Raw genomic sequence first — 234,024 nt, forward strand, 5'->3', positions numbered from 1 at the left:
TTGATGTTTCTATCTCTCCCTCTCCCTTCCTCTCTGAAATCAATAAAAAATATATGTATATTTTAAAAAATAGACTAAGAGATAGCCCTGAGCTGCTCAATGCCAGATGCCCACGTATGCCACTGGGCAGAGCTAAAGGTGGTGCCATTGTACCAAAGCAGGTGAGGGCAGCTCTACACAAAAAATGCTGAAGGCCAGAGCATCCCATCCCACCCCTCATTAACTCCCTCTCCATATTTATTCATGTTTTCTCTACTCCACATAATGGATGATGTTTTCTAATGCACTACTTCTTTATGCTGGTCTGTTATTTAACACTAGAGGCCCGGTGCACAAAATTCGTGCATGGGGGGAGGGGCAGTGTCCCTCAGCCCAGCCTGCACCCTCTCCAATCTAGGACCCCTTGAGGGATGTCCGACGGCCCATTTAGGGATCGGGCCTAAACGGGCAGTCAGACATCCCTCTCACAATCCAGGACTGCTGGCTCCCAACTGCTAGCCTGCCTGCCTTCCTGATTGCCCCTAACTGCTTCTGCCTGCCAGCCTGATCACCCCTAACCACTTCCCTGCCAGCCTGATTGATGCCTAACTGCTCCCCTGCCAGCCTGTTTGCCCCTAACTGCCCTCCCCTGCAGGTCTGGTCCCCCCTAACTGCCCTTCCCTGCAGGCCCAGTCACCTCCAACTTCCCTCCTCTGCCGGCCTGGTCACCCCTAACTGCCCTCCCTTGCAGGCCTGGTTCCTCCCAACTGCCCTCCCCTGCTGGCCTGGTCCCTCCCAACTGCCCTCCCTTGCTGGCCATCTTGTGGTAGCCATCTTGTGTCCACATGGGGGCAGCCATCTTGTGTGTTGGAGTGATGGTCAGTTTGCATATTACTCTTTTATTAGCTAGGATAGAGGCCTGGTGCACAGGTGGCAGCCAGCTTGTTTGCCCTGAAGGGTGTCCCGGATCAGGGTGAGGGTTCCCTTGGGGCATGGGGTGGCCTGGGCAAGGGGCCTGTGGTGGTTTGCGGCCTGGCCACGCCCCCCACGCCCCCCGGTGACCCAAGCAGAGGCCCTGGTATCTGGGATTTATTTATCTTCTATAATTGAAACTTTGTAGCCTTGAGCAGAGGCCAAGGCAGGCCAGGGCTGCAGAAGCTTGGCTTCCTCCATTGCTGGGGGCAACTCAAGCCTCCTGCTCTCTCCAGCTCCGTGGCTGCTGCCATTTTTGTTGGGATTTATTTATCTTCTATAATTGAAACTTTGTAGCGTTGAGTGGAGGCCTGGGGCAGCCAGGGTGTGCGGAAAGCTTGGCTTCCTCCATTGCTGGGGAAACCCAAGCCTCCTGCTCACTCCGTGGCGGCAGCCATCTTGGTTGGGTTAATTTGCATAGTCGCTCCTGATTGGCTGGTGAGCGTGGCTTGTGGGTGTAGCTGAGTGATGGTTAATTTGCATATTACTCTTTTTTTTTTAGATAGGCTATTTATTGTGTTATGTATTTACTTCAATTCTTTTTTTTTATTGAGGTATTATATGTGTACATATCTTACCATTACCCCTCCCCACCCCACACCCATACATGCCCTTACCCCCCAGAGTTTTGCGTCCATTGTTTATGCTTATATGCATGCATACAAGTCCTTCGTTTGATTTCTTATCTCCCCCACCTCTCCCTAACTTTCCCCCTGTAATTTGAAAGTCTGTTTGTTGCTTTACTGTCTCTGTATCTATCTTTTTGTTCATCAGTTTATAATGTTCTTTATTATCCATAAATGAGTGAGATCATGTGGTATTTTTCTTTCATTGACTGGCTTATTTCACTTAGTATAATATTCTCCAATTCCATCCAGGTTGCTGCAAATGATGAGAATTCCTTCTTTTTTATGGCAGCATAGTATTCCATTGTGTAGATGTACCACAGTTTTCTGATCCAGTCATCTGCTGACGGGCACCTAGGCTGTTTCCAAATCTTAGCTATTGTAAATTGTGCTGCTATGAACATAGGGGTGCATATATCCTTTCTGATTGGTGTTTCTAGTTTCTTCGGATATATTCCCAGGAGTGGGATTACTGGGTCAAATGGGAGTTCCATTTTCAGTTTTTTGAGGAAACTTCATACTGTTCTCCACAGTGGCTGCACCAGTCTGCATTCCCACCAGCAGTGCACGAGGGTTCCTTTTTCTCCACATTCTCGCCAACACTTGTCGTTTGTTGATTTGTTGATGATAGCCATTCTGACAGGTGTGAGATGGTACCTCATTGTTGTTTTGATTTGCATCTCTCGGATAATAAGTGACTTTGAGCATGTTTTCATGTGTCTCTTGGCCTTCCTTCTGTCTTCTTTTGAAAATATTCTGTTTAGGTCCGTTGCCCATTTTTTTATTGGATCATTTATCTTCCTTTTATTAAGTTGCATAAGCTGCCTGTAGATGTTGGAGATTAAACCTTTATCAGTGATGGCATTTGCAAATATGTTCTCCCATGCAGTGGGCTTTCTTGTTTTGTTGATGGTTTCTTTTGCTGTAAAAAAGCTTTTTATTTTGATGTAGTCCCATTTGTTAATTTTCTCTTTAGCTTCCATTGCCCTAGGGGCAGTGTCAGTGAAGAAGTTCTTTCGGCATATGTCTGAGATTTTGTTGCCTGTGGATTCCTCTATTATTTTTATGGTTTCCCGTCTTATGTTTAAGTCCTGTGTCCATTTTGAGTTTATTTTTGTGTATGGTGTAAGTTGGTGATCTAGTTTCATTTTTTTGCATGTGTGTGTCCAATTTTCCCAACACCATTTATTGAAGAGACTGTCTTGACTCCATTGTATGTTCATGCCTCCTTTGTCAAATATTAATTGAGCATAGTGGTTTGGGTCGATATCTGGATTCTCTAGTCTATTCCATTGATCTATATGTCTGTTCTTGTGCCAGTACCATGCTGTTCTGAGAACAGTGGCTTTGTAATACAGCTTGAAATCTGGTATTGAGATCCCTCCTACTTTATTCTTCTTTCTCAGGATTGCTGCGGCTATTCGGGGTCTTTTTTTATTCCAGATGAATTTTTGGAGAGTTCTTTCTAGGTCTGTGAAATATGCTGTTGGTATTTTGATGGGGAGTGCATTGAATCTGTAGATTGCTTTGGGTAGTATGGACATTTTAATGATGTTGATTCTACCAATCCATGAACATGGTATGTTCTTCCATCTGTTTACATCTTCCTCTATCTCTTTTTTCAGTGTCCTGTAGTTTTCCACGTATAGGTCTTTTACCTCCTTAGTTAAGTTTATTCCTAGGTATCTTAATTTTTTTGGTGCGATGGTAAATGGGATTGCTTTTTTAGTCTCTCTTTCTGTAAGTTCACTATTGGTGTATAGAAATGCCATAGATTTCTTGGCATTAATTTTGTATCCCGCTACATTGCCGAATTCATTTATTAAGTCTATTAGTTTTTTGATGGAATCTTTTGGTTTTTTTATGTACAATATCATGTCATCTGCAAATAAGGACAGCTTCTCTTCTTCTTTTCCAATTTGGATGCCTCTTATTTCTTCTTCTTGCCTAATTGCGATAGCTAATACTTCCAGTACTATGTCAAACAGGAGTGGTGAGAGTAGCTGAGTGATGGTTAATTTGCATATTACTCTTTTTTTTTAGATAGGATATTTATTGTGTTATGTATTTACTTCAATTCTACAATTTATATTTGCTTCACTTGCTTCTTTTTCAAATCTGCCTTTTTTTATAATGCTCTGTTTCTGCACAATGGATTAAATTCTTCCCTTTATATCAAACTACCTTCAGCCTGCGAGAGTTCTGTTCTCTGAGGTTTTTTTATCACCTGTTACTGTGCCTGCTGACTTGTCCCTGTGGGCCTGAGTGAGCCCATGTTTTCTATTCTGGCTCACCTTGGAAACAGTTGTCTTCAAGGCAGCCCCAGCTCTGGAGCTGGGCCGTGTCCCTGTGGGGTGGCTTAGCTTTGGGCTTTGTTCCACCCTTTGAGATTCACAGGTCCCCAACCATGTCTTTAAGTTATTAAGAAATAGTTCAGCTGGTGTGGCTCAATGGTTGAGCATCAACTTATGAACCAGGAGGGAATGGTTTTATTCCACACCGGGGCACATACCCAGGTTGCAGGCTCAATTCCCAATAGGGGGTGTGCAAGAGGCAGCCAATCAATGATTCTCTCTCATCACTGATTTTCTCTCTCTCTAAAAGCAATAAAAACATATTTTTAAAAAATAGTTCAGCCCTGGCTGGGTAGTTCAGTTGGTTAGAGAATCGATTGTCCCAATATGCTAAGGTTGTGGGTTCGATCCCTCGTCAGGGCACATACAAGAATCAACCAATGGCCTGGTTGGCATGGCTCAGTGGTTGAGTGTGGACCTATGAACCAGGAGGTCATGGTTAGATTCCCCATCAGGGTATTTGCCCGGGTTTGGGGCTTGATCCCTAGTTGGGAGGGGGTGGGGTGCAAGCCCATCAATGATTCTCTCTCATCACTGATGTTTCTATCTCTCTCCCTCTCCCGCTCTGAAATATACTAGTATATATAACTGGCCAGGCAATAGCCAGCCAAGAATGGCTCAGTTAGTTGGGCATCCCTCTGAGCACTAAAAGGTTGCTGGTTTGATTCCCTAGCAGGGCAGCACTTGCCCGAGTTGTGGCTGGATCCCCGGCAGGGGGCGGGCAGGAGGCAGCCTATCAATGTTTCACTCTCACATCAATGTTTCTCTCTCCCTTAAAATCAATAAAAATATGTATTTTAAAAATCAACCTATGAATGCATAAATAAGTAGAACAACAAATCAATGTCTCTGAAATAAAAAGATTGAATAGTTCAGACACAAAAATATGAAAAATATTGTCATGAGCTCCCATGGAGGTCCAAGTACACCTCCGTGACTGCATCAGTCTCCCTACCCACCCCCTTACCGTGTCACACCCCGGGAACCACTACATCTGTTTCTGCCTTTACTATCTATACTAATAAAAGGGTAATATGCTAATTAGATAGGGAGACTGGACATCTTCCAGACGTCCCACTTCCTTCCGGACAAAGTCATGGTGGTGGGGGGCGAGGCAGAGGCTGTTTGGGGCTATCAGGCCAGCAGAGGAGGGCAGTTGGGGGCCATGAGGCTGGCCGGGGAGGGCAGTTGGGGGCCATGAGGCTGGCTGGGGAGGGCAGTTGGGGGCCATCAGGCCAGAAGGGGAGAACAGTTGGGGGCCATCAGGCCAGAAGGGGAGCAGTTAGGTGGTGATCAAGCCGGTAGGCTGGCAAGTGGTTAGGAGCCAGCTGTTCTGGATTGTGAGAGGAATATCCAACTGCCTAAACCAGATGGGGCCTAAACCGGCAGTCAGACATCCCCTGAGGGGTCCCAGATTGGAGAGGGTGCAGGCCCAGCTGAGTGACCCCCTCCCCCGTGCATGAATTTCATGCACTGGGCCTCTAGTACTTCTCTAATATACTATTCCGTTGTAAATGCTTTTAAACATCACATACTAAGGTACCCTTCTGTGGGCTGCCCTTCGCTCCCCATTGAGACTAACCGTGCTGGTGTGTCAGTCACACCACTGCCGCAGGGCACTTCATTGCTGAGGTGTATTGTATGAAGAGACGCGCTACCCATTTTCCTGCTGCAGAATGTCTGAGTAGCTTCCTTTTCTTCCGCTAGCCAGGGCTTTGTGTACATTAACCCTGTATATGCTCATGAGTGTATTACCAGAAGTGGAAACACTGGATTTTAAAATTTTTTGCCTCATATTTAAGATATTGCCAAATGATTTTCCAAAGGACTTATATAAAGTCACATTCCCACAAGCAATATCCAAAACAGTTTGTCAGTTTATTTCTCGCCTCCAGGATTTCTTCACAATCTACTAGGTGTACCGGTTAATAATGCGGATTTTTTTCAATAGCTGGAGTTACATGTATGTTGATATATATGCGATTTGATATGTATGCTGTTTTGTTGTATTGACAGCAAGCTTCAAAACTTCATATGTCAAATTTGCTGAAGGTGTTAACATCATAGATATTTTTACGCTTAAAAATGTCAAATTTCAAAAAAAAATGTCAAATTTCGTGCCAAAAAGAGAGCATTTGCGGGAAGTTTTAATTCATTATTTTGAAGAAAAAGTTATCGTATACTTCGGGAAGCTTATGGTGAACATGTTCCATCTCAAGATACTTGAGAACGCTGGTGTAAATGCTTTAAAAGTGATGATTTCGATGTGAAAGACAAAGAATGTCCAGGTCAACTGAAAAAGTTTGAAGAACAACAATTACAAGCATTATTGGATGAAGATGCGTGTCAAACTCAAAAACAACTTGCAGAAAGATTAGACCTTGCTCAGCAAACAATTTCCGATCGTTTACAAGCAATGGGAAAGATTTTAAAGGAAGGAAAATGGGTGCCACATCAACTGAACGAAAGACAAATGGAAATCTGAAAAGTCATCAGTAAAATGTTGCTTCAACGGCATGAAAGAAAGTCTTTTTTTGCATCGAATTGTGACTGGCGATTAAAAGTGGATTTATTTTGAGAATCCCAAATGCACAAAATCATGGATTGATCCAGGTCAATCATCAACATCGACTGCAAGGCCAAATTGCTTCAGAAAGAAGACAATGCTCTGCATTTGGTGGGATCAGGAAGGTGTGGCGTATTATGAGCATCTAAAACCAGGTGAAACCGTTAATACTGATCGCTACTGACAACAAATAATCAATCTGAACCACAATTTGATCATGAAACGACCAGAATGTTCCAGAAGACACGGCAAAGTAATTTTGCTTCATGATGACGCACCATCACACACTTCAAAACCAGTTAAAGACACGTTAAAAGATCTTGCCTGGGAAGTACTAACCCACCCGCTGTATTTACCAGCCCTTGCTCCTTCAGATTACCACTTGTTCCCATCGATGGCACACGCACTTTCTGAGCAGCACTTCAAAATGTACAAAGTGGAAAATTGGGTCTCTGAATGGTTTGCCTCAAAACAAGAAAAGTTCTATTGGGACAGTACCCACAAATTACCTGAAAGATGGGGGAAATGTGTAGCTAGCGATGGACATTACTTGAATAAAGTACTTTTGATGTTTCTCTTGGAATTAACGTGTTTTCTTTGATTACAAAATCCGCATTAATTGATACACCTAGTAAATGACATTCACAAACTTCCTTGGCACAAGTTTGGATCTGCCCCACAGACCAAGGCTGACCCTAGCTGCAGGAAGACTAGTCCCTGGACCCAGACAGGAGCAGCCACCAGCTCCCGGCTCTATGCTCAGTGGCTGGAGCGCAGTGGAGAGGTGAAGTCAGAGGTAACAGCTAGACTAGGAGGCCCTTAGTGGATGGTCCCTGTAAAGACTGGCTTTCACTAGGATTTTGGGCACAAGACCCAAGTCATGATTTGGAAGAACCCCTGTGGCTGTTGTGTAGATAGACCGCCATGGGTCCCGGGTGGCAGCCAGCCCGTTAGGAGCTGTTGGGGTCATGGAGGTGGGCTGTCTAGGTGAGTCCACGGTGGCTCCCAGCAGAGTGGAGTAGCAGGTCTGAGAAGTGGTCTAACCTGGGTGTTTTCAAGGCAGTGCCAGCACGACTTGCTAATGAATTCGATCCAGTATGCAAGGAGTCCAGCAGACTCCCAGGGTTCTAGCCAGAGCAACTGGCAGGTGGAGGTGTCTGGAGGGGTGGGCACTGGTGAGTATTCCTGGGATGAGACAGGTGGCCAGGCCCAGGAGGTTTGCTGTCTGGGTGGCTGAGCTAGGCCAGTCTCTGCTCAGAGTAACCATACCAGGAGAGCTAGGGGAGATCTGCTGTGGGGTGCGGGGAGACTGGTTACTTCTCAAGTTGTTCCACTCCTAGAACCTGGTGGGGTGAGAAAGAGGGTCTCGGGGTGGAGGTCTTCTCAAATCAACTCCAAGAAATTCGGGCAACGGAACCAACAGAGTCTAGGGACAAGTGGGCATCGAAGAGATGCCAGCTAGGGGCTAGCGAAGGCCAAGATGCCGACTAGGCTGTGTGTTAACAAGCTCTTTGAAATAGGACTGTGGCTCATAACCTCAATAGGGTTTGCTGTGTGCCAGGCACTGTTTTAAGTGCATTTATTTACATACCTTTAACAACTCTGTAAGGGTAGGTACTGTTTTATCCATTTACAAATGAGGAAATTGTGAGCAGCTAAGTAAATTTAGCCAAAATTAGTCAAGTGTTTAGTCTGACACCAGAATCTTAACTATACTTCCTATGTGATGGTCACCCTGAAAGTGCTTATGAGCCCGAGCCGGTGTGGCTCAGTGGACAGGCCATCGGCCCGTGGACGGAAGGGTCCCAGGTTCGATTCTGAGCAAGGCGGCCTTGGTTGCAGGTTGCCCAGCCCTGGTCGGGTGCATGCAGGAGGCAACCAATCCGTGTCTCTCTCCCTTCCACTCTCTAAAATCAATGGAAAAACATCATCAGGGGAGGATTAACCAACAAAATGAAAAAGAAAAATGGACTTATGAAAAACAGCTGCAACAGAACTAGAATTCACCCATATTTATGAAACTCGAGACATAAATCCAAATATTGTATCAAGGATGTAGAATAGCCCTAGCTGGTTTGGCTCACTGCATAGAGCGTCGGCCTGGGGACTGACGGGTTCCGGGTTCGATTCCAGTCAAGGGCATGTACCTTGGTTGCGGGGACATCCCCAATGGGGGGTGTGCAGGAGGCAGCTGATCAACGCTTCTCTCTCATCGATGTTTCTAACTCTCTATCCCTCTCCCTTCCTCTGTAAAAAATCAATAAAAATATATATTTTTTAAAAAGGATGTAGAATAAAAGCATCAAGAACAGCCAGGGCCCTGGCCAGTGTGGCTCACTTGGTTGGCCATCCTCCCATGAACCAAATAATTGCCAGTCGTCTGGTCAGGGCACAAGCCTGGGTTGCAGGCTCCATCTCTAGTAGGGGGCAGGCAGGAGGCAACCGACCCAATGTTTCACTCATACACGGTAGATGTTTCTTCCTCCCTTCCTCTCTAAAAAATCAATACAAAATCTTTTCAAGTCAGGTAAGGCATGATAAAGCCACAATTCAGCTGGTGGTTTCCTCTGATTGGGAGAAAAAGAAAAACTGATGCTCAGAAGCTGGGTGATGGTTGGGTACACGGGGAGAATGGAATTTGAATCCTGGTACTTCCTCTCTCTGGGCTTTAGCAAATTATTTAACATCAGGGAGCCTTTCTTTTCTTGGCTGTAAAGTAGACAAAGTTCATTTGTAGGGATTCAATGAAGTGAAGCATGCAAAAAGTATAGACTTATGTACCAGTTACATGGTGGCTAAGATATACACAACGAGGCCTGAGATCCAAATAGAATCATGTGCTTGGGACCTTCTATCATTAAGTAATATTTAATGGTAATGACTCAGAAATCCATGGAGGAAAAATCCAATTCTTCTACCCCAACACCATCACAGTTCTAATCCCCTCTGTAAACAAAGTAACCTTAACTGGTACAGATTAGTTCAGTTCTTGCCCTAAGGACATTAGGGAGCCAAGTGAAGGATTTTAATTTTATATATATATATATATATATATATATATATATATATATATATATATATATATATACACACACACACACACATACACATACACACACACACACACATACTTTAATCCACCTTTTAGAAAACATGTTCTTTTTAAACAGAGATAATCCGAAATCAGGTGATCTTGCCCTTTAGGAGTAAAAGGGCAATTTCAAGAAAAACTAGCAAAAGTGATAAGAAAAATAAAGGATGGAAAAGATCTTTGATCAGTTTAAGTGTGGGGACCAATCTAGAAATGTTCAGGTAAGAATTTTTAAAACAGGAGTCAAGCCCAGCCATTGGGGCTGTGGTTGAGCGTCCGGCACATGCCCAGGCTGTTGGCTAGATCCCTAGTAGGGGGCGTGCAGGAGGCAATCAATGAGAGATCATGGATATCTCTCGCTCTCCTTCTCTGAAGTCAATATATATTTTTAAATTACCAACTGGAGCCCTGACCAGTGCTGCACAGTGGTTAGAACATTGGCCTGCACACCAGGGGGTCCTGGGTTCAATTCCAGATCAAGGGCAATTACGCGGGTTGCAGGATCTCCACCCAGGTTGCCTGAGGAAGGCACAAATAGATGTTTCTTCTCTCCCCCCTCCCCTCTAGTCTTCTCTAAAAATCATGGAAAGATCAACTCCTCTGAGGATTAAAAGAAAAATTACCACCTAGAGTAATGACCACCATCACTACCAACCCTCTCCATAATTTTATTATTAATCCTGTAAAACTATAACCTATTTTTTTAAAATATATTTTATTGAATTTTTACAGAGAGTAAGAGAGAGGGATAGAGTTAGAAACATAGATCAGCTGCCTCTTGCACACCCCCTACTGGGGATGTGCCCGCAACCAAGGTACATGCCCTTGACTGGAATCGAACCTGGGACGCTTGAGTCCGCAGGCCAAGGCTCTATCCACTGAGCCAAACCGGTTTTGGCTATATATATATATATATTTTTTTTTATTTCAGAGAGAAGGGGGGGGGGGATAGAAACATCAATGATGAGAATCATTGATTGGCTGCCTCCTGCACACCCGCTACTGGGGATCAAGCCCACAACCAGGACATGTGCCCTTGACCAGAATCAAACCTGGAACCCTTCAGTCCCCAGGCTGACACTCTATCCACTGAGCCAAACGAGCTAGGGCCAGTATATTCTTTTAAAATACATCTAGACAACCTGTTTTAACCAACTTGGCAAAAGGCAAATTAGGCACCTGTCAGTATTATAAAAACCCCAAGTCCTTGTTAATAGCATCTAGTACATTAGAATTTGATGGTGGCCAATCTAGAAATCCATAACATCGATTTTAACGTATGGCACAATCTGGTTTTAGTTTTTGTACATACCTACCTATAAAATGATAGAGCTAGATGTCAACTGTAGTACTGTTTCACTGGTAGTTACTACCTTTCACATCCTGAAATCTTTTTTGAACCATCACTGAGACCAAAGAATCCACTTCATTTGCTTTAATGTGTTTTATTGGAATCGTTTTGATAAAGCCATATATGTACCCGTTTAAAAAAGTGAAAGCTACTGATATTTGTTCCCAAATTTCTAGGCAGTATTTTCCTCCGGCGAGTTGACAGCTGCTCACACGGGCTAATGCAGGAAAAGATGGGAGTTCCTAGGATCTGCCCAACACCAGATAGCATCCTTTGAGTGAGCAAAACCCTGAAATGTCATAAGAAAAGCATGTATTAGAACCATACAGGCAACTGCCATCACAAACATCCAGCTGGGCAGGCAGGGAAGCTGCCACAGGGTGGAAAAGGGAGGTGGGATGAGTGGATCAGATGGTTTCCAAGATCCTCAGAGAAATGCTCAGAGACTCTAGTCCAACCAGGTCATCACTACCACTCTGGGGTTGCAAGAAAAACCAGCAGACTCACCGTAGCAGCCAGAGAGAAGGCCCCTGGCTCTTGTCATGGCCCGAAGTGGCAGGAACCGCTTATTACCTAGGCATCCCAGCCATCTCAGCCCTCCAACAGGAGTAACGCAGGCTCTCAGGCCACCAGGTGGATCTCTGAAGGGGCACTGCCCTGGCGGGGCTTCCAGAACGCATGCTAGAAAGATGAAAAGGGCAACCCGTGAGGACAGAGGTAGGACCCACCCAGTCGCTCTTCTCAGAGACCCAAATATCCAGAGTTCCCCAAACGAGTCAGAACTTAATTTTTCACTTCAGAACCAGCGTCAGAGACTCTAGTCTGAGAAATCATCATTCCCAATTTAGGGAGACCTGGACCAGGGAAGGCCACTCTGGGAAGGGACTGAGTACACTCAAAGACACAGGGATGGGGACGGAAAGAAGCGGGAAATAACGTTAGAACTGCACAGAATGTAAGGGACTTGGGAGTAGGAAAAGTGGTGGAGAAACAAAATATAGGGAGTTACAGATTTTTCAGAAGCAATCATCACAAAAGAAATGTAAGCCAAAAAGTGTCCCTTGGAAAATCACCAAATGAAATGAAATGTATACATCGTTGCATTTGTTCACTAGAAGGCAGCAGGCTCCGTAGAGCCCCATGCAAGCAAGAGGACGGTCTCTGAGCGGAAGCTGGAGCGCTCGCACACCTCCACTCACCTTCCCTCAAGGATGACACCGGTGGACACCTTAAGCCCCTAATGGAGAAATGAAACAGGAATAAGGGGTTAATAAGGGTTGCTGGCCACCAACTTCTCCCAGGAACTAGGGATCCAGCCCTGGGGGGGGGGGGGGGGGTCAGCGCGCTGCGGTGATGGCGTCAGAGAGACACTCAGAGTCACCTGGAGTCATCATCCCCGTCCTACCCCGGGCGACCGCAGCCATTCGTCTCGCACACCCTCTTACCCTCAAGGCGCGGTGACCCGCCTGCGGGAATCCGGGGCCTACAAAGAAACACGCCTCCAGCCGAGTGCCCGTGCCGCGGGCTGTCAGTTCCAAGCAGTGGCGTCACGCGGACATCAGCCACTCTAGTCTGAAATGGCGATTCCTCCTGCTCAGCCCGAGACTGCGGTCCCCTCCGCAGCAGGGCCCCGTAGTACCTGCCGGGGAGCCGTGCACAGATGGCCGGGGCGCCGCACCGCCGCCATCCCCTCCTTTGGGGGCAGGCTGGCACTGCGCCTCACGCACAGGCGCCATGAAGCAGTTCCAGACAAAGAGACCCGCGGCGCCGGGGCCCGGCTATTTATGGCGGCGTGAGGCCGGGGCCTGGCGGCCGTAGCTGTCCTCTTAGATGCCTGCTTCCACCTGCGACATTTCCCCATTGTTCATCCAAACAAAAATAAAATAAAGGGAGAGAGGCCATCAGTGAATGTCTCACACTCTCCCGGGCAAATATTCAGAGATATTTTGTGAATTTTGAAAAACAAAAAACAGGTGCCCTGACTGGCCAGGCGGGAGGCAGCCCGCGCCGCCGCGTGCGCGCGCAGCGAGCGCTCCACGGGCCGCGGGGGCCTCCGGGGGGGACTCCCGCCTCCGGGTCCGCACCAGGCCCAGTTTGGGGTCCGCTCACCCTCTGGGACTGTCACCCCGCTACGAGCAGCAAACTCTGAATCAGCAGCCCCACTGGAGCCCACAGACCCGTCAGGCACATAGTGTCACGGCTTTTACTTCTTTAACCTTTTCTGGCCTGACTGGCTGTGATAAACCGCGCGTATTTAAAACTCAGAATTCGAGCCCCGGCCGCTCTGTAGTGGCAGCCTGCGCGATGAAGGTCCGGGTTGGACTCGGGTCTAGGGCGGCGCAGGCTCCGACCTGGTCCGGGCTCGCGGGGGAGGCGATGTGATGTTTCTCTGTCTGCCCCCTTCCCCCGTGTGAGGATGCACTACCCCGGCCTCTCCTGCTTGGACATGTTTTCTGAAATATCTTGTTTTACGTTTTTTCCCATAGCTTGGAGCAAACGGCCTGCACCTGCAGCCCAGGTACACTCCCCGGCCGCCCGGGGCGCCCCCCTCTGCCTGAGCTGTGCGCCCACCAGACCTCCCGTTCTCTCCCGAGGTCCAGGCCGCTCCCCGCTGCTGGGGCAGCCCTGACCAGCCCCTGAATCAGAGAACACAACCCCCTCGGGCTGACCCCTCGGCTCCGCGGCGGGGAGGGGAGGCAATACCAGCTCTTAAACTCACGTCTCTTGGCCTGGCTCCTGTGGGCGCGGACCTAACGCCTCTCCCTTCCATTCTCTCAAAATCAATGGGAAAGTATCCTCGAGTGAGGATTAACAAAAAATAAAACACAAAATTCGATCTTTTTTAAAACCATTCTAACCTTTTTTAGGTGTCCGCTTCAGTGGTGTTAAGTATATTCGCATTGTGGTGTAACCGACCTCCAGAACTTCTTCCAGGAAACAACTCCTCCCCAGCCCTCCTCCTGCGTGTCCCGCTCTGAGCATGGGAGTTGGCCAAAAGCAGTGGAGGTGTTCGGGAGGCTCTGCACGGCGCCGTGTGGAAGGTAGCCTGGGGAGCAAACCAGTTGGGGTGGGTGGCAACAGCCAGGCACTATTCTCCCACCAATCTTTGCTCTCAGAAATCTTCCCTAGTCATTCGCTCTTGCCCCTTAATCCATAGACTTGATCCCACCTACTTAGACCTTCTATACCGCACCCCCCCCCCCATTTATAAATTCAAGTGTTTTTTGGCGATGTGTGTTGGCATCTTTTTAAGGCAGAATAGTAAGAAGCTAGGGAAATTCCTTGACAAGTGGAATAAGGGAAACTGAGATAAAATAATTAGACAAAGCCAAACAATTTTTTAAAATATGTCTTTATTGCCCTAGCAGATTTGGCTCAGTTGATGGAGCGTCAGCCTGCAGACTGAAGAGTCCTGGCTTTGATTCTGGTCAAGGGCACATGCCCAGGTTTAGGGCTTGATCCCCAGTATGGGGCGTGCAGGAGGCAGGCATTCAATGATTCTCTCTTATCATTGATGTTTCTATCTCTCTCTCTCCCTCTCCCTTTCTCTCTGAAATAAATAAAAATATATTTTTAAAAGATATGTTTTTATTGACTTCAGAGAGAGGAAGGGAGCAGGAGTGAGATAGAAACATCAATGATGAGAGAATCATTAATCGGCTACCTCCTGCACACACCCTACTGAGGATCAAGCCTGAAACCCAGGCTTGTGCCCTGACCAGGAATCAAACTATGACCTCCTGGTTCCAGAGTAGAAGTTCAACCACTGGGCCACACCAGCGGGGCAAACATACGGTTTTATCTTCCCTAACCAAGAACACAGGAGCAAATGGTTTACACATTCCAGATTGCCCAGGACAGATTGCCTTAGTTCCATCCCTCTTCAATAATGTTCTTTAAAAATAAAACTAATCATGCGCTAGCCGGTTTGGCTCAGTGGATAGAGCATCGGCCTGTGGACTGAAGGGTCCCAGGTTCGATTCTGGTCAAGGACACATGCCTGGGTTGCGAGCTTGATCCCCAGTGTGGGGCATGCAGGAGGCAGCTGATCTATGATTCTCTCTCATCATTGATGTTTCTGTCTCTCTCTCTCCCTCTCCCTTCCTCTCTGAAATCAATAAAAAAAAAACTAAAAAATTATTTAAAAAATAATTATATATGTAAAAAGCTAAGCAACTGTTCCACTGGTCGCTATGATGCACACTGACCACCAGGGGGCAGATGCTCAACGGATGCACTCCCATAGCAGGACCACCGCTCAGTTGACTGACAGACACCAGACACAGGGCTCACGGCTGGCCGCTGCAACCCAGAGACCCAGCTTGTGGCTGGCCACCGCATCCTGGCCACCACACCCCAGAGACCGCAGCAGAGCAGCAGCGAGCCTACCGAGCAGCGGCAGTGGCAGGCGCAGCGGGGCCAGGATGAGCAGGAGTGGCAGGCAGAAGCTGCAGGCGGTGTTGGACTGCCGGTTTGGGCCCAATCCCCGCAGGCCACTCTGAGGGACCCCACTGGTGCACAAATCCATGCACTGGGCCTCTAGTAAAAAATAAAAGTAATCAGAAAGTAATCCTGGCCCCTCTCTATGCACATTTTGACAAATCAACATATTAAGAACACACCTGAAAAGCTAATGAATATTCTGTTGAGACCCTCGCCTGAGATCTCCCCTGGAATTCCTGCCACCCAAAGAAAGGTAAAAAGCCTCAAGACAAAGGATCCACTGTGCTCTCGCCAGAGCATGCCATGCCTTGTATCTTTGCTGCTTTTCTCCTAAACTCTGAAGGAAAGCGTCTGCAAAGCCCCCTTTTCTCTGACTTCCTCACTCCTGTTACTTTTTCTAAAGGCCTTCCTTTGTTTCACAGTCCCCAGCTGGACTCGTGAAATTTTTCCTACAGGAAATCAAGACTCCACACACTACCAGTGGGCCCTAGGCAGAACCACCCTGGGCCCAGACCCCTTCTGGTAATATTTTTTAAAAATTGATTGGAGAGAGAGAGAAACATCAACTTGTTGTTCCACCTATTTATGCATTCATTGGTTGATTCTTGCATGTGCCCTGACTGGCATCAAACCTGACACCTGGCTTACCAGAATGATGCTCTAACCAACTGAGCCACCTAGCCAGGGCCTGTCCGCTAACATTTTAAGCAAAAGCCACATATAACAAGGTGACTTGAGGCTTCTGAAGCATACAAAATCAGTCTCCTTTTTGAGTCACATAATTTAGGCACAGTGAGCAGACAGTGAAGCTTGGAAGAATGCAATTGTGGGTGCAGGAAATATCCTTCACTTTCTTCTGCAATTATCTGCCCTACCTTCCCCCAAGGTTTTTGACTCCATCAAAAAATCTCTTCCAGCCGGCCGGTGTGACTCAGTGGTTGGCTCCATCCCCAGAGGGGATGTGCAGGAGGCAGCCAATCAATGATTTCTCTCATCTGTTTCTATCTCTCTATCCCTCTCTCTCAAAAAATAAATAAATAAATAAAACATTTTTTAAAAATCTCTTCCAAGAATCCTGTGGTATTCACTAGATTTCCACCTGTGGCTGATGCTGCAAAGTGATTTTGCTTGAAATTTCAAGATGTGTTATGTATACAAGTAGACAACGGCTTATATCCACTTCCCTAGTGAGGGAGACATGAACTTAATTGGCCTAGCCTCAGGAATTCTCTTTTCTGCTCTATCACCGTCACTGGAGATCCCCCTGACCCTCATTGCTGCTGCTGCCAATGGCTCAACACTTTTAAGGCCTTTCCAGCCTTAGGCTCCACTGACAGCAATGAGCCCTACCACCAACTGGGGCTCCCGGCAGCACAGACGCCTCCCTGCTCCCCACCTCTCTAAAAACACACTCCGGAGTAGCCTCTGGTGCAGCGTTTTCTCAACTTTGGTTGCACATTAGAAACACCTGAGCAACTTGAACTCCATACAATGCCTTACTTAGCCCACTCCCAGAGATTCCGAATCGCCTTGGGAGAAGGCCTGGCATATATATATTTTTGTTTTGTTGTTGTTAATCCTCATCCGAGAATATTTTTTCCATTAATTTTTAGAGAGAGTGGGAGGGACAAGGAAACATTGATGTGAGAGAGAAACATCAGAAACATCTGATTGGTTGCCTCCTGTACACACTCTGATAGGGCTGGGGATTGAACCTGCAACCCAGGTACTTCCCCTTGACCAGGAATTGAACCCAAGACCCTTTGGTGCACAGGCCGGCACTCTAACCACCGAGCAACACCAGCCAGGGGTATAAGTTTTTTCTAGCCTTCCCAAATGATTTTTTAAATATATATATATTTTTTATTTTTTTATTTTTGGTATAGCAAAAGGTGGAAATTTATTGAGAAACAAGCACAGACTCCCACGTGGGGAGGGGAAGAGTCCCATTGAGTCCCTTTTCTCTATGGTTTATAAAGGCTGCAGATCTTTGTGCCTTGATATCCCCTCTGATTGCTCACTATCCCCCTTAGATTGGTTACTATAGCAACTCCAGAGCTCAAACCTCATGTGTGAAGTACGTGAGATTCCCTCCTTTTTCTCCCTCATTGTTTCCCTATTCCCTCTAAAAATATATTTTTATTGATTTCAGAGAGGAAGGGAGAGGAAGAGAGACACAGAAACATCTATGATGAGAATCAATTGACTGCCTCCCATGTGCCCCACACTGGGGATCTAGCCTGCAACACAGGCATGTGCCCTTGACCAGAATCGAACTGTGACTTCCTGGTTCATAGGTCGACGCTCAACCACTGGTCAACACTGGCCGGGCCCAAATGATTTTAATATCACTACGTTAAAGAACCAGAACTTGAATGGCTTGAAGCTAAGAGATATATTCCCTATATTGCACTTAGTATATCCTATTATCATAGGCTATATTATACTTTACCTATCTGTGAATAAAACAGGCCTTTGAGAATTGGCCCAGTTACCAAAAGACCTCTTATACTCCTTTCCTGTACCAGCTTTTGAGAAGGGCTTCCTGTATGTTGTCATTTCTAAGATGTTGGATTTCCCCAGAGGGTAATTTATTGAAAGAGGTAACGTGGAATTTTAATTTTGTTTGATTTCGGAGTAGGTATTTCCAGACTGTTTTTGGCAGGAAGCAGGCTGGGATTCCCTCCGGTTAGAGGCAGTGTTCAGGACTCCTAACTGCTAGCAGGAAGAACCCCTGGGGAGGGCTTGGTGGGCCCATTTTCCCTATCTCCCCTGCTCTAACAGCTTTTATCTTCTCCTTTCTGCATTAAATTTGCTATTACTTTAAATTGGTATTCTTTTGAGACTGTCCATAAAAAGGACAAAGAGGGCGCCGATTGTTAAAACAGGGATAAAAACCCTACTTAGAACCAGACATGAACAGCCCAATGCCGACAGTGCCCAGTTTGGAAACAGCCCGGCCCCCAAACCATCACGTGAGCTCATTTTGCCCTGGATGTGATTGCAGTGACACCCCCACATGCTCACCTACAAAAAGCGCTTTAGAATACCTGACGTGTAGAGGGTAGTTGGGGGTGGGTGACTGGGGTGACTCAAAGAACCTGGTATAACCCTAACCGGTTTGGCTCAGTGGAGAGCATCGGCCTGCGGACTGAAAGGTCCCAGGTTTTTGTGTTTTTTTAAAATATATTTTATTGATTTTTTACAGAGAGGAAAGAGAGAGGGATAGAGAGTTAGAAACATCGATGAGAAACATCGATCAGCTGCCTCTTGCACACCCCCTACTGGGGATGTGCCCACAACCAAGGTACATGCCCTTGACCAGAATCGAACCTGGGACCCTTGAGTCCGCAGGCCGACGCTCTATCCATTGAGCCAAACCGGTTCCGGCAAGGTCCCAGGTTTGATCCCTGTCAAGGGCATGTACCAGGGTTGCGGGCACATCCCCACTGGGAGGTGTGCAGGAGGCAGCTGATCCATGTTTCTCTCCCTTGGATGTTTCTAACTCTCTATCCTTCTCCCTTCCTCTCTGTAAAAATAATTTTTTTTTTTTTTTAAAGAACCTGTTATAGTGCCTATCCCCATCCCTCTTATAGCCAGGCCCCCGGACGCTTGAGTTACCTCCCTCCTCCACTCTCACTTAGATAACTGCAGCTAGGCTGGCCATGGCTGAAGGTGTCACTTGTCTATAGCACATTTCTGCTCAAAATGCTCTTAGAACCGTGGAAGTGAGGCCATCTGGGTAAGACAAAAGGAGGCAGCCAAAACTGAGAGGATAAATGGTTGCCTTTGATCTCCAGCTGGGGTTTACAGAACCAGTGTGAACCTGCACCTCATTTTTGCTGTTTGTCCACCCCCAAATGTATTTACTGTGTAACGGAAATGAAAGATTGGAGGACTCAGAGGTCAGAAGTGGGCACTGAAAAGCTCTGCCCACATAAGTGCAGGTGAGGACCCACAACGCCCTGAACCCGGCCTTTACCCACACCAACCTCTTCTACCCAAACCGCTTTTGCTGCTCCAGTCTCTACTCTTCTCTATAACAAGTCCCACCCCAATCAAAATGGTCACCTCGAATTTTTGTTTTCTGATACCGATGTCATTTACCACCTAAAATTAAGTCCCCACAAAATAGCCAGAGCCATGGCTTTTAATATGTGCACCTGTCTTCAGAGGCACTGTCCCTTTCACTGTCTATGGAATGCAGATATTTCAGAAGAGTCCATTAACCTCCCAAATAAAAACAGACACAAATTATTAACATTTTATTTTTCATCCTTAACTTACAAATTATTAAAAAAAAAAAAAAAAGATCCCATGACTTTTGATCTGTTTACAAAGTCCCCACGCCCCAAAAAATAAGACAGAGGGGGGCAGTGTTGATTCATTTAAGAGAGAAAAGACACCCTAGAGAACCAAATTACATTACATGCAAAGAATTCTAGAGGACACATTGGTTATATCAAGAAGAAATAATACAAACAAGCAAGTTAATCATGTTCACCTAACTTTAGATTGAACTAAAAGTTTTAAAAAAAAAACACATATAGGACAACAGCAAGTTCCTTAGGTCCCCTCTGAGACAAATGTGAAAAAAATAAGGCAGGGCCCCCTAATCCACCTCCTCAATGGTGGGGCCAGAGCCAGAACCCCCTTTGGGGGCCTGAGCCCCAAAGCCAGCAGCTCCCGGGCCACCCGCCCCCTGGTACAGTCCGCTGATGATGGGGTTACACACCTGCTCCAGCTCCTTCCTCTTGTGCTCAAACTCGTCCTTCTCCGCCAGCGAGTTGGAGTCCAGCCAGGAGATCACCTCCTGGCACTTGTCCAGCACCTTCTTCTTGTCGGCCTCGCTGATCTTGCCCTTGAGGCCCTCGTCCTCCACGGCGCTCTTCATGTTGAAGGCGTAGGACTCCAGGGCGTTCTTGGCGGACACCCTCTCGCGCTGGACCTCGTCCTCGGCTTTGTACTTCTCGGCCTCCTGCACCATGCGCTCGATGTCCTCCTTGCTCAGGCGGCCCTTGTCGTTGGTGATGGTGATCTTGTTGGCCTTGCCGGTGCTCTTGTCCATGGCTGTGACGTTCAGGATGCCATTGGCGTCGATGTCAAAGGTCACCTCGATCTGGGGCACGCCCCTGGGGGCCGGGGGGATGCCACTCAGCTCGAAGCGCCCCAGCAGGTTGTTGTCCCTCGTCATGGCCCTCTCGCCCTCGAACACCTGGATCAGCACCCCGGGCTGGTTGTCCGAGTAGGTGGTGAAGATCTGGGTCTGCTTGGTGGGGATGGTGGAGTTGCGCTTGATCAGGGCGGTCATCACGCCCCCGGCTGTCTCCAGCCCCAGCGACAGGGGCGCCACGTCCAGCAGCAGCAGGTCCTGCACGTTCTCAGACTTGTCCCCCATCAGGATGGCGGCCTGCACTGCCGCCCCGTAGGCCACCGCCTCGTCAGGGTTGATGCTCTTGTTGAGGTCGCGCCCATTGAAGAAGTCCTGCAGCAGCTTCTGCACCTTGGGGATGCGGGTGGAGCCCCCCACCAGGACCAGGTCGTGGATCTGGGCCTTGTCCAGCTTGGCGTCACGCAGAGCCTTCTCCACGGGCTCCAGCGTGCCCCGGAACAGGTCTGAGCACAGCTCCTCGAACCGCGCCCTGGTGATGGACGTGTAGAAGTCGATGCCCTCGAACAGCGAGTCGATCTCCAGGCTGGCCTGCGTGCTGGACGACAGGGTCCTCTTGGCCCTCTCGCAGGCGGTGCGCAGGCGCCGCACGGCTCGCTTGTTCTGGCTGATGTCCTTCTTGTGCTTCCGCTTGAACTCCTCCACGAAGTGGTTCACCAGCCTGTTGTCAAAGTCCTCCCCGCCCAGGTGGGTGTCCCCGGCCGTGGCCTTCACCTCGAAGATGCCGTCGTCGATCGTCAGGATGGACACGTCGAAGGTGCCCCCGCCCAGGTCGAAGATGAGCACGTTGCGCTCCCCCTTGCCCGTCCTGTCCAGGCCGTAGGCGATGGCGGCCGCCGTGGGCTCGTTGATGATCCTCAGCACGTTCAGCCCCGCGATCACCCCGGCGTCCTTGGTGGCCTGGCGCTGCGAGTCGTTGAAGTAGGCCGGCACGGTGATCACCGCGTTGGTCACCGCGTAGCCCAGGTACGCCTCGGCGATCTCCTTCATCTTGGTCAGCACCATGGACGAGATCTCCTCGGGGAAGAACGCCTTGGTCTCCCCTTTGTAGCTCACCTGCACCTTGGGCTTGTCCCCGTCGCCGATCACCTGGAACGGCCAGTGCTTCATGTCCGACTGCACCACCGAGTCGCCGAACTTGCGGCCGATCAGCCGCTTGGCGTCGAACACGGTGTTCTGCGGGTTCAGCGCCACCTGGTTCTTGGCCGCGTCCCCGATGAGCCGCTCCGTGTCGGTGAAGGCCACGTAGCTGGGGGTGGTGCGGTTGCCCTGGTCGTTGGCGATGATCTCCACCTTGCCGTGCTGGAAGACCCCCACGCACGAGTACGTGGTGCCCAGGTCGATGCCGATGGCCGTGGTTTTAGCCATGCCGGCGCCCTGCTCTCTCGCCGCGCGCTGAGGTTCGGGCCTTTCCTGGAAGCGGCGGTCCCGGCCGGGCCCGCGACGGGGACGGGAAGCTCGGTCTCTTCCGAAGCGGGAGACGGGCCGCGGGCTGCGGGGGCCGGTCCTCGGGGCTGCGGGACTGCGGAGGGCGGGGTCGCGACCACCGGCGGGGAGAGCGCGGGGTGGTCAGGTCCGGGCGGGCTCGCTGCAGCCCCGCGGCGGGCGCTGCGTTTATAACTCCCCGTGGAGCCCCGCCCCCCGCCTCCGCTCACCCAATCGCCGGGCGCGGCCGGGCGGCGGGTCGGGAACATTCCAGGGGCTTCCCCGCGCGCCCGGCCCCCAGGCTCCCTCGGGCCAATCAGCGTCCGCGGTGCCGCCCTCCCAGAACTCTCCAGACTCTTCTGGGTCCTAGGGGCCGGACGCGTCCGAACGGGAGGGAGCGGCGCTCCGAAGTGGGGGTGTGGGCGCCGCCCTCTCAGTCGGGGCCGGGCCCCCGCCCCCGCTGCCCCGTGGAAATCGGCCACCCAGGGTGTGTGGGGGGCGGTGGCGCTCAAACTGGTTGTTTGGTTTCCGATAGGAAACTTCCCGAATTTCTTAAAGAGGGTGGGGACGTGTGGGCCAAAGGGACTCTGATTGGACCTCGGCCCTGACGGACGGGAGCGCTGGGGGCTGCCCGCCGGGGTCCCCGCAGCCCGCGGCGGCGGCCGGATGATGGCCTGGCCCTCACGGTGTTTCCTGCTTATTTTTAAAATGGGACGGAGAAAAGAGGTCAGCGATATCGTTTTGACATCATGTTTACTCTACACGGAATATCTGGGGGTGGGGACATTAAATTTCCAAAAGAAAAGCAATCAGGTAAATAGGCAGCTCTTTTCCCCCATATTTTATCATCTTAAATACATTTTTTATTGTTGATAGTATTACAGATATATCTGATTTTTCTCCCCTTACCCCCTCTTCCCGGAACTGGCAGTTGTTAAACTGGAAGAGGGAACGTGCTGGGTGGGGGAGGGAACGGGCAGGGAGGGGGAGGGAGGGGGCCGGACGGGGTGGGGGAGAAGGGCCTGGCGGGTCGCCGGTGCCCTGTTCACACCCAGTCTCTCCCCTTTGCCTGGGGCCAGTCTCCCGCCCGAGAAAGGAGGAAATGTTTTGCTATAGAATTTGTCTTTAAGGCCTTTGGGGCTTCTCTCGCTCACTCATCTCTCCGGGCCTGCTGTCCCAGCCTCTCCCTCCCTCCTCTCTGCCTTCTCCAGTCCTGCTTCAGCCTGCATGTGGCCTAGGCCCAGGGTTAGCCTCAGAGTCCCTGCAGCCCGTAGGCCCTCCAAGGATTTTAAAATAAATGCAACGGTGAGCCTGCCAGGGAGGAGAGTCTGCGGGGATGTTCAGTTCTCTTTAACATCTTGGCCAGGTGGTTGTGGACCTATGAACCAGGAGGTCAAGGTTCAATTCCCAGTCAGGGCACATGCCCTGGTTGCCGGCTGGATCCCCAGGAAGGGGCGTGGGGGGGCAGCTGACCTATGATTCTCTCTCATCATTGATCTCTCCCTCCCTCGCCCATCCTCTCTGAAAACAATAAAATGTACCTATATATTTAACAGCATCGTGGCACAGCTGGTTGGCAGGTGGCCAGATTTAAGCTAACAGGTGGGGAATCACCCAGTAAGGTGGGAGGGGTTGGGGGACCCAGGTTCTAGTTCCAGCTCCTCTAAAACTTAAGGTTATTTTCGGTGCACATAATTCACCCACTAGGTTATTTTGTCCCACATTCCAACTCAACTGCACGTTACCCTCCCTACTGTTCTAAAGATGGTCACATTTGATAATTTATTTTGGCTTTTTTTCTTCTTCATCCTTTTGGGCATCAGGACCCCTTGTTAGGCGCCTGAAATGAAAATATGAGGGACATTAAAGCAAAAGTAAGGCCCTAGCTAGTTTGGCTCAGTGGATAGAGTGTGGGCTTGTGGACTGAAGGGTCCCGGGTTTGATTCCGGTCAAGGGCACATGCTTGGATTACAGGCTCAATCCCCAGTGGGAGGCATGCAAGAGGCAGCCAGTCAATGATTCTCTCTCATCATTGGTGTTTCTATCCCTCCCTCTCCCTTACTCTCTGAAACCAATAAAATATTTTTTAAAAAGTAAATAAAGCAAAAGTAAGGGTTCACAATCCACTGAAGACTTGTTGCTATAGCCACGTGTCTTTTTTTGTTAAATCCTTACCCGAGGGTATGTTTTTATTGATTTTTAGAAAGAGGGAGGAAGGGAAAGAGAGAGAGAAACATCAATGGATTGCCTCTTGGCGACTGTGGATCAAACCTGAAACCCACTTTTGTGTCCTGATCGGACCAGAACTCGAAACCTTCTTCATGTACAGGAGGATGCTCCAACCAACAGAGCCACCCGGACAGGCACACCCACATGTATTTTTTTTAAATTGAATTTGTGAGGATGACATTGGTTAATAAAAGTATGTAGTTTCAAGTGTATAATTCTATTATAATCATCTGTATATTGTGTGTTCACCCAAAGTCAAGTCTCCTTCTGCCACCATTTATCCCCCTTTACCCTCTTTGCCTGCCCCACCCCCCTATATCCACATGTCTTGAGCACAGCACAGAAAACATAAGCGTGCAAGTGGGAGGGGGCAGTTTTTAAAGAAGGGAAGGAGTCTTGCTTTTGAACACCTTGTTCAATTGGCATTTCTCTCACACACACACACACACACACACACACACACACACACCATCAAAACACCTCTCATTGGAAGCCAAGGACATTCAGCTGTTTTTTTCTCTTTTAATTTATCTTTGTTGTTGAAAGTATTATGGATACCCCCCTTTCCCCCTCATTGACTCCCTCCAGCGTCAACCCTTCCCCCCCCCCCCCCCCCCCCCCCCCGCCCAGGCCTACTGCACTATTTTTGTTGTTGTTAATCCTCACCAGAGGATTTTTTCCCGTGCTTTTCAGAGAGATTAGAGGGGGGCCAGGGGGAAAGAGAGAGAAATGTCAACTGGTTAAATCTGATACATGCCCTTGGCCAGGAATAAACAAAGACCCGTGGGTGCTGGTGCTGGTGCTGGGCCAACACTCTAACCACTGAGTCACACTGGCCAGGCTAGTTATGATTTACTCAAACTGATCTAAAGTAATGTTGCAAAAGGTTGCTTGAAAGATGCCGTGTGTGTGTGTGTGTGTGTGTGTGTGTGTGTGTGTGTGTTGCCCTGGCTGGTGTGGGTTACTGGTTGCAGTGTCAGCACAAGCACCAAAGGGTCTCAGGTTTGATTCCTGGTCAAGGGCACATGCCTGGGTTGCCAGTGGGGCCCTGGATGCCTGGCTGGTGAGGGCACGTGGGGAGGCAACAATCGTTGATGTTTCTCCCCCCCACCCCCCGACTCCTTCCCTCCTTCCCTTTCACTCTTCGAGGAATAAAAAAATCAATGGAAAAAATATCCTTGGGTGAGGATTAACAACAAAAAAGAAAGACGCTGTGTGTGTTTGTGAGTGCAAGTAGTAACCTTTTTTTACATTCAGCTGTAGCTCCCTAATGAATCACCTCCTTAGTCTAGTCAAACCTAAGGAATTTTCTATTTCTTTATATAATCTGGGAATTCTTCAAACTTCCATCTTAACTGCCCAATGTATGAACACTTATCGAGACCCTTAAGCCACCCCACCCCTCCACCTCTCAGCTTCCTCACCATCAGCTGCTACCAGCTGCAGTCTGATTCTCTCCTTCCTTCTCTACAAATCTGCAATTTGGAATACTTTTTTTTTTTTTTAAGTTTTTGTTGTTGTTAATCCTCACTGGAGGATATTTTCCCATTAACTCCTTTTTTAGAGAGAGTGGAAGGGAGGGGGAGAGACAGAGAAACATCCATGTGAGAGAGACACATCAATTGGTTGCCTCCCCCATGGCCCTGGTTGGGGATTGAGACTCCAACCGGAATCGAACTCAGCACCCTTCAGTCTGAGAGCCAAAGTTCTATCCACTGAGCCAAACCGGTTAGGGCTGGAATACCTCCTTATTGGCTGGAAGCAAAGGGCAGCACTGTCTCCACTGCCCGGCAGGAAAACATGGTGATAGGCCTCAGCTCTCACTGCTGGTGGGACAGCAGGAAAACATCCACCGCAATGCTGCTTTCCAGAATCAGACAGTAGCGGCACTGTAGCTTAACTACTTTTTGAAAATATCTCTGTGGATTGATCTGGAACCCTAAACATCTAGATATATTTGTTTTCTATTTCCTGGCAAGAAGAGGGTCTCTTTAATTTTTGTCTTTCCTATACACTGTGACTAGGCAAGAACCTAGTCACAGCCCAGCCAGTGTGGCTCGGTGGTTGAACATCAACCTATGAACCAGGAGGTCACAGTTCGATTCCTGGTCAGGGCACATGCCCGGGTTGCGGGTTGCGGGCTCCATCCCCAGTGGGGGGTGTGGAGGAGGCAGCCAATCAGCGATTCTCCCTCATCATTGATGTTTCTATCTCTCTCTCCCTCTCCCTCCCTCTCTGAAATCAATAAAAATAAATATATTTTTAAAAACATATATACGTACATTTTTAAAAAAGAAAATTCCTGACATTTCAAAAGTATGTTATCTTAGATGTACAAGAACAGTGGACGGAGCTCCCTTAAGGAAGCTAGAAGCTATCGGCCTGAGCCATGCCTAGCTGCTGTGGCCTGCCCAGTGAGGATTTGTGATCAGACCATCCCGTGTGGTAACTTTTGGTCACAGCTTGTCAGGCCTGCTGTGGGCAGCCCCTGAGCTTGTCAGAACTATTGCATAGCCCTCTTTTTCGGCCACAGATTTTTATCAGGGTTGGTGTTTGGAAGGAGTAAGGCTCAGGTTCTCCACGCTAGATGGGCTGTGGGGTCCTCTTAAGGGCGGGCACTGGAGAGGGAGTGCCCGAACGCTCTTGCCTGCTGCAGGAAGTGTGGGGAGGGCGGCCTTTCTCTGTGGTTACAACACTTATTTTCTTCTCTCTCTTTTTCCTATAGTTTTTCAAACAGTACCGTTTTTCTTCAATTTTATTCGTTTAAAAAATGGTATGATACTATTTATCCAGAAAAAAAGCAAAGGAGATAACTGATATTAAACCTAGAGCCAAGCATTTTTAAAAAAATTTTTTTATTGATTTCAGAGAGGAAGGGAGAGGGAGATATCAATGATGAGAGAGAATCATTGACCGGCTGCCTCCTGCACACCCCACACTGAGGATCAAACCCAAAACCCAGGCATGTACCCTGACTGGGAATTGAACTGTGACCTCTTGGTTCATGGGTCAACCACTGAGCCAAGCCAGCTGGGCTAGAGTCAAACATTTTTAACTAAATGGCAAAGACTTCAATTAACTTCAATGACCTGGAAACCCTGTGGACTTCTGGCAGCATGGGGTGGGGGAGAAAAACCTGGGATGGGGGAGACCTAAGTTTGCATGTGAACACTACTTCCTTGAAGTTTTTCATTTTTTAGCAATTAAGTATTCAGAAGTTAACTAAATTACACATCTCTATCTATATATATAAAAGCCTAAGCGACCATTATGACGGGTCGACCAGTCGCTATGATGCGCACTGACCACCAGGGGGCAGGCGCTCAATGCAGGAGCTGCCCCCTGGTGGTCAGTGCACTCCCACAGCCAACCTCCTGTGGCCAGCCAACCTCCCTCGGTCCCTCCCCCTGGCCAGCCGGCCCTGATCGGCCCCAATCCGGACTGGGTGAGAGGGTTCCCAGCAGCCGATTGCTGGCCAGGCCGAGGGACCCCTGGGCCTCTGGTATCTCTATAATGGTTAACATCTGTTTCACAGGATGGTAAAAATGTTTGATAGGGTTATAAGGCCTTTAGGTTAGTGCCTGTGAAATGGTGTTCAAAAGTGCTGCCTTCTCCCTTTGTTGGGGTCCCCTAGTCTCAGGTCTGACCTCTCATTCTGACTGAGGCACTTACAAGGCTGGGGCTGGTACCGACGATGGCGTTGCTTCTGGTTTATTGCAGGGACGATCTTAAGCTTTCTAGGCAGAGGACATTCGGCCAGATCTTTTCCTTTCGAAGTGGAGCACATAGGGAGGGAGTTGGGAGGCTGGGTCTGGTCGCACAGACAGGCGGTCACAGAACCGGTGGCTGGGCCTGCACGCCCTCACGCTCCCTGTTTGAAATCCGGCCAGACTGGCCCAATGGCTTCCTTCTCTGCAGACAGCCCTGAGCGAAGGAGTGAAGGGAGTTGTCAGGGACCCCGCTCGTGACCGGCATCTAGGTCTCCCCTCCCGGTAAGGTTTCGCTCCGGACAATCCCACCAGCTCCCCCCGCCCGGCTCCCCCAGCCCCGCCCGCCCTTCGCCGCCAACAGGGTGGGGAGCCCGCTGGCAGGGCGCGGACTCCCCGGGAACTAACTGTAGCGCCGTGACTCAGCCTCAGGTTGAGGGCGGGCTGGGGGCAGGGAGTCCTGGGTGGCGCAGTTGTTTGTAGAGGCGGGTGCTGGGAGTCAGTCCCGCCTGCCGGCCAGAAAGCTCCAGAAAGTTCCCGGCTCAGCGAGAAACCCCCAGGAGCCTCCGCCCCGCCCCCCCTTCTACACTGCCCCCCCCCCTCCCGCCTCCGCCCCGCCCCCGCTTCCACACTGCCCCCCCTCCCGCCTCCGCCCCCGCCCCCCTTCCACACTGCCCCCCCTCCTACACTGCCCCCCCTCCTACACTGCCCCCCCTCCTACACTGCCCCCCTCCCGCCTCCGCCCCCGCCCCCCTCCTACACTGCCCCCCTCCCGCCTCCGCCCCCGCCCCCGGCGGGCGTGCCACCAAGCTGCTAGCCCGGTCGTGTGTGTGTGGTTTTTTGTTTTGTTTTTTAACATTTTTATTGATTTCAGAGAGGAAGGAAGAGGGAGAGAGAGGTAGAAACATCAGTGATGGGAGAGAATCATTGGTTGGCTGCCTCCCACTGGGGATCGAGCCCACAACCCGGGCATGTGCCCTTGACCGGAATCGAACCTGGGACCCTTCAGTCCGCAGGCCGACGCTCTATCCACCCAGCCAAACCGGCTAGGACTCGGTGTTGTGTTTTTTGAGTTTTTTCCCCCTGAAAACGTGATTAAAGAAGCCGAGAAAAGGGAGACCTTTATTTCTCGCCCTAGCTAGGGTGTCAGACAAAACCACTGGGAGGTGTGGTAACTCACCCAAGCCAGAGGAATGGGGTGGCCAGACGGGAATGGGAGGTGCCCACGGCCCCAGCGAGCGCGCCCGGCCGGGGCTGGGGCCGCTGGCTTCTCCCCGCCGCCACCTCACCCCGCTCCCTCGGGACCTTCGGAGGTCCAACGCCCTTGGGAGTGGTTCTCCTCTTCTGGACACCACCCCCCCCCCCCACCTGTGGGCCGGCCCCACCCCTCCCCGTGGTGCCCGCTCCGCGTCTCCGCTGCCCAGCCTCTTAATGAGGGGTGCTGGGACAGGGCAACGATGGTCGGGGTGCTGTTCCATTGAACCGCACCGGCCGGGATGGGTGAGGGCGATCAATTAGCAGGGAGGGTGACAGTTATGGGTGCTTACTCCTACGGTAAGGCTCGCCCCCTGAGAAATCGCCAGCAGTGCCCTAACCGGTTTGGCTCAGTGGATAGAGCATTGGCCTGCAGAATGAAGGGTCCCAGGTTTGATTCCGGTCAAGGGCAGGTACCTTGGTTGCGGGCACATCCCAGTGGGGGGTGTGCAAGAGGCAGCTGATCGATGTTTCTCTCTCATCGATGTTTCTGACTCTCTGTCCCTCTCCCTTCCTCTCTGTAAAAAAATCAATAAAATATATTTATTTTTAAAAAAAGGGGGGCATGTACCTTGGTTGCGGGCACATCCCCAATAGGAGGTGTGCAGGAGGCAGCTGATCGATGTTTCTCTCACATCAGTGTTTAACTCTCTCTCTCGCTCTCCCTTCCTCTCTGTAAAAAATCAATAAAAATTTTTAAAAAAGAAAATAAATCGCCAGCAGTGTTCTTCACCTGAAATTCCTCTTTTACCCAAAAGCCCACCTCTTTTCACATTTATAAAATAATTTTGTTTGGGTATATTTTATGCATTTTTAAAAAAATGTATTTTGAGCCTTGGCTGGTTTGGCTCAGTGGCTAGCGTGTCGGCCTGCAGACTGAAGGGTCCCGGGTTCGATTCCAGTCAAGGGCACATGCCTGGGTTGCAGGCCCAGTCCGAGACCTATAGGAGGCAGCCAATCAATGATTCTCTCTCATCATTGATATTTCTATCTTCTCTCTCTCCTGATTCTCTATCATCATTGATGTTTTTCTCTCTCTCTCTCCCCTCTCCCTTCCTCTCTGAAATCAATAAAAAATATATTTTTAAAAAAATGTATTTTGATTGATTTCATAGAGGAAGGGAGAGGGAGAGAGAGATAGAAACATCAATGATGAGAGAGAATCATTGATTGGCTGCCTCCTGCAAGCCCCACACTGGGGATCCAGCCCACACTCCCCACATGTGCCCTGACCAGAGTCAAATGGTGACCTCCTGGTTCATAGGTCGACACTCAACCACTGAGAGCCAGCCAGCAGGGAGTGGTTATTTTCTGCATTTTTGATTATGGAAGCCTGTTAAATATCAGGACTAACAGTAAGTATATAAGTTACTAATAAAGCAATATCTTGGTTCAAAAGGCATATGAAATCAGCCGCATTAAAAAAAAAAGAATCAGGGAAGGTATTCGATTTTAAAATTGTTTCATCACCTACAATAACTTCTTTCTTGAGGCACAGCTCCTCCCATAATTCTTTTGCTACCCAAAACATCACCTCCGCCAGGGATGGCACGCAGAACCTCCTTGCGAATGCTACAATTTCCTCAGCCTCCTTGAGCTTACAAAGTGGTTTTTTTTAAGTGGCAGTGTTTTTTTACAAAGGTACTTGTATTTTTTAATATATTTTTATTAATTTCAGAGAGGAAGGGAGAGGGATAGAGAGATAGAAACATCAATGATGAGAGAAAATCATTGATTGGCTGCCCCCTGCACGCCCCCTACTGGGGGGATCGAGCCCCCAACCACAGCATGTCCCCTTGGCCTGGATTGAACCTGGGACCCTTTAGTCCGCAGGCCAACACTATCCACTGAGCCAAACCAGCTAGGGCTCAAAGTGATTTTCGTGTGTGTGTGTGTGTGTGTGTGTGTGTGTGTGTGTGTATGTGTGTGTTTATTAATAACTAGAGGGCCTAGTGCACGAAATTCGTACATGGGTAGGGTCCCTAGGCCTGGCCAGAGATCAGGGCTGATTTGTGGGGCAACCATCAGGGCAATCAGGGCGGGGGGGCCCTGTGGGCACCCGCCTTGGCTGGCCTGGGGCCTGTGGGTTGGGGCCAGCTCCTGCATTGAGTGTCTGTCCCCTGGTGGTCGGCACGTCATAGGGACTGATTGTTCCGCCGTTTGGTCGATTTGCATATTAGGCTTTTATTATATAGGATTTTTTAAGACAGAGAAACATCAATGTGGGAGAGAAACATTGATGGGTTGCCTCCTGCATGCCCCTGACCAGGACAGAACCTGCATCCAAGGTATGTACCCTGACCAGGAACCAAAACCTCAGCTACCCAGTGCACCCGATACAGCTCCAGCCAACTGAGCCACACTAGCCAGAGCCAAAGTGATTATTTGCAAAGTACTCAGTACAAGGCTATGCAGACAATAACATTTTATATTTATTTTTTATATTTATTTTTTATTGATTTCAGAGAGGAAGGGAGACGGGGAGAGAGATAGAAACATCAATGATAAGAATCATTGATTGGCTGTGTCCTGCACGCCCCCTACTAGGGATCGAGCCCACAACCCGGTCATGTGCCCTGCTGGGAACCGAACCTTTGACCTCCTGGTTCATAGCTTGATGCTCAAACACTGAGCTACACCAGCTGGGCTATATTTATTTCTTAATAAAACACCTACTCAATAACCTTGACTGATCTAGCCCTAGGAACTGTTGTTTTCTCCAAGGTTATTTCAGATTTCCCCAAGCTCTATTTCTTTTTATTTTTAATATATTTTTATTGATTTCAGAGAGGAAAGGAAAGGGAGAGAGAGATAGAAACATCAATGATGAGAATCATTGATCGGCTGCTTCCTGCATGGCCCCTGCTGGGGATGGAGCCTGCAACCCGGGCATGTGCCCTTGACAGGAACCAAACCTGGGACCCTTCACTCTGCAGGCCGACGTTCTATCCACTGGCCAAACCGGCTAGGGCAGTGGTCGGCAAACTCATTAGTCAACAGAGCCAAATATCAACAGTACAATGATTGAAATTTCTTTTGAGAGCCACATTTTTTAAACTTAAACTTTTTCTAACGCCACTTCTTCAAAATAGACTCGCCCAGGCCGTGGTATTTTGTGGAAGAGCCACACTTAAGGGGCCAAAGAGCCGCATGTGGCTCGCGAGCTGCAGTTTGCTGACCACGGGGCTAGGTCCAAGCTATTTCTCTCTCTTCTTTTTTAAATAATTTTTATTGAATTCAGAGAGGAAGGGAGAGAGAAACATCAATGATGAGAAAGAATTATTGATTGGCTGCCTCCTGCACGCCCCCCACGGGGGATCAAGCCCACAGCCCAGGCATGTGCCCTTGGCTGGAATGGAACCCAGGTCCCTTCAGTCTGCAGGCCAATCCAGCTAGGGCCCAAGCTCTATTTCTTAACAGAGGTGTTTGGTAGGTCCTTGGCCATCTCTATCCTGCTCCAGCCCCCTCCCTCCCTCCACCCCAAGCTGGCTTGAAAAGTCACGTTGTCTGCAGTGACAGGCACAGAGGCTCCTGCAGTTCCGAGGGTCCTGTTGCAAATGCACATCCCCAGGAAGACTGGTTTATGAGTGGCTAAGGGTCCACAGTGCTCCAGTTCAACTACTTTGAGTGTTAACTGTGCGTTTTTATAAGCTAGCCTGGAAGCCTAAGCACCTCTTAGATTTCCAGTCACAAACTTACAAAGCAAAGTCTGCCTGTACGTGCCATTCCCTGACACTGGATTTTCATCAAAGGCAAGTATTCAGTGAAAGGCTTGCTTAGCTTCGGGGTACACATAAGCTCACAAAGTGCTCTTATGGAATGTTGGTGCAAGTTTTTTTTTACTGTATTTATTGTTGAAGTGAAATTCACAAGACATAAAATAACTATTTGCACCCTAGCCGGTTTGGCTAAGTGGATAGAGTCTTGGCCTGTGGACTGAAGGGTCCCAGGTTCGATTCAGGTCAAGAGCACAAGCCCGGGTTTCGGGCTCAACCCCCAGTAGGGGGCGTGCAGGAGGCAGCCGATCAATGATTCTCTCTCATCTTTGATGTTTCTATTTCTCCCTCTTCCTTCCTCTCTGAAATCAATTAAAAATATTAAAAAAAACACACATTTTCAAGTGTACAGTTCAGTGGTACCTAGTACATTTTACAATGTTGTGCAACTATCACCTCAACCTAGTTCTAAAACATCTTTGTAATCCCCAAATGCAAATGATTTTTAAAGGGGCCCTTTCCCCAAGCCTCAGGATCGTGCCAGGCCTTTTCCAACAAGGCGGCTGTGGGGGGACTCCTTCTAGGATGCAGGCAGCTGGGACGTGAAGCATCTTCAAGGGCAGGAAGCCTTTCAAGGACGTCCCAGTGTAGGACTGCAAGTCTCTCCCTCTCTTCTAAACGAGCGAATACCAAACCGTGGTCATCGCTCTTACTGCTTATCTGGTACAATGGTTTAGGACGGTACAGAGAGAAGGTAAAAGGGGTGCTGGTTGCAAAACCTCGGCATAACCCAGAACCAGGCATGCACAAACAAGCCCTGTGGGCTCGGGGCAGCATGGCAAAGCCTGTAAAACCTGAGGAGGATTCCAGGTTCAACATCTTTGCTGAACTGGAGCTTATTTTTAACCTTTAAATAATTGTAGGTAAGCCAGTATTTTTTTAAAAAAATATGTTTTATTGATTTTTTACAGAGAGGAAGGGAGAGGGATAGAGAATTAGAAACATCGATCAGCTGCCTCCTGCACACCTCCCACTGGGGATGTGCCCGCAACCAAGGTACATGCCCTTGACCAGAATCGAACCTGGGACCTTTCAGTCCGCAGGTCGAAGCTCTATCCACTGAGCCAAACCGGTTTCGGCCAGTAAGTTTCCCCATGTGCTCACCCGTGAAAGTCAAATACTACCTAAACTCAGTCTGGTGGAATGAGGGTTAGTAAACATAAAAGGCCCCAGTACCTGGCACATAAAAACACTAAAACATTGGAGTCCTTGCTCAGGCACCCAGTTCTCTTTTTTTTTAATTTTTTTATTTTTTCAAATTTCTTTATTGATTAAGGTGTCACATATTTGTCCTCATCCCCCCACTCCCATCCCACACCCCTCCCCACGGATGCCCCAACCCCCTGTTGAACTCAACCATTGGTTAGGCTCATATGCATGCACACAAGTCCTTTGGTTGATCTCTCCCCCTCCCCCCACCCTCCCCTATCCTCCCTCTGAGGCCCGATAGTCCGATCGATGCCTCCTTGTTTCTGGGTCTGTTCTTGTTCATCAGTCTATGTTGTTCATCATTTCCCCTAGATGAGCGAGATCATGTGTCACTAGAGATATACTTATAAGAACTGAATGTGAGACGAGCAATAATAGTTATGCTGACAGGCAAATGAATCAGTCTGTAGTGAGTTTCTTTCTGGACCAACAGTTCTTTTGAGACCCAATATCAATGTCCACCAGTTCCTTATGTGTACATGTCGGCACTGACCCCTCAGCTCTGGATGGTGGACAAATGGTGGTAATGCAAGTTCGATTCCCTCTGGTTGGGTCTCGGCCGGACCCAGGGGCACGGCTTCATCCGGACCCAGGGGCACATGGCCTCACCCGGACCCAGGGGGAGGCACCCAGTTCTCAATGACGCCTCTCTAAGGTACTCAGGTGTACACTTAGAATGTGGTTAACTACTGCTAGAAATGTGGCATTTCTATCTCAGCATCCTTTCATAAATAACTATAAGCTGAGGCATCAGCCAAACCCTTTCATTTTAAAAATATAAGACGTAGCTCTGGCTTGTGTGTCTCAATGGTTAGGGCGTGGGCCAGCACACTGGAAGGTCTTGAGATTGATTCCTGCTCAAGGCAAGTATCTGGGTTGCAGATTCAATCCCCAGCCCTGGTTGGAGCAGGTGTGGGAGGGGGCTGATTGATGTGTCTCTCTCAAGTCATGTTTCTCTCTCTCTCCCCACTCCACTCTCTAAAAGTCAATAAAAAAATTTCCTCAGGTGAGAATGAACAAAAAATAAAATAAATATAAGAAGTAGGGATCCGAGTGGCTAATGCACTTGTGCATGACTGAGCAAGCCAGCGCTTGAACTCACATCTCCTGACTGCTAGTTTAAGCCTTGCTTTCTCTTTGATGTTGAATACAGATTAAATATCAGGGCTTCGATATATCAGATTTACAGAAATTACTAGCCATGACCTTCCCATCTAACTGCCTCTCCTCTGCCTGTTTGGGGAATAACCCCAAGTCCCTTTTGAGGCCACCCTTACATGGGGTCAAACCGCTCTACCCATCTTGAGGTACCCATGCCAGTAGCCCTTATTTTTTGTGGACCCACAAACCCAACCCACTGTAAATAAGCAGGTTTAGTTTATTTATTATTTTTGTTTTTTAAAAATATTTTTATTATTTCAGAGAGGAAGGGAGAGGGATAGAAACATCAATGATGAGAGGATCATTGATCGGCTGCCTCCAAGCAGGTTTTATTTTTTTTTAATCTCCTAAGAATACCATTTGTCTAAGAGAAAGAGATCACAATGCAATTAATACCCTTATTTGTTCAGATTCCTAACCTTTTCTAAGAGGAAAATTACCATTGATTTTAGATTTTATAAAAAACACAAACTGTGCAGACCCTTCTGACCTCAAAATAAAACAGAGGCAGACAAGACATCGCTCAACTTATTTTGAGTTTATTTACTTTGAAGTAAACAGTAGGAAAAAAACCGAGTTTGGTATGAGTATTACAAAAATGGACAATAGATGGCAGTATAAGCGCATCTCCACCTTTCACCGAGGGGAAAAAAGCAGTTCATAACTTCACAAAAACACACAGTTCAACTTTGCAAACAATCCCCAAAGTTCAGAGTTGCTGAAAGGCAAATACTTAAGGCAAAGCAAAGCCTAGCATCCCATCCCTCTCCTAACGAGCGAGCAATCCGCGAAAGGCTTCCTAATCCACCTCCTCAATGGTGGGGCCAGAGCCAGAACCCCCTTTGGGGGCCTGAGCCCCAAAGCCAGCAGCTCCCGGGCCACCCGCCCCCTGGTACAGTCCGCTGATGATGGGGTTACACACCTGCTCCAGCTCCTTCCTCTTGTGCTCAAACTCGTCCTTCTCCGCCAGCGAGTTGGAGTCCAGCCAGGAGATCACCTCCTGGCACTTGTCCAGCACCTTCTTCTTGTCGGCCTCGCTGATCTTGCCCTTGAGGCCCTCGTCCTCCACGGCGCTCTTCATGTTGAAGGCGTAGGACTCCAGGGCGTTCTTGGCGGACACCCTCTCGCGCTGGACCTCGTCCTCGGCTTTGTACTTCTCGGCCTCCTGCACCATGCGCTCGATGTCCTCCTTGCTCAGGCGGCCCTTGTCGTTGGTGATGGTGATCTTGTTGGCCTTGCCGGTGCTCTTGTCCATGGCTGTGACGTTCAGGATGCCATTGGCGTCGATGTCAAAGGTCACCTCGATCTGGGGCACGCCCCTGGGGGCCGGGGGGATGCCACTCAGCTCGAAGCGCCCCAGCAGGTTGTTGTCCCTCGTCATGGCCCTCTCGCCCTCGAACACCTGGATCAGCACCCCCGGCTGGTTGTCCGAGTAGGTGGTGAAGATCTGCGTCTGCTTGGTGGGGATGGTGGAGTTGCGCTTGATCAGGGCGGTCATCACGCCCCCGGCTGTCTCCAGCCCCAGCGACAGGGGCGCCACGTCCAGCAGCAGCAGGTCCTGCACGTTCTCAGACTTGTCGCCCATCAGGATGGCGGCCTGCACTGCCGCCCCGTAGGCCACCGCCTCGTCAGGGTTGATGCTCTTGTTGAGGTCGCGCCCATTGAAGAAGTCCTGCAGCAGCTTCTGCACCTTGGGGATGCGGGTGGAGCCCCCCACCAGGACCAGGTCGTGGATCTGGGCCTTGTCCAGCTTGGCGTCACGCAGAGCCTTCTCCACGGGCTCCAGCGTGCCCCGGAACAGGTCTGAGCACAGCTCCTCGAACCGCGCCCTGGTGATGGACGTGTAGAAGTCGATGCCCTCGAACAGCGAGTCGATCTCCAGGCTGGCCTGCGTGCTGGACGACAGGGTCCTCTTGGCCCTCTCGCAGGCGGTGCGCAGGCGCCGCACGGCTCGCTTGTTCTGGCTGATGTCCTTCTTGTGCTTCCGCTTGAACTCCTCCACGAAGTGGTTCACCAGCCTGTTGTCAAAGTCCTCCCCGCCCAGGTGGGTGTCCCCGGCCGTGGCCTTCACCTCGAAGATGCCGTCGTCGATCGTCAGGATGGACACGTCGAAGGTGCCCCCGCCCAGGTCGAAGATGAGCACGTTGCGCTCCCCCTTGCCCGTCCTGTCCAGGCCGTAGGCGATGGCGGCCGCCGTGGGCTCGTTGATGATCCTCAGCACGTTCAGCCCCGCGATCACCCCGGCGTCCTTGGTGGCCTGGCGCTGCGAGTCGTTGAAGTAGGCCGGCACGGTGATCACCGCGTTGGTCACCGCGTAGCCCAGGTACGCCTCGGCGATCTCCTTCATCTTGGTCAGCACCATGGACGAGATCTCCTCGGGGAAGAACGCCTTGGTCTCCCCTTTGTAGCTCACCTGCACCTTGGGCTTGTCCCCGTCGCCGATCACCTGGAACGGCCAGTGCTTCATGTCCGACTGCACCACCGAGTCGCCGAACTTGCGGCCGATCAGCCGCTTGGCGTCGAACACGGTGTTCTGCGGGTTCAGCGCCACCTGGTTCTTGGCCGCGTCCCCGATGAGCCGCTCGGTGTCGGTGAAGGCCACGTAGCTGGGGGTGGTGCGGTTGCCCTGGTCGTTGGCGATGATCTCCACCTTGCCGTGCTGGAAGACCCCCACGCACGAGTACGTGGTGCCCAGGTCGATGCCGATGGCCGTGGTTTTAGCCATGCCGGCGCCCTGCTCTCTCGCCGCGCGCTGAGGTTCGGGCCTTTCCTGGAAGCGGCGGTCCCGGCCGGGCCCGCGACGGGGACGGGAAGCTCGGTCTCTTCCGAAGCGGGAGACGGGCCGCGGGCTGCGGGGGCCGGTCCTCGGAGCTGCGGGACTGCGGAGGGCGGGGTCGCGACCACCGGCGGGGAGAGCGCGGGGTGGTCAGGTCCGGGCGGGCTCGCTGCAGCCCCGCGGCGGGCGCTGCGTTTATAACTCCCCGTGGAGCCCCGCCCTCCGCCTCCGCTCACCCAATCGCCGGGCGCGGCCGGGCGGCGGGTCGGGAACATTCCAGGGGCTTCCCCGCGCGCCCGGCCCCCAGGCTCCCTCGGGCCAATCAGCGTCCGCGGTGCCGCCCTCCCAGAACTCTCCAGACTCTTCTGGGGCTTGCTGGGCTGGCGCAGTTCTGGGGGGCGGGGTGAGGAGGGGCGGGAGGGGTGCGGGGGGGGTGTCAGGGGCTGAGAGGGCAGACAGCAGGGGCGGGGGCGGGGGCGGGGGCGGGGCCCGCGGGGTGGCCCGGTGACGCTGGAAGGGGCGGCGGCGGGTTGGAGGCGTTGATGCCGCGCCCGCAGTCGCGTTACAATGGACCGGCTGCCTCTGACCTCACGGCCCGTTGGGAAGCGGGATGAAAGGCTGGAGCCGCTCACAGCTTGGGGCGGGCGGGCGGGTGGGGGGTGGGGGGACACCGGCTGCGCACCGTAGATGTTGAGGGAGTTCCCACCGGCTGGGGCTTCGCAGTCCGAACGTTACCAAACTGGAGCGAAGGCGACGGGAGAACAGGTGAACCGGGAGGGCTGTTTGTAACGGGGTGGGTGCTTGTTTGAGGGAGTCCTGGGAGGCTCCCTGGTCACTTGAAGTCTGAGGTGTGGGTGCTGCCAGCCCGGGAGGGGGTCCTTTGAGGAGCTCGGGTGCGCGGGGTGGTCCCAGCCTCCGGGAGGGGCGGAGGAGCGGCTGTGACTGTCCGTTCGGGGCAGGATTGGTTAGGTGAAAGGTGAGACCGACTGCGGGGAGCGCGCCACCTCACCCGCCTTCCTCCCACAAACCCTGGCAGAGGGTACCGGAGCCCAAAGGCAGCTGAGCCCCAGTGTGGTGGTTACTGTGTCTGCACAGACCGGAAGGTAAAATAATTTCAGTCCAGCGGGAGTCAACCTCAGAATAAAGTATGTCAGAGACATAGGACAGGGCAATTGCGTCAGGACCTGTGAAAATTGAAAACAGTGACACCCACTGCCTTCCCAGGAAGAATGCTTTTGTCTGTCTCTCCAAAAGCACGGAAGCCCTAGGGTTTGGCTGAGTGGATAGAGCATCAGCCTGCGGACTGAAGAATCCTGGGTTCGATTCCTGGTCAGGGGCACATGCCAGGGTTGCAGGCTCGATCCCCACTAGGGGGTGTGCAAAAGGCACCCGACCAATGATTCTCTCATATTGATGTTTCTCTCTCTTCCTCTCTGAAATTAGTAAACACTTTTTTTTAAAAGCATGGAAGATTGTCTGGAAGAGATATTTGTACACCAAAAAGATACTTGTACCCGGGGTTCGTGGCAGCATTATTCACAGTAGCCCAAGAATCCCCGGAGGGAGTAAATGAATAAAATGTGGATATATAATGCACTATTCAGCCTTAAAAAGGAAGGAAAATCAGACACATGCTATAGTGTATAATTCCACTAATCCGTGCTATCCAAAGTAGTTGAATTCAGAGACAGAAAGTGGTGATTTCGGGAATTGGGAATTTCCTCTCTGTGTTTGGACTATACAGTTCTTTCCGGGCTGCTTTGTAGCAATTGGAGAGTTTTGAGCATCACCTCTGCTTGAACTCTTGGGGGACAGAATCTAGGAGGAACTTGAGGCTGAGACTAGACTTCCAACGGACTCAGCAGAGCAGCTCAACCCGCCCTCGGCCTGGGAGTTTTCTCAGATGCCCGATGAAGAAGATTCAGCTGGCACGCAAGCTGTCTCAGAAGTGCTAGCAAAAAACCTTAGTAACTTGACTCTCAACCCTAGTACCAAATTCCCTTCCACCAAAACCGTCGCGCCAACAGCAGGACAGAGGAAAAACTTCAAGGGGTCTGGGCTGGGGCTGAGTCAAGTCACGAGGAGATGTGGAGTGCGGACAGTGGCAAGGGCTCGGAAAGAAATGAAAGAAAGGTTGTGATGAAAGATGATAAGGACTGAGGCTATTATATACCACGTATCTGAGTCAATCAGGAGGCCCAAGATTTAAATGTAGCTGTAGTTATTGGCTATTACATGGAGATCCTTCTAATGGTATTATCATTGAGAATTATGACATGAAGTCAATTTAGGTATACACCTTATTCTTGTACTTATTTGAATTGTAACAAATTTTTTGATGTGCTGTTTCCATTTTTAGTAGCAAATGTGTGTAGAGGGCATCTTATTAAAATTTTGAGGCATAGCTGGAAAAAAAATAAAAGAGAAAGTGGTGATTTCCAGGAGCTGGTGGGAGTAGGGGATGGTGAGCTGTTCAAGGGACATAGAATTTCAGTTTTTGTGAGATAAAGAGTTCTGGAGATCGGTTGGACAACAATGTGCATGAACTCACTACTGAACTGGACAGCTAGAAATGGTTCAGATGGTAAATGGCGTGTTACGTGTATTTTAGCACAATTAAAAACAATACCCAATATCTCACTCTTTCTCAACAGGTCTCGGAAAACCATGGCTGCTGCTAAGGGAATGGCCATCGGCATCGACCTGGGCACCACGTACTCGTGCGTGGGGGTCTTCCAGCACGGCAAGGTGGAGATCATCGCCAACGACCAGGGCAACCGCACCACCCCCAGCTACGTGGCCTTCACCGACACCGAGCGGCTCATCGGGGACGCGGCCAAGAACCAGGTGGCCATGAATCCTCAGAATACTGTCTTTGATGCCAAACGCCTGATTGGCAGAAAATTTAATGATCCTGTAGTACAATCAGATATGAAACTATGGCCTTTTCAAGTAATCAATGAAGCAAGCAAGCCCAAAGTATTGGTATCCTACAAAGGGGAAAAAAAGGCTTTCTACCCGGAAGAAATCTCCTCTATGGTGCTGACTAAGATGAAGGAGACTGCTGAGGCTTTCTTGGGCCATCCCATCACCAACGCGGTGATCACGGTGCCGGCCTATTTCAACGACTCTCAACGCCAGGCCACCAAGGACGCAGGCGTGATTGCAGGTCTCAATGTGCTAAGAATAATCAATGAACCAACAGCTGCTGCCATTGCCTATGGCTTAGATAAAGCAGGTCAGGGAGAGCGACAGGTCCTGATCTTTGATCTGGGTGGAGGCACCTTTGATGTGTCCATCCTGACCATAGATGATGGGATTTTTGAGGTGAAGGCCACGGCCGGGGACACCCACCTGGGAGGGGAGGACTTTGACAACAGGCTGGTGAACCACTTCGTGGAGGAGTTCAAGCGGAAGCACAAGAAGGACATCAGCCAGAACAAGCGAGCCGTGCGGCGCCTGCGCACCGCCTGCGAGAGGGCCAAGAGGACTCTGTCGTCCAGCACACAGGCCAACTTGGAAATTGATTCACTTTATGAGGGCATCGACTTCTACACGTCCATCACCAGAGCCCGCTTTGAAGAGCTGTGTGCAGACCTGTTCCGGGGCACGCTGGAGCCTGTGGAGAAGGCTCTTCGGGATGCCAAGATAGATAAGGCGAAAATCCATGACATTGTTTTAGTGGGGGGCTCCACCCGCATCCCCAAGGTGCAGAAGCTGCTGCAGGACTACTTCAATGGGCGCGACCTCAACAAGAGCATCAACCCGGACGAGGCAGTGGCCTACGGGGCGGCAGTGCAGGCCGCCATCCTGATGGGGGACAAGTCTGAGAACGTGCAGGACCTGCTGCTGCTGGACGTGGCGCCCCTGTCGCTGGGGCTGGAGACAGCCGGGGGCGTGATGACCGTCCTGATCAAGCGCAACTCCACCATCCCCACCAAGCAGACCCAGATCTTCACCACCTACTCGGACAACCAGCCGGGGGTGCTGATCCAGGTGTTCGAGGGCGAGAGGGCCATGACGAGGGACAACAACCTGCTGGGGCGCTTTGATCTGACTGGCATCCCTCCTGCACCCAGGGGAGTTCCTCAGATTGAAGTGACTTTTGACATAGATGCCAATGGTATTCTTAATGTAACAGCCACGGACAAGAGCACCGGCAAGGCCAACAAGATCACCATCACCAATGACAAGGGCCGCCTGAGCAAGGAGGACATCGAGCGCATGGTTCTGGATGCTGAGAAATATAAAGCTGAAGATGAGATCCAGAGAGAGAAAATTGGTGCAAAAAATGCCTTAGAATCCTATGCTTTTAACATGAAGAGTGCTGTGAGTGATGAAGGCTTGAAGGGTAAGATTAGTGAGTCTGATAAAAAGAAAATTCTGGATAAATGCAACGAGGTCCTTTCGTGGCTGGAGGCCAATCAACTGGCTGAGAAGGATGAGTTTGATCATAAGAGAAAGGAACTGGAGCAAGTGTGTAACCCAGTCATCACAAAACTCTACCAGGAGGGATGCACTGGGCCGACCTGTGGAACCGGGTACACGCCTGGGAGGGCTGCCACAGGCCCCACCATTGAAGAAGTAGATTAATCTTATCTGGGGCTGGAGGGTCCTAGGGTGCCCCCAGGTGAATTCGTTCCCTTCATCATCAAACATTGTTATGACTCTTGAATTGACTGGACCTGAGCCTAAGTTACCATCATTTTGGAATTCTAATGGCGGAGTCTCATGGGCCATCTTTTTACACTCCAATGTCCCGTGTCTGACTTTGGAATCAGACTCTAGGAAAACTAGGCCCCTCTCTGAACCAATGGATGAATCTGTCTGATATTTAGTTCCAGCCTCCCCAACTTTCTTCTTCCTGTGTGGATGGTTATTTGTCACTCAGTAAATTTGTTCCTGAAACAAATTTCTTCTGGTATCATTAGACTGTGAGTGTATCTTGAAAAGTAAAGAAAAGGAAAGTTCATGGAGAGAGCATGTGTGGTCTGATTGTGAGCTAATTGTGAATGATTAAGTTGGTAAGGACAAAGTATTTGACTTTTCCTGAGCTAATTGTTTCAAGCAGGAACATGTCTTGCCCATCAGGCACTTTCAGCCCCACCTGGAGCAGTTGCTAAGCGATAACTACTTATATTCAATGATAGACTAGTTTAGGTGCTTAGGATTCAGCTGCTGGGGTTGGGTGCGGGCAGCCGAACTTCTCCTTGATGTTACCTACAGGTGGGGTCTAGATCAGTGTCTGTGCACTGAGTCCATTATTACATCTTTTTTTTTTTAATTTGTTTTTGTTGCTTTTAGAGAGAGAGGGAGAGGGAGAGGAAATATTGACTAGCTGCCTCCTGCATGCCCCCTACCCGGGATCAAGCTGCAACCAGGGCCTGTGCCCTGATGGGGAATCAAACCAATGACTTCTAAGAGCATAGGCTGATGCTCAACCAATGGAGCCACCCTGGCCAGGGCTGTTAGTATGTCTTTTATGTGTATAAAACATTTCTACGACACACTCCTGACAAATGAGTACTTTTGTGCAAGATGAGAAATGGAGGATTTAGTATGGTCTTATTCCTTGAAAAAATATTTTCACCTATTTATAAAAATGTTGGTGACATGGGCATAGAAATATGTGTAATTGCGTTTGTAACCCTTTGTATTTGAGGGGGCATATTTGGATGTGATTGTTACCAAACTCAAGGGTTTTTCGCCTCTCAGGTGCTCTGTTCAAGAGCAAGACATGGTTGTCACAGGGTAGTTTTACTTGCAGCAAATCAAGGAGATGGGATTCATATCCAAAGCTCTGTCTCCTCGAAGGAAGCTTAGACATCGCTTATGTACACTGTTGGGTCAATTACATGTTGATCTCTTCTCTGCGTGCTTTATCAGGTTGAGTTTCCTGTCCTCTTATCCTGCTTACTGCTGCATCTGCAGAATACTGCTATATGTTAACATTTAGCAGGAAATAGCATTTAGAACTGTCCAGACCTTAGGACCCTTGTCTTAGCTAACAATGAGGATGGCTATTTATTTCCATCCTCCAGGCAGTCTGCTTAGTTTCACTCTGTCCATCACAGGACAGCCCGAGGCAAAGGTGTGTAAGAAATGTGGCCTGAGGTGGGTCCTTGAGAGAAATATATTGGGAGGGAACCTTTAATAAAACCAAGATTTGTGCTCAAGCTTCTGATCTTGGGGGACTCAACATGTCTTTTTCTTCTTTTTTCTAATCCTCACCGGAGGATATTTTTCCATTGATTTTTAGAGAGAGTGGGAGAGGGAAAGCGAAATATCAATGTGAGAAACACAGCAATTGGTTGCCCCCTGCACAGCCCTGACCAGGGCCTGTCGGGGAGGAACCTGCAGCCGACGCCCTGGACGGGAATCGAACCCGGAACCTTTCGGTCCGCAGGCCTACGCTCTATCCACTGAGCCAAACCGGCAGGGCAACGCAACATTCCTTTTTCCTTTGTAAGGAAGTGTAACAGATACAGGGGGTGGAAGCATTCTGGAGTCTCACAAAGCCCCCAGCAGCTTCCAATAGGAAGGGTCCAGTCGCACTGCGCTGCACCGGGAGGAGCGCAAGGAGACGCTCCCTCGGCCCCAGGCCGGCCGCGCCTGCGCGGGGAGCCCGCGGCGGAGGCTGTCGGGAGGCAGGAAGCCCCGCCCCGCCCCGCGCTCTGGCCCCTCCCGGAGCCCTGCCTCGCGGATCCCTGTGCTGGCGGGCGCCGCGCTTCTGCACCCCGAGCTCCCCGCCGCGCTCCCGCCCCGCCTCGCGCCGCCCCAGGGGCCGCCCCGCGCTCGATTCCCGCCCGGCCTCTGGCCCCGGGCCCCAGGCCCTCGCTTTCCCGGTCCGGCCGGCAGCCCGCCGCGCGAGCACCATGGTAGGTACTGACGTCACCAGGAGGCGCCCTCGGGGAGAGCGCGCGGTTCGGTCGGTTGGGGTCGGGGTGGGGGTCCCGGCTGCGTCCGGGGTTCCCTCCGCCCTTAGTTCCTGCACCACAAGTTCCCTGAGAAGACATCTGGGGACACAGGGCTTTTTCCCTTTGAAGGGAAAGTGTAAGAACCCGAGGGAGAGGGGAAGTCAGACCTCAAGGAGCATTTCCTCGGCGGAGACCAGGCTTGGGGGGGTGCCGGGGGCGGGGTGCCGAGGGGGGTGGGCAGGACCCAGGAGAGAGGGCGGACTGAGAGCGAGCTCGAGAGCCCGAGGGCCGCCAGGGCGCGATCTTTGGGGCTCTAGCTGTCCCTCCCGTCGCCCAGTCTCCTCTCCTGGGAAGCTCCGAGACCTGCCCAGGGGCGGGGGGCGGATACCAGTGTGGCACAAGGCCCCTCTCCCTGCCGCCTCTTCCCAGCCTCTTCCCAAATGACGGTTTCCCCTCTCTCGCCCAATAGCTCTTCTATTCCTTTTTCAAGTCCCTTGTGGGCAAGGATGTGGTCGTGGAACTCAAGAATGACCTGAGGTAGGTACCTATTTCAACAAGTCTGTAGGGAGGGGATGTGCCCAGAGCCCTGAAACCTATTGATTTATTTATACTTTATTTATTTAAAAATATATTTTTATTGATTTGGGAGAGGGAGAGAGATAGGAACATCAATGACAAGAGAGAATCATTGATCGGCTGCCTCCTGCATGCCCCCTACTGGGGATGGAGCCTGCAACCCAGGCTTGTGCCCTGACTGGGAATCGAACCATGACTTCTTGGTTCATAGGTCAGTGCTCAACCGCTGAGCCACACGGGCTGGGCCCTGAAACCTCTTTAATTGAACAAGTGTTATTTGAGGGCTGGGTAAGGTGGGAGAGAGAAAGAATGACTTGTGCCGTAAGCTGACAGATGAGCTGTGGAGTTGTTTCTTGTATTTGAAAAAAAAAAACAAAGAATTACGTATCTATGTATATAAAACCCTAAGCAACCAGTGGACCGCTGGACTGGTCGACAGTTTGGTCACTATGACGCACACTGACCACTAGTGGGTAGGCACTCCATGCAGGAGCTGCCCCCTGGTGGTCAGTGCGCTCCCACAGCGGGAGCACCTGGAGCGGTGGCAGCAGCAGGTGCAGTGGGGCTGCAATGAGCCAGAGCAGCACAGTGCCCGACCTGGGCTTGGGCTCCTCCCTGGCCGCCTGCCATTTCACGCACTACTACATCCCTTGGGGATGTCAGACTGCAGGTTTCAGCCCGATGCCCGAGGGTCCCGGGTTGCGAGAGGGCGCAGGCCAGGCTGAGGGACCCCACCGGTGCACGAATCCGTGCACCAGGCCTCAAGTACTATATATAAAGAGTTAGTACAGACAGGTCAGAGACTGGAGGCATCACCATTTTTTCTGATTAAATTATATACTCCTTTGACCCAAGAGTCAGTTCCACAAGTAAAGATGTAGGTGCAAAGACGTTTGTAAGTTTTCTTTGCAGTAACCAAAAATGGAAAACAAATAGCTAGCAATAGGGACTGGGTTAAATTGTGGCGCTTCTATGTTCCATAGCTATCACACCAGAATGAGATGTGTTGATGTGGAAAGTGGTTGCAAAATAGTATATGTGGCATAATCTCCCTTTTGCTCAAGAAAATGTAAAGGATAAAAAGGAGACCAGTCCCTTCTGTCTGTATTGCTTTTCCATTCCTTACTCCTTAAATCGTAACTCCTAATCATCTTTCAGAATTGGGAATTAAATGCTGTATCCTTGGACTTTTCCTGGTCTTTCTAGCCAAGTAGATCCTTCTACCAGAGTCTTATTTTCTTCGTAGTGGGTGCTTCTCAAATTGTGATTTCAGAAAAATATGTTTACTGTTTATGGCCTGTCCTTCAGACAGGGCCCCAGACCATGTTTAAGCTCACCATTGTTCCTAATGTCTACAATAGGCCTGACATATAGTAGGAGCTTAATTAATCTGTGCTGAAAGTAAAGTAGCTAACATTTGAGAACCTCCTTTTGAGTAGGCACTATTCTGCATACATTTAACTCATTGAATCCTCATAACACCCCTGTGACATATACTGCTGTTGCTGCTTTACATGTGAGGAAATTGAAGCTTGGATAGGTTAAGAAACTTGCTCAAGTCTATGCAACTAGTAAATGACAGCAAGGACTGAAATCCAATTCTGTCTGGATTATCTTTTTTTTTTTTTAGAGCAAGAGGAAGGGGGAGAGAGACATCAATGTTGTTCCACTTATGTATGCATTCATCGGTTGATTCTTGTGTGTGCCCTGATGGGGGATCAAACCTGAAACCTTGACGTTTCAGGACGGTGCTCTAACCCACTGAGCTGCCCAGCCCGGGCTTTTTTTAAAAGTTATAAATAGGATCATATTCTCTATGCAGTTTTTTTAAAAATATATATTTTACTGATTTTTTACAGAGAGGAAAGGAGAGGGATAGAGAGCCAGAAACATTGATGAGAGAGAAACATCAATCAGCTGCCTCCTGCACGCCCCCCCACTGGGGATGTGCCCGCAACCAAGGTACATGCCCTTGACCGGAATCGAACCTGGGACCCTTCAGTCCGCAGGCCGACGCTCTATCCACTGAGCCAAACCGGTCAGAGCTCTATGCAGTTTTGAAATTTGCTTTTCACTTAGCAGATGTGGATGTTTCTCGTCAATAAAGGTGATCTTTAACTTTCTTAATATCTGCCTGGCATCTTTATTAACCAGGCCTTGCTGTTGGACAGTTAGGCGGTTTCCAATTCTTTAAAACAATTTTTTAAAAATGTGTTTTTATTTCCTAGCCAGTTTGGCTCAGTGGATAGAGTGTTGACCCATGGACTGAAGGGCCCCAGGCTCGATTCTGGTCAAGGGCATGTACCTCGGTTGCAGGCTCAATCCCCAGCCCTGGTTGGGGCACGTGAGGGAGGCAACCAATTGATGTGTCTCTCTCACATTGATGTTTCTTCCTCTCTCTGTCTTTTCCCCTCCCTCCCACCCTCTCTAAAAGTCAGTGGAAAAATATCCTCGGGTGAGGATAAACAAAGTGTTTGTACTGATTTTAGAGAGAGAGGAAGGGTGAGGGATAGAGAGAGAAAACATCGATGAAAGAGAAACATCAACATTGATAGGCTGCCTCCTGCACAGCCCCCCCCCCACACACACACACACACACACACTCCACCCCAAATTTGGGACTGAGACCGAAACCCGGGCATGTGCTCTGACCAGAAACTGAACCAGTGACTTCTTGGTCCATAGGTTGACACTCATCCACTGAGCCACACTAGCTGGGCCGTTTCCAGTTCTTTAGGGAAAAAAATCCTTTAAATGAGATGTACATTTAAAATAGTGATCCGGGCACAGGCAGTTTGACTCAGTTGATTGGAGTGTTATCCCCTATGCCCGTGATCGGCAAACTGCGGCTCGAGAGCCACATGCGGCTCTTTGGCCCCTTGAGTGTGGCTCTTCCACAAAATACCACGGCCTGGGCGAGTCTATTTTGAAGAAGTGGCGTTAGAAGAAGTTTAAGTTTAAAAAATTTGGCTCTCAAAAGAAATTTCAATCATTGTGCTGTTGATAATTGGCTCTGTTGACTAATGAGTTTGCCGACCACTGCCCTAGGCCAAAAGGTTGCAGGTAGGACACCTGCAGGAGGCAACGTATTGATGTTTCTGTTTCTCTTTCTCTCTCCCTCCCTCCCTTCCTCTCTAAAAATCAATAAAAACAGCCCTGGCCAGTGTTGCTAAGTGGTTAGAATGTCAACTTATGAACCAGGAGGTCACAGTTCAATTCCCAGTCAGGGCACATGCTCGGATTGTGGGGCTCAATCCCCATTGGGGGGGGGGGAGGGGCGTGCAGGAGGCAACCGTCTATGATTCTCATCATTGATGTGTCTCTCCCTCTCCCTCTCCCTCTCTGAAATCTATGAAAATATATTTAAAAAATAAACAATGAATGGAGAAAATATCCTCAGGTGAAGATAAAGAAAAAAAATCCATAAAAACATATCCTTAAGTAAAGATTTTAAAAACAATAATAAGTGATACCTATTACCCGATTGTCCTTTAGAAAGTTTGAATCAATGTATTCTCTCCCCAGCAGTGTCTTCCACATTTCTATGAGGTAATTGCTTAATGGAAGAAACACTGACATGGCAGAGAGTGGCGAGGAGAGGGACTTCTACATCAGAGATTTCATTTATGACATGGGCAATGCGTGTGGTACTGATGGCATAGAGATGAGGGCCATATAGAGAGACAGTCTGGGAGCCCATGCCAACCCGAGGCAATTCTGTGAGATAGACTTGTTTTTATTTTCCTCTTTTCTCCTCCCTGGGCCTTCCACATGGCAAAAACTTATGTTTTAGCTCCAGGTCCCAAAGCAAGGACTGTAAGATTCGAAGGACTGTAAGATTGGGTTGGGAGAGGAGCTTTCTCTCAGGCTTGTTGTCAGACCACTTTTGTGCCAAATGTCTTGCTCTCAATGAACTGAATGAAATAATACCACCTTATCCACTTCCTGAAGTTACTTCACCACTGCACATGGTGGTGAAGTGCTGTCAAAGGCTGTTCAGCAGCCAGGGATGTGGCGAAACCACCACCGAGGCAGTAGGCCTCAGACACTGGATTTCAAAGACGTAGAATTTTATAAAAATAGGGTCCAGCAGAGAACTGCCAACTTTATTTTTGGCAAGATAAGGACATTTAAACTGCCATTTACAATAATTTCATTTTTAAAAATTTAATACCAAAAAAATAGTAAGGACAATCAAAGAAAAGGACTATTTTTTAGTCCTGGCCAGGTAACTCAGTTGGTTAGAGCTTCATCCCCATATATGAGGTTGCAAGTTCGATCCCTGGTCAGGACACATGAAAGAATTAACCAATGAATGCATAAATAAGTTGATTTTTTTAAAAAATCAGTTTCACCTGGCCCGTGTGGCTCAGTGGTTGAGTGTGTCCACCCATGAACCAGGAGGTCACAGTTCAATCCTCTGTTAGGGAACATGCCGGGTTTGGGGTTTAATTCCCAGTAGGGGGCATGTGGGAGGCAGCCAGTCAGTGATCCTCTTATTATTGATGTTTCTATCTCTCTCTGAAATCAATAAAAACATATTTTAAAAAAATTTGATGTTTTTGCCCTAGCCCAGTAGTTGGTAAACTCATTAGTCAACAGAGCCAAATATCAACAGTACAACGATTGAAATTTCTTTTGAGAGCCGAAAACCGACTTCTGCGCATGGCCCACGAAGTTTCAATCGCACTGTACGTGCGCGCCCGCACGTGGTATTTTGTGGAAGAGCCACACTCAAGGGGCTAAGGAGCCGCATGTGGCTCGAGGGCCGCAGTTTGCCGACCACTGCCCTAGCTGGTTTGGCTCAGTGGAGAGAGCGTCAGCCTGTGGACTGAAGGGTCCCAGGTTCAATTCTGGTTGCCGGCTTGATCGATCCCCAGTAGGGGGCGTGCAGGAGGCAGCTGATCAATGATTCTTTCTCATCGTTGATGTTTCTATCTCTCCCTCTTCCTTCCTCTCTGAAATCAATAAAAAATTTTTTTTAATTGATGTTTCTTTCTCTCTCCCCCTTCCTCTCTCCCTAAAATAAATTTTAAAGTTATTAATTGACAACCTTCAGCATACAACATACACAATACTGCTGGCCTGTGTTTCCTCTTTTGTCATGGACTCTGACACCTGTGAGCACACGTCAGTGTTTGAGAACCAGTGGTTCTAAGGAACTTAGAATCTGGTGATGACACACGGGATGGTGAGGATGAGGGTGGCCAAGTTGGAGGGTGGCCTGGATTGAGGTGTAAAGTAATAGGACCTTGGTTTGTAGAAATCAAACTTGAAAGAGAATTACAGAAATATTAGACATCAGCAAACGCTAGGGATTTATGGGATATGCAGGGTAGGGATACAATTCATGGGCTTGGAAGTTGTGAGACTTAGGAAAGATGAACACCATCTGACAAATTTTATAAGTTGGGAGAGAGCATTGCTCACTAACATTTCAGGGTCTCAAGCATCGGGGAAGGGAGAGGGTATCTCTTGTCCCTTCAAGAGCAATGCTCGCTGCTTTGTCTACTTTATATGTGGGGCTCTGGTTCCAAATCCATTAATGCAAACAGCTGATGGTCTGAGTCCTTGTTTGTTCTAAAATTGGGCAAGTTACACACCCTCTCTGAGCCCCTGGATGGTAATAGCTACTTTGTAAAGTTGCTAAAGATGATAAAAGTGGCTGTAAAAATTACACATGCTATACAGAAGACAGGAGAAATATAAGATGGTAGCTCTCAAGAGTGGATTGGTATAGGGAAAGATGTATAATCTAAAATAACAGTTCTAGGGAGTGGGGGATAAGGCAGTCCTAATATATGGTGACAGAAGATTTGACTTTGGATGGTGAGCACATGGTACAGTATACACATCTTGTAACATAGAAACTCACACCTGAAACCTGTATGTTCATGTTGATCAGTGTCACCCCAATAAAGTTAATTTAAAAAAATAAAACACTGTTCTGGAAGCACTGTCTTTCCTACTCTAGGGCTCAGGAATGCCCCCTTTTGGTTCCACCTATTCTGGCTTTTTCAAGTCCTTGATTTTCCCAAACCATGTTCTTAGCTCTCAAGTCACCTCTGTGTTGACTTGGGTGTAAACTAATTTGGTTCTTCCTTTCCTCTGCCCCTGACAGCATCTGTGGGACCCTCCATTCTGTGGATCAGGTGAGACAAAGCAAGAGCCCAGGGCTGGTCCTGGGGCAGGAGGAGGGGAGAGCTTAAGGGTGGGGTACTTGGGTCTTGTCTCTAGGGCTAACGATGGTGTTCATCTTCTTTCCTTAGTATCTCAACATCAAACTAACTGACATCAGTGTCACAGACCCTGAGAAATACCCTCACATGGTGAGTGAGGGATGGTGGGAAAGAGCCAACACCTCTAAAAACAGGAGGCCCTGGGTGGGTAGAGGACATCTTTAAGAGTGTTTTCACGTTTGCCTACCTTTGTCTAGTTATCAGTGAAGAACTGCTTCATCCGGGGCTCAGTGGTCCGCTATGTGCAGTTGCCCGCAGATGAGGTGGACACGCAGCTACTACAGGATGCAGCCAGGAAGGAGGCCCTGCAGCAGAAACAGTGACGCCGACTCCTCCACCCCCTTCCCTCTTCCACCGGTGGTCCTTGACCTGTGTCCCAGCCCAGGACCCCTCCTTCATACTTGAGATGTTGTGTTTATTGTTTTTCAATAGTGAAGGCGCTTTCTTTTTTCTTTTTCTTTTTTTTAAAGGGGGATGAGTAGATGAGAGGACTAGTTAGTGGGGAGCAGCTGTCCTCAGTGAGAAGGGAAGAGGAGTTGTCCGGGGAACCGCAGTGTTCCTGGTCCCCAGCACCTGCCTTTCTGACTCCTTCCCCAGAGATGGTGGGAGAATCTAGATCTCTCCAGGGCGGCATGTGATTCATTTTGGGGATGGAAGGAATCTGTCCCGCATCGGGAATAAAATGTATGGTGCAAATTTCTGGTGTGTGTGTGTGTGTGTGTTGGGAAGGAGGCTGGAGGGTGGGAAAGGGATGTTGAGTTCATCAAGCTCTTGCCCTTCATTACTCCAGCCAAGAACCCACGCAACGGGTGTCCAGCATTCCGTGCCGCTACTCTGGGTAAACCGCAAACCACCCGGCGGGCCCGGCTCCCCCAACACCCTCTGCTACGTGGCCTGCTCAGACCGCACCTGCCACGACTGCTGCTCCCTTGGCCGTGTGACCGCCGTCAGATGAGACCCCAAGAGGCGGTCGATGCTGCTGATTTCCCCTCGACCCAGCCAGGTCGCCACACTGGTGTCTACGGCAGATTCGTTCAAACAAGTGGCACGTTTTCACGGGGGGCGGGGGGGGGGGGCGCGTTCCCGCTCCAGGCCTCGCTGCGGCGCCGCTTCCGCCGCCCTCCGGCCGGTGGCGCGAGGACCCGCGCGGGGTGCCCGCGGCGGCGCCTGACGGGAACGCGGTCGTTGGGGCGCTCCCGTCCTGGGCTCGCCCCCGCCCCGTGCCCGCCCCCGTCCCGTGCCCGCGCCCGCGCCCGCGCCCTTCCTCCGAGCGCGGGGACGGCGCCCCGGGCCCGGATCCGAGGGGCGGCTGCACACGCAGGCGGGGCCCGGCCGCCCACGCCAGGACCCGCGGCCGGAAGCGCTCGCTGTCACAAAGGGGCCACACGTGGGTGCCGACGGCTCGGGCGGCGGTCCCGGGAGCCAGGGTCGCCCGGAGAACTGCCCACCGTCCCGGCCGCCCGACTCCTCGGCCCCGGCCGCCAGGCCGGTCCAGCTTCGGCCGGCGCCGGCTCCGTCTGACCCCGCCCCCCAGTACGTACCTGCGGCCCGAGCCGCGTCCTGCGGGAGCGAGTGGCTCCTCCTGGCTCCCACTCCCCGAGGACCGCGGTCCCGGGCCGTCCCCGCTGTCACCGGCGCTCCACAGCCGGACCCTGGGCCCCTGGGGCCTGACCAGACCCCCAAGTCCTGGGGCCTCGGCGCCCGCGGTAGAGGAGCCCATGAGGGTCCCCCTCTACTCAGGTAGGACCCCGGGTGCCTCAGTCTTCCGTCTCTCCTTCTAGGTCTTTTCCACCGGTTCGGACCTGCAGAACCATGTCCATCCTCTACGTCTCCCCGCACCCCGATGCCTTCCCCAGCCTCCGAGCCCTCATAGCAGCGCGCTACGGGGAGGCCGGGGAGGGGCCGGGCTGGGGAGGCGCCCACCCCCGCATCTGTCTGCAGCCGCCGCCGGCGAGCAGGACCCCCTTCCCCCCACCCCGCCTGCCCGCCCTGGAGAAGGGGCCCGGTGGGCTCTGGGTGTGGGGGGCCACCGCTGTGGCCCAGCTGCTGTGGCCCGCAGGCCTGGGGGGCCCTGCAGGCAGCCGGGCAGCCGTCCTCGTCCAGCAGTGGGTCAGTTACGCCGACACGGAGCTAATACCAGCTGCCTGTGGGGCAACGCTGCCCGCCTTGGGACTGCGCGGCCCCGGCCAGGACCCCCAGGTGAGTGGGGAGAAGGTGGGGACCGGAGGGTTAGGAGGAGGAAGCAGGAGTTGGGATGGGTAATGAGACAGACAGAAAGATGGTGTGTCGGGTGTGGAAAAAGATTGATCAGTCCCAGATCGCCCCTGGTCTTCTTTTTGTCTCTGAAAACTTCAGTTTTCATGTGGAGAAAATTAAAAGAAGTGTGCAGAGCACATGGTCTAGTGCCAGGCGCTTTAGAGTGAGTAAAAGCTTGATGAGTCTGAAACCCACAGAAGTTCCTATGGATTGTAGGGGAAAGAGTGGGTGAGGGAGAGATGAGAAGAGGCAGGTAGGGCCAGGAGAGATAATGGTGCCGGGAGGCGGGTAGGAGACATGAAATGAGGGGGAAGGCAGAGGAGTGATAACCATACAATATTGTAACCAAGTCCTTCCAGAGTGGGCTGTGCCTTCTGGTCCTTATCACACACATGGTGGATACTTAGTATTTCTTGATTGAATGAATGAATGAATGAATGAATGAATGAATGTGTGACTTAGACCCTGGCTGGCTCCCTCATATCCAGATTACACTATCTAAAATAGAGGCCCCCCCTCTTTGGAATCCCTTGTCTCCCTCAACCTGATTTATTTTTCTTCATAGCACTTAAGGAGAAAAATAGGGTAATGCATTATATATTTGTTCATTTATTGTCTCCCAATTAGAATGTAAACTCCCATCAGGTCAGGGGCCCTGTCCAAATTCTCTCCTCATTCCTTAGAGAGGTATGTGGCATGTAGTAGGTGCTTAATAAATGTTGAAGCAGTTATTGTGTTGCCTTATTTAATCTTTAACTTCTTGTATTAGTATATTGCAACTGATACATAGTAGGAGTTTTCTGAATGAATGAAGCAACAGGGCTTCTTCTTTTAAAAAAATACATTTTTATTGATTTCAGAGAGGAAGGGGGAGGGAGAGAGAGATAGAAACATCAATGATCAGAGAGAATCATTGGTCGCCTGCCTCCTGCACACCCCCCACTGGGGATCGAGCCCACAACCTGGGCATGTGCCCTTGACCGGAATTGAACCTTGGACCCTTCAGTTGCAGGCCAACACTCTATCCACTGAGCCAAACCGGCCAGGGCAGGGCTTTTTATTATGACCATTTCAAAGAAGATGAAACTGGCCTCAGAGGTCATGATTGTGGGAGTGGAAGGGGGCCAAGCCCTGTCTCATATCCCTTCCCCTTCCTGCTAGGCTGCACTGGGGGCCCTGGGAAGGGCCCTGAGCCCCTTGGAGGAGTGGCTTCGGCTGCACACCTACCTGGCCGGGGAGGCCCCCACTTTGGCTGACCTGGCGGCTGTCACAGCCTTGCTGCTGCCCTTCCGATATGTGAGTCATAGGGCCTGGGGAGGAATAGGGGCGGTTCCTCTCCGACCTCACTACAGGGTGGCTAAGGATAGATGATTTCTTTCCCCTCCCAGGTCCTGGACCCCTGTGCGCGCCGGATCTGGGGGAATGTCACTCGCTGGTTCATCACCTGTGTCCAGCAGCCAGAATTCCGGGCCGTGCTGGGAGAGGTGGTTCTGTACTCGGGGGCCAGGCCGCTCCTCCAACAGCCAGGTCAGGGAGCGGGGAGCGGGGAGCTGGGAGGGGAGGGGTTCCTTGCGGTCTCCCATGCAGCTCACTTTCTAATCTTAGAATGGCAGAATCCCTGGAGCAGGGGCCTGCGGGAGGGCCAGGTGGGAGGTCCGCATGGGGAAGCCCTTGGGCAGCGGGGATAGTGGTCTGAGACACAGCAGCACCTGCACAGGGGGCCTCGGGCTGAGTCTGCATTTCTGGGCCTCTCACCAGGCCCTGAGGTCGCTGCACCTCCAAAGACACCTGCTCAACTCAAGAAAGAGGCAAAGAAACGGGAGAAGCTAGAGAAGTTCCAACAGAAGCAGAAGGTCCAACAGCAGCAACCACTGCCCAGGGAGGTGAGAGGCTAAGCGGGAGCGGAACAGGATGCTGGTGTCCCAGTGGGGGCAAGGGGACGGGCTGATATCTGAGTCTCTCTTTCCTCCCAAGCAGAAGAAACCAAAACCAGAGAAGAGGGAGAAGCGGGATCCTGGAGTTATTACCTATGATCTCCCAACCCCACCTGGGGAGAGGAAAGGTACTGGTCAGGGAAGGGACCCCTCCCTCCACCCTGCTCAGCTGCTGCTGCTCCTGTTTCCCCTTCCTGCTTGTCCTGGCTCCCCCCTCTTTTCTTGGTGAAGATTTGCAGAGGCCCAGGCCCTTCTCTGTTGTCCCCCCCACCCCCCACCCCCGTCCTCGTCCCAGCGGCCCAGCCTCCACACCGACGCCTGCCCTCCTCTCCCCAGATGTCAGTGGCACCATGCCCGACTCCTACAGCCCTCAGTACGTGGAGGCAGCCTGGTACCCGTGGTGGGAGCAGCAGGGCTTCTTTAAGCCAGAGTATGGAGTGAGTGGCACTGCCACCCCGGCCTGGAGGGGGAGGGCCTGGGAGGGGTGACACGGAGTCTTAGCATGTGCCCATCCTTCCTCCCCATAGCGTTCCAGCGTGTCGGCACCTAATCCACGGGGCATCTTCATGATGTGCATCCCACCCCCAAACGTGACCGGCTCCCTGCACCTGGGCCACGCGCTCACCAACGCCATCCAGGACTCCCTGACCCGATGGTGAGCTGTCCTCTCCCGACTGCTTCCCGACTGCTTCCCTCCGCTGCCTTCTCTTCCCTGACCGCCCTCCTGTCTCTCTCCTCCCGTTTTGGCCCTTAGCTCTGCCCCCTGGTGGTGGTACACTTCTCTGTCATTCCCTCCCCTCCAGTCACTTACTGGTAGCATCCTCCCCTAGTCAATAACCAACACTTCTCTCCCACCTCTTGGGATATGAGACAGGGCTTGGCCTCCTTTCATTCCCACAAATCATGACCTCTGAGGCCAGAAATATTACTTTGAATTAAACAAGAAATACATGAAATATTCTTGTAAGAAATGTAAAGCTTCAAGTCTCCTTGACAACCCCCTCCCTACTTCCCAAGACTTAGCCTTTGTTATCACTTTGTGGATCTTCCTGGGTCTTTCCTGTCTGTTACTTACAGGTACATGTACCCATAGAAATTTATAGTTTTCCTTTCAGGTGGATTTTTTTCCTGTCATGCTATTCTTCAGCTTTATTCTTACACTGAATAGTTTGTCTTAGATATCTTTCCTTACCCTTACCCACAGACTGATCCATTCTCTCATTGCCCTGTAGCATACCATACTGTGACTATGCCATATGGAGTCACTTGCTAAAAAAAAAAATTAATGGTTGTTTCTAATTTTTCTCTGTTGAAAATCACTTGAATGCACATTCCTGCACAAGCTTTCTCGGGCACACAGAGAGCTTGGCTGGCGTAGCTCCGGGAAGTGAAACTGCTAGGCCAGAGGGGCATGCCTATGTTAAGTACAAACAGAAGCTGCCACTGTGCCTACAAGACAGCTTTACCCACTTAATCTCCCTGTGAGGGTGTTCGTTCACCCATGGCCTTGCTAACTCTGGGCATGATCTTCATTTTGCTAAGATGGGCAAAAAAATGGCACCTATGTAACTTCTGACTGCCGGTGAGCGGTGCCGCTTCCTGGTCTGGGCCGGTCTGGTTGCCCCTTATGTGAACGGTCTGTGCGTCTCTGGTTTGCCCATCTTTCTATTGATTGATTCTTTGTTGTTTTCTTTTTTAGTTGGTTGTTGTTTGATTCTTTACATATTCTGGGTATTGTTTTTTGTTTGTTATATATTATAAATGTTTGTTCCTGTTCTAGCACTTGCTTCCCCTGCCTTATCAGCCTGCCCCACTGTCAATAGTTTAATTAGTTAACAGATACAAAGTTAATATTCTAGGTGACAAATTCCTTTAAAAAGTATTTTAAGTCCTGGCCAGTGTGGCTCAGTGGGTTGAACAAGGTCCCATGCACCCTAAGGTCACTGGTTCCATTCCTTGTCAGGGTACATGATCCCCAGCAGGGGATGTGCGGGAGGCAGCCTATTAATGGTTCTCTCTCTCTCCCTCTCCCTTCCTTTCTCTAAAATCAATAAAAACATTTTTTAAAAAAAGCATTTAAAAACAACTTTTTATCTTTGAGAAACCAGGGTTATTTGTTATATTTTAAATTTTGAGACATTTTTCTAGTGTCCTGCTTACTAAATTAATTTAATCAAAAAATATTTCAGGACATCACTGTGTGCCAGCACTGCTTGGGTACTGGGCGATAATGTCAGATTTAGTATTTTGCAAGGAATTGAGAGCTGGCAAAGAGTTTTATTAAATACATATAACAAGAATGGCCAAGTTATTTACATGAAAATAGTTAACACTTCTTACAAAACTCTTAGGATAGCCACATTTTTTTCTAATGAACATGATTTAAATAAGATGTTAGAAACTACCATTGCTTAAATGGAGTAGATTTATATCAATATTTTAGAATAAAAAATAATGTGAAAATAAAATAATGTGAAATACAGCTTTAAATATCTCCACCAATAAGAGTTGAATAGCTATATTTTTTCTTTTTCTTCCTCCGGCAGAGAATAAGGTGCTTTTCTACAAATATCCTTGACATTGATTTAGTTTTTGCTAATTTTATGTGATTCCCAAGAGATACTTTTAGTAAAAAAATAGTTTTATCTTCCTTTCCTGTGCTTAACTTCTTTTTTTTTTTTTTAAGTTTTTTTTTTGTTTTTTTTGTTTTTTAAATATATTTTATTGATTTTTACAGGGAGGAAGGGAGAAGGATAGAGGGATAGAGAGCTAGAAACGTCGATGAGAGAGAAACATCGACCAGCTGCCTCCTGCACACCCCCCACTGGGGATGTGCCCGCAACCAAGGTATATGCCCTTGACCGGAATCGAACCTGGGACCTTCCAGTCCGCAGGCCGACGCTCTATCCACTGAGCCAAACCGGTTTCGGCTGTGCTTAACTTCTTTAATAATAATATTTAACAATATCTTGAAGTTCAGAAAATGTTCATGTCCTTTATTTATTTTTTAATATATTTTATTGATTTCAGAGAGGAAGGGAGAGAGAGAGAGAAACATCAATGATGAGAAAGAATCATTGATCGGCTGCCTCCTGTACAGCCCACACTGGGGATTGAGCCCGCAACTTGGGCATGTGCCCTGGACTGGAATCGAACCTGGGACCCTTCAGTCCACAGACCGATGCTCTATCCACTGAGCCAAACCAGCCAGGGCTGCCACTTGCTTTTCAACTTCACTGAGAGGTGTTGCTGTTCTGAGGTTTTGCGTTTTGCTGTAATCAGTTCGACGATGTCCTTAGACTTCATCTTGCGTGTCTGGTTTAGGATGGCCTCTCCTGCCTGTTACACACATGGCCACCTGTGTTACTGACTTCTTTGTTTAACTTTTGGAAAACTCATTTTCCGAGACTTTTCTTACAGTTCTGTTTTTCTATATTGAATTTAATCTGACTAGAATTTATTTATTTATTTATTTATTTATTTATTTATTTATTTATTGTTAATCCTCACTTAAGGGTTTTTTCCATTGATTTTTAGAGAGAGTGGAAGGCAGGGGGGAGAGAGGGAGAGAGAGAGAAACCAATGTGTCTCTCTTATATCAATTGGTTGCCTCCCATACATGCCCCGACCGGGTCAGGGATTGAACTGCAACCCAGGTACGTGCACTTGACTGGAAATCAAACCCGTGACCCTGCAGTGCTGGAGCCGACACTGTAACCACTGAGCACCACCGGCCAGGGCTGACTATAATTTATTTTTGTGAATATTGGGAAGTAGGGAGATGTTTTTCCAACTAAGTAGTTAGTTGTTCCAAAGAAATTTTTGAATTGTTTCCTTTTTCATGCTGAGAGGAATTGCCGCCCTGGATACCAGGCTGGCTTGGATCTGTTTCCAGTCACTGATTTGTTCCCTTTGGTCGGTAGCTGTGCTCCCTGTGGTAACTAATTGCTGGATAATCCTAACTGTCCCATGTTTTGCTATCTAGTTGGTCAGGAGCCTCCTCTTTGTCCTTTTGCCAAATTGCTTTGGCTCTCCTGGCCGTGTCCTCCCCAGACTGAAGCGTTAGAATTGGGGTCCCTCTCCACCGGCCTCTTCCCTCCCGAGCCCATCGACTTCCTCCCGCAAAGCCCCTCGGGCGCCAGCTCTGCTGCCCGCTCACCGCCGCCCTCCGCGCTCTTCCCACAGGCACCGCATGCGCGGGGAGACCACCCTGTGGAACCCCGGCTGTGACCACGCAGGCATTGCCACGCAGGTGGTCGTGGAGAAGAAGCTGTGGCGTGAGCAGGGGCTGACCCGCCACCAGCTGGGCCGCGAGGCCTTTCTGCGGGAGGTCTGGAAGTGGAAGGAGGAGTGAGTGCGCAGCCCTGCCCCCGCCCCGGCCCCGGCCACGTAAGGCCTCTGTCACCTGGTCACAGGCTGCACAGAACCTCTCCCAGAGGCTGAGGGTCAGTGGCTTCAGGTCGAGGCCCATTTCAGAGAATGAGGGGTCCCCGCGCTGCCCCGCCAGCCCCCCGATGTCTGCCTGCAGCCGGCCTGCGTGCCGATCCGCCTCCTGTCCCCTTCCAGGAAAGGGGACCGGATTTACCACCAGCTGCGGAAGCTCGGCAGCTCCTTGGACTGGGATCGAGCCTGTTTCACCATGGACCCCGTGAGTGGGAGGGGTGGTGGGGAGGCTCCCAGGGGCCCCCTTAGCACCTGCTGTGCCCTCGCGCCGGTTAGACCCACACGGAGGGAGGCACTGAGGGCTCAGCTGCAGATCTCATTTCTGGTCCCAAGTCATGGCCCTCTGTGTCCCCTGTCCCGCTGGGAGCTCACACTCCTCCAGGTGCACGTGATGGGCCTCACCCTCCCGCCTGCACTCCCAGGATTGCCCGCACTGGCAGCCTGCCATCACCGGCAGCACCAGCCCGGCCGTCCTTGTGTTCCCAAAGCCCCCTCCACGGTCCCCTCCCCTCAGGAACGTATTCCCCCTTGCAGCCTCGGCGGGGTCTGGGTGCTGGGCAGTGGGACTCTGGACCCTGCTGCTCTGGAAAGTCTGCCCGGCCCCCTCCCTGCTCCCCCTAGAAGCTGTCCGTGGCTGTGACAGAGGCCTTCGTCCGGCTCCACGAGGAAGGCATCATCTACCGCAGTACCCGCCTCGTCAACTGGTCCTGCACCCTCAACTCTGCCATCTCCGACATCGAGGTGAGCCCCGCCCGGGCTCTCCAGCCCCACCCCGCCCCGGGCCCTGGGCCGCTTTCCTAACACCCCCTTCCCAGGTGGACAAGAAGGAGCTGACGGGCCGCACCCTGCTCTCCGTGCCTGGCTACAAGGAAAAGGTGGAGTTCGGGGTCCTCATCTCCTTTGCTTACAAGGTCCAAGGCTCAGGTAGGAGCCAGGGGGTCACCAGGATCCTGGGCTGGATGGGGTGGGGGGCAGGAGGGGACCAGCGCTGAGATCATAAGGTCGCCTGTCACCCCAGAGAGCGATGAGGAGGTGGTGGTGGCGACAACTCGGATCGAGACAATGCTGGGAGATGTGGCCGTAGCTGTGCACCCCAAAGATCCCAGATACCAGGTGTGGCGAGGGCGCTGCGCGGAGGGGGGTCCTGGCTGACGGGGCCGCGAAGGAGAGAGGGTTGGGCTCCTGTCCAGCCTGCAGAGGGCGTTGGGGTGTTGGGCAGCCAGGGCCCTGGGAGGGGGGGGGCGGCCTTCGTGTGTTGAGCCCCTCTGTCCCCAGCACCTGAAGGGGCGGAGCGTGGTGCACCCGTTCCTGCCCCGCAGCCTCCCCGTGGTCTTGGATGATTTCGTGGACATGGAGTTCGGCACAGGTGAGCAGGGACTGTCCTGAGGGGGAGGGAGGAGCCCCGAGGCGCATCCCGCACCCCTCGTCCCTCTGAAGGTCAGGAGCACGAGCTTCACCTACAGACAGGCCTTGGCCTGGGTCTCAGGACTGTCGCGGGGAAGTGGGGGACAGGCGGCCTTCCCAAAAGGGGTGCATGTGGGAAGGGACTCATTGAGTCCTCGTGGCCCTGGCACCCCCACGTGCACCCCAGGTGCGGTGAAGATCACCCCAGCACATGACCAGAACGACTACGAGGTCGGGCAGAGGCACGGGCTGGAGGCCATCAGCATCATGGACTCCCGGGGGGCCCTGGTCAATGTGCCCCCCCCTTTCCTGGTGAGACTGCCTGTGTGTGGGGCCAGGTCCCGAGGCGGCGGGGTACTGAGGCACAGCCATGATGAGGCCTGTTCCCCCAGGGCCTGCCCAGGTTTGAGGCCCGGAAGGCGGTGCTGGCGGCGTTGAAGGAGCGGGGCCTGTTCCGCGGCATCCAGGACAACCCCATGGTGGTGCCGCTTTGCAAGTGAGGGCGGGGCCCGAGAAAGGGGGGTGGCTCCTCAGGGGGCTCCCCACCCAGCCTCCCAACCTCCCACCTGTGTGTACCTGCAGCCGGTCCAAGGACGTGGTGGAGCCCCTGCTGCGGCCGCAGTGGTACGTGCGCTGCGGGGAGATGGCCCGGGCGGCCAGTGCGGCCGTGACTCGGGGCGACCTCCGCATCCTGCCTGAGGCCCACCAGCGGACGTGGCACGCCTGGATGGACAACATCCGGTGCGTCGGCTCGCCGGGAGGGGCCTGGGGAGGGCTGAGCGGCACCGGCCAGGCACCACCTCCCCCTGACCCCTCGCGCCCTCTGCAGGGACTGGTGCATCTCGCGGCAGCTGTGGTGGGGCCATCGCATCCCGGCCTACTTCGTCACCGTCCACGACCCGGCCGTTCCCCCCGGGGAGGTGAGCACGGCCGCAGTGCAGTACCGCGCCGCTGGTGGGAGGCAGGGTCGGGCACGGCAGGGGTGCCCCCGGTATTCACGGCACCTGTGGCAGGATCCCGACGGGCGGTACTGGGTGAGTGGGCGCAGCGAGGCCGAGGCCCGTGAGAAGGCAGCCAAGGCGTTTGGAGTGTCCCCTGACAAGATCAGCCTCCAGCAAGGCAAGGCGGGGCCTTGGGGGGGTGGGGGGCAGGGCCTGGCCTCTGATCCTCACCTCTGACCTCTGACCTCTGGCTTCCCTCAGATGAGGACGTATTGGACACCTGGTTTTCCTCTGGCCTCTTCCCCTTCTCCATCCTGGGCTGGCCCAACCAGGTACGTCCCTGAGGCCAGCTCAGGGGGGGCAGGGTCTTGAGGTGGGAGCTGAGCTCCCCGTCACGCTCTGCTCTGCCGCAGTCAGAGGACCTGAGTGTGTTCTACCCGGGGACCCTGCTGGAGACGGGCCACGACATCCTCTTCTTCTGGGTGGCCAGGATGGTCATGCTGGGCCTGCAGCTCACCGGCAGGCTGCCCTTCCGAGAGGTGCGTGGCCGGCTGAGGCCTCCCGCTCAGGCTCGCACGGCCGGCCTGGGCAGGGCCCCTGGACGCCTGGGTGGGCTGTGGGGACTGAGCGCCTCCGGGGACCTGCTGGGTGACTGTGCCCGGGCTTCCCAGGGGAGGGACTCCTCTAAGCCCATGACAGTGTGGGCGGCTGGCGGGATGCCCAGGGCCTTGAGGTTCAGAGCGGGGCCTGGCGGGGAGGCGGAGCCTCACGCCCCGTCCCGCCTCAGGTCTACCTCCACGCCATCGTGCGCGATGCCCACGGCCGGAAGATGAGCAAGTCTCTGGGCAACGTCATTGACCCCCTGGATGTCATCCACGGAGTCTCCCTGCAGGTGGGGCTGGGTGCCCGGTGGCCGGGAGAGCTTGGGAGGGCTACTGGGCTGTGGCCATGCCCCGACCCCTCCACTGCACCCTCAGGGCCTCCACGACCAGTTACTGAACAGCAACCTGGATCCCAGTGAGGTGGAGAGGGCTAAAGAAGGGCAGGTACGCAGGAGGGGCCGGGCGGGCGGGGCAGAGGGAGGCGGGGCAGGCTCAGGACTCCGCCCGCTCCTCCCGCAGAAGGCAGACTTCCCGGCCGGGATTCCCGAGTGCGGCACCGATGCCCTCCGGTTTGGACTGTGCGCCTACACATCCCAGGGTAGGACCCCAAACCTCCCCGCCGCCCTCTTCCTCCCTGAGGCCACCCTCCTCCACCCTGGGCAGGGCTGGGAGGGCGTGCTGAGGACACTTCCCCGCACCAGGGCGTGACATCAACCTGGACGTGAACCGGATCCTGGGGTACCGCCACTTCTGCAACAAGCTCTGGAACGCCACCAAGTTTGCCCTTCGCGGCCTTGGCAAGGGTTTCGTGCCCTCGGCCACCTCCGAGGTGAGGGCCTGGTGGGCTCGGAGTGATCCCCCACAGGCTGCACCCCGCCGCTCGGCATCAAGCACAACCCAGGAGCCTCCATGGTGGGGGGAGCGGGGCAGAGGTTACAGGAGACGCCCAGGCATTGGGCCCTCCCCCCACGCGGCACACGTGGCTTCCCACCGTCAGGCTCTGAGTGCACATTTGCCCGTGGTTCCTGCCTCCCGGGGTTCTGGCTCCCTCCCCCTGGGTACCTCTCCCCTCAACTGGTGGCCTTGGCTGATCTGCCCCTTCCCCAGCCTGGAGGCCGCGAGAGCCTGGTGGACCGCTGGATCCGCAGCCGGCTGACCGAGGCCGTGAGGCTCAGCAACCAGGGGTTCCAGGCCTACGACTTCCCGGCCGTCACCACCGCCCAGTACAGCTTCTGGCTCTATGAGCTCTGTGATGTCTACCTGGTGAGGAGGAGCACGGGGCAGGGACAGCGAGTCCCAGCCAGCCTGACCCTCCAGCTGTCACAGGCGCAGCGAGGGCTGGAGACTAGCTCCTTCCCCGCTCTGAGCCCTCCCGTCCCCAGGAGTGCCTGAAGCCCGTGCTGAGCGGGGCGGACCAGGTGGCCGCCGAGTGCGCCCGCCAGACCCTCTACACCTGCCTGGACGTTGGCCTGAGGCTGCTGTCGCCGTTCATGCCCTTCGTGACTGAGGAGCTGTTCCAGAGGCTGCCCCGGCGGCTGCCGCAGGCACCCCCCAGCCTCTGCGTCACCCCCTTCCCAGAGCCCTCAGAGGTACGGGGTGTGGTCAGGGCGGGGCTCGGGCCTGTGCCCGGCCCTCCTCACCCCCTCCTCCGCCCCACAGTGCTGCTGGAAGGACCCTGAGGCAGAGGCGGCCTTGGAGCTGGCCCTGAGCATTGCCCGAGCCGTCCGCTCTCTGCGCGCCGACTACAACCTCATCCGGACCCGGCCTGACTGTGAGCCTCGGGCGCCTCTACCCCCCGCCGTGCCCAGGCCCGCTGTCTAGTGTGGCTGCCTCACCTTCTTCTCTCCCTGGCAGGTTTCCTGGAAGTGGCCGACGAAGCCACAGGCGCCGTGGCGTCGGCAGTGTCGGGCTACGTGCAGGCGCTGGCCAACGCGGGTGTGGTGGCTGTCCTGGCGCTGGGGGCTCCTGTGCCCCAGGGCTGCGCGGTGGCCCTGGCCTCCGACCGCTGCTCCGTCCACCTGCAGCTGCAGGGGCTGGTAGACCCGGCCCGGGAGCTGGGCAAGCTGCAGGCCCGGCGTGGGGAGGCGCAGCGGCAGGCCCAGCGTCTGCGGGAGCGCCGCGCCGCCGTGGGCTACCCCGTCAAGGTGCCCCTCAAAGTCCAGGAGGCAGACGAGGCCAAGGTGTGTGGTGTGGGTGGGCGTGTCCTTCCCACTCCCCGCATCTCTGACCCAGTCCTGGGCTGCACTCTGCTCAGCCCCAGGCAGTCCAGGGGCCCAGAGCCCAGGCCCCCGAGCAGGTGGGGACCTGCTGGGCGGGGGCATGACAAGGTGAAGACAGGCAGACCCAGAACCAGGTACCCTGCCGCCCGGCCAGGCTCCTTGTGGCCCATCCGGGAACATGGCGTCCCACATGCCGGGGCACGTAGAGGCAGGAGCCCTCCAGGCAGGAGCCCTGGGTAAGCGGGGGCCCTGGCGGGACTGGCCGTTCTCCCAGGAGCCCTGGGCAGATTCCCCTGCCGAGTGCGGCCCGGGAGCCTGTGCGCCTCGCCTGCTCCCCCCTGGGCTCTGAGGCTCCTGTGTCCTTGGGGACCGACCACTCTGGGAAAAGAAAACGCCAGAGATGGTGGAAGAGAAGGGGGTGCTGGTGGGGAGGCTGCCGAGCATTTGGGGGACCCGTCCAGCCAAGCACAGTCCCTGAACTGCTCTCCACCGTGGCCCTCACCTGCCTTTCCAACTCGACCCTCTGCCTTCGTGGGTGTCTGGGGGTCTCTCGGGCCTGGTCCTCCACCCACCAGCCTGTTCCCCCCCAGCTCCTACAGACAGAAGCAGAGCTCAGGAAGATGGACGAGGCCATCGCCCTGTTTCAGAGGATGCTGTGACACGCCCAGCCCTCAGCCCCGTGGTCCACCGGGGGCAGCAATAAATATTTTGCCACAAAACCATCTCTTGTCTGTGTGTGCTGGGCCGGGAGAGGGCTGCTGAGGGGCTGGGCGGGAGAGGGGTGCTGAGGGGCTGGGCAGGAGAGGGGTGCTGAGGGGCTGGGCGGGAGAGGGCTGCTGAGGGGCTGGGCGGGAGAGGGGTGCTGAGGGGCTGGGCGGGAGAGGGGTGCTGAGGGGCTGGGCGGGAGAGGGATACTGAGGGGCTGGGCGGGAGAGGGCTGCTGAGGGGCTGGGCCAGGAGAAGGGGTGCTGAGGGGCTGGGCGGGAGAGGGGTGCTGAGGGGCTGGGCGGGAGAGGGCTGCTGAGGGGCTGGGCCAGGAGAAGGGGTGCTGAGGGGCTGGGCGGGAGAGGGCTGCTGAGGGGCTGGGCCGGGAGAGGGGTGCTGAGGGGCTGGGCGGGAGAGGGGTGCTGAGGGGCTGGGCGGGAGAGGGGTGCTGAGGGGCTGGGCGGGAGAGGGATGCTGAGGGGCTGGGCGGGAGAGGGGTGCTGAGGGGCTGGGCGGGAGAGGGGTGCTGAGGGGCTGGGCGGGAGAGGGGTGCTGAGGGGCTGGGCGGGAGAGGGATGCTGAGGGGCTGGGCGGGAGAGGGGTGCTGAGGGGCTGGGCGGGAGAGGGCTGCTGAGGGGCTGGGCGGGAGAGGGCTGCTGAGGGGCTGGGCGGGAGAGGGGTGCTGAGGGGCGGGGCGGGAGAGGGGTGCTGAGGGGCTGGGCGGGAGAGGGGTGCTGAGGGGCTGGGCGGGAGAGGGGTGCTGAGGGGCTGGGCGGGAGAGGGGTGCTGAGGGGCTGGGCGGGAGAGGGATGCTGAGGGGCTGGGCGGGAGAGGGGTGCTGAGGGGCTGGGCGGGAGAGGGGTGCTGAGGGGCTGGGCGGGAGAGGGCTGCTGAGGGGCTGGGCGGGAGAGGGGTGCTGAGGGGCGGGGCGGGCGCCAGAGCCCTGTGGGCAGGGTGCATCTGTCTGGGTCCGCCCTGGCACCCAGCCAGGCCTGAGTCACGCTGCGCCACCCGCCGGCACCCTGCCTCCCAGCCCTCACCTCCCGCTGCAGCCAGGGGAGGCCGCCCGGTGCCGCTGCTGCTGTGGCTCTGGGCCCGGAGGACAGGCCGGGGTCAGTCCTGCCCACCCTGCTGGGCTCCGTCCTCCCGCCCAGCCCCACGTGGGTTAATTATAGCTCTGACCTAAGTGCCCTGTGACCGCCCTGCCGCCCTGCTGAAGACCCAGCCACCAGGTAGGGGGCTCCCTGTGCTGGGGTGGAGGGTGTCAGACTGGGTGGGGAGGGGTCCCCGGGGAGGAGCCTCGGCCCTCTTGCTGGTGTAGGTCCCAACTGGCCTGATGAGGCCCTCGGGTTGTCTGGGCAACGAGAGGGCAGGAAGCGGCGGAGCAGCTGGAGCTGGAGGCAAAGCAGGAGCGGCCGCAGGTGCCAGGGACAGCGCCTGCCCTGGGCCTGCTTCTCCCTCCTCCCAGGAGCCCTCTGGCCCAGGTCTGCGTCCGCTATGCCCGCCACCGACGTGCCCCTGGCCCTGGGCGCAGTGCTGCTGCTGCTGCAGCTGCTGTCCCCCACATCTGCCTTCTTCCCCAACATCTGGAGCCTCCTGGCCGCCCCTGGCTCTGTCACCCACCAGGACCTGACGGAGGCGGCGGCTCTCAATGCCACTCTGCAGCTCTTCCTGGAGCGGCCGCCCCCGGGCCGGCCCCCCCTGCGTCTTGAGGACTTCCTGGTGAGTGTCCCTGGGTCCTGCCACACGCCAGCCGACCCCTGGCGGGTCCTGGGACCTCTACTCCCTGAGGTCCTGCTTGCCAAAAGAAGGGACCCCCTGTCCCCTCATCTCCACCCCCTGCAGCCACAGCACCAGGATCCCGGTCCTGAAATCAGGAGCCCCCCCCCTTAGGAAGGTCCCGATGGCCCGAGGGGTGCCCGCCGCGCCCTTGCACACACAGCCTGTGCGCCAGTCGCTGGGAAGCGTGGGCTTCCCTGAGTCCCTGTCCCCTGCCACCCTCCAGGGCCGCACCCTCCTTGCTGATGACCTCTTTGCCTCCTACTTCGGACCTGGGTCCCCTTCCCGGCGGTTCCGAGCAGCCTTAGGCGAGGTGTCTCGTGCCAATGCAGCCCAGGACTTCCTGCCAGCTGCCAGGAACGACCCTGACTTGCACTTTGATGCTGAGCGGCTGGGCCAGGGGCGCGCACGCCTGGTGGGGGCTCTGCGGGAGGCCCTGGCGGCAGCCCAAGCCGGGGACCACGCCCTGGCCCGGCAGCGCCTCGGGGCAGCCCTCCACGCCTTGCAGGTGAGGAGGACTTGGGGCCGGGCGGCGGGCCCTTCATGCCCTTCTTCCCATCTCCCGGGCGGTGCCTTGGTGGCGGTGCCCCTGGAAGGGACTGGGCCCTGTCTGCCAGGCCTGAGGCCACTCCCTGGCCCCCACGTCCCACGGCCGGTGAGGGCTGGCAGCCGAGACAGCCAGTGCCCGTCCCTCTCCTTCCCTGGAGCAGGACTTCTACAGTCACAGCAACTGGGTGGAGCTGGGGCAGCAGCGGCCACACCCGCACCTCCTCTGGCCAAGGCAGGAGCTGGGCAGCCTGGCGCGAGGTACGGCCACCACCTCGCTTCAGCGCTGGAACGCCCTCTGAGGACTCGCAGCTCAGCCCAGGCCAGGCAGTCCGGAGGCTTCCCTGCGGTCACCGGGGAGGGACCCCAGGACCAGGCTGCAGGCCCAGCTGAGTGCCCTCCCACATGCTTCCCCTCCCACCGGGCGGGCCCACGGGGCTTTCTCTCGGTCCCTCACCCTCCCAGCTGAGCGAGGACCACAGCTGCCTCCCGTGCAACTGAAGCTGCTTCCTGTGCGCAGCGCGGGGGGTCAGCTCGGGGCCTGGAGGGCGCCGGGGATGGCTCCCTGAGGGCTGGCGCCGCGTGCAGCGGAGGAAAAGCTGACGTTTGGGTGGACAGGGTTAGGGGCCGGGCGGCAGGGTCTTGGGCTCTAGACCTGGGCCCTCCCTTTGCAGTGGGAGACCCTACCTGCGCCGACTGTGAGGAGCTGAGCTGCCCCGGGAATCTGCTGGGTTTCACACGCCTCACCTCCGGCTACTTTGGAACTTATCCCGCCAAGCCTCCAGGTACCGGACAGAGAAGCCCTCGGAAGTAAGGGAGAGTCACGTCCTTTCCCGGACCCTGTCCCCAGGGACCTCAGTCTCCAGGTCCTCGCCCACTTCCTGTAAGGATGGGTGGATGAAGGCCAGGACTTGTTGAGGGAGGGGCGGAGCGGCTAATGAGCCCTCCATTGCCCGAGGGGCTGGAGGGCTGGGGATCCCTCCTGTGCTGTGCATGGCCCTCCAGAATGTCAGCGCTTCCTGCCGGTCCTTCGCCGAGCAGTGAGCACGTCAGGCGAGCTCAGAAAGGGCCCATCTCTTGGGAGGCAGTGGGTGTTCTACTTCACCCTCCAGATCCCTTCCCCAACCCAGGAAAATGTAGCCACGGGGGCCGTTTTGACCAGAGCAGCTCCCAGCCACCACGGGGAGGCATCAACAAGGACAGCACAGCCCCAGGCTTCTCCCCCCACCACACGCTCCACCTCCAGGCTGCAAAACTGGCCCTTCTGGCCTCCATCCAGGCCTTCGGGCTCCTGCGGAGCCGCCTGGGCGACCGGGGCTTCTCCAGGTGAGTGGCCCTGGAGGTGGGCTCCCTCGTGCTCCCGGGGAGCTGAGAAGCCGGGGCTGGGACCAGCGTGCACACCCTCGCTGTGGCTCTCCCCAGGCTGCTGGACATCACCCCTGCCTCCAGCCTGAGCTTTGTGCTGGACACCACGGGCAGCATGGGCGAGGAGATCAACGCTGCCAAAACCCAGGCTCGCCACATCGTGGAGCAGCGGCGGGGCGGCCCCATGGAGCCCGCCCACTATGTCCTGGTGCCCTTCCACGACCCAGGTAGCCGACCTGGCCGGAGAGTGGAGCGGGCCTGAGCGCTCACCGGGAACAGTCCCGCTGCTTCCCCTCCCCCCAAAGGCAGCAGGTCACAGCCTCCCCAGCACCCACACTGAGGCAGCGGCCCAGCTTTCTTAGGCTCCAGTCATTTTCAGGTCTCCCTGCTTCCCACAGACAGGAGGGGAGGCGGGGGTGGGTTGGGGGGTGCAGGCCTCTGTGAAGTATCTGGGACAGACAGTTATATAGCATTGAACGGGAAGTCAATCTGACCTGGGCCAGTCTCACTGTGTGTCCTGAGGTTGGTCATATAACTTTGCCTCAGTTTCATCATCCATAAAATGGGTCCCCACTAGCTCCACCCTGCCTGTCTCCCAGGGTTGAAATGATCATCAGGTAAATGCCTGTAGGACTGAGCGTTTCCCCGGGGCCGGTCTAAGTCTGCATAAATCTCATAGCTGGCAGGTAACGGGGGGGTGGGGTGGGGGGGGTGTTTCTCACTTATTCCGTGAAGGTATGAGCAAGTGAATAATGAATTCAGCCACTTATATGTCAAAGGCACTATTCCAAGATTCACAAAACCAATTCCTTTAGTCTCCCAGTACCGCTGAGGTGAGTGCTGTTATTGTTCTGGCTTAGGCTGTTTTTTATTCTTACACACATTCCCGAAAAGGCCCCCAGGCCCCAGGAAGTTCGCCACTTTGCTAAGGAAATGAGGCCCACTTTCCCAGCAGCGGCCCTGCCTCGCAGTATCAGGGCATGATGGATGGTGGTATTTCAGGACTGCCCAGCCCAGGGGCACAGCGGCCTCCTGCCAGGTGGGCGTGTGGAGGGCGGGGGCTCCTCACTCTCTCCACCCCGTTTCTTCCTCCCAGGGTTTGGCCCCGTCTTTACCACCAGTGACCCTGACAGCTTCTGGCAGCAACTCAATGAGATCCAGGCCGTGGGAGGCGGAGACGAGCCTGAGATGAGCCTGTCAGCCCTGGAGGTCTGCCCTCCCCGCCCCGCTCTCCCCCTTTTCAGGCCCCACCACCAGGGGGCGTGAGAGCCTTCCTGGGACCCTGTCCCCATCCCTCCCCCAGAGTCTGGCCCCACTCGCTTCACTCCAGCTCTCCCTTGCCCTACCCCGTCCCTGCTGCCACCTTCACACCAGCGTTTCCTCCCTGCCAGCTGGCCCTGCTGCACACACCTCCGCTCTCAGACATCTTTGTCTTCACTGACGCCTCCCCCAAGGATGCCTTTCTCACCCCCCGCGTGGGAGCCCTGGCTCAGGAGCGGCGCTGCAGAGTGAGCACAGCCGGCGGGCAACAGGACGTTAGCTCCCCAGGGTCCCAGGAGACCCCAGGGCCACGCCACACTGGTGGTCCAAGCAGCGTGGCATGGCGTGGGAGCCTGGACAATGAGTTTGACTTTTCCTGATCCCTTCACAACTGAGGAGTGGGAGGCCCTGCCCTTACTGGACTGACCTGGTGTTTGAACCTGCCCTCAGTAACCCATCTGAACACCGGGAGACCTAGCGCCAACAACCCCTATGTGGATGACACGGCAACAGTTACAGGAGTGGCAACTACTAACGGGGCGGGGGTGTCACTGGGAGACCTTACCACCAGCAGGGGGACGGGAGCATGGAGGCCGCATCGCCCACGGGAGATGGCGCGTGGACTCCTGAGTCCTGGCCCCTCCTCTGCGCACAGGTAACCTTCCTGGTGACTGAAGACCCATCGCAGGGACAGCGCCGCGTCCGGCGTGAGGTCTTGTCCCCTCTGCGCTTTGAGCCTTATGAAGTGGTGGCCCTGGCCTCTGGAGGGGAGGTGATCTTCACCAAAGATCAGCACATTCGGGACGTGGCAACTGTTGTTGGGGACAGCGTGGCCGACCTGGTGAGTGTACGGCCAGAGGGCCAGGCTTTCAGCTCAGGCGGGTGAGTGACTGCACTTCTTTCTCGCAGGAGGAAGGCAATGGCTCCCATCGCCGTGTTGCCGGAAGGTGTCGGGTGGGAAGGGCTGTTTGTCTTCCTGGAGAGCCAGGCCACCCACCGCCCGCCGCCCCTCCCGTGTTAGTCCCGCCCCGCCCCGCCCCCCAATCTTGGGCTCCAATGTTCTGTCCTGGGGACAGTGAGGGACTCATCCTTAAGCCTCGCTCCAGCTGTCACGCTCTGTGACTTCGTCCCTGGGTCATGGCCCCTCTTGTCCTGGCGTCCGTCACTTAGCCTCTTTCTGTCTCCACCTGTCTCTCGTCTTTGTTCCCACCCGTTCCACGCCTTCTCTCTCCCCCATATTTTGGTCCTGCCCACCCTTCAAGGTGGTCCTGCCCCTGGAGCCTCCGGTGGTGGTGCCTGGGAGGCCGCTGGTGTTCACTGTGGACGGACTGCTCCGGAGGGTGACCGTCCGCATCCACGGGGAGGTCCGCAGCTTCCGGATCCGGAGCCCAGCAGGTGCTTCCGTGCGCGTGCCCGGGCCGAGGGGAGAACAGGAGACTGAGGGCGGTACACGAAGGGAAGGAAGTGTTTCCCGTGACAGCTTGCTCTCCTCTCCCACCCAGGGGCCTCCCAGGGCCAGGAGGAAGGCCAGGGGCCTCTAGGCCACACTCGCCGCTTTGGGCAGTTCTGGATGGTGAGCATCAATGACCCCCCACAGACAGGGACCTGGGAGATCCAGGTCACCGCGGAGGGCAACACCCGGGTGAGAGTGCAAGGTGAGGCGGAAGGCATTCCTGGGGGGGGGGGGGCGCGGCAGAGCTCAGAGATGAGTCACATCCAGCCGGGGAAGGCCCCTGACTGCCTTCCCCCCTCAGCTCGGACGGCGCTGGACTTCCTCTTCCACTTTGGGATCCCGGTGGAGGGCCCCCACCCTGGCCTCTGCCCCTTGACCCAGCCAGTTGCAGGTGCATCTATACCCCTCACCCCAACTTGTTCATTGATTCTACACTTACAAAATCCTCTGTGTATTTAACTTTCCATTGGGTTACAATTGACATGTTTTACGTAAATGTGCACAGAACTCCCTCCGGACCTCCCACCAATACTCCCCGGGGCAGCCCTATTCTGAAAGCCATTCATTCTCTTTTCTCCTGACTCCGACTCACGCAGACCACTGTCCCCCCGCCCTCCGGCCCAGGTCTCCGGACCCAGCTGCTGGTGGAGGTGACAGGGCTGCACTCCAGCCGCCGGCAAGGGCCTCTGCCCCACTTCTCCCACGTCGTGCTTCGAGGGGTTCCGGAGGGCGCCGAGCTGGGCCGGGTGCCCTTGGAGCCCAGGGGAGCCCCGGAGCGAGGTCTCCTGGTGGCTTCGCTTCCACCCCCGCTTCTGTCCACCGCGGGGCCCTTCTCTCTGGAGCTGCTGGGCCGGGACGGCGGCGGGCGGGACCTGCACCGGGCGGCCCCCCAGCCCTGCACGGTGGTCCCGGTCCTCCTGGAGGTGAGCCGCGGGGGAGGGCGCAGCGGGGGCTCGGAGAGCGCGGCTCCCCCCTGACCGCCCTCCTCCGCAGCTCAGTGGCCCGGGGGGGTTCCTGGCCCCGGGCAGCAAGGCCCCCCTCAGCCTCCGCATCGCCAGCTTCTCGGGGCCTCGGGATCTCGACCTCAGGACGTGGGTCAACTCCAGCTTCACCCTCACCTCCAACCTCTCCAGGTGCAGCCGAGCCTCCGGCCTCTTCCCGCCCCACCCTTTCGGCTTCTCGCGGGGCTCTGGTGCCCGTTCGCTAAGCCCCGCCTCCGCCCCTTCTGATTGGCCCTCCGGTTCCCACCTCCCCTTCCGCCAGCGCTGGGCCCCGCCCCCTCACTCTGGGCTCCTGGCAGCCCGGCTGTTTCTACCCGCCGCACAGGGTTCGCCTGGAGCACAACGAGTCCGCCTGGGGGCGCCTGTGGCTGGAGGTCCCAGAGTCGGCTGCCCTGGACTCCGTGGTGACGGTGACCGTGGCTGCGATGGGTCGAGAAGCCAGACCAGTGCCCCCGACCCATGCCTTCCTCCGGCTCCTGGTGCTGGCCCCGGACCCACAGGTGACGCGCCCCCACTCTCCATCGCAGGGTAGGCAGGGCAGGGGGGGGGTTAACTTGGGTGTAGACACCCAGACAGACTTTCCCTCTTCTCCCCAGGACCAGCTCGCTGTCCCTGCCCACTCGTCCGGCCCCGTCCTCACCATGGCCAGCCCCACCCTCCCTCCCTCCCCTTTGGTGACTTGGGGCAGGGCTGGGGGAGGGCTGGCAGGCAGCCCCTGGTGGGGCACAGTCGGAGGGGTGCTGCTGCTCCTAGGCCTGGCCTCCTGGTGACAGCAGCCCCTAAGGATGGGTCTCCAGCGCTATTTTCAATCTCTCCCCGTTGGTGAGAAGATGGCATGGGCCTCGGGACCCTACCTCTCCCAGCGGGGCTGGAGGTTTTCCATCTCATGCACTTGTCCCTTCTCTTAGCAAGATTGGGATAAAGGGTGATCGATTTTCCCACAATGCACTTTCCCTAACCAAAGACTGGGGTAGGAAGGTACTAGAAAGTGTTATTTATAGAATTGTTTTTATTTGAAATTCTGGAGAAGCTTCTATTTTATTTTTGTATTTAAATTTGAAGGACAGTTTCAATAAACGTCTTTTCCCCAGAGGGGTTTCCAAGAAAGATCATTTATGCACAGCATATGGGAGAGTGAGGGCATAGAATACCAAGAAGGTGAATGGGAGTTTTCAGGAGCAGAGAAGACCCTTTACACCCTGATGTTCGGACTTCAGGTGGCCCACCACCTGGAGCTACTTAGCTGTGGAGTCAAGAGGCCAAATAGGAGGTTCTGACTCAGCCTCTTCTGTCCCAACTGCGGGGAATGAGGGAGGCCTGAGACACTGATAGGCCCTCCCGCGTGGGAAGCCTGGCCAGCCATCGCCCCTTGTGGCTGAATGGTTCCTTTCTGCTGCGTTGACAACCCCCAGAGAGAGAAGTTCCGGGCGCCTGTGCTCTGCCCCCCTCCCTGGGTCCCCCGTTTACCTGTGGCTGCCACGAGCCCTGCTTCCTTGGCCTTCCCTTCCCGCCCTGGATGCACAGGAACTGGCACGTTCAAAGACGTGGGGAGAACGGGGGGGGGGGTGGGGTGGGGTGGGGTGGGTATTTGATGTTCTCCATTAAACCAGTGTTGACCCCAAATCTCTCTACCCCAACCTCTCAAAAGTCTCAACTGGAAACAATGAACACCTTCCCCTGAATCAGATTCTCAAACAGATGTTCACCTTTTGAATCTGGGCTAACTGTGGACTACCAGGCTCTGAGTGTGAATGTTAGAAAATTCTAGAGGAGGAGCTGGAGGCTGACTGTGTGAAAACTTGAGGTCCATCTGCCACTCTCCTGTCACCACAGGCCATCCTTTTCCATGTGGAGTCCCTCATCCCGATACTCTCCCCTCCATCTCTTTAACAGGCCAGTACCTCCGTCCCCTCAAGTAGCACATTACCCTCTCCCCCTATTCTTTTTTAAAGTTGTTTTGTTGTTGTTAACCCTCAGCCGAGGATATTTTTTCCATTGCTTTTTCAGAAAGAAGGGAGAGAGAGGGAAAGAGACAGAGGAGAGAGAAACATTGATGTAAGGGAGAGGCACATCGATTGGTTGCCTCCTGCACATGCCCCGACCAGGGCTAGGGATCGAACCTGCAACCCAGGTATGTGCCCTTGACCAGGAATCGAACCTGCGGCCCTTCTGTGCATGGGTTGACATTCTAAATACTGAACCATGTCGGCCAGGGCTTCCTATTTTTTAATTTTTTTATTTTTAGACACAAAGTTTTCTTTCATTATCCTTTGGGGGAAAGGGATACCACACTTCCACTCAATTGAGAGAAACATTTTTATCAGCACAGAAGTCTTTTTTCTTTTTTCCACTTACCATGCCTGAATTCTCAGGGAACGGGTCCCAGCAGCTCAGGCTCATTCCCATGGGCTCTCACAGTGTGCTGCTCTGGGGGAGCAGGCTGGCGCTTGAGGTGAGCCCAGGTACCCCTCTTTGGCTTCCTTCTTTTTCCCATCTCCCCGTTCTTTATGAAGCCGCCTTGTCCATCCCTGGCCCGTTGGCGTGAAGCAGGCCACTCTCCCACCTCAGTGTGATCCAATCCCATCCCCCTGAACAGAACGCAGACCCGCCTCGTCCAACCCAACAATGCATGCCTAGCACTTGGTGGTGGCATCCTGTCATCACAATGCTGCTCCTAATTCATGATCTCCGGCCATTGTCTCCTTTCCAGGGCAGTGTCAGGCTGTGTCCACATGTGGTCCCTGCCCCTTCCCCACACCCCTGGGGCTGCTCCGCGTCTCACCCGAGGCCCCGCACATAGCCGCTGTTGCTGTGCCTCTCAGCGGGCCCTCAAACCAGGCCTGGCCATGCTCCAGCAGCTCCAGCCCCTGCAGTCCCTGCACAGGGCACACTGTTCCCGCTCCAGAGCCTGCCTCCTCGCAGCTGGAAAACGCAAGGAGCAGAGGCTTACTCCACATTAGGGCTCTGGGCCACGGCCTTTCTAGAAACCCCTGCTTGGGTTCTGTCTGGTCACTGAATGCCAGCCCAGACTGCCACGGAGGGTAAGGGAACGCAGTGGGGAAGACTTACGAGTCCTCAAAATTGAGTGGAAATGTAGAGGGCAGATCTAGGAGGAGGGGCTTCCCCTGGGTCCTCTTGGTGGACTAATACCCAGAGGAAGAAGCTTCAGACCACTGGGTTTTTTTGTTTGTTTGTTTGTTTGCTTTTAAATATATCTTTATTGATTTCAGAAAGGAAGGGAGGGGGAGAGATAAAAACATCAGTGATGAGAGAGAATCGTTGATCAGCTGCCTCCTGCACGCCCCCTACTGGGGATCAAGCCCGCAACCCAGGCATGTGCCCTTGACCAGAATCGAACCCGGGACCCTTCAGTCTGCAGACTGACACTCTATCCACTGAGCCAGACCAGCTAGGGCAGGCTGCTGGGTCTTGGTGGCTTGTCCCCAGCAGAACTGGAAGAGGCCTGGCTCCCCATGGCTCTGAGGTGGGAAGGGTGGAGCCACGCCCACTGGCGACCCGGGCTGGCCCCTCCCCTCTCTCCCTGCTCCTTGCAACCTCCTACCTAGTCTTTCAGCTCTTCCTGCTGCGTCTGAGGCCGGGAAAGACCATCTCCCTTAGGCTCCTCTGTCTTCCCGCTCATCTGTTCTGTAGGGTCTGAAGTTGGTTCTCATCAAGTCCCCCTGGGTAGACTCCCCCATCTCCCCACAGAAATGTCACTGTAGTTTTCGATGGAATTCATTGGGCTGACATTGGTTAATAAAATTATACAGGTGTACAAGTCTATCATGCAACATCTGGGTATTGTATGTGGTCACCACCCCAAGTCAAGTCTCCTTCCATCACCATTTATCCCCCGCCCCCCCCCCCCCCCCCCCGTCCTAATGAGGCAGGGCAGGTCCCTCTGTGGACTCCTGCTTGGTGTTTCATCTCTTTTCTGGTCTCTTGCTTTGTTTTGGCTGGTCTAAGGAAACAACTTTCTCCAAAGTAAACTTTATTCCTAATGTGAAACAATTTCTGGGGAAACTGAGAACTCTGGGTCTGAAGAAACAAAAAGGGCGCGGCAGCCCACAGGGCTTGGGAAGTGGGGAGGGCGAAGAAGGACTCAGAGGACGGTGGTGGCTGCAGGGAGCACTTCCTGACTCATGAAACTGTCCAGGTCCAGGTTGGGGTCTTCCAAATCCAGTTTCAGAAACTTGTCTACTAATGTCTGGCAACTGAGGGGAGAGCACAGAGAGCTGTATGAGAGAACGGCTAACAGTCCTGAGCAGAGGGGAGAGGTGGTGGCAGAGGAGGCCCGGACCTTGGAAGTTTAGGGATTTCACAAAGAAACCGGGTCATTGAAAGGCAAAAAGGCCTTCTGAGTCCCTGAAAGGGGAAACGAGCTGCAGAAGATGCTAGAACAGGACCCTGGGTCACCCACTCACTTTTCCATTTGCTTCTCCTTCAGCAGCTCCTTGAGAGGCTTGATGGGCTTACCACTGCGGATCAAGTCCGAGACCTAGGAACAAGGAGGAGGGGCAGGGTGGGGATTGGGTAAGAAAAGAAGAAATGCCATGGGCCCAGGAACCCGGCCCATGAGGAGCAGGAGCGGGGAGGGAGCCCTGATGGACGGGGTTGGCATGAATCTCATCACCTCCTTGCCACGAGCTATGAGTTTGTCCGGAAGCCTGGCTTGGGCAGCTGTGTGGGAGGCATGGCTGGCGTTGGCCACACCTTCGCAAACCCGATAGAAGAAGACAAGGTCATTCCCGTCCTCACAGGTCTCCATGGTCTTAAAAAAGAATGGAAGGGGACAGTGTGTCATTGCCACTCAGCGTCCCGCCCTGAAGCCCATAGCCAATCCCTAAGGGGAGTGAGGAAAGGGAAGGGACAGGTCCCTGTGGTCAGGGAGCCCGCTCTGATGAAGGAGCCAGTCTCCAGCTCTGGGAAACGCTTGGCTTAGGGACCCCGAGGGACGAGATTAGTTTCCTCACCAAATACTGCACAAGGGGCCCCTGTGGCAACAAGGGTAGCTGAACGAGGCTCAGAAAGTTGGTGGCCACAAAGACGTGGGGGCATGTGGGTCCGAGTGCCAGCCAGTGTCGGAGCACAGCGGCCAGCAGTGCGAGCCCATCCACCTGTGCCGAGGACAGGGTAAGGGGCAGAACCACGGGTGCCCCGTGTCCCCCCACCTGCCCTGGCCTTTTCCATCTTGCACTTTGCTGTTTCTTTTCGGCCCCCACACACCTTTTTCCTGAAGCCCGACCTCCCCCTCCTGCTCCTCTGCCCGCCTCCATTTCTCCTTAGTTCCTCATCAGATTTCCCCTCACCGTGTTGGTTCCCTTTCCAAATTCATCAATAAGGACCAGAGACCGCTCGGTGGCATTGTTCACTGCTTTTGCCACCTGCTGGGTACCAGGTGGACAAAGAGAGTTTCATTAGCATTCGAGGCCTGTAACACTGACCAGTCTGCCATGAATACAGCTGCTTGTGTGTCCACTCCAATGGACTGGGAAGTCTTTAATGAGAGGTGCATGCTTTGTTCACCCTTTCATTGCCAACAATGCCACATACAAAGCAAGGATTCAAAAGAGGTTCCCTAGCTCTGGCCAGTGGTGCTCAGTGGTTAAAGCACTGGCCCTCACATTGAAGGGTCACGGGTTCTATTCCTGGTCAAGGGCACGTACCTGGGTCGCAGGTTCAATCCCTGGTGGGGGCACATACGGAAGGCAACCAGTTCATTTGTCATGTTTCTCTATTTCTCTCCCCCGCACTCCCTCCCTTCCATTCTAAAAATTAATGGAAAAAATATCCTTGGGTGAGGATTAGCCACCCCCAAAAAAGAGGTTCCCTAGTGTAGAGGGCAGGCAGCAGAGGGAATGTTTTTCCTGATCATTTTTCAGGGGTGGAGTTCCTTCCCCATTTCCCCCCATCCCAATCCCACCGCTCTTTACTCCCTTTGACCTGGTTGAGGTCGATCATGAAAGTGGAGAGGCCAAGGGAGATGGATTCGCAGCTATGAATGCGGGTGAAGATGGCGTCTACTGCCCCGATGTCGGCTTCCTCGGCTGGCACAAAGCTGCCCACCAAGGCCATGAATGTGATCAAGCCTACCTAAGCAGGGAGGAGACAGAGTCTGGGCCTGGTGGTATGGGCTGAGGTGAAGGTGAGGCTAAACTAAGGGGTGAATGACAGATCAAGGAGAGACGGACACAGTTTACTAGATGGCCGTGGCCCCTTCCACTCACTTTAGAACCAGTAGAGAGGGACGGAGTGGGCAGAGGCACACTGGGGAATGGCATGGACCTATTCAGAGGTGAGGGAAGGGGACTGAGGCCATGCAAAGCTCTATTAGGGCATGGCTCTCCCTCAAGGGAAGGTGAGGAACAGGGTGTGGGTTATAGTGTCTGCATGACAGGCAGGGTCAGAACACAGCAGGAGAAGAGCTGAGCGACCTGGGTTGGCTAGCAGGTGGGGGAGGAGATGATGAAGATGCCAGAGGCCAGCGTGTAGGCTTCTCCTACCTGTTTGAGGTATATGCTCTTCCCGGAGGAGTTGGGTCCAGTGATGACTTTGACCCTCCCTTTGTCCCCACCACACTCTGCGGAGTTGGGCACAAAGGTTCGGGCACAGAGTTCCATCAGAGGATGTCTGCAGTGGGTGGAGAAGTACTTCACACATCGCCCAGATGGGTGAAGCCCCCAGAATATGGGGCTTTCAGGCTCCTTGTGTCTATGCCTCCACCCACTTCTGTTCTCACCTGCCATTCTGGATTCGTACCCCAAAGAGTCGGGGAGAGTAACGGGGCCTTGAGTAGCCATAGTCCCGGGCAGCACTGGCAAGAGCCAGCAGGACGTCCAGGCGGGAAGCAAGGTCCAACACCCGGGTCAAGACAGCCGCCCGAGCCAGCACCTGACACTGCAGCTGGTGCATCAGCAGGGTCTCCTGGTCTGATGGTAGGTGAGGGAGGAGCTGGGGGTCAGCTCCGGGGGAACGTGAAGGAGAGAAAGAAGCCAGCAGAGGGACCTGGAAACAGGCTGGCGGATGCTGTGTGAGACCCCAGAGGCATTCAGAGAAGGGGAGTCCGAGTGCAGAGCGAGAGCAGGAAGAAAAGGAGCCTGTTGGAATCCTCTCAGAGCTGCCCACGCCCAGCCTTTCGCTCCTCCTCACCACGGATGTCGCAGTGCAGGTCCCCCAGCAATGCGTCCAGCTCCTTGGTTCGAGCACTGCGATAGTGCAGCTTCTCCTCTGAGAGGAACTGGGTAAGGGGCTCACGCTGTGGCTTTGCATCTCTCGGTCCCCATCCTCTCCCACAATTATAGCCCCGTCTGCAGGCCCCCACCCGACTTCTTTCTCCTGCATCTCGGAGCTAATAAAGATGAAAGTAAAAGGACCGAAGAGAGATCCCATATTGGGCAGTGCTGATAGGGCTAAGCCTCCTGGCAGCTGCTGATTCATTTTCCTTATCACCTCCCTACAGAGGTCAAGGGTCTTACCATGAAGTCCAGGCCCTCGATCTCAAAGTCACTGGCCTCCACCATGGAAGGCAGGCGGGGAATAGAAAGGAGGAAGCCGATCTGGAGAGCATGAAGAGAAAGCAGAGCTCACGTGATGTACTGGGCACTTGCTCTCCCGATCCCCAGTGCTTCCCTCAGGGGCTAGAGCCACCACAAGGTGTTCATGTTCTTCAAACTTCTCCAGAAGTTTTCTTATCTACTAATGTGTCCATAAGTCTACTATCTCCTCCAGAAGCCCCCAGAGGTCACACCCAGCCTCCTGCCCTCACCAGAGGGATGTAGATGACGCTGCATGAAGGAATGCGGCAGTCCAGATTCTCCAGCTCCTTCCGAGCGACCTCAGTGAGGAAACTGGGAAGTCCCACCAGCCTTCGTTTTTCTAGGGGGTGGAAGACACTTGGATATCGAAAGTGAGGTTCCTGCCCTGGTTGCCATGATTATGCCGTTGCAGTGGCCGCGCACCAAGGATGGCACCCCATCACTTGCAGGCGTGTGTTTCGGGGCTCACAGGCCCGTCCCCACACCCAATACTCACTCTCATCAATTTCAGGGTCTATGTTGGGGAGGACTGTGAAGCGGTTTGCAGCGAGACTGCCCTCAAAGTCCACCTGAGGAGGCAAGACGTCCAGTTGCTTATCAGCCAGCACCATCTTTCCGTCCTGTTGCTCACCTCCAGCTGGGCTCCACTTCCCCCTGCAGCCCCTGATTTAACCCTAACCTTCCAAGCACATTCCTGATGTTCTGCTGCCTCCTGTCACCATCCCATTTATTGGTCATTCAGCTGACCTCAGTGTCTCCCCGGCTTCCCCAGCTTCCACAGCGTATCTCTTGCCTCTAGTTCCCCAGGGGCTTGGCCTTTTTCCTTCTACTCACCACTTTGCCAATGAGGCTGGCGATGTGGTGCAAGTCATCAGAGAACTCTTGGGCAATGTCCCGAAAGAGCTGGATGGACTGGGGCAGCGAGCGACAAGCATCCCTCAGGCCCAGGGCACTGTACACAGTCTGTAGGAGAAATGGACAGAGGATGGTGGCCCACACCCAGCCCTGGCTGAGGAGAGGGGACAAGGATGAACTGAGATCGAAGATCAACGCGGAAAAACACAATAACAAAGACAGAGAGAAGATCTCAAAGGCAAAATGAAACAACGAGGGAGGAAATGTGCCAGGCACTGCACTGAACACAGGTAAAAAGACAACCAAAATGTGGTCCCTGTCCACATGAGCTTACAGCCTAGGCAAGAAGATACACTTTTAAAAATTTTTTAAATTTAATTTCAAATTTGTTTATTTATTTAGTTAATTCTCACCAAGGATATTTTTTCCATTGTTTTTTAGAGAGAGTGGATGTAGGGAGAGAGAGACCAACATCGATGTGAGAGAGACATATCGATTGGTTGCTTCCCGCACCCCGACTTGGTACAGGATGGAATCTGCAACCCAGGTACATGCCCTTGACAGGAAATCGAACCTGCAGCCCTTTGGTTTGCAGGCCAATGCTCTAACCACTGAGTACACTGGCCAGGGCTGTGTCCTTATTGTTGAAAGTATTACAAATGTCCCCATTGGCCACCTCCACTCCACTTCTGCCCCCTCTCCAGGCCTTCACTGCACTACTGTCTGTGTCCATGGAATTTTTATTTATTTTTGAGAGAGAGGGAGGGAAAGAGAGAGAGAGAAACATCGATGATTTGTTGTTCCACTTATGCATTCATTGGTTGATTGTTGTATGTGCCCTGACCAGGGATCAAACTCGCAACCTTGGCGTATCAGGATGACGCTCTAATCAACTGAGCTACCCGGCCAGGGCAAGACATATTTTTAAAAAGAAAAGATTATCACCCGGCTGGAGTGGCTCAGTGGAGTCCCCTAGCTGAGCGTCGACCTATGAACCAGGAGGTCACGGTATGATTCCTGGTCAGGGCATTTCCCAGGGTTGGTCTCGATCCCCAGTGTGAGGCGTGCAGGAGGCAGCCAGTCAATGATTCTCTCTCATCATTGATGTTTCTATCTCTCTCTTCCTCTTCCTTCCTCTCTGAAATCAATAAAAAATATTTTTAAAAATCTTAAAAAAAGAAAAGATTATCTGTAGGTGGCAAGGATAGAAGCTAGAATTAGTTTATTATATCTTTGTTTGGGAGATTTGACTTTGAAACTATGTAAATATTTTATATAATCCTATAATTAAATTAAAATTTAAAAAGAAATTCCTAATAATAAAAAAACAGAATGAAACAAAGGAACATAAATAAATATGTATGTCCATATAGTGGCATAACCACACTGAGTGGAACTTTTCCAAGTGACTAAAATACAGTGATTTGTATATCCCCAGTGGGGACAAAAAGAACTTCCCCTCTCTCCCCTCATAAACATCTTAACAGCCCTGGCCGGTTTGGCTCAGTGGATAGAACGTCGGCTTGCGGACTCAAGGGTCCCAGGTTTGATTCCAGTCAAGGGCATGTACCTTGGTTGCGGGCACATCCCCAGTGGGGGGTGCGCAGGAGGCAGCTGATTGATGTTTCTCTCTTACCGATGTTTCCAACTCTCTCTCCCTCTCCCTTCCTCTCTGTAAAAAATAAGTAAAATATATTTTTTAAAAATAAAAAATCTTAACAGTTTTCAATAATCGTATAGTTGGTAGTAGTGCTGATATTTCCATAATAAGATTGTTGTGGATATAATGTAGGAAAAAGCAAATGAGTGATATTGTAATTTTATCATTCCTAGTGTTACTCAGAACCAGAATTTCCAATATGGAAGAAGAAAATACTGAAAAGGTAAGTATAGTAAAGGAATATACAAGTTAAGAATACTGTGGTTCCAAGTGTAAAATGGTGGTATTAGCGCTAATTTATCATGTATTTTATTGTTCTTAACGTTCCTAGATCTGTTCACAGAAAAGACCTAGAAGCAATAACAAAACATGAGGAGTCCCCTCTAGGCTGCAGACTGTGGTGCAGAAATAACACTTCTCACTACAAAGAACCAGGGCTCCTTGGGGAAATGTCTGGTTCCCGGTCAGAACCAGGAGATGTGAATTATGTACCTTGTCAAACCAGAGGCAGGGAGGCTATCAAAATCTACCAGAGTTGCCCCAGCCCGGTAGTCGGCAAACTCATTAGTCAACAGAGCCAAATATCAACAGCACAACGATTGAAATTTCTTTTGAGAGCCAAATTTTTTAAACTTAAACTTCTTCTAACGCCACTTCTTCAAAATAGCCTCACCCAGGCCATCGTATTTTGTGGAAGAGCCACACTCAAGGGGCCAAAGAGCCGCATGTGGCTCTCGAGCCGCAGTTTGCCGACCACGGCCCTAGCCAGTTTGGCTCAGTGGATAGAGCGTCAGCCTGCAGACTGAGGGGTCCCAGGTTCGATTCCAGTCAAGGGCACATGCCTGTGTTGTGGGCTCAACCCCCAGTAGGGGGAGTGCAGGAGGCAACTGATCAATGATTCTCTCTCATCATTGATGTTTCTATCTCTCTCTCCCTCTCCCTTTCTCTCTGAAATCAATACAAATATATATTTTTAAAAATCTACCAGAACTGTGTTTAAAGGACTCAGGAGCCAACTTCAAGAGGCTCCCATCAGCAAAAGACAGAATAATTTGAACAAGTATAAAGATTAAAAATGCAGATCCCAGCTGAGGAGGAAGAGCCGCAGGCAGCCGCGGATCTCACAGCCGCTTGGGAACCCTGTTGGTAATCTGAAGATTTTTATTCCAGGTCTCCTTGACAGACGGAAAACCTGAAGTAACCTCAGGCTAACCTTGGTGTTTTTAGAAAATTAGACTTGCTGGTGAAGTAACGGGGTAATAGGATATTGACTATTTTTGCACAGCCACATATGAAGTGTTTTAGCTGCTTTCCAACACAGACGGATCAAAATGCAAAAAAAAAAAAAAAAAAGATTAAAAATGCAGTGGACTGAAGCGTGTGTAAATCTATGAGTTCATAATGATACTAAAATAACAACAACAAAAAACTCATTGGCTACCTGGGCGGATTTAGGGACTAGTTTACTAAGATGACAGCTGGCAAATAAAGGCAGAGAAAAAAATCAGGCAACTTTCTGTGATATGAACTGTATCACTGGGTAAGGAAAGAGCAGACGAGAGGAAGGTTTTCCTTAAGGAAACGTTCTGGCTAATAAATAAAGAATGACAGGATTAAAATAACCACTTTGCACCTGGATGGTGTGGCTCAGTGGTTGAGCATCAACCCATGCACCAGGAGTTTACAGATTCCATTCCTGGTCTGGGCACATGCCCGGGTTGCAGGCTCGATCCCCAGTGGGGGCAGTGCAGGAGGCAGCGGATTGATGTTTCTATCTATCTCTACCCCTCCCTTCCACTCTCTCTAAAAATCAATGGGGGAAAAAATATCCTTGGGTGAGGATTAACCAAACAATCAAAAATAAAAATATATATATTAAAAAAAAAGAAATTCTAAGAGAGACAGAAACATATCAAAATCACCTAGGGACTATAATCAGCAAAATCCAGGCTAAGGGAAGCTCTATAGGACAAATGACTCAGCTTCTTCAACAAATAACTTGTAAGGAGAATGAAAATGAGAGAGAGAGAGAGAGAGAGAGAGAGAGAGAGAGAGAGAGAGAGAGAGGAGACAGACACACAAAGACACAGACAGAGAAAGACAGAAAGAGAAGAAGGAACCCATAAAAGAGACTTAAAGGAGACATCACCCCATTGCCATATGTTGAACATATTTGGTTCCTAATTAAACAAACTAATTTAAAAAATCATGACATTTAAGAAATGATTAGATATGTAGACATTAGATAGTTGGTGACATTAAGTAATTGTTAATTTTAGGTACGATAATGGTAGTTATTCTTTAAAAATTTTTTTGTTAATCCTCTCTCAAGGTATTTTTTCCATTGATTTTTTTTAAGGAAAATCCTTTTTAAATTTTATTTTTAAAATATGTTTTTATATATTTTAGAGAGGGAGGGAAGGGAGAGAGAGAGAGAGAGAGAGAGAGAGAGAGAGAGAGAGAGAGAAACACTGATGTGAGAGACACATCAATAGGTTGCTTCCAACATGCACCCCAATTGGGGCCTTGAATCGAACCTGCAACCCACAGGTATGTGCCCTTGACCTGGAATTGAACTCGCAACCCTTCTGTGTGCTGGCCACCAATCCAACCACTAAGTCATACCAGCCAGGGCAGTAGTTATTTATTTTCAAAAATAATTTTCTTTTAGAAATCATATTTAAACATTTATGGGTAAAATGATATGATGGCTGGGAATTGCTTCAAAATAATCCAGGAAGTGGAAAGTGGGAGAAGATATACATGAAATAAGTGTTGAGGCTGCAAGGTGGATACATGAGGGTTCAGCTTATTATGCTCTCTAAATTTTTGGACAGCCCTGGCTGGTGTGGCTCCGTTGGCTGGAGTATCGTCTCATGTACTGAAAGGCTGCTGCTTCGATTCTGAGTCAGGACACATACCTGGTTGTGGGTTGGATCCCCGTGGGGGTGTGTATGGGAGGCAACCAACTGATGTTTCTCTCATACATCAATGTTTCTCTCTCCCTTTCCCTTTCTCTAAAATCAGTAAATAAATAAATAAATAATTATATATATATATATATATATATATATATATATATATATATATATATAGAGAGAGAGAGAGAGAGAGAGAGAGAGAGAGAGAGAGAGAGAGAGACTGGTGAAGATTAAAAACAAAAAAAAATATTTTGGACAATACAAGCTTAAAAATAGTGTTAGGATCAAGTTGGACAAGATAACCACAGTACAGAGTCTAGAACACAAGCTGAGGGGCTTAACCTGAACTTCTAGGATTCAAGAAGGTAGGTCCTACCTTGTAGAGAACCTGCCAGTCGCTGACCTTGGTGTGGGACAACTTCATGCGTTTCAGAATCAGCTACAGTCAGATAAGGACAGTCGGACAGGGGACAAAGACTGTTTTCCCTCTCCCACTCTAATGCCCCTCAGGAAGCCCAATGTCCTGGATCAGCCCTCAACCTCCTCCCCACCTCACTGCCCCCAACCCTGGGCTCACAGGCACGTTCTTGATGTGACCCAGCAACCGATGCAGCATCTGAGCCATGTCCAGATTCTGGGGTAGCAGGAAAAACTGAATGACGTCTAGACGAGAATTTAGTTCCCCCAGGTCATGAGTGGGACGTGTGAACCACAGCCTGGAAGTGAAGGTTGGGGTGAAGAAACTTGAAATTACATCTGTTCTCAGCATTGTCGTGATCTCAATTTGTGAAAATGTGTGTTTGCAGGTCCCTGATGATTGTGGCAATATGTATCTGTACTGGCAAGTACAGTGTTGTATCTATGCAGGGGTGTTTACATGCATCTACTGAATCTCTGGATATGAGCACAACTGTGTCTGTGTATCAGTTTTGATGGATATGACCATGTGTGTCATTCCATGTGGGTATGTGATATTTTAGAGAGAGGGTGGTGTGTTGAAGCATCTGTATGACAATCTAGCTTTCTTGGTGGCTGAGTAGGAGAGGGTGAGTCTGAATGAGTTTGTATAGCTGTGAAAGTGTCTCTGGTGTAATAGCACAAGCATCCGTCTTTTCCTATTTAAGTATATAATTGTCCCATGTGTAATGATTTAAGTCCTCAATTCATGATAATAGTCGTCTCTACAGAGAATAGAGGATTGGGGAGGGACATCTAAGGGGCTTCAATAACACTAATTTTTAGATTGACTGGTGGAAAAACAGCTTATAGTATTATTAATATTTATACCTTTTGTGTATCTGAGGTATTTACTACTAATTAAGTTAGTGTACAGAAATAAATGTCTCATCTATGTTTATCCAGTTCTGGGTGTCCCTATCTCCCTATGGCTATGAAAAGTGTGAGATTCTGTAAGGACTGTGAGCCCACAGATTCTTTTCTACATTAGAGCAAGCCATTATCCTATATCAGTGATGGCGAACCTATGACACGTGTGTCAGCACTGACACGCGTAGCCATTTCTGATGACGCAGCCGCATGCCGAGGATGAAACATTTGCTGCTCCTGAGGATGAAACATTTGCGACTAGAGTCTTGGAGTTAGTTTTTTCCTCAAAGTTACACACTACCCGAGTTATGCTCAGTTTTTTGGTGAAGTTTGACACACCAAGCTCAAAAGGTTGCCCATCACTGTCCTATATAATAAAAGGCTAATATGCAAATTGTCCCTACGGGTGGGAGTTCGACCAACCGGGGGTTAGCACAGAACATGGCAGGAGTCTGCAATGTGATGCTGGCAGCAGACGGCAGTGGAGGTGCTGCTGGCCTGATGGGTCCTGATGACAGCAGGACCGCGGCAGGATGGTGGAGCAGGTGAGCGGGCAGCGCCAGGCCAAGGTGGGTGCGAAGGGAGGCCCCAGCTGGCAGCTGCTGGGGACCCTACCTGTGCATGAATTTCGTGCACTGGGCCTCTAGTCTATAATAATAAAAGTGTAATATGCTAATTAGACCAGACGACCTTCTGAACAAAGCCAGGGCTGTGAGGGAAACCCAGCTCCCAGGTGCCAGAGGGAAGCCGGTGCCGGCAGCCGGGGGAAGGAAGGCCTACTTTTGCACAAATTTCGTGCATCGAGCCTCTAGTTTTATATGAGACGTGTGGAGACACTTGGGTCTGAGGATGTGTATCTCACACTGTAGTCTATGCCAGTTACCCTGGGTTAGAACACCCCAGGTTAGAATAAAGTGGAGGGCTCAGTTGGATTTGAGCGTGGGTTTTAGGTACCTCTGCTCCTTGACCACAAAAGGCTGCTCCACCCAGGGCAGTGTAGGCCAGTCTATGAATGTCTTTCCCCACCTTGGAGAGCACATGAGCTTCACTAAGCTAACTTTCATGTAAAACATATAGGTTTTTACTGCTCGTGCCAGGAGAGACTTTAACCAAGCCAAGTTTCCTCATTTTACAGCTGAGGAAATGAGGCCCTTACAGCATAAACAATTTATCCAAAGTCATACTGCTAGTAAGAAGTAAAGCTGGGACTCAAACTCAGATCTCTGGAATACTAAGACAGTGCTTTTTAGAGCATACTTGACATTAACTTAATTTCCTGGTGTCCTGTCCGGCTTTAGGCCAGCTGGGCCCTTAGTTCATCATTTGGGTCATGATTCCATGCCCTGGGGAATCCTATCTGGGTAATCTGCATTCCTTCCCAGCTTTAATTCAGTTCTCTTCTCCATTGAGAATTCTTTCCTTCTCATCCCTGGTTGAGATTATATCACCCTCCAATTATCTGGAAATTATCCTAAATTAACATCCAAAAAACACACATTGCAGGGTGGGTGAGGTGGGGAAAAGATTGTGCACCTGTAGGCTAGCAAAGGATTCTGCTGAGTTTTTAGAGATGAAGCCACCTGTATGCTTGCATCTATGCATTGTGCTCACTCACTGAGTGCAAGGCCATGTGGCAGGCACTGAGGTAACAGGAATGGCCACTGCACAGAGTTCACAGCTACGAGGGCCAGCAAATTCACAGATGACTAATTCCTAGTGCAACTAGGAAATGTAAACAAGCACTACGTGAGCACACAGGAAGGGGAAGGTCGGTCTCCTCACAAGGGCCTATGAAAGCTTCACGAAAAAGGTGACAGCTGGGTTGCACCTTGAAGTAAGAGTCTGACAAGTGAACAGGGACTTTCCAGAAGGAACAGTATAAACACAGGCATGGTGTAGTTCCAAGATGGCCAGAGGCCCTAAATGACTGGAATATAGGATGAATCCAGGAAGAAAGGAGGGGTGACGGGAAGGTAAGCCTATTCATGAAACTTGGGGTGAATGGGAGGAGTCCTGAACATCATACTGCTAATGAGGCTAATCTTCATCCTGCAGTAACGGGGAAGCCTCCTGTTTTTTTGTTTCTACCTAAGGTTTTTTTTTTTATTATTTTTTATTATTATTTTTTTTTATAGAGAGGAAGGGAGAGAGAGATAGAGAGGTTAGAAACATCGATCAGCTGCCTCCTGCACACCCCCTACTGGGGATGTGCCCGCAACCAAGGAACATGCCCTTGACCAGAATCGAACCTGGGACCTTTCAGTCCGCAGGCCGACGCTCTATCCACTGAGCCAAACCGGTTTCGGCTCTACCTAAGGTTTTTTAAAAAGTGGAGTGACATGCTCAGATCTCTGTTCTGAATTAACCGGTATTTTAGAATAAGAGATAGACTGGGAAAAATAAGAGAGGAGAGGCAGAGAGACCCATTTGGAGGCATATGCGATGCTCCCAGTTAGAAATGATAGCCAGAATTAGAGCAGTGGAAAGAGGGAGAAAGGAATGGCCGAGACATTGGAGGCTAGCAACAACAGGCCCTAGTGAATGATTAAATATGGAGGGTGAGGGAGAACCTCAATCCAGGAGTCAGAGCTTGGGAAGCTGTACTGCCAGCAGTGCTATCACCCAGAATCGGGAATGCAGGAAGAGGAACAGGACCAATGGGTGTCGGTTTGGATGCTCAGAGTTTGAGCTGCCTGTGGAAATTGCAGGTAGCAATGATATGTAATTAGCATTCTACATACGGAGCTCTGAACTAGACACACAAATTTGAGAGTTATCAGAGAATAACTCAAATTGAAGTGTGGTTTTCCTAATTAAAGATATTACCATGTATACATTAGGGTTTTGTGATTGTGTTTCTGCTGCTTGTGTGTGTCCAAGTCAGAGTATCATCAATGAGTATGTTTATCTGTGCTGACAATGTAAAATGAGGATGATACTAGCTACCACGTGGGGTCATTATAAGGATTAAATGCGTTTAGTCAGCATTACGGAAAGGGCAGTTGTTTTTATTACTACATGGGGTGGTGTGTATGTTTGCAGACTGCATGCATTAGCTTATAGCACGAGTATGAGTCCCACTCACCTGAGCAGCTTCTCTCCCCACTTACAGCGGCATCTGTTGAGAATTCCTGTGGAGGTGAGGGGGCAGGGAAAGGAATGTGTGGCTGTGTCTAAGCTGAGACATGGGATCAGAGATTCCAATGTTGGGCAGGCGGGCTTGGGGGGCATTTCCCAGATACAGGACACAAAGGCAGCCAAAGTCAGCAGCTGGCCACAAGTCTGAGCCAGTATTACCTTACATGGGCTTAGGAGAGGGAACACTCAGCCAAAAAAAAAAAAAAAAGGCAGAGCAAGCATAGCTAGACTCACAAAGAGTCGAATACATATATGTAAACATTAGACACAACCCACTGATATATGATAGTGAAACCAGGTGGATACTTGGGGCGATGTCCCCAGTACACCCTAAACTCAGAAACAACTCAGTGCAAATCAAATATGGGCAGTTTCACAGTTACTAACTCTCCTTTATACAAAGGGCCTCCCAAGTCCCCAGACAGGTACACAGCTAGTGGAGACATTCATACAAACCTAAGGAATAAACATGGAATTGGTAAAGTAAGAGATATGCTAATGACATTGGGTAACTACAGGGTAAGGGGAGGTGCCCGAGTTCAGGAAGGGTACAAAAAGGCTAAGAAAGTTGGGTTGGAGGACAGAGGCATCTGGCAATGGGAATGAAGTGGGAGGAGAGGGGCTGGGACACATTTTGGAGGCAGCTGCTTTTCTGGAAGGCTTTTGTAGTGTGGGATGAGGGAGGGGACACACATACCAAAGAGGCTGAGCCCCTCCTTCAGTCCACTGGCCACTTTGTACACTGAGGGGTGAGCCTCACTCTTAAATATCTGCAGAACACTGTCAGGGAGAAATGGGGGAGTTCTGGGTAACTTGGATTTTTTTTTTTTAATCCTCACCCAAGTATATTTTTCCATTGATCTTCAGAGAGAGTGGAAAAGAGAGGGAAAGACAGAGAAATGTTGATATGAGAGAAACATCCATTGGTTGCCTCCTGCACGTGCCCCAACCAGGGCCCAGGCCAGGGAGGAGCCTGCAACTGAGGTCCATGCCCTTGACTGGAATCAAACCCGGGACCCTTTGGTCTGCAGGCCAATGCTCTATCCACTGAGCCAAACCAGCTAAGGCTGGATTTTTAAAGGGAATTGAGAAAATAGGAGTTGAAAACATCCTGCTGAGATCAAGTCTTGATAAAAGTTTTGTCCTCTACTTCTCTCTGCCTCAGTTTCTCTCTTCAGAAGAGTGACACATTCATGCTTTTCTTCTTCTCTCCCACTCACTCCCACTCTTTCCTTCAGGGAGATTTATCCTAATAGCCCCAGGATTAAAAAAACTGGAGCCTCATTAGGATTATTAGCGCATTAAGCTTAATCCTTCTCCCTTCCCAGAGATGACAGCCTGCCTCCATCTCCTTACCTGTAAGTATCTTGATCTATGCTCACTAGATGGGTCCTGAGGGCAAAAAATAAGCAGAAGGGAAGGTGCTGGGGTATGAGGTCGGAGTTCATTTCTCAGTTTCATCCCCTTTGCCCCACCTTCCAGAATACTGTCTCAGGCTCGTCCCGGAGCTCCACATCCCCTCAGGTGCTGCACTGTGTCCTGGAGACAGGTCACACTGCCCACCCCCATCACTACCTCCCACCCCCCATCACTACCTCCCCCCCCATCACTACCTCCCACCCCCCCATCACTACCTCCCCCCCCACCCTGTCACTAGTCAGACTTTCCATCTTACTTTGGCTGAGGTTAGGGTAAATCACCTACAACACAAATTTCTTAAAGCCCAGGATGGGAACGCTGACGTTATAGTCTTCCAGTTCGACCCCGATTCTTCTTCGACCCAGGAACTTGAGCAGCCCTCCAAGTGCTCGAACCTGAGAGGATCAAGAGTGGAGCTGGGGGCCCGACCGGTGTGGCTCAGTGGTTGAGCAGTGACCCATGACCCAGGAGATCACTGGTGAGATTCCTGGTCAGGGCACGTGCCCATGTTGGGCTGGACCCCCAGTGGAGGGCTGGACCCCAGTGGGGGACGTGAGGCAGCTGATCAATGATTCTCTCATATAATTAATGTTTCTCTCTCTCTCCCTTTCTCTGAAATCAATTAACAACTTTTTTTTTAAAGGGTGGAGCTGGGTAAATCCCAAAGTCTTGAAGGCTGGACAATACCAGGGAAAGCTATTATTTTCCAGGGCTGGGCTAGAAACTCCCAGGACTCAACCCAAGGACTGGGGTGCTTTTGCCTTTCTCCAACCTGTGGCATCCCAGCCCTGACTTCCCAGGACCCATCTCACCATGAGAAGGCAGTCAAAGGGAATTATGGAGGAGAGGAAGAGAATTTTCTCAGTGGTGGTCATGGAGTCTGGGATAAAAGAGTAGCTTCCAGAAAGGAGGCGCTGTTTGCTTATCTCCAGACCTATTTTGGAAAGAGAAAGGCCTTGTAATCCAATTTTTCACTCTATTTTAAGAAAGAAAATAGAAGACAGATGATCTGATTTGTCAAGTTTACACAGGCAGTTAACGGAAAACTGAAACAAGAACCAAATTTTCAGACCCTTGGTCTAATTATCTCTATATAAAATATAAGGATGTTTGGCTTGAGATCACAGCCTAAGAAAGATATCTGTCTGGAATTGGGGATTTTTGGTGAAAAAGATCATATAAGACTAATGTGTTAACATCTAATTAGGATAGAACATTCCCTGTCTTTTTTGCAAATCTGGGGAGATTATGGAAGTGCCTTATGGATCATCAAGGTCACTGAGGCAGTAGCTTCCCCCTCGCCCCCCAACAAATGCTTTGGCTTAAAGGGGGGAATTCCAATTCCAAATAGTGTCACCACTCTCTTCTCAGGGGAGGCCCGCATTCCTAGACACCTAAGTGGAGGTTTCATAGGAAGTGCAGGTTATTAAAGGGTAGGGAGCAGGAGAGATCCTGAGACTGGTCGTGGCGCTTGGAGGACTCAAAGGTTCAGGATGAGATAAGGCTGAGGAGAGACCTCCTGACGATGGGGTGGATTTAGGAGAAAGGGTTGGGAAACTGGGATGCGGAAATGAGCCAAGCAAAAGGAGATACCGAAATCCACACTTGGCAAAAATATGATTTCAGGTCTCTTAGGCTCTCCGTGTTCCTGGGAGGCTGTGAGGGAGGCAAAGAAAGGGCCATTAGCCTGTAGTACATTCCAGTCTTTGTGCCTCTGTCCCACCTTCTCTCTCACCCTGACTCTACCTCCCTCCAAGACCCTTTAATCTCCTGTAACATTCCATACTTTACCCGTCCTTACCAAGCTTCCCCAGAAACCGAGTCATATTCTCATCCTGCTTGGCACTGGTAACAACAGACCGGGGATTGATTTCATCCAGAACTTGGAAGGAGAATGCAGACCAAATGAGTTAAAGAATCTTTATCCCTTTACTAAGAGGAAACCCACAGCCCTTTCCTTGCTATCTGCCTCCCCGTCTCAAAAACGCATTTCCTCTAAGAGCAGGGAGCGCCCAACACGTGCGGGGCCTCGTCAGGAGCCAGGCATGAGAGCTGGGAGAGGAGAGGGCGGCGGGCTGGTGGGCTGGTGGCAGGGAAGGGGTGCCCTGGAGATGGTCACTGGAGTATAAGCCCCCCCAAGAGGACAGACATGGCGGGTTTGCCAGGACTGTCTCTCCAGCACCTGACACCTTGCAGGCACCTAATAAATATCTGTTGAATCATGAAATGGAGTCTTAAAAACAACAGACCTTCCTCTGGAAGTCAACCAATAAAACCGACTGAGTCAGGTGAGCACGTGCGAGAGACACGGGCCCCGGGGCCGAGGCAGCCGCGCTCGCGCCCAAGCCCACCTCTCTGCAGAAGCTGCAGGCTCTCGAGGTCCGGGGCGTCCGGCATGAAGTGGACGGCGGCGTCACCGGTGTCGTAGTAGGCCATGCCCAAGCAGCCCGCACCCCACAGCACGCACAGGTGGGTCTTCGCCGGGAAACAGGGAAGCCAGCATGTGGACCCCTCCTCAGCGCGGGGCCTTGTTTAACTGTCACCATCTTCTCAGCTCTCAGGGGGAGCAGCGCCCGCGTGGGTACCTGTGCGGGCTGAGCCGCGGCCCCCCTCCCATCGCCCGGACGTCCGGCAACCCCCGCCCCCCCGACTGGTTCTCGCTCCCGCTCCCCGGCCTCGCCGCCCCAGAGACCTCCGCCGGCTCCTCCGCGTCGTCCTCCGCCCCCGCGGGGCCCGGCACTGGGGCCGGGCTGGGGCAGCGGGCCGCCCCGGCTCCCGGCCCCTGCCGCAGCCCGCCGGCGGTCGCTCCCCCCGAGGCCATGGGCAGGGCGGCTCTGCGCTGCGAAAAATGAAGGCGGTTCAGGAGCGAGGCGGGCGCAAGTGCACCGGGAGGTCTGGGGAGGGCAGAGGCGAGGGAAAGGTCACGTTTATTTTCGTCATCTGTGGGGCCTGCCGAGGGGCGGCTGCTCGGATTTCACGGGCGGACAGTCTGTGGAATGCTCGCCCACTCCCATTCCTGTCACGCGAGGCTGCACTGGGATGGAGACGGCCTGCGGGCCGTGTGGGCGAGCGGTGCCAGCCTCCGCTCCCGCTCCCGCCCCCGCCAACCACGCCCCCAAGGCCGCGGGCCCGCGCTCTAGGCTTCCCCACCCCACGGGCGGACAACTTGCGGAGTTTTCCCGCCTTTTCTGTCACCGGGACCTCGACGTGCGCGAGACCGAGTCACTACCAGCCACGAGCCTGCAGGAGGAGCGCGCGGACGCCAGGACGGGTGCGCGCGCACAGGCCCCACCCCCTTAACCGCTATTGGTCAGCGAGACCCGGATCAGAAGGCTGGACGCTGATTGGCCAGTTCTTAAGCGGGGTGGTGCCAGGACATTCAAACTTCCCGCCCTCGGCCGTCGCTCAGCCCCGGGCCTCTGCCCCAGGGTTTCCGGGATCTGATTAACCCGGGGTGGAGCCTGGAGGAGGCCGGAAGCCGAGCTGGAGTCCTAGCCTCGGAGACTGTTCCAGGGGCTTTGCCGGGGGAGGGGGAATCTGGGGGGGAGAACGACTTTAAAGGGCCAGAGGCGCATTGTTTTTTCCGGAGAGTGGAGATAAGCAACAGCAATTCAACTGTGTCAACAACTCTAAGTTAATATTTGTTCCTCTTGGTTTATTTATAAAGAGCTTAGAACAGTGCCTGGCAAACGTAGTAAGAGCTATGTGAGTGTTATAAACAAATAAGCAGAAATTAAGTGAGACTCGTATCTCAGCCCTCCTCTGCGGATTTCCTGGGTACAGTGTATGAACACCCCACGGGGCCACTACAGGGCCTAGTTTATAATTTCAGGCCCACCCCACCCCGAAGTGAAAGCGTTGGAATTGCACCCAATCCTGACAGAGTAGACCTGATAAGAACACCTACACTCCTTTGGGGACATGCCCAACCCCTGTGCACACACACCCTGTAAGGACAGAGGGGTGTCATTCATTCCTACAGCAACTATGTAGTGCCTACTCTGGGTGGTGGACTCAAAGTAATGAACATAAGTCTGAGCTCCATGAAGCTAACTTTTGAGTGTGTGTGAGTGTAGGAGAAGCAAGGAGATTGTGAACAGAAATAAATGCATACCTTTAAGAAACAAACAAACAAAAACACACACACACACACACACACAAAAAAAAGAAACAGATCCCTTAAGATCCATATTCCTCCCAGCTTTGTCCTGGGTGCTCTGAGATTGGGAGATCCCACCCAAGACTTTAGGAAAGATGGTGGGGTAACCTGGCTCTGCTAAACAATGATTGGAGAATCCCCTCTATCGAGATAGGTGGGGAAGCTAGTTAAGGGCAAGGTTAATGGTTACCCTTGGCAAACTGTTGAGCAATGGAACTATGGAAACCTGGAGAAGGCTGTGAGGCGTGTCTGAGGAGTGTCTGGGAGGGACACCTTCCAATCTGGGGTGGGAGAGATTAGGGACTGGTTTACCAAGCCCCGGAAGGGGAGAGAGTGGAAAGAAAAACCTGCCCAGAAAAGGAAAGGGGAGATACTGAGACCGGAGAAAATCGGGGGCAAGCAGATGAAATGGGGGGGGGGGGGGGGGGGAGACCTCTGAAGCAGGATTTGGGGCATTGCTGGATGGTACCAGGAGAGGGCAGCATCACCTGTCACCTGGGAGATTAAGGCAAAACATCCCTTGTGGATAGCCACGCCAGAGGCCAAAGTCAATATTGATGATCAGGGCAGCTCTAGCTATAAAGCGGTGGGAAAGAAAAGAGGCGGGAGAAGTTGCCAAACCTGCCTGAGTTCAGGGCTGGCCCCACTTGCTTGAGGGGACATCTTTGTGGGGCAGCTTCTCTGGGGGACACTGACAAGCTGGAGCCCAAGAGGACCCGGGAATAGGGCCGCTGTGACCTCCCTCAGCTGGAAGGGGGCCTGTGTGCAGGTTTGAGGGTTACCATGGAAGGAATCCTCTTTACTTAGGAACCATTCCACCTCATTATAGGATGTTACAACCCAAAGGAGCAAACACCAAAGGTATCCATCCCTCCCTGGGAGGAAAGATTAGCGACCCCCCCCCCCCCCCCAGGCGCAAACCCACAGAAGAGGAAGCAGGAGAGGAAACCACTAACTGCTGGTCTCCAGCACCCTGTCACCCGCCCCACTCCTGCCCAAGTTCCTCCATCTTTTCAAGTGTCAGGCTTTGTTTTGCTCCTGTGTCCTTCACTCCACCAAGTTCTTCTGGAACTGTAGGTCTTTGTTGGACAGAGGTGGATGAGGACGAAAGAAGGGGGGCTGGATAGGAGCGTCAGATGCAGGGGCTGGAAAGCACCCAGTTCGGAGCACATATTCTTGGGCTGTCTTTCAGCAGGTCATAGTCTACAGACCTCCAAAGTCAAGGTGACGGGGAGGGCACGGGCTACTCTCCCGCGGCCCAATTCATGTGTGTCCCCGAAGAGTCCACTCACTCTGCCTGCTCTGGCTGATCTTCGCTTTTTACCCAGGAGAGGGCCAGCTGCCCCTCTGCCGCCCCCCGCTCCCCCCAGGATTCCTGGGGTCAAAACGACCTCACCCTTTCACCCCATCTCCAAAGCAACCTGTCCGTAAGAAGGGCCCATTCGGGGGCAGAAGTGGCAGCACTGAAGCTGAGGGCTTCAGAGGGGAGCAGACCTCCCCAGGGGTGCGCTCGGCCTCGGGGTCCCAGCACAGGTCTGGGTGTCTGCCCACCCCCGGCCCCACCTTTCACCACTCTCTCCCCCACCCTAGAACCGGACTGAAATCTGGAAGGAGCTCGGAAAGAGGGATAAACGACGGACCACCCGTCCTCAAGTCTCCCCGAGTTCCCCGGGGCCTCCGGGGCCACCTGTGGGTGCCCAGCTCCCAGGAGGGCGGGGTGGGGAGTCCCGCCCGATGGAGCCGGGGAACCGGGCCCGCGCCGCCTCCCTCCCTCCGGGGGGCCGAGGCGCTCCCCACCTCCCGGCCCCCTCCCGGGCCCGGGCCCGCCCCTCTCGTCCCCTCCCCAGGCTCCAGGCGGGGCCGGCCGGTGAGTCAGCGCCTCGATCCGGGAGCGGACCGGCCGCGGAGCCGGGCGAGGTCGCGGGCTGGTGGGCGGCCGAGTGTGGCGCGAGCGGTCCGGTCCGACCCGGCTAGTGCGGTGCCGAGGGGCGTCGGGCCCGGGCCCAGCACCTCCGCCCGAGAGACCCGCCCTCCGGCCCCGCCCAGCTCCCCCGCGACGGCCGCTTCCTGGTCCCCGTCGCAACCATGGCCGAGGAGCAGCCGCAGGTCGAGCTGTTCGTGAAGGTGAGCCTCCCCCGGCCCCTGCCCTCCGGCCGGCCCGACCCGGCCCCCTCCGCCGCCCCGCCACCTGCAGCCTTCGGGATGGGAGGGAGGGCCGGTCCGCAGGGGAAGGCGATTGACGTGGCGGAGAAAGAATTCTAGGCTCAACCCTGGGAAGTTAGTACAAGTGCGAGTTGCCACCAGCCGGAAGGACCACACGGCAGAGAAAGGGGAGGGGTCCTGGGGGGGGCGCAGGCCGAGGGAAGGAGGGAAGGAGGGCAGGAGGGTAGGAGGGTAGGAGGGTAGGAGGGTAGGAGGGTGTGGGAGGAACAGAGGAAAACACCAGCACATGCGGCCTTAGGAGGGTGAGGGGCAGGGGGAGACTTGGAGAAGTGTGTGTGTGGGTGTTTGAGTGTGTGTGTGTGAGTGTGACTGGGGTGTGTGTGTGAGTGTGTGTGTGAGAGTGAGTGTGTGTGGGTGTGTGTGTGAGTGAGTGGATGTGTGTGTGAGTGTGAGTGGGGTGTGTGTGTGTGAGGGGGTGAGTGGGGGTGTATGAGTGTGAGTGGGTGTGTCTGTGTGTGTGAGTGGGTGTGTCTGTGTGAGTGTCTGTGTGTGAGTGGGTGTGTGAGAGTGTGTGTGTGTGTGAGTGGGGTGTGTGTGAGTGTGGGTGTGAGTGGGTGTGTGTGAGTGTGTGTGAGTGAGTGGATGTGTGTGTGAGTGTGAGTGGGGTGTGTGTGTGTGAGGGGGTGAGTGGGGGTGTGTGAGTGTGAGTGGGTGTGTCTGTGTGTGTGAGTGGGTGTGTCTGTGTGAGTGTCTGTGTGTGAGTGGGTGTGTGAGAGTGTGTGTGTGTGAGTGGGGTGGGTGTGAGTGGGTGTGTGTGAGTGTGAGTGTGTGTGTGAGTGGGGGTGGGTGTGAGTGGGGGTGTGTGAGTGTGAGTGTGTGTGTGGGTGTGAGTGGGGGTATGTGAGTGAGTGTGTGTGTGTGAGTGTGTGTGAGTGTGTGTGAGTGTGTGAGTGGGGGTATGTGAGTGTGAGTGTGTGTGTGAGTGTGTGAGTGGGGGTATGTGAGTGTGAGTGTGTGTGTGAGTGTGTGAGTGGGGGTATGTGAGTGTGAGTGTGTGTGTGAGTGTGTGAGTGGGGGTATGTGAGTGTGAGTGTGTGTGTGAGTGTGTGAGTGGGGGTATGTGAGTGTGAGTGTGTGTGTGAGTGTGTGTGGTGGGGAGGCCTGGCAGCGGGAAGAGGCCCACTGGGAAAGTGGGCTGGAGGACACGGAGTGGGAGTGGAGTGAAGAAACTGCTGCAGAGGATGGTGGCGAAGGGCTGGGGCTTGGGAGCGGGAGGAAGGGCGGAGATGGGAGTCCAGGCTGGGTGAGAGATCAGACCGAGGGGAGGCTGGGCGAGGGCCTTAGGGTCGAGAGGTTGTAGAAGCAGGAGAGAAAGAATTGCCCAACTCTCCTCTCCTGGGTGTGGATGCGGAGACGTGGCCATAGCATTTGGGTATCAAAACCGCAGGCCAGACCTGGCCAGGTGCTCAGTTGGTTAGTGTTGTCCGAATACACCAAGGTTGCAGGTTCGATCACGGTCAGGGCACATACAAGAATCAACCAATGAATGAATAAATGAGTGGAACAACACATCGATGTTTCTCTCTTCTCCCCTCCCCCCCCCCCACCCCATTTCCTCTCTCTCTCTAAAATCAATTAAAAAACAACAGCAACAACCGCAGGCCCGGCCTTCACCGTTCCGTTCCCCCCTGCTCCCTCCCCACTAGGGCTGTGCCTCTCCCCTCTCTGGACCTCATCTCGTCGCCCTCCTTCCCCTGGCGGACTCCGTCTTCTGTCTGCCTAGTGTCCCCACCCCCTCCCCTTCCTGCTCCCTTTCTCTCCGCTCCCCCCTTTTGTTCGTCTTGTCTTTGTGTGTTCCTGCCTGTTTCTCCCTCGGCTTTATGCTTGACTTCTCAGGCGGCCATTCCGTCGTCCCCTCACTCAGTGAGGTGCCGGCCGGCCCCAGGTGCGGTCCCACCTCACTCTCACACTCGCCTCAGGGGCTGTTTTCACTCGCGGTGAGTCTGTGCTGCAGAGGCTCTGGCCCTGGGTCCTGTGTGAGGAGGGTTCTCTGCAGCCAGAGGAGCTGTGCGGAGCCCCAGCAGGCAATGCGGGGAAGAGGAAGGTGGCCTTACCACCGGCCCCCCTCACAGGCCCCTGCCCCCACTCCTGGGCAGGAAGGAAGCTGCTAAGGCTGGAGACACCGATGAAATGAATCACCCGAGCCCAGGGGGAGGTGTCCCTTGAGGGATGAGGTCACCACTTGCCAATTGGAGAGCAGCCCCTCTCCAGCTCTAGGGCGAGGCTGTGAGCCCCTGACTCCCCGCAGCTGCCCGGAAACAGCGCGGGTGGCGGTATGGAGAACCGGGCTCTGCTTGCAGGCCCTGCCCCGCCCCTCGGCCTCAGGCTCCACTCCAGCCCGAACCCAGGCCGCTAGCCTGCATCTCTGGCCTCACCAAAGTCCCTCTCTGGGGCTACTGCATGGGCTGGGCTGAGAATGAAAATGAGTTTGTGTGTGGAAAGGACTTAGAGAGTACTAACTGAACTACGCTACTGTTAGTCTTCCCTCTCCGGGGTCCATCCTTTCATTTCTCCACAGCCCCTCCCTCTGCCCACCTCTCGCCTATACTTAAGTATTTGGAAAACCAGAAGCCAACCTTTGTACAAAATGTTTCCGCTGATCTGCTCTAGATTTGACCGAGCCCAGGGTGGAGAACCCAGTTCTAGAGAGACGTGTGTGGGTGGGGGGGTGGGAGGGGGGTTGGGAATAGGATGTGCCCAGAATGGCCTGGGGTTGGTGGGGTGCACCAGGCCTAACTTGAGGTGGGGCTTGCTTTTCAGGCTGGCAGTGACGGAGCCAAGATTGGGAACTGCCCCTTCTCCCAGAGGCTGTTCATGGTGCTCTGGCTCAAGGGAGTCACCTTCAACGTCACCACGGTTGACACCAAGAGGTAGGCCCACGTCTGTTCCTCGAAACACCCTTTGTGCTCGCACATAAGCACACACACACATTCAGTCACCCGAGTCTTCCATCCTGAACTTTTTCCTTTCTCCCAAGAGCCCCTTTCTCTTCCCACATCCCTCCATCTCCCTTTTCTGGTTCTCTCTGCCCCCCTTTTCCTGTCCCGATGCTTGGCCTCTCTCCTACAGGCGAACCGAGACAGTGCAGAAGCTGTGCCCAGGAGGGCAGCTCCCTTTCCTGTTGTACGGCACCGAAGTGCACACAGACACCAACAAGATTGAGGAATTTCTGGAGGCAGTGCTGTGTCCTCCCAGGTATTGGGGCACTTGGAAGGGGGGTTGGGGGGAGCTGGGAGGCTCTGAAGAAATAAAAAACAGATGGCGCCCTGGCCGGTTACTCAGTGGTTAGAGTGTCAGCCCAAGAACCAGGTTCGATTCCTGGTCAAGGGCATGTACCTGGGTTGCAGGTTCAATCCCTGGCGAGCAGGAGGCAACTAATCGATGTGTCTCTCTCACATAGATGTTTCTTTTTTTTTCTCTCTTTCTGCCCCTCCCCCTCCCTTCCACTCTCTCTGAAAATCAATGGGAAAAATATCCTCACTCCTTGGGGTGAGGATTAAAAAATAAACCAGATGGTTTCTTAGGGGCTGAGGCAGGGGGCTGAGGCTCCTCCCAGGAAGATTTCTTATTTCTCCCGTTGGCTTTCAGGTACCCCAAGCTGGCAGCTCTGAACCCTGAATCAAACACAGCTGGCCTGGACATATTTGCCAAATTTTCTGCCTACATCAAGAACTCAAACCCAGCACTCAATGACAGTGAGTCCTGTGGGCCAGGGGCCTGGGTCCCAGAAGGAACGAGAGGATCCAGGGCATGGGAGGCATTTGGAGCACTTAGAAATTCAGATCTCAACGTCAAGGGCGACGTGTTGGCTTAACCCCCATCTCTCCTTGCATTCTCATTGGCCATGACTCTTTTGAGCATCTCTCATTTCTCCCCTGGCCTCTTCTGCTCGACTGGGGTCGTTAATTGGGTTGGCTTGGCTGCTGGCCTGTTTTCTGGCAGAACAGGGTTGTGCTTAAGAACAGTGACTCTAGCCCTAGCCGGTTTGTCTCAACGGATAGAGTGTTGGACTGAAGGGTCCCAGGTTCGATTCTGGTCAAGGGCACATGCCCAGGTTGTGGGCTTGATCTCCAGTGTAGGGAGTGCAGGAGGCAGCCAATCAATGATTTTCTCCCATCATTGATATTTCTATCTCTCTCCCTCTCTTTTCCTCTCTGAAATCAATAAAATATATTAAAAATAAAAAAAAAGAACAGTGACTCTAGATCCAGATTACCTGAGTACAGATCCTACTAGCTGGGTGACTTCAGGCAATTCATTTAACCTCTCTATAAATCTATTTCCAGATCTATAAAATGAGGACAATACCTATTTTGTGGGTTGATGTGAGAATTAAATGAGTTTTTGTATATAAAGTGCTTACAGTAACAGAAAGCTGAGGACATAGCTGTTGTCCATTTGGACTGGCCGCAGCATTAGTATTCAGCCTCTCAGCAACCTGCCCTGACCTTCTGTGTCAGTCATCCGGGCTCTTGCCATGCCCTCTCTGTGCAGACCTGGAGAAGGGGCTCCTGAAAGCCCTGAAAGTGTTAGACAATTACCTGGCGTCCCCCCTCCCGGAGGAAGTGGACGAGACCAGTGCTGAGGACGAGGGCATCTCTCAGAGGAAGTTTCTGGATGGAAATGAGCTCACTCTGGCTGACTGTAACCTGCTGCCAAAGCTCCACATTGTGCAGGTGGGTGGCCATGGTGGGGGAGGGGAGCGGCTGGGGTGGCTGCCCAGGACCACCACTCCAAAGCGATCTCTTTCTCTGGGCGGGCTCTGTGGATGGCTACTAACAGCAAACGCACCCCTTCCTCTCAGCGGTCATTGCCCACAAGACTGTTGCTTGTGGCAGATGAAAACTGTTGGTTCCCATCTTTTGTCGCAGCCTAAAGCTATGGTTTTAGTTTGTGGAATCTGGGCCCGATGTTAGTCTGCCACAGAGCTGCCTGTTGAACTCTGAAAGGCAGAGTTGTGTGATGATTAGTCCTTGCCCCAAATGAAACCAAGAGAAAAGTCGCTGTGGAAATTTCAAGAGAAAAATGTAATCGTTTGTGAATGATAGCTCAATAAAACCCAGAGGAGAAAAGTAGTGCCATTGGAATTGGCCTGAAAGGGGCTTGTTATCAGTAAGGAGAGGAGAAGTGAAGACCGTGTACCACAGTAAAGAGCTAAGAACGCCAGTTGGAGAAGATGACTCACGGGGCAGGTAGGAATCACAGGAAAAGCTAGATGGTGGAGACTTAGCGCCCGGCCAAGGAGGCTGGGGTGAGAGAAAGACCACAGCGGCGCAGCCACTCCGCTTCCCGGAGGCTAACGTGTGTTCCTCTCCCCCCCCCCCCCCCCCCAGGTGGTGTGTAAGAAGTACCGCGGGTTCTCCATCCCCGAGGGGTTCCGTGGAGTGCATCGGTACTTGCGCAATGCCTATGCGCGCGAAGAGTTCGCCTCCACCTGTCCGGATGATGAGGAGATTGAGCTGGCCTATGAGCAAGTGGCCAAGGCCCTCAAATAGGCTCCTTCGGGGCTCCCTCTGCCCTGCCCTCCATGTCCCCCACAAAGGCCCCCAAGGGGCACACTCCAAAATGTCCAGTGGGCAGTGAATGCTGGAGACTTGTGCAGGCTGCCCGGGGGTGAAGGGAAGGATGGGGGATCTGGGTGAGATTTTTACCGCGGGGTGGGGTAGGGTTGATTGGTAGGACAATGTATTTCAGTAATAAAATACAGAATGAAAATCTAGTGTTGTAATTACACAAAGGGGGCTCGAAATGTGGGTAACGCGAATGCCGGGTGGGTCAGTGACCTTGAGCTCCGGCAGAAGCCAGGAATTAGAAGGGGTGCTGGCGGTGATTTTGCCATTTTTACTGCCAACCCATTGTCGCCTTGTCTTGTGGGTCCATGCTGCGTTTGCTGCCCAGCCTGAAGGGGCGGCCATGTCTGGGTGGGCCTGAGCCACGCTCGCCGGGCGGGGCCGAGTTCTGAGAAGGGGGGCGCAGCCCTGGTGGAGTGGGCGCGGCGTCGCGGGCGGATGGGCGTGGTCTGCGGAGCCCGGCCCTGTCCCGCTTAGACAATGCCCCGGAGCCGCCAGACCGCCGAGCCCCTGCCCCACCGCGGCCCCGGGCCTCGCCTACCCCGGGGCTCCTCGCCGCGAAAGCTCCAGCCCCCGAGGCTTGACGAGCAGGACTCCTCTCCACCAACTCTGTCCTCGCGGGGGTTGGGACCCCAGCCGAGATCAGCGAACGGCAGGAGTAGGGTGGGCGCTGGAGGTGAGTCTGGAGCGGGCGGTGTTCCCCGGACTGTGTTGGGGCCGGAATCGGGGTACCGGGCCCGTGCCTGCGCCGGACAGAGTGCGGGGGGGGGGGGGGCGGCGTTTGAGTTGCGGAGCTGAATGGGGTGGACTTTGGGGAAGACAGAGCGGAGGGAAGGGACAGGGTCCTGGAGCCTGGAGCCTGGAGCGGCGCCCGCGCCCCGGAACCACGCCCCCGCTCCCCCGCCCTCAGACTCCCTCTTCGACCTCTCCCAGTCCTCCGGGACTCGGTCTGGTTTAGGCTGGGTGGCGCTGGGAGCTGAGTGACCCGCTGGGGCGGAGATGATATTTAACTCCTGTGACTCTGATTCCTCCCCCCTTGCCCCTCTCTCCCTTTCTCGTTTGGACCCTAGACTTCCACCCCCAGGCCCTCTCCCCAGCTGCCTCCGGTCCCATAACCCTAGTGGGTGCCTCGCCGCACTTCGGGTCTGCACAGCGCGAGCAGCTGAGGGTTAAGGGGGCGGGGCCGCTGCATTTTTGGGGAGTGAGCGCATCCTAGCGGCTGCCAAGAGGGGCGCCGGGCAGGAACCGCACGAAGCCCCCGAGCAGGGGCAACAGGTGTCTGGGAGATGACGGGGTCCTGATCTTGCCCCTCGGACTCCCCCAGAGCAGCAAATGGCGATGGTGCGGGCGTTGGGTGGGCAGCCGGGGAAGGTCTGCCGGAGGAGGAGAGGAGAGGGAGGGGTGCCAGAGGCGGCCGGAGGAAGACCCCGGTTCCTAACCACCTTCCCACGCCCTTCTCGGCGTTCTCTTTCTCTCCCCCGCACCCCCATTCTGTCTCCTCTCCCAGACAGCTGAAGTAAAAGGAGGAAACTGAGAAATCAGCGCTGCCGGAGGGGCGACTGTGTGGATGGGATGGGGACGCCGGGGGAGGGGCTGGGCCGCTGCTCCCACGCCCTGATCCGCGGGGTCCCGGAGAGCCTGGCGTCGGGGGAGGGTGCGGGGGCTGGCCTCCCCGCCCTGGACCTGGCTAAAGCTCAGCGGGAGCACGGGGTGCTGGGGGGTAAGTTGAGGCAGCGATTGGGGCTACAGCTGCTCGAACTGCCTCCTGAAGAGTCGCTGCCGCTGGGACCGCTGCTCGGCGACACCGCCGTGATCCAGGGGGACACGGCCCTGATCACGCGGCCCTGGAGTCCTGCCCGCAGGCCAGAGGTGACGCCAGGGGGCGCGGGGGGGGGGGGCTGGGCTTCCGAGGCTTCAGGGAAGAATTGGGGGGGGGGGCGGGAATGTCTCAGCCCCGCTCCTCCCCTCGCCCTCAGGTGGATGGAGTCCGCAAAGCCCTCCAGGACCTGGGGCTCCGGATTGTGGAGATGGGGGACGAGAACGCGACGCTGGATGGCACTGATGTCCTCTTCACCGGTGAGGCTGGGGGCCCGTCCCGGGAGCTGGGCACGGGGACGCAGAGTTTGGGAGACCGGGGACGCAGAGTTTGGGAGACCGGGGACGCAGAGTTTGGGAGACCGGGCCGTCTCGGGTCTTGTTCCAACTCTTCCCACCCACCCCGCCCTTAAACCTCTTGGCCTCGGGGCGCAGGCCGGGAGTTTTTCGTGGGCCTCTCCAAGTGGACCAACCACCGAGGAGCCGAGATCGTGGCCGACACGTTCCGGGTGAGGAGCGGCCAGCCTTGGGAAGGGGGTGCAGGGCGCCGAGGAGGGAGAGGCCGAGAGCGGGGCGGTGGAGGGAAATGTTGAGGGTGTTCCGTCACCCTCCCGGTCCCTGAGGACTTCCCCTCGTCCCCCTAGGACTTCGCCGTCTCCACAGTGCCGGTCTCCAGCCCCTGCCACCTGCGCAGCTTCTGCGGCATGGGGGGACCCCGCACGGTGGTGGCGGGGAGCAGCGACGCTGCCCAAAAGGCGGTCCGGGTGAGCAGGGGCGGGGCCGGGGCGGGGCCAGGCCCAGGGTCGTGGGCGCGGCTATGGGCCAGGGAGGCGGGGCTGGGAGGCTCCGAAAATTAGCCCCGGCCCCTGCCCTCCGGGTGCAGGTCATCTGTGAAAACGGAGTGTAGCTGGACAGGGCGATGGGAGCTCAGGGAACAGAGTCGGTTCACATTCACACGGTCTTCCAAAATCCCCAGAGGGGCATCTAAGCTGTGATTTGAAGGGTGCTTGGGGCCGATGGGGGGCTGGAGAAGGGGAGATGGGAGAAGAGGCTGCAGGTGGAAGGACTGCGTGTGAATCTGAGGTGGAAATTAGCAAAGGTAACTCAAGCGCTTAGAAGAGTGTCTGACTCGCAGTATGTGCTGCGTCATGATTATTTCACCAACGTAACCGTCCGAGCACTCAGCCTGGGGGTGGGGGCAGCCAGGCTCGGGGTGCAGAGGCTCTGAGACTTGAATGCTGCCTCTTTCCTCTACACCAGGCCATGGCGGTGCTGACGGACCACCCCTACGCCTCCCTGACCCTCCCAGATGACGCAGCCGCTGACTGTCTCTTTCTGCGCCCTGGGTTGCCCGGGGTGCCCCCTTTCCTCCTGCACCGTGGAGGGGGGGACCTGCCCAACAGCCAGGAGGTGAGGGGAGACAGAAGCCCCAACAACAACCAGAGAAAGGCATCTCAGGCCTTCGTAGGAGGAGCAGGGAGGGAGTCCTTACCCAGAAGCCTGAGTGGGACCATTCTGATCTGGCTGCACGGGGTGTGTGGTTGTCTCACTCCATCTCCCCATCCCATGTCCTCCCTGCAGGCACTGCAGAAGCTCTCCGATGTCACCCTGGTCCCTGTGTCCTGCTCTGAACTGGAGAAGGCAGGTGCTGGGCTCAGCTCCCTCTGCCTGGTACTCAGCACACGCCCCCACAGTTGAGGGCCTGGCCTTGGGGTCTTGGTTGGTCAGGGGTAGGGCAGTGTAGGGAGTAGAAGGGGCAGGAGAATTAGAGAAAGGATGGTGAATAGTGGGAACAGGGTCCCAAGGTAGGGGGAGGGCATAGTGTGGGGAAAGGATAGACATCATTGGGTGAGTCTTCTCTCTCAGAACTAATAAAATAGAACTGACCTTTCAGACTGGGCTGTGGCTGCTGTTTTATTGGGGCAGAGGGACAGGGGCAGGGCTGAAACCTGAGGTTGGGGATAGTGAGGGAAGGAGGCCTCTTTCATTCCTCAAACCCTCATTAGGCACTCGCTGACTCATTGCCCAGCCCTGTGTCATGGGTGCTTGGGCGCGAGCATGTACAGGGCAGAGGAGAGAGCGCATGGGTGGGTCACTTGCTGAATTTATCTAAATCTCAGATGATTCAGAGATTGGTAGATTACTAACCCACCCATAGCTGATAGGAAGAAATAACACTTGCAGAAATATTAATTTTTATTCACTCATTTACTGAGGCTTAGCAGTGATGTGAAAAGGGCCAGTCTCCTGCTCCCGGGAACTCACGATGCTTGAACATCGCTTACCAACGGAAGACAGGTTGTGAGGGAACAAGTCACAGGAGGCTGCTGCTACGAGAGAACAAGGGGTCTCCCAGGGCATCAAAATGCGTGCAGGGTGGCGAGGGGTCGGAATGGCTTCCCAGAGGCGGCACTGAACTGAGTCCTGAGGATTAGTAAGAACTAGCAGGCAGGCAGTGGAGAGGAGGGGAAAGTGTAATCCATGAAGAGGGCATTGCACCGGACAGAGGCACACAGCGCTTGGGGCCTGCAGCGGGGTGGGGGTGTGTGTGTGGGGGGGGGGGTTCTCCACGGCTGGCGTTGTGTGTGTGTGATGTGACAGATAAGCCTAGAGAGGAGGCAAAGTGCCGTAGTACTGTGTACCCAAAGCCAAGGCCCCTGGGCCCAGGGCTGACGGTTAAGGAAAGAAACTACAGATCTGAAATACAGGCTGTCAGAAGTAGGTTATATTTGGGAAGGATCTACCTGCCTTCAGGGAGGCGGGCAAGGGAAAAAGGATGAGGTGGGTTTCTGGGTAATCCAGGGAAACGAGGAGCATACACGCAGGTGGCAGGGCGGGCATGAAGAAGGGTGTGGGTTTGACAGTGATGTTAGAACAGAACACAAGGACTTGGTTCATTGTGTGACAGGAAGGATGCTGCATGACTCAGTTTCTGGCCCGGCCAAGAGGGTTGATCAAGAGGGAATACAGAGGAGGACTGATGGGAGGTTTGGAGATGACAATGAGTTTTGGACATGCTGTATGAAAAATGTGTAGGGCCAGACAGACAGGGATGTCTGAGGGACAGTTTGGAAACCCCTCAGCTGACACCTGAGCGGGAGAGTTCTGGGTGTCATTTGCCAAGGTGAGGGCTGAGGCCACTGGGGATCACTTCCCAGAAGAGGAAGAGGAAGGGGCAAACCTAGAACGGTGGGGATACCGTGGCGGGAGGGAGGAAGGAAGAGGAGTCCAGAAGGAAGGCAGCAGCATTAAAGAGAAACAGCTTTGCCCTAACCGGTGTGGCTCAGTGGATAGAGCATCGGCCTGCGGACTGAAGGGTCTGAGGTTCAGTTCCGGTCAAGGGCATGTACCTTGGTTGCGGGCACATCCCCAGTAGGGGGTGTGCAGGAGGCAGCTGATTGATGTTTCTCTCTCATCGATGTTTCTAGATCCCTCTCCCTCTTCCTCTGTAAAAAATCAATAAAATATTTGTTTTTTTTAAAAAAGAAAGAAAAACAGCTTAAAGAAGGGAGTGATCAAAAGCCAAGCCAAGCCAGATGAATGCTAATGTGGCCATTAGGACCTCACTGGCAGCCCCCTGGGCGTAGAGTGCAGGAGAAGAACATGGAGGAGCCAGGTGTAAGCCCTGGTTCGAGGAGCTTGACTGGAAGGGAGGGAGCGACTCTAGGAGTGGCTGATGCCTTAAGGTGGGAAAGGTCTCTGAGCTTTAGAGGGACCAGTGGTAAGGGAGACGTGGAGGCTCTAGGGGTGGGGTGGCTGCAGGAGAAGCTCAGTGGCAGAGACAGCCTGGAGCCAGGTCTCCGGACTCCCAGTCTAGTGCTCATTTCTATCCTATGGTGCCTTCATTTCCCCGGGAGAGCCGAAGAATTCTGGAGAGCTGGGAGCCCCCAGCTTGTGAAGTTTGGAGGAAGGCTTTCCTTCAAACGACAACCGCATAGATGGTGGAGGAGTCAGCAGGGACCACTGAGGACAGCCGGCAGGGCCGTCTGAGGGCCGCGCGATCCAGGTCTGCGTAGAGCAGGCTCTGCAAGGTGGGCAGGAGGGCAGAGTGTCTCGGAAGTCTGGTTCCCTAGCAATCCAGGCCTCTGTCTCTCGGTCCAATTTTCTCAGGGATTCTGGCCGGTTCCCCTCCCATCCCCAAGCCCTCACCGACTCCTGGTCCAGGTCCCCCGCAGTCTTGGGCTCCTCGGCCTTTGCTGGTCTCCGGGGCTCGGCTTTCACTCGTGGGACTATATGGGGGGGACAGAGCTGAAGGATTGAGAGAAGGTGACCAACTCGGCTGCTCCCTGCAAGCGCTCAGACTCGGACTTGAGGGGTCGGGATGTGCGGTAGGAAAAGGAAAAGGGGGAGTTAGGCTCACCAGATCTGGGGAGTGGCCGCGGCGGGCGTGGGGGTGAGCGCCTGTCAGGGGTGTGGAACAATCATCGTCTCTGAGAGCCGCCAGGGTCGCCTCCCTGGTTCTTCACCACAACCCTGCAACTTGCAGGTTCGGTCCGCAGGGGAACGCAGGCTCCACCCCACCGGTTCCGCCCCCGCTCTCATCCTGCCTCCTGCTGAGCTTCCCGCGCCAGGGCTCCACCCACCGGCCTGTGGCCTCACCCCATTCTCCAACCAAACCGCAACCCAGGGCTCCAGACCTGGCGTTTGTCTTCGAAACCCGCCCGCCGGGCCCCGCCTCTCGAGCTCACCTGCGCTGCCACCAGACGGCACCCGCCGCTCCCAGTCCCAGCACCAGCCCGGCGCCCAGCAGGGGGATCAGGAGCAGGGGATACACGGACCCTGGGGGGACGGGGACGGGGTGGTCAGCGGTTCGCGGGCGGACAGCAGCTCTCCCTCTCTGGAATCCCGGCCACGGCTCCTTCCCCGTCGGAGGGGGGAGGCGTGTCCGCTTGAAGCCCCCCCGCGCGCGGAGGCTTCGACCTACCCGGGCTGGGCCCGGAGCCCCTGCAGTCGGCCGCGTCCCCCAGCACGCGGAGCACCGTGTGGCTCTCGTCCTCGTGGCGGCCCCTGCAGATGAAGGTGCCCGAGTCCCCGGCGCTCAGCAGCAGCTCCAGCCGCCGGATTCCAGGGTGGTCCAGGGCCCGCAGGCGGCCGGCAAAGGGCTGGACAGGAGACACGGTGGGGGTCCCGCTCGGGGAGACCCACAGGATCCGGCGGCGGCCTTTGGGCAGGCCCTTGCAGGCCGGGAAGCTGGGCGCCCAGACCCAGCGGACGGGATGGGAGACCCCTACGCAGGAGAGATTGACCCGGTCCCCGGGACGGCCGTCCAAGGAAACTAGGGGCGGCGAGGGGGGCGGTGGTTAGGGCAAGTCCACAGGCGAGGAGGACCCACCCCCCCCCCCCCCCCCCCCCCGCCTCTCCCGCCGTCCTGGATCTTCCCACACACATCCTGCTCCGCAGTCGCCCCCGCCCCGGGCCTCAGACTTGCCTCGTTCATGCCGATCCCCCAGCGACAGCTTGGCCCCGGGGTCCCCCTGAACCCGCCACAGCAGCAGCGGCAGCAGCGGCAGAACCAGGGCCATGGCTGGATGTGGTGGGGAGAGGAGGCGAGTGAATCAGCGGAGGAGACCGGAGGGAAATGCGGGGGGAGGAGCGGGGGTCGGCGGGTCTGGGGGCTCCGATAAGAGGGGGCGGGGCCAGCTCTGCGGGATCCCTCTGGGAACACTGGGGCAAGCTCACAGCCCTCGAACAGCGCGCCCTGCAGCGCGCCCTGCGTTGGCGCCCGCATTTCCCAGGCTTTCACTCCTGCAGCCGAGCAGGTCGGAGCATCACGAATTCTGGATCCCGGCTGGGTTCCAAACCTGACCTCCACTGCTGGCTGCGTGCTGTGAGCAAGTCGCCTAACCTCTCAAGCCTGTTGGCTCAGCTACAAAAGCACCTGCTTGCAGAGGCTTGTGAGAAGGAAACGCGTACTCCTAAAACGCCCAGGACGAGGGCTGACGCACGGGAACACCAAGTACTTTCCACGATCTTACTGTCTGTTCTGTTAGCTCCTGCCTCCGTGCCCACGCGGTCCCTCAGCCACGCACCTCCCAAACCCGCAGGTTCTGATTGGATGGCCCCTTGGAGCAGGTGCACACGCTCCGCATCCAGGACTTCACTGGCCTTCGCTGGACGGTGCAACTGAGACCCGCCCAGCCCAGCCCAGGCCTCTGCTGCTGTGACATCACAGACATCCTTGGTGACATCACAAACCCTACTCCCTAATCCTGTGGCTGGGCAGTGACTGGGAAGACCAAATAGGAGCTGAATTGAGATTAATTTGGCTCTTTCCACCCAAAATCTCTGCCCACGTGTTTTACCAGTGGCCCCAGGGATCCAAGATTGGCAGTCATCGCGGGCCACACTAATTGTCTATTTCCCAGGAGCCAGCAGCTGCGGGGGGGCTGTAACATTGCAGGGGCCTTTGGTGATGCCTCGGGAGAACAGAGGCCTGGGCAAGCAGGGCTGTGGGCGGGGGGGCGCCAGGAGGAGCACCTTGGTCTGAAACCAAGAACCAAAATGGCTCACCTACATTCCACCCAATCCTGCCCCACCTCCCTCACCTCTGTCTCCCGTCTCCCCTCCCCCACCCAGTCCTGTTTAGCCCCTCCCCACCATAATGGGGAGGAGGGGCCACCAGAGCAGGGAAGGGAGGGACTGTTGGAGTATAAAAGCGAAAAAGGCCATTGGGCTCCCAGAGCTGGATCCCCGGAAATCTACTCAGTCATTTGCTGCAGTTGCTGCCCTTCTCAGGACCCTCACCATGAAAGGCCTTCTGCTGCTCGTCCTGTCTTCTTTGCTCTGCTGGGTCTCAGGTGAGCACCTGGGGCCCCAAGGACCTGGTTCACCCCGTCAGGACTTTATACCCTGCCCCACCCCCCACCCCACATTACCCACTCCTCAGGATCCCAGCACCCCCGGCCCCATTGGCTGGGTTCTGTGCTTCCAGAACCAGGTCTCCCTGTGACTGGATCCTGGCTCCATTTCTCAAGGATTCATGTTCCCACCTCCAAGACCCACTATCAAGCCAGGGTTCCAGGTCCCCTTTTCCCCAGTCCAAGGTGCCCCCTTCTTGGCCACCCTAATTCCCTTGCCAGCCCCCATCCAGCTTACCTGCTTTCTCCTCCCTCCATCACGCTCGGCAGGGTGTCCTCCCAGAGCCTAGGCACCCCGCCTGGGGCTGCTTTTGCACCCCGCCTGTCAACTGCTCCATCAGGGACTTCATGCTCAGTCCCTTGAGCAGCAGCCTTTCCTAGTGGCCTCCTGCTCCTCTCGGGGGCCCGTACCCCCAGGGTCACAAGCTTTCTGGAAGGTGCCAGCGGCCTCTTAGAACCTCCTAGGGAACCAGGGAGATTCCCCCCCGCCCCCCCCCCTTCTAGGCAGGGAGTGCCAGGGCTGCTACCCCCAGGGTGAGGGGCAGCCACAGGCTTGTTCACCCTTGGACCAAATCCCTCCTTCACCAAACCCTGCGTGCCCAGACCTCGCATTGGCTGAGGCAGAAACTCCGGGCTGCCGCCTTCTGTTCCAGGCGGAGTCTGGCCTGTCCCCCGGATAGTATTCCCTTCTGCGGAGAGCCCCTGGGGGAGAGGATCCATTCAGGTCGGTGCCTCTTCCCACTCCTCGGTGGGCACAGGAGGTGAAGCGTAAATTGCTAAAGCTGGCCGCACATGGCCTTCTTGCCAGCTTCAAGTTCCAAGCCACTTCTGCATGTGTTGTATCCTCCATGATTTTTATTTTTATTTTAAATGTATTTTTATTGATTTCAGAGAGGAAGGGAGAGGGAGAGAGAGAGAGAAACATCAATGATGAGGGAGAATCATTGATCGGCTGCCTCCTGCATGCCCCCTCTTGGGGACTGAGCCCACAACCAGGGCATGTACCTTGACTGGAATCGAACCCGGGACCCTTAGGTCGGCAGGCCGACACTCTATCCGCTGAGCTCAGCTGGCCAGGGCCATGATTTTAATTTTGAATAGTTCTTCCTATTTTAAGTCTCTACCTGTGACCTCCTCCGAATTCTTTCTTCTTCCCACCGCCTCCACCCCATGGAATCCTCACTTTCCATGTAGCCCAGCCCCGTGTTGTTGTTGTTGGTAGCACTGCCCTCCTGACTCATCCCCAGCTGGAGTGGCGTGGAGAAAGGCAGTTAGGGTGTGGCTGTTCACAGAGCAGCAACTCCACCCTCACCCACTTCCACTTTTTCTCTATCGCTCACCTGCTCTGTCCCTGTCAGACCAAACCGGTCAGAACACCTACTGCACTGGTTCTTCTCCACCTTACCCCCCCCACCGCCCCCCACCCCCCGCTCGGCTCAGCCCCAGGTGAGTCAGACACCCCATCACCTCAGCCTGATTTGTGTCTTCCCAGCTGACATTCGCTGTCACTCCTGCTACAAGGTCCCTGTGCTGGGCTGCGTGGACCGGACGTCCTGCCGTCTGGAACCAGGACAGAAATGCCTGACAACAAATGTGTACCTCGGTAATCTGCCCTTCTTTAGCGCGGACCAGGGGCCGGTGGGAGACTCTATGGCTGAGGCTGAGGCCCAACTGGGGCTAAGGCTGAGCTGGAACAGAGAATGACAGCAATGAGAACTTTTGGCCAAAGATTATCACGTACCAGGCCCCATTCTGTGTCTCTACATGGATTGTTTCAATTCATGTTCGTGACAACCCTATGATGTGGCTGTTATTGTACCGCAGAAACAGCCCCAGAGAGCGGCAGTAACAGGCCCAAGGCATCCCGGCCGGCAAGTGACAGGACTGGGGTTGGGTGAAGGGCAGGGTCTGGAAGTCAGCAGGAAGATGAGACTGAGAGGAGAAAAGAAGGGGACGCTGGGGCAGAATTGGGAGGAAAGGAGGTTGAGTGGGTGCGTGGGGTGGGGGAGTGGACACAAGCATCCCAGGCGCCCATCCCAGCTGACACCACCGCCCACTCCCACCCCCAGGCAAGATGTGGGTTTTCTCCAACCTTCGCTGTGGCACACCTGATGAGCCCTGTCGGGAGGCCTTGAACCAAACCAACCACAAGCTGGGCCTGACCTATAACACCACCTGCTGCGAGAAGGACAACTGCAACAGCCCAGCCCCCCGGCCCGCCCCAGCCCTGGGCCTGGGCCTCCTCACCTCCTTGGCCGGCGCTGGCCTCTGGCTGCTGCACTGACGCCCACTCCTCCCCTGCCTCAGCCTCAGCCTCTCTCCCCGTGTCTCCGGATCCCCTGGCTTCCCACAGTGGTCTCCCCTAGTTCCCTTTGCTCGGAAAAACATTTCTCTAGACCCTTCACATTTCTTTGATTAGACAGTGGTCTCCCTGTCTGTCATGCTATCCCATCCCCTCCTCTCTGCTTCGCTGAGTCCCTCCCATGTCCCTCCAGACCACTCCAGATCTCCCACTGCCCCCAGAAGGGCTCCCCTTTGTGCTCTGCACTGCCCTGCCCTGCTTAGGAAGGACTTGGGGTCTGGGCCTGTCCCCCGTGATGGCTCCAGAAAAGACCTGACGACCTTGCCCTGCTTACCTCTTTCCATTTTGAGTAATAAATGCCTGTGTCTGGTAAGTCGTGCATTCATTGTCAGGAGACCTGTTGTCAGAGGCCCCCCTCCCGAAATAACCCCCTCAGCCCCCACCCTTCCCCAGGACCCTTCAGGGAGTTTCCCTGGCAGCTGGGCTGGGGCAAATGGAGGAACAGGTTTTTCTGGCCTCCACCCTCCCTCCCAGTATGGGGGTGGCACACAGGTCCCAGTGTTTGGAGACAATCCTTATCTCAAACGTAGGTCACACCTCTGAGGGATTGCCAAGAAGGAGGTGCAGCCCGGCTTGAGGGCTCCCCAAAAAGGGTAGGAAAATCCCATGGGGATGGGACCCAGGACCCTCTTTGCAGGTGTCAGTCCCAAGGTTAGAGTCAGAGGCCTCACCTGGCCCGGTCACTAAGTGGGGCACGGAGTGAGCCTCCTAGCACAGGCTTCCATTCATTTCCTCTCAGTTCAAGAGTCCTACTAGGAGCCCAGCTGCGAGCAGGGGAAAGGAGAACCACCCAGACAAACAGGCTCATTGGTTCTGTGAGCCGCACTCAGCCCAGCACCGCCCCCTGGGTGATCCTCATTGCTAAGGAGGGCTCTCCCTAGCAACAAGGCCCAGGAGTAACAGAGCAGGTTCTCCATTGTCCTCTGGGGTTGGGTTGGATAAGGAATGCATCACCATAACCCTGAAACTAGTCATATAACGCCTTCAGTCCTCCCATCAACAAAAGAGAGATGGAATTTTCCAGTCAGCTCTAGAGTGGCCGATAGATTTTTTTTTTAAAATATATTTTATTGATTTTTTACAGAGAGGAAGGGAGAGGAATAGAGAGCCAGAAACATCGATGAGAGAGAATCATTGACCAGCTGCCTCCTGCACACCCCCCACCAGGGATGCGCCCGCAGCCAATGTACATGCCCTTGACCGGAATCGAACCTGGGACCTTTCAGTCCACAGACCGACGCTCCATCCACTGAGCCAAACCGGTTCTGGCAAGTGGCCGATAGATTTTAATGGCTCACAGAGGAGTGTGTGTCTTCTCACCTCAGATCTCCTTCATTCCCTTGCTCCCTTCCGGCCTTCTAGTCCCGCTACCCTCTCCACAGTCCTGGCAAGACCCAGGCCAGGGCGCTGTCTGCTGCAGCCAAGATGCAGGCCGGGCACACAGTTCTCGCCCCAGCGCTGCTGCACAGGCCTCGATGCACAGCCCTGTGGGCGGTGTGAGTCCCTCCAACGTGGTTCCCACTTAATGCAGTGACGGCTGTGGCACAGGCTGGCCGGCGATGGCCACTGAGGCTGCGGGAGATGGAGCCAGAGGTGCCAGCCTCCTGGCTGGACGACTTGCCTGCGTGGGCAGAGCAGATGGGATTTCAAGGAGCACAAAGGGATTCTCTGCTCCCTCAGAAAACACCTCCCTAAAACCACGTGATCAAAGTTCTCACACTGGCATTGTGCCCCGTTGTGTGACGCACTGCAAAGACCAACATCATGCCTGTGCTGTGTTGTGGGGTCGAACCCTGGAGTCAAAAATAAGACCACCGGAGGCTGCTGATTGATTAAAAAAGCAGGCGAGGATTTATTGAACTGGCCAGGACGGCCGCGAGGGCACCACACGCAGGTGGCCACCCTCACGACCGCGCCATCCTAGGTGTAGGCAGTCCTTTTAAAGGCCTAAACTACAAGAATTTTCCTTTGTTCTAAATACATTGGAATGTGGATCTATCTTGCGAAAGCAGATTGTACAAAAGCAGGACTGAGCAGGGTTAATAATCTCTGAAGGTAGTCAACTCCTGGAGCCACTGAGTCAGTGGGAATCCATCTCCTGTGGTTCTGGTCCACGGGCACAGGAAAATGACCTTTGTGATGTGGGATGGATTAATGTGAGTTTCCAGGTCTCAGTCTGGGGGCTGAGGTAACTACCCTATTGTTTAAGCAAGTAATTGAGTGCAGAAACCAGAATAGCAGGGTTAAAGTTTAAACAGCAGTTTTTACCCGAGATGAATGTATGAATGTCCTTAAAGCCTTATTTTATTCCCTACTGGTCTTTTGGGAATGAATCTAAACCTTAGATTCATTACTCAGTTTTTACCTAAGTATGGTTGCTACCATACTTCATGCTGTTCTTGCCAAGAGCTCATGACCTCAATTTAATTGTGTGAAAATACCAGATAAACCCAAATTGAGGGACGTTCTATAAAATAACTTATCAGACCCAGCTGGCATGGCCCAGTGGTTGAGCATCGACCTATGAGCCAGGAGGCCACAGTTCCATTCCCAGTCAGGGCACATGCCGGGGTTGTGGGCTCCATCCCCAGTGGGGTGTACAGGAGGCAGCCGATCAGGGATTCTCATCAGTGATGTTTCTATCTCTCCCTCCCTCTCCCTTTCTCTCTAAAATCAATAAGAATATTTTTTAAAAGTAAAATAACTTACCAGGACTCTTCAAAAGTTTCAAGGTCATGGAAGACAAAGACTCAGGACTGTCACAGATTGGGGGCAGTTAAAAAGACACGAGAGCCCAGTGCAATGTGGGCTTCTGGGATGGGTCCTGGGACACCGGCTAAAGCCAGGGAGGCCTGCAGGTCAGTGAGAAGCGCTGTACAGTGTTACTTCCTGGTTTGGTCATTGTACAGTTAGCCCCTGAACAATAGGGTTTTAACTACGCAGGTCCACTCACACCAAGATTCCCCCCCCCCCCCCCCCGCAAATATACAGTTGGTCCTCCTTTTCCGGGTTTCACATCTGCAGATCCAACCAACTGCAGACTGAAAACAGGGCCGACTAGTGTATATGCGTTGTTCCATGCCGTTTTATTTATTTATTTTTTAATGCCACTTTCTGTAAGGGACTTGAGCGTGGGGGATTTTGGTATCTGCAAGGGGGTGGGGATGGTCTTCCGGAAACAATCCCCCTCAGATACCAAGGGGCACTTGTAGGTACGTTTTTGGGGAGTCACCGGTTATACACAGACTGAGCCGGATGTGGCACCGCCGACTGCGTGTGCGAGGGCCGGCTGTGCTCTGGTGATGTGAGATGTCACATTGGAGGAAGCGGGGGAGGGTATACAGGCATTCTCTGGACCAGTTTTACAATTTTTCTGTCAATCTAAAATTATTTCAGAACAAAAGTGTAAACACACACCCCTCCCTGGTCCTTAGCTGAGGCTGGAAAGTTGAAGTTTGGTTTAATGTTTTGGTCCTTCCTTTCAAGGGACTGAGGTTTTCTAACCGTGTGAGTGAGTGGGCCTATGAGATTCTGGAGAGCAGAGGGGCAGGTGGGACACACGGACAGCAGACAGGGGTCCTGAGGGGCTCAGCCCCAGCCTCACCCTGGAAGGTCTGCAAGCAGGAAAGCGCTGGGGGAAGGGGGAAACAGGTTCCCAGACAGCGCGATGCGCAGGGGGCCCTCGCCACAGGTGGTCCCGGCTCTGCCAGGGCACTGCAGTCGGAGCAGCGCGGGGTCCTGGCCCCCAGAGGAGGCCCTGGACCTGGGCAGAGGGCGGCCCGCCTGTGTGGCAGGGGCCTTGGCTGCCTTCTCCCCCAGGGCAGCCCCACAAGGGGGGCTCCCTGTGTCTGCCTGGGTCAGTGCGCCGCCCTCCCGCGGCCCCACGCCCACCTGCCCTGCCAGCCTCACAAACACTTGCCCTGAGCTGCATGGGCGGTGAGAAGGGCGCCAGAGTCTCCCTCAGCGGGCACTGGGCACCCAAGCGGCACCCGGCAGGCTGAGTGCGGAAGGAGATACGAAAGCCCAGCCGTCCATGTTGGGAAAGAAGTGTTTTTTCAAAAAAACATGTTAGGCTTACATGTAGTAGGTTATTTTAATTTTTAAGCGAACCTATTTAAAATGTTCTGTTTTGATTTCTTAATATATTTTATTAATTTTTTTACAGAGAGGAAGGGAGAGGGATAGAGTTAGAAACATCGATGAGAGAGAATATCGATCAGCTGCCTCCTGCACGCCCCCCTACTGGGGATGTGCCCGCAACCAGGGTACATGCCCTTGACCGGAATCGAACCTGGGACCCTTCAGTCTGCAGGCCGACGCTCTATCCACTGAGCCAAACCGGTTAGGGCTGTTTTGATTTCTAATCGAGTAAATGTTACTATAACTCACTAAGAAAGACTCTTGGGGTCTTCAGTAACTTTTGAGAGTGTGAAGAGGGCCTGAGACTGGAGAGCCCCAGTTCCAATACCCCAACACCCCAAAACTGCTGCTCTGAGCAGAGCTGTGCCTCCACGCCCGCCCCACCCAGTCCTGTCCTCCTGGGATAGTCCTGCCCCTCCCCAGTCTCTCAAACCCCTGTCTTCCAGACTCTGCCCCTGCCCCCCCACCCTGTCCCCCTTCCCAGTCCTTACGGCCCCTCACTGACCCACCAGGGGGAACACCTCAGGCCCTCTGGCCGCCCGTGAGTCAGGTGGGAAAGCTGGGAGAGACCATCATGGGGCGGGATGTTGGGCTTGCAGGGACCTGAAGTTGCGTGGGGCCCTGCCCTGAGCAGCTGGGTTTTGTGTTTGGTGGTGGGAGGGAGGTTGTTGGTCCCACACTTACACGGATCTGGGCCAAGGCTGTTTGGAGGGTGACCTGAGAGCATTAATGCACAGAAGCGGCAAAGGGAAAGCTGAGACCAGGAGAAGAGCTGAGAGACCAGAAAACAGCTTGAGACAAGGAGCTGGGGGGGTGGGGGGGGGGGCAGCGGGTAAGGAAGAGGACTAGGAGGGAAGGTGTCAGACACAACTCCGGAGCGGAGCGCAGAGCGCTGAGAGAATGGAGGGCAGGCTTCTGCAGGGAGGGAGGTGTGAGGTGCCGGAGCAGAGGGCCGCGGCCCAGGCTGGTGAATGCGGCTGGTTCCGCCCGCTCCCAGCCTAGGTGTGTTTGTTTACTGGTCCCTCCCAGCCGCAGATGCTCCTGCTCTCCAACCTGGGGCACTCCGGTGCAGTCACATTCGCCCGGACTCCTGGGCCTGGACCCAGCCATGGGCACCTCCAGTGCCGTCCTCTGCATCCTGTTCTTCTGTGGGGCGCTGGGTCAGGGTAGGTTGGGGGTCCTCTGGGGCAGCGGGCGGGGAGCAGCTGGGGCAGGGGTTCGTGGAAAAGCCTGAGGGCTGGGGAGGGTCTGAGAGATGCCAGGAAGAGTTTAGGAGCGCTAGAAAGAGGAGCTCCCGGGGACGGGGACGGCCAGCCCGGCACGGCTCCCTCGGAAGGCGCTGGAGATGGATGGCCTCTTCCCCGCGGCTCTGCGCCAGCCTGTCTCCCCGCCCACCTCACCTCTGGCTTCTCCGCTGGGCTCCTTGGTAAATGTCAATTCCAACGTTTCCATGTGTCTCTGGCACCATCGCTTAACTTCTTCACTGCCGCCTCCCACCCGGCGTCTGTCATTCTCTAAGTTCATCTCTGATTCTCTTGGCTTCTGTTCACGTCTGTGTCTTTCTCTCTCCCTGTCTCCCGCCCTGGTCCGTGTCTCCTTTCCTACTTCTGTGCGCCCTCCGTGCCCCCTTTCAGCTCTTCTCTCTCCCCACTTGCGGCCCCTCACTCCATGCGTGTGGCCCCGTCTGGGATCTTGGCGTGCGGCCCCGTCTGGGATCTTGGCTCAGCCCCTCACCTGGCCTGCGTGCCTCTCCTCCACCCTCCTGATCTCCACCGACCCGGCCCGGCAGGTCTCACCACCCTCCCTGCCCGGGGGCGGCTCCACTGTTACACCTGCGGCTTCGCCAAACCCTGCTACCCTCTTCCCACCGAGTGTGGGGATGATGAAGTCTGTGGCGTCAGCATCGGCACCTCAGGTAGGACTCGGGTCCAATGGCCCTCCTCCAGGCGGTTCCCCACCCCCCTCCCCTCCGTCCTGCCCTCCCTGCGGCCCTGGCCCTCCCTCCGTCCTGCCGGCCTCAGCAGTGCCCCTTCCTCCCACAGAGCAGAGTGAGGTCATCCAGCGGAAAGGCTGCCTCCCGAGAGCCCAGTGCCCTCTGCCCGGCCAGGCCACCTACTGGTCACACGCCTACGCGCTGCGGCACCACTGCTGCGACCGGGACCTGTGCAACGCGGCCACGACGCTGCAGCGGCCCCCCGGGCCCGGGCCCCTCGTCCCCACCCTGCTCCTCACGGCCAGCTTCACCTGCGGGGGCCACCTCCTCCACTAGCCTCCCTCAGCTCTGCGGCCCTCGGCCCAGGATGCCCTCTCCGTCTCCGCGGCCCTGGAGACGCCTGCCTGACCCTTGATATGTGGCCGAGAACCCGACGTGACAGACAGGCCTCAGCTCCCTGGCCAACACCTTTGCGGATTCCTGTGGGCACTGCTCCAGCCCCTACCACCTGCCCAGAGCCCGGCCTCATAAAATACTGCTCTGTGTCTTTTGTCCTTTTTAGATGCCCAGGCTGATGCCCTCTCCAAGCCCCAGGTCTCTGGCAAGGCAGGTGTCTGATGGAGCTGTGGGTCCCAGGCAAGGGATGGGAGGGCCCATGTATGGAGAGGAGGGGTGTCTTGCTAGGGAAGGTTCATATGGTAGATCAGGAACTTAGGAAGGAGGGCTTGGGGAATGAATGTGAAGGGCAAATTTAATAAAGTGCTATCTGGGGTCTGGTAACACTGCCGTGTGTGTGTGTGTGTGTGTGTGTGTGTGTGTGTGTGTGTGTGTGTTCGCGCGTGCATGTGTTTTCTCTAAAAGCAAACCGTAGCTCTTGGTGGTTGCGCTGGGGCTGGAACCCGAACTCTAATGTCACCTCGCTTTCTGTCTGCCACTCGCGCCTCCTTCTGCCGACAGACGTGGCGGCTTCAGGTGAGCCGTCCCAGGAGCCTTTCCCCGCCAGGGAGCTCGGGGCGGGCGGGCGGGCACACAGAAGGGCGCTGGAGGAGCTGCCTGTGCGGGCGTGGCCCGGAGGCCAGCTCACTTCTGCCTGCCTGACCGCGTGGACCAGCTGGGAGCCTCCCTGCGCTCCCGGCCTCACCAGCCCAGACCTGTCCGTCCCCCGGACAGCCTGGCACGCACGCAGGGCCCATCGCGGCCCCGCCCGGGAAGGCACACTCCCGCCCCGTGGACACTCCTGCCCGGGGAGATAGTGTGTGACTCTGGGATCCCAGGATGTCAGGGTGACATAAGCGACTCACTACTCCGGATGCCACAATGGAGTGCCTAGGGTAAGGAGGGTGGCAGGGCGGGGGCTAGCATGGCCCCCATATGGACCCAGCTCCCTCCCCTTCCATCTGAGGGAGTCTGGGGTCTAAGTGAAGGTGCCTGTTCTCTCTCAGTCTCCTCTGCTTCCTGACGATGGAGCTGTTGACTTCATTTAGAGGCAACTTGAGGTTCCTTTCCATTCTCCCCATCCCTCAGGCCTCCTGCTTTGTGCTGCCATTTTTCTCTACCTCTGATCCTCTCGTCCCTTGGTCTGATTTGAGTCTCCTCCCTTCTCTCCTCTTCAGTTTCCCCCATTTGCCCTCCGGCTCAAGGCCCTGGATTCCTCTGTCTCCTCTCTGCCCACCCCACCCTCCTCACCCCTGCCAGCTGCCCCAGGCTCCCTGAGTCCCAGGCCTGTGGTTCGGGGCCACCCTCCACTGGCTGCTACAGATAGGAGACCACACTTTTTCAAAGGTGACATCACAAAATAATGAACCTCCTTTCCTCCCCCCGCCCCGCCCCCAACACACACAGCTTGTCTGTGGGAGACCAGTGCTGTGAAGTAGCACGCTCAGCCCCACCCCTCTCGCCAAGATGTTCAGGGAATCTTTCGGGTGCCACATGGCCAGGGAGACGGCAGGTCACTCTCCAGCAGATGCCCCCGAGATCATCTGGTCTTGGGGGCAGGTGGGCTGTGGGTTTTGTGAAACAGAAAGACAGGTTAAGGACACTTCCATTCCTGCCTCAGGAAGAGGACTCCCGTCCACCCCAGCCAGGCCCCTCGCTGTTCCTCACCTAAGACGGGCCAAGTGGATGTTCTCATAGACCTGGACTTCAGGTTTGAACTGAGGAACCGAGGCCTCTGGGGAGAAGGAGCCACATGGAGTGAGTGAGGCAGGCAGTCACCAGAGAGCCCAGAGCTGCATTCCCCCCTCCCCTGGAGAAGATGGGGTACAAAGGCGGTGTGAGCCCCACCCTCTGCCACACACCCAAGTGCTCTCTTCTTCCCTCTGTGGGCGGTGGGGGGGGGGGGGGGGCTCCTTACCTCTGCACTGAGCCCCCTGGACCCTCCGCCTCCAGAGCATGATGCTGAGGACCAGGATGGTGAATGCCTGGCCTGCTGTGAACAACAGCATCAGGATCCAGGGCACATCCCAGCCCATGGAAGGGGCACAGAGGCCAGGGGAGGCATCCGTGGGGGCTGTATAAGGCAAGAGGATAAGGAGGAAGCAGTGAGGGGGTCTGTCCCTGTCCCCAAAGAGAGGCTTCTCACATTGACCGGTGGCCTCTCCCCAAAGAAGACTTCAGAAGTTCCCTTGTCCCCGGTATCCACCCCCACTTTGCCCCTTTCCAGGTCTCTCACCCTGACCCCTGAGCCAACAGGGGTGGAGGATGGCAACGCCTCCCACACCCAGCACACACGGACAGCTAACTCCAGAGCGGACCGCTTTCCATGGCCCGTTCTTCCAGTCGCTCACTCCATAGCACTTGCTGGGTGCCCACACATGCCCAGCGCCGGGGTGAGCGGGTGTGGGGGCGGGAAAGCCCCACCCGCCACAGCCGTTGTTGACCTTCGCTGATGGGAATGATGCCCCTCTCCTCCCTCTGCCTTGTAAGGGGTGATTCCACACCCAATAGCATTCTTTCTTTGGATAATGGACTTTCTCTGGTAAAACAATCCTATTTTTTTCCTTCTGCCTTTACTATCAATGGGCCATTATTACACCAGTGCATATATCTTTTCTTCAAAAGACAATTATTACCCCAGCAATAATTCTTATTTTCTTCCTCTCTGCTATGGGAGATTTCACACAAATCATAGGTTAGCCTATTTCTAAACAATGACATAGTCCACAGAATTCTTCTCCTCCCTCTTGGCTATTGTCTATTCCACCAGAAAGTTGGCTTAACCAACCCCCTCCTCTGTTACAGATTCAGCTGAGGAGAAAAAGCCTCCTCCCACGGAAACACCCCTCCTGACCCGCCTTTCTCACCTCCTCCCCTGGCCTGCGGGGTGGGTGTGCCAGAAGGAACACCCTTCCCAGACCCCCCCGCCCCGCCCCCCGCCGTTACCTGCCAGGCTAAAGCTGACCCCCTTGTTCTGAGGCATGACGCAGCGGATGAGCCTCGGTCTGCGGCCCCTGGACTCAGGAAGCCCCTCCCCAGGACACACCAAGAGCAGGGCAGCCCCTTCGCCCCAGAAGGCCTGCACATGGCCCCTCACAGGACCCTTCCCCTCCACCCAGGTCACAGAGTCCAGGCGTCTGGCAGGGACCACAGAGCACAGAAGGACAGAACAGGGGGCTCCATCTGCAGCCTTTGCAGATAACTGGGATCCTGTGGGAGAGAGGGACCCCTCAGTTCCTTGCTCAGGCTCCCCCATCTCCCAGTGGCCCCTGGTCTCATGCCCCCACTCACCTCTGAGCACGAAGACATCGTACACCCTCCAGTTCTGGTATTTGTGGTGCCGACCCAGCACCGAGCACCAGTACCGCCCAGCGTCTCCCTCCTTGGACCCTTCCAGCCACAAAGAGTAGTTCCCCAGCAGTTTGAGCCTGGTTTCCCTTCCAGGCTTCCCAGGGTCTGGGGCTGGCCTGGCCACTTGGATTTGGGTCACCAGGGCCGTGGAGGAGCCTGCTGCAGGGCTGCGGAACCAGGACAGGAGTTCGTCCCCTTGGAGGGTGGGTGGCGAGGGACATGGTAGCTCCATTGCTTCCCCCAAGGCCACATAGATGGCCTGGATGTTGTCTGTAGGGAGGGGCTTGTGTGAGGCCAGATACCTCCATGAGATCAACTCCCCCCCCCCCACCGCCCCAACTCAACCTCCAACCCCTCGCTTCCTTCCTTTCTGAGGCCTCCCAGCGCTGGTCTGGCTATAAGCACACTTCTCAAGGGACAGCTACAAAAACTGTGAGAGGGACAGATGAGAGCAGGGGCTTTCCTCCCCTTTCCCCAAATGAGTGAGGGAATCTGAGGGCAAGAGAGAAAAAGTGGGAATAGTTGGTAAATACCCGTATCTCTTCCTCTCATTTCTCCTTTTCTGGAAGCATTTACTCACCGATTCTTATTTTCTAAAGGAAACTGTACCTGATCTGGATCCTCAGGGTCTCTGGGTCTATCCCAGTATTAGAGACGGGGGAGGTCAACTGGGGAAAATCTACCTTCTTGAACCAGATGCCTGCCCTAGGCCCCTACGGAGAAATGGCTGCCTTGCAGAATCCCCACCGCCTGCTCTTTACCTGCAGCAGCCTGAGGAGGCCCCCAGAGCAGCAGGAGGAGGAATAAGACCGCCATGGGAGAGCCTTTCAAGTTCTCTGGTGTCCCCGGGAGGAAACAGAGCCCAGATAAAGGCCTGCACTCCCCGGTCTGGGGTGACACAGGCCTCCGGAGCAGAGGGGAAGTTGGGGAGATAAAGCACGTCTACCGGCGGACAATGGCCACTGCCTTTCTGTCCTGCTGGGGAAAAGGCCCAGTCCAGGCCTCTCCAGAGGCGCCTCCTCACCCGCTGACTCCTGGCCCCCGCGGCGGAGGGACTCAGATAGAAGCCGCTCCGTGCTGAGAAGCCTGCACAGAGGGGGTCCTGCCAGTTTGGAAGCCTTTTCTCCTCCACCCTGAGATGCCCGCCATGAGGGGAGGAACTGAGTCTCCAGGTTGGTCTCCATGGACCCCAGCATGAGACTGCACACCAGTCAATACCTCAGAAATTATCTAAAATGGCCTTCCTTGGGGCTGCCTGGCATGCCACAGACCTCCTCTCATCAGCCGCTGATGGGTATATTACTGCTCAGGGAGAAGAGTAGCAAGGGCCTGGAAAATTCACAGGCTTGTCCCTTTGCCACAGGCAGTGCTCTCAAGGCAGATCTACAAGTGGCCTACAGTTCTTAAAGGCTACTTCTTTTTTTAAATTTATTTTTGTAAATAGTCTATGTTAAGTCTGATCAAATAATTGAGTCAATATCCCCTCCTCTGGGAACAGACCTTTAGACCATTTCACAATGGACATTCCCTTTCGCTTAGACCACATTCCACTTGCTAAGACCATTATCTCTCCCCTCCAGAGTTTCCCAGGATCCAGACCTGCACAGAGAATTCTCCACCCAGAAACAGCCCACCTAGAGTCCTTTAAAAACCGCTGGCTCCCCATCTTTGGGGGTGCTGGCACCATTTTGGGGCTCAGCCCATCTGGTCTCCAGACGACCTAATCCTATATAATAAAAGCCCAATATGCTAAGTGTCTGGTCATCTGGTCCTCAGTTCAACCAACCAAAGCATAATATGCTAATGATATGCTAAGGCTGCTCAACCGCTCACTATGACATGCATTGACCACCAGGGGGCAGATGCTCTGACCAGTAGGTTAGCTTGCTTCTGGAGTCCGGCTGATCGGGACTGAGCTAGACGGGCCAGACATGCCCTGGAGCCCTCCTGCAGTCCCTCCCTGGCTGGCCAACCTCGCACATCCCTTCCCAGCCCCAATCATGCACCGGAGGGGTCCCTTGGCCTGGCCTGTGCCCTCTCGCCATCCAAGACCCCTCAGGGGGGCACATTGACTGTCAGGTGGTTCCATCTATATAATAAAAGCCTGAGCAACCATTATGGCGGGACCGCCGGAACGACCGGTCACTATGATGCACACGGACCGCCAAGGGGCAGACTCTCAACACAGGAGCTGCCCCCTCGTGGTCAGTGCGCTCCCAGAGCGGGAGCACTGCTCAGCCAGAAGCCAGGCTTACACCTGGCAAGCACAGCGACGGTGGTGGGAGCCTCTCAGTCTTTTGCAGCAGCGCTGAAAAGCAAGCAAAGTGGTAAGGAGCGAGAAAGTGAGCGGTAAGGAGCAAGGGGTCCCGGACTGTGAGAGGGCGCAGGCCGGACTGAGGGTGTACGAATTTCATGCACTGGGCCTCTAGTCTATATATGTAAAAGTAAGCAACCCGATCACCAGGGGACCGTCTGGTAGCTATGAAGCACACTGACCACCAGGGGGCAGACACTCAATGCAGGAGCTGCCCCCTAGTGGTCAGCGTGCTCCCACTGCGGAGTGTGCTCAGCTGGCAGATGGGCACCAGAAGCCCCTGCCCAGCTCATGGGGAGCTCAGCTGCATCAGCGGACACTCCCCCTGTGGCTCCTCCCCAGCCGCCTGCAGCTTTGCGCACTACTTCGTGCTGTGCGGGATCAAGGCAGCCAGTGGGCTAGAGCCCGACGAACTGGTGGGTAAGGCCAGGCTGCGGCGCTGCAGAGGTCCACTGATCCACACAGGCCAGGCCAAGGGACCCCACAGATACACAAATCCGTGCACCGGGCCTCTATAAACTTATAATCCCTTACCATTTTTGGCCTCATGAGTTCCTCCTCTGGTGACCCTAACAGTCCACGCATACCAAAGACTATATCTAATGTACAACTGTATAATGGCTAAATAAACTGTGGCATAGTTAGACAGTGGGCCATTCGATAGCAATGAGAATGCACCAACCATCATGATATGCAACCAGATTGAATCTCACAAACATCATGAGAGAAAAAGAAGTCATAAAGTACACAGGCAAAAGTAATCTAAGAAAATCAAGGTTGTGGTTACACTTTGTGGGATGGTAGCGACTGGTGGTGACCTGCAGAGGGTCTCCTACGTGGTAATGATGTGTCCTTGATCTGGCTGCTGAGGCATGGATAAATGCAATTGGTATACTTTTCTGTGTGCATTTACTGTAATAAAAAGCTAAAGGATGGCCCTTGCCTGTTTGGCTCAGAACATCGGCCTGTGGACTGAAGGGTCCCAAGTTTGATTCTGGTCAAAGGCATGTACCTTGGTTGCAGGCTCAATCTCTGGCCCTGGTTGGGGCAGGTAAGGGAGGCAACCAATCGACGTGTCTCTCTTGCATTGATGCTTCTCTCTCTCTATCTCTCCCCCTCCCTTCCACCTTCTCTAAAAGTCAATGGAAAAATATCCTCTGGTGAGGACTTAAAAAGCTAACAGGTATATATATTACGTAGGTGCTGGAGGCTAAGTCCAGTGGGTCATAATAAATATGAGAAGTCTCAAAAGGTTGAAGGGACTCTTTCAGCAGGGCTGAAAAATCTGCATATTGTTATCTGCTGCTGGAACAGCCAAAGGCAATTCCCCTAACCCAGTGGTTGGCAAACTCATTAGTCAACAGAGTCAAATATCAACAGTACAACGATTGAAATTTCTTTTGAGAGACAAATTTTTTAAAAAATATATTTTATTGATTTTTTACAGAGAGGAAGGGAGAGGGATAGAGAGTTAGAAACATCGATGAGAGAGAAACATCTATCAGCTGCCTCCTGCACACCCCCTACTGGGGATGTGCCCGCAACCAAGGTACATGCCCTTGACCGGAATCGAACCTGGGACCTTTCAGTCCGCAGGCCGACGCTCCATCCACTGAGCCAAACCGGTTTTGGCTTGAGAGCCAAATTTTTTAAACTTAAACTTCTTCTAACGCCACTTCTTCAAAATAGACTCACCCAGGCCATGGTATTTTGTGGAAGAGCCACACTCAAGGGGCCAAAGAGCCACATGTGGCTCGTGAGCCACGGTTTGCTGACCACTGCCCTAACCTGATAATTTTTTACTGTTTACCAAACCTTACCTTTGATATGTATATTTGCTGTGCTAAAGGGGAAAATGTGTTAATAAAAAGGATATGGGTCTGGAGATTCAGAGAGCCCACTTCACTAGAAAGTGGAGCCTCCCCTGGCTCCCCCATGCCTTCCAAATTTATATTTCTAGTCTCTCTACTCATTTATGTGCAGCCCTTCTCCAGAATCCTGAACCCTTAATGCAGAAAGACCCTAGCATTTATGGTGCCTGAGACAAGGACATCTGGAGAAGATTCGCCAGAACGAAGAAAAGAAGTTAATCACTGGTAAAGGTGGGTTCACCAGTAAATTTGGTGGGGACATTCACTGCATATAAAGCTCGTACCAGCTTTGGAAGTTGAGATCCAAAGAGGGTGAGGACGTCTTTTGTTTCAAGCCAGGCCATAATGGGGAAGAATTTGGTTAAAAGGCAAAATTATAAAGAAATTAAAATGTCAAAAGTTACTTTTTTAAATCAGGCTCAAGGAAAAAGAATGCCATTGTCATATTTAACTATGTGGGTTCTTGTTCAAATTGCAAAATGCCTAGTTCGTATTGGGGAACAAAAGTCTGTAAAAATTAAAAAGGCCCTGGATCCTCCACTTCTGGTGTCAGCTAGAGAGGGTGGAGCTGTTAATCCTCTCACCAGGGAACTCTCTGATGCTTTGTTTAAAAATTACCGTAGGATGCTTTGGGACAGGCAGATTTTAGCTAAAATAACTTTAAAGGCCAGTCAATGCTATGGAGAGTGGAATAGGAAAAGATTCAGGAAAAGAGCTGTGATTGGTTGGGTCTTATCTAAATGTTTTTGGGGTTTTTTTTGTGTTTTTTTTAAAATATATTTTATTGGGGAGGAGCCAAGATGGCCGCGGAGGTGAACGGCTGATCTGCTGCCTCGCATGGCAGTTTCGGAAATACAACTAAAAGATGGACTGGTGAGCGCGGGACTCCTGCCCGCGTCTCCCCAGGCCGGGCGTCTGCTCCTCTCAGTCAGCACCGCAGCCGGGGCCATGAGCTCGTGGGCGGCCGCGGCAGCTGCTGTGGCGGTGGCCACGGACTCGGCGCAGTAGCTCTCGGTGAAGGAAGAGACCATCTTTCTGCAGGACGGGCCCATCCGCGTCACTGACCTGGCCAAGCTGCCCAGTGAGATCCTCGGGGCCCCGGTGGCCGCCGACACCGACTTAGAGGATTTTTAGGATTTCCCATCTTACATTCAAGTCCTTTAGCCATTTTGAGAGAGGAGAACCAAGAAGGCAGCAAAGTTAAACAAATGAACTGCTCTGCGCACAGCAATTTTAAAAATACAACTGGAGGACAGAGCGTCTGCCACCCAGAACCACAGGAGAGCTGGCTGAAGGGTGGATTTACAGCTAAGAGGGAAGAGGAAAGAGCGAACTCGGAGGGGATAAGGTGCGGAGGCGCGTGGGTCGGGCTGGTGGCGGGGGAAGGGTCGTGCGGCTTTTTTTCCAACCCTAGGGGAGATTAGCTCCCCATCACCCTGAAATCCAGCTTCTGGGGACGCACGGGAGACCCAGACGCCTGCGGGGAGAGGCTGGACTCTCGGCCTTCGTGTGGGAGAGTGGGAGTAACTTCCTTGCGGAGGTGCGCCCAGCAATCAGTGTTTGCTGCGCTGGAATGCGGAACGAGGGGGCTTAGAAACGTGGAAAGCGGAATAAACAGACTTGCAGCGATTGCGGTTCGCCACGCCATGGCCTGGTGGTGCCCTGAGGCCCCGCCCCACCCTGGGACCCGCCCCGCACGTTTTGCAGGCCCACCTGGGCTCCAAGCAACGGCTTTTGCATGTGGGTGGCCTGCCCTGTGGCAGCTTGACCAGATAAACTTCGGTTCTAGTCGGACTGCTCCAGGGCCGCTCAGACAGGAGGAAGAAACTGCAGTTTTTGCTGTAATTCCTGCTGAGTGGCCTCAGGCAGTAGCTGACCTACACTCCATTGGAGACCCAGAAATGAGGGCATCTAGTGGTCGGTGTGAGATGACACCAGATTTCAACCACTCGCATAAGGGACACATTCAAGAGGCAGACTCAGTGAGCGCCAAAGCCTTGCTGCACCAAGACCCGGCCCATAAACGTGTCTCCCGCACAGCAACTCTTCCTTTATAGACACAGAGGGTCTGCACAGCCAATTGGCCTGGAGGACAATTCCTCCCAGCGACACCAACAACAATCAAGACTTAACTATACAAAGAAGGACCAAGATGGAGGCATAGGGCAGAAGCCTGATTGTTGCCTACCACAACAATTTTGAGACTACGACGGGAGAGCAGAGCAGACACCATCCAGAACCACCGGAGGGCTGGCTGAGCAGAAGCTCTACAACTAGAATAAAAGAGAGGGGTACGCGGGATGATGCTGATGCTGGTGACCCAAAGATCACACTTTAAGAACTACGGCTCAGGCAACACAATGGCGGCCTGGAACATGCTCGGTGCAGTTCCCCCAGCGGTCTCCGGCTGAGGGGACGGCTCCACTTGCTGCCGAGCACGGACAGACGAGCCCCTGGGAGACATGGGGTGGGAGACTCCACGCTTGCTGACCTCCGAGTCCTTTAAGAATCTCAACGCCCCAGAAGCAGCCAGGTATGCACGCTCGGCGACCGGCCACCGCTGCAGACCCAAGGGCCGACGCAGCCACCCCGGACCAGCCCGCCGCCACGCACCGGGCACACCGGAGCTTCGCCGAGCCCGCCGCCCAATGAGTTCTGCGGCGGCTGCCCTGGAGCTCTGAGAAAATGGCCGAAGGAATTGCTGAGAGGGAATTGACCAACAGGAATTGGGATCAAGAAGACGAAACCCCGCTGGGTCCTGGGTCCGGGCGAGGCCACATGCCCCGGGATCCGGGTAAGGCCGCACGCCCCTGGGTCCGGGTGAGGCTGGGTCCTGGGTCCGGGTGGGGCCGCCCCCTGGGTCCGGGTGAGGCTATGCACCCTAGGTCCGGGTGAGGCTGGTACCTGGGTCCGGGTGTGGCCATGCGCCCCTGGACCCGGGTGAGGCCACGCGCCCCAGGGTCTGGGAGAGGCCACGCGCCCCTGGATCCGGGCGAGGCCGTGTGCCCCTGGATCCGGGTGAGGCTGGGTCCCGGGTCCGGGTGAGGCCGTGGGCCCCTGGATCTGGGTGAGGCCATGCGACCCTGGGTCTGGGAGAGGCCACGCGACCCTGGGTCTGGGTGAGGCCACGCGACCCTGGGTCTGGGGGAAGCTAGATCCCGGGTCCGGGTGAGGCCGTGTGCACCTGGATCCGGGTGAGGCCGGGTCCCGGGCCCGGGTGAGGCCACGCGCCCCTGGGTCCGGGTAAGGCCACGCGCCCCTGGGTCCGGGTGAAGCTGGATCCCGGGTCCGGGTGAGGCCGTGTGCCCCTGGATCTGGGTGAGGCTGGGTCCTGGGTCCGGGTGAGGCCGTGCGCCCCTGGATCCGGGTGAGGCCACACGACCCTGGGTCTGGGAGAGGCCGCGCGCCCCTGGGTCCAGGTGAGGCCACGCGCCCCTGGGTCCGGGTGAAGCTGGATCCCGGGTCCGGGTGAGGCCGTGTGCCCCTGGATCTGGGTGAGGCTGGGTCCTGGGTCCAGGTGAGGCCGTGCGCCCCTGGATCCGGGTGAGGCCACACGAACCTGGGTCCGGGTGAGGCCGTGTGCCCCTGGATCCGGGTGAGGCCACGCACCCCTGGGTCTGGGAGAGGCCACGTGCCCCTGGGTCCGGGTGAGGCTGCGCGCCCCTGGGTCCGGGTGAGGCCATGCGCCCCTGGGTCCGGGTGAAGCTGGATCCCGGGTCCAGGTGAGGCCATGTACCCCTGGATCCGGGTGAGGCTGTGTCCTGGGCCCAGGTGAGGCCACGCGACCCTGGGTCTGGGAGAGGCCACGCACCCCTGGGTCCGGGTGAGGCCGTGCCCCTGGGTCCGGCCGAGACCAAACCAGAGAGAATCGGACCTGCATTACCACCATTTGTTCACCATCCAGAGCTGAGGGGTCAGTGCCGACATGTACACATAAGGAACTGGTGGACATTGATATTGGGTCTCAAAAGAACTTTGGTCCAGAAAGAAACTCACTACAGACTGATTCATTTGCCTGTCAGCATAACTATTATTGCTCGTCTCACATTCAGTTCATATAAGTATATCTCTAGTGACACATGATCTCGCTCATCTAGGGGAAATGATGAACAACATAGACTGATGAACAAGAACAGAACCAGAAACAAGGAGGCATCGATTGGACTATCGGGCCTCAGAGGGAGGATAGGGGAGGTTGGGGGGAGGGGGGAGAGATCAACCAAAGGACTTGTGTGCATGCATATGAGCCTAACCAATGGTTAAGTTCAACAGGGGGTTGGGGCATCCGTGGGGAGGGGTGTGGGATGGGAATGGGGGGATGAGGACAAATATGTGACACCTTAATCAATAAAGAAATTAAAAAATAAAATAAAATAAAAAATAAATTAAAAAAATAAATAAAATAAAAAATAAATATATTTTATTGATTTTTTACAGAGAGGAAGAGAGAGGGAGGGATAGAGAGTTAGAAACATCGATGAGAGAGAAACATCGATCAGCTGCCTCTTGCACACCCCCAACTGGGGATGTGCCTGCAACCAAGGTACATGCCCTTGACCGGAATCGAACCTGGGACCCTTGAGTCCGCAGGCCAATGCTCTATCCACTGAGCCAAACTGGCTTCGGCTCTATATGTTTTTTGATTGATGTTTTTATCTGTCATTTTTATTTAGTTTAATATGTTTATTGTTAGTTTATTAAGCATGCCTTTAGTTTAATTAGAAAAAGAAATTCGGCCAGATCATTTACTGAATTTCCCCAGAGGAAACGGGATGTGGGGGTGGGGAGACACGTAGTGATCCTGTAAAATGATGCCCACTACTGAGAGTTCTATTAGAAAAGTCTCATTTCCGCCATGTTTTTTATTTCCTGATAAAATTTTGCAGAATTTAAGGGAATTGTCTGGAATTTCTGTACTCGTGAAGAGAAAAAGACTGGCTTAAGAAAAATGGTGCACCCTGTCCAATCTTGGATGGCTTCTTGAACTAAGTTTAATCTCTTTATGGATGCTATAGAATGAATCCAGAACTGTTTTTCTCGAAAGAAAGATGGTGAAAATGACCCAAAAGAAAAAATACAGGCTGAACTCAGGCAAAAATACAGGCAATTAGATTGGTATTTCCATAATAAAGGGCATTTTTTAAATAATAATGGCCTGAATTCCAAAGTTAACCTTAAGGCCATTAAAAGTCAAGAAATTATCTCTGTTACAGAATTTGCCAAAGAAAACGCCTTGGATAATAATAATTGGCTTTAGAATCTCAAAACTATTAAAACATGGATAAATAGATATTAACTAAAATAAAGAATCCTATCTAGCCCTAACCAGTTTGGCTCAGTGGATAGAGCATTGGCCTGTGGACTGAAGGGTCCCAGGTTCGATCCTGGTCAAGGGCCTGTACCTTGGTTGCGGGCACATCCCCAGTAGGAGGTGTGCAGGAGGCAGCTGATCGATGTTCCTCTCTCATTAATGTTTCTAACTCTCTATTCCTCTCCCTTCCTCTCTGTAAAAAATCAATTAAAAAAAGAATCCTATCTAATAAAGATGTAATATGCTAATTGACCCTCATGCCATTGCAAAGATGGCGGTGCCCCCAGCCAATAAGGAGGAAATATGCTAACTGACTGCCCCGCCCTCAAAGATGACGGTGCCCACAACCACAAGATGGCAGTGTCCAGTCCCCTCAGCCCTGCTGGGGTGGCAGGCTCTGCACACCTGCCTCCGGAGTCCCCCAGTCCCCTCAGCCCCCCAGCCACCCAGGGCCGGCCTGAGGAACAGGCATGCCTTGGATGGCGGCTGCCCAGTTGCTCAAGGCCGCCCGAGGCTCAGGTAACCAGGGCCGGCCGAGGCTTGCGCTGCCAGCAGTGGCAGCAGCAGAGGTGTGATGGGGCGTCGCCTTTCCCTGATCGCTGGGTCGCCTCCAGCCTCTGAGGGCTCCTGGACTGTGAGCAGGAGCAGGCTGGGCTGAGGGACCCCCCTCCAGTGCATGAATTTTCATACACTGGGCCTCTAGTTTATAATAAAGCTTTTCAGTAATAATGTATTAATAATGAAGGTCCAATAGCCCAGGGGAAAATTGGTTTCACTCTTTATTGAAGGAGGGGGCTAGTTTTCCACTGGCAGCAACTTCTAAAGAAAGAAAGTGGTTATTTTACATTTAAATAGACCAGGCTTGCTTCCAAAGCCATTGGCAACATAAAACTTTGGAGTTTGCTGAATTACATAATAAAACTTATTAAATATCTAGGTATTTTGAAATGACAAAATACTGAAATGTTAATCTGAGTTTGCCTCATATGAAAAATCTAAAGGACAGAATTGAATCTATTAATTAAATATGTCTTGCATTTTATTTGAAATATCCTACCTAATAAAATGATAATATGTAAATTACCATCACTCCGCTACGCCCACGATTGGGCCAGCGGGAGGCGCAGGGGGCGGGACTCGGGGTGGCCGGGGTGGTGATTGGGCCGGCAGGACGCTGAGCTCGCGTCGCCAGCGGCAGCGAGAGCTCAGCGTCTGCCCCATGGCTGTGGTGCGGCACAGAAGGGGCCTCTGGGGCAGCGAGGCGGCGCGGCTCCCGGGGGAGGAGTCTGGCGGCAGTTGGGGTGAAGGAGCGCGCAGCAGTGTCCGAAGAGGACGAGGGTTTCCACGTAGCCCGGGCCGGCCGAGGGAGGGCTCATGAGGGAGCCAGAAGGCAGAGGAGGCGGCGGCGGCCCCAGCCTTCCTGGGCGGGAGGCGAAGGCAAGACCCCGGCCTGGGCTCCAGCCGCCGGAGGACCATGCCCCCGCCCCACCTCGCCCTAGGGGCCCAGAGACTTCGGAACTGCCGGCCACACCAGGTCCCTACCAGCGGACAGACAGCCTACACGTGCATGATTCAATCATGCACTGGGCCTCTAGTGTCCTTATAAATGTGAAAGTGGTACCAATCTGAGAAATGCTAAGTATTTAACTTGCCACCTAAAATTTGAGGCTACTAAGAGTTTAAAGTTCAAATTAAGTTAGGAGAAATCATATAGTTGTGATAACAAAATACATAAAGTATATAAATTTATTTTTGAGAAAATAATTCTTGTATTTTCTCTGGATAAATTAGTATTTTAAAATATATTATAGTTTTTATATGTGGTAAAATTTCAACCTAGAGTATAATATTTTATATGGTCTAATTAAAAAAGAGGATTAATTCTGTGGTCTCAACCAAATTTTTAATATAATAACCAGTTTAAATTTACTTGATATCTTTTAGAATAATTATAAAAAGTATATAATATAATCTTTGATGGTCTTTCCAAGTTAAATTTCAAGAGTTTAACCAAGAGATGGCTTTTGAAGCAGTCCAAGGTCCCTGGAGTGACTCAAGAATTTGTTCTCTCTTCTTAAAAGAAATATTTTTTAATTAGGCCGATTCCATATACTTGAAATCACATGGAAAGCTTTATCAAATAAAAATTAATAAATATATTTTATTTATATACATATATTTTAAATATTATAAAGTTTTAACCTCTAAGGGATGGCAGTCAAAGTTGCTAAATATTTCTTAAGTAAAGCCAGAGCATTCAACAGCAAAATTTTAAAAGACAAAAAGCCCTGGCGGCCTGCACTTCAGATAGGCTGGGGGGATGGGACATCATCTGTACTTCATAGGTCCAAGGTATAAATTTGCTTACTTTGCTTTTTCAATAAAGATGCCTACTTTAGTTACTTAATAAATTAGTTTTTTTAAAAAAATATAATCAAGGTCTCATATAATTTCAGTTATATGAGAAATAAATATTTTTATAAATAATTGGATTCTAGTAAAGTCCTCTGAAATAGTTCCTGAGACCTCCCATAACCCCTCTGTGTATGCAAATGAGCACTAACCAAAAAGAATGCTGTAAATTTTAAGCTTTAAAAAAAGGAGAAATTTAAAAATTTTAAATCTCTTCCGCTAATATTTACAGGGTAAACCGAAGGTTATTATTCAAGCATTAAATTTGATCATTAATAGTCACCATAAGTAAAGAGAGTCACTTAAAATATAGGCATGGCAGTATGAGCCAGCATCTGAAAAGAAACCATGTGTGTTGCTCAGTTTAAAAGAAAAAAAAGCCCTAACCGGTTTGGCTCAGTGGATAGAGCGTCGGCCTTCGGACTCAAGGGTCCCAGGTTCGATTCCGGTCAAGGGCATGTACCTTGGTTGCGGGCACATACCCAGTGGGGAGTGTGCAGGAGGCAGCTGATCCATGTTTCTCTCTCATCGATGTTTCTAACTCTCTGTCCCTCTCCCTTCCTCTCTGTAAAAAAATCAATAAAATGTATTTAAAAAAAATAAATAAAAGAAAAGAAAAGAAAAAAAAAGTTTTCAAAAGAAACTCTCTAAAGGTGGCCTAGAAATTACTCTGGGAGGAAATGAAAGGATAATTCCTTCAAGTATCTGGGAAACTGTAATTAAAAGTTAATGTATTAGGCCTCAAAAAGAACAGTAAGTGATTTGCATTTTGCCTCCCTAATAAAGCTTATGTAAATATACTCAAAGATTGATAGCAGAAATTCGATTAGTGTCATTTACTGTCCACAGCCAAGGACAAGTAAAGTTAGAAAATAAGCCTTGTTTCAGATTAATTTAAATTGGCAAATTGAAATAAGTGGATATTCAGAAGAACTTAGTTGTACTAGGCAGGAAACTACTCCTGGAGCATTAACTAATTTTTTACTGATGGTCCATCTCATAGTAAAGCTGCTTAACATGAGATTAGTCCAAACCAGTCATATTTCTGTGCAAAGAATTGAATTAAAAGCTATCAAGACTGCATTGCAGGATTTCCAAAAGCCTCTTGATATTATTTAAAACAAAAAAAGGGACGATAGTGGAGTAATCTCCTGTAAGTAAATTACATCAAGCCCTAATTAATTAAATTTTTACTTTAACATTTTTTTTTCACTTGTAATGCTGATGGCAAGACACACATGGTGTCAGAATAAGCCAAAGGAAAATGGTTTTGGCAGAATGAAAAGATCCCAAGTCTAGTTTATAGAAAGATTCCTTTATTAACCTTTGGTTGAGAATATGCTTATATATTTCCAGAAAACTCCTCCAAGCCTGTGTGGATTCCTGCAACAATGGAACCGAGAGAGGAATTAACCAGACTACTCCAGCCACAGATGGCGGTGGCCCCAAGCAACACGCTGAGGAGACAGAGGAGAAACAGTCCAGAGATGGGGATAGTGAAGACGCCTTGCCATGCTAGGAGTCAGCAGCTGTGCATCGCTGCAGGTTGCCCAGGACAAGCCAAAGAAGGTCGGGCCTGCATTGCCGTTGCTCACCGTTTATCCACCATCCAGAACTGGAATATCATTGCTGTCATGTCACAGGGGACAGTGATTGGGAAGGGGACCCATAAAACCTGTTGGACAGTGATTGGAAAGAGGACTCAAAGAACTGTTGGTCCAGAAAGGAGCTTACTGCAAACTAGTTTCTTTGATGCCTGGCTGCAGTTTAAAAGGACATGAAAGAACTCAATCCTTTCCATTGAATCTAAAAATCTTAACTGCAAATGGCATACATTCTTGTTAAATTTATTAAATCCAAAAGGGTGATATGCTGGAGGATAAGTCCAGTGGGTCATAATAAATGCGAGAAGTCCTCAAAAGGTAGGTGTAAGGTACAAGGAAAAATAAAACCTGTGTTCTATTAAGGAACAGAATATTACCATTTCAACTAAAGATTATCTATGCTGTGTAACATTTTTCCAAATTTGCTCTTTATCTTTCAGTTGTTGATTACATTTTACATGTTTTTGAACTTTATACAATGCTGGCATGTTATATGTAATCTGTGGCTTCTCCCCCCCCCCCCCCCCCCCCCCGACATTCAACATTACAGAGATAATTCAACCATTTTCTTTTTCACACAGCTTAACCATACTCAGTCTATCCATGATCATGGTGTCGTTGTCCATCGTTTACCTCTATTAAAAACTTTACATATTTTTTCTTCATAAAATCTTGCATTCCTAGACACCTAACCTTTTTGTTGTTGTTCTTGTCAAGTGTTCCTAATCCTACCTCTCCCGCCCAATTTCGCCCCAGTGCCTACCAGTCTAAGGGACAGAAAAAGCTGATTGAACTGTGCCCAGTAACTTGCTAACTCTCCGCGTTCCAAACTCCTCCGACTAATTTCTGACCCTCGCCGCACCCGTAGGTCCCTCGGCACGCTTCCCTCTCCCGGGGCTGAAGGCGGCCCGCCGGGGCTGGGGGCGGAGCCAGTGCGTGCTGACGTCAGGGGCGCGCAGCCCCTGGAGGCCGGGGGGGCGGGGCTAGCGGGGAACTGCAGCCGGGGAGCGGCGGCCCGAGCCGGGGCCATGATGCGGCTACTGAGCTGTATCTTCGGCCCCCGGCTCTACAAAATCTACCGCGAAAGGGACTCTGAAAGGTCGCCGTCCGGCGGCCCTGAGACTCCAGCTTCAGTCACTGCCCCCCCTCCCAGCTCCTGGGTGAGTCGCGTTCTCCCCCCGTGGAGACATGGTACGGCCCGCGCCCCTTTGCGGCCTTGCTCCGCAGAAGCGCCCATTATGGGGAAGCGGGGGAGCCTGCTTGTCAAGGCAGTTGTGCGCACGGTCCGCTTGGTGCTTCCGGGTTAAAGTCGCGCCTGTGGACTGGCCACCCCTGGTCGCTGTCTGCCGTCGCCCCCTCCTTCTCACTGCGCTCCCTACCTTTCCTCTCGCGGCCCCGCCCGGGCGCCGAGGTTCCTGCCGGTCCCAGTTGACTCCCAAGTCCTGGGGGAGACGCTGCGCGGACTCGGGCGCTGGATGGCTTTGCCCCCAAACTCTCGATTTCTTCTTACTCAGTGCCCCTGGGTGCCTCCCCGGCCCCGTTTATCCCCCCTGTAGTTCGCTGTGAATGTCAACATGACTTGTTCAACAGATCCCCTGTCGGCTGCCCTCCACCGCCCCAGCCTACTCCGGAGACCCCGGGGTCATTGCACTCACGGAAGATGGGGTTGGTGGTAGGCTGTGCCCTTTTATCTCAGATTAATGTTTCCGGTCTCCTATAACTGCCCACCCCAGCCACACTTCCTTTCGATGATCAGCCTACTTATTTCTGATGCTCTTCTTTCCCTCTTAAAGTTGTCATGATGTCTGTTCCTTTCTTCCCTAACCCCACTCTCCCCATAGGCACACGTCCACAGCCCATTTGAAACTGGGTCTGGTGCCAGGCTGGCGTGGACCTATGAGCCAGGAGGTCAGGGTTCGATTTCCGGTCAGGGCACATGCCCGGGTTTCGGGCTGGATCCCCAGTGTGGGGAGTGCAGGAAGCAACCGATCAATGATTCTGTCTCATCATTGATGTTTCTCTCTCTCTCTCCGTCCCCTTCCTTCCTCTATGAAATCAATAAAAAAGAACACAACAAAAAACTTAAAAACAAACAAACTGGGTTTCGAAAACCTAGCCAAAATCGTCCAATGCTGCTTGCTTTCACTTTGGCTTCTAAGTCCAGCCCCCCGTCTTCGTTCTCATGGCTGGGGTGGGAAATCAGGTTCAGAGCATGGCTGGGAAGGGGTTTCTTTGGGAGCCGAGGAGGGACAGTTTGGAGGCTAAAACCAGAGAACACACATTAGGGCTTCCAAAAGGGAAGGGGAAGGACTTGTCAACGGGCAGGACCCTGAACGTGGGCATCTGTTTTGGCAGGATACGTACTATCAGCCCCGGGCCCTGGAGAAACATGCCGACAGCATCCTGGCACTGGTATGTCTACCCTGGCACCTGGGACGACTGCATCTTTTCAGCCCCAATGGCCCTCCTGACCTTCCTCCTCCCCAGCCCGGGAGAGGAGTGCCCGTGGGGTGGGTATGCTCCAGGCTCTGCAGCTTACCGCTCCAGCACACACAGACACACTAGCAAGCGCATGCTTACTTGGCACTCCCCTCTGACTGTGCCCGCTTTCTCTGGGGGCAGCCTGAGCTGGGAGGAAATTTGTTTGCTCTTGGAACCATCTGCAGGTGCTGAGTCCTGCAGTCCCCAGTGACCTGTCCTCCTGGCAACTAACCTCTTTGGCTGCAGGGACAGCTGTTCTCTCTGGCAGGGTTCCTACGGTGATGTTTGTGCATCTCTTGGGGACCAGGCTGTCCTGAGCAGGAATGGATGAAAAGACTTGATTAACTTGAGTAGAGAGAGCCTTGCCTTTAAATGTGATGGATTATGTCTAGAGAGGATAACAGGAAGAAAGTAGAACTTGTACTTACTTTTACCAGCCTGTTATGCTCTGACACATTGCCTTCAACAAATACTGAGCACCTACTGTGTGCATGATGTCATGCACAGGATAGGTACTTCACATCATATCCCTCAGGTTATCCACTTTGCTCAGAGCCTAGCCCTGGAAACGGCAGGGCCGTATATGCTTGTGTGTGTGTGTGTGTGTGTGTGTGTGTGTGTGTGTGTGAGTGTGTGTGTGTGTGTATATTGACTGCTTGTCCCTGTCTCTCTGCTGCAGGCTTCAGTCTTCTGGTCCATCTCTTACTACTCCTCTCCCTTCGCCTTCTTCTACTTATACAGGAAAGGTCAGTGTGGTTTCCGAGGTGGTGGGACAGGAAATGGGCAGGTTGTTGGCAGATGAGCCGACCCCCTGAAGAAGAAAGGGGACCTGCAAGGATGGCTTGGTTTCCGTCTTCTCTCAGGCATCTTCCCCTCAGAGGCATGGCTGCCCCAGTGCGGGAGTGTGGGGCTGGAGGTTGCGGGGGAACTGGGAAGAGGATCTGAGGGGCAGTGGGGAGAGCTTCTCACATGGTTTCTCTCCCCTCCCAGGTTACCTGAGTCTGTCCAAAGTGGTACCGCTCTCTCACTATGCTGGGTCGTTGCTACTACTGCTGGCAGGTGTGGCCTGCCTCCGAGGTAGGTGGAGGGAGAGCCTGGTTGGTATCTGTTCGTCACTGGTAAATATTTATACAGCAGCTTCTGCAGTTTTGTATTGGGCCCTGAGGGAGAATAATTGAGAATGGTCAAGGCGTGATCTTTTCCTTAAAGGGCTTGAGTCCAAAATATGAAAAAAATAATTATCAGAAAAGTTTGCTATTAGCTAGAAAAGATGCATATACCCTACAATAATTCCACATATATTCACATCTATGTTTGTTATAATGCTAAACTGAAAACAGCTCCCCAGCCACAAATAGTAGGGTGGGTAGATGCATTAGGGGGTATAGTCCTATAGCAACAAGCTGAAGCAATGCCGATGAACGGACCAGCTGCACTCAGCAATGCAGATGAAGCTAATGCGTGTAATGCTGAAGGACAGGAGCTGCCTGCCAAGAATGTGTGCGGTATGCTTCCATTTATGTGAAGTTCAAAAGGGAAGTGTATGTAAGTGGAAAACCATGGGCATTGTTATTTTTTAAAAATATGTATATTTTTTAACGTATGTATTTTTATTGATTTCAGAGAGGAAGGGAAAGGGAGAGATAGAAACATCAATGATGAGAGAGAATCATTGATCAGCTGCCTCCTGCACGACCCCTACTGGGGATTGAGCTGGCAACCCGGGCATGTGCCTTAGACCGGAATTGAACCTGGGACTCTTCAATCCGCAGGCCGATGCTCTATCCACTGAGTAAAACCAGCTATGGCAAAAATATGTATATTTTTATTATTTTCAGAGAGGAAGGAGGAGGGAGAGAGAGAAACATCAATGATGAGAGAGAATCGTAGATCACAGTCTTCAGACTGAGAGAATGAGCATTTTTTAAAAATTTAATTTCATTAATTTATTTTTTCCATTACCATTTATCCCCCCTATACCCTCTTCCACCTCCACCCTATCTTAAGTTTTAATTTTATTTATTTTCAATTTTAGGGGAAAATAAATACAAAAAGTTCAGAGAGTAAAATATCAACAATAAGTAAAAAGCTTGTTTGTGACATTGCGTCAGGTCCTCCTCAGTGAGACCCGGGGCGTTCCATAGGGCTGGTGCCCCAGGGCCTCTTCCCCAGGCCTTGCTCCTCTTTCCCCTCAGCAACCACTGTGGTCCGGTGTGGGTTTTCCTGCATTTTAAATCCTCACCGAGGAGATGTTTGTATTGATATTAGAGAGGGGAGGGGAGAGGAACACTGACTTGTTGTTCCACTCATGTCTGCATTCATTGGTTGATTCTTGTGTGTGCCCTGGCCAGGAATCGAACCTACAGCTTGGGTGTGTCAGGACGGTGCTCTGACCTGCTCAGCACCCAGCCAGGGCTGCGCTGACATTTTTGTCCTGCAGCTTGCTTCGTTCTCAGCATTGCTGCGTGCTCTAGCCCTGATGACACAGCGCATTCTAGTTCACTCTAGCTTTACTTTCTTTGTAGCACTTACCCTTCTCTGAAATTTTCTTGTTGACTTTTTTGTCCTTCTCCAGCCCCACCCCGCCCCCAACCGAAGTGGCAGCTCTCTGAGGCCCGGGCCCTGGCATCTCATTTACTACTGTCTTTCCCATGTCAGAGCAGGGCCTGGCACGTGTCACCTGTGGGGTCATTGGAAGGAGAGATGTCAGGATCTGAGGCTCCTTGACAGTGAAGGGAGAGCGGATGCGATCGCTGAGGGGCTGGGTGAAGAGCAGAGGGAGCTCAGCATTGAGAATGGCTCTTGGTTCAGAGAGGGAGGTAGCATGGCAACCAGGGAGGAGCAGTCCAGGAATTGGAAGGAGGCAAGAATGGATACAGGGAGTGGAGGAGGAAGGCAGCTCGAGGGACAGGGAGAGTGCTGAGGGCCCAGGCGAGGGGCTGGAGGATGGACGAGGGGACTTGGGCCCAGTGAGGAAGTAAGTGTGGGGCAGGAGCCGTGGGGCAGATGGCAGGGAGCGAGACTGTGCGGAAAGAGAGCGGCAGGCGTTGGCGAAGGGCGGCAGGGGGAGAGGAACCCAGTGTTAGCAGGGCTGAGATGAGGATGTGTGGCCTCAGGCGGGGAGAATGCGCACTCAGGGTGGGCGGTCAACAGTCTGGGAAGCAACAAACTGAGGCGGCGAGGCGGCCGTGCTTGGCCAGTGCTGGCTGTGCGGGAGGTCGGCTCGCCCTCCCGTTTTCCAGACCTGGGACCCTTTTCTCTCATTTCTCCTCCGGGCCTTCTGTTCGCCCGGCTCCTGTTCTCTTCCTGAAGCTGCTCATCTTGCTTCCCTCCACCAGGCATCGGCCGCTGGACCAACCCCCAGTACCGGCAGTTCATCACCATCCTGGAGGCCACACATAGGAACCAGTCTGCGGAGAACAAGGTGAGGGAGCCAGGGCGGGTGCCGCTTCTGCCAGGGACCTGTCACTTCTCTCTGCACCTGAACTGTCCGCCAGGAACTTCCCCCCGCCCCCCCATGGAGTATTCTGCCGGAACAGTCTTCCTCCCCTCCCCCTCCCCCGCCACCTGCAAGAATTGCCTAGCTGTAGAAACGTTGACGGGGTTCTCTGTCACGGCGCTCAGTCAGTGTATGTTTTGTTGCTGTGTGCATTGAGCGCTGTGCCGGTTTTGTTTGGGGATGGGACAAGGTGGACAGGGATGTCCACTCTTGTGCCCGGGCACAGCGTGGCGCCAGGAGGGGAAGCCAGGGCACAGGGTCCGGAGCGGTGCCCGCCAGCCAGGCCGGAGTGTGACTGCCCTTGAGGAGGGCGCGGGGACGCTGTGAAGCTCTTTCCTGCTACAGGGCTTTCTGGGGCCACAGGCCGTCGCTGCACACCAGTTTGCCGTGCCCTGCAGTCATGTGATTGGCGTGTGCGCTTTCTGACCCCCACAAGAACCGCGTGAGGGGCCTCCCCACCCTCACCCACACATCGGAGGAGACAGGCAGAGGACAGTGACCTGGCCGAGCCCCGCACTGAGGGGTGGCGGGGTCTGAATGCGAGTCCAGTCGGAGCGAAGCCTGCCTGAACTGTGCTTTTCTTCGTTTTGTTTTGTTTTGCCCTTTATATTTTTGTACAAAATTTCTATTGCTCTCTCTGAGTCAAGTTATTTTTGAAGATGTCAAAAATTTCTCTGACAGAAAATAAGAAACAACTCTCAACATAAAGCAGAGCACTGGGATCTGGGGGCGGGAGGGGCACGTGTAAGACAGACCCCGCTCCCCAGACAGCACGCGACTCCGACTCACCCGGGAGGCACGGCCCACCCGCCGCCTGCAGTGAGGGGGCAGGCAGAGGGCTTCCTTCAGGAGGCGCCCTCTCCCCGCTCGGAGGGGCCACTCGGACCTGACTTCCCTCCTCCCCTCTCACCCAAGCTTGGGCAGTCTGATCCTCTGGGGATTTCTGAGCCTCCAGGACAGCAGCAGGCGAAGGACCCAGGTGGGGGAGGGAGCAGGAATGGCCAAGCGCCCCCCTCCCTCAGACACCCGCACCGGCGGCCTTGGGTGTCGGTGAAGCACATCTGGCTCCCCACAGGATGCCCTCTGGACTGCCCCGGCCATCTGAACCGGGAGGGTGGCCTCTGCAGCCTCAGGGTGGGTGGCCGGGCCTCCCTCCACCTCTCCAGCCCTTCTCTCCCGCCCACAGAGGCAGCTGGCCGGCTACAACTTTGACTTCAGGAGCTGGCCCGTGGACTTCCACTGGGAGGAGCCCAGCAGCCGGTGAGCAGCTCTTCCCTCCGTCCCTGCTCGCCCCTCCGTCCCTGCTCGCCCCTCCGTCCCTGCTCGGCCCTCCGTCCCTGCGGCCAAGCCCGCCTCCAGCACCCTCTCCTTCAGACCCGCCGTCCCTCGGACCTCAGACGCCCAGCTTGCTGCTCCTGACCCCCCCTCCCCTCATCTTCCCTTCCTCAGGAAGGAGTCCCGAGGGGGCCCTTCCCGCCGGGGCGTGGCCCTGCTCCGCCCAGAGCCCCTGCACCGGGGGACGGCAGACACCCTCCTCAACCGCGTCAAGAAGCTGCCTTGTCAGGTCACCAGGTGGGAAGCAGCAGGGAGGAGAGGCCCGCAGGGGGGAGGGGGGAGGGCAGGGCTCTGGAACTGGGTGCTCCATTGTAAGACAGCTGCCATCTGTTGGGGAGTGCTGGTGCTTGGTGTCATATGTGGCAAAGTCGTGTTTATCCATGTTCGCGTGTGAAGGAAGGGGGCCCCTGGTGGTGAGGGAGAGCTGGGGGGTAACACTGCTGTCTGACACGAAAGCTCTTTTTGGGTGTTTTTGGTTAATCCTCACCCGAGGGTACTTTTTTCATTGATTTTTAGAGAGGGTGGGTGGGTGGAAGGGAAGAGAGAGAGAGAGACATCAAATTTTGCCTCCCCCACACACACACCTACCGACTGGGGCCAGGGATTGAACTGCAACCCAGGTACGTGCCCTTAACCAGGAATTGAACCTGCAATTCCTTTTTCTTTTTTAAAAAATATTTTTTATTGATTTTTTACAGAGAGAAAGGGAGAGGGATAGAGAGTTAGAAACATCGATGAGAGAGAAACATCGATCAGCTGCCTCCTGCACATACTGGGGATGTGCCCAAAACCAAGGTACATGCCCTTGACCAGAATTGAACCTGGGACCCCTCAGTCCGCAGGCTGACACTCTATCCACTGAGCCAAACCGGTTGGGGCGAACCTTCGATTGGGTGCATGGACCAATGCTCTAACCACTTAGCCACATTGGCCAGGGCCACGAAAGCTCTTTTGATGAGGCCTAGAGGGAGGTGGGGAGGGGACACAGAGCCCTGGCTGTGTCCTGGCTCCTGGCATCCACCTGAGCAAGCTAGTCTGTGCATCCGTGCGTAACCCGCCTCACGGGGTCGGTGCCGTCATGTAGGGTGACGTGGTGAAGGGCATCGAGCTTGCGGGGACCTGAGAGCGTGAGGTGGAGCCCAAGGAAGTGCCGCCGTGGGCACTGACCGTGCTGGAGTAACAAGTGGGGCTTCTGGTGGTGGCGCCAGAGGCAGGTTCCGGACCAGGGGGCGGACGTGGGGGCTGGGTGCTGCCAGTGCTGACTATCAGAGGGGCGCGCCAAAGCTGGGGTTCCCGGGGATGCTGGGAGGGGTCCTGCAGTGGTTCTGGGGACACACCTGCTCGGGGTGAACTGGAAGTGGCTAATTGTCCTCGTCAGGAGCAGCACCTATCACATCTTACATGTCTAGATTAGCACGTTTGTTTAGTAAATTTATGACGCCCTACTCTGCGCCCGGCTCTGGCACCTCCTACGGCAGATAGCAGGCACGTCAAAGTGAGCAAAACAGCCCTCGCCGGTTTGGCTCAGTGGGTAGAGCGTTGGCCTGCAGACTGAAGGGTCCCTGCTTCGATTCCTGTCAAGGTGTGGCACAGGGTAGGTGCCCGGTTGCGGGCTCGATCCCCAGTAGAAGGCAGCCAATCAATGATTCTCTCTCATCACAGATATTTCTATCTCTGTCTCCTTCCTCCTTCCCCTCTGAAATCAATAAAATAATAATAATAGCCGAAACCGGTTTGGCTCAGTGGATAGAGCGTCGGCCTGCGGACTCAAGGGTCCCAGGTTCGATTCCGGTCAAGGGCATGTACCTTGGTTGCGGGCACGTCCCCAGTAGGGGGTGTGCAAGAGGCAGCTGATCGATGTTTCTCTCTCATCGATGTTTCTAACTCTCTTTCCCTCTCTCTTCCTCTCCGTAAAAAATCAATAAAATATATTTTAAAAAATAATAATAATAATAATAATTTTTTTAAAAAGCGAGCAAAACAGCCCTGACCGGTTTGGCTCAGTGGATAGAGCGTCGGCCTGCGGACCGAAGGGTCCCGGGTTCGATTCCAGTCAAGGGCATGTACCTTGGTTGTGGGCACATGCCCGGTGGCGGGTGTGCAGGAGGCAGCTGATCGATGTTTCTCATTGATGTTTCTAACTCTCTATCCCTCTCCCTTCTTCTCTGTAAAAAATCAATAAAATATATTTAAAAAAATAATAATAAAATAAATTAAAAAATGAAAGTGAGCAAAACAGCCAGGTCCCTGCCCCGAAGGAGTTGCAGTCTAGTTGGTGTCTTTCAAACTACCCATCTTGACCCATTAGTGACTCTTGAAATCAATTTAGTGAATCACCGTCATTTTTTTTCAAGTATTATTTATTTTGGGACTTTTATTAAGTTGTATTTATACATGAACAGATTCACCTTTGATAATGACTTTGCTTTTACTTATTACATATAGAAAGTATTATGTATTGTCTCATAAAACTTTCAGAATTGCATGTACTGGGCTACGATATAAAATGTGCATCTTACAAAGGTTGCAGTAAAAAAAGTTTGAAAAACACCAGCCTTGTACATATATTTCATTAAGTCCCGAAAGAGGCCAATGAAGCGTGAGCGTTCGGTCTGGGACAGTCCTGGGCCCCCTTAACTCCATGCTCCCACAGCTACCTGGTGGCCCACACCCTGGGGCGCCGGATGCTGTACCCCGGCTCTGTGTACCTGCTCCAGAAGGCCCTCATGCCTGTGCTGCTGCAGGGCCAGGCCCGGCTGGTGGAAGAGGTGAGCCCCCGCCCCTGCCCCCACAGCTCTGCCCCTGAAGGGTGTGGCCTCCTGCCCTTAACTTGCCTTTGCATCTCCCCACTCAGTGTGATGGGCGCCGGGCAAAGCTGCTGGCCTGTGATGGCAACGAGATCGACACCATGTTTGTGGACCGGCGGGGGACAACTGAGCCCCAGGGACAGAAGCTGGTGAGCGGGGAGCAGGGCGGGCAGTGAGGTCCTGGGGGTCTCAGTGGCACAGCAGCCCTCAGGAAGCGCACCTGCAGGTACCCACCCCCAGCTGCCCCTAAAGACCCGGGAATAGGTGAAGTGGGGCTGACATTCTAAGACCGAAAGGCGTCATCGCAGTCGCGGCGAAGCAAGCACCTACCCCGTGCCACACCTGCATTTAGGCCCCACCAGCCCGGGAAGAGCGGTCGTTTCTGTCAGCCCTGACAGGTGGACGGGCACACGGCTTCCCCAGGGCACAGTGGTCAGTGGAGAGCCGGGATGTGCACCCAGGCTCCAAAGCCCCGCCTCCATGACGCAGCCCTGGAAGGAGCACGAAGCCAGCAGGCCGGGGAGCAGGCCACAGAACCCCATCGTCTCGGCTTCGGCCTGGGGCACCTTGGGATTAGTGTATGTGGGGTGTAGACTTGAGCTCAGAGAGGAGAGGAAAAGCGATTGCCATACCACACAAAAGACAGTCAGAAAAATAGACCCAAACCGGGAATGAAAAACCCCAACTCCCATCCCTGAGACCGCCTATGCCGCCAAGCACAGGTGGGCGCTGTGTGGGGCAGCTGAGCGAGGCAACTAGAAGCCTTCTTCCTGGCTGCTCGCTCAGCGTTTGCCTGGGCTGTGCCTCTCAGCTCCGGGACCTTGAGAGACCAGTGGTTTCTGTTCCCGGAGAGAACAGGACGCGCCTCCCTCTTCCCTGCGGAGCTCCCACCGCTGCCCTCCCTGCCACCCAGGGCTTCTCGGCCCCTTTGGCCCTTTCCCAGCCTCCTCCCCGCCTCCTCCCGCAGGTCATCTGCTGTGAGGGCAATGCGGGCTTCTACGAGGTGGGCTGCGTCTCCACACCTCTGGAAGGTAGGCCATGGCTCAGCCCTCTTGTCTCTGCCCCTGGGATGGAACATCCCCATCTTCCCACACGGACGTGACTTCCCCTGGCCTGGCGCTTTCTGTGGGTCAAGTCTGACAGCTTCACTGTGGGGAGAGTCCTCCCCATTTGCTTTGCGCACCTCACATCCCTGCCCTGCTGTGTGCCTGCCCTGGCCCCCTCCTCACATCACACCTCTCCCTCTGCGCCCCGGAACCTTTGGTGGGTGTCATGTCCCTATCCTGGGAAGGCTCAGCGTTATTTGCCCCTGGTGGGGGTGGTTAGGTCTCTGGTGTCCTGCTGCTGGGGGGGAGGCGGGGGGGACTGGGGGTGTAGGCCAGAAGGCCCCAGCCCCTCCCCACCTTGTGTTGCAGCTGGGTATTCAGTCCTGGGCTGGAACCATCCAGGCTTTGCTGGGAGTACGGTGAGACCCTCTGCATGTTTCTGTGGGGCTCCCACTCACCTGTGACCTGGGTGCCAAGGGCAGGGAGCTGCAGGCCATGGGGAGCCCCTCACTGTAGGGGGTTGCAGGAGGGAAGGCAGTGGACAGAGGGTGGATCTCTGTCCACGCTGGTTTCTGGGGAGAGCTGCCACCCCCCCTTTACTCCTTCTCTGTTGCAGAGTAGCTGCAGGAAGGGTCCACTCTGGGAGGGTGTGGGCGGCAGGCCGGCTGGCTGGTGGTGCTGACCCACTCCTGCCTTTGCCCGTCCTCCTGCAGGGGGTGCCATTCCCACAGAATGAGGCCAATGCCATGGACGTGGTGGTCCAGTTTGCTGTCCACCGCCTGGGCTTCCAGCCCCAGGACATCATCCTCTATGCCTGGTCCATCGGCGGCTTCACTGGTACCAGCCTCCCTCCTCCCCGCACTGTACGCCCATTCAGCTCCCCTCCCCGGGGAGTGCCCAGGCGTGGGTGGAGGCTCAGGAAGGAGAGGGCCGGTCTGGAAGAAGGTCTCCTGTGCACATACCCGCCACATTTCCTTCCACACTTACACCCGGTTTCCAAAAGTAGGCCTGGGCCTGGGCTGGGCAGAGCAGGGAAGCAAAAGCTTCCTGTGGGTCGTCTCCAGAGCCCTTTCCTCGTCTCTCTCCAGACAGTGCCCGGAGTGACAGGAGGCTAAGCTAGTAGGGAGGGTGGGGTCAGCCTACAGGGTCAGTGGGAGGAGGCTGGGGTGGTGAGCGGGAGTCCCTCAGCCCTTACCCTTCTCCCCCGTCCTGGTACCAGCCACGTGGGCAGCCATGTCCTACCCAGACATCAGTGCCGTGATCCTGGATGCCTCCTTTGATGACCTGGTGCCCTTGGCCTTGAAAGTCATGCCAGACAGCTGGAGTGAGTACCGCTGCAGGCCTGCCCTTGCAGGGGGCGGGCTGCCCTGGCACTGTGAGCTGGCGATGGTTCCCTTTTCCATGGCGGGGAGTGGGTGGCCCCGTTGTTGAGAAGCAGACTCCCCATTTTCCTTCTCCATGAACAGCAAAGAGCTTTGTGTTGGGCAAGGGCTTTGTCTCTGTTCTCCCTTCACTTTTGTCCCACTCTAGGGGGCCTGGTGACCAGGACCGTGAGGCAGCACCTCAATCTAAACAACGCAGAGCAGCTGTGCAGGTAACGCCTGCCCCCTGAGCCCCCTCACAGCTCTGCTGGGGGTGCAACCGCTGAAGTTAGTACTAAAGTGCTAAAGCGCAAGTTGGCAAGTGACCACCACCCTAAATCCCTTGAGTGACCCTGCCCCCACCCTAGATGGCCTAACCCAGGTCCCCTGGGACCCTCCACCTTCTTCTTTTATAAATTGATTTCAGAGAGGAAGGGAGAGGGAGACATAGAAACATCAATGGTGAGAGAATCATCGATCAGCTGCCTCCTACACGCCCCCCACTGGGGATCGAGCCCGCCACCTGGGCCTGTGCCTGATGGGAAGTGAACCATGACCTGGTTCATAGGTCGACGCTCAACCACTGAGCCACCGGCTGGCTCAGCAGGCCCTGAAATATTCTGACTCACCCCTGGGTGAGGGTCTGGCCCATGGGCCCTGCTGCAGCAGTGGCTAAGAATACAGCCAGTGCAGGATGAGTGGCCAGTGCCACCTGCCTCCCTCCGCTCTCCCGCCCCAGCCCCACTGCTCTGTCCCCTGAAGGTACCAGGGCCCTGTACTGCTGATCCGAAGAACCAAGGATGAGATCATCACCACCACGTGAGTCCCTGGGAACCTCTACCTTCCTGGGTCCCAGAGAGCCAGACAGTTGCCCTGCCCACCTCTGCCCACTGGAAACCCAGGTATCCAAACCCTTCCTCCCCTCCAGTGTACATTCTTCTCACCGCCAGGGTTCCTGAGGACATCATGTCCAACCGAGGCAATGACCTCCTGCTGAAGCTCCTGCAGCATCGGTGAGAGCCGGGGGGGTGGTGTATGTATCTGTACATATGTGCACATATGTGTGCATGTGTGTACTCCAGCATCAGGAGGAAGGGGAGAAGGCTCAGGGATGAGGAGTGAAGCGAATGGGTCTGACTCCCACCCGGCGCCGCTCCTGCAGGTATCCCCAGGTGATGGCAGAAGAGGGTCTGCAAGTGGTGAGGCAGTGGCTAGAGGCCTCCTCGCCGCTGGAGGAAGGTGAGGGGCTCTGGGGAGGCTCTGGGTGGGGCTGGCCAAGCCAGGTGCTGACGGGCGCTCATGTCTCCGACTAGCCTCGATTTACAGCCGATGGGAGGTCGAGGAAGACTGGTGTCTGTCTGTCCTCCGCTCCTACCAGGCGGAACACGGGCCGGACTTCCCCTGGAGTGTGGGTAAGGCGGTCCTGGGGCAGGAGAGGGGGTGGGGAGAGCCCAGGAAGGGGATGGATGCCCAGATGCATGGGCCATGTTTGAGCACCTCTCTCTGCAGGGGAGGACATGAGTGCACGTGGAAGGCAGCAGCTGGCTTTGTTTCTGGTGAGCTAAGGGGAGGGAAGCAAGAAGGGGGTGCCTGAGTGGCCAGGGGGCACATGTGGGGCTTGGGGACAGTTGGAAGTGGCAGCTTTTATCGAGTGGGTGGTGGACTTGGAGGTAGAGGGTGGGGAGATGTCTGGTGGCTGCCGCTCACTGTCGTGCTGTGCACACTCGTCCCGCCGTAGGCCCGGAAACATCTGCACAACTTCGAAGCCACACACTGCACCCCGCTCCCGGTCCCGAACTTCCAGGTGCCCTGGCACCTGTAGGGCCCAGCCCTCTCTAAAGGCAGCACGGGCTCATTCTGAAGGACGGGGTGGAGGAGACTGAGGAAGGGCCCTCGTATTTGTGGTTCTGTGTTCATGTTGCCGTTTGCAGTTTGTGGAGTCCACCCCCCTTTTCACTGTTCCTCCTGCATGGGTCCCTCATCCATCCTGCAGTACCGAGCCTCCCCGGCATACACCTGCATTAAATGAATGGATTTTTCCTAATAATTAATAAAAAGGTATTTTTTCTACTGGCTGGCTAATTGAGTGACTGCCCAAGTATCCAGGGAGCAAGGTGCTGAAGCCTTGAGGGCCGGGCTTTGGGAAATCCCAGCCCATCCAGCCAGTTCAGCCCTCTCCGTCTCCGCTGCTCCTCAGGCATCGGGCCCCCAAGCCTCACCCTTCCCTGGTGCGCCTGCAGTCCTCACCGGGCAGCCCCGGCCCCGACAGTCCTCCCTGCCTCCCCCCCCCCCCGGCCCCCCCGGAGCCCAGGTGGCCTCCTGCTGCTTAACTCACAAGCTTTGTTGTTTACAAAAAGGGCCCTCCAGTGCCTGATTTTACCTACTCCGCTCTTCTACCGACTTCCAGGTCCAACGGGCATGATTTCAACATCAGTATCCCCAGTCTTTCTTGCTCAGCTCTTGCTACTTCCAGGGGGAGTGAGGAACAGTCTGATGCAGCAAATCCTGCACCCCCTCCTCACCATGCCCTCATGCCTCTCTCCTCACACCCTCTGCAAGTCAGCAAGCACAGGGCCCGGCAGGGGCTGGGTGCCCAGGACTCCTGTCCTCCCAGAACCACGCTTTTGGGGCAGCCGTTAGAACATTCTGAGGTCGAACCTGAGGAAATCCGGTCCCTGTAGCTTCTCTCCCACTCCGTCTTTGGACCTTACGGAGCAGAATGCGTCCCTCTCGCCCCTCAGTCCTCTTTCCCAGATGAGACGCCCCTAGACCACCTGGGTCCACTGTTTGAACAAGATGCGTGGGGGCAGTGTTCTGATGACCTAGACCGCCTCTTGCTAATTTCAGTGTCTCCTCCAGCCGAGGGCATGGTGCCTGCTCCCGCCAGCTCAGCACGCTGCGCCTCCCGGTGGGGTCATCTGAGACTTGGGTGACTGCGGCTGACATTTGGGGTTAAAGCGGAGGTGGCCACAGCTCCAAAATGTTCCACCTTTAGCAAATGTGGGAGAGCGGATAGTGGCCCTTTCCTCGTCTGTCCCAGGGGCAGACAGGGTGGGTGGTGCGAGCAGGAAGCTGTGGGACCTGGGACCGTGCCTGGCTCTGAACCCGGCTCTCCCAGATCCACAGAAGTTAACCCCCTGGAATCCAAGCTTTTGTTCAGCCAAGGCCGTGGTCAGCAAACGGCGGCTCGCGAGCCACACGCGGCTCTTTGGCCCCTTGAGTGTGGCTCGGCGTTAGAACCACTTCTTCAAAATAGACTCGCCCAGGCCGAAAACCGACTTCTGCGCATGGGCCACGAAGTTTCAATCGCTCTGTCCGTGCGCGCCCGCACGTGGTCTTTTGTGGAAGAGCCACACTCAAGGGGCCAAAGAGCCGCATGTGGCTCGCGAGCCGCCGTTTGCCGACCACTGAGCTAAGGGAACCTCCTTAAATGCAAACGGGGCACCCAGGCCCACCTCCCACACCCTGGAGAAAAAGGCCACTAAGCTCTACTGACCTGCCCCTGTCGCCCACGCCCCTCCCCTTTTCCTGCACTACAGAGACCCCCGAATGAATGCCACGAGGAGCCCTGGGCACCTCAAGTGGGTGGGGAGAGGGGAGGCTCAACATTTGAATCTGGGCCACCCCACCCATGGGCCTCAGTCTTCCCCCTCAAATTACTCCCCACCTAATAGGGCTCGCAGCAGTCCACCCTCACCCACCCCGTGGAACCAGCTCCCTCACCCTCTATAGCCGGTTTCCAGCAGGCTCCGGCTCCGGCTCCCGCAAGGCCAGCTGAGGTGCAGACCCCATGCCTGCCGGGCTCTGATGATGCTATGTTGGCACCAGGCGAGGCCTGACACCCAGGTGTGGAGTAGTTGGGCAAACGGGCAGGGAGGCTGGCGGCTGGGAGAAAGGAGAGGCAGCTTCGGAGCGGAAACCTGGGAAGAAGAGGTGGTCTCAGGCGGGGCCAGCCCTATCCCGCGTCTATGGGCCCAGGCTCCACCTGCGCGGCTCCCGGGCGGTGCTGGACTCCGCTCTCCTGCTCCGCCGACGGCGGTTTGGGTGGGGGTTCACTCCAGGCCCGGAGAGGAGCATGTATTTCCCTCGCGGCTGTCACAGTGAGGGGTGGGGGCCAGGCGTGGGGGCCAGCCCAGTCCCTTACCGACCCACCCACCGGTCCGTCCACCCCCATCAACAAGCCGTCCCAGCTCCCTCGGAGCGCAGTCATTGTTTACATTCGGGTTAGGGGTCCCTCTGCAGGTCCTCCTCGCCGCGGGGGCCTCACCGCGGGGGCCGGCATCGGTAGCCCGGCCCCAGCCCCTGTCTTGGTCCTCAGGCCCACCGCTTCCGTTTCCCGCCAGCATCCCTAGTCCTGGGGGCGGGGCACTCTGCGTGACGCCAGCCCCTGCTGTCACCATGGCGACCCCTGCAACGCCCACCTCTTCACCCCCGGAGCCCCGGCGGAGCCCTTCACCGCGGCAACGCACCCCCGCACCCCCGCGGCCTGCGGGCGGACTGTCCCCGCCCCGCCTCGCGCACAGGGGCTGGGACCCGGGACGGAGCGGGAGTGAGGACGGGAGGTCACGCCCCGCCCCCAACACGCCCACCCCGTGCCTTCCGCCTGGTACCCTCCGGCCGCGGCCGCGGAGCCCCACGCCAGTCCTCCTGGACCGAGGGCGAGGCCACCAGAGCCCGGACCCTGGGCCTGCGGGCGCCGGTGTCCTTGCGGAGGGGTCGGAGACCCCGTGACAGTCCCTTCCGCCTCCCCTTCGCCCGCTCCCCTCGTCTGTCCCTCTCACCCGCCCAGCAGACATTTACTGGGTGTCAGGCCCTCCCCTGGCACCCCAGGATGAATGAAGAGTACAATTTTTTTTTTAATGATCATTAACTGTTTTATTGAGGTATATTTTCATACCATAAAATCCACCTGTTTTTAGAGTAGAACGCAATGATTTTTTTTTAATTGAGGTATTATATGTGTACATTTCTTACCATTGCCCCCCCACCCCACACCCGTACATGCCCCCACCCCCCAGAGTTTTGTGTCCATTGTTTATGCTTATATGCATGCATACAAGACCTTCGTTTGATTTCTTATCTCCCCCACCTCTCCCTAACCTTCCCCCTGCAATTTGACATTCTGTTTGATGCTTTACTGTCTCTGTATCTATCTTTTTGTTCATCAGTTTATAATGTTCTTTATTATCCACAAATGAGTGAGATCATGTGGTATTTTTCTTTCATTGACTGGCTTATTTCACTTAGCATAATGTTCTCCAATTCCATCCAGGTTGCTGCAAATGATGAGAATTTCTTCTTTTTTATGGCAGCATAGTATTCCACTGTGTAGATGTACCACAGTTTTCTGATCCACTCATCTGCTGACGGGCACCTAGGCTGTTTCCAAATCTTAGCTATTGTAAATTGTGCTGCTATGAACATAGGGGTGCATATATCCTTTCTGATTGGTGTTTCTAGTTTCTTCGGATATATTCCCAGGAGTGGGATTACTGGGTCAAATGGGAGTTCCATTTTCAGTTTTTTGAGGAAACTCCATACTGTTCTCCACAGTGGCTGCACCAGTCTGCATTCCCACCAGCAGTGCACGAGGGTTCCTTTTTCTCCACATCCTTGCCAGCACTTGTCGTTTGTTGATTTGTTGATGATAGCCATTCTGACAGGTGTGAGATGGTACCTCATTGTTGTTTTGATTTGCATCTCTCGGATAATAAGTGACTTTGAGCATGTTTTCATGTGTCTCTTGGCCTTCCTTCTGTCTTCTTTTGAAAATATTCTGTTTAGGTCCGTTGCCCATTTTTTTATTGGATCATTTATCTTCCTTTTATTAAGTTGCATAAGCTGCCTGTAGATGTTGGAGATTAAACCTTTATCAGTGATAGCATTTTTAACGCAGCCGTCATTTCACCCATCCCCAGGCTCTGGGGCGCCGCGTGTCTGCCTGTTCCTTTCTCGCCGCCTCCTGCGTGCGCCTCTGGGGCTTCTTCACCCTCCCCATCAGCGCCCGAACCCGAAGGCCCTGGGATGGTCTGGGCCAAAGCGGGCGCCTCCTGCCCGGAACCTGGACGCCAATGACTACCCGTCGCCCACCGACCCTGCGCGACCAACCGCTAGTCTCAGGGACCGCATGGCCGCAGCCACGGCCTGGCGGGTGCCCTCCCAGGTTCTTCCCAGGGCGCTGAGGTGGGGCGCGGGCGAGGCCGCCCCCGCGTCCTGGCTCCTGGCCCGGCGCCCGCCGAGGAGCAGCCAGGCGCGGAGAGGAGCGCACGGAGCCCGTGGGCACCGGAGATGAGGCCACTGGCCTGCAGCCCAGCGCGGCGGGGCGGGCAGACGGGGGCGTGGGGAAGGGTGGGCTTCCTGGAACCCACAGGGGCACTGGGCTGGGTGCAGTCACTCGGGACCCAGGAGTCCTTGGTTTTGGACTTCCGACAGTGCCACGTCTTTCTCATCTCGGAGATTGGTACCACCAGTCACGATGTGCGAGTCTATGCCCCTTCCCTCACCTTACCCTCAGTCTAACTCTGACTACATCCAGCTTCCTTCCGAATACTCTCCGATTCCTGAACCGAGTGGATCCGGAGATGAATCTCGGAGGGAAGGCAGGGGAGGGAGGGTGGGTGGGAGGTAATCAACCAAAGATACTAGAGACCCGGTGCACAAAATTTGTGCAGGGTGTGTGTGTGTGTGGGGGGGGTGTCCCTCAGCCCAGCCTGAACCCTCTCCAATCTGGGACCCCTTGAGGGATGTCCGACTGCCCGTTTAAATGGCCTGTCTGTTTGCCCCTAACTGCCCTCCCCTGCAGGCCTGGTACCCCCCCCCCCAACTGCTCTCCCCTGCAGGCCTGGGTCCCCCCAACTGCCCTTCCCTGCAGGCCCGGTCGCCCCCAACTTCCCTCCTCTGCCGGCCTGGTCACCCCTAACTGCCCTCCCATGCAGGCTTGATCGCCCACAACTGCCCTCCATTGCAGACCTGGTCCCTCCCAACTGCCTTCCCCTGCTGGCCATCTTGTGGTGGCCATCTTGTGTCCACATGTGGGCAGCCATCTTGTGTGTTGGAGTGATGGTCAATTTGCATATTATTCTTTTATTAGATAGGATAGAGGCCTGTTGCACAGGTGGGGGCCAGCTGGTTTGCCCTGAAGGGTGTCCCAGATCAGGGTGGGGGTTCCCTTGGGGTGTGGGGTGGCCTGGGCGAGGGGCCTGTGGTGGTTTGCAGGCCGGCCACACCTCCCGGTGACCCAAGGGGAGGCCCTGGTATCTGGATTTATTTATCTTCTATAATTGAAACTTTGTAGCCTTAAGCGGAGGCCAGGGCTGTGGGAGCTTGGCTTCCTCCATTGCGGGAGAAACCCAAGCCTCCTGCTTGCTCCATGGCCGCAACCATCTTGGTTTAGTTAATTTGAATACTCGCTCCTGATTGGTTGGTGGGCATGGCTTGTGGGTGTAGTGGAGGTACGGTCAATTTGCATATTACTCTTTTATTAGATAGGATATGCTGGACCCATGGACACGGACAATTAGATGGTGAGGGCCTGGGCTGGGGTGGGATGGAGGGGGTTAATGGGGGAGAAGGGGGACATAAGTAATACTTTCAACAATGAAGATTTTTTCCTAAAGTAAACTGTAATTGAAAAACATTTAAAATAAATAAATACTCTCAGATTCACTCACTTTTTGGCTTCCCCACTTCTCTTCTGCAGGACCAGGCCACCATCTAGTGACTGGGCTCAGGAATTAGCTGCCTAACTGGTTCCCGCCTCAGAATCTTATAGACGGAATCCCATCCTGTTATTCCTCTGCTGAAATCCCTTTGTCAGTGGTTTCCACCGCCCCCATCATCGCTTATTGATTTGTCTCCCCCATTAGGAAGGCTGTGTAAATATTCACGAAGCCACTTTAAAATAGAGCCGGAGCTGCCATCCCAGAGGAACTGCCTGTGTGCGAGCCTTATGCCTCAAACCTTCGGAATGCTAAAACCGGCAAAATAACCTCTGCACTGCACCGAAGCAGCCTTGTTTCCCAAAGGAATGTTTGCAAAGATAACCAGGAAGCAGCTACTATGACTACTAGACTGGAAATTAAAACATGGTGTAGCCCAGCTGGTGTGGCTCATGGTTGGATCCCAGTCAGGGCACATGCCTGGGTTTCGGGCTCGATCCTCAGTAGGGGGCGTGCAGGAGGCAGCCAATCAATGATTCTCTCTCATCATTGATGTTTCTCTCTCTCCCTCTCCCTTCCTCTCTAAAATCAATAAAACACACACACACACACACACACACACACACACACACACACACACACACACACACACACATTTAAAGAATGTTCCTGTCTCATTCCCCTGTTGCGGCTCCTGTTCCCAAGCCAGGATGTTAGGTTCCAGAGTGGCCGTGGGCGAGAACACTCTGTCCCTCGGGATGTTTGGGCACTAATTTCCACCCCAAATGGGTGTCGCCCCTCTCCTTCTTCTTGGCCAACTTCTCTTCCACCAATATAAGCGCATACTGGAGGCTGGTGGGCAATCATGCATTTTATGGCAGGCCCTACACACAGCCGGAGTCTGGGGACCCTGGGCCTCCACAGCACCCCCCAAGCTCTGTACATGGTCCTCTTAACGGTGCTGGTCGTGATGAGCTTGGTGTTTGGTAAGTGGCTCAAAGGGATCCGAAGGCCTGCTGGATAGAGGGACCCCCAGATGCCGGGTGTCTGGGGACGTGTGCCCAGGCAGGAGGAAGGATGGGATGAGTGGGCTTGCTGGGATAATGCCTGGGCACTGCTAATGCACTGATGGTCACTCTGAGGGAGATGGCTGGTGACAGCCCAGGGTTGTCCCACTCAGCAGCAATGACCTGAATGGAGATACTGAAGGGAACCCATTCAAATCTCAGGGCAACACAGAATAGGGAGGGTTGGGGACAAGCCAGATGACAGCACCAGGACCACAGGGTAGAAAGAGGCTGGAAGCAGCCTGATAGCCTCCTCACTTGGCTGCAAAGCACCATCACCATAGAAACAGGATTCAAAACATTCGTCAGCATCTGTCTCACACCAAGTGCCCTGCTGGGACTGGGGGCTCATTAACCCGGGGTCTTGGCCAGGGAGCAGAGAGATGTACAGTCAGCCCTCCATATGTGCGGGTTCCGCATCCCTGGATTCAACCGAGGATGAAAAATACTTTTTAAATGATATTGTTGCTGGTGTGTACTATGCAGTTAGGCCTATGATGGTTGTGTCTGTACTGAACATGTGCGGACATTTTTCTGTCTTTATTCCTTAAACAATATAGTATAACAACTATTTACTAGTATATTGTATTAGGTATTACAAGTAATCTATAGATGATTTAAAGTATTTGGGAGGATGTGTGCAGTTTATATGCAAAGACTACATCATCTATAATAATAAAAGCGTAATATGCTAATTAGACCAGACAGCCAAATGACCTTCTGGACGTCCTTCCGGATGACCTTCCGGACCAAGCCAGGGCTGCGAGGGCTAAGGCAGCCCCCGCAGTTGCATCGGGCCTCTAGTTTTATATAAGGGACTTGAGCAGATTTTTGTATCAATTTGGAACCAATCCCCTGTGGATACCAAGAGACTACATATGCATGTGTTTGGGAGGGCTTTGGTGGACACAGTTTAATGAGTCTGTCCTGTGATAGGACCATCAAACTAAGAATGTGGCCCTGGGCTGCTTGAAACCTCTTGTCTGCACGAAGCCGAGATTCTTCCTGTCCTGTGATGATGCATTCTTGTTTTTACTTGCTCCCCTCCTCCTCCTTCTCCTCCTCCTCCTCCTCCCCCTCCTCCTCCTCCTCCTCCTCCTCCTCCTCCTCCTCCTCCTCCTCCTCCTCCTCCTCCTCCTCCTCTTCTTCTTCTTCTTCTTCTTCTTCTTCTTCTTCTTCTTCTTCTTCTTCTTCTTCTTCTTCTTCTTCTTCTAAATTTCAAAGAGGAAGGGAGAGGGAGAGAGAGATAGAAACATCAATGATGAGAATCATTGACTAGTTGCCTCCTGCATGCCCTCCACTGGGGATCGAGCCTGCAACCCAGGCACGTGCCCTTGACTGGAATCAAACCTCCTGGTTCATGGGTCGAATATCAACCATTGACCCACACTGGCTGGGCCGGATGGTTTTAAAGAATTGGTGATTTTATGGTTTTCTGAGATGGGGGAGGGGAACAGAGGGGTTGACCTGGAAAATAGTAAGGCGGAGGCATGGGGTCAGAGCTTGTCTGTGTTCTAGGTAAAACTGATCCTGTCAATCAAGAGCCCCCTCATCCAGCTGAGTTCCCCAAATACCTGCGCTGCTATCGGTGTCTCTTGGAGACCAAGGAGCTGGGGTGCCTGCTGGGATCTGACATCTGCCTGGCCTCTCCTGGCAGCAGCTGTATGACTCTCTTCATCAGGAACAGTAAGCTGCCTTCCGTCTGTCTGGGGCCCAGAACTGAGTCTACATTTCCTAGCCCCAACTCTCAACACTGCCCCATCGCCGACGCTCTCTCCTTCCGAGCATTCCCTGACCCACCGCCACCCCCGCCCTTCTCAGCCCACAGCTCTGTCTCACCCTCCGCCGGCGCCAGCCTTGACAGGCCAGCTACCTCTTCCGGTCTTCTTCACCGAGTCTGCTTCGTTCTCCTTCACCCCTAAGGGTTCATGTTCACCGAAATCTGAGCTTTGGCTCTCTTCCCGCTTCCCTCTCCCAGAGGGATTTCTCTGTTCCCTGGCGTCTGCACAGCCACGTCACAGAGTCTGAGTGGTGGCCACACTGTCCATCAAATTGCCCTCTGGACACCTCCCCTCAACTTTCCACTTGCCCAAAATTGTCCAACTCTTTGTTCTTCATGCTCACTCTTCCACCGGCCGCTCACCGTCTCAAACGCTAACAAACACTAACACGGCCTCTGGGCCAGGCCCTGTGCCAAGCACTTACAGCCTCTGAGATGTCCCGCGGCTGAGGACAGAGGCCCACACCCGCCAGTCTCCGAGGGCTGAGCCACAACCTGTGGTGGCTTCAGAGATGGCACTCAACCACCACTGCACGGAGCTGCCCGTATCACATCGCCTCGCACCCTTCCCGATAGCTGCACGCACGTGGCTCAACACTGCCGCGCTCCGGGGCTCAGAGGAGTCCCTGCCCACTCCTGGCCCAGTCCCCAGCTCCCACGCACGAAAACAACCACTCTTTCTATGTCTGGATTCCCCTGTGATCTTTTTGGGCATCCCACCTTATATACATGTGCTCTACCGTTACCTCCCTCCCCCACAAACAGTAGCATAGCCCTGTAGACACTGTTCCGCACTTGCTTTTTAAACTTAACAGTTACGGGAACATAACGTTTCCCTAGCGGTTTGTAAACAGCGTCCGTGCCCCACCAACCTGCGCACAGCGCTCCTCGCCAGGGGTCAGGCCCACCTGTCATCCCGCTGTAGGACCTTGGTGACTTCCGCTCTTCAACTGTCTCAGGCAGGGATTTTTCACCCTCTAATATACCGGGTGTGGGGAGGAGGGGGAAACGGGGTTAATAATCATAAATAATACAGTAATAAATAAATACATAATACAAGAATAAACTTCTGTGTACTCATAACTGTAAACCTACTTTTGCCCACCCTGTTCCTATTAATCCATAAAATAAACAACAAACCTCCTCTCTGCAGCCTGGGCCCCGCTCAAGCTGTTGGCTCTCCCGCCCAGCTCAGCACCCTCCAACTATCACAATATTTCAGAGGGCTCTCTCCCAACCTTCCATGGGGACTCCTGCTCCTTGGCACTCCCTGCCCTGCCCAGTTCCAGGAGTCTGCGTTTGGGGGTGCAGGGAGGGGTGTGGGCAGTGTGAGTCCTTGTGGAGGGAGGGAAGGAGGGGTGGGGCTCTGTGGGCACCATGTCGCTGTTGCAGGTAGTGGGTCTGACATCATGGTGAGTGACTGTCGCCGCAAGGAGCAGATGAGTGACTGCTCACACACCCGCACGTCCCCGGTGTTTGGCTTCTGGATGTTCTCGCGATGCTGTTTCCGGGATCTCTGCAACAACCCACAGAACAGAGCGCTCTACCTCCCGTAGAACTCCTGCAGAGGCCTTGGCGGTGAAACGCTGCCGGGGTCCAGCAGCTCCCTGCTTCCCACCTGGGCGCAGCCAGGACAACTCCCAGCCCCTCCCAGCAGCCGCCCCCCCTCCCCAGGTTACCTGACCCAGCTCTAGTTGCCTCTTGCTTGCCGCCCCTCAACACCCCCATTCACACTCTGCCCCTCCACAAGCTCCCTCTCCAGACATCTCTGGAGTTTTCCCTGTAAGTCCTCACAGTCCGACAGCTTCCCTCGCCTCTCCTCCCACCTGTAGGCTGCCTCTGCTCTGCTCTGGCCTTCTCCCTTCCTCCCACCAAGGTGTTCCTGCAGAATAAATTGATGTACAAACTGTATGGTTTCTCTCTCTCTTCTGGTGGAGGTGGAGGCTGAGGGAGGGGTCCTGCCTGGCTGCCCCATTGGGGGACGGTAAAGGGCTCCCAGCTCTTCTGAGCTCTGCTCTCGCCTGTCTAGGTATCTGATTCAGCTCTAAGCACAGAAAGGTGAAGAGGAGTTGGAAGGAGATACAGTGACGGCCAAAAGCGCAGAGGGCACCCTTGTTAGTGCTGTCAGCCCAGGGCCGTGTGGGAACTGCAGGGAGGCCTGCGGGGAGGGTCGGTGGGCGTGGGCTGTGCAAGGCAGGCCCAGGGCGAAGGGTGAGAGGTGCTGGGCCTCGTGGAGCCCTGGGCTTTGTCCCAGGCTCAGCTCCCTCAGGACCATAGCTCTACGCTTCCGTTTCGGGCCTTGGGGTCCTCAGCCTCTGAGGCTGTCTTCCAGTTTGGGCTTTCCTGTCCTATACCGAAATCAGAAGTATGGGAAGAGGGGGACACACAGGTTTACTCCTCTTTGTCCTTCCAACTGCCTTCTGACCTAAACATTAACGTTGGTGTTTCCCACGGGAGCACAGGCCATGGAGTTAACACGTGGCCAGTGTCGTGTACGTGAGTATATGCTGTATGATGCCATTTAAACCCAGCTGAGCTGCTCCAGCTCGGGGCGGAGGTGACCCCGAGTTGAGGGCAGTGCCTAGAAGCAGCTTTGGGTACCAGAGGCCTTTATGCCGGCTTGAAACTGCTAACACAGGTGAGTGGTTTTCAAAAGCCCATCTTATGTATGTTTGCCAGAGGTTTAAAAACAGCTAGGCCTACGTCAGTTTGTCCCGAAGGCACGTGTGTTTGCACGAAGCCCCCGTGTGTATCCGTGCACATGCACTCGCCAGGGACCCGACGAGACCAGCTTACCCCTGGGTGGAGGAGCGGAGATCGGGCTCCGGCCACTTCTCAGAAATGGGTTTACAACCCCAGCATTGGGTTAAGATTTGAAGGGCAGACCTGGCTGTACCTTCCGAGTCCTGGTGCTTAACACTGGGCCTGGCACAGAGCAGGCGTGTGCAGTTTGTTGAACGTAGGCAAAAGGGAGTTGTGACTATTAATTATTGCTTTCAGGATACTTGCTGTTTTCAAAAATAAAATAAAATAAAAGGCCCCCAGCCTGGGGGTCCTGGGTACCTGGAACCTAAAGAGAATGGACAGGCAGACCGGCCGGGGTGGCGCAGCTGGTTGGGTGCCATCCCATGCACCAGGTCACCCTAGGGTTCCAGGACAGGGCACATTCCGGGTTCCGGCTCAATCCCCAGTAGAGGGCATGCAGGAGGCAGTTAAAACCATCCGTGTTTCTCTCTCTAAAAAAACCAATTGGAAAAAACACACATAAAAAATTAAGACGGGCAGGAAACGCAGGCCCCTCAGCACCAGGTGACTGAGGTGCAGCCCGGGGCCCTTCGGTTTGCTCCGGAGTTTCCCTGAAGTTCTCCTCTTTTCAGGTGGAAAAACCTGACACCACCGGGACTGAACTTCCTAGGTTTTGCAGGGTCCGTTTAGGGTTGGGAGGCATCATAACCCTCAAGCTTTTTTAAAACTTATTTTCTTTTTAAACATATTTTTATTGATTTCAGAGAGGGGGGGGGGTGAGAGAGAACATCCATGAGGGGAATCACTGACCAGCTGCCTCCTGCACGCCCCACACTGAGGATCGAACCCGCAATCCAGGCATGTGCCTTGACTGGGAATCGAACCAAGACCTCCTGGTTTCTAGGTCGACGCTCAACCCGAGCCACACGGGCCAGGCAATCCTCAAGCTTTGATCTCGCAGAGCAGGAGGTGGGATGGACGTGGGCCTTTGGGGCAGGCCAGAAGCCACAGAACCAAGTGGAGTGGGCAGGACTCTCCAACCATTTGAACCCCACACCCAATTAACTTTTCACCTGTCTACACCTGCCCACACCTGAGCCTAACCCATAAACAACATGACTCAGACTTAACCCTGTCTGTTTATTGTGGAGGGGAATCGGGGGACACGGAGAAGAGCAGGACCCTCTTCCCTCCCCTCCCCGGGCACCTATAGAAGTGGTATCAGGACTCAGTGACACGGAGTGAGGCTGAGGCCAGAGATCGGAACAAGAGCTGAGAAAGGCAGCAGGAGACCCGGGTGGGAGTGGGGTGGTAGGCAGTGAGGCAGGGACACCAGGATCCCAGTCAGGGATCTGCACAGAAGCTCAACCCTCATCCTCCTCGCTACAAATCCAGTCTGGCCTGCGTCTGAGAGGCAGGATGGGAGACAGCCAGAACTAAATGGAGGTGGCAGGGGACCAGACCAGAGGGGACTAGGAAGATGGGGGTGATGGCACACTCAGGTGGGAAAAGGACGAGGGAGCCGCTGCCTTCCCCAGGCCAGCCCAGCAGAACCTGCTCTTGAGGGTATTTTCCCGGAGGAAGGAGAGCACTGGGCATGCTGGGTTTCTGAGTGGGGAACGAAACCGAAGCCACAGAGACACGGAGGACAAAGGGAAGGCCTGAAGGAGCAGAGCAGAGAATGTGAGTTCCGAGAGGCCGGAGCAGGGGGCTGGGTGTTGGGAGAGATGCTGAACAGACTGCAATTCAAGAAGGGGTCAGGGCCCAGCCCGGGGGAGAACCAAAAGCCCCGAATTGTTGAGGAATAAGTATATGCGGCGCAGGTCGGCAACGGACAAGCCCAGGTTCAAGGGCAGGGCAGCCAGGGGGTCCAGGCCTTTAGGCTCCTTCCCAGCATGGGAGCTGGGGAAGGGCAGTGAGAGGTTCAGGGCCTGGTAGAACCGTTGGATCTGGGACTTGAACAGGGGCAGGCCCAGGGCCCCTCCAGGGGGCTCAGGCGGGGAGCTCTGGAGCTGAGGGCTGGACCACGAGTTGCAGTAATCGTACTGGCAGCACTGGGCCTGGTACCAGTACTCTGAGAAGTAGGTGTTGCGTTTTTCTTGGCAGCGGTAAGAATTGTACTGGCCACAGCCTCGGATGACGAAGCGAACCCTGGTATCTGGAGGAAGAGAACAGCTCGTAAGCCGCTGCCTCCCGTAGTCTCCAAACTTGGCACCCCTACCAAGAACTCTCCCCATCCCTCACCAGACCCAACTTCCACCCGACAGCTTCAGAAATTTAGTCTCGTTACCCCACCCTCCCAAACTCCTGACCCCACCTTCCAGGATCCTCCTCTCTCCTTGTGCCCCAGGCCCCAAGTAGTCCTCATCTGAGACCAAGCAATGGGCCGTCTCACCAGCAGCCCCTCCCTGAGCCTTGAACTCACTGTGATAGATGGTGATCACCATGCACGCGGGTGAGCTGCTGATGGTGCATTTCTCCGAGCCAGAGATGCATCCTGCAGAAGGGTCTTCTAAGAGGCAGAGGTGGCAGGTCCGGAGTTCAGGAACAGGAACTGAGGAAGACAGAGGGATGGGAGCAGAGCTCCCTCCAAGGTCCCTGCCCTGTACGGAACCTGTGCACCCAGGGGCACAGCCCCACCCCCTTCCTTCCTGGCCCTGGGCCCCACTCACCTTTTCCTACTGCGAAGCCCATCACGACCAGCACACCTACAAGCATTTGGGCCTTCATTATGGCATTCTGGGGAGAGGGGCAGTGCCTGAGGGGTGGCCTGCAACTCCACCTTCCCAGGACCATGCTCCTGGGTCCCGAGCGGCAGGGGGGTTTTGACAGCCTGAGCAGGAGCTGCTGTGGGCAGAGCTATATTCCCGCCTGGGGCAGGACCTGGGCTGGGTGAGGAAGTGATGAACTTGGCAGGAGGAACAGCGTGTCCTCACCCACGAGGCCTGCTCTCTGAATGTGGGCGCAGTGGCCGAGACGGGCAGGACCTGGGCCTGTATCCAATGTGCTTCCCAAACACCTACTCCCGCCCCTCAGGGTCCATGAAAGAGCTTCTATGCCCAGCACATGCTGCCCCCCCTCACATCAGAGCCAGCCCCCATTGTGCGGGGACTCTGGCCAGGAACTCGGCCTCCCCGTCCTTTTGAGATGAGCATGTCCCAGCTTCCCCAGCGGGGGGCACACAGGACCACACCAGCAGCAATTCTGGGCCTTTTCCCTCTTCTCTCCACCCCTTATTTTCGAACCACTTTCCCTGTAAAACCAAAACTGATAGTGTTACGGCCCTTACAGTATAAACAGCCATAGGCGTCCTCCCGTCCAAAGCAAACATTTCCCTCATCTTTGAAGTTTGACTTTTCTCTGGGTCTTTTCCTTGGGACTTTGCACACCCCCATACCCAGTCCTAGGAATTCTGCTCTGCTACTAAAAACATCACCCAATTCACTGGGCACATATCTGTGCTGGCTTTCAACTGGGGGAGGGTGAGCCGGGCCGTGAGGGCCCTGGCATCCAGCACACAACCCCCCCTTCCCCCCTTCCCTAACCCCAAGCACCAGCAGACCAGCTCACGGCCTTTTCTTCCACTTTATTTCATATTCCCACCACAATAATGACTCCTTTAATTTAAACTAAAAACCATAGAGGGTGGCAGCAAAGGAATGGGGACCGGGTGAGGAATCAGCGAATCGTCTTGACTGGGCTCTTGAAGTTGCTAGCGGCTTGGAGCTGCAGCTGGTAGGCCATCGGATGGATCTTGAAACCGTAGAGCCTGGGCCGGGGCATAGGTCAGAGAGGCAGCAGGTGAGCCACATGCAGCCCTGCCAGCAGCCTACATTCCGACCTCCCCACCCAGCTCCTCCACGGGCCTGCTCAGTGCTCAAGGGCAGCGGTTCCCAATCTCCTCCCTACCAGAGTATTTGGGTCTGTATCTCAAATACCCATTAAAACACAAATTCTAGGCTATGTCTGCATACGGATGTCTGTGTCACTACTTGCTTCACGATTAAATTGAGCCCCCCCTCCCCCCCACCCCGCACCAGAGTAAAGATGATGCTTATGAAGATAAACCACACTTGAACCGTGGCTCTGAGGATCTCCTTGCAAAGGCGGAACATCCAAGGTGATGGCAAGAACAGCTTAAATGGTGCTTTAAGTGCCAAACGTTATTCTAAACACTTCACATATCTAAGAACACCCTGCCAGGCAGGTACCATCAGCGTCCCACTTTGTGGACCAGGGAACGGAGACACAGGCACTCAGAGAACTCTTCTAAGACCTCACTTTGGGAGGAGCAGACCTCAAAAAAGGACCATGCCGTCCTCCCTCTCTCTCGGGTCCCGGGCCTTTCCTTTGACCCTCGGTGACTGTCCCTGCTCCTCACCTGGGCACAAACTGGTTGGCAGGCCGCTTGGGCCGGTACTCGGGGTGCACCATGAAGAGCATGTGAGGGAAACCAGTGCCGAAGTACGCGCCGTCCGTGTGGTGGTGCCTCGAGGACTTGGGTGTGTACACGTCCATGCACTTGGGGCAGTAGAGCTTCACCATGGCCTCCCCTGGGATGTCCGAAAGGCCTGGGAGACAGTCAGACTCAGCGTGCAGGCTCCCCTGACCGTGCCCAAACTCCCTCCCAAACAAGCTCCAACTCGCTGAGCCCCAACTCCTCCCCAGAGGACCTGCTGTATGCTGTCCTTCCTTCCAACACTCACCGATGGGAAGCATTGGCTGGTTCTCACAGTACACACGTGGGCAGTAGCCAAAGTCTCCCTGCTGGTATTTTTCCAACTGAGGTGAATAAAATGGCAAGCGTTGGCGGGGTGGGGTGGGTGTGAAGAGAAGGGGCAATCCCCCCCTCTGCCCAACCCATCACTCTGTCCCCACTCCTCCTGTCCTCCGCTGGCCCAGCGGCCCTCCACTCCTCTGCTTCCTTTCCTCCAGTGAGGGCGGCTGCAGACCACCAGAGCCATTCCCTGTTTATTCTGAGGCAGAGTCTCCAACCACTTCCAGCCCAAGCTCACACCTCCCTCCGGAAAACACCCGCTTCAGCACAATTCCCCATCAGGACTGAAAGCCCAGGCCCAGGTTCGGAGGCTCCCCTCAGCCAGACTCCTTGCTGAGGAACCTGTCCCCCTCCCTGCCTCAGAGGACTCGAGCGGAAGCAGAGGCCTCACCATCTGGGCGATGCCACGGTTGGTGAGGATGTAGCGGGCGTGGATCAAGCCATAAAGCATCTCAGCTGCCTGCTCAATCAGGTCGCTCTGGTTGGGGTTGTCTTCCAGCTCTTCATCTGAAACATGGCCCCGGCCGAAGGCAACCACTTGTCTTACAGCTTTCTTAGGTGCCCTGCCCGTCCCCAGGAGCTGCTGGCTACTCAACACCCACCTCTGAGCCTCACCCCACCCATCATGTGGGCCTCTGACCCAGAAACCTGGGCCCAAGGCAGCACTCCCTTCTCCCCATACCTCTCCAGCCCCTGCCTGCTTCTGCTCCCCCAACTCCCTCAACATGAATGCAAAGACATCAATGGGGAAGATGGAACTCTAGCCCGGAAGGTGCAAGGCAGGAGAAAGAAGCAGGAAGAAGACCGCTGGGGAGACTGGCATTATGGAATAGAGCTGAATTACAGAATCAGAGTATGAGCACAAGGGGTATAAGTCACTAAGCTAGTCAAAGGTCAGGTGAGAGATCAAAATGAAGTATGGGATTCGGGGTTAAAGGAGTCAGAAACCAAAAGGAAATTTAGAAAATCAAGAAGCAGATGAACAGGGATTTGAAGATTTAAAAAAAAAAAAGAAAAAAGCATCACACACAAAACAGCCCTTGAGGGCGCCTCACCAGGCTCCAGGTCCAAGATCATGTCTAGAGCTTGTCGATAGTGAGGCACCTGCTCGTTGAGCCCAGTGAGATTGAACTTGTCCTGGATGTAGTCTTCATCCACCTGGCAGGATGGGAGGTGAAGAGGGAACTCAGGACAGAATTCTTGGCTTTGACCCGAACAAGTCGCTCCACTGATGCCTTGTCCTCAGCACAACTGCTTCTACTCCCCACTCCCAACTCAGCACAGGTACTTATCTCTATCCTCAGTTCACACACACCCCCTCCCATAAAAGCTTTGGCTTAAAAAACCCCAAAACGACATGTATTTATTTACCTAATTTTTTGTTTAACTTTTTAAAATTTGTTGGTTTGAGAGAGAAAGAGAAAGGGAGAGTAAAGCACCAATTTCTTGTTCCACCTATTTATGCACTCACTGTTTGTTTCTTGTACGTGCCCTGACTGGGACTCAAACCCTCAACCTTGGCATATCAGGATGATGTTCTAACCAGCTACCTGGCCAGGGCCTAAATAGGTTTTTATTGATTTTAGGGAGAGAGGGAGAAGGAGAAAGGGAGAGAAGAGTGGGAGGAGGGAGGGAGGGAGGGAGAAGGAAACATGGATGGTGGCCTCCTGCACACACCCTGACCAGGGATCGAGCCAGCAACCCGGGCATGGGCCCTGACCATGGCACTGCTGACCTTTCAGTGCACGGGACTACGCTCAACCAACTGAGCCATACCGGCTGTCGCTGGAGAGAGGTACTACCATCTTCACTTTTGTTACTAACCAAAAAGACACACATTCACTTGTCCAGTATGACACTGCGGGAGGGTGGTGGGCCCCAGTCGTGCCACTTCACCACAGGTTGGTGGGTCACTGAGGGGACGCTGCCTGGACAGGAACAAGTTTCCAGGGAAGCACGTGAGAGGTGTGCAGAGTATCTGGGCAGGCTGTATGTGGACTGGGGAGGAAGGTCGAGAACTCACTTCACAGAAGAATTCATTGCCACGGAGCCCACAGAACCAGGAGATCCAGGACACCTCCTCTGAGCTGCTCATCTTCACGTCAGCTGGAGAAAGAGTGTCCGTGTGACTCAAGCTCTCCCTGCCTCTGCTACCTCCCTCCTCCCACTGCCCTCCGACCACGGAAGAATGTGGGGCCACCTTTTCTTAAAGGACCCCTGATCCTGGAGCACCTCTCTTCAGCTCCTCTTACTTACACCTCAGCCCCTTTTCTCTGAGATTAGGATTCTTTGGGTCCCACCGGAAACCGACAGGTCTTGACCTACCCGTCCTACCCACATCCCCCGACGCCCCCGAAGGCCGGCCCGGGCTCGGCTCCCCACCCCCGCAGGTCTCTGCAGGCCCCGCGCCTTTCCCAAAGGTTTCCAGTTTATCCTTTCCAAGCAAGAGCTGGGCCCCCCCTTTTCTCATGGCCTGGGGGTGGCCCTACGGTCCCTTTCGCGGGTCTCCTCACATCCCGCCTCCGCCCCTCAAGCCACCCTTTCCTTCCTCTCTCGGTGCCCGTCTGGTTCACTTCCTTCCCGACCCGCATATCGAGGCGCGGGGACCCCCATGTGCCGCGCCCAGGGACAGGGTACTCGGCGCGGCGACAACCTTATAAGACTCACCGTCTGGACGGGGGCCGGGACCAGGGTGGGGGAGGGGAGTCGCTACTTCCAAGGAACGGCGGCGACGGCTACAGCGCAGGCCGCGGACCCGATCGCGGCAGGCGAAGTGGGGGGGGTGTGTGTAAACTGGAGTGCGGGGAAGAGGGCAACGCGCAAGCGCCAAGGGTCAGGCGCCGCGGTGGATGTCGGGAGATAGAGTTCCTGAGAGGGAGAAACTGGCGAAACCAGGGCAAGGCGAACTACGAATTCCAAGGTGACCCGCGCACGACCCTGGTGTCGCGAGGCCCCTGAGGAAGACGCTGGGGGCGGGACGCAGCGAGGCGCCACCGGAAGCGGAAGCCCAGTACCACTCCTGGGCCGGGGAGTATGGGAAACAGAGTTGTGTGATCCCGGGATCCGGGGCGAGAGGCGGTGGGGTAAGGGACGACGCCGGCTGGGAGGCTCCCCGCCGCCCGCTCACACAGCGAGCCTCCGGCCCCCGCGCGCCCTGCCTCGGGGACTGCCCTCCCCCCAGCCAACCCTTTGCCTGCGCCAGGCGCGCTCTGGGGACCCCCGACGGGGCCCATATTTTGCTGAGGGACCTGGGTAGGATGCGCTGGGCTGAGCTGGGCGGTGAGAGAACCGGGCGGCCTAGTGCGCTAACCTGAGGTGGTGCCAGCCATTCTGCTGTTCGTCCCTTTGCACTTCTCCACTCCCTCTTAGGGCTTGAATGGGGCCTTCTGCTGCGGGCGCTAAGTGCGACCTTCGAACCCTGGTTGAAGTAATGGTGAGGGGCAGCGTGACGTTATTTTATTTCCCAGTCCTGGGTATTCCATAGGTTTCCTCTCCGCCTTCCCGGGGCCTTTCTTAACCCAGAGAGTGGTTTCCCAGCTCCAGAAAATGAGCTCAGAGCAGGGGGCCACGTTGAGGGAGGCGAAGGGCATTGTGGGGCGTTATGTAAAAGCAAGACCCCCCCCAACTGACAGATCCTCCCCTGTCCTCGCGCCACCTCGGCACGTGGCGCTTTGCGTGAATTCTGTTGGGAAGGTTCCAGGGCGGGAAACAACCAGGCGCTTTCTGCACGCCTGCGTCCTCAAGTAATCTTTGTGGGTTTTTCACAGCCACGCTTGTGTCTTCAAACAGTCTGGCTATTTGATTACGTGACCTCCTTTGGAGTAGCGCCATTTTGCAGTAGGGATGCAGACTGCAGCCTCTCCCCAAATTTGCTTCCTGCTTTCGGAGGAGTGTCAGGTGTTTTTGTTTGAGAAGACGGCACTCGAAATAGCCACTCAAAATAGGATGGAGGAAGACTTAGGAGCCAGGCTGATTGCTTTTCTTAATCGTTTGTCTTACAGAGTGATGAAGTAGTTTCAGAGAGAGGCCGTTACTATTTATTGTTGATGAAGCTGGGAGTGAGGGTGGAAAGCAGGATCTCTGAGCAACTGCCTCATGGAGTCTTTGTTCACCTTCACTCTCGGGCATGGTCTGTTACTACAGGGTTCCCTGTTCTCCCACGTGATCTATTGCCTTAGGCCCAGTAGGCATTTAGGTTGTGGCATCACTTTTGGGGCGGGAGAGGTTTTTTTACTCTAAGGCTACTTTCCTTCATCCCAGCAGGTCTCTGGAGTAGCTTGCTGGTCTCATCTTCCCCTTGCCTACTCTCATTTTTGAAGCTCTCCCAAGCCATGTCCAGACCCTCCCTCATCACCTTCACCCCAGCCACTGACCCCAGTGACTTCTGGAAAGATGGGCAGCAGCAGTCACAGGCTGAAGAGCTGGAGCCTACCTTGGATGGGGCTGCGGCCCGGGCTTTCTATGAGGCCTTGATTGGAGATGAGAGCAGCACCCCTGAACCTCAGAGATCACAACCTGAACCTGCCAGTGAGAGAAAGAGGAAGAAGAGAAGAATGGTGCGAGAGGCTGCAACAGAAGCATCAGGAGGACATGGTCAGAGGAGATCCCTTGAGGCTGAGGACAAGATGACTCACCGGATACTGAGGGCAGCCCAGGAGGGGGACTTGGCAGAACTAAGAAGGCTGTTGGATCCCCAGGAGGCAGGGGGAGCTGGGGGGAATATCAATGCTCGGGATGCCTTCTGGTGGACCCCCCTGATGTGTGCTGCCCGAGCAGGCCAGGGGGCTGCTGTGCGCTATCTCCTGGGCCGGGGTGCTGCCTGGGTTGGAGTTTGCGAGCTGGGTGGCAGGGATGCTGCTCAGCTGGCTGAAGAAGCAGGCTTTCCTGAGGTGGCCCGCATGGTCAGAGAGAGTCCTGGAGAGACGAGGCGTGCGGGGAGCAGGTGAGGGGAAGCCTCGGCCCATGCCCATCTTCGGTGTGTTCTGCCTTCCTAGCCGCTCCCCACCAGCAGAGCGGAAGGGTCCTCCCCATCTCCCAGTGTAGATAGATAAGGCAGTGTACTAGAACGATTACGAGCATGAGCTCTGGGTTTAAATGCTAACTCTGCTTAACTTGGGCAAGCAACCTCATGTCTAGGTACCTCAGTTTCCTTATCTGAGAAATGGTGGTAATAAGAGCACCTTTCTCATAGGTGTGTTAGGATTAAACGGGTTAGTATATGTCAAGTGTTAGAGCTTTCCACATAGTAAGCACTGTATAAATATTAGCTATAGCTATTGTATTCCTTCCTTGTGAGGTCTGGTTACCACCTCTTTACCCAACTTTCCCCCTCTGGTCTTTCATTGCTAAGTGGGGAGGAATGCAATTTGTTCCTAGAAAGACTGGAAGGACCTTGTGGCGCCCCACCCCCCACCTCTACCCTTTCTCTGCCCTCAATCCTTTCTCTCCTTCCTCTGCAGGTCCCAATCCCCGTCCACCCAGTACTGTGAGACCTGTGATGCCTACTTCCAAGACTCTAACCACTGCACATCTACTGCTCACCTGCTGTCACTGTCCCGCGGTCTCCGGAACCCCAGTCTGCACTTCGGGATGCCTACCTCCAGCCCAGGCTTCAAGCTGCTGCTGAGGGCAGGCTGGGAGCCTGGAATGGGTCTGGGACCCTGGGGCAAGGGCCGTGTCAACCCCATCCCCACTGTTCTCAAGAGAGATCAGGAAGGGTTAGGGTACAGATCAGCATCCCAACCCAGAGTCACACACTTCCTGGCTCAGGATACCCGGGCAGTGGCTGGGAGGGAGAGAGCTCCTCAGGCAAGCACACTGAGCAGAAGGGAGGAGAGAAGGCAGAAGGACAAGGACAAAGCCTGGGAGCGGGATCTGAGGATCTACATGAACCTTGAGTTCTGACCTTGGCAAGGTCTGACACTGGACTTCAGTCTGAACTTGTGCGTCTGACCTGGCACTTTGAGTGACACTTCCTGGTGTCTGCTCAAGTCCCAGACACTCAGATTTCTTACCTTTGAGAGAGGGGCTGAGAGTTGAGAAATAAACCAATCATCTCACTTGTTTTGTGTTTTATTTTAAAAATACGTATTGATTGATTTCAAAGAGAGGACGGTAGAGGGGGAGAGAGAGAAACAGGGATGAGAGAAACATTGATCGGCTGCCTCCTGATGCCCCCTACTGGGGATCGAGCCTGCAATCGGAGTATGTGCCCTGACCGGGAATCAAACCAGTGATCTGGTGCATGGGAGGACGCTCAACCACTGAGCACCACTGGTGTGCTTTATTCACTTTTCTGGAAGCGGTTACGGGGAAGCCAAACGAGTCTGGGGACCACATGCAGGCCCCTCCTGAGCCAGAAGGGGCAGCCCTGCAGGTGGCATGATAGGGTCACCTCCCTGACGGCCCTAGCCCTTTTCAGAGCACCCCACCTACTCAAGACAGGGTCTTGGACAGGGTGATGAGAGTGGGGATGGGCTTGTAGGAAGAGGCCAGCGTGGTGGGAAGCCCTAAGATGATGCAGCCTGCACTCTGTTAGCTGACTGGCACCAGTACTCTGGCCTCACATCTAAACTTGAAGCCAAGGGGTTTCACTCCCTGAAAATCCCTGAAGGCGGAAACAGCCCATTCGTCTACACTTGTCTTCCCCACACTCCCCTCTCCCTCGTGCCGCTTCTACCAGGTGCCAGGCAAACCAAGAGCTCACAGTTGCAAGCCCAGGAAGTGAAATCTGCTGGGAGGGACAGGGAACAGGACTCCTCAGCTTTCTTTTCCGGGAAAGCCTTTCCTGAAGTCATGGACACAAGAACGACTTGTGGAGTGTGGGGGGAGAACCCAAGGCAGGGGGCTAAAATGGCAGGCGAGTTCTGGGGAGCACTGGCGGCCGGGCGCCTCTGGGCGACGAAAATGGGGGACTGCGCTGATCCACCGGCCCTGACGGCTGCTGACGTCCGCGGGCTGCGCACAAACGTCGCGGGGGGCGGGCCATCCGCAGGGTCCGCCCCGCCCGGCCCTCCAGCGCCCTTGCAGCTGCTTCCGGGCTCGGCGGCTCCGGGCGCCTTCGGGAGGCCGCGGCCCACTGTACCCCGACGCCTGGGTCCCCGGACAGGCCCGCCCTTTGGCTCGCGACTGCGATCTCCGAGGACGTCTTTGGCCTGACCTTTCCGAGGCCGCGTCTCAGCTGCGTGCGGGGCCCGGCCGGCCGCTTTGTAGGCTTCGCAGCCCTGCAGTTCAAGGGATGAACCTGCTGGCCGAGGTCCGCGGGACACCTGCCCCCACCCTCCGATAGGAGACTTCCTATTGCTGAGCCCCCTAAGTCAGCAGCGGGAGCACCTTCCTTCCCTCTTGGATGGAGCACCGCCTCTCCAGTTTGGGGGACACCGTGGGTGGCCTCGGTGAGTGAAACTTGGTGTGCTGTTTGCTGGGAAGAAAACCCGGGAACAGGGAGGACACTGTCGGGCGACTGAGACCTTGTCGGACCCTGAGACTTGGAATCTGTGTGTGGGGCGGTGAACGCATTTGGATGTACTTCTGAATCGGGAGCACTCACCAAGCAGGTACCTGTGCTGCTGAGCCTGAACAGTGCCAGGAAGCGGCCTCAGGATTTGGGGGTTCATTACACATTCCAACCATGTTCCTGCGACGGCTTGGTGGCTGGCTCCCTCGCCCTTGGAGCCGCCGCAAACCCAGGCCTGACCCGCCCACCCCAGAACCCAGACGGGTGGATAGCTCCTCTGAAAACTCAGGGAGCGACTGGGACAGTGCCCCCGAAACCATGGGAGACGTGGGGCCTTCCCAGAGGAAGGACTCGGGGGCCCGGAGTAGTTCTGGGACTGCTCCACAACCAAGCAGGGAGCCCCAAGTTGAGCAACTGGGAAGCAGAAGGATGGATTCCCTCAAGGGGGACAAGACTGGCGCTGGCATTCAAGAGCCGGGGAGACTGGAGGCAGCAGAGGCCATTCCCAAACTGGGATGGGACCCCGTGGACTCAGGTGGCACCAGGAGGTCTGAAGTGTCTCCTGAAGGGGGACTGAGCCCGCCTGGGCCCGCAGCGCCAGTGGAGAAGCCTGGCCGGCGTCAGAAGCTGCTGGGCTGGCTGCGGGGGGAACAAGGGGGGGGAGCAGGGGCTCCCTCGCAGTACCTGGGGGACCCGGAGGAGTGTCTGCAGATCTCCACCAACCTGACCCTGCACTTGCTGGAGCTGCTGGCCTCAGCCCTGTTGGGGCTGTGTTCCCGGCCCCTGCGGGCAGCCCTGGACATGCTGGGCCTGAGCGGGCCTCTGGGCCTCTGGCTGCACGGGCTGCTGTCCTTCCTGGCGGCCCTGCACGGGCTCCATGCTGTGCTGAGCCTCCTCACTGCTCACCCCCTGCACTTCGCCTGCCTCTTTGGTCTCCTACAGGCCCTGGTGCTGGCTGTCAGCCTCCGGGAGCCAAGTGGGGTTGAGGAGGCCACTGACTTGGAGGGTAATAAGTTGGGGAGGGAGGGTGAGGAGCAGCGGGGAGACCCAGGGAAGGGGCTATGACCTCAGAGTGGGTGTGACCAGGCCCCTCCCCCGCCCCAGTGGGGTGGGAGCAAGGGTGAAGACAGTGTGGCCTTTAGGAGAGTAGGGGGCATGACCCAGATTGTGAGCACAGGGACCTCAGGGATGGGGAAGAACCCCAGAGTATGAGGGTACCCACCCACCCACGGGAGAGAACAGCTGCTCCGGGTGTCTGGGTTTATGGACAGTGGGGGCGTAGCCCTTGAATTCACCAGCTGTTGTTACTTTTTGATTTTATATTTCTCCTACCTTCAAGTTTGTTTTCTCATCTTCACGTTTTAAAAGCCAAAAAATATTTTTTTTAATGTTGTGGTGGAGAATAAAGACTAAATGGCCCTCTCTACCTTTCAAGACTCCCCAGGGACAGGCAGAACTCAGGCTGGGGCAAGAGGGTGGTTGGGAGACCCAAGGGGTCCCTTGGATCTTGGGACATCTAGGGTAGAATGGGGCTGGATGGGGCGCACAGGCAGCAGGGACCTGCAGGGATGACGGTGTTTCTGGGAGTCGGAGGGGGTGGGGATGGTGCAGGTGGTGCTGCCAGAGGGTGGGTCAGGGGTGGGTGGCCCGGACAGGCCGTGTGCTTGCAGTCCCATGCAGGGATTAGGGGTTGCTCACTCAGCAATAAATCACTGTCACACCGAAGCCTAAATATACCACTAAAGTGAGCTAACTGCCACGCAGTGTCCTTCCTGATGCCGCCCAGCTAGGGGTTAGGTGGTGGGGAGTTCAGGGGAGTTTTGAAATGGGAGTGGGACTGATGTCTGGAGACCAACCCCAACCTGTGATGAGGATTGAAAATCGTCTTTATTACTCTTGGAAGGGCATCTCCGGCTTCTCCTCTCTCCACCACAGTCAGTCCCACCACATACATCTGGGCGCACAGATGAAGCCACAGGTCACTTACTGGACTGCGTGCAGGCCTCTGGTGGGAGGAGGGAGAAAGGAAGAGGATGGGAAGGAAGGAAATCCAGGAAGAGACGCGAGCTTGCTGGTAATGGGTGGGGGAGAATGCGTTCCCTCATTCCCCCCTCTGTGTCTGACGCCCCTGTATCTGCTGCAAACTCAGGAGCCTCTCTTGAGTAGCCCACAGCCTATTCGGGCTTCCTCTGGTGCCATCACAACCTATTAACACAATGGAGGTAGGAACACAGCCACTCTGGTAATATCAGCCTTTGGTCCTGCCCTCTGGTGACATCACTTGAGTCCCTTTCACCCAGCGCCTGCAGCAGACTTGGTGAGTCCTAGTTCTCTCCTGTGGGACTTTGTCCTTTTACCTTGTTTCCTAGGAGTCAGTAAGAAGGCCTTGGAGTCCAGGCAGGAGGCCAGGGACCGGAATTCCTCCACACACTTCTCAGGAGGGAATGGTGAGCGATCTGAAGGGGCACAGCAGGGCCAGGCCCATCAACGCCTCTACTTAGCAACACCCCTGTGAGGGCCGGGAAGCGCCAGGCCTTCGGGGATGATGTCACAGGGCCCAGCGTGAGGGGCTCCCCAGCCCCTCCCAGTTTCCTTCCAGCCCCTCCCGCCTGCCACCTCACTCACTGTAGAGCAGGAAGCGCCGGTAGCCCTGGCCCGTCTCCTTCAGCAGGATGCCACCTGGGCATGAGCTGGAAAAGAGCTGGGTCTTCATGTCGGGGCGGCCTGTCGGGGCGTGTTGGGGGAAGTGTGAGGACAGAGATGCAAAACAAGCAAGCCAGGGACTTGGAGAGAGGGAGGGCTGGAGAGCGCCAACCTTCAGTTCTGAGATCTGTGCCCCCTTCAGTCAGGTGGTAGATCCATTCCCGGGGCACACAGGACCCACTTTTCCTGCAGAGGTGGTGGTGGCAAGAAAGAAAGATTGAATGACACCCCCACCACACAGTACCAACCTTTACTTATTCCCTTTTATTCCTTCTTGAAGCCTGGGTCACCCTGGGTTTCAAGCTACCAAGGGATGGCTAGGCCCATCTTTCTCCAGACGAAAACTAACAGAACCGTCGAACTTAGTGGGCCAAGAACAGTGGATATGCCAGTGAACCCGACTCTTCGTGGGTAGGTGCTCACACTTTGGGCCAAGACTGCACCGATTGGTGCCTCTGCCTCCGCACCACTTACGTGCGAATGGTCGCGCGAAGCTGGAGCTGCGTGGGGGCAGAGCCCGCAGCCATGTTGAAGACGATGTTGTCCACAGGGTCAAAAGTGGCCAACTCCTCCTTGGTGGGAGCTGCCCCTGCAATAAAATGCCACTGGCCCAGGTGGGGCTCTGGAAACTGGAGAGACAACAAGGGGAGCAAAAGAGGGTGTGTCCCACTGCAGCGTCCATCCAACCTGTCAGGACAGCAAGGCTTCGTGGGGAGGTCTCGGCTGCCTTTTTCCAACTGGGCTTGGATCCATGACAGGGAGTCATTAAATGACTTTCCCTCTTTGCCTGCCCTCAATAACCCGAGTAACCCTCCAGCCCCCAACTTCTACCATGTCTCCACATGGATGGCCAAAGTACTAATACATTCTTATTTGTCCTTGCTTTTATCATCACAATATTCACACCCTCCTCCTCCCTTCCTTTCACAATGTGGCTTCTGGTCCCTCTAGGCCACCCACTCAAGTGCCTCTGAGCCCCCACTGCAAGCTTCCCCCTTCTCAGTCCATACCTCTTTCCCATCCACGTCCTGAGTTGTCAGTTGACTGGGCTCAGGGCACTGGGAGATGGAATGGAGGAGAATGCCATAGAGGTAAAGCAGCGCTGCCCAAATTTGGTGGAACATCTTCAGGCAACAGGGAGCTGCTATGTCCTTCGTGGAGTGGCTGGTGCCTTAACTATGCTCTCCCCCACTGGCTGCTCAGTCCACTCTGCTTCCAGCCCCCTTGCCTTGACCCTTGACCCTTTACCTGCTAATGAGTAACTTCAACCTTGTTTTCCAAACATGGATTAGTGTTTGGCCCTTCCTCCCCCTCTTCTAGATGCAGCCACTCCACACACACCCTGGCACGTCCAGGGGCTTTGGGGCATTATCAGAAGAGCTGAGCCCTGCAGGTAGAGACAGTGGTCTGTATGCTGCTGTGTTGTGCAGCGTTGGAGAGGTGGGTTCATTCATTCACTTAGCAAACTTTAAGTCCCAGCTGTTTGCCAGGAATTGGCTAAGCCCTGGGGACATAAAAATGAATGAGGCATAGGCCCTGGCCTTGAAGAAGTCAGTCTAAGGAAAACTAGCTGTGTAAACAAATCATTGTAATACCTGATAAGTGCTTTAGGACAGGTTTGAACCAGGTTCTGGGGCCTGGCTGATGGGTGGCTTTTTCTCTGGTTTGTAATTGGGGAAATAATATGTACACCATTCAGAAAGGCTCAGACACAGTTCATCCCATGTTTATTGCCATAAAGGGGGACAGATGGACACCGGTGCTGGGCAGAGTGGGTTCAAGCCCTAACTCTTATTTATTAGACAATCTCTATGCCTGTTTTTTCTTTAAAATGAGCAAATCATCAATCTCATTGGATTAAGAGATAATGCATATAAAGCCCTTTGCAAAGGCCTATACCTGGCAAGTCCAAAGGAAATATTCGTTGAAGTAATGCTTGTAAAGTGATTATTAGTTTCTGGTGGGTAATACATTCCCAAATAATAGTACCAAGAGGGTGGAGCAGTTAATGCAATGAAATGTGGGACTTTCTTAATTATAACTTACAGACTGCCAAGGGCGGGGGGGGGGGGGGGGGGGAGGGAAGAGGAAAAAAAGGTTTGTCCTGAGAGGTGAGGCTTAAGATTTAGGGTATTTGAAGGTTCAGCATACTATTTTCTTTTGGGGTAATGTTTGACATTTTTTATTTAAAAAAACCAAAAAATGTACTGGGGCAGTAAAGAAGTGCTTGACCCAGAGGAGTCTGGTCGGCCTGGATCCGTCAGCTCCCTAGTTGTACTCACTTTATAAAGGGGATGTAATAACCACCTCCTGTTGAATGACTTATGTGACAGTACGTCGAACCCTGAACTGAAACAGAAATCGGACCTGGGTATAAACCAAGAATCCCAGAAGGGCAGAGGGCGGGGCCCAGGCGGCGGAGCAGGAAGCCCCGGACCTCGGCCTGCAGAAACCCAGGGGCGGCCCCTTCAATTCCCCACGGTCGGAATCTAGTGTTTCGGTCCGGTCGGACTTCGTTTGCTCTCAACTCCCAACCTCGGAGGGGCCGTTTTTGGGGGACAAAAGCCCTGAGAGGTAGTAAACCCTTAGCTTCTGAAAAACAGCGTGTTCTCCCGGCCGCGCACCGCCGAAGAGAAACAGGGCACCCGCGCTCCGCAAAACGGCCCTGGACAGAACCGAAATTAGGCCCAACGACACGACCGCACGGAAGACAGTCCGCGAGCCAGCCCCAACCGCCCCGCCAAGGGTGACTTCCGGGGCCGCCGCAGGAGCGGCGCGGCGCGGCGCGGCGCGGGGGAATTTTAGGTGGCCGGGACAGTGCCGCCTCAAAGTCTCTGCCGGCCAAGACCTTAACACAGATTAACGAGGCACCATCTCTAGTCCCCAAACTCCAAGACCTATATAACCGTCCAAAGCCTCTTGTGGCAGTCAGAGAGTCTCATCCGGTAATTCTTTTCCAGGCATTTACAGTGGCCACCTCAATCTCCGATAGCTCCTGCGCGCGCACGGAAGAAAGGAACGGCGCCAGCGAGGGTGGGGCGGTGCCTGTGTGTACGCATGCGTAGTGCGACGCACGCAGACGCAGTACGGTCCCCCGGGCGACGGCGGCGGCGGCGGCGGCGGCTCCTCGGGGTGCTCGGCTCCCTCCCATCTAGGCCGGGCCCCGGCCCGTCTCGCCCTCAGGAACTCTCTGTTTGGGGCCGTGGACTTTCTTGTCGTGCCCCACGAAAGTGAAGCTTGGGGACCTGAGGGGAGCCGGAAGTTCCGCCTCGCGATCTCCAAATATTATCGGGGAAACGGAAGTGGCCGTCGGTGGCAGGTTGGAGGTGACCGGAAGTGACGGCACCGTGGGGAAGTCGGGGGTGGACCCGCGGGGTGGTATGTGTATTTGATGTGTGTTGGTTGCGACGCTCTGCTGGGACTCCGAGAGAAGGCGGAAGAGGGGGGCAGTCAGCTAGCCGGTCTGGCCCCCCGTGAGTGTCCCGTCATTTTGGGTCTGTCGTGAGTTAGGCGGGCTCAGTGGGCGTGGCGCGCGTGCGCGAAACCACTTTCTTCGCAGAGTGTAATGCGACCCCCCTCCCCCTTTCTCGCGTTGTCCCAGCGTATCTGGGGCCCATCGCAACCGGTGATGACACTGGAATCCTGCTTCCTTGCTTCCCTGCTCCCTAGTCTGAGTGGCCCACTCTTGGGATTGGCATCGTGGGGCCCCTCCCACCTCCCGTCCTCCAGCTTCCTTTGCCGTCGTCTCCTGCCCTTTGCATTTCTCTCCCTGTGCCCCGGAATCAGAAGGGGGATAGGGGTGGGTGTGAGTGTGTGTGCTAGTGTGGGAGAAACTCTTTAGGCATTGGGGCGGAGACTCGGGCCGGGGAGGCTTCTGGGTATATAAAATCAGCTCTAGGCGACAGCGGGCCTCTCTCCCTCTGTTCTTTCCTAGAGAGCTGTAGGCCATGGAGCCCAATAATAGTACCAGTACCACCATGGAGGAGCCTGACAGCCTGGAGGTGCTGGTGAAGACCCTGGACTCTCAGACCCGGACCTTTATTGTGGGGGCCCAGGTGAGACCCCAGTACTTCTGTAAGACTTTTCCTCTTGTAGGCCCTTTAACCTGAGAGAACAACCTGATTTTCTGGTCCTCAACTTTTTTTCCATTGATTTCTTTGTTCATATTCTAGACAGAACATTTTTTGATGTGTTTTGTTGAGTAAGGAGCTATGGTTTCTATTGAATGAGCTAGGTTTTGTTCTGCCTTCCTCCACCTCAATAGAACTCCATGCAGAGGGAAATATGGAGGAAGGAGGAATCTGTATGTCAAAGGGATAGACATGGCTCCTGCCTTTGGGAAGGAAAATAGAACACACAGACCCCAAACGCAAGTGTGTCTTAAAAACAAAAAATTGGTTAGGTCTATACTGTGTTTTTAAAGGTGAGAAATCAGAGCCCATAATGCAGGTAGAAACCTAATAGAGTGTTGAGTGGAGATACTAACGTGTGGTATAATTTTAATCATTTGAGTTTAACAGCATTGGCACAGCTATCAATGTCATTGCTCCTGTAATACTGGGAGACAAAATTGTGAGGGGTTGACCCATGTTTTTTTTTCTTTTTAAAAAAATGTATTTTATTGATTTTTTACAGAGAGGAAGGGAGAGAGATAGAGAGTTAGAAACATCGATGAGAGAGAAACATTGATCAGCTGCCTCCTGCACACCCTCCACTGGGGATGTGCCCGCAACCAAGGTACATGCCCTTGACCGGAATCAAACCTGGGACCTTTCAGTCCGCAGGCCGACGCTCTATCCACTGAGCCAAACCGGTTTTGGCTGACCCATGGTTTTTAAAACATGACATTACATGTATTTCAGGAAACCATATAGGCTTTTGTGATTAGATCTGTGTAAACACCTAATCTTCCCAAGAGTAAGTTGTCTGGTTAGGAAAAATAGTCTTCTTTTTGCTCCCTTCTCTCGTTCTTCTTGGTTGAGTCTTCTTTCCTTCACCTGATTGTCCACCCCATCTTCTTTGTCATCACTTTTATCTTTGAGACTAAAGTTGTATCATTTTGTGTTTGGGGAACTATATCTTTAGACACACATTCCCTTGTGAGCCAGGCAGAGGAGTGAACAGATTATCAGTTGGCTTTTCTGTTTCTCAGCCATGTAATTTTCTCCTAGGCCTAAAAGATACAGTTTATTGTTAGTATTTTGACAGGGAGTTGTCTTAGTTTGGGGTTTTGCACATAATTACCTTACAATCAAGAGAAATGGGTAGTGATTTTATAATGAGGTGGTTTTTACCCCTCACTCCTCCAAGTCAGTTGTCCCTCCTCTGTCCTTCCTCTTCCTCCATTCCCTGACACCTCTTCGTCCCTTCTGTGCAGATGAATGTAAAGGAATTTAAGGAGCACATTGCTGCCTCTGTCAGCATCCCCTCTGAGAAACAACGGCTCATCTATCAGGGACGAGTTCTGCAGGATGATAAGAAGCTCCAGGAATACAGTAAGGGGGTGGGGGAGGCAGTTCGGAGTTGGAGGCAGCTGTGCAGAGGGATGAGCTGAACCCATGGGCTTACCTGATAAATATATATATATAATTTATTTTTTTTTTGCAGATGTTGGGGGCAAGGTTATCCACCTGGTAGAACGCGCGCCTCCTCAGACTCAGCTCCCTTCTGGGGCATCTTCTGGGACAGGGTCTGCCTCAGCCACCCATGGTGGGGGACCCCCACTTGGTACTCGGGGGCCTGGGGCCGCTGTTCATGACCGGAATGCCAACAGCTATGTCATGGTTGGAACCTTCAATCTTCCTGTAAGCTTGTGTCCCACCTGGGGTGGTTTTTGTGGTGAAGGATAGTGTTGGCTGTGGTAACAGCCAAGAGCTCAGTATTTAGATTGGGTTTGGAGGGCCCTGTGGGCTGCTAATGGCCTCAGATGTGAGAAAAGGATGGGTCTCCAGAGAACGAATTGGAAATATGGGGGCCTTAGTATTTGGCTTCTCCCAGAGCAACTTCCCTTACCCTTTCCCCAGAGTGACGGCTCTGCTGTGGATGTTCACATCAACATGGAGCAGGCCCCAGTTCAGGTATCACGGGGCCTGGGAGGGTCAGGGAAGGGGATCTGGGAGAAGGAGGCCGTGAGGTGGGATTGGACTTGGCTGAGGAGATGCTGGGACCTGTTTCAATAGGCTCTGGAGCTCATGGCTTTCTTTCAAACTTGCCCTAACTCTCCCTCTCTCATCATAGAGTGAGCCCCGGGTACGACTGGTGATGGCTCAGCACATGATCAGGGATATACAGACCTTACTGTCCCGGATGGAGGTAAGTGGTCTGTCACTCTCTCCCTATCCTCCCTACCCCTTGTCTCAGCCTGGGAGTGAAAGCATGACTGGCCGGTTCCTTTCATTTTTTGTTTTGTTTTCCTTTTTTTTGGTCACTTCCTTTCTAATCTGGTCTGTTCTCTGCAGTCTTCATTCTTTGGGCGGAAAAAATGATCTATGAGGCTATTTTGTCCCTGCCAGTCCTCTTGGTGACTGGTGTCTGGGAAGTTTGTTTTACACTTGTCAGATAACTCTCGTGGCATTTTTTTTTTAATTAAAAAAGAATTTTATACTTTATAACTTTTTTAAACTTACTTATTGATTTTAGAGAGAGGAAAGGGGAGAGAGAAACATCATTTTTTTTTAATATATATATTTTATTGATTTTTTACAGAGAGGAAGGGAGAGAGATAGAGAGTTAGAAACATCAATGAGAGAGATACATCGATCAGTTGCCTCCTGCACAGCCCCCACTGGGGATGTGCCCGCAACCAAGGTACATGCCCTTGACCGGAATCGAACCCGGGACCTTTCAGTCCGCAGGCCGACGCTCTATCCACTGAGCCAAACCGGTTTCGGCAGAAACATCATTTTGTTGGTTCACTCACTTATACATTTGTTGATTGATTCTTACATGTACCCTGACTAGGGATCGAACCCCCAACCTTGATGTATCGGAAGGTTTCTTTAACCAACTGAACTATCCGGCCAGGGCCTTTAATCACTTTTTTTAAAAAACATGTTTTTGTTGATTTTAGAGAGACAGAGGAAGGGAGAGGTGAGGGAGAGAAACATCAATGAGAGAGAACCATCAATCGGCTGCCTCCTGCAAGCCCCCTACTGGGGATTGAGCCCGCAGCCTGGGAATCAACTGGGGACATCTGGGTGTGTGGGTTGACGCCCAGCCAACTGAGCCACACCGGCCAAGGGAGGGCCTTTAATTTCTTAATTATGATATTTGATACTGAAATGTCCAAATTTCATTAGTTTGTGCTGTGTCTGCAACCTATGGCTTTTTCTCCTGAAGGTTAGGAAACCATAATCTCTACTTTTTGTTAGTAATTCATTTGCAAGAATTTCAGGTATTTATTAAGCCTCTGATTTGTCAGTCTTACGGTGGTTGCTAGGGAGTCCGACATACAGATGCAGAGCCTTGCCTCCAGAGCACTTTGTCCACTCATGCTCCTTTGACCTCGCAGTCCTCTGCAGCAGGCTCACCCTGACTCTCCCCCACTTCAGTGTCGAGGGGGGCCCCAAGCACAGCCCAGTCAACCGCCTGCACAGACACCGACTGTGGCCCAGGAACCAGGAGCCTTGAGCTCTCAGCCATCAGATCCGGGTGAAAGCGAAGCGCCTTCTCGGGAGCCCATGGAGGCAGAAGTGGAGGAGCGTGCCCCAGCCCAGAGCCCGGAGCTGACTCCTGGCCCAGCCCCAGCGGGCCCAACACCTGTCCCAGAGACAAATGCACCCAAGTGAGAGATGGAGGGCACTTTGGGAGGGGTTTGGGATCCTGAGTAGAGGATGAGGAACAGGACAGGAGTGATGGGGAAAGAGGGATTTCTTGGAGGTCTTATGTGGAGGTGGTTGTGGTCAAGGAGGGGCTCTGGAGTAGGTGAAGGAAGTTAGGACTGGGCAGCTGAGCTGCACTGTTCTCCCCGGGGCAAGGAGAACCAAATGCTGCTTCCCGATCAGACTCTCACAGAGGCCCCGTCTTCTGATAGGGCCAGCATCTTGCCCTTGTAGGTGCAGCCTGTGCAGTGGGCAGGGTGGAAGCAGTTCATCCTCTCCCCATCTCCCCGTGGGTGGGGCTAACGGACAGGCTCTGCTAGTGCAGGAAGGGATTGGGCCAGGGTTCCGGGAGGCCAGGAGAGACAGATGTCCCTGTCCGCTGAGGTGGGAAACTGAGGAAAGCCTCTTGGGGTTGCCCACAGCCATCCTTCCCCTGCGGAGTACATCGAGGTGCTCCAGGAGCTCCAGCGACTTGAGAGCCGCCTGCATCCCTTCCTGCAGCGCTACTATGAGGTTCTGGGTGCTGCTGCCAGCACGGACTACAACAACAACGTGAGCCCGCCCACCCCCCAGCCCACTTCCCCCAGGTGGAGCAGGCTGACACGCACATCCCCCTCTCCCCACAAAGACATTGTCCGCAAGATGATTTCTCCCTAGGTTTGTAAGTAAGTGGTCTTCCCCTCCCTTTCAGGATAGGTGATCGTCTCTGCAGTACCCACTCTCTGTACCTCTCTGTCCCCTGAGTTGTTTTATTTACTTATTTATTTTTAACGCTCACCTAAGGGTATTTTTCTTTTTTTAAAAAAAATATATTTTTATTGATTTCAGAGAGGAAGGGAGAGGGAGAGAGAGACAGAAACATCAATGATGAGAGAGAACCACCGATTGGCTTCCTCCCGCACGCCCCCCCACTTGGGATCGAGCCCACAACCCGGGCATGTGCCCTTGATCGGAATTGAACCTGGGACCCTTCTGTCTGAACACCAATGCTCCATCCACTGAGCCAAACTGGCCAGGGCCCGAGGTTATATTTCCATTGATTTTTAGAGAGGGTGGAAGAGAGAGGGAAAGACAGAGAAACATTGATGTGAGAGAAACACATCAATTGGTTGCCTCCTGCACAAGCCCTGACCAGGGCCCAGGCTGGGGAGGAGCCTGTAAGCAAGGTATGTGCCCTTGACCAGAATTGAACCCGGGACCCTTTGGTCCACAGGCTGACTCTCTATCCACTGAGCCAAACCGGCTAGGGCTAGCAAGTTTATAAAGTAAGGGAGATTAGTAGATGATGACATTGATTCACTCTAAGGTCTGTTTTAATAGGAAACTCTGTATTCAATAGAATTTTCCAAAGATTTGGTCTCTGCAGAAGCTTCCAAGGCTACACCTAAAGGTGTAGAGGGTGTGATATTCTCAGGTGTTGCTTTGGTTAGTCGGGTGGATTCCAGCCTGATGTTTTCTGCCTTTTGTGTTTTTTTTCCCCCCTTGCCTTTGGCCTGGGGCTACAGCAAGAGGGCCGGGAGGAGGACCAGCGCTTGATCAACCTGGTGGGGGAGAGCCTGCGGCTGCTGGGCAACACCTTTGTGGCTCTGTCCGACTTGCGCTGCAATCTGGCCTGTGCACCCCCTCGACACCTGCATGTGGTCCGGCCTATGTCTCACTACACCACCCCCATGGTGCTCCAGCAGGCAGCCATCCCCATCCAGGTGGGGTGGGCCAGCCTGCCCGAGGGAGAAGGGAGGGCTATTGGTGGAATGACCCAGGATAGCTATTGGACTTGAAGGAGGTTAGGAGGAGAGGAGGCTTTGAAAACGGATGACGAAGGATAAGGGAGATTTTAGAAATACGTCATGGGGTGGTGCTCTGGGTTAGCGTCTTTTTTTCTCACTTCTGTCCCACTTGTCTGTCTGCTCCAGATCAATGTGGGGACCACTGTGACCATGACTGGGAATGGGACTCGGCCCCCCCCGACTCCCAGTGCGGAGGCATCTCCCCCTGGTCCAGGGCAGGCCTCACCCCTGGCTCCCTCTTCTGCCACTGTCGAGTCAACTGAGGGGGCGCCTCCCCCAGGGCCGGCTCCCCCCCCAACCGCCAGCCACCCGAGGGTCATCCGGATTTCCCACCAGAGCGTGGAACCTGTAGTCATGATGCACATGAACATTCAAGGTGAATTAGGGTTGGTGCGAGGGTGAGGAAGGGGGCGGCCAGGGCTGCTGGTGGTAGCAGAGGGGTCAGAGCAGGTGTGTGTGTGTGGGGGGGGGCAGGGGTAGGGGGGGGGACTGCTTGTCCTTGGAAATTTGTTTACATAGAGAAGGGAGCACCTCCTCCCCGTCTAGATGGTGGGAAAGGCAGGCAGGTGTTCTAGGTGGGGAATGGGGGCCGGAAGGACTCCCATCTCAGGAGGATACAGTCAGGCCTTGGCCCCACTTGTCTCAGGACCACTCTCTCTGTCTTCCTTCCCAGATTCTGGCACACAACCTGGTGGAGTTCCGAGTGCTCCCACTGGCCCCTTGGGACCCCCTGGTCATGGCCAGACCCTGGGTAAGAGTGAGGGCTTCAGAGCAGGCTGAGCTCTGGGTAGAGAAGGGGTAGGGCCAATTGGGTGGGTTGAAGGGGTCCAGGTTCAAGGTTACATCAGACCCGCCCCCCAGGCTCCACCCTCATCCAGCTGCCCTCCCTGCCCCCTGAGTTCATGCACGCCGTCGCCCACCAGATCACTCATCAGGCCATGGTGGCAGCTGTTGCCTCCGCGGCCACAGGTAATGACCTGGAAAGGGAGGCCTGGGAGGAGGGCCATGGTCCATGGTGGCGGGTGTTGTTGGCTGGCGAGCATGGGCCCGGCCCTCAGCCCTGTTTGGTCTCTCCCCTGTGCCATGCACAGGACAGCAGGTGCCAGGTTTCCCGGCAGCCCCGACCCGGGTGGTGATTGCCCGGCCCACACCTCCACAGGCTCGGCCTTCCCATCCTGGGGGGCCCCCAGTCTCGGGGACTCTGGTGAGTAAGGGTGGGAGAGTTTTGTTAGGGGTACCTGGGGAGGGAGTCTGTGGTAGTGCATGGAAAGGGCAGGGCCAAAAGCCCCTCTCTCTCAGCAGGGTGCTGGTCTGGGTACCAATGCCTCTTTGGCCCAGATGGTGAGCGGCCTTGTAGGGCAGCTTCTTATGCAGCCTGTCCTTGTGGGTGAGTCCTCGTTCTTCCCTCAAACTTCAGCGATTTCCGTGGCTCTGAAGGCCCACCCTCCCTCCCTGACCTCCTCCCTGGTGGTTCCCAGTTCTTGCAGAGTTGCTTGTCCTACCTTCCTGCTAGAGGACGAGTGGAGGTGCTGTGGAGTCGTGTTTCTTTTTAGATCTCACCTTGCTGCTTTTGGTCCCTACAGCTCAGGGGACCCCAGGAATGGCTCCACCTCCAGCCCCTGCCACTGCGTCAGCCAGTGCTGGCACCACCAACACGGCCACCACAGCTGGCCCTGCCCCAGGGGGTCCCACCCAGCCTCCACCCCCTCAGCCCTCCACCACAGACGTACAGTTCTCTCAGCTCCTGGGGAACCTGCTGGGGCCCGCAGGGCCAGGTGCTGGGGGGCCTGGCATGGCTTCTCCCACCATCACCGTGGCGATGCCTGGTGTCCCCGCTTTTCTCCAAGGCATGACTGACTTCTTGCAGGTGAGTGGCTGGCTTGTTCTTCGTTCGTCCTCTCTGCCCAGCCAGGCACTGGTGTCTTGTTGCCATTATATCACCACCTGGAAGGAGCCCTGGGGAGCCATTGACTCTGAGTCCCCCATTTTGGAGATGAGGAAACGGGGCTTGGAGCGTGCGTGTCACTGCTTTCTGACCTAACTCATTCAGAGGGGAGAGGCGGGTGCTTGGCCTCCCTCTGCTGCTCAGTACTGCCCACGCATGTTCTGCTGTAAGGAGTCGAGTAGAGTAGAGCTCCCCATTTTCCAAACCTCTGGTTCGTACCCTCCTGATGCCATTTTATGTCCTTATACCCATCCTCACCTCATCTTCTGTTCTGTATGTCTTCTCTTTTGTCAGGCAACACAGACGGCCCCTCCGCCCCCCCCACCCCCCCCACCTCCACCTCTGGCCCCGGAGCAGCAGACCATGCCCCCACCAGGGTCCCCTTCTGGTGGTGCCGGGAGTCCTGGAGGCCTGGGTCCTGAAAGCCTGTCCCCGGAGTTTTTTACCTCGGTGGTGCAGGGAGTGCTGAGCTCCCTGCTGGGCTCCCTAGGGGCTCGGGCCGGCAGCAGTGAAAGCATCGCCGCTTTCATCCAGCGCCTCAGTGGGTCCAGCAACATCTTTGAGCCTGGGGCTGATGGGGCTCTTGGTGAGCATGGGGGCGCCTTGGTTGGTCTTCTCCGGGAAGGGGCAGCCAGGGGAAGGTGGATGACCTGTGTGTAGGGGTATTGCTAAGGTGGGGTGAGGGTGATGGGCCGGGGTGGGTGGGTAGGTCAGCTGATAAAGACGTTGCTAACTTCTGCCCCTGTCCACAGGTTTCTTTGGGGCCCTGCTGTCTCTTCTGTGCCAGAATTTCTCCATGGTGGATGTGGTGATGCTTCTCCACGGGCATTTCCAGCCACTGCAGCGGCTCCAGCCCCAGCTGCGATCCTTCTTTCACCAGCACTACCTGGGTGGCCAGGAGCCCACACCTGGTAACATCCGGGTAAGTGGAGGCCTGGGTCCCAGAGCTCTCCTCCTCCTCACCTTCAGTACCTAATTCCTGACTCAGTGTATCTGTCACCTAAACTGTGACTATCCCAGCCCAAGCAGTCCTGGTCTTGGGGTGGAGGAGGAAGTGTTTTGAGGACTGAGACTTGAATCTAAACTTGTGCTGTGTGTGTGTCTCCCCCCCACCCCCACCCCCACCCCCTCCCCCCATAGATGGCAACTCACACATTGATCACTGGGCTAGAAGAATATGTTCGGGAGAGTTTTGTGAGTAACCCTTCCCCATCCCATCCTCTCTTGAGTCTGGTAGGATAGCTTCTGTTCCTCCTGCCTCCTCCTCGACTCCCAGTGTCTTGGGGTTCCTCATTTTTGGTTCTTCGTTTTGTCTCTCAGTCTTTGGTGCAGGTTCAGCCAGGTGTAGACATCATCCGGACGAATCTGGAATTTCTGCAGGAGCAGTTCAATAGCATTGCAGCTCACGTTCTGCACTGCACAGGTCAGGCCAGCTGGGTCGGGGGAGCATGGCGTGGTGGTGTGCAGGGCGGCAGAGCCAGCACTCCCTCATTGTCTTGCCCACAGACAGTGGATTTGGGGCCCGTTTGCTGGAGTTGTGTAACCAGGGCCTGTTTGAGTGCCTGGCTCTGAACCTGCACTGCTTGGGGGGACAGCAGATGGAGCTAGCTGCTGTCATCAATGGCCGAATTGTGAGCACCACCCCGCCCAGATCCCCCAGCCTTTGTTTCCTCAGGTTTCCATTCTCTTTGGCATCCTGCAGTTTCATTTTTCTTCTCCAAACTGCCATGCTTTACCCTTTGATACCTTTCGAAAGCTGGTTGCGGGTTTTGTGTTTGAGTCTGCTTTCTGCCCCTCAGCGTCGCATGTCTCGTGGGGTGAACCCGTCCTTGGTGAGCTGGCTGACCACTATGATGGGACTGAGGCTTCAGGTCGTGCTGGAGCACATGCCTGTGGGCCCAGACGCCATCCTCAGATACGTCCGCAGGATTGGTGACCCCCCACAGGTAAAGGCCTGAGGAGGGGCTGTGGGATCCGGGGACTGCAGGGAGCTGGAGAGATTTAAGAGGGCCTTCTGTGTTCTCCTCTGTCCAATTTCACAGCCACTTTCTGAGGAGCCAATGGAAGTTCAGGGATCAGAGAGAACTTCCCCTGAGCCTCAGGTACCAGAGAGAGGCTGAGGGACCAGCTGACCGAGTGGAGGGATGGGGGTGGAGCTCCGTGGGTTGAGAACTCTGACTCTTCCTGCTGTCTGACTTGCAGCGGGAGAATGCTTCCCCAGCCCCGGGAACAACAGCAGAAGAGGCTATGTCCCGAGGCCCACCTCCTGCCCCTGAAGGGGGCTCTCAAGAGGAACAGGATGGAGCTTCAGCTGAGACAGAACCTTGGGCAGCTGCAGTCCCCCCAGTAAGTGTCAGGTGATCAGTGGGCAGAGGCAGCTGGAAGTTGTGGCAATGACTTCCTAATCTTTTTCTTTCCCAGGAGTGGGTCCCTATTATCCAGCAGGACATTCAGAGCCAGCGGAAGGTGAAACCCCAGCCTCCCCTGAGCGATGCCTACCTCAGTGGTATGCCTGCCAAGAGACGCAAGGTGGGTTTGCCTCTTCCCTGAGGATCCCTCTCTGTCCAAATCCCCGTCATGCTTAGAATCAAACAGACGGAGCTGGAAGGAGGGAGTTTCAGTTTAGCCCCATTTAATGGACGAGGAACCTTTGTGGGACTCGACGTGCTCACGGCTGCCCCATTAGTCTGCCAGCAGCCCTGTCACCGAAGCTCCCCGTCCCTGACGAGGGCCCAGTTTCCTTACCGTGGGTTTCCTCTTACGGACCAGATAGCTTTGAAGAGCGAGTCCAACACATTCAAATGCTGTTTTTGGCCAGAGCCAAACAATATTAAGTCAGCACTTCTGCTGTTAAAACACATGGGACTATTTCCCTTCTTTCTCCTGGCGTGGATATCGGTTGACTCATGGAAAGGGTGAGCTGGGTGGTGGCACTGGATCTGACGTTGATCCTCTTTTCCCTCCCAACCCCGTCCCCCAGACGATGCAGGGTGAGGGCCCCCAGCTGCTTCTCTCAGAGGCCGTGAGCCGGGCAGCTAAGGCAGCCGGAGCTCGGCCCCTGACGAGCCCTGAGAGCCTGAGCCGGGACCTGGAGGCACCAGAGGTTCAGGAGAGCTACAGGCAGCAGGTGCCCCCACCTTGAAGCAGAATAGGGATGGTCTAGTGGGAGGGGTTGGGCTAGGGTACCTCTTCCCACATCCCTTCAGAGATGAACTGGTCAGTGTGCGGCTACCACTTGATGTTTTTAAGCTTTTTCCCTAGTGGTATTTGGGAAGGCTCAGCGATGCCTTACTGGGCTACTGACAGTGTGAGAGCTGGTGGGGAAGTGTTAGCTCTTGAGGGATGGCCTTGCGTGTTGGTTGGGATCCTAGGGCCTTGGCCAATGCCCTCCAACCTGCTTGTTCTCTTTCTAGCTCCGGGCTGATCTACAGAAGCGACTGCAGGAAGATCCCAACTATAGCCCCCAGCGCTTCCCTAGTGCCCACCGGGCCTTTGCTGAGGATCCCTAGCTCTTTGCCCCTCCCTCATCAGGGGACCATTTCCCCCCTCTTCCTTCACAGTATTTAAGAAATAAAAGTCAGATTTTCCTGGCCCTTTTGTCTGTAAATTGTGTTCATTACATAGTCTGGGCCCCTTAAATCTCTGAAATTGACTTTTAAAACGCAATAATCCTAGGAACCCACTACACCAGACAGCTTTGAACACATGGTTGCTGTGAGCAGATGTACACATTTTACTGTTCACGTAGCACACTAAAATGTACAGGCCCGTTTTCAACTTTTTATGCAAAAAACTTTTGTATGTAAATACCCGAGTTATGAGATGGAAGAAACCTATTCCAGGTGCATGCTAGGATAGGACTTTGAAACTGTCCAGTAAAAAACCATTTCCCAAGCAGTAGCAGCCAGACAGCTCAGCCAAGACTGACCAGTTCAAGGAGCCAGCCCACTGCTCATGTGGTGAACACAGCCCGTGACCGCTAGAGGCACTGTTGGCAGATGGCAGCCAAGTGACAGACGGCTGCGAATCCTGTTTCTGCCTTGGAGATGCAGGGCTGTCCTCCCCTACTTTAGCTTAGTGCCAGGCCAAGAGGAAATGGCAGACACTCAAAAGACCATAAGCTTCGCAGATCCCACTGGGGTCTGGAACACTGGCTCATGGGCCTCAGAGATCTGACGACTCCTAGAACATCTAGCTGGAGGAGTCACATGACAAGTCCAAATGCCCCACCAAGGCCCCAGATACATGAGGGAAGCGCTATGGGACCAGCCCAGCTAGCGGCTGCAGACGGGTAGGCAGTCGATGATGGCTGGCACAAGAAGCAGGTTTGCCTAGCAGAGCCCGGCTCTAAAACTTGAAGATACAATAAAATGACGTTGGGAGGGAGTCACTGAAGTTAAATAACAAGTAGTCCCCTGACTGAACCCACCCTACAGATTACTTGGCAGGCACTGTATTGCATAGGACACGTGAGATCACAAGCAACCAACCTGTCCCCCCAAGTCATTTGGAAATACTTTTTAAATTCTTTTATTATTATTTTTTTTAACAAATGGCCCCAGGGATAGGGGACCAGGGGAGCAGGGAGGAGGGGAAGCGAGGCCCCAGCCCCACAACCCCTCCCACCCACCCCTTTCCCCTTATATATTTATAATCTATATACAAGGCCTGGGGGGGTAGGGGCAAGGGGAACTCCCTCAGCGGGGTGGAGGCAACCTAGGCTCCTTGTCCCCTCGGGACCCAGGCTCTTCTGCCTGTCGGGAAGACCCTTCTCGGGAAGGTGGCCCTGTCCGCTCCCAAGGCTTCGGCATCCAGCGTAGGGCGTCAGGCGGGGAGGCCTGGGGGCGCGGGGGAAGGCACATGTGAGAGGAAGTAGGGCTCCATTCATACTGGCAGCTTCGGGTGGTAACACGAGAATTCAGACGGGGATATGGGGGCCGGGGCTTCTCCCTCACCTGCTGGTGAAGGTCAATGTGCTGGGTGCGGAAGACGCCGCTATAGGTGGAGGGTGTGGCTTTGAGACGGGAACTGAGGCCAGACAAAGACCTAGAGGAGGAACGAGTGTTTGAGGAGAGCTGAAGGCCTTGGGGCTGGGCAGTCTGTATTCCCAGTTGCTTCTCTTGCCTTCCAGCTGGAAGAGTACATGACGACCCGGGTCCCCCAAGGTTGCTGCTCAGTTTTCGATAATCCTGGAACGGCTTTAGTTCTACTGGGTGAAACTGAAGGAAAAAAACACTCATGAGCCTCCTGTCTCAACCCATTCATCTTCAGATCATGAACCCCTACCCCTAGCTCTTGGAGTTGCCCAGCACTACAGTTCCTGTACCTTACCTCTGCTCGCCCCAAGCTAGGGGCGAAGGGCCTGGCAGGTGAAGGCAGCACCCGAGGAGCAGGTGGGGGCCGCACAGCCAAACTGGAAGGCTGCAGAGCGGGGCCCACAGGTAACAGAGAAAGGGGGGGTGGGGCAGGAGGCGGCACTGGCGGCAGGGAGCCAAAGTTCACCACAGGCAGCTGGGAGTCCATCATGGGTAGAAGCATCTGTAACAAGAAATATGGGTCTGTGTTGGGGGCAGAAAGAAATGTCAGAAAACCTGAGCTAGAGTCAAAACCATTTTAAAAAGCCAAAGGCTGGACAGAGAGAGACTGAAGGGGAAGTAGACAGATAAAAAGTACCTGCTGGGCAGCCCCCGAGGGGAGGAAGCCACTCTGGCCACCAGGCTGCAGAGGAGGAGAATAAAAATCCGAGGGGGATGGCAGGTCCGGGCGCACCTGTTGGGCACGGGAAGAAGTATGTCAACTCCCCCAAAGCACTCTCCTCCACCCCCAGCTCCCTAAGCCCAGCACCTGCCCACCTCTTACCTGCAGCAGGGGCGGGTCAGGCAGAGGGCTGGGGCAGAAGGCTGGAGAGTAGAGGAAGGAAGGTGGGGGGTAGAGAACTCCAGCCGGCAACTTCCCCAGCTCCGCGGCTTGCAGTGCTGAGAATTCCAGAAACTGGCCCTTGACGGCCACCCCTGAGAGCAGTGCTGAGGGGGGTGCCGGGCCCGGGGGGAGGTACAGGGGCTGTGACCTGCAAAGACATTGGGGCAACAGGGAAGAAAGGTGTCAGGGAGCCAGAATCATTTACTCCTTTAGTCTGAGCACCCCCTTAAGTCCATTAGCCTTTAGTACCTAGAAATGTCCCCCGCCTCCCTCTCCCCTGAAACATGGCTCCATTTCCTTCTGACTCCCACAGCATCTAGTCTTACCTGTAAGGGTGCACTGGTGTCCCAGAGCGGAAGCCTCCATTGCTGGGATGTAACTGAGAGTCGATGGCTCCCCCTGAAACCTACAGAAAAGCAAAGCTGGACTAACTCCATCTTCTCTGGTCAAGAAAAGCTCACCCACCCCACCACCTACAGTAAAAGCAAGGAGAGAAATGAAACAACAACCGTGCAGACCGGAAAGGCTTTACTGTACGAGACAGCAGGCAGAACGGGGTGCGGGACAGGAAGGCGGGCCCACCTGCGAGCTGGGAGGCCCAGGGCTGCCATAGAAGGTCTCAGGGTACAAGCGCTGGCCTGCGGAGCTGGGCTCTGGGCCACAGTGCCCGGGCCCCAGGCTCCTGGGTTGTGGTGGTGGCTCAGCGGGCGCAGAAGCACTAGGGAGCAGCTCCCAGTCTCGGGACATGGGAATGGCCTGGGGAGGAGCAGACGAGTCAAGAGGGCTCTCTGGGTCATCTTCTCCAGAAAAAGAAGACCTTGCCACCCGACTCTCCCCACGCACCTCAGTGACGGATGCCGTGAGCTCTTTCTCTGCTTTTGAACTGTCTCCCACCACTAGGCGCAAGTCCGAGTCCTGTGATCATGAGGCAGGGAAGGTTGTCCCATGATCCAGGTGTGTCCTCCATGTCCCACCACCAGTCCTTCCCTTCTCTCCACTCAGCCCCAGATCCCAGATCTGGCCCACGCAGACCTTGTCATTGGTGCCAAACTGGCCCGGGGGCCCGGGCCGACGGGATGGCCGCAGGGAGCCAGGCTCCGGGCCTCGGTCTGCACGCTGCAGTCGTTCTGTGCCGATGGGACCAGGGGGCAGGGGCTGCTCCCGGGGCAGCTCCTGGGTTGGGGACACAGTGAAGTGGGGTTGGAGAAGGAAACAGAAGCCCAAATAAGGGAATCCCCAGACACACAGAAGGGGAGACAAAGAGCCACAGCCGGAGTCCCAGAAACATTCCTTGTAGCCATTTTTGACCCTTTTTACCTTTCTGTCCCCATCAGGGGGGGCAAGTGGCCGTCTCCTAGGAGGTTCAGAGGGTTCAGAGCCAGGTGGACCCTCACCAGGAACAGCATTCAGGGGTGAGGGGCCTCCAGGCCGCTTGGGGGGCCCCTCTGCTGCCCCCTTGAGTCCTCCATCAGGGGAACTTCGCTGGCTGCAGGGACCTGACGATACCTGAGAATCCCCACTCAGGTCCACCCCACTGTCAGACTGACTCATCTGAGAGGAGTGGAGAAGGGTTAGTTAGGGAGGCAGGAAGCACCCCAACCCCTGACTGGTGCACACACACACGCACACACTGAAGAAAGGAGAGACGATGTGAGGGAACCACCCCAGACCCGACCCAGAGCAGGCGGGGACGTATGGCCAGCGCTGGAGAAAACCCACCTCAGACGCTCCCCTCCTGGCCCCACTCACCTCCGTGGCAGCCACGTCCTCGAAAGGACTCAGGGGCTCCATCCAGGGCTCCATGGGGCCAGGCCGGTAACTCTTCCGACTAGTGGCTGGGGAGAACACGGACAGACGAGGCTGTGAGGGACTGCTGCGGCCCCCGGCTCTCACGGCCCTTCCTGCGCTCAGTTTTGTTTTACTCACCAGTATGTAAACGATTCCAGATGTGAGGGGTCAGGGCCTCTGTCCCTGCATCTCTAGACTCGCCGTGAGGGCCCGGGCCCTCAGGTTTGGGGCCCAAGAATCCAGAGCTATGAGAAGGTGGCAAAGATTCCTAAAGGTGAGAAAGGCCAGAGGCAAAACGTGAATGAGCTGGGAACTGGGGAATGCAAAGGCCGGGGACAGTGAGGTGTGGGGAAGGAGGGACAGGGACACGTAGGAGGCATGCGGTGACTGAGGGGCGAGAACAGGAAAGAATGAAGAGAATGTAAGAGAGCCCCTGGAGCGAGCAGTGAAGCACAATCTCAAGCCCCATCCCTCACCTCCTGCAGCAGCTCCGGTTTTCTGGGAGGCCGCTCCCGCCGTTTGGGGGGGAAAGGATTAACCCCGGCAGCATCCTGGGGAGTCCCGCCCACCCCCCTCACCATCGGCCCTGGCTCCTCGAAGTGGAGGTCTGGGGAGAAGGGGAAATCTGTCAGCACCAGCCTGTCACTGACCCTCCTTTCCTCCTTACCCACACCCCAATCCTCCCAGGCCTCAGTGCACACACCAGCACCGGGGTCCCCAAGCCAGAGCCGTCCCCCTTCAACGCCTGCCTCTGGGGGTGTAGACAGTCCCGCCCGCAGCACCTCCAGCTTACCCGAACCGATGCCAATGCTGTTGTTGCTGGCCCTCTGAGGGTCATAGAGGGTTGGGGGCCGAGGGGAGGGGCCTTGAGGGGTGAGGGGAGGCCCAGGCTTGGGCCTTGGGTGCCCCCCTGGTGCAGCTGCACTCCCCTGGCGGCTGCTGAGCTGGGCCAGGGCCTGTTGGATGCCAGCAGGGTTGCTGTGGATGACCCGGTCCAGGCGGAAGACAGCAGAACTGCTCGGGGGCGGGGGAGGCAGAGGGAGGCCTGCGGGGCGCTCCTCTGGAGGGCGGCTGAAGGAAACAGACCAGCTCCAGTACTCTCCAAACCGTTACCCTTCCCCTCCAGCACCCTCACTCAGCCTCTCTTCCCTATGCAAACGCAGGTGTGTTCCGGCATTTCTAAGGAATTCTGTGCAGATGTACAGGGTGGACGAGCAGGGGACTGGGTGGGTGTTCCTGACTCTACCCACTGCATCCCAGCTCCTTCAGGCAGAGGACTTCCTGGTGCCTTTCTAACAGCCCCAGGTCTCCAAACTCCCCCGCACCCACCTTCCTTTCCCTCAGGTCTCCGCCCCTCCCTCCACTTCTGAAGCTTAAGAACACACTGAGCCTGGTACCCACCTTCGGTTCTTGGGAGAGGGCCAACTCCTCTTGTCCCCTCGCCCTGGGCCAGTCCTGCCTCCAGGACCTCCTCCAGCTCCTCCCCCGCCGCCGCCTGCCTTGCTGCTGGGGCCCGGGCGCCGGTTCTGCCTCTCCATGCCTGGCCGCTGGCTGGAGAAGCTCCGCTTGCTCAGATCCTTGGCTCTCTGGCTCAGGTCTCCACGCGACATGGTTGTAACGCCTGGTCCGGCTCCGCTGCCCCCGCCCCCGGGAGTTCCCACAATTTTGGGGGTCAGCAGTGCTGATGGAGGAGCCTCCTTGTCCCCTCGGCGCTCACTGGCAAAGTCGCTGCTCTCGGACGCAGTCTCCCACTCCTCGTTGGCCTGGTCCGAGTTCTGGTTCGACAGATCAGGGGACTTGGCCGCTGCCCGGCGAGGTGGCGGGGGAGCGGCTGCAGTTGAGAGGGCCTCCTCGGGCCCGGGCGTGGAGGCTGGGAGGGCCGGGGAAGAGCGCCTGCCCTCGGCCCCTCGGGCGGCACTCTCCCGCTCCTGTTTCAGCCTCCGAAACCGGGGTGGTTTGTCCTGCTGCTGCGCTCTGCCGTGGCGCCTCCTTCGGGGCCGCTCCCCGTCTTCCACAGCCAGGCCCAGGTTGCTGCCTGCACCGCTGCCTCCTCGGGCCACGGGGGACAGAGGCCCTGGAATCAGCTTCTCTTTCAAAGGCTCCTTACTCGGCAAGGGACCGGCTGGAGGCTTCTTGGGGGCCAGAGACTTGGCTGGAGGGGTCCAGCTTGGGCAAATGGGTGGAGGGGGCCGCCCCCCACCTCGGCCTCGGCGTGATGGCACCCCTCTGGGAGTGAAGACGCGCCCACCTCGGGCAGTAGAAAAACGGGCTGGGGCGGGTGAAGGAGGAGCTCCCGACGGTGGGGGAGCCAGAGGGACCTGGGTGAGCCCGCCTTCCTTGGGGGGCGGGGCCTCCTTGTCCGAAGGGGCCAGATCACTCTCGTGGGTCTCGCTGCCCGTTTCTGAGCCCCGCTGCCGGCGCCGCTTGGGGATTTCTTCATACTCGGAACCCTCACTGCGTGTCTCACTGGCAGTGCGGCCTCGGGGAGCAGGGGGGTGACTGAGTCCCCCGGCCCCACCTGCACGCCCATCATCTCCACGAAACTCTCGGTAACTGCGGAACTCTCGGCTTCGGCCTCCCCGTCCTCGACCCCCGTATGTCCCCCGGAAACCTCTCCCTCTGGCAAAATACTCGCCTCGTCCCCGGCCGCGGCAGGAGGTAGGACCCACTCTTTCGTAGGAATAGTCCCTCCGAAGCCTCGGGGCTGGGGAAAGGTTCCCACTAGGTGGCGTCTCCTTGGGGGCCCCCATCTTCCCCTTTGCTGTCTTGAGTGGGTCTGGCTTTGGGACCTTGAGGGTTTCATCCCCCTGTTCGGGGGGCTTGGGAGGCAGCTCCTGGACTTTGGTAGGAGGTGGGGGTTTCTTTATCGGCCCGGCGCGGCGGGGAGGGGCCCCCGGCTCCTCTAGAGGGCCTCCGCGCCTGCTGCTGCCTGGGCGCGGGCCCCAGCGGGTCTCAGTGCGGCTCTCTCTGCGAGCTGGCGGGGGGCCTTGGCCTCCCACTCCTCGGGGCGGCTTTCGGTTGGCTTCTGGCCCTGTTAGCTGTGGAGTTTCCTCCTTGGGGGCCTCCTTCTTGGGCGGTGAAGCTTGTATCTTGGCTGCCTCGTCATTGCCTGGGGGCCAGGGCAATGGGCGGGGCCCTGGGGCAGTTGGCTCCTCCGGAGGGAAGCGAGGGAGGGGGGGCCCCGGGGCTCCATTCTCAGGAAAGCCAGGGTAACTGGCCAGGTAGGGTGGTGGGGGAGGCACTGGAGGGGTTTCACTCCTGAAGAGGGAGACAGAAGAGAACAGCTCAGCATGAGGACAACTGGAACTGGGTGGGGAACCGAACTCGGACCCTCCTGCCGTGTTTATCCCCAGCGCTCACCTAACCCCAGTGCTTTCCTCCTGGCCTAGGTCCTCCACCAGGAACTCACCCAGTACACCCACTGCTCACTCACCTCATCCCCTTGTCGTCCTCTTCAGCAGCCTGTCGCAGCGGTGAGGTGAGCGGGCGAGGGTCAGCGGGTGTGGTAGTGAAGACATCTCCTACCCAGGCCAACTTTGCATCCACTGGTGGGGTGCCCCGGTCCCGTAAGAGGGGGCCTGCATGGCGCTCGAATGGCTCTGAGCTTGAGCCCCCGCTGTCGGAGCGCTCCCGGGGGACGAGGCCTGAGGCAACGACAGCCCCGTCTCAGGGGACCGGTCCTCAGCCCAAAGGCCCCGCCCGTCCACATCAGCTCTGCCTGCCCGCCCCAGGGAGGCGGCCTGGCCTGCTCTCCTGAAGCAGGGCACCCACTCCGCTCCCTGTAAACCCATCCATCAATCCCAGCCAAGGACAGACCACTGTTTCTAACTCCCCAAGCCCATCCTTGTCCCAGAGAGCTCCCTCAGCAGTGCTAAGACCATGTCTGCCCTCTTCACTGGGGGCCTTTACCCCACAGCAAGGTGCGGTCCCACCCCAGGACTGAAGGCCTTACCAGAGGGATGCACACCAGGCGGGTAGAAGTCCAGAGGGGGCCGGCCCTGGAGGAGCCGGGGGTCCACATAAGGAGGAATCATCATCCAGCGGGGATCAAAGTTCATCGGAGGCATGGGTGGGGGCCGACCCAGAGCCCCTGGGTACAGGGCCTTGGGAGGGGGAGCCTGTGGCGCTGGCACCGCCCCTACGGTCACAGGCTGAGGTGGTGATGGGGGTACTGGGGCAGGGGGGGTGGAGCCCTGTTGATGCTGCTGCCACTGCTGTTGTTGCTGCTTCAGGAGCTGCTCCTGGAGGGGACCAGAGAGGCATCAGCGCTCCCGCCCAGACAGAAAAGGAGCTGGTACAAGAACAACTGTGGCATACACCTGGACCAGAATGGCAGGGGGCCCAGGGGGACGAAGAGGCAGTGTAAACATTGGAGCGAGACAAAAAAGCAGCCCTAAAGAGAGGAAGTAACTTGATCTCACCTGCTGTTGCCGCTGGAAACGAGGAGGTAACGACTTCTGATATTTGGGGTAGCCCAAGCCCTGACTGGGGGGCTGCCGGGTGGGACCAACCCCATCACCCTTGGGTTCCACCTTTGGGGCTGGGGGTGTGGCAGGAGAAGGAACCTCTTCTGGTGGTTCAGGAGCCTCTTTTGAGGGCAGTTGGGGTTCCACTGCATTGATGAGAAGACACTTATCAGAGTGGTCTAGCCCGTCCCAGACATTCCATGAACACCCACAATTGCAGCCCTCACCTCTAGCTCCTTCCCTCTCTAAAGGCAAGTCCTTCTCACGTATAACATGACCCCCCCAGAGCCAATGGTCTGGTGGGATTACTGTCCCGTGAAACCAACACACTAATGCGGTAGAGGCTTGCTCCACGTGAGGCTCTGAAGAGTGGTTTTAGGTTTCTGTTAAGGAATTCAGGTAGCAAAACCTCCCCCTCACTCAGACGGTCCACTAAGCCCAAACACCTGCCTGCTATTACACTTCCTCCCTCCCACCGCTTTGCCCCAAGCGAGGAGAGATCTGCACCTGGTGGCACCTGTCCCCGTCTCCATACCTGGGCTGGCTTCGAAGCTGCCACTGCTGGTGCTACTGGTGCTGCCACCACCACTCACCAGGACAGGAGATGGAGCCACACCTGGAGTGGGGGTGGCCTGGGCAGGAGGAGCCTGTGCTGGCTCTTCCAGTTCTTTTTCTGGTGTTGGGGCTGGTGCTGGTGAAGGAGCAGAAGGTGTGGGGAGCTCTTTGGGGACAGCAGGTGGTGGCGCTGGGGCAGGAGGGGCAGCAGGCGGGGCAGCAGGCTCTGCTTTGAGCCGCTTGTCGGGTGCCCCAAACTTCTCATCAAGTCGCTTGAGCTTCTCCGCACAGGCTGCCCGGCGCTCCTCCTGCATGCGGCGCTCCTCCTCTTCTCGTCGCCGCCGGGCCCGCTCCACAGCCAGGGAGATCTCAGAGGAAGACTGCTTTCGCCGCTGCCGCCACGCCTCATCCTCATCTTCAGGTGCTGGGGGCTTGCAGGGCGGGCCCCCACGATCCTGTCAATGGGCAGACCCAGCGGGCCAGAGGTGTCAGTCATTGTTTCTCATGATCTCTTCTGCAGACTGACTCACTGTCTAGAGCTGTAGGTGCCCGGACCGGGCCTTGGGGTGATGTCCTCTGAGTAGGGACACACTCACCATCCTAATCCTTTTGTGTCTTTTCTCCTTTCAGAGGTCCAAACAAACACCCAGGCCTCCTGGTTCTTACTCTCTAGCCCCCAATTCACCCAGATCCCCTAACACAGGGAAGCTCCAAATCTTGTCAGAGATTCTCCCAAGCTCTCCACTTTCTGCAGCCCATTTTGACCCGCCCTCCAGCTTCCTCAATTACTGCTCCTTCAATCATGCAGCGGACACCATCAGCCACAACTGACCCTCTCAAACTCTCACTGTAGACACTCACTGGGTAATCGCCAGGAGGGCCCCAGTTCCCAGTGGGGCCCCGGTGCGGTGGGGGTGGGGGAGGCTTCGGGGCAGGAGGCCCCAACTCTGTCTCTGGAGGCCGAGAGGTCTCTGCCCAGGCCGTCTTGGGCAGGGGCGGCTCACTGCCAGCGGAGTTGCCCTTTCTGCCATTTGCTTCCGGGGGCCGTTCCTCCCCAGCAGTCGCCTGGGACTCCTTGCTGTGAGCAGAACAGTGGATTTAAAATCAGCTGCAACCCAGCTCCTTTAAGGGTGTACTAGCATGAGAGAAACTGAGCCCCGTCCCTCCCCTCCCCAGAGGGCCTTAACTCACTGGCCCTCAGCTCCCTCCTCATCGGAGTCTCGTCCGTCCTCCTCATCACTGAACTTGAGCTTTTCAGTGTAGTCAACCTCCTCGTGAGCCCCTGGGGGGAAATGTGAAGAGCAGTAACCCCCACCACTCTGCTTTCAGATCTCAGGGCGCTTCTGGGACAGAGGAGTGGCTGGAGCTGTACGATGACTTGTACCACCAATGCCACCCTCCCTCTGAAGCCGGGACCCACTGGAGTCTTGTCGTCCTCAGGCCTTGGCTCCTGCACACAGCTCCCCTACCCATCAGTGTGTTTTTTCCTTATCAGATCTTGCCTTTTGAGACAAAAATGCTTGATCCTTAATATTTACCTGGCCCTGGTCAGTGTGCTCAATGGTCAGAGTGTTGGCCTGCACACTGAAGGGTCCCGGGTTCGATCCCAAAGGCACATACCCCAGTTCCAGGTTTACCCCCCACCCCTCAGTGGGGGGAGGCCACCAGTCAATGTCTCTCTCACATAGATATCTCTCTCCACCCCTCCTTCCCTTCCACTCTCTGGAAAACAATGGGGGGAAAATATCCTTGGGTGAGGATTAACACACACACACACACACACACACACACACAATTAACTTGCCTGCCCAACCATCATCGTTCTCCTGGTCCAGCTGGTCAAACTCTTTGAGATTATCTTCTTTAAGAATGGAGGGCCGACCCATAGGCTCCATAAGGCGCATTGGCGGCCCTGAGCCCCGGGGGCCTACCACACGGGGAAAGCGGCTGTGTGTGAAAAAGCAAATGGGAGAGAAGGTAAAAGATAGCACGGGTATAACCACATACAAGACAGCCTCCTGGCTAGAAAATCACCCCTCCACCGACAGGCTCCCATTCCCAATCACAAACCCAGACCTGACCTGGCATTACTCACCTGGGCCCATCAGGGGTGGGGTATCGGTAAGGCCCCTGGGGTCCATAGGGTGGAGGGAATGGGAGATACGGGGGATACATCTGCAAAAGGGCCCAAAAGCAGCTGCTCAGAGGGATGGTCAAAGAGCCTGCCAGCTCCCTAACCCTACCCTTCTCCCCATTCCCACTCTATGTCAGCGGCCCCTGCATTCCGGCTGTCCCCTCCAAAGCCTAAGTCCTAACTTCTGCCTTCCAATGCAAACACTCCCAACAAGACAGCCGAACTCACGAAGGGCGGCATCATTCCTCGGTAGGGAGGGAACTGAGCTGGGCCCGAAGGCTGCAGCCCCCCCCGGGGGTCATGGCCGTGATGAAGTTTGGAGTCCAGGCCCTCCAGCTCATCAGGGCCACGCCCACCTCCGTCCCTCCAAGTGGTAGAATCTATTTTGGAAAAGGCAGAGTGAACAGAGCTGAAAATGACGAGACACACTAGCTCCGAGATAGAATAAGGAATATCCGAGCTCAAAGGTAAGCCCTCCCGTACCCACACCCCCTCCCAAATGGCAGCCACGCACTTTGGGGGCGGAGGCTTGGTCCGGGCCCAGACGACTGTTCGGCAGACTCCCTTTCCTTGGCAGCCTTGTCCTGGTCGCCAGCCGCCTGCAGGGTCGGAAATTCCTCTCGAGAGAATCGTGACAGTAGGCTTGATGCCCTTCCACCTGTTGAGGTTGGGAAGCAGGATGCGGAAGTACATTTGCTGAAGACGCACCACTAAAGGGGAAGGTTCTGATAGGTCCCAGATCACTAGGCGCCTGCCTTCCAGCCCCCCCCATGCATTGGTGCTGTTCCCTAAGAAACACGGTCAGTTCTTGGATGCCCGCCTCATCCTCATACAAGACGGACACAACCTGCTCATGTGCGCCATGGAACTGAGCAAGGGCCCCCAAATGGAGCCAAACAGGAGTGAGGACACTGCACTGAAGGTGCAGTCCGGGGCCCAGAGCCAGCTCCCCGACAGCCCGCACTCACCATCTCCATGTGCTCCATGGGTGACGCTGGTTTGTGCCCAGGACTTTACCCCGCTTGGAACCGAAGGAGTGTTCTGGGGAAGCAGAGAGAATAAACGGTGACGTGGGGGGGGGGGGGGGGGGGGGCGCTACAAGCCATTCCTGCTGCTGCCCCTTCAGTGGCATCCCGTCCTCCGGTACCTCGGGGGCTGCTGGGGGTCGCTTCGGCTGGTTCGAGGCAGGCGTCTGTGAAGCCGGCAGTGGCTGCGATTCCGGCGGCTGAGCGGGTGACGCATCGGAACTAGGGACAGAAGGAGGGAAGGTTATCCAGAGCCTTAAGTGCCTCCCTTACTTCTCCAACTGGAGGACAGGAATGGAATGCAAGCCCATCTGCTAATAGTTACACACACTAGGACAAAATGCTGGAACCGTGGCACCCTGCCTTCAGGCTGCTTCCCTGACAGAAAGCTAAAGGTCCCATTCCTTAGGCATCGAACAGGAATCCTGGGAAGAGGCAGGAGAGGGGCTTCCCTCTTTGACTCTGGCCATGTGGCTGGGCTAGACCAAGCCCAGTTCATCCCGAAGTTCAGCGTAAAAATACTTATCCCTCTAGGTCTCCCAAGCCTCTCTCTACCTCTTGGGGTCGGACTGCTCCTGTTTGCTTGCCCATCCTGTTCCGTCTTTCGGCACTAGTGAGACATTGGGGTCATTGCCTTTATTCTCGGCTTTCAGGCTTGGTAGGTTGGCTGGGGGTGGCATACGCCGGGCAATGGCAACTTTCCCAAGACTCTGCAGGCCATGGCGAGGGGCAACTGGAGAAAAGGAGAGAGGGTGAAGAATGCTTCACATGGGAGATCTGACGGTGTCCTACTCCATGTACCACTAAGATGTCCTTCATGCCTTACTACCAAACTTCCCTGAGAAACCACCCTTCCTTTGCCCTCAGCAATCTCTGAAATCCTGTGGGAGGGCCCAGAGGCATTACATCCAAGGCTTCTATGTGGGATGGTTGATCTTGAGCCTGCAGGGAGCAAGCTGGCTCCAGACTTCTCCAAGTCCACATTTCTTTGCCTCCAATTCTTACGTGTCCAAAGACAGGGAACCACAGACACGCCTTTGTAGGAGGGTAATTGGTGTTTACTCAAAGCCCAATGTCCTCTATGGAATCCAAGATGAAGTTGGGGAGTCTCTAGTGTTCCTCTAGTTTTTTGACAAATTGTACTGTAGCCATTTCCCTTCAAAGTGCTCTAAAATGCATGCCCCATTCATGCCCAGCCTCCAATAATTAGAATTTTTGCAGGACCCTCACCAGCGGGTTTCTGGATCTCTAAGGACTTGCCCTTATACGTATCAAACAGGTTGAGCGAGGAATACTTCTTTCCATCCTTCCCCTTGGCAGTCGGCCCCGAGCGATCGGACATTGCGCTGGAAGCTCATTGAGTACGATGGGTCCTTACAGGCACCTCCCCCAAAACGTGCCGGAGCCTGTGGGCCAATCGAGTGTTTCATTTTCTGCTCCCTGTACAGACTTCAATAGAAGCGCAGGCGATCCCTTTCCTTCTCGCTAGGAGCCCAGGTATCCGGCCCTCTGGTTCTTTTCCTTCAGCCTATTCAAACTCTCCGGTCCCTTTAAGGCAACCACAGAGCCCAAAGGGCATGTTCCCTCTCACCTCCTGCCAAGAAAATCCAAGTAAAAATCTAGTAGCCTCCTAGTATAAATCCTCTCCCTTCTGTGCCAGTCTACAAAGGGTACCAACCTCTTCATCATCCCCACGAGCAATAATCTCTTCACCAAAATAATTTCTAAGACCGGAAGTAAAACAGGGCAAGTCCAAGCCCCAGAGAAAACCAGAGGCGTACAGCTCCATCATGCAAGGAACAGAGCTTTAGATCCCGACTTATTCAACACCCTAACTGTGCCCCAGGTTCATTCCCAGCACCTCACCCCCACCTGGGGGAGGCTTGCAGGAAGGTATGCCAGGAGCCTAAGGACTTGATGAGCTTGCTCTGCCAGACTGAGGGCCAGTGCCAGAGAATTCCTCAAGGAATTGGGGTTCCACACACTACAAAGGTACAGAACCCCAACAGTTAGAAGACCTCATCATTTTCTGCACTTGCCCCCATCCCAGTGTGCAGGTGCCCCGGTGGCCGTTCTGGCTTACCTATGAGGACGTGAGAAAAACAAAGCATTATGGAGCCGCTTCAAGAACACCGTGACCACGAGGCCACGGCCAGAGCTAACTTCACCCCCCTCCCTCAGCGAGAGCGCCCAACAGCAGCCATTTCTCTTCCCAGCAGCCTGCTCCCCAAGCAGGCGTCCATTTCCCAGGGGGTGGCGGAAAGGGAAGAGAGGGAGGTGGGACATCCAGCAGGGTCAGGAGGGAAGCGGGATCGGGGAGAACTTCAGGACAGCTTAGAGGAGAGGACGGAGCCTGCTTTGTAGGTGTCTAAGGAGGCCAATCTTTGAAAATAAGTATATGGAGGAAAAGGGGGTAGAAGGATCGTGAAGAGACTAAGACCAAAATAAAAGAATGAACATGGGAGCAGGTGGGAAACAATACACGTAAGCAGAAATGGTAGGGAAAGGATGCAGAGCCAAGTTAAGGGGACAATGTCGAGACCAGGGCGAACAGGGGTGCTGGGGGGCAAAGATAAGGGACAGGGGGAATGGGAAAGGAGGGGAGAGAGGAACAGAGCAAACCCGCGGAGCAGAGCAGGCTGCAGAGGGGGAGTGACTCGACGCGAAGAGGGGCGTCGCGAAGGGGCCCAGCGCTGGGTGACGGCAGTGGAAGGAGACGCTCCACAAGGACCGCCGGGCGTGGCCCACCTCGGAGCGGCGGCGAAGGGGGCCAAGCGAGGGGTGAGGTGGCCGCACGGCGGAGGGTGGGAGTCACCGGTCCGGGAGAGGGGGTCGCCCCATTAAGTCAAGAAGGGGAGTGGTAGGGGCAGGCCACAGCCCTGAGCGAGGGGCTCAAGTGCTGGTCCCAAGGAGGTGGTATCGGAGGGGGAGGGGCAAGGCAGGTCCCGGCTGTAGGAGGACAAAATGGCGGCGGCTAATGGCAGCTTGTCCTCCCCCCCCCCCCCCCCCCGCTCCAGGGCCCGCCACCACCGTCGCTGCTACTGCCCCCACCGCTCCCGCGCTGGAAAAGGGCGTAAGCACTCAGCTCGCCCAGACTCACCTGGCCGGGTGCACGGGGATCCGGGACCGGAGCCCAGGGGCTCCCCGGGGTGGGATGGCGGTGGGGCGGGGGCGGATGGCGGCGGATGGCGCCGGGTACGGCTCCTCCCGTCTCCCTCGCTCCCTCCGCGGCAGGGCTCCGACTAACGGCCCATCCGGGCAACCGCCGCCCCCGGGAGCGCCCCCCCCACTCCCGCCTCCTTCCGCGCCTAGACACGCCTCTTGATTTGCATAAAGGGAGGAGCGCGTTCTACTCTAGCCTCATTACTTCCAGGGCTGCTCTTATTAAAAAAAAAAAAGGCGGGGCGTGAGAAGCCGGCGTAAGTCATTTGCATAAAAAGGCGGGACTTATAGGCGCTTGGACACCGATTGGCTGAAGAGGCGGGCCTGCGTGGGCCGTTGAGACGTGGGGCGGGGATGTGGCCCCGGCGGTTGGGGCTCGGAATTTGCAGCGGGGGAGGAAGAGGCGGTGCGTGCGTCGTGTGTTCGTGGAAAGATGGGAGCGGAGAGACGTAGGGACGCCGACAGTGGAAGGAAAAGATGCAGGGTCCCTCGTGCTTTCAGCAGAGGAGAGGAGCGGGAGGACGGGCGGAAGGGATTAGCTGCTGAGGGCGGAGCATACGTAACTCAGGGAAGAGTTTCAACTCCCGCATCCTTTCGCGAGACGTGAAAGAATCAGAGGGGCGGGGCCTTCATTTATTAAATCACGTAATGCAAATGAGATGGGTAGACAGGCCAATCGAAGGGTCCTGGGGAGTGTATCAGCTGCCTGGCGCCTCACGGGCAATCTTTAGGTAGTTCTATTTATTTGCATAATATATGCAAATCGTTTGAACAAAGATAAGCTAGGAATGACCTATTCATCAAAATATTGGCAACCAGTGACAATTCGGACATTTAGTTTTATAACCTGTAATTTTCAAGATGTTTGTATATCTGATATTGTTGGTAATTTGCTTTCTTTTCACAATGGGTTTCATTCTACAAAATGCGACGCTTTTCCCTCCTTTGTATCCTTTTACTGTCCTGTTTATTACTGTGCACCAATCAGACCTACTACCCCTTCACCAAATCATTCTACAACTATGTTTTGAAGGCGCCAGAGATATGCACAGAGTATTATAGAAGCAGGGGAATAAAATCAGACCTTGCCTGGGAAGGTTCTGAAATGCTTCTAGGAAAACGTGACTCTTACTACGAGATATGAAGAAATAAGATTTAGCCAGGTTTGAGAAATAGGATTGGCCAGGGTGCATGCACATCTCAGGCCCAGTGAACTGATGAGTGGAACCATGGTTTGGGGACCTGTGCCCAAGCTGGTGTGGCTAGATTAAGGGACTACCATTATGGAAAATGAGAGCAGAAAAATTAGCAAGAGTCAGATAAGAATACTATCTTGAGGCTCATTAAGGTAGCTGAGATGGCTTCAGTTCTCAAACTGAATCAATCTTAGTGATTCTCCTGTCCCCTCTCCCTCATCAGCTACAACAGTAAAATTTCTTGGAAGAGCCATTCATACTCACTCTCCAATTTCTCCCCTCTCATTTTTTTTTTTCCCCAGAGAGGAAGAGGGAGGGAGAGAGAGATAGAAACATCAATGATTGGCTGCTTCCTGCACAGCCCTACACTGGGGGGGTCAAGCCTGCAACTGGGGCACATGCCCTGACCTGGCCACTGAGCCACGCCAGCTGGTTCCTCTCATTCTTTCTTAAACCCACTCCAGTCAAGTATTCAACCCTACCCTTTACCCAAACTGTGTGTCAAAGACAACAGTCTCATGGTTTGAAATAGCATTTATGTGCTGATGACTCCCAAATGTATATCTTCACCGGAGATCTGGCTTTCAAACTCCAGACTTGTATATACAACCATGTACTTGACATCTCCTCTCTTGGGTATCTATAGATCATTTCAAATTCAGTATGTTCAAAACTGAACATTTGATCTTTAGCCCCTCAAAACCTGCTTGTATGCACAGCCTTCACCATCTCAACTGATGGCAATTTTAAAACTCTGATAAAATAAAAAACCTTGGAATCCACATCAATTCTGTTTATCTCTCTCCACACTTTCAATCAGACAGGAAATCCTATTCTGAGAAAATATCCAGAATCCAACCTCTTTTTTTTTAAATTTCTTTATTGATTAAGGTGTCACATATTTGTCCTCATCCCCCCATTCCCATCCCACACCCCTCCCCACGGATGCTCCAACCCCCTGTTGAACTTAACCATTGGTTAGGCTCATATGCATGCACACAAGTCCTTTGGTTGATCTCCCCCCCTCCCCCCACCCTCCCCTATCCTCCCTCTGAGGCCCGATAGTCCGATCGATGCCTCCTTGTTTCTGGTTCTGTTCTTGTTCATCAGTCTATGTTGTTCATCATTTCCCCTAGATGAGCGAGATCATGTGTCACTAGAGATATACTTATATGAACTGAATGTGAGATGAGCAATAATAGTTATGCTGACAGGCAAATGAATCAGTCTGTAGTGAGTTTCTTTCTGGACCAACAGTTCTTTTGAGACCCAATATCAACGTCCACCAGTTCCTTATATGTACATGTCGGCACTGACCCCTCAGCTCTGGATGGTGGACAAATGGTGGCAATGCAGGTTCGATTCCCTCTGGTTGGGTCTTGGCCGGACCCAGGGGCACGGCTTCACCCGGACCCAGGGGCGCGTGGCCTCTCCCAGACCCAGGGGCGCGTGGCCTCACCCGGACCTAGGTGTGTGCGGCCTCACCCGGACCCGGGACCCAGCCTCACACGGATCCAGGGGCACACGGCCTCACCCGGGCCCGGGACCCAGCCTCACCCGGATCCAGGGGCACAGGCCTCACCCGGACCCGGGATCTAGCTTCCCCCGGACCCAGGGGCCCGTGGCCTCACCCGGACCCAGGGGCACGTGGCCTCACCCGGATCCAGGGGCCCACGGCCTCACCCGGACCCGGGACCCAGCCTCACCCAGATCCAGGGGCACACGACTTCGCCCAGACCCAGGCAGAATCCAACCTCTTCATTTCCACTTCTACTTTGATCTGAACCATCCTCATCTCTCACCTGCGTTACAGCAACAGCCTCTTAACTGGTCTGAGTCTACACCTGCTCCTACAGTTTATTGTATTCTCTCCACTGCAGCCTTTTTTCAAAGGAGGCCTCAAAAGATTCCTTTGCTCACAGATGTGTCTGTTTTTCTCAGAATAAAGGCCAAAGTTTTTACAGTGAGTTATGAGACCTTAGATGAGTTGGCCTCTTTTATGTCTCTGATTTTATTACTCTCTCTTTTAAAAAAATATTTTTATTGATTTCAGAGAGGAAGGGAGCAGGAGAGAGAGAAACATCAATGATGAGAGAGAATCATTGATCAGCTGCCTCCTGCACGCCCCCTACTGGGGATCAAGCCCACAACCTAGGCATGTGCCCTTGATGGGAATCAAACCCGGGACCCTTCAGTCCGCAGGCCGACGCTCTATCCACTGAGTCAAACCGGCCAGGGCTGATTGTTATTACTCTCTTCACTTACACAGACACGTCTCCCTTTGGGGCCCTTCTGTCCATTTTCCCTCTGCCCAGTTGGTCTCTTCTGAGCCTTCCCTAAGGCTAACTACTATCCTGACTTCTAACAACATATATTATTTTACTGTTTTTGTTCTTTACAAAAATGGAATTGTACAGTAAGGGCTTTTTGTTGTTGTTGTTAATCCTCACTGGAGGATTATTTTCCCATTGATTTTTAGAGAGAGTGGAAGGGAAGGAGAGGGAGAGAGAAACATCAATGTGAGAGAGACATATTGATTGGTTGCCTCCTGCACATGCCCCGACCAGGGCCGGGATCAAACTTTCAACTCAGGTACATGCCCTTGACGGGGAATTGAACTTGAGACCCTTCAGTGTGCCAGCTGACACTCTTAACAACTGAGAACACTGGCCAGGATCAGTTATGGCTCTTTTTTGTCTGTCTTCTTCTGCTCAACATATTAATGAATTTCACCCATATTGTTGCATGTAATTATAGTTTATTTATTCCTTTTGTCTATATAATAAAAGCCTAAGCGACCGTTATGACAGAACAACTGGTTGCTATGATGTGCACTGACCACCAAGGGCAGACACTCTACACAGGAGCTGCCCTCTGGTGGTCAGTGAGCTCCCACAGGGGAAGCCACACTCAGCCAGAAGCCAGGCTCACGGCTGGCCCGCCTCCGAGGAGCGCTAAGGAGCAGCAAGCCAAGCAGTAAGGAGCAGCGAGCAGGCCGGCGTTAAGGAGTGAGGGGTCCCGGACTGGGAGAGGGCACAGGCTGGGCTGAGGGGTCCCCCTTCCCCCCCAGTGCACGAATTTCATGCACCAGGCTTCTAGTTGTATAATAATAGTCTATTGTGTGAATATAAACCAATTTACTCATGCTGAATAAACAAATTACTTAAGATTCCCAGATATTCTTTTCTTTAAAAAAAAACAAACCACCAACATTTTTATTGATTTCAGATAAGAAAGGACAGGGAGAGAGAGATAGAAACATCAATGATAAGAGAGACTCCTTGAGGGCTGCCTCCTGCATGTCCCTTACTGGGGATCGGGGATGGAGCCCGGAGCCTGGGCACGTGCCCTGACCGAGAGTCAAACCGTGACCTCCTGGTTCATAGGTCGACACTCCACCACTGAGCCATGCCAGCCGGCTCTTTTCTTTTTTTTTGGTGTCACCAGTGCTGTTGTAAAGATTAGTGAATTAATACACAGAAAGCATTTTTTTTTTTTTTTTTTTTTTAGAAACAAAAGCCAACTTTATTTGGTCATTTCTCGTATTTGAAGTACTCCTTGATGACCTCCTATGCCTGAGACTCTTTGTCATTGTCCTAAAGAAAGGTCACATGGGCCCGGCCGGCATGGCCCAGTGGTTGAGGATCAAACTATGAACCAGAAGGTCATGGTTCTATTCCCGGTCAGGCACCTGCCTGCTTGCAGGCTCGACCCCCAGTGTGGGGCGTTCAGGAGGCAGCTGATCGATGATTCTATCTCATCATTGACGTTTCTCTCCCTCCCTCCCTCTCCCTTCCTCTCTGAAATCAATAAAAATATGTTTAAAAATTTTTTTCTTATAAGCCATTTTCAGGGACCTTAATGACTTCAATGCCTTTAAGTCTTGTAATACGGCTTTACTATTGCCAGCTTTGTATAAGTTTCTGCAGATCATGTTCATCTGCGCAGACTCGGTGACTGGCTTCAGAAAGTGTTAGCGTGGTGTCCAGTACATAGTGGTGTTAGGGTTTTATGGCTGTGACTCGGGCTGTGACAGCATTCACAACTAAAGGAAGAGGTAGATGCAGAGAGAAAGATTTATTATTTTTACTCTCCCCAAAGGGAAAGGGCCTGGTGCATGCTAACCAATACAAGGGCCAAGAACCAAAAGCTGCTCCCCTTGGCTGCTGTTGCTAGGTGACAAGGAAGGGAAGGGGGCTTGGGGGCTGGATTTGAGCATACATGGGTGGGGGGTTGTCTTTGAAAAGTCTGTTTGTTTTTTAGTCTGGGCAGATGTCCTAGGGAGGTGTCTTTATCAGCATAGCATCTTCACCCAAACTTGTATGTAAAACATGCTAAGAGTAAAAGTTATGGGAGAGATCAACCAAAGGGCTTGTATGCATGCATATAAGCATAACCAATGGACACAGACACCAGGGGGACGAGGGCATGAGCGGGCAGGGGAGGGGGAGGGGGGGAGAGGAGCAATGGGGGGGTAAGGACACATATGTAACACCTTCATCAATAAAGAAAAAAAGAGAAAAAGTTATGAAGAATTCAAAAGAGGCTTGTTTGAAGAGGAGGGGAGAAGGGAACTTTCTACTAATTATCCCTGAGTTGTAAAAAACAGCGGTGAGGAGGGGTACGTATGCAGGAATGTAGCCCGGAGAGTAGCTTGTCCTGTCTGGCAGTTTGAACAGCGGCTGTCTGAGTCAGAGAAGCTTTCAGAAGTTGTGGAGGGCCACAGCAAAGAGAAAGGGGGGCCTTTTCGTCTCGTCTTCACACTCACAGGTAGGTGCCTAATGAGGCGAGGTGTTGGTTTTGTTATATTCAGATGTTTTACTCACTCAGGATCTCATCCTCATCGGAAGTGCTAGGAAGTCACTGCAGCATTCTGCAGGATGCCAGCCTGGCGTCCCACTGCGAGGGCCAGCACGGATGGCCTCAGTGGCCCAGCGTGTCCTCAGCACAGGAAACAAGCTGGGCCGTTGGGCTCCCTCTTTCCGGGGAGCCAGGAAATCTGAAGCAGTGGCTAGTGACGGCGGGTTGCTGGTCAGCTCATCTGGACGCCTTGGAGGAAAGGTTCAGGAATAGTCGCACTGAGCTCTTTGGCTTCTACCTGCCTGGGGGTTGGCTGTTTAACCCTTTCTGCCGTCCAGGGACCCTATATCCCTGGCATCTGCTCTCAGGGTCCTCCTAAGCCAAACCCTTTCCCCCTTCCTTAGATAGCTTCCGTTTTATAGCTTGTCCCCAAAAGAACCTCAAAGACTCATTTAAGACTTAATTTGTCAGGCTTTATAGTGTGGTGAATCCTTTACTTCATTCAATTATACCAGTTCTTTTATGCATCCATCTGTCCATCCATCCATCCAGTTTTTGTTGTTGTTGTCAATCCTCACCCGAGGACATTTTTCCTTTGATTTTTAGGGAGAGTGGAAGAGAGGGGGAAAGACAGAGAGAAGCATCAATTGGTTGCCTCCTGCACGTGCCCTGACCAGGGAGGAACCTGCAACCAAAGCACGTGACCTTGACCGGAAACAAACCCGGGACCCTTTGGTCTCAGGCTGATGCTCTATTCACTGAGCCAAACCGGCTAGAACCGCCACTCACCTTTAAACATCATTGAGGGCTAATGATACGTCAGGCACTGCAGTTTTTCCATTCCTCCCTCCCTCCCTCCCTCCCTCCCTCCCTCCCTCCCTCCCTCCCTTCCTTCGTTCTTTCCTTCTTCCTTCCTTTCTTTCCTTCCTCACCTTCCTTTCCTTCTCTCTCTCTCTCTCTCTCTCTCTCTCTCTCTCTCTCTCTCTCTCTCTCTCTTGTCATACCTGTCTTTTTTTGTTGTTGTTGTTAAAATATATTTTATTGATTTTTTACAGAGAGGAAGAGAGAGGGATAGAGAGTTAGAAACATCGATGAGAGAGAAACATCGATCAGCTGCCTCTTGCACACCCCCTACTGGGGATGTGCCCGCAACCAAGGTACATGCCCTTGACCGGAATCGAACCTGGGACCCTTGAGTCCACAGGCCGACGCTCTATCCACTGAGCCAAACCAGTTTCAGCTCATACCTGTCTTTTCATACTCCCTAACTTCCCTGAGGTCAAGGCTATCTTATACATCTGAAATCCCCCTTGCATACACAACCATTTGCTGTAGCCCTGGCCGGTTGAGTGTTGTCCCATGCACTAAAAGGTTTCAGGTTCAGGGTGCATAGGAGAGGCAACTGATTGATGTTTCTTTCTCACATCGATGTTTCTCTCTCTAAAAAAATAATTAAAAATCAATAAACATATCCTCTGGTGAGGATTGAAACAAAACAAAACAAAACAAAAAACCACCTGCCGTAGTAGATGCATTGTTCATTTCAGCAAATGCTTGCTGCCCTTCCCTCAAAGATGCTTCACTTTTTTCCAACCCCGGGAAAACCCCCAGACAGAGACCAAGCTGACTTCAACTAGAGAAGAAGAATTTATTTTAGTTCAACTCTGGCTCACAATTTTGTTTCCTTTTCTCGTGTTGGGGTCGCTAGAAGCCCCTTTAATCCCACCACAGATCAGGGCAGCTCAGAGATCGCTTTCTTGGCTGGAGGATGTGTTGGCTTCTCCTGCTCCTTTGCTTTCTCTTCATACATCAGGATCCTGGTGGAGATGGGAAGAGACACAGGGGTCAGGGAACAGTCCTCTCAAGAGAATAAATCTTAGGCGGCTTTGAAAGTCCAGAAGATGAGGGTTTTGAGGTGGGAGTGCTGGGGGCTGTGGGACCAGAACCATGGATGGGGAGAAGACCTGGGAAGGGTTCCTCAGAGGACGGAAGAAGTGGATGCCGAGTGTTGTGTAAGGTGAGCCTGGGCCCTGGAGCAGGGTGGAGGAAACCGGTCAGGGCGGGGGGTTGGGACTGGACCGGTGGGCCACCCCGGCTCTGGCTCCCCCCACAGCAGTTCCCTCACATTTTTAGGATGGCAGATCTCTTGCCCAACATCATCCTGAGAAAGTCGGAGTAGTTGAAAGTCTCCCCAGAGCCATTGGAAACCTCCTTGATTAATTTCTTTAGCTCCAGGTGGGTCTTGGGTACCCCAAGTTTCTCCAACATTCGCTTCAGAGACATGATATCTGGAGATAAAGGATGGGGGTGAGAAGAGGGGCTCTCTCTCTCTCTCCTGTGCCGCCACATTCCCAGTCCCTTCCTCTAATCCTGGTAGCTGGGCTCTTTCCCAAACCATCTCATCCCCATCCAATGGAGCACGGGAGGAGGGACCGCCCCTAGGCCTGCACACTCCCCCAGACCACCCTTTCTCACCAATATCTCCGTTTCCATTCTGGTCAAACTCCATGTATTTCTCTGGGTGAGGGGAGAAAGCAGAGGTGAGCTCTGGCTGGAGGAGCAGGGGCGGGGCGGAGAACTGAGAAGGGGGTTGCTACGAATGCTAGGTAGGGCGGCGGGAGAAGGGTCAGGCAGAGGAAGCAGGGGTTGGGGTGAAGGTTGAAGTGCCCTGTGAAGGCATCTGAACTGAGGGGGCTGCTCCGAGGGGCTGGCCAGGGAAGGGGATGCAGCCAGGGCAATGGAGGCAGTCTTCCTCCTTCCAACCACAGCAGCACTGTGTCTCTGCCCTCCCCACTCTGTGTTTGGGGAAATCCTACCCCCTCGCCTCCCATCCACCCCTACAGTTTTCCCCTCACTCTTGAAGGCTTCCAATTTGGAGAGCAGATCCTCGTCACTGTTGTATTTGGGGTCATCCAGGAATTGCTGTGGGGAGAGCCAGAGCCAGGATAGGCCCTCTGTCCAGGCCCCTTCCCCCAGCCCCAGCCCCACCCCCTTAGTTCCCCCTTTTACCTTATTGATCTCATCCAGTCTCTCTTCCTGCTGGGCCTTCAGCAGCCCAAAGGCCTTTCCTCCTGAGGGGGCACAAAAGTTAATGTACCCCCGCCACTGGCCCACCGGCCCCAGGCATCGCCGTTATGCCGTCTCAGGCCAGTAACTGCCCTCCTGGTCCCCTGGCCCACGTCTGTCACTCTTGCTCACTTTAAAAAATATATTTTAAAAAAAATTGATTTCAGAGAGGAAAGGAGAGGGAAAGATAGAAACATCAATGATAAGAGAGAATCATTGATTGGCTGCCTCCCCCCCCCCACCCCCCTTCCCCCTCAATGAGGATCAAGCCTGTAACCCGGGCATGTGCCCTGACTGGAATTGAACCGTGACCTCCTGGTCCATAGGTCGATGCTCAGCCACTGAGCCGTGCCAGCTGGGCGCTCCTGCTCACTTTTGGCGCGCCTGCCTATCCCGCCTGCCTACCCTGTAAATCCCGGGCTTGGCTCATGGCTCAGCAGATGCTGGTGGAGACAGACAGGCTGGCTGTGTCTCTGATGGCTCTCCTCTCCCACAGCCTCCTGGGAGGCGCCCCCCCCCCCAAACTTCCCCTTTCCCTCATTTCCTCCTCCTCTAGGTCCAGGCCTCACTTCCTCATCAGCTTGTGCTGACTCTGGTGAAACATGGGATTTGGGGTACAGACTTCTCATGGGTTCTTGTCTGACGAAGATGAAGAATAAATTCGTGGCCTAACAGATTTCTTTAATAAAAATGTAGAAGTTTATTGGAAGCACATACAAACTCCATCTGGGCAGAGGTGTCCCCAAAGGAGACCGCCTGAAGAGGGGCCCCCAAATGGGAAAAGCCTGCTCTCTCTAATGGGAAAAAAAAAAAAATCTTGCCTGCTGCCCTTTTACCTCCGGTTTATATATGCTGAAGTTCTTTGTTTGAACCTGACCCCTTCTAATTGGACCTTTCATTAATTTAGGACCCCCATGCTTTCCTCTTGGTTATTTTGTTGCATTGTATCAGTTTCAAAGGTCAAAGCCCAGTGGTGACCCTTCTTCCTCTCCCCTTATCTTGCAACATTCCTCTATTCTCTGTGAAAATGTTTCCTTCTTTCCATTATCCTGTGACTTTTCTTTACCCTCTGTGAATGTATGTCTTCCTCCCCCCTTATTCTGTGGCCTTTTTCTGTTCTTTGTACAAGTAAGATAAGCATTTTGGCCTCTCCAAGCTGCTCAGAACAGAGATACCTTGTTCTTCACATATGCATTCCTCCCCCATGGACCCTCTTTATTCCCTAAACCTGCCTATTTTGTCCTTAGAATTCCTTCCACTGGCACCCCAGGAGGAAGGGGGAGCTGAGTGTAGATTGGAGATGAGAAAATGACATTCTTTCAAATTCCTCTTAAGGAGAGCCCTGTGTGTGCATGAAAAGAGTATCTTGATAAGCCCACGGGGTGAGTGTGGGAAAGCAGGAAGACCCTGGGGACATCTATTCTCAGGAACAAATGGTCTTTAAACCTGGTTGGAGGTTCAGGTGACTGAGGCCAGCATCTGATGGGTTTCAGGGTCCCGTGCAAGGAGCCACGGAGGCGGGGCGGGCTGGATCTGTCTGTGCTGTGGGAGGGCCGGGATGGTGGCCACATGGGCGCAGGGTCTGGAAAGGGAGCTCGAGAGGCACTTGGAAATACAGGAATTTATAACAAAGGCATTTTACCGTGTTTGCTTTAGAATGTACAATGTAACCTCATTTTATCCCCTTTGAATTTTTTAGTGAAATCTACAGAACTCAGAAATTTGAGTATATTCTTTGGAGGAACTGAAAGTGGTGTTGAGAGAGATAGCATTTATGAACACGAGCCAGGGTGAGAGGCAGACATCAGGTGTGTGTGTGTGTGTGTGTGTGTGTGTGTGTGTGTGTGTGTGTGTCTGTGCTGGTTGCTGCCTCGGGTTCAACAGAGGGTGAGTAGCCCTGATGAATGCCCTCCCTAGGCAAACCCTTCATCTCCCCTGTTGCTCTGTTTGGCTGGTCACTGCTGGGGCGGGGGGGGGGGGGGGGAGACAGTGTGTTCCCCTCACTGAGACCCTGTTGTCCAGACTCCCTACCTAGACTCCATGTCCCTGGCCCCAGCACTGAAGACACCTTTCCCTCTCCTCCCATCCCTGTCCCCTTCTGCTGCTGCGAGTTATGGCTTCTCATCTGCAACTGACCCTGCAGGCGGGGAGATCTGGAGGGACTCTGACTTCTTGACTTCCCTTCATCGCAGCTGCCTCTCTTCTTGGAAGAAAGCTGCAACCTGGCACTTCCAATGGTCTCATTGCCTGGTGGGGGAGGGGGAGAATTCATTTCTTCATTCATACATTCATTCACAGTATTTATTGAATACTTACTATATGCCAGGCGTGCTACTTAGCTCAGTGAACCAAACAAATGTAAAGTCTTCAGGGACAGAGCCTGAAATTCCCGGGAATATACAACAACAGCACCCAGCGGACAGCTGCGAACCCGGGAACACTGGTCCCAAGCGGCGCGAGCATGCGGATTCGGAGGAGCTCTGCACCGCCTCACGGAAAGGTCCGATTTCGCCGGGGATACGGTGAGGTCTGTGGTCCGGGCAGGAGAGGCACACAGGAGCTGGAGGACCTGGGGAAGTCTCCGCCCAGAAAAGTCTGCGGCTGTTGGGACTGGCGTGATCCGTGAATGTGGAAGGGGGTCCGCAGGGCTGCTAACAGAAGGGAACTCTAAAAAGCAACCCATAGCTGAACTGGGCGCAAAAGGACAGCCTAGAAATGTTAACGGTGTGCCCGCTGCTTGGACCCAAGGGGAAAAAGACTGCACAGGCTTCGCGCAGCCCCGGAGTTCGCACACTTACTCTGGCTCTTTTTTCTTTTCTTTTTCCTCTTTAAATCCTAGCTTTTGATTACTAAGCCCAATACATAGGATCACCCTATTGGGGACACCCTAGGAGACTGCAGGGAAAGTTGTTTTTCTGGAACCTGGGGATCAGAGCAGGGAATAACCATCAGAGAACCAGCTCTGGGGCAACCCACTCCCCCAAACTGGTACTGAGTGCCACAGGGAAAACAAAACCTAAACACTAGCTAGAGAGGACCTAGAGACGCGGAGGTCAATCCAGAAACACTGCCACCCAGGGGTTGAGTCACAAATTGACTCTTGTATAAACACAAAGGAGTATAAGAAATAAAGCCTGCCGAAACCAGTTTGGCTCACTGGATAGAGCGTCGGCCTGCGGACTCAAGGGTCCCAGGTTTGATTCCGGTCAAGGGCATGTACCTTGGTTGCGGGCACATCCCCAGTAGGGGGTGTGCAGGAGGCAGCTGATCAATGTTTCTCTCTCATCAATGTTCTGACTCTCTATCTCTCTCTCTTCCTCTCTGTAAAAAATCAAAAAAAAATAATTAAGAAATAAAGATGTACTGCCTGCTTGAAAATCAGGACTGTGGCCTACAACACGGAGGAGCAGTGGAACGCAGGGGACTTCAATACTGTCCTGACTAGGAAACAGGTGTGCCACACAGAACAGTAGAGGAAGTGAATGACCTTCACTACTGCACATTTTTATTTTTTTCATCTTTTACTTAAGAAACCAAATTTTTTCTTTTTTTCTCACTTGATTTTACCTTTTTAATTTTTTTTCAATTTTTTTTTATTGATTAAGGCATTACATGTGTCCATATCTCCCCATTGCCCTCCCACCCCACTCCCATATATGCCCTCACCCCCCCAGTGTCTTGCATCCATTGTACCTTTTTAATTATTACATTTTAATTTTTTTAAATTTCTTTATTGATTAAGGTGTCACATATTTGTCCTCATCCCCCCATTCCCATCCCACACCCCTCCCCATGGATGCCCCAACCCCCTGTTGAACTTAACCATTGATTAGGCTCATATGCATGCACACAAGACCTTTGGTTGATCTCTCCCCCCTCCCCCCACCCTCCCCTATCCTCCCTCTGAGGCCCGATAGTCCGATCGATGCCTCCTTGTTTCTGGTTCTGTTCTTGTTCATCAGTCTATGTTGTTCATCATTTCCCCTAGATGAGCGAAATCATGTGTCACTAGAGATATACTTATAAGAATTGAATGTGTGACGAGCAATAATAGTTATGCTGACAGGCAAATGAATCAGTCTGTAGTGAGTTTCTTTCTGGACCAACAGTTCTTTTGAGACCCAATATCAATGTCCACCAGTTCCTTATGAGTACATGTCGGCACTGACCCCTCAGCTCTGGATGGTGGACAAATGGTGGTAATGCAGGTCCGACTCCCTCTGGTTTGGTCTCGGCCGGACCCAGGGGCACGGCTTCACCCGGATCCAGGGGCCCACGGCCTCACCCGGACCCGGGACCCAGCCTCACCCGGATCTAGGGGCACACGGCCTCGCCCAAACCCAGGATTCAGCTTCATCCGGACCCAGGGGTGCATGGCCTCACCCGGAACCAGGGTCGCGTGGCCTCTCCCGGGCCCAGGATCCGGCCTCACCCGGATCCAGGGGCACACGGCCTCGCCCGGACCCGGGATCTAGCTTCATCCGGACCCAGGGGCGCGTGGCCTCTCCCAGACCCAGGGTCGCGTGGCCTCACCCGGATCCAGGGGCCCACGGCCTCACCCGGACCCGGGGCCCAGACTCACCCGGATCCAGGGGTCCACGGCCTCACCCGGACCCGGGACCAGGCTCACCCGGATCCAGGGGCCCACGGCCTCACCCGGACCCGGGACCCAGCCTCCCCCGGATCCAGGGGCACACGGCCTCACCCAGACCCAGGATTCAGCTTCACCTGGACCCAGGGGCGCATGGCCTCTCCCGGGCCTGGGTCCCAGCCTCACCCGGATCCAGGGGCACACGGCCTCGCCCGGACCCGGGATCTAGCTTCCCCCGGATCCAGGGGCACGTGGCCTCACCCGGACCCAGGGGCGCGTGGCCTCTCCCAGACCCCGGGTCGCGTGGCCTCACCCGGATCCAGGGGCCCACAGCCTCACCCGGACCCGGAACCCAGGCTCACCCGGATCCAGGGGCCCACGGCCTCACCCGTACATTTTTATTTTTAATCAGTATTATTACTACTACTATTTTACCTTTTTTTTTTTAAGTGTCATTTTATTTTCTCTTTATTTTATTTTGGGATTAGTGTTCTACATTCTATTTTCATCTTTCCTTTAGCATCATTTTACTCTATCTCAACTTTATGCCAACACTCTCTTCCTCACTTTTCCCCTTTTGTTGTCTTGTTACTCTTACCCTATCCCTGCTTTAGCTTTTCCCTATTCCTTCTTTTTACCCCCTGTTAAAATTTCACCCTACTTATATATCTAATTTCCAATTTCCCTGCGCTTAATCCATACACACCTCTCTCCTCTTTCTTCACTATCCAAATTTTTTCTCTCTGTCCTTTTGTTGTTGTTGGCTTGATTGTTGATTATATTGTTTTTTTATGCTTATTTGTGAGATTGTTTCACTTTTTGTTTTTGTTGTTTTGTTTTTGTTTTTTGCTTCTGTTTTCCCTTGCCTTGCTTGATATTAGTTGTTTGTAGTTTGCATTCAACTCTAGGTATTTGTTGTTGGCATTTGTTGGGATTAGTGGCTGTTCTCTTGGAGTTTTCTCCCCATATTAATAGTTCTTTCCCCTCTTCTTTCTTATTCTCTTTCTTTTCTCTCTTACTTTTTTTTTCCTTTACCCAATTCAATTTTTGCACTCTTCCCCCCCCCCCCCTTTTTCCCCTCTTCTTCTTTCTTTCTTATCCCCTAATTCACCTTTCTCTGGTGGTCACCTTTATTTGGGGTTATTATTATAGTGAATACATTTGTGTTCAGTGCCTTGTGCATTGTACCTTGTTGTGTTGTATTTTGTGCTTTTAAATCAACGCAAGAGAGAGAGAACTACATAACCAGACATCCAGAGAAGAGAGATCATGGGGAGACAAAGAAAAAGCCCGCATATGAAAGAAAAGCAGGGCTGAAACTGGTTTGGCTCAGTGGATAGAGCGTCGGCCTGCGGACTGAAGGGTCCCGGGTTCGATTCCAGTCAGGGACATGTACCTTGGTTGTGGGCGCATCCCCAGTAGCGGGTGTGCAGAAGGCGGCTGATTGATGTTTCTCTCTCATCAATGTTTCTAACTCTCTATCCCTCTCCCTTCCTCTTCCTCTCTGTAAAAAATCAATAAAATATATTTTTAAAATGTTAAAAAAGAAAAGAAAAGCAGGCATCACCAGAAAAGGAAGTAAACGAATTCGAGGCAAGCAACCTATCAGAGAAAGAATTCAGAGAAATGGTCATATGGTGGCTGAAAAGAATGGAAGACAAATTCGACAATATGTGTAAGAACCAAGAGGAAATGAAGAACCAAGAAGAAATGAAAAATGACATCACTGCTATAAAAAACTCAATAGAAAACATCAACAGTAGACTAGAAGAAGCAGAGGACCACATCAGTGAGCTAGAAGACAAGGTAGGAAAAACTACCCAAGCAGAGCAGCTTCTAGGAAAAAAAAATTAAAAAGCAGGAGGAGAGCTGAAGAGAACTTTGGGACAAGATGAAACAAAACAACATCGCATAATAGGGGTGCCAGAAGGAGAGGAAACTGAGCAAGGAATAGAAAACCTGTTTAGCCCTAGCTGGCTTGGCTCAGTGGATAGAGCGTCAACCTGCTGTCTCAAGGGTCCCAGGTTCGATTCCAGCCAAGGGCACATGCCTGGGTTGTGGGCTCAATCCCCAGTGGAGGTTGTGCAGGAGGCAGCTGATCAATGATTCTCTCTCATCATTGATGTTTCTATCTCTCTCTCCTTCTCCCTTCCTCTCTGAAATCAATAAAGAAATATATTTTTAAAAAAAGGAGGGGGGAAAAAAAGAAAACCTGTTTGAAGAAATAATGACAGAAAACTTCCCTGTATAGGGAAGAAAAAACTCACACAAATCCAAGAAGCTCACAGAGTCCCAAACAAAATGAACCCCAAAAGACCGACGCCAAGGCACATATAATTAAGTTGGCAAACACCAACAACAAAGTAAGGATCTTAAAAGCGGCCAGAGAGAGACAGAAAGTTACCTACAAAGGATCCCCATCAGACTAGCGACTGATTTCTCAACAGAAACACATCAGGCAAGAAGGGAATGGAATGAAATATACAAAGTCATGCAAAGGAAGGGTCTGAATCCAAGAATACTGTACCCCGCAAGGCTATCAATCAAAATCGAGGGTGAAATCAGGAGCTTCACAGACAAAAAAGGACTAAGGGAATTTATCACCACCAAACCAGCAATGCAAGAAATGCTAAAGGGTCTGCTGTAAAAAGAAGAAATAGGAAGCAAAGAAGGAACACAAGGGCAAAGAATAAAAATGGCGACAAACAAGTACCTATCAATAATAACTTTAAATGTAAATGGATTAAATGCCCCAATCAAAAGACATAGGGTAACTGAGTGGATAAGAAAACATGACCCATATATCTGCTGTCTACAGGAAACCCACCTCAGAAAAAAAGACTCACACAAACTGATGGTGAAGGGATGGAAAAAGGTTTTTCAGGCGAATGGAAATGAAAAAAGAGCTGGGGTAGCAATAGTTATATCTGACAAATTAGATCTCAAAGTGAAGGACATAACAAGAGATAAGGAAGGCCACTTCATAATACTAAAGGGAGCAATCCAACAAGAAGAAATAACTCTGGTAAGTATATACGCACCCAATACAGGAGCACCCAAATACATAAAAAAACTTCTGGAGGATATCAAGGGAGAGATTGATAGCAATACAGTCATAGTAGAGGTCTTTAAACCCCACTAACATCACTGGACAAATCCTCTAAACAAAAAATCAGCAAAGAAACATCAATCCTAAATGACTCACTAGATAAGATGGAATTAATTAACATCTTCAGAACATTTCACCCCAAAGCCACAGAATATACATTCTTCTCAAGTGCACATGGGTCATTTTCAAAGATAGACCATATATTGGGTCACAGGCAAAGTCTCTTCAAATTCAAGAAGATAGAAATCATATCAAGCATCTTCTCAGATCACAATGGTATAAAACTGGAAATCAACTACAATATAAACAATCCAAAAAAATCAAACACATGGAGACTAAATAGCATGCTATTAAACAATGACTGGGTTACCAGAGAGATCAAAGAAGAAATAAAAAAAAATCATGGCAACAAATGACAATGAAAACACAACAATCCAAAATCTATGGGACACAGCGAAAGCAGTCTTGAGAGGGAAGTTCATAGCTCTACAAGCGTACTGCAAAAAACAAGAAACAATGGTAATAAATTACCTAACCCTACAACTCAAAGAGTTAGAAAGAGAGCAACAAGAAAAGTCCAGTGTAAGCAGAAGGAAGGAAATAATAAAGATCAGAGCGGAGATAAACAACATAGAGACCAAAGAAACAATACAAAAGATCAACAAAACCAAGAGCTGGTTCTTTGAAAGGATAAACAAGATTGATGAACCTCTAACTAGACTCACCAGGAAGCAAAGAGAGAGGACCCAAATAAACAAAATCAGAAATGAAAGAGGAGAAATAACAACAGACCCCGCTGAAATACAAAGGATTGTTAAAAAATACTATGAACAACTCTGTTCCAACAAACTGGACAACCTGGAGGAAATTGACATAATCCTAGAAAAATACAGCCTTCCAAAACTCAATCAGGAAGAATCTAAACAGCTCAATAGGCCAATAACTATGGAAGAAATTGAAGCAGTCATCAAAAAGCTTCCAGCAAACGAAAGCCCAAGGCCAGACGGCTTCACAGGGGAGTTTTACCAAACATTCAAGGAAGAACTAAAACCTATCCTCCTCAGACTATTCAAAAAAATTCAAGAGGAAGGAACACTTCCAAGCTCATTCTATGAAGCCAGCATCACCCTAATACCAAAACCAGATAAAGACAACACAATGAAAGAGATTTATAGGCCAATATCCCTCATGAACATATATGCTAAAATCCTCAATAAAATTCTAGCAAATCGGATCCAGCAGTACATCAGCAAGATCATACACCATGACCAAGTAGGATTTATCCCGGGGATGCAAGGATGGTACAATATCTGCAAATCAATAAACGTGATACTTCACATGAACAAATTGAGAGATAAAAACCACATAGTCATATCAATTGATGCAGAAAAAAGCATTTGACAAAAATTCAACACACATTTTTGATAAAAACTCTCAGCAAGGTGGGAATAGAAGGATCATATCTCAACATAATAAAAGCCATATATGACAAATCTACAGACAACATCATACTCAATGGGCAAAAACTAAAACCATTTCCCCTAAGAACAGGAACAAGACAGGGATGCCCACTCTCACCACTCCTATTCGACATAGTACTGGAAGTATTAGCCATTGCAATTAGACAAGAAGAAGAAATAAAAGGCATCCAAATTGGAAAAGAAGAAGTAAAACTGCCATTATTTGCAGATGACATGATATTGTAGATAAAAAAAACCCCAAAGACTCCATCAAAAAACTACTAGACTTAATAAATGAATTTGGCAATGTAGCAGGATACAAAATTAACACCCAGAAATCTATGGCTTTTTTACACACCAATAATGAACTCACAGAAAAAAATTTTTTAAAAAACAATCTCCTTTACCATTGCAACAAAAAAATTAAGATACCTAGGAGTAAACCTAACTAAGGAGGTAAAGATCTGTACTCAGAAAACTACAGAACATTGAAAAAAGAGATGGAGGAAGACATGAACAAATGGAAGAACATACCGTGTTCATGGATTGGTAGAATCAACATCATTAAAATGTCCATACTACCCAAAGCAATCTATAGATTCAATGCACTCCCTATTAAAATACCAACAAAATATTTACAGACCTAGAACAAACTCTCTAAAAATTCATCTGGAATAAAAAAAGATCCTGAATAGCCCCAGCAATCCTGAGAAAGAAGAATAAAGTAGGAGGGATCTCAATACCAGATTTCAAGCTGTATTACAAAGCCACTGTTCTCAAAACAGCCTGGGACTGGCACAAGAATAGGCATATAGACCAATGGGACAGAACAGAGACCCCAGAAATTGACCCAAGCCATTATGCCCAATTAATATTTGACAAAGGAGGCAAGAGCATACAATGGAGTCACGACAGTCTTCAATAAATGGTGCTGGGAAAATTGGACAGATAACATGCAAAAAAAATGAAACTAGACCACCAACTTACACCATACACAAAAATAAACTCAAAATGAATAAAGGACTTAAATGTAAGACGGGAAGCCATAAAAATCTTAGAAAAATCCATAGGCAGCAAAATAACAGACATATGTCATAGCAATATCTTTACCGATACAGCTCCTAGGGCAGTAGTTCTCAAATTTTCTAATGCCGCGACCCTTTAATACAGTTCCTCATGTTGTGGAACTGTATTAAAGGAACCCGCAACCATAAAATTATTTTCGTTGCTACTTCATAAATGTAATTTTGCTACTGTTAATGAATTGTAATGTAAATATCTGTTTTTTCCGATGGTCTTAGGCTCTACAGCAGCGGTTCTCAACCTGTGGGTCGCGAGAACCGCTAGCAGGGTCGTGGCATTAGAAAGGTTGAAGAACCACTATCCTAGGGCAATGGAAACTAAGGAGAAAATAAACAAATGAAACAACATAAAAATAAAAGGCTTCTGCACAGCAAAAGAAACCATCAACAAAACAACAAGAGAGCCCACGGCATGGGAGAACATATTTGCCAATGTTATCTCTGATAAGGGTTTAATCTAAAAAATTTACAGGGAACTCATACAACTTAACAAAAGGACATACAGAAGGCCAGGATACATATGAAAACATGCTCAAAGTCACTAATCATCCGAGAGATGCAAATCAAAACAACAATGAGGTACCACCTCACACCTGTCAAAATGGCTATCATCAACAAATCAACAAACAACAAGTGATTTTGAGGATGTGGAGAAAAAGGAACCCTCGTGCACTGCTGGAGGGAATGCAGACTGGTACAGCCATTATGGAAAACAGTATGGAGTTTCCTTTAAAAATTAATAATGGAACTGCCATTTGACCCAGTTATCCCACTTCTAGGAATATATCCCAAGAAATCAGAAACGCCAATCAGAAAAGATATATGCACCCCTATGTTCATAGCAGCACAATTCACCATAGCTAAGATTTGGAAACAGCCTAAGTGCCCATCAGCAGATGAGTGGATCAGAAAACTGTGGTACACCTACACAATGGAATATTATGCTGCTGTAAAAAGGAAGGAATTCCTACCATTTGCAACAGCATGGATGGACCTGGAGAGCATTATGCTAACTGAAATAAGTCAGTCAGAGAAAGATAAATATCACATGATCTCACTCATTTGTGAAATATAATGAACAATATAAACTGATGAACAAAAATAGATCCAGAGACATAGAAGCATGGAACAGACCATCAAACCTCAGAGGGAAGGCAGAGTAGGGTGGGGGGTGGGATAAGAGACCAACCAAAGGACTTGTATGCATGCATATGAGCATAACCAATGGACACAGACTATAGGGTGGTGAGGGCATGAGCTGGGGGTGGGAGTGGCCAGGGAGATGTCAATGGGGGAAAAGGGAGACATCTGTATTACTTTCAAAAATAAAAATACATTTTACAAAAACAAAACAAAAACACTGTGGCTGTGACAGGAATGCCCCTCTGTTTCTGTGAAAGAGGCGGTAAGACTCCAAAGTGGAACAGCTTCCACGGTGGTAAGAGCCAAGGTGTAGGTCATGTAGAGTCAAGGTTATGGTTGGAGTGGACAAGGTGAAGCAACTGGGAAACCAAGTATTGAGCCCAGCCAGTGTGCTCAGTGGTTGAGCGTCCACCCATGAACCAGGAGGTCATGGTTAGATTCCTGGTCAGGCACATGCTGGGTTGTGGGCTCGATCCTCAGTAGGGGGCGTGGAGGAGGCAGCCAATCAATAATTCTCTCTCATCATTGATGTTTCTATCTCTCCCTTTCCCTTCCTCTCTGAAATCAATAAAAAAATATTTTTAAAGAAATTGTGTATTGAAAAGTCATTTGCAAGATGTGTACAAGAATGTTCATAGGAGATTGATTTATAATAGCCAAAAAATAAGAAACAACCCAATTGTACATAATGAAGTGAACAGATAAACAAGCTAGTATAATCTAATACTACTCGACAATGAAGGAACAAGCTACTGATATGTGCAACAACATAGATAAGTATCACAGACATTATGCAGAGTGAAAGAAGCCAGGTACAAGAGTGCATACCATAGGAATTCCATTTACATGAGGTTCAAAAATAAATTAAACTAATCTATGGGGGCAAAAATCAGTGGTTGCTTCTGGGAATGGGGAGGAGTTGACCAAAAATGGGCATGGGAAAAATTCTGGGGTGATGGGAATGAGCTACATCTCAGTTGCAGCATTGTTTGTTTGTTTTTTAATTTCTTTATTGATTAAGGTGTCACATATTTGTCCTCATCCCCCCATTCCCATCCCCCACCCCTCCCCACAGATGCCCCCACCCCCCTGTTGTCCTTAACCATTGGTTAGGCTCGTATGCATGCACACAAGTCCTTTGGTTGATCTCTCCCCCCTCCCCCCACCCTCCCCTCCCCTCCCTCTGAGGCCCGACAGTCCGATCGATGCCTCCTTGTTTCTGGGTCTGTTCTTGTTCATCAGTCTATGTTGTTCATCATTTCCCCTAGATGAGTGAGATCATGTGTTACTAGAAATATACTTATAAGAACTGAATGTGAGACGAGCAATAATAGTTATGCTGACAGGCAAATGAATCAGTCTGTAGTGAGTTTCTTTCTGGACCAACAGTTCTTTTGAGACCCAATATCAATGTCCACCAGTTCCTTATGAGTACATGTCGGCACTGACCCCTCAGCTCTGGATGGTGGACAAATGGTGGTAATGCAGGTCCGACTCCCTCTGGTTGGGTCTTGCCCGGACCCAGGGGCGCGGCTTCACCCGGTCCCGGGATCCAGCCTCACCTGGACCCAGGGGCACGTGGCCTCACCTGGACCCAGGGGCGCGTGACCTCTCCCGGACCCAGGGGCGCGGCCTCACCCGGACCTGGGACCCAGCCTCACCCGGATCCAGGGGCGCACGGCCTCACCCGGACCCGGGACCCAGCCTCACCTGGACGCAGGGGTGCACGGCCTCACCCGGACCTGGGATCCAGCCTCACCAGGATCCAGGGGCACAAGGCCTCACCCGGATCTGGGATTCAGCTATACCCGGACCCAGGGGCGCGTGGCCTCACCTGGACCCAGGGGCGTGGCCTCACCCGGACCCAGGACCCAGCCTCACCCGGATCCAGGGGCGCACGGCCTCACCTGGACCCGGGATCCAGCTTCACCCGGACCCAGAGGTGTGTGGCCCCACCCGGACCCAGGGGCGTGTGGCCTCTCCCGGACCCAGGGGTGCGGCCTCACCCGGACCCGGGACCCAGCCTCACCCGGATCCAGGGGCGCGTGGCCTCTCCCGGGCCCAGGGGCGCGGCCTCACCCGGACCCTGGACCCAGCCTCACCCGGATCCAGGGGCGCACGGCCTCACCCGGACCCGGGATCCAGCTTCACCCAGACCCAGGGGTGCGTGGCCTCTCCAGGGCTCAGGGGCGCGGCCTCACCCGGACCCGGGACCCAGCCTCACCCGGATCCAGTGGCACACGGCCTCACCCGGACCCGGGACCCAAGTTGCAGCATTGTTGACATATATTTGCCAGAGTTCATCAAACTGTACGCTTAATATCTGTGAATGTTACTGTATATAATATATCTAAGTGTTTAAAATGTCATCTACCCTGTCCTAGCTGCCTTGGCTCAGTGGGTAGAGCATTGGTCTGCGGACTGAAAGTTCCTGGTCAAGGGCACATGATTCCGGTCAAGGGCACATTATTCTGGTCAGGGCACAGGCCTGGGTTTCGGGCTCGACCCCCAGTGTGGGGGGTGCAGGAGGCAGCCGATCAATGATTATCTCTCATCTTTGATGTTTCTGTCTCTCTCTCCCTCTCCCTTCCTCTCTGAAATCAATAAAATATATATATATTAAAATGTCATCTACCTGGACATTAAGTCTTGATGACAGAGGTTGAAACAGAAAGGAAACTGGAGAGGCAGGTCCCGCTCTTGGAGAACGTGAGGGAAGTTGGATGATGACGGAAAGGACAAAGGTGACAGGGTCCAACGCTGTGAACCTCAAAGGAGAAGTCGTGGTCAGAGGTTGAAAGTATAAACTGGAACCATGATTAGTTTGAAAACATTTTTAAGGACTTGGCCAGAGAAGTCGCCCACATCTCACCCCTGCCAACACTTAGAGGAGGAGACACCCACTGAGGTGGGAGCACCGGTGCAGGGTCCCAGGGTCCCTTCGGGGTTGTCACCGCTTCGCCTGCTCTGAGCTCTGTGTTGGGAATTTACTGGTCCGGATCACACTCTAGTCAGCACACAGCTGGGTGTTAAAGAAGTTAGACCAGAGATGTGTGCATCAACCTCACAACGTTTCTTTTAGAAGATATTTTTCTTGATTTCAGAGAGGGAGGGAGAGGGAGAGAGAGATACAAACATCAATGATGAGAGAATCATTGATCAGCTGCCTCCTGCATGCCCCCTCCCCCACTGGGGATGGAGCCCGAAACCCAGGCATGTGCCCGACAGGGAATTGAACTGGGACCTTGGAATTGAACTGTGACCTGGTTCCTAAGTTGATGCCACGCTGGCCAGGCAACTCTACAGCTTTTTCTCTTCGTT

At 53.9% G+C, this 234,024-nt stretch overlaps 24 protein-coding genes and 1 long non-coding RNA gene across 66 annotated transcripts; 13 read left to right on the forward strand and 12 right to left on the reverse strand.

Moving 5' to 3' along the window:
* Nucleotides 1-10,837: 10,837 nt before the first annotated feature.
* On the reverse strand, nucleotides 10,838-13,850 carry LOC307105607. 2 transcript variants are annotated; one of them, XR_013814038.1, is made up of 5 exons: nucleotides 13,798-13,850; nucleotides 12,385-12,783; nucleotides 12,139-12,176; nucleotides 11,447-11,620; nucleotides 10,838-11,228 (listed from the first exon to the last, which is right to left on the reverse strand). It is a non-coding gene; the product is annotated as an uncharacterized lncRNA (long non-coding RNA). The 2 variants fall into 2 exon arrangements; XR_013814039.1 differs by lacking the exon at nucleotides 13,798-13,850 and having other exon boundaries at nucleotides 11,002-11,228; nucleotides 12,385-12,888.
* Nucleotides 13,851-19,634: 5,784 nt separating this feature from the next.
* Nucleotides 19,635-22,134, reverse strand: HSPA1B (heat shock protein family A (Hsp70) member 1B). The gene has a single exon (XM_079780386.1). It carries the CDS (start codon nucleotides 21,918-21,920, stop codon nucleotides 19,995-19,997), a length of 1,926 nt encoding a protein of 641 aa, XP_079636512.1. The 5' UTR covers nucleotides 21,921-22,134; the 3' UTR covers nucleotides 19,635-19,994.
* Nucleotides 22,135-35,832: 13,698 nt separating this feature from the next.
* On the reverse strand, nucleotides 35,833-38,273 carry LOC307105056 (heat shock 70 kDa protein 1). Its single transcript, XM_079780467.1, has one exon. It carries the CDS (start codon nucleotides 38,036-38,038, stop codon nucleotides 36,113-36,115), a length of 1,926 nt encoding a protein of 641 aa, XP_079636593.1. The 5' UTR covers nucleotides 38,039-38,273; the 3' UTR covers nucleotides 35,833-36,112.
* Nucleotides 38,274-38,737: 464 nt separating this feature from the next.
* Nucleotides 38,738-43,666, forward strand: LOC307105343 (heat shock 70 kDa protein 1-like). Its single transcript, XM_079781083.1, has 2 exons — nucleotides 38,738-38,854; nucleotides 40,744-43,666. Exon 2 carries the CDS (start codon nucleotides 40,757-40,759, stop codon nucleotides 42,680-42,682), a length of 1,926 nt encoding a protein of 641 aa, XP_079637209.1. The 5' UTR covers nucleotides 38,738-38,854; nucleotides 40,744-40,756; the 3' UTR covers nucleotides 42,683-43,666.
* A 1,086-nt stretch (nucleotides 43,667-44,752) lies between these two features.
* On the forward strand, nucleotides 44,753-52,864 carry LSM2 (LSM2 homolog, U6 small nuclear RNA and mRNA degradation associated). The gene is made up of 5 exons (XM_079780016.1): nucleotides 44,753-44,967; nucleotides 45,476-45,543; nucleotides 51,704-51,734; nucleotides 51,852-51,911; nucleotides 52,019-52,864. The coding sequence occupies exons 1-5, from the start codon at nucleotides 44,965-44,967 to the stop codon at nucleotides 52,142-52,144; spliced, it is 288 nt and encodes a 95-aa protein (XP_079636142.1). The 5' UTR covers nucleotides 44,753-44,964; the 3' UTR covers nucleotides 52,145-52,864.
* Nucleotides 52,865-52,999: 135 nt separating this feature from the next.
* On the forward strand, nucleotides 53,000-66,342 carry VARS1 (valyl-tRNA synthetase 1). 2 transcript variants are annotated; one of them, XM_079780014.1, is made up of 30 exons: nucleotides 53,000-53,354; nucleotides 53,603-54,020; nucleotides 55,239-55,373; nucleotides 55,466-55,604; nucleotides 55,836-55,960; nucleotides 56,055-56,139; nucleotides 56,348-56,448; nucleotides 56,539-56,666; nucleotides 60,197-60,361; nucleotides 60,578-60,659; nucleotides 61,076-61,195; nucleotides 61,270-61,378; nucleotides 61,473-61,567; nucleotides 61,730-61,820; nucleotides 62,046-62,170; nucleotides 62,251-62,354; nucleotides 62,441-62,599; nucleotides 62,688-62,778; nucleotides 62,872-62,977; nucleotides 63,061-63,131; nucleotides 63,213-63,338; nucleotides 63,587-63,691; nucleotides 63,777-63,845; nucleotides 63,921-63,999; nucleotides 64,103-64,230; nucleotides 64,509-64,664; nucleotides 64,784-64,990; nucleotides 65,061-65,172; nucleotides 65,256-65,581; nucleotides 66,211-66,342. In XM_079780014.1, the coding sequence occupies exons 2-30, from the start codon at nucleotides 53,634-53,636 to the stop codon at nucleotides 66,277-66,279; spliced, it is 3,795 nt and encodes a 1,264-aa protein (XP_079636140.1). In that variant the 5' UTR covers nucleotides 53,000-53,354; nucleotides 53,603-53,633; the 3' UTR covers nucleotides 66,280-66,342. The 2 variants fall into 2 exon arrangements, with proteins under 2 accessions (XP_079636140.1, XP_079636141.1); XM_079780015.1 differs by having other exon boundaries at nucleotides 53,024-53,354; nucleotides 56,052-56,139.
* An 879-nt stretch (nucleotides 66,343-67,221) lies between these two features.
* VWA7 (von Willebrand factor A domain containing 7) lies at nucleotides 67,222-75,250 on the forward strand. 9 transcript variants are annotated; one of them, XR_013814050.1, is made up of 17 exons: nucleotides 67,222-67,557; nucleotides 67,794-68,047; nucleotides 68,331-68,612; nucleotides 68,815-68,911; nucleotides 69,325-69,435; nucleotides 69,781-69,976; nucleotides 70,073-70,242; nucleotides 71,112-71,224; nucleotides 71,407-71,523; nucleotides 71,931-72,116; nucleotides 72,538-72,670; nucleotides 72,778-72,930; nucleotides 73,030-73,119; nucleotides 73,353-73,651; nucleotides 73,722-73,861; nucleotides 74,029-74,229; nucleotides 74,326-74,457. XR_013814050.1 is itself a non-coding variant. In XM_079781556.1 (17 exons), exons 2-17 carry the CDS (start codon nucleotides 67,823-67,825, stop codon nucleotides 74,497-74,499), a joined length of 2,682 nt encoding a protein of 893 aa, XP_079637682.1. In that variant the 5' UTR covers nucleotides 67,222-67,557; nucleotides 67,794-67,822; the 3' UTR covers nucleotides 74,500-75,249. The 9 variants fall into 9 exon arrangements, 8 of the variants coding, with proteins under 8 accessions (XP_079637682.1, XP_079637681.1, XP_079637683.1 ...); XM_079781556.1 differs by having other exon boundaries at nucleotides 73,727-73,861; nucleotides 74,326-75,249; XM_079781555.1 differs by having other exon boundaries at nucleotides 73,727-73,861; nucleotides 74,055-74,229; nucleotides 74,326-75,248.
* A 110-nt stretch (nucleotides 75,251-75,360) lies between these two features.
* On the reverse strand, nucleotides 75,361-77,516 carry SAPCD1 (suppressor APC domain containing 1; the record flags this gene model as incomplete). Its single annotated transcript, XM_079781658.1, is given in 7 exon segments — nucleotides 75,361-75,418; nucleotides 75,424-75,481; nucleotides 75,483-75,493; nucleotides 76,512-76,548; nucleotides 76,550-76,610; nucleotides 76,613-76,651; nucleotides 77,498-77,516. Coding segments are annotated over 7 exon segments (264 nt in total). The 3' UTR covers nucleotides 75,361-75,379.
* A 164-nt stretch (nucleotides 77,517-77,680) lies between these two features.
* Nucleotides 77,681-95,979, reverse strand: MSH5 (mutS homolog 5). Of its 3 annotated transcripts, none has more exons than XM_079781559.1 (24): nucleotides 95,276-95,979; nucleotides 94,935-95,058; nucleotides 94,385-94,465; nucleotides 94,177-94,239; nucleotides 93,396-93,517; nucleotides 92,869-92,978; nucleotides 92,521-92,556; nucleotides 91,862-91,944; nucleotides 91,112-91,157; nucleotides 87,278-87,416; nucleotides 87,077-87,139; nucleotides 82,099-82,227; nucleotides 81,761-81,833; nucleotides 81,495-81,604; nucleotides 81,205-81,285; nucleotides 80,879-81,077; nucleotides 80,469-80,658; nucleotides 80,233-80,359; nucleotides 79,673-79,822; nucleotides 79,039-79,116; nucleotides 78,703-78,846; nucleotides 78,363-78,500; nucleotides 78,154-78,227; nucleotides 77,681-77,943 (listed from the first exon to the last, which is right to left on the reverse strand). In XM_079781559.1, exons 1-24 carry the CDS (start codon nucleotides 95,402-95,404, stop codon nucleotides 77,832-77,834), a joined length of 2,601 nt encoding a protein of 866 aa, XP_079637685.1. In that variant the 5' UTR covers nucleotides 95,405-95,979; the 3' UTR covers nucleotides 77,681-77,831. The 3 variants fall into 3 exon arrangements, with proteins under 3 accessions (XP_079637685.1, XP_079637686.1, XP_079637687.1); XM_079781560.1 differs by having other exon boundaries at nucleotides 77,684-77,943; nucleotides 80,879-80,966; XM_079781561.1 differs by having other exon boundaries at nucleotides 77,687-77,943; nucleotides 79,039-79,113; nucleotides 80,879-80,966.
* Nucleotides 95,980-98,601: 2,622 nt separating this feature from the next.
* On the forward strand, nucleotides 98,602-104,680 carry CLIC1 (chloride intracellular channel 1). The gene is made up of 6 exons (XM_079780317.1): nucleotides 98,602-98,866; nucleotides 101,726-101,835; nucleotides 102,035-102,160; nucleotides 102,554-102,660; nucleotides 103,460-103,641; nucleotides 104,299-104,680. Exons 1-6 carry the CDS (start codon nucleotides 98,828-98,830, stop codon nucleotides 104,458-104,460), a joined length of 726 nt encoding a protein of 241 aa, XP_079636443.1. The 5' UTR covers nucleotides 98,602-98,827; the 3' UTR covers nucleotides 104,461-104,680.
* A 128-nt stretch (nucleotides 104,681-104,808) lies between these two features.
* On the forward strand, nucleotides 104,809-111,035 carry DDAH2 (DDAH family member 2, ADMA-independent). The gene is made up of 8 exons (XM_079780313.1): nucleotides 104,809-105,211; nucleotides 106,043-106,404; nucleotides 106,512-106,611; nucleotides 106,786-106,859; nucleotides 106,995-107,114; nucleotides 107,611-107,760; nucleotides 107,932-107,995; nucleotides 110,837-111,035. Exons 2-8 carry the CDS (start codon nucleotides 106,108-106,110, stop codon nucleotides 110,905-110,907), a joined length of 876 nt encoding a protein of 291 aa, XP_079636439.1. The 5' UTR covers nucleotides 104,809-105,211; nucleotides 106,043-106,107; the 3' UTR covers nucleotides 110,908-111,035.
* MPIG6B (megakaryocyte and platelet inhibitory receptor G6b) lies at nucleotides 110,238-112,697 on the reverse strand. 3 transcript variants are annotated; one of them, XM_079780314.1, is made up of 7 exons: nucleotides 112,380-112,697; nucleotides 111,779-111,874; nucleotides 111,275-111,625; nucleotides 111,039-111,129; nucleotides 110,711-110,751; nucleotides 110,500-110,579; nucleotides 110,238-110,374 (listed from the first exon to the last, which is right to left on the reverse strand). In XM_079780314.1, the coding sequence occupies exons 2-7, from the start codon at nucleotides 111,870-111,872 to the stop codon at nucleotides 110,270-110,272; spliced, it is 762 nt and encodes a 253-aa protein (XP_079636440.1). In that variant the 5' UTR covers nucleotides 111,873-111,874; nucleotides 112,380-112,697; the 3' UTR covers nucleotides 110,238-110,269. The 3 variants fall into 3 exon arrangements, with proteins under 3 accessions (XP_079636440.1, XP_079636442.1, XP_079636441.1); XM_079780316.1 differs by having other exon boundaries at nucleotides 110,500-110,598; nucleotides 111,779-112,697; XM_079780315.1 differs by lacking the exon at nucleotides 110,238-110,374 and having other exon boundaries at nucleotides 110,393-110,598; nucleotides 111,779-112,697.
* Nucleotides 112,698-112,809: 112 nt separating this feature from the next.
* Nucleotides 112,810-115,882, forward strand: LY6G6C (lymphocyte antigen 6 family member G6C). Its single transcript, XM_079780318.1, has 3 exons — nucleotides 112,810-113,147; nucleotides 114,700-114,810; nucleotides 115,277-115,882. Exons 1-3 carry the CDS (start codon nucleotides 112,952-112,954, stop codon nucleotides 115,489-115,491), a joined length of 522 nt encoding a protein of 173 aa, XP_079636444.1. The 5' UTR covers nucleotides 112,810-112,951; the 3' UTR covers nucleotides 115,492-115,882.
* Nucleotides 115,883-119,781: 3,899 nt separating this feature from the next.
* LOC307105660 (lymphocyte antigen 6G6e-like) lies at nucleotides 119,782-122,574 on the forward strand. Its single transcript, XM_079781566.1, has 3 exons — nucleotides 119,782-120,875; nucleotides 121,499-121,624; nucleotides 121,752-122,574. Exons 1-3 carry the CDS (start codon nucleotides 120,818-120,820, stop codon nucleotides 121,976-121,978), a joined length of 411 nt encoding a protein of 136 aa, XP_079637692.1. The 5' UTR covers nucleotides 119,782-120,817; the 3' UTR covers nucleotides 121,979-122,574.
* An 862-nt stretch (nucleotides 122,575-123,436) lies between these two features.
* Nucleotides 123,437-141,208, reverse strand: LY6G6F (lymphocyte antigen 6 family member G6F). Of its 2 annotated transcripts, none has more exons than XM_079781565.1 (6): nucleotides 140,596-141,208; nucleotides 125,369-125,698; nucleotides 125,024-125,287; nucleotides 123,996-124,151; nucleotides 123,746-123,812; nucleotides 123,437-123,642 (listed from the first exon to the last, which is right to left on the reverse strand). In XM_079781565.1, the coding sequence occupies exons 2-6, from the start codon at nucleotides 125,658-125,660 to the stop codon at nucleotides 123,618-123,620; spliced, it is 804 nt and encodes a 267-aa protein (XP_079637691.1). In that variant the 5' UTR covers nucleotides 125,661-125,698; nucleotides 140,596-141,208; the 3' UTR covers nucleotides 123,437-123,617. The 2 variants fall into 2 exon arrangements, with proteins under 2 accessions (XP_079637691.1, XP_079637690.1); XM_079781564.1 differs by lacking the exon at nucleotides 140,596-141,208 and adding an exon at nucleotides 126,190-126,254.
* On the forward strand, nucleotides 139,894-153,540 carry ABHD16A (abhydrolase domain containing 16A, phospholipase). 2 transcript variants are annotated; one of them, XM_079781562.1, is made up of 20 exons: nucleotides 139,894-140,100; nucleotides 141,296-141,352; nucleotides 142,101-142,167; nucleotides 142,412-142,498; nucleotides 144,760-144,845; nucleotides 146,107-146,180; nucleotides 146,370-146,492; nucleotides 148,909-149,023; nucleotides 149,110-149,211; nucleotides 150,030-150,093; nucleotides 150,478-150,527; nucleotides 150,822-150,945; nucleotides 151,328-151,432; nucleotides 151,639-151,702; nucleotides 152,232-152,288; nucleotides 152,420-152,482; nucleotides 152,632-152,708; nucleotides 152,783-152,881; nucleotides 152,979-153,025; nucleotides 153,208-153,540. In XM_079781562.1, the coding sequence occupies exons 1-20, from the start codon at nucleotides 139,969-139,971 to the stop codon at nucleotides 153,289-153,291; spliced, it is 1,677 nt and encodes a 558-aa protein (XP_079637688.1). In that variant the 5' UTR covers nucleotides 139,894-139,968; the 3' UTR covers nucleotides 153,292-153,540. The 2 variants fall into 2 exon arrangements, with proteins under 2 accessions (XP_079637688.1, XP_079637689.1); XM_079781563.1 differs by lacking the exon at nucleotides 142,101-142,167 and having other exon boundaries at nucleotides 139,959-140,100; nucleotides 141,296-141,450.
* A 6,206-nt stretch (nucleotides 153,541-159,746) lies between these two features.
* LY6G5C (lymphocyte antigen 6 family member G5C) lies at nucleotides 159,747-163,830 on the forward strand. The gene is made up of 3 exons (XM_079781483.1): nucleotides 159,747-160,113; nucleotides 161,713-161,880; nucleotides 163,367-163,830. Exons 1-3 carry the CDS (start codon nucleotides 159,993-159,995, stop codon nucleotides 163,528-163,530), a joined length of 453 nt encoding a protein of 150 aa, XP_079637609.1. The 5' UTR covers nucleotides 159,747-159,992; the 3' UTR covers nucleotides 163,531-163,830.
* Nucleotides 163,831-165,598: 1,768 nt separating this feature from the next.
* Nucleotides 165,599-168,145, reverse strand: LY6G5B (lymphocyte antigen 6 family member G5B). The gene is made up of 3 exons (XM_079780799.1): nucleotides 167,392-168,145; nucleotides 167,145-167,273; nucleotides 165,599-166,877 (listed from the first exon to the last, which is right to left on the reverse strand). The coding sequence occupies exons 1-3, from the start codon at nucleotides 167,513-167,515 to the stop codon at nucleotides 166,477-166,479; spliced, it is 654 nt and encodes a 217-aa protein (XP_079636925.1). The 5' UTR covers nucleotides 167,516-168,145; the 3' UTR covers nucleotides 165,599-166,476.
* Nucleotides 168,146-168,285: 140 nt separating this feature from the next.
* CSNK2B (casein kinase 2 beta) lies at nucleotides 168,286-172,401 on the reverse strand. Its single transcript, XM_079780800.1, has 7 exons — nucleotides 172,164-172,401; nucleotides 171,520-171,602; nucleotides 170,552-170,654; nucleotides 169,888-170,003; nucleotides 169,426-169,501; nucleotides 169,101-169,290; nucleotides 168,286-168,488 (listed from the first exon to the last, which is right to left on the reverse strand). Exons 2-7 carry the CDS (start codon nucleotides 171,589-171,591, stop codon nucleotides 168,398-168,400), a joined length of 648 nt encoding a protein of 215 aa, XP_079636926.1. The 5' UTR covers nucleotides 171,592-171,602; nucleotides 172,164-172,401; the 3' UTR covers nucleotides 168,286-168,397.
* Nucleotides 172,402-172,526: 125 nt separating this feature from the next.
* Nucleotides 172,527-175,549, forward strand: GPANK1 (G-patch domain and ankyrin repeats 1). Of its 3 annotated transcripts, none has more exons than XM_079780797.1 (3): nucleotides 172,527-172,579; nucleotides 173,760-174,438; nucleotides 174,956-175,549. In XM_079780797.1, the coding sequence occupies exons 2-3, from the start codon at nucleotides 173,828-173,830 to the stop codon at nucleotides 175,398-175,400; spliced, it is 1,056 nt and encodes a 351-aa protein (XP_079636923.1). In that variant the 5' UTR covers nucleotides 172,527-172,579; nucleotides 173,760-173,827; the 3' UTR covers nucleotides 175,401-175,549. The 3 variants fall into 3 exon arrangements, with proteins under 3 accessions (XP_079636923.1, XP_079636922.1, XP_079636921.1); XM_079780796.1 differs by having other exon boundaries at nucleotides 172,528-172,929; nucleotides 173,757-174,438; XM_079780795.1 differs by having other exon boundaries at nucleotides 172,528-172,929.
* Nucleotides 175,550-176,502: 953 nt separating this feature from the next.
* Nucleotides 176,503-178,693, forward strand: LOC307105060 (uncharacterized protein C6orf47). The gene has a single exon (XM_079780494.1). The coding sequence runs from the start codon at nucleotides 177,127-177,129 to the stop codon at nucleotides 178,015-178,017; it is 891 nt and encodes a 296-aa protein (XP_079636620.1). The 5' UTR covers nucleotides 176,503-177,126; the 3' UTR covers nucleotides 178,018-178,693.
* Nucleotides 178,694-178,820: 127 nt separating this feature from the next.
* Nucleotides 178,821-181,163, reverse strand: APOM (apolipoprotein M). The gene is made up of 6 exons (XM_079780495.1): nucleotides 180,666-181,163; nucleotides 180,130-180,284; nucleotides 179,768-179,841; nucleotides 179,578-179,676; nucleotides 179,310-179,408; nucleotides 178,821-178,957 (listed from the first exon to the last, which is right to left on the reverse strand). The coding sequence occupies exons 1-6, from the start codon at nucleotides 180,777-180,779 to the stop codon at nucleotides 178,932-178,934; spliced, it is 567 nt and encodes a 188-aa protein (XP_079636621.1). The 5' UTR covers nucleotides 180,780-181,163; the 3' UTR covers nucleotides 178,821-178,931.
* A 1,555-nt stretch (nucleotides 181,164-182,718) lies between these two features.
* On the forward strand, nucleotides 182,719-194,800 carry BAG6 (BAG cochaperone 6). 20 transcript variants are annotated; one of them, XM_079780484.1, is made up of 26 exons: nucleotides 182,719-182,981; nucleotides 183,590-183,710; nucleotides 185,033-185,150; nucleotides 185,263-185,459; nucleotides 185,679-185,732; nucleotides 185,893-185,967; nucleotides 187,206-187,438; nucleotides 187,898-188,027; nucleotides 188,981-189,178; nucleotides 189,389-189,638; nucleotides 189,936-190,013; nucleotides 190,124-190,231; nucleotides 190,354-190,466; nucleotides 190,562-190,649; nucleotides 190,846-191,129; nucleotides 191,502-191,793; nucleotides 191,960-192,129; nucleotides 192,348-192,401; nucleotides 192,528-192,630; nucleotides 192,714-192,838; nucleotides 193,007-193,153; nucleotides 193,250-193,309; nucleotides 193,410-193,553; nucleotides 193,629-193,736; nucleotides 194,188-194,334; nucleotides 194,621-194,800. In XM_079780484.1, exons 2-26 carry the CDS (start codon nucleotides 183,603-183,605, stop codon nucleotides 194,714-194,716), a joined length of 3,480 nt encoding a protein of 1,159 aa, XP_079636610.1. In that variant the 5' UTR covers nucleotides 182,719-182,981; nucleotides 183,590-183,602; the 3' UTR covers nucleotides 194,717-194,800. The 20 variants fall into 20 exon arrangements, with proteins under 20 accessions (XP_079636610.1, XP_079636612.1, XP_079636599.1 ...); XM_079780486.1 differs by having other exon boundaries at nucleotides 182,719-182,974; XM_079780473.1 differs by lacking the exon at nucleotides 182,719-182,981 and adding an exon at nucleotides 183,002-183,128.
* A 1,016-nt stretch (nucleotides 194,801-195,816) lies between these two features.
* On the reverse strand, nucleotides 195,817-210,368 carry PRRC2A (proline rich coiled-coil 2A). 5 transcript variants are annotated; one of them, XM_079780470.1, is made up of 32 exons: nucleotides 210,195-210,368; nucleotides 208,967-209,078; nucleotides 208,325-208,500; nucleotides 207,650-207,827; nucleotides 207,217-207,316; nucleotides 207,038-207,110; nucleotides 206,584-206,727; nucleotides 206,298-206,449; nucleotides 206,031-206,110; nucleotides 205,740-205,882; nucleotides 205,127-205,217; nucleotides 204,797-205,013; nucleotides 203,916-204,390; nucleotides 203,336-203,526; nucleotides 202,867-203,155; nucleotides 202,348-202,558; nucleotides 200,316-202,172; nucleotides 199,708-199,985; nucleotides 199,391-199,521; nucleotides 199,053-199,182; nucleotides 198,876-198,961; nucleotides 198,444-198,677; nucleotides 198,159-198,299; nucleotides 197,970-198,041; nucleotides 197,709-197,882; nucleotides 197,453-197,532; nucleotides 197,067-197,274; nucleotides 196,881-196,976; nucleotides 196,539-196,745; nucleotides 196,332-196,426; nucleotides 196,163-196,253; nucleotides 195,817-196,045 (listed from the first exon to the last, which is right to left on the reverse strand). In XM_079780470.1, the coding sequence occupies exons 3-32, from the start codon at nucleotides 208,434-208,436 to the stop codon at nucleotides 195,905-195,907; spliced, it is 6,477 nt and encodes a 2,158-aa protein (XP_079636596.1). In that variant the 5' UTR covers nucleotides 208,437-208,500; nucleotides 208,967-209,078; nucleotides 210,195-210,368; the 3' UTR covers nucleotides 195,817-195,904. The 5 variants fall into 5 exon arrangements, with proteins under 5 accessions (XP_079636596.1, XP_079636594.1, XP_079636598.1 ...); XM_079780468.1 differs by lacking the exon at nucleotides 208,967-209,078 and having other exon boundaries at nucleotides 210,195-210,367; XM_079780472.1 differs by lacking the exons at nucleotides 208,967-209,078; nucleotides 210,195-210,368 and adding an exon at nucleotides 209,843-210,119.
* Nucleotides 210,369-217,880: 7,512 nt separating this feature from the next.
* On the reverse strand, nucleotides 217,881-219,820 carry AIF1 (allograft inflammatory factor 1). The gene is made up of 6 exons (XM_079781217.1): nucleotides 219,724-219,820; nucleotides 219,262-219,323; nucleotides 219,108-219,174; nucleotides 218,728-218,769; nucleotides 218,378-218,540; nucleotides 217,881-218,069 (listed from the first exon to the last, which is right to left on the reverse strand). Exons 1-6 carry the CDS (start codon nucleotides 219,746-219,748, stop codon nucleotides 217,985-217,987), a joined length of 444 nt encoding a protein of 147 aa, XP_079637343.1. The 5' UTR covers nucleotides 219,749-219,820; the 3' UTR covers nucleotides 217,881-217,984.
* Between the last annotated feature and the right edge of the window lie 14,204 nt (nucleotides 219,821-234,024).

The sequence above is a fragment of the Cnephaeus nilssonii genome, assembly GCF_951640355.1.
Source record: "Cnephaeus nilssonii genome assembly, chromosome: 9".
Lineage (NCBI taxonomy): Eukaryota > Metazoa > Chordata > Mammalia > Chiroptera > Vespertilionidae > Cnephaeus > Cnephaeus nilssonii.

What these genes read in the sequence shown, in the direction of transcription:
- HSPA1B (XM_079780386.1), bottom strand. Translation starts at nt 21,920, where the DNA reads ATGGCTAAAACCACGGCCATCGGCATCGACCTGGGCACCACGTACTCG.
- LOC307105056 (XM_079780467.1), bottom strand. Translation starts at nt 38,038, where the DNA reads ATGGCTAAAACCACGGCCATCGGCATCGACCTGGGCACCACGTACTCG.
- LOC307105343 (XM_079781083.1), top strand. Translation starts at nt 40,757, where the DNA reads ATGGCTGCTGCTAAGGGAATGGCCATCGGCATCGACCTGGGCACCACG.
- LSM2 (XM_079780016.1), top strand. An exon ending in GAACTCAAGAATGACCTGAG is followed by an intron (nt 45,544 to 51,703) that starts GTAGGTACCTAT and finishes TGCCCCTGACAG; the next exon opens with CATCTGTGGGACCCTCCATT. An exon ending in CCCTCCATTCTGTGGATCAG is followed by an intron (nt 51,735 to 51,851) that starts GTGAGACAAAGC and finishes TTCTTTCCTTAG; the next exon opens with TATCTCAACATCAAACTAAC.
- VARS1 (XM_079780015.1), top strand. Translation starts at nt 53,634, where the DNA reads ATGTCCATCCTCTACGTCTCCCCGCACCCCGATGCCTTCCCCAGCCTC. An exon ending in CTGCCATCTCCGACATCGAG is followed by an intron (nt 61,196 to 61,269) that starts GTGAGCCCCGCC and finishes CCCCCTTCCCAG; the next exon opens with GTGGACAAGAAGGAGCTGAC. An exon ending in GCCTGGATGGACAACATCCG is followed by an intron (nt 62,600 to 62,687) that starts GTGCGTCGGCTC and finishes CGCCCTCTGCAG; the next exon opens with GGACTGGTGCATCTCGCGGC.
- VWA7 (XM_079781551.1), top strand. Translation starts at nt 67,823, where the DNA reads ATGCCCGCCACCGACGTGCCCCTGGCCCTGGGCGCAGTGCTGCTGCTG. An exon ending in GCTGGGCAGCCTGGCGCGAG is followed by an intron (nt 68,912 to 69,324) that starts GTACGGCCACCA and finishes CTCCCTTTGCAG; the next exon opens with TGGGAGACCCTACCTGCGCC. An exon ending in CTCAGGAGCGGCGCTGCAGA is followed by an intron (nt 71,524 to 71,930) that starts GTGAGCACAGCC and finishes CTCTGCGCACAG; the next exon opens with GTAACCTTCCTGGTGACTGA.
- MSH5 (XM_079781559.1), bottom strand. Translation starts at nt 95,404, where the DNA reads ATGGCCTCGGGGGGAGCGACCGCCGGCGGGCTGCGGCAGGGGCCGGGA. An exon ending in GTCACATCAAGAACGTGCCT is followed by an intron (nt 87,140 to 87,277) that starts GTGAGCCCAGGG and finishes ATCTGACTGTAG; the next exon opens with CTGATTCTGAAACGCATGAA. An exon ending in AAGGAGAAGCAAATGGAAAA is followed by an intron (nt 77,944 to 78,153) that starts GTGAGTGGGTGA and finishes CTCTCCCCTCAG; the next exon opens with TTGCCAGACATTAGTAGACA.
- CLIC1 (XM_079780317.1), top strand. Translation starts at nt 98,828, where the DNA reads ATGGCCGAGGAGCAGCCGCAGGTCGAGCTGTTCGTGAAG. An exon ending in AGGTCGAGCTGTTCGTGAAG is followed by an intron (nt 98,867 to 101,725) that starts GTGAGCCTCCCC and finishes CTTGCTTTTCAG; the next exon opens with GCTGGCAGTGACGGAGCCAA. An exon ending in ACCACGGTTGACACCAAGAG is followed by an intron (nt 101,836 to 102,034) that starts GTAGGCCCACGT and finishes TCTCTCCTACAG; the next exon opens with GCGAACCGAGACAGTGCAGA.
- DDAH2 (XM_079780313.1), top strand. Translation starts at nt 106,108, where the DNA reads ATGGGGACGCCGGGGGAGGGGCTGGGCCGCTGCTCCCACGCCCTGATC. An exon ending in CACTGATGTCCTCTTCACCG is followed by an intron (nt 106,612 to 106,785) that starts GTGAGGCTGGGG and finishes CTCGGGGCGCAG; the next exon opens with GCCGGGAGTTTTTCGTGGGC. An exon ending in CTCTGAACTGGAGAAGGCAG is followed by an intron (nt 107,996 to 110,836) that starts GTGCTGGGCTCA and finishes TGCAACTTGCAG; the next exon opens with GTTCGGTCCGCAGGGGAACG.
- MPIG6B (XM_079780314.1), bottom strand. Translation starts at nt 111,872, where the DNA reads ATGGCCCTGGTTCTGCCGCTGCTGCCGCTGCTGCTGTGGCGGGTTCAG. An exon ending in GGGGGATCGGCATGAACGAG is followed by an intron (nt 111,626 to 111,778) that starts GCAAGTCTGAGG and finishes CGCCGCCCCTAG; the next exon opens with TTTCCTTGGACGGCCGTCCC. An exon ending in GCGGCCACTCCCCAGATCTG is followed by an intron (nt 110,580 to 110,710) that starts GTGAGCCTAACT and finishes CCCCCCATATAG; the next exon opens with TCCCACGAGTGAAAGCCGAG.
- LY6G6C (XM_079780318.1), top strand. Translation starts at nt 112,952, where the DNA reads ATGGGGAGGAGGGGCCACCAGAGCAGGGAAGGGAGGGACTGTTGGAGT. An exon ending in TTTGCTCTGCTGGGTCTCAG is followed by an intron (nt 113,148 to 114,699) that starts GTGAGCACCTGG and finishes GTGTCTTCCCAG; the next exon opens with CTGACATTCGCTGTCACTCC. An exon ending in GACAACAAATGTGTACCTCG is followed by an intron (nt 114,811 to 115,276) that starts GTAATCTGCCCT and finishes TCCCACCCCCAG; the next exon opens with GCAAGATGTGGGTTTTCTCC.
- LOC307105660 (XM_079781566.1), top strand. Translation starts at nt 120,818, where the DNA reads ATGGGCACCTCCAGTGCCGTCCTCTGCATCCTGTTCTTCTGTGGGGCG. An exon ending in CTGTGGGGCGCTGGGTCAGG is followed by an intron (nt 120,876 to 121,498) that starts GTAGGTTGGGGG and finishes CCGGCCCGGCAG; the next exon opens with GTCTCACCACCCTCCCTGCC. An exon ending in CGTCAGCATCGGCACCTCAG is followed by an intron (nt 121,625 to 121,751) that starts GTAGGACTCGGG and finishes TTCCTCCCACAG; the next exon opens with AGCAGAGTGAGGTCATCCAG.
- LY6G6F (XM_079781564.1), bottom strand. Translation starts at nt 126,244, where the DNA reads ATGGCGGTCTTATTCCTCCTCCTGCTGCTCTGGGGGCCTCCTCAGGCT. An exon ending in GCCTCCTCAGGCTGCTGCAG is followed by an intron (nt 125,699 to 126,189) that starts GTAAAGAGCAGG and finishes CCCTCCCTACAG; the next exon opens with ACAACATCCAGGCCATCTAT. An exon ending in CGATGTCTTCGTGCTCAGAG is followed by an intron (nt 125,288 to 125,368) that starts GTGAGTGGGGGC and finishes TCTCTCCCACAG; the next exon opens with GATCCCAGTTATCTGCAAAG.
- ABHD16A (XM_079781562.1), top strand. Translation starts at nt 139,969, where the DNA reads ATGATGCGGCTACTGAGCTGTATCTTCGGCCCCCGGCTCTACAAAATC. An exon ending in CTTCTACTTATACAGGAAAG is followed by an intron (nt 142,168 to 142,411) that starts GTCAGTGTGGTT and finishes CTCCCCTCCCAG; the next exon opens with GTTACCTGAGTCTGTCCAAA. An exon ending in CTGAAGCTCCTGCAGCATCG is followed by an intron (nt 152,483 to 152,631) that starts GTGAGAGCCGGG and finishes CCGCTCCTGCAG; the next exon opens with GTATCCCCAGGTGATGGCAG.
- LY6G5C (XM_079781483.1), top strand. Translation starts at nt 159,993, where the DNA reads ATGCATTTTATGGCAGGCCCTACACACAGCCGGAGTCTGGGGACCCTG. An exon ending in CGTGATGAGCTTGGTGTTTG is followed by an intron (nt 160,114 to 161,712) that starts GTAAGTGGCTCA and finishes TCTGTGTTCTAG; the next exon opens with GTAAAACTGATCCTGTCAAT. An exon ending in GACTCTCTTCATCAGGAACA is followed by an intron (nt 161,881 to 163,366) that starts GTAAGCTGCCTT and finishes TCGCTGTTGCAG; the next exon opens with GTAGTGGGTCTGACATCATG.
- LY6G5B (XM_079780799.1), bottom strand. Translation starts at nt 167,515, where the DNA reads ATGGTCCTGGGAAGGTGGAGTTGCAGGCCACCCCTCAGGCACTGCCCC. An exon ending in GGGCTTCGCAGTAGGAAAAG is followed by an intron (nt 167,274 to 167,391) that starts GTGAGTGGGGCC and finishes TGTCTTCCTCAG; the next exon opens with TTCCTGTTCCTGAACTCCGG. An exon ending in GGTGATCACCATCTATCACA is followed by an intron (nt 166,878 to 167,144) that starts GTGAGTTCAAGG and finishes CTCTTCCTCCAG; the next exon opens with ATACCAGGGTTCGCTTCGTC.
- CSNK2B (XM_079780800.1), bottom strand. Translation starts at nt 171,591, where the DNA reads ATGAGCAGCTCAGAGGAGGTGTCCTGGATCTCCTGGTTCTGTGGGCTC. An exon ending in ACCGTGGCATCGCCCAGATG is followed by an intron (nt 169,502 to 169,887) that starts GTGAGGCCTCTG and finishes TATTCACCTCAG; the next exon opens with TTGGAAAAATACCAGCAGGG. An exon ending in GCCAACCAGTTTGTGCCCAG is followed by an intron (nt 168,489 to 169,100) that starts GTGAGGAGCAGG and finishes GCCCCGGCCCAG; the next exon opens with GCTCTACGGTTTCAAGATCC.
- GPANK1 (XM_079780797.1), top strand. Translation starts at nt 173,828, where the DNA reads ATGTCCAGACCCTCCCTCATCACCTTCACCCCAGCCACTGACCCCAGT. An exon ending in ACGAGGCGTGCGGGGAGCAG is followed by an intron (nt 174,439 to 174,955) that starts GTGAGGGGAAGC and finishes CTTCCTCTGCAG; the next exon opens with GTCCCAATCCCCGTCCACCC.
- LOC307105060 (XM_079780494.1), top strand. Translation starts at nt 177,127, where the DNA reads ATGTTCCTGCGACGGCTTGGTGGCTGGCTCCCTCGCCCTTGGAGCCGC.
- APOM (XM_079780495.1), bottom strand. Translation starts at nt 180,779, where the DNA reads ATGTTCCACCAAATTTGGGCAGCGCTGCTTTACCTCTATGGCATTCTC. An exon ending in CACAGATCTCAGAACTGAAG is followed by an intron (nt 179,677 to 179,767) that starts GTTGGCGCTCTC and finishes ACGCCCCGACAG; the next exon opens with GCCGCCCCGACATGAAGACC. An exon ending in ACTGACTCCTAGGAAACAAG is followed by an intron (nt 178,958 to 179,309) that starts GTAAAAGGACAA and finishes TCCTCCCACCAG; the next exon opens with AGGCCTGCACGCAGTCCAGT.
- BAG6 (XM_079780484.1), top strand. Translation starts at nt 183,603, where the DNA reads ATGGAGCCCAATAATAGTACCAGTACCACCATGGAGGAGCCTGACAGC. An exon ending in TGGTCATGGCCAGACCCTGG is followed by an intron (nt 190,014 to 190,123) that starts GTAAGAGTGAGG and finishes CCCGCCCCCCAG; the next exon opens with GCTCCACCCTCATCCAGCTG. An exon ending in GGATTGGTGACCCCCCACAG is followed by an intron (nt 193,154 to 193,249) that starts GTAAAGGCCTGA and finishes CCAATTTCACAG; the next exon opens with CCACTTTCTGAGGAGCCAAT.
- PRRC2A (XM_079780470.1), bottom strand. Translation starts at nt 208,436, where the DNA reads ATGTCCGATCGCTCGGGGCCGACTGCCAAGGGGAAGGATGGAAAGAAG. An exon ending in GAGCAGTCCGACCCCAAGAG is followed by an intron (nt 207,317 to 207,649) that starts GTAGAGAGAGGC and finishes TTCTGTCCCTAG; the next exon opens with TTCCGATGCGTCACCCGCTC. An exon ending in AGTTTGGCACCAATGACAAG is followed by an intron (nt 198,042 to 198,158) that starts GTCTGCGTGGGC and finishes TCATGATCACAG; the next exon opens with GACTCGGACTTGCGCCTAGT.
- AIF1 (XM_079781217.1), bottom strand. Translation starts at nt 219,748, where the DNA reads ATGAGCCAAGCCCGGGATTTACAGG. An exon ending in GACTGGATGAGATCAATAAG is followed by an intron (nt 219,175 to 219,261) that starts GTAAAAGGGGGA and finishes CTCTCCCCACAG; the next exon opens with CAATTCCTGGATGACCCCAA. An exon ending in CAAATTGGAAGCCTTCAAGA is followed by an intron (nt 218,770 to 219,107) that starts GTGAGGGGAAAA and finishes CCCCTCACCCAG; the next exon opens with AGAAATACATGGAGTTTGAC.